The 288,358-nt window shown below is 39.5% G+C and overlaps 6 protein-coding genes and 1 non-coding gene across 12 annotated transcripts; 2 read left to right on the forward strand and 5 right to left on the reverse strand.

Moving 5' to 3' along the window:
• The first annotated feature begins 110,054 nt into the window (after positions 1-110,054).
• Positions 110,055-135,021, forward strand: itih3a.2 (inter-alpha-trypsin inhibitor heavy chain 3a, tandem duplicate 2). The gene is made up of 43 exons (XM_017450295.3): positions 110,055-110,195; positions 112,442-112,465; positions 112,763-112,917; positions 113,135-113,239; positions 113,667-113,829; positions 113,918-114,028; positions 114,532-114,660; positions 114,746-114,862; positions 114,962-115,130; positions 116,707-116,832; positions 118,000-118,181; positions 118,317-118,502; positions 118,633-118,772; positions 118,989-119,149; positions 119,459-119,500; positions 119,602-119,688; positions 119,777-119,920; positions 120,010-120,211; positions 120,314-120,486; positions 121,245-121,356; positions 121,528-121,663; positions 122,288-122,491; positions 123,387-123,413; positions 123,689-123,712; positions 124,304-124,458; positions 124,643-124,747; positions 126,109-126,271; positions 126,375-126,485; positions 126,897-127,025; positions 127,129-127,245; positions 127,318-127,486; positions 128,541-128,666; positions 128,986-129,167; positions 129,970-130,155; positions 130,309-130,448; positions 130,667-130,827; positions 132,507-132,530; positions 132,655-132,726; positions 132,822-132,935; positions 133,010-133,211; positions 133,706-133,878; positions 134,447-134,558; positions 134,700-135,021. The coding sequence occupies exons 1-43, from the start codon at positions 110,070-110,072 to the stop codon at positions 134,836-134,838; spliced, it is 5,625 nt and encodes a 1,874-aa protein (XP_017305784.2). The 5' UTR covers positions 110,055-110,069; the 3' UTR covers positions 134,839-135,021.
• A 1,705-nt stretch (positions 135,022-136,726) lies between these two features.
• mustn1b (musculoskeletal, embryonic nuclear protein 1b) lies at positions 136,727-138,563 on the reverse strand (the record flags this gene model as incomplete). The annotated part of the gene is given in 2 exon segments (NM_001200571.1): positions 136,727-137,089; positions 138,443-138,563. Coding segments are annotated over 2 exon segments (228 nt in total), but the record flags the coding sequence as incomplete, so codon positions are not given.
• Positions 138,564-141,909: 3,346 nt separating this feature from the next.
• trnae-cuc (transfer RNA glutamic acid (anticodon CUC)) lies at positions 141,910-141,981 on the forward strand. Its single transcript has one exon. It is a non-coding gene; the product is annotated as a tRNA-Glu (tRNA).
• A 76-nt stretch (positions 141,982-142,057) lies between these two features.
• On the reverse strand, positions 142,058-153,924 carry stimate (STIM activating enhance). Its single transcript, XM_017450300.3, has 8 exons — positions 152,977-153,924; positions 148,601-148,649; positions 147,118-147,213; positions 146,918-147,039; positions 145,413-145,525; positions 145,128-145,205; positions 144,867-145,016; positions 142,058-143,559 (listed from the first exon to the last, which is right to left on the reverse strand). Exons 1-8 carry the CDS (start codon positions 153,194-153,196, stop codon positions 143,440-143,442), a joined length of 948 nt encoding a protein of 315 aa, XP_017305789.1. The 5' UTR covers positions 153,197-153,924; the 3' UTR covers positions 142,058-143,439.
• Positions 153,925-155,748: 1,824 nt separating this feature from the next.
• Positions 155,749-196,647, reverse strand: sfmbt1 (Scm like with four mbt domains 1). 4 transcript variants are annotated; one of them, XM_017450527.3, is made up of 22 exons: positions 196,464-196,647; positions 191,112-191,298; positions 173,955-174,002; positions 172,743-172,837; positions 171,301-171,544; positions 170,594-170,682; positions 170,229-170,481; positions 168,908-169,005; positions 168,678-168,779; positions 167,360-167,519; positions 166,198-166,280; positions 165,908-166,034; positions 165,062-165,175; positions 163,791-163,833; positions 163,632-163,699; positions 162,592-162,731; positions 160,789-160,898; positions 160,468-160,643; positions 160,120-160,298; positions 158,582-158,803; positions 158,281-158,409; positions 155,749-157,092 (listed from the first exon to the last, which is right to left on the reverse strand). In XM_017450527.3, exons 3-22 carry the CDS (start codon positions 173,977-173,979, stop codon positions 156,952-156,954), a joined length of 2,598 nt encoding a protein of 865 aa, XP_017306016.1. In that variant the 5' UTR covers positions 173,980-174,002; positions 191,112-191,298; positions 196,464-196,647; the 3' UTR covers positions 155,749-156,951. The 4 variants fall into 4 exon arrangements, with proteins under 4 accessions (XP_017306016.1, XP_017306015.1, XP_053530101.1 ...); XM_017450526.3 differs by lacking the exons at positions 191,112-191,298; positions 196,464-196,647 and adding an exon at positions 186,935-187,055; XM_053674126.1 differs by lacking the exons at positions 191,112-191,298; positions 196,464-196,647 and adding an exon at positions 178,798-179,003 and having other exon boundaries at positions 163,632-163,696.
• A 556-nt stretch (positions 196,648-197,203) lies between these two features.
• Positions 197,204-224,264, reverse strand: prkcdb (protein kinase C, delta b). Its single transcript, XM_017450528.3, has 17 exons — positions 224,125-224,264; positions 210,183-210,304; positions 209,230-209,496; positions 206,433-206,598; positions 206,026-206,057; positions 205,437-205,522; positions 204,291-204,420; positions 203,657-203,757; positions 203,380-203,467; positions 202,625-202,764; positions 202,207-202,380; positions 201,843-201,934; positions 200,811-200,873; positions 200,457-200,595; positions 199,860-200,048; positions 199,393-199,521; positions 197,204-198,400 (listed from the first exon to the last, which is right to left on the reverse strand). Exons 2-17 carry the CDS (start codon positions 210,289-210,291, stop codon positions 198,242-198,244), a joined length of 2,064 nt encoding a protein of 687 aa, XP_017306017.1. The 5' UTR covers positions 210,292-210,304; positions 224,125-224,264; the 3' UTR covers positions 197,204-198,241.
• A 7,796-nt stretch (positions 224,265-232,060) lies between these two features.
• fgd5a (FYVE, RhoGEF and PH domain containing 5a) lies at positions 232,061-284,367 on the reverse strand. 3 transcript variants are annotated; one of them, XM_053674023.1, is made up of 21 exons: positions 283,937-284,367; positions 278,969-281,783; positions 268,828-268,945; positions 266,139-266,197; positions 262,993-263,023; positions 256,974-257,125; positions 255,612-255,768; positions 248,565-248,652; positions 248,355-248,405; positions 247,358-247,416; positions 246,839-246,910; positions 246,512-246,580; positions 242,352-242,435; positions 241,249-241,328; positions 240,702-240,795; positions 240,432-240,569; positions 239,657-239,759; positions 238,477-238,616; positions 238,177-238,305; positions 236,175-236,329; positions 232,061-235,119 (listed from the first exon to the last, which is right to left on the reverse strand). In XM_053674023.1, exons 1-21 carry the CDS (start codon positions 283,950-283,952, stop codon positions 235,083-235,085), a joined length of 4,647 nt encoding a protein of 1,548 aa, XP_053529998.1. In that variant the 5' UTR covers positions 283,953-284,367; the 3' UTR covers positions 232,061-235,082. The 3 variants fall into 3 exon arrangements, with proteins under 3 accessions (XP_053529998.1, XP_053529999.1, XP_017306271.1); XM_053674024.1 differs by having other exon boundaries at positions 238,204-238,305; positions 248,565-248,655; positions 283,937-284,365; XM_017450782.3 differs by having other exon boundaries at positions 248,565-248,655; positions 283,937-284,365.
• Positions 284,368-288,358: the final 3,991 nt, after the last annotated feature.

Below are 288,358 nucleotides of genomic sequence, written 5' to 3' on the forward strand. Positions count from 1 at the left end.
ATCCAGGACTTGAGTCAATTCTTTGCATTGTCATGAAAACATAACCCATGGAATGCTTTTCTTCTATAAGAGCTGGCAGTGTTTGAAGATTCATAGCAAGCACGACTGATTTACTGGATCGGTGAAAAGAGGATGAATAATTTATTTTTACAAGGTCACTGGAGCAACAAGAATGATTGATTCTGCAGTCACTGGTTTATCAGTTCATTTGTTTTTAAGCCTGTGGCTTCAAATTCAAACCAACCTGAGCCACGTTCCAGATTTTGAATAGACTGAGAGCGTATGATGCTCCTACAAAGCCATGGGATTTGAGACTTTACTGCCATGTTTCAGCTTCACAAGCCTCTTCTCTCGTGGGCCAATAGCACAGTTATTGTTCATGCACGCGATGCAGCCATGTTCCTAGGCCTGTTTAAGCCTAGCAGATTCCAAGTTCTGGATCTAGACTGATCATAGCGCATAGGGAGCTCCTATGAAGAGCTGAGATTTAGATTAAGTTCAAGTTCTAAATTGGACTGGAAGTATGAAGCTGATTTGAAGCCTTGAGGGGGGCAGAGTGGTTTCAGAGTGCTTCAGGGGTTTCCTCCAGGTACTCCATTTTCCTCCTCCAGTCCTAAGACCTGGGCTGTAGGCTGGTTGGCATTTCTGAATTGTCCGTAGTGTGTGAATGTGTGTGTGAATGTGCTCTGCGATGGGCTGGCACCCTGTCCAGGGTGTCCCCTGCCAGCACCCCAAGTTCCGTGGGATAAACTCTAGCCCCCGCAATAAGGTGTCCATCTCATACACATGGTGATGGCGGTATGGAAAATGTATGGATGGATGAAATGCATGAAGCCTTGAGATTTAAGACAATCCTGCCATATTTCCAGCTTGGAAATGTTCTTGCATGTTACAGGTCCATATTCCTAGGTTGCTTTAAGCCTAACTCTAGCAGACACCAAGTTCAAGTTCCAGACTGGACTGGAACTACATTGGAGTTTTTGTGAAGCCTCGAGTTTTAAGACTGCCATCTTACAAATTGGATACTTCCCTCTTGAACCTCTCTTTTCTTAAGCTAGTAGCATGGTTATGGTTCTTGCACGTGATAGGGCTGTGTTCCTATGTCTGTTTGAGTTGAAGCCTGGCAGACGCCAGTCTCTGTAAGATTAGCATGGTAATCAGTGATGCTGAGGGTGCTGGAAGAGCAGTATCTCTTCCAAGATCGCTATGAGAAGCTCTCTGCACTGTCTTGCTCGCTCTGTGGGATGTTGCAACTCCAGCATCTCGTGGGCCTTATCTCCCTGAGGCAGATTGCAGAATTTGATATGCATCTGCAAAATAGTCGGAAATGACAATCTCCAAAAAAATATGAGCTGAACGATGTGTCTCAACATCACTCCTCACTCATTCTCTCTCTCTCTCTCTCTCTCTCTCTCTCTCTCTGCAGTATGCTGATCTCTTTCAACTTTTAATCTGTCATTCCAAGGTGAAATATACTCTGCATGTCTGTGTGCACACATTTACTCAAGAGCAAAAAGTAAACAAATAAATGTGGTTGCAATTGACTTAACCATGTGTGGATGTACTTGTGTATAAGAACCAGTGTGTGATGATGGTACTGGAGCAGTGCAGGATTGCCATCAATAAGATGCGATCTCTGTTTCCAGTATGAACATCGGCACCGATAAAGGCTTGTCCCTGTCAGCATGACACGCCGGCTGAACGCAGACTCGGAGAAGGGCCTTATCGAGGGCCCTGTGGTGTGTGTTTAGGATCGTATCAGTGGAAAATCTCACAAGATAGGAGACTATGGTGGAGCGAGAGGGAAAGAGATGGCACCAACCGTTATGGTTGATGGTTAAATGTACGTAGAAGTGACCACTAACCGAACATAAGACGTTGATAAGGATCTCCCTTGACTCGTAAATGTTTCATGTAGGTTTGGAAACTGAATCACACATTGTAATCTTTCACTCATGTTTTTGACAGATTTTCTCAGTAATGATATATGATTTGATAATCTACCCATGATGCAACGTGGGCAACAGAATCTGTGAGTGTCTAACGGTTTGTTCAAACGATCTGTTATTACTAAGATGACAAGTCAGCCCCTTTTTCCTCCGCACACTTCTTGAGATTCAAAAAATGGCACCCCCCCCAAAAGAAAAAAAAAATCAATGACAGAAATTGCACAAGAATGAATAGCAGAAAAATACAAATGAAGCAGTAAGAAAAGCTATGAGCTTAAACTTAGCCTTCATAAATGATATCTGTTATGGTTCTTCATCAGATATGTAAGCCCCTCAAAGTTCACCTAAAAGAGGTCGCATACGTCACATCACAGCTGGTTAGGGTTACACTGGGCATAGGGTGGGAATACACTCTAGCTGAGACACCAGTTCATCACAAGGCACAATACACTACACACAATTATAATTGACATATTCATTTACACCTAGGAACATTTTAGAGTTGCTCATCCCATGTTTTTGGGGGAGGTTGGAGGAAACCATAGATTAAGCAGGTATCCCACATGGACACAGGGTCCGATGGAACATGCAAAACTCCACACAGAGCTCAGGATCAAACCAGGAACCATAGAATATTTATAGCAGAGAAATTCAAAGTGTGCACATTAGTTTAAAAAAAACATTTTTTTTTAAATGATTGCCTAATCTTCCAGCGTTGGACTACTTAGAAGAAAAGTCATTGTCATTTCGAAGAACTACAGCAACTACACACTCACACACATTGAGAAGGCTATGTTTTTCTGTTGGACCACCCTTGCATAGTCATTGTGACCGTCTGCTTGAGATTTCACAGCAGAGTCAAAGCAAGAAGAGCATTGTAAAAGGAGTCTTAATGAAGCACACAGAATCAGTTGACATCAATGGAAAAGGCAATGCTGGAGGGCAGTGCCAACAGATCAAACTTTAATTTGCCATGAAACATGCTCTATAAAAGGAGAAAAAAACACTTTTATGCAGCCAGGGTGGGAGAACAGCTCGGCAAACAAAAGGAAGCGAGCTCGTCTTACTGGCCCTCTCCCTCCCATAGCATGCGCAAGGACAGCCACGAGTACACTCGCTCTGGGGTCAACTGCCAATGACATCATCAGTCGCTCAGGTCACAGAGGAGTGTGCGCACACCAGAGGGTCCACACTGAACTGCAATGAGAGAGAGAGAGAGAGAGAGAGAGAGAGAGAGAGAGAGAGAGAGAGAGAGAGAGAGAAAAGTAGAGGCTTTTGATTTGTTTCCTTGGCAGGAGAACAAAACTGTAAGGAATGCAGGCATGAAGGGAAGAAGGAGTAATCAAGGGATACAAAAAAAAAGGGGTGAGAGAGAGGGGGCGAAGAGGAAGAGTGACGGACTTGCTGAGTAAGACTGTAAAGCGTGTTCAATTTCCCCTAATTCTAAAATTCCTTCCATTCATATGAGGCTGACGATTCCTGCCTCACATAATAATATGTAATAAGTATAACGCTGTTTTTTTTTTTTTACACAAAAAAGCAAATTATTAGTATTACTTAAATACTTTAAGTTAGACCCGAAGTGTATAGTTTAAAACCCAACCTATATATTTTACTTATTTACAATATTATTTTACAAGTGCTCACAAAACTAGGAAAAAATAAGTCATGTTTACATAAATTGATTGGATACTGCAAGAGGGGGCGTGGTTTTTAAATTTGATTTGCATATTCCTTCACAAAACTCTCACTTTGAGAGTTATGGATGGGTTATTTTCAATATTTTTTGCATTTTCTTGGCTTTAAGGCCTAATGCTTTTGTATTATGAAAGTTTTGAACTATGAAAATTTTTTGGGTCAACCTCTTTGTGTTTCTTATTCAGGTGTGTGTGTGTGTGTGTGTGTGTGTGTGTGTGTGTGTGTGTGTGTGTGTGTGTGTGTGTGTGTGTGTGTAAGTCAGTTAAGTAGTCAGTTCTACCAGGTCAGTCTCTATGAAGTGCATTTACTCACTGTAATGATATTTTGGTTGGAGCCATTAACTGGTGTAAGTGACGCTTAGGTAATAATTATAATGTTTAGATTATATGTACTTATTACAGTCTTGAGATTTGTGTTAAGATTTATAAACTTTACTTATAATTTGCTCCGTTAAATTTACTAAGAGTTTTGTGTGTGTGTGTGTGTGTGTGTGTGTGGGTGTGTGTGTGTGGAAATTGGTACCACACTTTCCTTGAGTACTCCAGTACTTTTTCAGTGTAGTAAAGAGTAAAGAGGAAATGAAAAATCAAATAACCTTTGTTGAAAAGCCATTATTTGGGACTGCTACATGCTTACCTAGCTTGTGCATTATTACTGAACAGTCATAAAGCCTAAATGTAGAATTTTTCTGAGCATAGAAAAGCATTTGGAGCCACCACAACCAACCATATTTCACTATATTCAATTTCAAAGTCAATTTTTCCACTAACCAGACATCCTTATGGAACTCGAGGCGCCCAGCACAGAGACTAGCATTTTCTTTAGCCTGCATGGTTTCCTGTTATGTCTTTCCGGGGGCTCAGTGACACATGGTTGTTCTGGGTGAAAATGCAGAAAGAGGCTCTCAGAAATGTTACACTGTTTTGACTGCAAGACCCCTGGAAGCCTAATGGTGCATTCACAGCTAGGTTTATGTGTAATGCTTGAGTTCGGTTTAGATGGTGTGATCATGGTTCAAATGCAAGATAAACAAGGCGTGTGAAAAAAAAAGCAAAAAAGTGACCTGTGAAAGCATGTTTGTGTCATCTTCCTCTATCTCTAGCTGGCCCTCATACATCAAGTCAAGTCAAGTCAAGTGGCTTTATTGCCATTTCAACCATATACAGCTGGTACAGTACACAGTGAAACGGAACAACGTTCCACCAGGACCACGGTGCTACATAAAACAACACACTAACCACACGAGATGACACAGAACTAAATAAGACCTAAATGTAAACATAACATGCTATGACTTAATCTTCAGCAGATTAGTTTATACCAAATATGTACCTAGCAGTTATTGCTGTAGCAGCCAGGTAAAGTGTATAATAATGACAAGAAATTAATAGTGACAAGTACTGTAGCACCAAAAAAATGCAATACAGTCAGTGCATACATCCATCAGTTTTCTGTACCGATTATCCTTCAGGGTCACCGGGAACCTGGAGCATATCCCAGGGACCATCGGGCACAAGGCGGGGTACACCCTGGACAGGGTACCAATCCATCACAGGGCACAATAACGTACACATTCACACACCCATTCATACACTACGGACACTTGGGACATGTAATGCCAATCAGCCTACCATGCATGTCTTTGGACTGGGGGAGGAAAACGGAGTACCTGGAGGAAACCCCCGCAGCGCAGGGAGAACATGAAAACTCTGCACACACAGGGCCACGGGCGGAAATCGAACCCCCAACCCTGGAGGTGTGAGGCGAACGTGCGACCACAGTCAATGCGGAACTGTACAAATATTGCAATGGGAGTGGGATGGTGTTCAGTTCAGAGCTTGTGTACAGTGCACAACCACATCATTATAATATCACACACACATACACAGTGTCAGGCCCATTTCACAGCATGCCGTCAACCTTCTGTGTGTGTGTGGCCGGCGGGCAGAGATCACTATGGCGTTGGGTAAACATTAGGACACAAGCTTGCACCCTTGCTCTGATTAATGAACTGAGAGCATTGGACATGACAGCCCAGTTAGGCCTGTGAGAACCAGAGCCACGCGATGAGAAAGGCCGCTCTGTTCTCTCACTCTGTCTTCTTCCAGGCTCTCCATCGATCACTCGAAACAAGTGACATTAAAGGGACTCACTCCTTCTCATTCAGTGCACTTTTTTTTTCATTCTCTTCATACATCCTCTTTTTGTCTAAAGATGTGTTGCGACAGTGTGTTGGTTGCTGCCAGACTGCAAAATTCTTTGCAGATAAAGAATTTTCAAATGCTATAATGTGACTGATACATCAACGTAATTCAAATCAGAATACATTCACTTTTGTAGACCTTTGGTAAACTGTCAATGCAGGGATTTCGCCAAGGGTTATATCCCTACTCTTTACGATAAGTGTCCTGGGATTTTAAATGACCACAGAGAGTCAGGACCTCGCTTTAACGTCTCATCCGAAAGACGGACAGTGATCAACAACATTGTAGTGTGACGTGGCCTGACACGAAGCAGACGTACTGCTACCACCCTGAAGTTGATTCCTTTCTAAAAAAAATTTCCAATTTGCCAACACTAACTCATGAAATAAGTTCCAGGTATCACTTACTTATGTTATACCATCTATAAACAGCCTCTCTTTTTTCCTCTTTAGAAGAAAAAAAATGCAGCTTGTCGTGTTACTAAGAAACCACAAAGCTCTCTGTCCTGAAAACTTTCCCAGCACAGATTGTCCTTTGACTGCTACAAAGCACTGACACTGGAGACTCCTTCCATACATGTTAATTAAACCATAACTAGTTAACTAAATTGACTTACACGTCAAAAATAACACACATTTTCTTTTCTTCTACAACAGAGGTTCATTTCAGACCAGGCTCCTATTGTTGAAATCTGAAATATTCCTAGTCACTGTATCTTGCTCAATATGATGGTGCAGTAACTTAACACGTGGTGACTTTTATTTATTTATTTATTTATTTTTTAACTTTTCTTGGAGAGCCTGTTCACCTTAAAACAACTTGTTTCAGTGTAGTTCTTAAAACAGCAAAATCGCTTAACGTATAGAGTTTAAATATCATTAGCCATGTGTCCACTATGTATAGAATATGATCTCAGGCTTTATGTTACAGTACATATGAATATTACTATTGTATTAGTTGTATCAAAAATGGAAAACTAAGAAAATCTCCTTATAGGAACATTAGCTGTATAAGAATTTATCTGAATAGTTTGCCAGTTACTCACTGTTTGTTCTTTCTGTTCTGTATATTTTAAACTCATTAGTCATTATCTGTTGCCTTTGCTGTTGAATTGAATCAATCTCGAAATGGCTTGTACTTGTTCACTGTATACTCAATACTCAACCGGTATATCCGCTATACTACATCCTATTCTTCAGAGTAGTATGCCAGTAGTATAATAATATTAGAGAATGCAAAAATGAGTATTTACTATACTATACTACACGGTCATGTGACAACCGGCCTATCAGATTCAGTTGTGGATGCGGTTCCTTCAAAAATGACCTCAGATGGTTTGACTTTTATGTTTTATTGTTACAGTAAAGTTATTGCGACTTAAATAATGTGTACCTATCTGGAGATGAAGCGAAAAGGAAGGAAAAGAAGCATTTGAGAAAGGCTTTAACGAATTCAAAAAACATCATCTCTAATGATGAAACAGGAGGTAAATGTAAGTACAGTAACAGCCTATATAACACAGCTAGCATAAACCACTAATTTCCTGTTCTGTGTCAAGTAAACCTCCAGAGCCAGTTAAGAAACAGAGCAAAGAATATTAATATTAAGTGTATTGCTTTGTTAATAATTGACTGCTAATAGACAATAATGTGAATACAATACATTCTGCACGTTTTGTAGCTATAGATAAATAGTTGTGTGTTAGCATGAGCGTTTTCTTGTATTTAGGCAATTTAGAGAAGCAGTTACCTGCTATATTCTGATGAAACTTCATTGTGATTTGATGGAATTTAGTGTTAGTATGCTATTTTGAACATAGCCTCAGGGATCCGTGTTACATACTGTACGTTGGGCCTCACTTATCAAACTGGATACAAATTAATTTATTCATAAATCGTTTGGAGGAGCATTTACACAAGAAATATGGTATTCTTAGAAATCCAGTTAGTCCGGGAAAACTTTCCTGAGTTTGTGCAAATTTATGTATATGGAGACTCACTAATGTGAACCTCAATTGATAAATAGTATAGCTGCAGATGAGTTACTGTAATCTTATGTACGGATTGTGTTGAAAAGCTGAAATCAGCTTTATTTATTTCAATAATTCACACACGAATCGAATGAACATTTTGGGAAAATCTGTCATTATATCCAGAAATAAAGACAAATAAGACTAGCCATTCTCTTAGGACAAAAGAAATGGCACCCTATAAAAATAGCTTGTTAGTGTGTGTCTATGGTAGCCGATATCTTGCGTTGGTGAGCTGCCTTACTAGAAGATTTAGCTTGGGGCGCACTTCGAAGGCACTCTTTTACCATTTAGTTGTCATTTTGTTAGTCTCTTTGCCTTTTATGGAGTTTTGTGGGCATGGCTAAATATCAATCATAGATAGGTGCCATGAATGCTCTTGGGGATTTATGGTTGATTCGCATTTATCGACCTGATTTTGAAGAAAATCAGCATTACCGGAAAAAATCTGGCGGGCATTTTTAATTACACACAACTTTACAATAAGAATGATAAAGGAGACCCGTTGTTTGTACATAAGTGTGTATGAGTGTATCTATGTAAAAGAGAACAGAGAAAGACAAGGATGCAAACAGTCATGTTGACACCGACTGCAGATCCATTTCTCAGCATCGAGGCCTCACACACACACACACTCACACACACACACACACACACACACACACACACACACACACACACACACACACACACACACACACACACACACAGTTGCACACGGACACACACAGATACACACACCGCCTCAGCTCAGGTCATGTGTCATCAGCATTAATACTCCATTGTGTAAAGGGAGGGAGTTTGGCTGGAAACTTTCCTTGTCATGTGACTCCAGTCAGCACCCCGAGCCGCCCGGCCCCTCTGTCGTCGGTGCCCCCCGCCTTCTGCTGGCGCCTACACGGTTTGTTAGGGGTTGCCATAGGCCATCATGTGAGCTGGACACCATTTGCCAAAGTCACAAAACACACACACACACACACACACACACACACACACACACACACACACACATAAAGCAGGATCAATCTCTCCTTCATTTTATGTACATATTAACTGGCATGTGGCCGGGTCTCTTTCATCGGGGTTGAATCAGAGAGCTAGTGCTAATCGCAACAATACAAGGCATTATGCGGTTCATATCACAGGTCCCAGTGTGTGTGTGTGTGTGTGTGTGTGTGTGTGTGTGTGTGTGTGTGCGTGCGTGTGAGTGTGTTCATGCATGTGTGTCTTGGCCTGTCACACCTCACCACTGGCTGCCTCTTTGGATCACAGATCTCTCTCTCTCTCCCCCCCCTCTCTCCATCTCTCTCCATCTCTCTGTATCTCTTTCTCTCTGTGTGTGCTAACTGTCTCTCTATTTCCTTTTTTCTTACTGTGTCTCACCTCTCAATGTTTTTCTGTCTGTCTGTTTCTCCTTCTGTCTCTCGCTCTCTTGCACTCTCTCACTGCTGTTACTACTATTAAAAAAAAAGTCCACATAATGAAATAAATTATAAAAAAAAAAATTCCATTGTAATGTTTTAAAATAACCGTTCGAATGTCATCTCTCATCTGTCATCTCTCATCTGTCATCCCTCTCTTTGAATATCAAGGGAGGGTAAGTCATCCTCTCTCTCTCTCTATCTCTCTCTCTCTGTTTAGTTTAGTTAGTTGAATCAATTCACACCAGCTGTCTCAGACAAGAGTCTGATTGTTTTTTTTTTAAAAAAGGAAATCATGAAAAAAATTGTAAAAACTATCACGCAAACTCCTGTGTGTGTGTGTTTTTTTGGTGGTATCAAAAATAGATAAAGAAAGAGAAAAGGCCATGAATTGTGCACTCACTCTGTTTCATTCTCTGTCCCTCTTTCTCTCTCTCCCCCCACCCCCACACTTTACTGGATGTCTGCCAGCCAATGTAACTGAAGACGATGCTGGTTCTGCCCTTCCTAGAAAATTTAGGAAGCCATTAGCAACATCAAATCATTACTTTAGGACAGACGGGGAGAGAGGGAACCGGGGAAAGAGATGGAGAGGAACTGGAGAGAGAGAGAGAGAGAGCGAGAGAGAGAGAGGGACAGGAAGATCGGGTTTCTCAGTGTTTTCATGCGGCCACTCCATTACAGTAATGTGCTGGGGCCCATTTAACTAATGCAGAAAAGCACATCGATACCCACAATAAACAGCATTACACAGTGAATTAGAGCCCAGGATGGCACAAATAGAAATGTGCTCGCTCACTCTCTCTCTCTCTCTCTCTCTCTCACACACACACACACACACACACACACACACACACACACACACACACACACACCAGGAGAGTTGTATAAATATATAAAAATAAAAGCCTAACGTCGACTGACATGTAAACACAAAGGGACAAAAATAACACAAGGGAGCAACAACTATACACATTATTAAATAATTTTAATAAAGAATTTTGCTTATTGTTTAAATTTTGCCAAAAAGAATGAATATTGTTCTTTGTATCAAGCCTAAAAGGTTCATGACATACAGTATATCATAACCATCTGTCATGAGTCATGAGGAACCTCTGGCACAAAAAAAAGTAGCAAAAAGAGTGAAGTGTTTTTCCTAATTAACAGGCCTTAAGGATCCGGTTGTGGTAACTGGTATAAAAAGTAAATCATTGGTAAAAAGAATCGAAAGAGTCAAATGCAGAATAAAAGAGTCTAGTCTACTGATGTTATGATTGTGCCGTCAAACAGAAACTCTTATATTGTAAGAAACCCAGAAGGTTTCTTTGAGGGTTCTTTGGATAATGAAGCATTTGTACCTTTCTTATAGAAAAAACCCCCCCAAAACATTCTGATGTAGGCTCTATGTAGAACCTTTAAGGATTACCCCAAAAGAGACAAACAAGGGAACCTGTAAAGGTTTTAGATTTGAATGGATTCTTTGTAAGTGTGTAGTGCATTGATAATGTCCTTTTTTTTGTTGTTGATGCTTTGTCATATTTCAATAACAGTGTGAAATTTAATCCATTCATTCATTCATTCGTTCATTCATTTATTGGTGAAAGGCAGGAGAATGCATCCAAAATGTGACGCCAGTCCATCGCAGGGCACCATGCACACTTCTTAGGGCAATTTAGCATAGCCAGTCTACCCACCCGCATGTTTTTGGATACTGCGAGGAAACTGGAGAACCCAGAGGAAACCTACAGGGTTTGGTCATGTCATTATTGCTGCCAAAAATGAAAAATCCTGTCATCAACAAGCATTGTAGCCAGTAGAAACCAAATGTCCAGGCTGACCAAGGATCCGTGTTAATCCAGGCCCTTCTTCCAAATTGACTTTAACAATCGACTTACTGTGTGCTAAAATTATGCAACTGTTCCAGTCATCTCTTAAATTACTGGAAGATGAAGTAGAAACTCAAGTCCTGTTTGAGCCCGTCCTTGTGTTTGGATGAATGGCAAGAAAACACACAAACACAATAAAATAAACAGTTACAGTCCAAAAAATCGGTCTGTAATCTTGTTTTGCTTTTAACTTTTGCTCAGTTTAAGCCTGGAAGACAGAATTCCGCTCTGGGCTTAAAAAGTTTACGCCTTAGGTCCTAACCCTTTGTCTTTGTAGCCTTTTGTCTTTTGATACTTTGCTAAAATCTTGACCTGTGCTCTAACCGAAGCACACCCGAAATCACAGCACACGGGGCCCATATGCACCCGGTTCACCAATTCAATTACATACACCAACAAACAAACAGTTCTGCTCAACCTGCCTTACTCACTCACCTCCCTCATACTCCGATGCTCATTCTCTCTCACCTTGCCCCTCTCTTTCACCCTCACCCCTATGCTAATCCAGTTCAAATGTAAACAGGCTTAGGTCTTCATTCCACACTTAAACCGTATCAAATGTATCAAAGCCAGAGCTCAGCGGCGTCCCTGGCTACAGCGAGGTCATGCCGCGGCTACACGGGGCCACACACCCAACTCAATTAGCCCGAGAGCCAGGCAGTCTGTCTGTCCGACACTCCCAATGTGTGTGTGCGCGTGTGAGCACGTGTGTGTGGATAGAGATCGGAGGGCTCATAATTGTGTGTGAACAAACGTGTGTTCCAGTGTGTATGTTTGTGTGTATTGGGTTAATAGGTCAGACCATGGTAAGAGGAGCAGGCAAGTCTCGGATTCTACATGTGTGTGAGTGTGTGTGTGTGTGTGTGTGTGTGTGTGTGTGTGTGTGTGTGTGTGTGTGTGTGTGTGTGTGTGACAAAAGCCCTATGTTAACACTATGCCTTAGAGGAGACTATAGCTGGATAAAGAAACACTCACATATTTGAAGGGTTGTCTGTCGGTCATAGCTATACTGAAAACACTGTATTCAGTCACACACATTGCGCCTGGAGAAAACCCTCATTTCTCTCATAACATTGTGGGATAAATCCTATCTTCATCTGTATAATTTTGTGAGATATTCATTCATCCATTCATTTTCCATACCGCTTATCCTACACAGGGTCATGGAGACCCTGGAGCCTATCCCAAGGAGCTCAGGGCACAAGGCAGGGGACACATAGGATGGAGTGCCAACCCATCACAGGACAGAATCAGACACTACAGACAGTTAGGGAATGCCAACCATCCTACAGCATGTCCTTGGAAACCAGAGTACCCAAAAGAAGGGTTGAAGTAAGATTTAAACCCCAAACCTCGGGGTTGTGAGGCAAACATGCCAATCACTAAACCATGCTATAAGTCACACCAGCTTGTATTTCCATTAGAAAGCACGTTTCAAAGTGTTTTATTCGTCTTATATAAGAGAAATTTGCCAGCCCAAAAAACAATACTTAAAAATTAGGGATGTTTGTCTATTTAGAGTTATATTTAATGTCATGGAATAAGTTCCTATTGTCATTTACATTATAGGAGCTATAAACAGTCATTCTCTAACCAGCTTCTCTTTGTCAGCCATGTCAAGTTACCAAGGAAGTCCTGAAGACTTGCCTGGTACAGCTTTATCTTTGACTGTGACAAAACACTGACTCTGGAGACGCCTTCCAAAAACTGTTCATGAAACATCTTCTTACAGAAAACGTATCATCACCATATCAACGATGACATGTTTTCTTTTTAAAAGTCCTTGGGTAAGACTTGGATTTAAGATTTGGATCTTGGATTTATTCTCTGCTGCTTTTGATTTTAAGTGTACTTTCCGTTTGGCTCTGCTGACCAGTGTTGTCGGGCTGTGGTGGCTCAGTGGTTAAAGGCTCTGGGTTACTGATCTGAAGGTCAGAAGTTCAAGCCTGAGCACTGCCAAGCTGCTACTCTTGGGCCCTTGGGCAAGGCCCATAATGCTAAGTTGTATAAATGTAAGTTGCTCTGGATATGGGTGTCTGCCATAAAATGTTGATTTTTAGTATTAGTTTAAGGTGTCTGATCACTAATTAGTTGTCACAGGTGTGTAATTAAGAGAGTGAACTGTGGACAGGGTTTACTGTGACATACTAAAGGTGCATCCAGTTCACTACTCAGTGTGCTTTGGGTTCTTCTTGGATATCTTGGATTTATTCTCTGATTGTAAGGTAAGCTTCTGGTTCTTTTAGTGTGCTCTCTGCTTGACTCTTTTGATCTTAGGATTGTTGATGTTCATATGCAACAAAAAAAGACAGCAGGTAAAGATGATAATTCCATAAATCTTCGACACCATGTGACATTTAGGCAGATCCTAAACATGTCCAGATGCACTTTGACAGCTTTGTGGATTCCATATAAGAGTTCTCTGCATTATAATAACATCATTTTACAAAGCTACAGCAAATTGCATGAAAATAAAACGTATAGGGGGTCATAGTGGTTTAGTGGTTAGCATGTTTGCCTCTCAACACTGGGGTTAGGGGTTCTGTGTGTGCAGAGTTTGCATGTTCTCCCTGTGCTTTGGGGGTTTCCTCTGGGTACTATAGTTTCCTCCTCCAGTCCAAAGACATGTGTTGTTGGCTGATTGGCATTTCCAAATTGCCCCTAGTGTGTGAATGGGTGTGCGATTGTGCCCTGTAATGGGTTGGTACCCCACCCACGGTGTCCCCCACCTTGTGCCCAGACTTACTTGGGATGCGCTCCAGGCTCCCTGTGACCCTGTGTAGGATAAGCGGTATAAAAATGGATGAATAAATGAATGAATAATGACAAATGAAGATACCAAAAGCTAAAGAGACAGAAAATATGCTCACACTGTATTGCGTTAATCACGCCTTTAATTTACAGTCTGATCCGAGTCCCACACTCTTCAATAGATCACTAGCTCATCAGTGTGGGAACGGACTTATCCGATGTGTCCCATTCCCTCTGTTCGCTCCAAAACTGATAGCCATCGCCTTCGAATTCCCAAGAGATCCTTCGCATCCCAGATCATTCCTAAAGCAACTGGTTGTAAGTCTGTATGTAAAGAATTGCACTGATGAAATTCCCAAGAGTCCTCTTGTCACGCAAAGGTAATTTCTATTGAACCGTCGAGCCGTGATTCTGATTTGAGAGCATCCTCATGACTGGCTTCACACACCCTTGACCCTCAGTGTCCTCCAAGCTCATTACTCTTATTGGAGCCCAAAAAAACAAAACGTGTGAATATGGCACCGATATGGGACGAGGCCTTATCTGATTCCTCACAACCTCCACATTATATTATAACAGACAAACACATACAAGCCAAACAGAATCCCCCCAAGACCACCACCCTCTAGCCAAGCCAAGCCAATGCATATTCCCACCAACAATGTTCCCAAACTAACACACACACACCCATACACAAACAAAAAGGTTAAATATCTTGTATTACTAACCACAAGGTTAAAACTCCTTAATTTGCTATATTACGTATGCAAGAAGCAAAACATATACAGATCTATACGGATATTTCTGTGCCATAAGACTTAACTATTTAATCATTTATCGCAAATACAAAAAATATTAACATATTAACACACATGCACATATAATACAGTTTTCACTTTTTTATGATTATATCCATTCAGGAGAAGTGTGCACACTTGTGTGAAAATAGTCACTGCAGATAATTTTCCCAAGTGTTATTAGATTAGATATGAATATTGAAAATGTTCCAATATGTACAAGCAGGTCATGTAACATGTTTCTTGTCCACTGTTTGGGGACGGGACGTGTGGAGTGTTTGGGGGCGTTCCTAATTTGCATATTCATTGTGTGCTAATTTGCATTTCCCAGTATTGTAGGCATTTCACAACAAATGGTTTTTTTTTTTTTTTTTTTTTTTTTTAAATGCAGATCTTTGGTGATTTTTAATACACAAGTGATATTGATGTAAATGCTTCAGAGCTTTGTTATATTGTGCTTTTCTTGTGATATATGTAATAATATCATGGAACACTGCTTGTGAAACACAATTTGATATTGTTTTATATAGGGGTTAGGCAATATGGCAAAAAAAAAAAAAAAAAAAAAAACTCATTGCAATTCATGATTCACCATATGGATCTGCATAAAGAAAAAATACAACAAACAAACAAAAAAAATTCAGTATAAAATATCAGTAATATTCTATAGCAATAAACATCTGACTGGATGATGTTTGCAGTGGGTCACAATTGGTGCCATGTTGTTATAGAAAAATGATCAAGAACATGGTGTGATTAAAAAGGAGTTACTCTTACCACTCCAAAATTGATTATCTTCCTATAATAGCACATCCAGAAGTTTTATACACCATGCTTTTATCCATTTATAGTTGCGGGGACATCCGTGAAACAAATTAGTTCCTGCCATCAGTTATGTTATAGCAGTTATAAACAGTTGTTCCCCTCATCATCCCTATTGTCGTGTTATTTAGAAAATGGAAAAAGTTTACCTTAACTTTACCTCTTACTGAGGTGAAGCCCTGACACTGGAGACTCCTTCCAAAAATGTTGCCATATCAACAATACCACATAAATAACATTCAAAAAAAAAAAAAAAAAAGTTTCTATGCATGAGGTGTTGCTATAGAAACCATAAAGTATTATAAAGAGAACATTAATATAAAGACTGAGGCCAAAACTATTGTCAGAGCTGCAGTTATGCAAGATGAATCTATACTTTCTGACCAATCAAAATTGAGAATTCGGCTCTGGTGGTGGACTAGACTTGGATATTGTGGTTCAAGAGAGTAAAAAAGATACAGAGAGAAACTTGTGTGTGTGTGTGTGTGTGTGTGTGTGTGTGTGTGTGTGTGCTAAATCACTGTAACAGATTGAATTAGTCAGGTATTTCGGCTCCAATCGCCCTGTGTCCTGTCCATAACAGACAGATTTAATTGTGCTGGTTAATTAATAATTGCGTTTATCGAGGGGACATCAGATGCTGGGACAGGAGAAAGCCTTGTCAATGTAATTGGGGGGTTTGATTAAGCGCCAGAGGAGAAAGAGGAAGCTTTTAGCCGGCAAGGTTATCAAAGTCCCTGCCCTGTCTGTCATTTACCGTTCCTGTTGAGCTTATTTCCACTTTCTCTCTGTCTATTTCACTCTTTTCATCCATCCACCTGTCTGATTTTTCTTTCTCCTTCTCTCTGTGTCCCTGTCCATCTTTATTTCTGTCTTAATCCTTTATCGCTTTGTCTTACATCTCTATCCAGATTGTCTCCTAGTGGAAATACACGGGACATGTATATGCATGTCCACACACACACACACACACACACACACACACGTGTGCACACACTCACTGCTTTAGCTCAGATCAGCTTCGCCTGTTAGCTTCAGTCTAAACAGGTAGCAATTGAGATTGATCTATTGATGCTTATTGGCTGAGCCAGAAATACTAACACAATTACCCTTAGCCCAACTCATTCCTGCTGTGCGTCCATCTTCATCAACACAAAGCCTGAGGGGACGGTGTGACTGCCACACAAACACACACTCGCCCACGTCGCCATTCTTTCTGTCGCTTTCCTTCTTTTCTCTCAATCCTACAATCTCTTCATCTCCCCTTTTCTCTCTTGACCTTTTTGGCCTCTTCCTTGCCCCCCGCCCCCCCGTGCTGTCTCTCTTGAGGGAATTGCAGTAACGGTAAAATGTCCCTCTGCGCCATTTCTTCGCAGTTCGTTGAAAAGCTCTATGCAAGACTGTGTTCAAATGCACCAATAGTGGCGGTTATATGCCAATAACTCGTGAGGATTTGTGGGTGCAATGAACCCATTAATGCTGATCACCTCAAATTGACCATGTGACCAATAACCAATAGGAATCCTCTATTTGCATAACAGTTTTGTTATATTTCCATCGCACAATGATGTACAGTACTGTGCGAAAGTCTTAGGCAGATACATAGAAATGCTGTAGAGCAAAGACGCCTTCAAAAATAATGAAATTAAATGTTTCTACATTTAAAAAAATACCATAAAGGGCAGTAAACAGTAATGAAACCAAGTCAATATTTGGTGTGACGATCCTTTGCTTTAAAAAACATTTAGCCTAGTAATCTCAGGTAGAGAGTGCAGTTTAATAAGGAAATAAGCTGTAAGTGTTATCGAGCATCTTTGCAGAACCAGCCTCGGCTCTTCCGGAGATTTTACCCGTCGCACTCGCTTGTTATTTTTGCAGCAAAATCCAACAGCTTTCATTGTGTTTTTGGTGTGAAAAGTCTCTCTTACCACTTAATCTGCTGCTTTCTTTACTGACATACAAACTTTTTTTTGTGAAAATAAAAATCTATAACAAAGTTTGTACTGAAATAAATAAATAAATAAATAAATAAATAAACAAATAAATAAATATAGGGTGCCTAAAGACTTGCACAGTACTGTATTTGTTCATCACTAATTTTTTACCAGATATTCTCTGACTGAAGACCCATGGCTGTGTGTGATCTGGAAGGCCTCAAATAGGACGGTCACACCTTCGGGCCCCAGACAGAATTCCAGAGGCAAGAGAGAAAGACGACTGTGTGTGTGTGTGTGTGTGTAAAGATGGCACCTCAGCAGAAAAGAAACAAAGTCTGTACAGAAGGAAGAAAAAGCAGCTTGTTTAAAAAGCCAGAAGCAGAAGAGCGCAGGATTATTGTGTGCATTTCACGTCACTTGGATGTATTTACACGCCGTAGGCCAACCTGTTGATCACTGATCTCTTTATCAGCATAGAAGAAGCCTTAATAATGCAGTGTTTCTCTGGAGCGGAACAGAAGCTCCTTTATTAGCCGGTGAAAATCTCTGGAATAGAGGCCAATTTATCTGATATTTGTCATTATGAGATTATGCTCATAAAGATTATTGAGATTTTAGATTTATTTAGACTAACTTCGAGCTTGATATTGTCTTGTCTTGGCAAATTGATGTTGCTTATTTGCAGAAATAAATGCTTCAAATAATAGCAAAATTTATCTGACAAAGAACTTGAGTGTTGTAAGTTTGAGATGAATCAAATTTGAGCAGATTTCAGTTTTGGAGTGCGACATGCAGAATTTCAGTACTTTGCTGTGTATAATATTTTTTGTAATGCTTTGTAGGTTCAGAATTATAAGGAATGTTTTCTCCTATTAAGGAAATAATAATAAGATTTAGTCCCTTCTGAAGCAAGTCTCAGCTTTATTGGTCACTTATTTATTTAAAAATGTTATTTATTGATAACATATGATAACTTTTAACCCCCTTAGTGTCTCAGTCTATTAGTCACATATATTTTAAAGTATTATTTTATTTGCTAATTACTTGTGTGTGTGTGTGTGTGTGTGTGTGTGTGTGTGTGTGTGTGTGTGTGTGTGTGTGTACATGATGGCTTAGTGGTTGTTCACCTCCAGGATTGGGGGTTCGATTCCCGCCGCTGCCCCGTGTGTGCGGAGTTAGCATGTTTCCTCCGCGTACTCCGGTTTCCTCCACCCAGTCCAAAGACATTCACGGTAGTCTGATTGGCATGTCCAAAGTGTCCGTAGTGTACGAATGGGTGTGTGTATGTGACTGTGCCCTGTGATAGATTTGCACCCAATTCAGGATGTAACCCCGCCTTGTGCCCCATGCTTCCTGGGATAGGCTCCAGGTTCCCATGACCCAATAGGATAAGCGGTATAAAAAATGGATGGGGATATTTATACATATAATATTGGTCATTTCATGATTTAATAAATGATTTATTACATAGACATGCCTAGTTCACATAAGTGAATTCAGACTTGAAATTTCTCAGTGACTGGTTTTCATGTCCAGCTGAGCTGATATACCTCCTCCATTTATTTTTTATTTCGTCTTTGACGGTCTCAACCTGGCCTCCAAAACATGACAGGCACCAGGCCAGGAGACTGAAGGCTAACGTGTCCTTCCTTCAAGCCGTGTCAAGTGAGCCATGTCACTTTCATTTTGTTGTCACGCTGCTCAAGGCACTATTGCTGCGTTAGAAATTAACCAAATCAAATCAAAATGGTTCCCCGCAGCTTCAACGGTAAACAAAGCAGCACTTCTTTACTTTGAAATGAGTCATGCTGCATGTGTGACTATTATGCTTTAGCTCAATCAACATACAGACAAATTTGCTTGTTCAATCAGTAACATTGAATGCACAGTTTTGAGGAGGTAAATATATATCACTAAATATACATCACTCATCACACTGGCTAGATTGCTAACAAAGGAACATTGAAGGCGTCCATGTTTTTTGTAATTCAGACTTCCCATTTCTGAGGTAAGTCGAGTGGGATTTAGCCTTTGCTTCATCTCTACCTAAAGAGAGCGATGCAGCGGCGCTTTAGTCCTTTAGTCTGTCCAGCTTCTCATCAAACAGATCAGCTGTCACCATAATCACGCTCGTCATCATTACAAACTAAACCGAATCTCTGCCACGAGTCTCTTGGCGTAGAGCTGCATTGCGTTCTCAGTCCAAAGCTTGCATCAACGTCTCCACTACTTCTAGACTGGATTTCTTATTAATATTATGCCGGGAAGTGGTGAGAGGAAGAAAAAAAAAATAAGAAGAAGAGCAAGAAATAGAGGAAGAAATAGAGATCTGTGCATTTTGCTACATGAAGGATGGAGAGATGAATTTAAAGATAAATCGAGAAGAGTAGATGGAACTGCTTCATTTTATTGTCATGAGTCACTGCTCTTGCAAATATGAAACACAGATATAGTTAGCACTGAACTTTGATCGGTTTCCTTCCTCTCTCGCTCTCTCTCTCTGACTCCATCACTCGGTCTCTGGCCTTTAATCCGTTTCCTACGCTCATCTTTTATTCCCCTCACTCCTCTCTGTATTTCTGTCTGTCGACGCTCGTGAGCTTTGCTGTGTCTCGCCGTGTCCTCTGTCTCTCAGGCTCCTTATCGCTGCGTATAGTGATAAACTCCTTCAACCGTGAAAGCCTTCAATGCGGCACAATTTAGCCTCTGCGCTGTTCGAGCAATCATACTATTAAAGTCTCCTGTGATCAGGGCTGTGTGCCTGGGACACAGATTAACAAGGTGTGTGTGTGCGTGTGTGTGTATGAGCTTTTTCTTTTAATTTGTACTGATGTTATTCCCTGTGTTCTTTCAAAACGAGGGACAAACGATGAACCTGTAGCCTGTGAAACATGCATAAGACTTTTCCCAGAACTGTGATATAAAAAAAATTGTCGATCTGGGAGAGGTTATTAGAATAGGTTCTAAAGCTATTGAACTGGTTGTTTGGGGATATTGGGGGGCATGATCAAAGTGATTCTCAGCTGTCACTTTAAGAAAATAACATCACACACATGGATTTTAGAAGCACATGTTTTGAAGCACTTTTTTTTTTTTACACGATTAATTTATTTTCACATGAGTCATTTCTATATAATTCATTTACCATGTGATTTTTATGTATTTATTTATTTACATATGATCTACTTTAACATGTAATTTTGATTTAAACATGATTCTTTTAAAAAAAATTGATTAAAAAAAATTTCGGTTTGTACACGATTCATTTTGCACTTGATTTTAATTTACATATGATTCATCTTTTACACTTGATTCTTTTTTTCCCCCACACTCAACTCATTCACTTTCACATGGTTTTATTTACAAACGGAACCTTTTTTTTTTTTTTTACACATGACTCGTTTATTTTCACGTGGCTGTTTACACAATCCACTTATTTTTACGTGATTATTTACACGATTCTTTTTTTTTTTACGCGATTCATTGTTTACGCAAGAGTTGTTTATTTTCACTTCTGATCATTTTTGCACAATGATTCTTCATGTGATTTATTTATTATTTTACACATGATTAAACTATTTTAACATGCAAATTTTATTTATTCATTTTTTTCACGATTCATTTATTTTCACACGTGATTAAAAAAAGGTTCATTGTTTACACGATTAATTTCCCACGTGATTTTAGTTACATATATTTCATATTTTACGATTGATTCATTTTGCGTACAGTTGCAATCAAAATGATTCGACCCCATTGCAAATCAGGTTTATTGTCAAAATATACAGACATTCAGCTGTTTGCAATGAATAAATCAAACAAAAGCAATGGAAATAGTTCAATACGACGAATGCTTCAAGTGGTTTCCACAAATTCAACTGAAAATGCAACTTATAATGACATCTCCAGTCTCAAAATTATTCAACCCCTTCATGGTAAGCATCTTTATTACTTAGTAGAGCTCCCTTTTGCTGTTATGACCTGCTGCAAATGAGATGCAGCGCTTCTGGCAGCGTTCCTGAGTAATCTTATCCCATTCCTCATGAGCAATGGCCTCCAGTTCAGTAATATTCTTGGGTTTACGTGCTGCCACTGCCTTCTTCAAATCCCACCAGAGATTTTCATTGGGGTTCAAGTCAGGTGACTGTGATAGCCCTGTAGAATCTTTCAGGACTTCTTCTGCAACCAAGCCTTGGTGGAATTTGAGGTATGCTTGGGATCTTTGTCCTGTTGGAAGGTCCAATGACGCAAAAGCTTCAGCTTCCGTACAGACAGCATTTCTCCTCGGATTTCCTGATACTTCAATGAATCCATCTTGCCTTCCACACACTGCAGCTTTGGAAAGCAGCCTCGGAGCATCACTGAGCTACCACCATGCTTGACTGTGGACAGAGTGTTCTTTCTTCATTCTTATTCCTCCAGACATACCGCTGATCCATCGGGCCGAAAAGTTCCAGTTTTGTTTCATCGCTCCACAGAACAGAATTCCAAAACTTCTGTGGCTTATTTATATGATTTTGAGTGACTTTTCTTGTGCTTTTGGGTCAGTAGTGGAGAACGTCTTGGAGTTCTGGCATGGAAACCTTCTGCGTTTAGTACACGCCTTACTGTGCTCACTGAAACCTCAGTGCCTGTTGCCACCGAGTCTCACTGCAGGTCTTTTGCAGTCACTCGAGGGTTTTTCACAACCTGCCTTCTCAGAAATCTGCTTGCAGCCGTTGATGGCTTCCTTTTTCTGCCCTGTCCAGGTATTTCATACATTTTCTGCCCCTAGACAGTTCAGGTATTTCATGTGTTCCAGCTCAAGCACACCTGCTGCAACGAATGAAGCTCTTGATTAGATTCGTGCTTGAACCAGTACTTATTGTGCATATTTGTGCTGTTGTGAGGGATTCTATTCAGTGGGCTGAATCATTTTGAAACTGGAGAAGTCATTGTAAGTCGCATTTTCAGTTGAATTTGGGGAAAACACTTGAAGCTGTACATGATTCCACATGTGATCTTTTACACATGATTTATTTACTTTTGTTATTTTATTTAGACACAATTCATTGATTTTCACGTGACTCGTTTTTATTTTTTATTTACACGATTCATGTGATCATCGTATACAGTGTGAATCACATAATCACTTTATGTTAAGCTTTATAGTGCTTGTTTTCTTATAATGAAAATCCAAGACAATTTAAGTGGGCAGAGGGTTAGGGGGTTGGTGGGGGTTGGGGGGAGAAAAGGGCTAAATTTTAATAGATTTTCCAAAAAAAATCTTTATTTTACAACCTGCATTTTCCTATAAAGAATCAAAGTGTTTGTAAGAACATGTCTAAAAACAATCAGCTTGTGTGTTATCTGTTTGTGTGTGTGTGTGTGTGTGAGAGAGAGAGAGAGAGAGAGAGAGAGATGGTGTCCGAGCGGATGCTATGATTTAGCCCCAGTTTATTGTGTGTGTGTAAGAGAGTGTGCTGTACTGTCAGGACAGACCTTGCTATATGATTGATAGCAGGCCTCAGAAAGCGAGGCCTCCAGCTTTATGTGCTTATTGATATAAATAAGAGCTCAAATCAGACTCTGTGGCTCCAAAAGAGAGATGAAGATCTGATAGCTTGAACTCTACAGCTCCGGAACATCATTTACACACTACCTGCCTGTACTTAGTCCTGTCCAACCATCCACATGTGTACACACACACACACACACATATACACATACATACACACACAGTAGGGGAAATCACAGAAACTGGCTCACGTCCACAGCTTTGAAAAACATTTTGATTTAAAAGTTGGAAGTCCCCCTTTACGCCCAATCCCTGTTTTATTCTCTCTCTCTCTCTCTCTCTCTCTCTCCCTTTCTCTGATCCGCGATCCCTGTGTCTCTGTGTTCTGGACCAGAGCGGTTGGGTCTAGAGTGCCGGGACCCCTGTGTCCTGTCCTAGGGCTCATCCGCTAGCCTGCTTTAATCCAGTTACGGGAGAGGGGGAGAGCTTCCTGTCTTGGCTCAACAGACCTGCCTAAATGAGGTTTTTGCTTGCCTCGGGGAGCAAAGTGTAATGGACCTTGTTAACCGAATGTGTGCTGGTGTGTGTGTACATTTTGTGGGTGTATTAAAGTGCACATACTGTATGTATATAACTTACACTAGCACAACCATAGTTGATATATAATGAATTGTGCTTTGTTATAATGAGAATTAAGTACTCCTTAAGCATTAAGGACATTAGTATTGCTAGTTGTTGCTGTGGCAACAATGAAGTCTGAACTTTAGAAGGAACTTGTTCTCTGAAAACTCCACTTCGGGTTTACACACATAATGTATTTTTTGACGTTGTGCTTAAATATAAATATGACTAAAAAAGTGTCTATGTAAAAGTTCTATAAAAACAGATGATGTTCTTGCTGTGAAACATGTTCTCATGAAAGACTTTTCAAAGGTTGAGACGATTTCACGCAGCAACGCAGCAATCGTGGTGAAGTTGAGGGAGCTTCCAAAACTGCTCAGGGACATTAATAAACAATACTCGAATGGAAATTGATTCAGGTGAAAAGTTCATGGAAGTACGACTAATAGTCCCTGGACACGTGGGCCAGATTCCACGATGCACTTTCAGACTAATGGATAAAGAAGGTAAGAGAGAAGCCAGCAGTCGGCTGAATAGAGTTGCAGGATGACCTGAAAGCAGCAGGAACAGTTACACGGAGGACAATCAGCAACGAACTGGATCGCAATCATCTCTGTTTCTTCACTTCATCTCATAAAACTCCTCTACTAAAAAAAAGTACAGAGATAAAGATCTAAAAGCTTAGAGATAAATCAGAACTCTTTTGGAACAATATACTCTGGCTAGATGAAACCAACAGAGAACTTTTTGGAGATCATTCAGCTGGTTATGTTTGAAGAAAGAAGGTTGGCATGTCTTATCACCAGAACACCAGTCAAGATACGTATGTACATTACATGTGTAAATGTGAAGTGGACATATGCAATGAATGTAGATTAAATAACAAAAACAAAAGCGGCCAAATAAATATTTCCCCTTATTGTATAAAAATATAATATTGTAAGCTTTTATTGCTTTTATACCCAAATGGTCTTATGAGAAATTTGTACAAATTGAAACAAGTGAATGCATTGTGATTGCAATGCTCTCCCTGGCTTACTTCACCCATTCTTGCTTGCATCGGTGTGTGTGTGTGTGTGTGTGTGTGTGTGTGTGTGTGTGTGTGTGGAGCGGTGGGTGGGGATGTGGGGGGGACCTGGACTCAAGGGATATGAGAATACAGGTCGGCCTCGGTGTGGCTTGTAGTGCTCTGAGAATGTTTGTGCTTCAGAATGTGTGTGTATTTTTGTGTGCTTTTCACACACACACACACACACACACACACACACACACACACACACACACACACACACACTCATTCAGGCCACCTTTGTCAAATTTCTCCCTTCCTCTCTCTCTCAGGGGAGATGGTTGTCGATCTCTCCTACCCTGACTTCATCTGGTCAGACTGTTTCCATGGTTACGGGCCAGATGTTAGCCTCTGATTAGCCGAGACTGCCAAATAAAATCAGAGCAGCGATAAAGATCAGGAGGCATCAGGGAGAGAGGCGAGATGTGGCAAAGACACATACTCGCTCACGCACACACAGACACACACACAAACACACACACACTGTTATAGAAAAACACAAACAGACCTCCAACATATTGGCACTTAATGACACACTAGTACTCTTTGGACACAAAGGCAGCCACAGTGCACAGTAAACTGGTCAACATGGTGAGGTATAAATACACACTCCGATCTAAATAGAGAGTTTTAGCTGGAGCACGTTTCCTGCAGAAACGACAGATTCGTCTATTTTCATGCCGCACACAATGCTGACGTGCCTTCCGCCTGTATACGACTATAAGAATTCATTTAAAAATATTCACTTTCTCTATTTGTACGTAAGTGACGTACCCAAGGTGCTCATTGTTTTAATCTCCCACACACACACACACACACACACACAACTTGCTTGTCATACTGTTCCAAACAAAACCATCCATCAATTCTCAGGAGAGGAGCGCATGTTAGACTGAGCTAAACTTTAGAAAAGATGTGTTCTCATAGTGATCCACTGCTTACAGTGAAATAGTCAAGTTTGAAATTGTGACACTGTGGGAAATGTCAAGTACCTGATTTTAGGATGGTAGATGGAACATATGGGTTGAAGGAGCTATGGAGTTACACCAGATGACGACAAAAACCCTAATGGTTACTAAAACCGCCATCCACACATTCTCTTTTAATGTGTTTCGGTACATCTCTCCAGTCATGTTTCCTTCTATGATGTTTAAATCTGAAGTATTGTTTATAAACAATTCCTACATGATTTTGCAGACCTTTTGTAGGGTTTTGACTGGAATTAATGAAATCACAGTTGCACAAACCTGTTTTGCATATCTTTCGCAGTGATGTTTGTTGATAAATGAGCCCTTTTAGCTGTACTCATGTTCGACGCACGGGAATCGAATAGGGGTTTGGTTGAATGTGTGTTGTGATGACCAAATCTGCAGTAATTTTCGAAATATTGCAAGCTCCTCCCAGTATTGCGGCGTTTGCTTTATTTTGCGTTAATCTCTGCGTTCGTGAAATCACGATATCCTGGAAGCACTGTACAAAGAAGCAGCCCCATATAACGATGTTCCCACGCCCATACATCACTGTAAGTATGGCGTTTTTTGAGCTCTTCTTTTTCTAAACATGACGAACTGAATTATTTGCAAAAAAAAAGAAAAAGTTTTGATTTGTCTAAATGCTGCTTTCAGGTTGTCCTGCAACTCAATTCGATTAACATGATGGCTTTTCTCTTACCAATTCCTTATCACTAGTCTGAGAGAACATTGTGAAATCTTCTCTGGGGACAATTAGTTGTTTTTAAGGTCCACAATAGTTCTGTAGCTTTCTCCATTTGAGTGTTACTTGATGACAATGTTGTCCCTGAGAACTTTAGGAAACTCCTTCACTTTCACCATGATGGTATTTTCTTACATTTTGACCCTGCGTTACAATGGTGTACACTTAAATGTTAAATATATAGGCGTAATGTTTGAACCTGGCTTAGTGGTTAGCACGTTCACCTCACATCTCCAGGGTCGTGGGTTCGATTCCCACCATGGCCCTGTGTGTACGGAGTTTGTATGTTCTCCCTGTGCTGCGGGGGTTTCCTTCGAGTACTCCGGTTTCCTCCCCCAGTCCAAAGAAATGCATGGTAGGCTGATTGGCATGTCCAAAGTGTCTGTAGTGTATGAATGGGTGTGTGAATGTGTGTGTGATTGTGCCCTGCGATGGATTGGCACCCTGTCCAGGGTGTACTCCGCCTTGTGCCCGATGCTCCCTGGGATATGCTCCAGGTTCCCCGTGACCCTGAAAAGGATAAAGTGGTATAGAGGATGGATGGATGGATGGATATACGAACAGAAAATCAAATCTGCAAAAACAGTCAAACTGCAAACCTGATTTTCCGAGCGTTAGTAAGTGTTAGAGATGTGATGGATACGCTAGTGGTGGTACCTGCCTTATGTTCCAAAGTGTTCATTGATGGCAGGGTGTTTCCTGTTCGCTGAAATTGCATTACATCATTAAATCATTTAAAACAAGTCCATGTTAAAGTACCTCCACTGATAACAACTTCCATCTCCACTCAATATGAGAGTGAAAAGCAAATGAGAGAGAGAAAGAAAGAGAGGAAGAGATGGAGACAGATATAGTTGGGGGGGAGAAGGGAGAGAGAGAGAGAGCTGGGGGCTACACCATGAGCTTCTCCATTTTCTAATAAACTCCAGCAATCGGATCATTTGTGCTTTAAATGGGGGACTTGATGGCAACAGCCTGCATTAGCCACTGGTGCTTTCCAAATCCGATTAGCCACAGACAGTGACAGTTTCCAGCCAAAGCAGCAGGTATCACACACACACACACACACACACGCACACAATCTCTCACACACACACACACACACACACACAAGTGTATTCACTGACAAGCCCCAGAGGCAACCTCATTCTCTGTCTCTCGTTCTATGTCCATTACACTCTCATGCACACACTTACACACACACACACACACATATGTACACAGATGCGCCCACACACATCGCGCACACGCTCAGAGGACCTTTTGCTGGTGTTTGCGGCGCTAATTGAATTGTCTGAAGCAGATGTCATTATTGCTGAGCATTTAAGCACTTGATGCTTCCAAGTTGTTTGACAGTAATTTAGGCTTATTAGCAGATTTGCTAAAAGGCAAAAAACACAATTTTGTAAGAGGGGGGACTTGGGTGATGGAGTTAGCTAGTGTGTGTGTGAAGAGAAAAGTCCGCCCTGAAACACATTCAATATGTTCATGTTGAAATATTTGTGAGTTGTTTTAGTGACTTTGTTGCTAATTTATTGGTTGGTTCAGCGTCATGTTAGTGAGAAATCCGGCGTAGCTACTGTGGATACCTTGAAGCAAACAAAGATTCGGCTCGGTTAATTAACGACCTACAGGGCGACGAGTGTGATGGCATTGATGGCGTTGTTGACATGAAATTGGGAGCTTTGGGAACTTATTTCTTTGAGCAGGAATTCGAGCAGGATTATGGGTATTGTAGGACACTTAACCAATCTGAAAATAAACCAATGTGGATAAAAGATGTTTAAATTACAGTTCAGAATTTGATTACAAAGTAAATCAAGATTATGTGATAATCAGGGTCTCTTTACACGGCTTGTCTCGGAGAGATGGCCATGTCTGAGCACACACCTGTTGTCTCGTTGAAAAACCATTAGTGCGAAGCACGCAACGAGGGGTAATGCTAACCTCCGGCCCTTATCGCACACAAACAGGAGGAGGCCGACTGCACTCAGCACATTCAAATAGCCCTGGAAATCGAATCAGGGCACCTGTAAAAGCCTGTAACGCCACAGAGAGAGAGAGAGAGAGCGAGAGAGAGAGAGCGAGAGAGAGAGAGCGAGAGAGAGAGAGAGAGAGAGAGAGACACACACACACAGACTGACTAACTGCAAGAGTGTCTCTGGTTACAAGTTAGCTAACAAAAATTAGTCCCCTCTCGCACGGCTTGAGAGATCGGGTTCACTGATAAGGTGGAGTTGTGGAGCAGCATATCAATAAGTGCGTATACGTGAGTGAGAATGTGGAATAGTCATCAAAAGGGCGTGAAAGGCAATTTCAGAAATGGAATGGCTGACTTTGCATGAGTGTATATGAAAGACAGTGGCGCTTATCTTGATTGTATAGCATTATACCACAACGTTATTGAATTCACAAATTTGATTGGCCAGAAGTTGCTGGTTCATTTTCCATAACGGCAACAAGGTAAATCACCGGTTTAAATGAATGTGTTTGTTTCTAATTAGCCATGTTATTATTTCTAGAGTATGTGTGTAATTGTTGATATGGTATATTGTTGAGATATACATACATACATACATGCATACATACATACACATGCTTTAGTTTAGGCTTTGGTCTTGGCTTCGCTCCTGTTTTGCCATCGGTTTACTATCCACATGTGTACACCTGTTCTTAGTTGTTCCCTTGATTAGATTTGCTGAGTATACCCTCATGTTCCTTTGTCTAGTCACAAAATATTGCCAATTGTGTGCTGTTTCCCAGTTTATAGTTGCGTGTTCCTGTTTGGTGTATATTTGTAGTTGTGTTACTATAGAAATGATAACATCGATAGATAGAACAAGTGCATCGGTGTCATGAAGGTGTCATGTAGCCCTATGAACACGTATTACTGAAAATCGATGTGACTTATGATTGGCCATGGGGTAGTGGGGTTTGCATGTGTGTGAGTTTTAGTGTGGTAATCTAACATTCAATAGACATCTAGTGTGGAATCACATGTACACTCTTACTTTAAAGCGAGTTATCCACTTACATTAATCTCTCTCTCTCTCGCGCGCGCACGCCCGCTCTCGCACTCTCTGGAGTATAAATATCTCCATCTTTTGATCTGGCATGTGAATGTGTACTGTTCATTAGCATATGTCAGATGCAGTGCGGCTCAGTAATCTGTTGAGGGGGAGCGAGGATGTCAGGAGAGAAAAAGCAAGAGGATAGGAAAAGTGAAGAAATGTGGACTAGATTAACACTGACCCTTTGAATGTTCCCTTTTGCTATGCTGTGTATTAAACCATGGTGAAAAAACGATCTCACGTAAACCTCACTTAGATTATCTCCTATAAGTGCTTCTATCTCTCTCACACTCTCTCTCTCTCTTTCTCGCTCTCTCACACGAGTGTGTGCTCATTTTGCTTGTTGTTCACCTTAAACTAGCTGATCTGTCTTGATCTCAATCTCACTGATCATTTTTCATCACTCATGAGATGAGAGGAAGTGTGGGTATTGTTCTTCAGCGTGTGTGTGTGTGTGTGTGTGTGTGTGTGTGGGTGTGTGTGTGTTAGTTAAGCCTTGGGGTGATTATTCTGTCAGTAGTGTGTCTTTGCTGCAGTCCCTCCTGCCAAAAGCCAACTTTAAATCCATGCTGATCGGCCCATGGAGGAGATATTACCATTCTCACACACTCCAGAATCTTAACATGGTGTAGTTGAGGATCTCTCGCTACACACACACACACACACCCAACCCATAAGCCTGTGAGCATGGTGAGAATAAGACTCAACACTCCGTCATGCCTGTTCACTGTGATCACTGCGATTTTAAAATGCTGTCCAACACTGTGTGTGTGTGTGTGTGTGTGTGTGTGTGTGTTACCATTCAGACTTACACTAAGCATTTTACTGTCTTAAATTTTTTTGACATACTGTGGCAATCCAGCTCAAACTGATCTCCCAAACATGCAAGCAATGTTGCACAGGGCAGCAGGATTTACTGATAATCACAGAAATGAGAATTAATCTTCACAACACTAAAATCATCTGAATTGGATACCAGTTTTGATCCCGCCCCAGAATCTAGAACATGTCAAAAATAGCAAGGCCGAGAAGGTGGATATCTGTGTGTCCAAGAGATCAGAAGCATACAGTAATAAATTTAATACTAACTTTTTATGTGCACCACATGGCAGTGTAACACCCTTGGAGGAAAGCGCTATCCACCCTCTTCCACGTACATGAGTTCATGGATGCTCCTGATTGCCTAGTGATTGACAGGACTCCCTGAATTTCTTTTCTCTTGGCCATGGATGGCTGTGTCTTTGAACTTGCAGACTTGCGATCTCCCAACGATTTTGTTTAACACCTGCCAACAGAAGATATTCCTATTATTAATAATATTCTACAGTATTGTTAGTAAGAATAGTTCAAGTTAGCTTCACCTAATTTATTCAAGCTCTGTTGCATGAACCAAATAAGTAAAGGAACAATACAGATTTGATTGACATATTTTTTTTGTGTGTGTGTGCAATATATAATCATTTCAATCACGTACATTTTACTTGAAATTACACAGTTTACTTGAGTAACTTAAGTAACTAATACAATATTTTGTTCATGTTCTTTTGTTAATATTACTGATGGTACATTAATGAAGTATATGGTTTGTAATTGCTGCATTCAATAATGCTATTTAAGGCAGACATAATGTATAGCATTACCAGTTTGTAATGCGATGACGTCATTCTCAATCTGACAAATACTATGTTGAATCTGGTACTCTTAAGGATATCCTAAATGTGTAACTGAGAGAGAAAGAGAGAGCGTGAGAGAGAGAGGTCAAGAGAGACCCAGAAACCCACACCCATAAGCCAAAATACGTCTAGGGACGTAACAAGGGGAATTTTTAAAGCCCTTAAAATTGAGTCACAGAATCACAACCGCTTTTTTAATTTTTTTTTTTCTATAATCTTAATTTCTGATTTGGATTTGAAAAGTTTCCATCACCCAGTGGGAATGCAGATAAAATTAAGTAAAGAGGACAGGATGAAAGTAAAGTGCTGTCATTATATAAGGTCAATTGCAGCATTAAGGCACTGACAAATGCTGATATGTATCATATCAGTCCACCTACTACTCTTCCACTCTGACATCATTTGAAAATTGTGATTATGGTTACAAAATGTACATATTTTTTTTTCCCCCATAGAAAGTCCTCATAAAGCAGGAAATGGATTCATGATGATGTTATATTCATAGAATTAGGTTGGGATTTCCCATAGTGAAAAAAACAAAAAAAACAAGATAGAGGTAAACAGGTATTGGTTTAACTAATAAAGAAAGACATAGCAGTCTAACACATCATTTTAAAACTGTTAAACTGCCTTTGGGGTTCCAGGGTGATGCAACTCTGTAAAGACCTTTTCATGTTAGTTTTACCTTGTCTGTGATTTTCATCCAAACATGAATCAACAATTTTTATAGTTTATATGGTACAAATGTGTCAAATTAATAGCTCTAGAGCAAATTAGCTTCTGTCCTTGAGAGCTGAAATCCTAAATGACATTACAGAACATCATCTGAAAAAAACTAATCCCAACTCCACTAGTAAAAAGTTGACGAGTTCTTGATGATGCCCCAGTCACTCGTTCAGAATCGTTGCTATTTCCATGGAACCAAATGGAACAAACAAGAATAAAATATTTTAAAACGGCGGCCTGACGTGAACGTGAAAACAACCATGTTATCTCATACGTTATAGCAAACTGCTAACCCATCATTACAACCGTAACTACTGTCAAAGCTGCTGTTATAGAAAATTAAGCAATAGCTAATACTCTGACTAATCAGTAGCGACAATATAATGTGGTAAGTCATTAAAAATGGTCCTTACCCAATCTTAATAAGTCCTACAACTCATTCCCTGATTATATAACACTAGCGAATCATGGGCGTCTGATAGGTCCATAATACAGAATAGTGTGATTAGTGCTCTACTCCAAGCATGTTCAGCTCTCCTATGACATTGTGTAAGTGGTGGAATGGGAAAAAAAAATCTGTTTCCTATTCTGCTGTGAAATGGTGGGATCTAGATAACGGAATGGGAATTGGCAACCACTAAATTGTGAGAAAATTAAGTTAAAAAAAAATCATTGTCCTCAAGTCGATATGGTTAAAGGTTTCACTGGTTTTACATACATAATTTAAATCAGGAATGGCCAGGATAAGCCAATTGTAGTTTTCCTTATTGTATTACGAAATCCAAAGGAATCAAGTTATCTTAATATGAATTCATTTTATGCAACATCAGGTTGTAGTGGCCGTTCTATCTAGATCAAGTAACATAGAGAAATCTCTCAGCTGCATATTTCTCTGGTCCCCCAAGCATGAAGTGTGACCCCCGATGCTACATTTACTACTCATAGCACTAGAAAACTTATCGTGGTGTAGCTTTGACTTTCTGTGTACACAGCCCATCACATCTCTCAGTTTATCGGTGTGCGTCAATCAGGAAACGTAGCTCTGTGTCTAAACTCAGCTTTTACTGATGTACATCTCCAACCTTAATTTATCTGGGTTAGCAGAGGAACTCTGATTGCGCAGATGCCTCACAAAGTCAGTGGGAGTTCATAAATTTTTGTAGATAGAAACAGATAACAGCACTACTGCAGTTCCTTATATGGCTTTTTCACATCGTGGGGACACAGATGAGCCATATCAGGCCAGAATGGCTATGGTTGTGTTTTAGAGAAGTTTTGGTGTGGTTTCGTTATCGGGAAATAACCCTGGACGGACCAAAAGCAAACTCTTGTTGAAATAAAACGCATTTCTTGTGACACATTAGTGGAAGGTCTTCGAACACCACACCCTAATAAGAGGGGAGACTTACATTCAGCCGTTTCGAAGCAAATTTGAAATTTGCATATAACAAAACTCAAATGGAAACATTCCAAAATAGCGTTTATGCTTGTCTGAAGTGGAAAAGGTGACTCATTGACTAAGAGATGCTGTGATAAATTGTAATGGAAAATAGATTTATTTATTTATCTTTTTTTTAAGATGTGTGCTCCAATCTTTTCATGGATAGTTGGTTTGGTTGGTGGACTTTTGTTTATGAAGTCATCAAAAATTCAGTTGCACTTTGTTGTACAGTATGTAACTAGTAATTAATAGGTAAGTACATGGTAAGTACCTAGTAATAAAACATATGTGATTGATTTTTATTGACCTTTCAGCATTATTCCAGGTTCATAAAGACAATTGTAATTACAAACACTGAATTATTTTTGCTGTTGCAATGAAACATCTGTATTAAACATACCTACAATGTAAAAGTAAATAAAAAAAATTTAAATGAACCACAATTCAAGATAAGTGACATTTACTTTTTAGGTACCTATTATCTAATAGGCAAGTATGTGGTAATTAACTAGTATTTAATTGGGCTATTTGTGGTAACTTGAGACACAACAAAAGCCACATTATTGGATATTCGATTACATGGTAATTTATAATACTATTATAATAGTACAATAGTAAAACTATAACTATTAGTGTCTAACTACAAACTATTAACTACTTATCAAAACATAACAAAAATATCTTTCATCTAGGAGTTGCCATGGTGCCATAAGGGCAGAAAAGACAAGTATTGTTAATGTTCAATTACCATGCACAAAATACACTTTATTTTACAAACCCATTTCCACTGTATTGCAAAGAAGTTACTTGTATACACTATGTACCTATAACACTGTTTATAGTCTGAACGTAATACACTAAAACCTCCACACTAAAACTGTGTACTGGTCGGTGCTACACTGTCACTTACTGTGCCTATTGTCCTGATTTAGTAGTACTGTACTGTCCTGTATCGTTAGCACATGTTTGCACGTGCACTTTATGTAAAAACGTGTAGGTCTTATTTAGTTCTGTGTCTCGTGTGGTTAGTGTGTTGTTTTATGTAGCACCGTGGTCCTGGTGGAAAGTTGTTCTGTTTCACTGTGTACTGTACCAGCTGTATATGGTTGAAATGACAATAAAGCCACTTGAACTTAAACTTGAATGTAACAAAAATGTTATAGAGAATAGTAAATAATTAAGTACAAAATGCACCTTATTTTACAGTCCTGTTACTATGTTGTCACTAGCCAGAACACTGATATAGAAACTTGGTAGTTTTTGCAGAAGTTTATAATGTATTTGAATATTACAGAGCTTGAAAGCTGACTAAACTAACTGAACATGAATTTTGTACATATTTGAATTATACACGTCACAATAAATACATTTGCTGTTGAGGTTTCTCTTTAAAAACATTTAAAGTTTTAAATACATTTGGAGCTGCAGGGTAGAGTTTTGAGATAATTTTTTTTTTTTTAATCAGAAACCTAAAAAACAATCAAATGACAAAACTACAGATTTTTTATGTAAGTTATGGCAAATGTGAAGTATCTGGGATAATTTTTAGAGTGATCTAGCCAATCACATTCATCTCATGCTCACATCTATGAAGTTGAGTAGGATTAAATGGTGTCAAAACAGAATATATGAACCATAATGAGGTAAGTGCAGCTAAAGGTTTTTGTTTTTTTTTTTTTTGTTTGTTTTTTTTTTTTTAATGTTTGACTGAAATTGCTCAATTACTATTAAACAGCTAACAGTAACTAGCTAATGATTGGCTAAGATAAGAATATGACCTAAGTATTTGGCTTAATAGTAGTTGGCTTAGTAGTTGACCTAAGTAGTTGGCTTAAACATAAAAAAAAAAAAAAAAAAAAAAAACCTTTAGCTGCACTTACCTCATTATGGTTCATATATTCTGTTTAGCATATATTAAGCATTAAGTGTTTAGCATCATTGTAGAAAAGCTATTCGAGTAGAACATTAAAACTTTGGTTTTTATTAGTTTGGCCACTCTGACAGCATTGACTTTTCCATGGGAATACGAGATGCTTCACTTTTGAACTAATTTACATAAAATCTCAGTTTTCGAGATTTAATTTTGGAGATTTGTAATTAGGGTTCTGATTTTTTTTCATTGTTTTTTTACTTTCAAAACCATAACCCATAATTTTTAATTCTGTGTCATTATAGGTGTCTTACACCTAGTAAGTTCAAAACAATGAAAAACCTTGTCATTCATTTATTTAAACTATTTATTTTTTTTAAAGAATTTCATTTAAAGTGATGTATTGAATTCAATTTAATTCAAACATACGATTCTTATTCAAATCCTTTTGTCAGCTTCTATTTACTGAATCTAATTACTAGTTGCTTACTAGACTGTAAAATTAAATGGAACCACAAATTCTTCTTTACAAATCTTCTATAGTTCTTTCTTCATATATGATATCTGCTATGGTTATATCAGAGGAATGTGTGTTCCTTTCTGTTGTAAGGAATAAAGAAATAAAAAAGAAGCATTGCCATTAGAGTCAATAGTTTTTTGTGTGTGTAAAAAAAAAAAAAAAAAAAAAAAAAAAAAAAAAATCATTTACAAATCATTCAAATTTTTAAACTTCCTTTGATTACTTTGGTAATAAATAAAAGAAAAGAAACCTACTAGCAGAAGACTTGAAGACTTGAAATGATTTGTAATGGGACAGCCCATAATAATGATGCACATACGTTAATCTTGGAAATACACTCAGTTGCCAATTATTAGGTACACGTATCTAATTACTAGCCACTCTGAGAATATAAGGAAAAACAATGTTGGCTGCTGAAGTGAAGGGAAATAAATCGAGTACTTTGTTTTCAAGACAGATCGAAGGTTTCTTCACAGGGACTTGTATGGATTTAAAATATGGATTTTAAAAAAAGGAATTGTTGATATGGTGACGTTTTCCATAAGAGAATAGTCTCCAGTGTTGACACTTTGTAACAGTCAAAGGTAAAACTGCAACTTTTAGTTTTCACAGAAAAGTCTTTAGGACGTAGGACTTTCCGGTTTCTTGGTAACATGACACTCTTTTTTTTTTTTTTTTTTTTTTTTTTTTTTTTAAAAGAGAGAGAAAAAACTGTTTAAAGCTGTTAAGTGATAACAGGAACTTCGACAAATGTAAATGTAGCTATAAACAGATCAAATGTATGATGTGCACAGTTTGGCTTGGCAAAACAAAGTGCAAACCATATTAGTTGGGCTGATTTGTGTGTGTGTGTGCGTGTGTGTGTGCGTGCGTGCGTGTGTGTGCGCGTGTGTGTGTGTATGTTTAGTAAACTGATGGTAGGTTCCTATGTGTCGCAATTTAAGTGACAACACACTTTTACTGACCTCAACTACAAACAGAAAAATTTCAAAGTATCGTGGCGGTTTGTCAGATTTGTGTAACACATAAACTGTGGGAGGATGAAGGTGGAGTGTGTCGAATATAAGAACGCTAGATTCTTAAATGACGATCCTTTTTAAAAAACGCTGACAGTCGTTATATAATCTCGAATTGAATTGATCAGGCTTATGTCTGTTTCGTTAGGGCATGAAGCTCTGCAATGACTTGATCAACGTGATGCTGAATGTGTGAGGGGAAAACATATTTATCTTGTTTTACCACTCCATTTGTTAAACTGGCTCATTATACAACATGATCTGTGAAGACAGACGGGAAAACGGAAATATAAGCATTGCCCATAACAATTTATATTTATAGTTTGAGGTGTCAAAGTGTGGCAGGAAAAACAAAATTTTTCCAAGTGACATCCAACAGGTTGACATCCACCACTGTTTTTTTGTTTTTTTTTAAGATGTGTATGTTATTCCCGTGATTTTGTTTCCAAAGATTGATAGGTAAAGTAGAGAGAGAGAGAGAGAGAGAGAGAGAGAGAGAGAGAGAGAGAGAGAGAGGGAGGGGGGAAGACTTACCCTCCCTTGACCCACATCCTCAAACTCCCTGTTTTAGGACACTCCGACATCTTTTCCTGTTTTGGTTTGATACTCATCCTCAACCCCTCTAGTGTATTACCTAGTTCTCCTCCCCACTATAAAAAGCTCAGAGTTTTACAGCTTCGACATGAAGACTTAAAAGCGAGCTGTCGTAAATCCCCCACAGTAATAAAGCGCTAGAATTTAATTTCTATCCACTTTGCTTGTTTTCTTTCCTCGTCAATCGTTTATATCCCTCTCTCAGGTGGGCTTGGGGGAGACCCTTCTTTCCACTTCAGATATGTGTTTGTGTGAGTGTATATCAGATATGTTTTCCTTTTAAAACTAAAAAGGGAGGGTGTGCTTGTTTATCAGGAATTGAAGATCAAGTGAACAGGTCTAGTTCATGTACACACACACACATACACAGTATACTACAGATGCACAGGTTCATGTTGATAATGTACTTAAAAACATATACACATTATTTAAATATCTTTGTTATTCATTGTTCAGCGCTGTTGAATTCTCGATTCTAACTGGACAGAAAGTGTTTGTTTGGGCTTGTTGAAAGGCACTCCACATAAACAGATTGTGTAATTGTTGATATGGTGACGGTTTCCATGAGGAGATGTTTTTGGAAGGAGTCTCCAGTGTCAGCGTGCTGTAACAGTCAATACATTTTCAGTCACAGGGAAGTCTTCAGGATGGAGGACTTGATATGTTTCTCAGTAACATCTCAAGGTGTGTGTGTGTGTGTGTGTGTGTGTGTGTGTGTGTGTGTGTGTGTGTTTTGCCTTATTAACTTGAAGAGAGGGGAAAAAAGAGTGCATGGATAGGGAAATACTGTATACAATCCTCTCCAAAACTATTGGAACGGCAAGGCCGATTCATTTGTTTGTGCTCTACACCAAAGACATTTGGGTTTGAGATCAAAAGATGGATATGAGATGAAAGTTTCAGCATTTATTTCCTGGTATTTCCAACCAGATGTGTTAAACAACGTAAAACATGGAACCTTTTGGATCAGACCGTCTAATTTTTAGGTGAGCAAAAGTATAGGAACAGATAAGTCTTGAAGTAAATTAAAGTAAATGACAGTTAATATTTGGTCGCATATCCCTTGCTTGCAATAACTGCATCAAGCCTGTGACTCACTGACATCACCAAACTGTTGGTTTCTTCTTTTGTGATGCTTTTCCAGGCTTTTACCTCAGCTTCTCTCAGTTGTTTGTTTCGGGAGGTTTCTCTCTTCAGTCTCCTCTTCAGGAGGTGAAATGCTGCTCTACTGGGTTAAGGTCTGGTGATCGACTCGGCCAGTCTAAAACCTTCCACATTTCCCCCCTGATGAAGTCCTTGGTTGAGTTGGCAGTGTGTTTTGGGTCACTGTCTTGCGGCGTGATGAAGTTCCTCTCGATTAATTTGGATGCATTTGGAGCTATTTACTGTTTAATCAATAAATCTAACAGGACACACCTGGGTAACAACAAACACCTGTCAGTCACATGTTCCAATGTTTTTGCTCACCTGATTACAAAATGTTCTGTGTTCTATGTCGTTTATAACACATTTACATATAAATGCCAGGAAATTCGAAACTCTCGTCTCGTATTCATCTTTTGATCTCAAACCCAAATGTCTTCAGGCTACAGTAAAAAGAAATGAATTGGCCTTGCTGTTCCAATAGTTTCAGAGGGGACTGTAGCTGTTATAACAAGCGATCACTGGAACGAACATATTTCGGAGATGCCACGTCATTAAACGTAACTATAAATGGATAAAATGTACCACGTTTTGTTGTTTAATTTTAAAAAATGAATTGTTGACATATTGCTGCAGTAGGAGAGGATTAAAATACTTCAGGATGTGCTGTTCTTAAAAATAGTGAACTTGGACGTGATCAGTAACTCATGCTTCATGGCCGGCCAATTCACTGTATGCAAATGCATGCACACACATCAAACATCACCTATTGTTTCCTTTACTATGTAAACACATGCACACAAACACACACAAGCAAAGAAATCCAGTCAAATTGTGATATACTTTACAGAATTGCGTATATGGAAAATAAACAAAACCATTGATGTACTGTATAGAAATGTGCACACAATCAATCACACTTATGTACTTGCAGTCGTATAAATTCATAAACCTAACTCCACTTATGCATAGAAACACACACACACACACACACACACACACACACACACACGCCCAGTGACAGTGTGGCCAGGCACGTGGCCCCGCTCCGCATTCCTCATCGGACCGATCGTGAATCTCCCAGAGGAATCTGAGAGCGCCTCAAGCTTGAGGCCTACTCCCTCTAGAGCTCGTAAAGACATGCCTGGGTGGTCAGGGATACCCTCGTTCCTCCTTCCCTCTCTCTCTCTCTCGCTCTCTTGTCCATTCTCCTCTCACCTCACTGCCATCCATCACGCATGCATGGCAGTGAGGAGTGCTTTGTTTGCCCTAAATCAGAGGGCCAGCATTGGGCCAGCATGAGGCAGTGTGAAGCCAGTGTGGACCATAGAGGGTCGACACGCCGTCCACCCACACACGGCGAAAACCGAGCATACCAGCATGATTGTAACATACGTACGAATACCATCATAACTCCATAACGCTCTATAACGCTCCTTGTGCAAATTGACTGCATAGGGAATTTGTGATAACTCTCAAGTACCCATGCCTGTTTTGTACTATCTGGTGTAAAGATCTTTTGATTCGTTCTTTAGTTTGGGGGGAAAAAATGTACTTGTTGGCAGATTGCTGTGGTATAAATGGAATAAACTTTGAGACATGCTGTTATAGGAAAGTAATCAACTACGAGGTAGTAACAGTGCATCATGCAATTGCATCGTGTTGTATTTTCCTAAATCACATCCTGTCATGTTATTTCTAGGAATACAAATATCTAAATAAGGATTAAATTCACGTCTAGATAACTCCACAACGCTCCTGCGTTCATCATACTATATTTTAGTGCAATACCTCTTAGCCACGCCTACTGGGTATTATAGCTGTAAATATGTCTTACCTCCAGGCTGTATCTTATTACCCACTTTGTTTCATATCATACTTTCGAGTCTAATAATAATAATAATCCTTGTTGAAGTATAGCTTTAGCCATATCACTAGGTCTTTTATTTCCAGCTCAAATTCCTAAAATACTAATAATCTCAATGCTAGTGGCTCTTTGTATGAGAAAACACGGTTCAAGGTGGCCAGAAGGTGTACTGCCAATTTCTCCGCATCTGTTAGCTCAGTGGTTAAAGACCTGCACCTGTGACCTGGAGGATTGTAAGTTTTAAATAAAGTACTAAAGATGGTGACGGTGAGTGAGCTCACACCTGGAGGGGTACGCACCCGTGATACTATCCAGCATAGTCTCTCACATTTCCTAAAAATCTGTCCAACAGGGATGTGCATGGTGGACTCTTTACATGACCTAAGTTGTTTACACTTACTGTGAGGAAACATCTAGTTTAACACTTATGGAAGGAGTCTCCAGTTTCAGGAGGTTTTCGGTCACAGGAAAGGCTTCAGGACAGAAAACGTTCTGGTTTCTTGAGAACAGGTTTTTTTTTAATTTTGTTTTTTTGTCTTCAGCTTCAACAGAGAGAAAAAAAAAAAGAGGTTGGCGTGAGAAAATGACTGTTTATAGCTGCTGTAATATAAATGATACAGGAACTAACTTGTTTCACAGACGTTCCACAACACTAGATGTAACGATAAACGGAAAAGTACAGCTTGTTGTTTGTTAATAAATAAAAAATGGTTGGTGTTAGGAAATTGTTGTGGTACAAAAAGAAGAAAACACTTTGGAACATGCTGTTATTGGAAAATAATCAGCGTGGGGGTGGTAATAGTAACTCGGCTGTGTATTGGTGTGTTCGTTTGTTTTTTTTAACATTAGCCATGCCTTTTACTTTCTTAATATCTACTGAATAATACATTCTTCTAGCTGAATCTGACACATATCATAATGATCAGAAAAACATTTTCTCGAAAACAAAAGCAACAAAAATCTACAATCGCACATGAGCTGACATCTTTTTTTGTTATGACTGATGCATAGTTTCGGCAGAAATGATCACATGATGAAAGCTTATCTGAACCCGTAAATCCAAAAACAAAAAAACCCAAACAGAACGTTCAGTATCTGTCAGTTTAGATATTGGAGTCAGATACTAAGCACACCATAGACTGCGCCAACATGTCAAACATCTGACCCCATCCCAAACCAAACTCCAAACGCCATGTATCTTTATATATTCCTCAATGCTACGCCCACGTCCCATAGACGGAGCAGTTCATTACTACAGGAAGACAGACAGACAGACATGGGGGCAGACGGCTCATGACCTCCACAAGCATGTGGAGACGTACAAGCGCAAAAAAACACACGGTCTCTGTGTTCCAGACGCAGCAGTGGGCGTGTGCATGGTACCTCACATTTCTCCCAGGGTGGGACTGTGGGAACCGCGCTGTCACTTCCTGTCCCTGCAGGCCTCAGCCAATTGGCATCAGATAAGCAGCAGGCCTCGACCAATCACCGATGCCTGTGATGAAGTAGCGCAAATCGCGATAAGCGCCCTATTTCCCAAGAAAAGAAAAAAACCTACCACCATCTTGATCTCAATTGCGCCTTCCCACCAAAAATAGTTATTTGGGATGGGGTTGGGAGGTGGGGGGGACAAGGTAGTTTTTGTTTTCTGCGTAATTATGGACTCTTTTCATCCGCACGCCTGTTCCCCCACGACCCGTGACCTGTAGGGTCGGAGCGCAGGATATCCCACTCCTCTTGGCTCCATAATGTGGCCTTCAGTGCGTATGAAGAGAGGCATTGAGGCGGCAGACGGCAGGAGCGGGAGAGGAGGAGAGAGCAGGCCTATCGCTCCATCAGAGTGGCTGACAAGCTCGACACCCCCGGCACAGGCTGCAGAACCAGATCAAAGAGCCGCGGACCTCAAAGAAAGCGCCGCCGCATGCCTCATGCATCTCGGTCTACACTGAGCTCAGCTCAGGAGCTCTCACACACACACACACACATACAGTCAGCCTGTATGTGCATTCAATATAGCTCATAGCAGGCCTCTCTGCTGTCTACCTGAACTGCGATTGCCCCACATTTAACATTCTACATTAGACAAAGTAGAAGTGGATTTAGAGGCTGAAAAATAGGGGGGATATCAGGATGTGGAAGGAAAACATTCCATGTGCCATGCTGGAAGAAAAAGAATGCTAAAGCTCAAGTCCTTCGCCTAATTGTATGCATGCACTTTTATTTTTGGTTTGTTTTCTTATTCTTTCTGGCAGCACTCTTTTTTTAAAAAAAAAATGTATTCATAATGAGTAGATTTTAGGGTTTGTGATTTGTGAATTATTAAAATCCGAAACATTCCAGTGCAAATCTCCTGGATATAGATCTCCGCTCTATATCCCCGATCGGAATCCAGGCCGGATTTTACACTCATTTCACCTGAACACTAACACACCTGCTTCCTGTTTATCTCCAATCGCTTTGTGGATTTAAGAAACTCATAGCTACTGCGTCCCAATTCGCCTACTATCCGTCCTAAATAGTATCCAAGATTAGAATTGAACGGGTCCCAAATGTTGAAGTCAGCATCCCAAAGAGATCTGGATGATCTACTACTTCTGGTAGATTTCTGAAGTGTGGATCTGTGGACACTTTTTTTTTTCAGCTAATATTGTCCATAACTACTTGCGCAAGTGTGGAGGAGCTTTGTGACCGTTTCCTTCACCAAATTCAAGGACACAGTTTAGAGAATTGTAAATGAAATGTGGAAAAATAAATCAATGGAATGGTCAAACCTATAGTATAAATTTTATATAAGGATTAACAATGTACTCTTCCGTTACATGATGTACTTGAAGTACATGCATACTCTTTTTCTACACAATCAAATGTATATTTTCTTTACAAATATGCATTTTCTTCACAAAAACAGTAGATACTTTTAGTGCATAGTACAAGTAAGTGATTTGGGACGCAGTGTCATTCGGACTCATGTGAGGTTTTTGCGTCTGAGAATTACTTCCTGATTGTCTTCCTGGCTTTGAGCATTTTCTTCCTCCGTGTTTGTGATCTGGTTCCTCTGTATTTTGTTGTCGGCCTGATCATTTGACCTCTACTTGTTTGTTTGTTTGTTTGTTTGTTTGTTTGTTTGTTTGTCCACAATTCTCTCTGTAGATTTAGATTTTTAAGAAATATTAAGCTCATGCTTACATCCACATATTTCTGACACAAAATCTCACAAAGACCTGTGTGGATGCCATCACTCTGATGTATGATACCTGATATAGTAAGATTAAAATCTTCCCATATTTCTTTTGAATTTCAATGATATGACAAAATCTTGCCAAAGAATCAAATGATACTTTTAGTTATTTCATTATTATTACTCTTTTTTTTTTTTTTTTTTTTTATAACAATTTGGTGGTGGCTTCAAAATTGTTGCTTTATCCTTCAAATAAATCGCATCCTCATGTTGCTCAGGGAGAGAGACAGAAAGTGGGGGTGAGAGAGCAGGGGGAAAAAAGATCAGTACACACATAAACCCACTAAGTGTAAATGGAGTGAAGCCAAAAAAGAAACAAAACAAAATTAAATAAATAAATAAAACCCAATTGAATGGAGCAGAGAAGGCTTTACTTTCCAGGTGATCAATAGCTGGATTAATTGCTAGAGGATAGAGGGTGTAATGGGGGCTGCTGGGTGGTGAGAGGGGGGTATTTAGAGCCGCGGAGGGGTAGGAGGGCGACGACAGGCTGCGGAAAGCTGGGGATTATGGGAGTGAGTGGACAAGTAAGGAAGCCCCCACCTCAGGTCGCCTGGCAATGTGCAGGCCGCCGTCAGATTAGGATCTGAAAGAGGGAGATAACGAGTTTATTGCCCCCTGGACGGGCTCGTGGAGCCAGGGAGGAAAATAGGGGAGGGGGTGTGTGTGTGTGGGGGGGGGGGTGTGTGTGTGTGTGTGTTTGTTTTAACCTGGGGAGGAGATGCACGGCTCCTTTATAAAAGAAGACTAGGACTGTAAAAAGCAGCATGGTTAGAATACCAGGCATTGACATGGAAAATGGAGATCCATCAGAGAAGGCCTGAAGCTGTTACACACACACACACACAGAGAGCCATAAATTTATTGTACCTATTGACTGACACACAGGGCCTTTTAAAAATGAAGGTCCAATCTTTATATACGTACAAGAGTTTAAAGTTATATCTGTTTTATCTCTCTTATCTTCCTCACACAGACATTTCCCACATTTCCTCTTAAAGGTTACGTCTTTTAAGAAACCCATTTTAACAAAACAGCAAATTTAACTTTTTTAGTGGATTTTATTTTTTCTCTCTCTGGCTCATGCCTTTTATGAGAGGAATTTTATTCTTTGTAATCGCACCATATTATATAGTATAGAATAAGAATTTTATTTATTTATTTATTTATTTATGGTATGTGAAACGCTATGAATATCAACCCTCGGTTTTATTCAGATATTCGATATTTCAGGGGGAAGGTTTGTTTAGAAACATAAAACCTTTATCTTTAAATTACGCTAATATTATCTAATAGTTAATAAATCTGTTCAAAGAGTCAAACATTGAATAAACAAACAAAAAATAATAATAAAAAATAAATTAAATAATCTGATTTATGTATGTATGATCTGTATGTAATGTAATTTTTTAAAATGTATGTAATTTTAATATAATACAATTTAAAAGATAAATACATGCATAAATAAAATGCATGCATAATGACGACGATGATGGTCATTATTATTATTATTATTATTATTATTATTATTATTATTATTATTATTATTGTTATTATTATAAATATGTATTATTTTATTATTTTATAATAATGACATTTTTTACATCTTTGTATATTTAAACCAAAAGTAGAGACAATGAATTATTATTAGTAGTAGTGGTAGTAATAGTAGTAGTTGTAGTTGTAGTTATGGTGGTAGTAGTTGTAGTAGTAGCAGTAGTGGTGGTGGTGGTAGTGGTAGTAGTAGTAGTAGTAGTAGTAGTAGTGATAGTCGTAGTAGTAGTAGTAGTAGTAGCAGCAGAAGTAGCAGTAGTAGTGGTGGTGGTGATAGTAGTAGTAGTAGTAGTAGTAGTAGCAGAAGTAGTAGTGATGTAGCAGAAGTAGTAATAGTAGTGGTGGTGGTGGTGGTGGGAGTAGTAGTAGTAGTAGTAGTAGTGATAGTCGTAGTAGTAGTAGCAGTAGTAGTGGTGGTGGTGATAGTAGTAGTAGTAGTAGTAGTAGCAGAAGTAGTAGTGATAGTAGTAGCAGTAGTAGAAGTCACAGAAGTACTAGTGGTGGTAGTAGTAGTAGTAGTAGTAGTAGTAGTAGTAGAAGTAGTAATAGTAGTAATTAGTAGTAGTGGTAGTAGCAGCAGTAGTAGTAATAGTAGTGATAGTAGCAGTAGTCATAGTAGTAGTGATGGGAGTAGTAGTAGTAGTAGTAGCAACCGCAGCAGCAGCAGTAGAAGTAGTAGTAGTGATAGTAGTAGTAGTAGCAGTAGTGATAGTAGAAGTAGTAGTAGCAGCAGAAGTAGTAATAGTAGTGATAGTACTAGTAGTAGTAGTGATTGTTGTTGTAGTAGTAGTAGTAGTAGTAGTAGTGATAGTAGCAGTAGCAGTAGCAGTATTAGTGGTGGTAGTAGAGCAGCAGTAGTAGTAGTAGTGATCGTAGCAGTGGTGGTGGTAGTAGTAGCAGCAGTAGTAATGGTGGTAGTAGTAGCAGCAGCAGTAGTGGTGGTGGTGGTAGTAGAGCAGCATTAGTAGTGGTGGTGGTGGTAGAGCAGCAGTAGTAGTAGTGGTGGTGGTAGTAGCAGCAGTAGTGGTGGTGGTGGTGGTGGTAGTAGAGCAGTAGTAGTACTGATCGTAGCAGTAGTGGTGGTGGTGGTGGTGGTGGTAGTAGAGCAGTAGTAGTACTGATCGTAGCAGTAGTAGCAGCAGTAGTGGTGGTGGTGGTGGTGGTGGTGGTAGTAGAGCAGTAGTAGTACTGATCGTAGTAGTAGTAGCAGTAGTGGTGGTGGTGGTGGTAGTAGTAGCAGCAGTAGTAGTAGTGGTGGTGGTGGTGGTAGTAGAGCAGCAGTAGTAGTAGTATTAGTAGTACTAGTGATCGTAGCAGTAGTAGCAGCAGAAGTAGTACTAGTAGTAGTAGTGCTAGCAGCAGTAGTAACAGTAGTATTAGTAATCATACTTATAATAAAATTATTATAATGAACTGTTAGTTATTATTCTTTTGGATGAAAGCATGAAAACATCTTGTCCTTTTGTCACACCTCTACCATTTTCTTTTTTTGTAGTGTTAAATTATTCCAATTTTATGAAGTCAAAACATGTCATGTCACACCCCTCTTCATCTCCCTCCGCTGGTTTCCTGTAGCCGCCAGTATTAAATTCAAGGCCTTGATGCTCACGTACAAGACCTTGTCTAGAACAGCACCCCATTACCTCAACACTCTCCTTGAGGTTTACGTTCCCTCACGTAATCTGTGATCGGTTAACGACCGACACTTAGTAGTGCCTACTCAGCGTGGCTCAAGGTCCCTTTCCAGAACCTTCAAACGAACCGTCCCTCAGTGGTGGAATGAACTTCCAACCTCAATCCGGACCACACTGTCACTATCTTCAAAAAAAACCAGCTAAAGACCCACCTCTTCCGTGAGCACTTCACTAACCCCTAAAATGCCAACCCCCACATTATTATTATTATTATTATTATTATTATTATTATTATTATTATTATTATTTTAAAAAACAACTTACTCTGGCTCGTACTCCTCGACTCTGCACACTTTTCTTCTCTAGAACTCAATTATAAATCTTGTATAGTAGCACTACTTGTATTATTCTCCTCGCTTTACTTGTATTTCCTCATTTGTAAATCGCTTTGGATAAAAGCTTCTGCTAAATGAATGAATGTAATGTATAGTCTCAAATCAACTTTCCTTTGGTATTATTATTATTATTATTATTATTATTATTATTATTATTATTATTATTATTATTTAACACCTAATATGTCCGTGTCATAATAACTCGCTACCAGTAATCACATTGTGGATCCTCAGAAAATAATTCACTTTTGACTTGGTGAAGAAGGAAAGAATGATATAGTCTGCCTGGTGAATTAAATCCAGTTCATGGAGTACACTCAGGCTTTTGGACCCTATTTTTTGTTCTTTGTTTATTTATTTATTTATTTTAAATCCAGTGACTCTTGATGACTAGCATTAGAGTTAAAGTGACAATGATGGGTCTGTACAATAGAGAAAGAGTTGTCTGTGAGAAATATGTGGGAGATTAATTCCTCACACGGCCATTACAAACTGCAGGTGTGACCGGGATGTTCCTACACACACACACACATACACACACGCGCGTGCGCGCACACACACTGCAGCCAGTAAAAAAAAAAGAAAAGGAAAGGAAAAAAACCTACAGATCAATAACCGCTGTCACAATGCAACTCTTTCCAGTCAAACAATCCGCAAACAAGCGGGTGGCGCTGAGCAAACTCATCAGCATTAAAAAGGCAGCAAAAACACTGAGACAATGGAGTCAAATAGTGACATTACACACACGCAAGGGCACGCGCGCGCACGGAGCAGGCTGCAGGCCGAGGGTTTTACAGAGTGGCACGTGAGCCGCTCTCTCAGCTGTGTTTGCGCAGTGGCAGGCGAGAAGGGGCCTGAAGAAAAGCACGAGGAGCTGTGAAAAGAGCAGCAGCCACTAAGCTGCCCTCCAGAGAGAGAGGGAGAGAGAGAGAGACGGAGAGAGAGACGGAGTGAGAGAAAGACGGAGGAGGGGGTGTTGAACAATGACCTCAGCACTGCAGGTGCAGCAAGCCGGGAGTGTGGCTCATTCAACTCCTCTTTTTATGTGATAATAGAGCAGGGACTGTCGTCTCTCTCTCTCTCACACACACACACACACACACACACACACACACGCTTAATACACCCCAATCCAAACTAGCTCTCATGTAAGATTCAGCATGTGTTTAACCACACTGCGCAACGAGGCCTGCTTAGGAAGCGCTGACATGTTAGCAAACAAAGTGTGTTAACTTCATTAGCACTTGTATACAGACGAGTCGCTGATGTTTTTGTCGTCTGCACATTTGACTGTTGCTATTTACTTAAACGTGGCTTGAATTTTTTTTTTTTTTTTTAAGGAAATGTGCCCTGTCTAGGAATACACTCTGAGCCTGCGAGAGATAACAAAAACAGCTAAACGTTTGTAAGATTTACAGTCATTTCTTTCGGCTTTCATCCAAACAGAGAATTCAGACCTAAGCACAAAGATTATGGTTAAATGGTAGAGCGAGCATCATATTAAGCACTCTTCATTCTCTCTCTCTCTCTCTCTCTCGCTCTCGCTCTCAACTTTACCATGCTTTTGGAAAGAAAAGTGTCGCCAAGTCTTATTTTGTGGAACTAGAAATATTGGCATTGATTGTCAATGTAGATGAAATAATATTTTGCACATAATCAGTTTTGGTGACATAAAGCGATGATTTAGAGATATTTGGCTCTGCTAGGATGCCCCATAGCTGATTACAGTGTCTTGTTTGACTTTTTTTTTTCTTGGCTCTGTCAGGGAAGTAGAGTAGCTATGTTTCCATCCAAGCTGTGAACTTCTGCAAAAAATTGGAATATAACATTTGCAAACAAAGAACTGTTACCATCCCATGTGTTCAAGAGAACAAAATCGGGGAAACGGGTAAAGTCGTCTATCCAAACGTTCTTCTCGATCTCCGCCGTTTTTTTTTTAATTTTTTTTTTTTTTACATTTTTCTTTTCTGAGCCAATTATGCAATCACATGATTTGTTCAGGCAAAGTCACGTGAGTTTATTTTTTATTTAATTTATTTTTTAACGTGCATCGAGGAGTTTATTCAGTAAATGTTTATGCGCATGTTTTTTTTTTTATGCGCATTTTTAAGATTTTATTCGCATTTGGTGTTTCTTTCCAGCGTTTGTTTGTTTTTTTAATGCGATCCCAAAATTCGCATAACAATACGTGGATGGAAACATAGCTAGTGAGTCAAAGTGTTTCCTGACTCAGAGATGTAATTTCTTGAATATTAATTTATGCCTAAAAGTGATCAAAGAAACAATAAAAGATACAGAAATATATTATTATTATTATTATTATTATTATTATTATTAAGAGGAAGAAGTTGTTATCATAGTTAAAACTGTTTTTACTTTTATTCAGTGTCACTGTAATATTTAATTACTCAAAAAATCGACTTTGTGATGCAAAATAGTAATTAACATTTTTTTTATAAAACCCACATCCATACAAAAACCTACTAAATAAACAGAGGATAAAGTACATATTTTAAGTACTGTAAAAAGTAGAGACTTCAAAAAATGTTTAAAGTTTTTGGTGGTGTATAATTGTTCCGTTTTCTGTTTCACTTTAACTTTATTTAAAAAAAATGTTTAGTGACACTATTGCATATTTATACACTATATTATTTACTAACTTTCTATATAATTTTTTGTTGTTTTTATACAAGAATGCTAGCTAAAGGTGTCCCTTATGACTTTATTTTAGAAAATTAACCATCATGCTGTTCATTCATAGGACATATGTTAGTGTATAGGACATGTTACAATGTCTTACATCCAGCCATGAAATCACAGGTCACAGAGGTCATCAATCAGCAGGTAACGACAGAAAAAGTGTTTAGTTGTTACTTTGGAGGTGTTAAAATGTATTTAGGAGGTAATTTATCAATTTTGTCATTTATCAGTTAAAAAATTGTCGTATTACATCAGTGTGTAAAATCTAAATAACGTGTGTGTGTGGGAATCCAGGAGTGTGTGTGCTCATGCGTGAGAGAGATTTAATCCCAGTTCAGTGCACATTTTAGTGAAGGCCCCCAGAGTGTGACCTCATGTTAGACAATGCTACAATTCTCTTTATTGCTCAATTCCTGTCCCTTTCACAGCTTCAGCTTTTCTGTCATAGTGTGTGTGTGAGAGAGAGAAAAAGAGAGAGAGAGAGTGTGTGTCTTTTACCTTCTGTTAAACAATCTTACAAGGCAGAGTTTTTATCATTTATTTTAATTAAATCGTTAGGTGTGTGGTTGTCATATGAAAATTCACCTTATAGTCTTGTGAAGTACAAACATGGAGGTTTAAATGCTTACACTCCTTCTCACACACTGTCTTTCTCCTTTAAGTATTACCCATTTATAAAAAATAAAAACATTAAACAAAACAAAAATCAAAGACGAAAGACAATGATAATGAAGCGATGAATTTGCACCTCAAACTAACCTTAAGACCTTTTGGCAAATGTTTATTGTTTGACGTGACAGTAGGTTTTCTGTGGGACTGGTCCAGACAGGCTAGCCTTCGCTCCCCATGCACATCAGTGAGCCTTGTGTGCCCATGACCCTGTTGCCGGTTCACCCGTTGGCCTTCCTTGGACCACTTTTGGTAGGTATTAACCAATGCATACCAGGAACACCCCACAAGACCTGCTGTTTTAGAGAAGCTCTGCCCCAGTCGTCTAACCATCACAATTTAGCCCTTATCAAAGTCACTCAGATCCTCACAATTGCCCATTTTTCCCGCTTCCAACACATCAACTTTGAGAACTGACTGTTCACCTGCTGCCAGGTGCCACTGTAAGAAGATAATCAATGTTATTCACTTCACCTGTCACACACATGCTGTTTTCTTTTACGTCCTTGTAAAACCATCGACATGCTAAATGACCTGAGGTCATTGTGTGAATACTGATATAAGCGGTCCATACTGTATATTCTCATGCATCATTCTGTTGAGTGTGTTACCATTTTGTTTTTCAGTTTTCATTCCTAGCTATGGGGTCATTTTCTAATTTATGATCAACAGTACGGTTAAGTAAGTGGTGGCATTTTAATATTGCCATGGTAACTGCATCATATTTTTTCTCATAGGCCAAAAAAAAAAAATCAAACATGAAAATATTAATTAAGCTATAACAAAGTAATACAGTCAGTTTTACTACAGTGATTTCGCAACACACGAATGCACCCAAACTAAATAAAAAAGGGTCTTTCAGCTTCATTACATCATTAAACCTGAGCTCAGTGCTGTCACTCCTGTAGTGATGGAGAGGGGACACACACATACACACAGACAGACACCTTAGACTGGGATGTGGTTAAAGCACCACTCGGGTCCACCAGGCAGCCCTGTTTGGACAAGTGTTTCTTATCGCTGACTTCAAACAGGAGGATGACTACTCTCACTCACTCTCACACACACACAATATATATACACGCCTTAAGGCATCGGCACGTGTAGGCCGCACTTTTAAGAGAAAGGGTGTATACATACACACACACACACACACACACATTCACACCAGCTACCTGAGTATGGTTTTTCTTGTGGCTTCTTGCTGGTGTACAGGATCAGGATAGTGATAGAATGACGTAACTAAAATGAAACTTGAAATGAAAATGTCATTTTTATCATCATATTATTATGTGTGAGGTAATTAGTCACATGATCAAAGCCACATATTGCATGGGAAAGGAGAAAACACTGTCCAAAACAGAGCTGTATCAAAACAAGTAGACCGAAGTAAACCATACCAGTACAAACCACAGCGGTTTTGAATTCTCGATTCGGATTGGTCAAAAAGTGTTGATTCATTTTCTATAACAGCAGCTCCGATGGTACTTCCCTGTGTAATTCAAATCACAAGTTTATATTAATGCACTCTAATTATGTTAGCGTTGCTATAGTAGCAACTCCTTCACAGTGACTTGCATGGTCATAAGCTATGCCTAACTACAAAAAACTGCTTTAATTTAAGAAAGGAAAATGTGTAAATGTTGATATGGGGAAGTTTTTTGTGAGGAGATGCCTAACATTTATGAAAGGCCTCTCCAGTGTCGGTGCTTTGTTTCCGCTCGTTGGAAAATGTTGTGGTTTCTCTGTAATATTATGAGCTTTATTATTATCATTATTATTATCATTATCATTATTATTATTATTAACTTCAACAGAGTAATGGGTTTTAAAAAAGCTATTACATGTAAGACCAATTGTATTTGGTATATGAGAAACCAAACATTTTGGGACATTCTGGGAAGGAAAATAATCAACTTCAGGGTAGTAACAGTACCAATGTGTCACATCAGGCTGCAGCACAGCATCTCATCTTTGATTATTTTCCTATAACAGCACTTCTCCAAGTGTTTCATTCCTTACATAGATACTATATAAAGGGTTTAATCTAATGTTGATAATCTAATGAGAACAACACTGTTCATATTGCAGTGCATAGGAAATTACATTAAAAGCAAAATGTATAGTTATATGAGGTAAAAATTGATTTTATTTTAATTGCCACTATGATCATTTACTCTAAACATGTGTTACAACTCCACAACATGTTCTCGTACTCTTTCTTTCCATATTCTGGTTACCGTTTTATAAATTAAAGTGAACAGACAATGGACACACATCGATGTACCTACTCGGCACAAATAAAGGAGTAAAAACGTGAAATAAATAACAGTAAAGCATAAAAAGGGAAAGAGAAGCAGAGATTAAGTTATGGAAGTTAAGTTAAGATTAGGTTTAGGGGCGGGGTTAGCGTTCATAGATTTTTCTTTTTTCTTTTTTCCAACCACGTAATTTGTGTTTTTGTTCGAATTCGTTCGAGTTGTCAGACTAGTCACGATTATAACTATGAATAAATCGTAGATTTTCAATATAATATAATGTAATATAATTTTCATCGACTTTGTGATCGAGTTATCCCACGAGTCGTTAATCATCGAGTACTTTAAATAATAAGACTTCCTTCAGACCTCCTCTATCTCTGTCCGTGCTTTGATATTTTCACGGCTCAAATTACGAAACGGGTCAGGGCCATGAAGTGAAGATAAATGTCATCTCTGTCTCTATCTCTCTCTCTCGAACATCCTCTTCTGACTATAAAAACACATGCGCACATCTCATTCTTTTCTCCGCACTTTTGTCCCCGTCCTCGTCCTGTTTTTCTCATTGTCCTCCACGTAGTCGTGCTTAATTAAACGTACAGCGTGCTAAGCGTTTCTGCAGCAGAGACGCTTATCGAATCATCTGTGTAATAAGATCTTTGGAGGCTTATAGATTTCAAAACGCTCGTTCTCACACTTGCGTTCATTTCCAACTCCAATTCTGAATGCTGCCATCTTTTGTGTGGGGGAAAAAGACACGGATCTAGTGTGTGTGTGTGTGTGTGTGTGTGTGAGAGAGAGAGAGTGTGTTTGAGAGAGAGAGAGAAAGAGAGAGAGACAGCTGGTGATGTATCAATTAATTTCCTGCCTAAACATTCTTTGCTTAATTAGTGCTGACACAAAGAAGGGAAAAAAAATACATAACACAAATGACACAGGGCTGCGTGTAGGCGCACATCAGCAAAATGGATTCTGTAATCATAAAATGGATGATGGGTGGATCGTCGCTCTTTCACTCCTCCTCCAAGGTTGGTTGTTCGGGATCGGGGTCTCTCTCTCTCTCTCTCTCTCTCTCTCTCTCTCTCTCTCTTTCTTTCTTTCTTTCTTTCTTTCTTTCTTTCTCAGTTTTTAGACTTTACTCATCTTTCTCTAGAATGCAAACTACCTATGATTCGTAGCGTACAGACCGCTCTCATGGAGGCCTACTTGGGAACTCTTTCAATTCTATCTTTCTTTTTTCAATCTTTCTTTTGTCCTTATATGAGAAATTTCCTGCTAAAACAATCCGAGTCCCAATAATTACACACACCCGCAGACCCCCCATGTATAATTTGCCATACACCTCAAACAGAATATCACGCGCACACACACACACACACACACACACACACACACACACGCTGCAGGACAACTTGTCCAGAGCTTGGAATCAAATCCACAAAGAATAGTGTACATGGTTTAATCATATTGTCAGTTTAATGTTTGTGAGTGATGGATAAAGCTTTGTCATAGCAACAAAAAAAAAAGAGGGAAAGAAAGAAAGTCCAAATAAACGAGAGGCAACGATGTGTTAATAAAGAAACGAGAGGACACTCCACATATCTCTGCCAAGCTGTTTTCTTCTGCCCTCCATCCAGGAAGAAGAGCAATGAAAGGAGGAATGAAAGAAGGAGTGAGAGATGTCAGTGTTGCCTCCCTACGCACACACAGACGATGAGCAGAATCCCCTCTGAAAAGAGGTTTTTTTTCCTCCTTGCCTCCCTCCAGAGCATGAGAGGAGGATTGAATAATAATAACAGCATTTCCACCCTCAATAAATCCACACTGTAAAGCGTTCAGTGTAGAGACACACAAGCAAACACACTCTCTCTCTCTCACTCTCTCTCTCTCTCTCTCTCTCACTCTCTCTCACACACACACACACACACACACAGGTCTGTCATTGATGTAGGACTCTAGTGCCTCCCAATGGTCATGTGTATATTACATGGAAGAAATAGGAAAAGACTAGAGAAGAGAAGGAAAGAAGAGGAGGAAATAGAAACAACCAAATTCTATACATTCATTTAGCAATTCAAGTAACTATATGAAGATTTCAGAAGACGTCTGTACTGTCACAGTAGCTATGTTTCTATCCAAATTGGAATATCACATAAAACATTCGTGAATAAAGCACCGTTTCTATCCCGTGTGTTCAAGAGAATAAAATCGTCACTTCCGGGGAAACTGGCGCAAAGTCGTCTATCCAAACGTACCTCTTGCTCGCCGCCATTTTCCAATCATCCAACTGGAACCAATTATCCAATCAGATGATTTGTTGAGGCAAAGTCACATGACTTTTTTTTATGAGCATGGAGGAACTTATTGGGTAAACTGTAGTTTTCCATCGTAGTTTATGCACGTTTTCTAATTGGATAAAAAAAAAATTATCTGCCTCAATTGAGCACATACATTTTTTATGAACATTTTTGGAGATTTTATTTGCATCTAGTGTTTCCATCCGGCGTTTTTGGGGTTTTTGGGGCTTTTTTTTATGTATACAATATCCCAGAATTCACATAAAAATATGTGGATGGAAATGTAGCTATGGTGACCTGGGAAGCTTTTGCTAAATAAACATTCTGTGGTTTTATCTATGAGCTGCAGTGAACAATGTTTCGACGGGAAAAAATAAAACACTTGGACTCGTACTGCTGTAGGAAAATAATCAACGACTTGGTAGTGTGAAGTGGTGGCGTGACGTTAAGTTAATATTGCCAGTTTGAACTTCCTATAACAGCACAACACGAAGTGTCTTGTATAGCACAGCAATTTGCCAGTGATTCGTTTGTAATTCATTAACAAACATACCATTCATATTGACCATTTATAGTTACGTATAATGTTACTGAATGTCCATGAGACAAGCTCGTTCCTTTTATTATTTACATTATAGAAGCTATAAACAGTTGTTTCATCTCCAGCCTCAATTTGTTTTTCTCTCTTAAAGTTAAGACAAAAACACAGCTTGTCATGTTACTGAGAAACTGAAGACTTGGTGGAAAATGTACTGTCTGTGACAAAGCTCTGACACTGGAGACTCCTTCCATAAACGTTAAATAAACATCTCCTAGCAGAAAATATAGTAAGTTGTGTGTATATATAGTAAGTTACTGTATAGTAAGTTCTTACTATACAAACAATAGCGTATTAGAGCGAGCGCATTAAAATAAACTTGTGATTTGAATTACAGCCAGATGTACTGTCAGAGCTGCTATTAAAGAATATTTAATGAACACCTTCTGACCAATCAGATTAGAGAATACAACAATACTGTGTGTGGTAGAAATGGATTTACTGTATACTTTCACCAGTGTTCCTGGTGGGGTTGTTTTTTTTGTGCAGTTGGAAGTTCTTGGCAAAATTTTCAGGATTCTTTCGAAAACATGACAACCTGAAGTGACATAATAGACACGAAATGCAGCCATGACACTGGGACATGGCTAAGGAGTAGTAGTCATATATATTCATATATATATATATATATATATATATATATATATATATATATATATATATATATATATATATATATATATATATATATATATATATATATATATATATATATATAAAGCAACATGCAGCTTATTCAAGGTCTGTAGTTATGTCCATGACCACTGTAATACAGTATGTTGAAGAATCTGATCTTAGATCAGATACTGTAATTTGGAGGACAAATACAATTTTCCACTTATTTCAAACATTTGAGAGTTTGGTGTTTTTGTGGGGGTTTTTTTTATTTAGTTTTGCACTGGAACGTGCAATGGAGGTCTATGTCACCTAAATCACAAACGCATGTCTGAATATTCAAATACATGCTTTAAGTACCGTACTTAAGTTATGTAATCTCATTTCTGATCAACTTTTGTGAAATAATAGGGATACGGGATAGTCTGTATTTGCAAATGTAAGTTTTTTTCTAAATTGATCATCATCCACTCTGCATCTAAATTTGTACAACATTTAGGAGGTGGGGCTTACGGTGTAATAACGATACCAAATAGCGGCAATAAAGAAACTGATTTTGTTTGTACAAAATGGCCGCCCCATCACGTTACACCATTCAGATACAATGTGGAATCTGGTAGGTTATGAAGTCTTAAATATGGGTATTACAGGGGGTATTTAGATAATGAAGGTACTTGGATTCCAACATGCGTGCATGCATAGCACACTCTCTGTACGGAGAAACCAAGACTGGATTCCGCATAGAACCTTTACATTTGCATCGTTTTCTGCAAACCAAAATATTTCGTTCGATAAAATTAAACGAGTCAGAGCAGTTTATTGAAGAACGGAAGATTAAAAATTTGCACCTGATCTAGCAAACATTCACAATTGTGCTATATTAACTATGACACATTTCTGCAATGGATAAACTGAAAGAATCTTCTAAAGTACCGTGAACTAAACCACAGTGTCAAGTCTTACTTGAGCAGTCTAACTGGATTAGCTATATTAGCCTGGTAGCAAACGTCAGACACGAAACGTGTCATGGCTGATTGAATACATTTGCCATACATAGAAATTGGTGTGAGTTTAATTGTTCATTTTTTTTTTTTTGTGGAGAAGCTGTTCTTTTAAACTGTGATGAATTAGCAGTACTGACTCATTAATCAGATCAAAGCAGCGCAGTGTGTGACTCTTCAATTTGGGATTCATCCACAACTGCTGAGGTCGTGACCCCCGTCATTAGCACATGGTATGACCCTATGATCGCTGAGTGACTCACACATGCTTGTGGTTGTACCTGATTACTGTTCTCAGATCAGACACGGGTATAATACTGGTTCTGGAGATGGAGCGTAGTTATGAATCGTTGATCTGAGACCTGTTTCATTGATTGTGCGTACAAGATTACAGTGAGAACGTTTAATCTCTTTATCGTGTGTGTGTTTGCTGTACATTGCAGTGATGTCAGGAGAGAAGAAGCAAGAATTAAAAAAAAAAAACATACACAATACTGTATCTTTCATTCTTTTTCTTTCTCACGTCCTTTTCGGTGTTCCTTTTTCTCCTTTCTTTCCCTCTGCCTGTTTTCCATTTCCCTTAACCAACATGGAGGCAGGTTATCTTTAAACGTGGACGACGTAGATAAATGCGGCTTTGTATCGCTCCATCGTGGTGTTTGCAGAACGAGCGCACAAATGCTCATGCACGTAAGCGCAATCACACACATTAAAGCGATAAGCACATCATAAACAATTTGACAACAACGGAAGGAGAATTTGGAAAAGGACGGAGTTGGAACGAGGGAGTAAGGAATGCAAAAACAAGAAAGAAAGAGATGAGGAAGTAAAGCGGGAAAGGAAGGAGGAGGGAAGGGGGGTGATTTAATGTGAGCAATTTGAACATTACACAGCGAGTGGGAGAGAGAAAACGTGAAAAAAAAAAAGCTAAAGAGAGGAAAGGAAACTTCAAAATGTTCTTTGAGGAGAATGAGATCACAGGCTGCAATTATATAATTCTTGTCAAGTGATGGCAGCGATAGCCCGAGAGGAATGTGTGCGACGGGCCTCGGCCTAAGCAGCCGCCTTTCCACCAAAACTCTGAACCCCCACAACAAGTTGTAGAGGTCGTCCAGAGGTCTGACGAAAGGAAAGCGCAAGGGGAGACGCAGGCAAGCTCCAAATCACCACCTCTTCAAGTGGCCTAGCAAGAGGCCATCGCCTCACTTTCCTTCTACTGATCTGCACCCATTTTGGGGGAATGCTGAGAGACAAATGGACTTTTCCAACACCTGCACTGTTTTCTGAGGCTAAAGGCTGTTTTAGTAGACAATTAAACAAGCATCGTACAGGAAACAACACGAAACAGCAATTAAATTAGATTTTATCCGGCTCACCATTTTAAAATAAAGTAATGATTTGGGGCGGTCCTGGTGGCTGTGCAAGGAGTGGTTCATAAAATTAGCTAGGTAGTTTGCTAGGTAAAATTAGCTAGGTAGACTGCTGGCAGAAGAACACATTATATAAATAAAACACGATCTCATGATGAATGCATATGAATTCAAAGCCATGAGGGTGGTGGTATTGGATTTTATATAATTTCATAGCAATAAAGTTGTGAGTAAAGGTGCACATAATAACCCTAACCTTAACCTTTGTAACTATTTATATAAGCTGAGTCGTGACAATTGTTTAAGAGAATAATAACCTTATTTAATAATTGCCATTTTGTTTATTTATTTATTTGGTGGTTTGTTTATTTGCTTTCTTGCATGATTATTTGTTTCACTTGGTTTTTGTTTGCGTGCATGTTTATTTGTTTGTTTGGTTTTGCTTGCTGCTTTCATGATTATATCATTGTTTGTTTCTTTGGTTTTGTTTGCTTGCATGAGTATTTCTTTATACAATCGTTTGGTTTTGTTTGCTTGCATGAGTATTTCTTTATTCGATTGTTTGGTTTTGTTTGCTTAGTAGCATGATTATTTCTTTATTTGTTTGGTTGGTTTTGTTTGCTTGCATAATTTTTTTATTATTATTTAAAAAAAAATTTGCATGGGATTATTTGTTTGAACCAATGGAAGACTTCTTGTCTTCTATTGGTTCATGCTTTCAGAGTTTGAGAATTTACAGGATAAAAGTTCGCCTTGATGAATGTGACATGAAATGAAGTTGTACATTACCCCAAGTGAATTCCTTTTTCTCTAACGTTTGGATCATTTCCCACTGAGGAGCTCAATGCACTGACTGCTCCTTATGACTCTGTGATAAAGCTTCACTATCCCAGCGTAGAATTTTACTAAAACCCTTCTGAAATTATTTGTCAGGATTTTAAAAGGTTAGGGTGTAATGTTAATAGAAAATAGCTTTTACTGCAATATACGGTTTTTGCCATGTTAATAGGATGTCGCTCACACAGCATTCCTGTTACGTCCCCATTAAGGGACTACAATGTGAAAAACATGATCAGGAATGTTTAGTAAAACATGTTCTATGAATGTCCAGAAAATCAGACAGATAGAATGTTCCTAGAGCCGTATCATTTAATAAATTTTCCACTAGCCTGAAATAGTTACCTGGCTATTACTACTGCGTGCCACATACACCAAACTGGTGCTAACAAACTCCATTAGGAGATGTTCTCTGCTCCATCAAACACCCATTTCCACTCCTAAAGAGTTTAGCATTAGCATCATTAGCAGCTGAGCGCAGTCAGGCGAAATCACTAAGCCATGCAGTGCTGTGTGACCGGCGTGAGGCCTGAGAACTGAGCTTTAAAGCCCTTAAAGTGGCAGCAGTTTGTGCAGTTTGGCCTGTGTTGAAGCTCGTGCCCCAGGCGTGGGTGGAGGGCAGGAAGGCAGGCTGGCAGAGGGTAGAATGTTGGGGGGGGAGGGGAAAGGAGCATTATGGGTAGGAAGGAGGAAGGGGGCTTGTGCATGGTTCCCAGGGAGTACAGCGTAGCTCTTGGAGGCGCTTTGTCTGCAGAAACACAGGCAGACTCCAACATAGATGCCTATCAGCACTCGCTCCAGTCCAATGGAGAGAGAGAGAGAGAGAGAGAGAGAGGGAAAGAGGGGGAGAGAGAGAGAGAGAGAGGGGGAGAGAGGGAGGGAGGGAGGGAGGGAAGGAGGGAGAGAGAGAGAGAGAGAGAGACAGAAATGGGAGGGAAGAAAAGGGCTAGGGGTAGAAAAAGACATCCATAAGCACTAACATAAATAAAATATTCATATAAAACCTGTGCACATTGACCTTAAACAAGGAGTGTGACTATGAGAAAAGAGGGAGGGTGGAGGGGAAAAAAACTAGAAATGATGAAAGGAAAATATGGACAAGAAAGGAAAAAGCCTCTGACACAAGATGACGGATTGCTACAAATATACTCGAGTAAAGAGAACATGGTGCCATATATTATTTTTTACAGTCATGGGCCTGATTTTTCAAACCGCTTAGCATTAGCAAAATGACTAAGCTGAAACAGGCTAACACAAGTGAGAGAGTATGAGGCGACTCATCATGATGTTGAAGCTACACACACAAACATGAGCAGACTTGAGCTGCAGTATTGATTTTGTTGATGCATTTGTTTAAATATTCACATGTAAATTTTAATGTTGAATCAAGCTGAATCATTAGACTTCAATTTCACTGTTTATTATTTATACCACAGCACTGTTGAGTGATCAAATGTGATTCACCAGGAAATGCTTCATTTCTAGAACAGCAGCTCTGACTGTAATACTTCACATCACGTTTGTACAGTAGTAATGTTCCTTGTTCTAATGTGCTATTGCTTCTATAGTTACAACTCATTCACATGGACTTGTATGACGCATGGTACATGATCTAAAGCTAATAACGAACAGAAATAAATAAATAAATAAATAAAAAAGTTATTTAACAGAGAAAACATAATGGTTGATATGGTGAAGTTTTCTGTAAGGAGATTTATGGAAGGAGTCTTCAGTGTCAGAACTTAACATAACAGTCAGTAAGTCTTCAGCTAACTTGTTTCATGGATGTAGCACAACATTAAATGTAACTGTAAATGGTTAAAAGTACAACATTAAACGTTGTTCATTAAAAATTACAATTATTGGAAAATTGCTGAGGGGTACGAGGGTAAAAAAAACCACCTCAGGACATGAACTGGTAATAGTAACGCTGCATCACACAACTATGTTGTTGATTATTTTCCCATAACGGATTATGCTTGATTAGATTTGAATGAGACTCAAAAAAATACTACTAATGTGTGTAGCAAAGACAAGGTTATGCAACAATCATGGTGATGCTTTTCATTAAAGTTCATCTTAACTAACATTAATTACTACATTAATTAACATTAACAAACCATCCATTACTGTTAACAATGCGGCAAAGGAATGAACATACGTGATAATTGAGGCTTGTTTAAATGTTATAAATAATGAGTATTTCACAATCTTACAAAATAGAAAGTGCTCTTCAAGGGTTCTTTGCGTGGTTAAGGGCTCTTAGTTTCTCAGGAAGGTTCTACGTGGAAGCTTTGCTGGAAACAGTTTGTTTTTTGGTTCTAAACAAAATTCCGCAAAGAGAAAGACAAATGAAGATCTGTTCAGTGTTTTAGATTGAACTTTTTATCCCTAAGAGTGTGTCCATGACTAAACATAAATTAGCAGGAATTCTGTTACATTATAAAATTTGATTGATAAAATGAACTCCCCAGCTGTAAATATTCCAAATGTGAATTTATTTAAAAAAATTCTGCCAATATATTTTTTTCAAGTGATTATCATTTGGCTTCTTTGGTTCACTGGTAAAACAAAAATAAATGCGTATAAATGATTAATGGTAAATAATGCTGTAAATAATGTTAGTTGGTACAACCATGATGTAAAACATTCCTACTTATATAAATCAGTTCTATATACAGTATACTGTAGCTCATAGCTGAGTTGTTCATTTGAGTTGTTCACATGGAATAAAAAGAATAACCGGCACCATTACAATTGAAATAAATAAATAAACAAACAAAAAATAAAAAGCACTTTAAAAAGCTTTAAAAAAAATTTTTTAACAGGAACATGTTAGAATCTTCTTCTTCTTCTTCTTCTTCTTCTTATTATTATTATTATTATTATTATTATTATAATTGTATTTATTTATTCAGCATTGAGCCATAAACACGCATGAAAATATCAATAATGAACAAATCAAGTTTGTATTAGGATATGATAAATACATTTAAATTTAAATGATTTATATATCCAGGCAATAATATGGTCATTTAATTATTATACTGATGCTTTCGTGACTATTTGTTGATGGAACATGGGATGTAAAATGTGTTACTTACTGTATCAAAATCTCTAAATTAATCTAAACTGGTTTGGTGTTTATAACCAGCAAAAAAGAGGAAATCTCAATCAATAAGAGTATATATAATAATAAAGTAGCACCATGTGGGCGTGTCCATGCACACATATACTAGCACAAACACATACACACACACATACACTATAGCTGTGGGTGTATTAGCATTTCTTGTTTACTGATGCGACGGCTTGAGGGGACTCTTTCTTTCTTTTCCTTTCTTTCTCTCTCTGTGTGCAGATGGAGATGACATGGTTTTAGGGCTAAAAGCTGCAGACAGGCCTAATGTCGTCTGTCTCCGACATAACGGCATCAAAGTAGTTCTCTGGGTGTGTGTGTGTATGTGTGTGTGTGTGTGACCCAGGCCTCTGTCTTGAGCCTCTGTCAGCATTTAATGAGATTACATGAATCTGACTAGGGGGCAACAACAGAGGGGGCGTCAAGAAGTCTAAATTTGTTGGGCCAAGATGGAATGTAATCACTTTATACAAGTCATACCCAAAGAAAGCTTAATCTATTCTCTGTTCTCTCTCTCTCTCTCTCTCTCTCTCTCTCTCTCTCTCTCTCTCTCTCTCTCTCTCTCTCTCTCTCTGTGTGTGTGTGTGTGTGTGTGCGTGTGTGTGTGTGTGTGTGTGCGCCTGTCCCTTGGGAGTAACAAACAGCAACTTCTCATATGCTCCTAACTCCTAACCCGTATTACCCACTCATGTGAACCTGAAGCATACGAGGGAGAGGTGGAGAGTCGGTGTAGTGTAACATACAGTAACATGGCTGCAGGTCTGAGACGAGAAATGGCGCACTTTCTCAAGGTCAAATGAGTCTGAGAGGATCAGAACAGCTCTATCTTGTTGCAGTAGAAGGTCAATCATGAAGTGATATCGGACAGCGGATATGAAACCGATGTTTCTAAAACGTGTTTATTAGGAAGTGATTTACATGTTAGTGTAGTTGCAGGTGTATACAGTACATGTAGGAATGCATATATAATACAATGCACGAAAGGTTAAAATACCTACTGTACAGAAGGTGTTCAGAAGGCTGCATGACACCTACAGTATATAAGCCCTTCATGACAACTGACATTAACCTACATAAACAGTCAGAAATGCTTATAATCCCGACGTTGTCATGAAGGATGCTTTTGAATGTCAAGTTGACATTACACCAAAGTTACACCAATGACATATCAAGTATGACATTATGCTGATATGACAACTTGACAAGAAAAGCCTCTACATCACATTATGTCACAAAGACACCAAGAAATACGTCTGTACATGTCTACAAAGTCTGTTGTCCTAACACTCGGTTGTCATTTCTCTCAGAAATGTGTCAAAGCACATGAACTAATGTCATCCAATTTGACTATAGCAGCTTTTATAAGAGGTGCTGAAGTAAGTGCTTATAAATGTTTATGTTTCCACGAAGGGCTTACGTAGGTACCATTTCGCCATCTGAACAGTGTCAGTCTCTGAAGTGTTACCAAATAACCTAAGTATAAAAATAAATTATTTGCAATGTTTTTCCATTCGCAAGAATCTACTTAATGACCTAGGATCACATTTTAGCCTGATTAAAAATCACTAAATAAATCAAAAAAAGAAAAAGCAATTTGAAAATGTCCCCATGTGTTTCTGACACGACATAGTCATATCTGTTAAAATACAACACGACAAACCATCATTTTGTTCATCACTAACTTTATCTAAGTTCCCTAGCTGGCTAGCTACTAATCGAGCTAGCATTTGTCAGATGTCGACATACGTGCGATTTAAGAATCTGCATCTCACTGCACATTGTTTCTCGGCAGTTTAGCTTTTAACACCAACCGTTTTGGACATCCCGAACATCAGGTAAGTTAACTAGCTGTACAGCTAACTGATAACAACCTACCTAGCACTTGTCAGAAGTTGACATCTGTGTGAATTCAGTATCTCAAGTTGTGTCTTTCTCAATAGTTTAGCTGTTAACAACCAGGACTTTGTTCATCCCTAATTTTAGGTACGCTAGCTAGGTAGCTAGCAAGGCGGCTAGCTAACTGCTAGTAAACTAGTTCAAATTTATCATAGGTAGAAAAGAGTGATATTTAGCATTGCCATATTATCCTTGACTTACTAACACTAGTCCCACCTGTCGAAATATAACACAACAAACCATCATTTTGTTCAACACTAACATAAACTTGTTGACTAGGTTGACTAGCCAGGTAACTGCTAACTGCTAATACACTCACGAGCAGCCAGAGGTTGGCTTATGTGTGATTTCAGTATATGAGCCTTGATTTGCATTATTTCTCTGCAGTTTAACTATGATGATATGATATTTATATGATAGCCCATGAACAAAATCTTGGGCATTGGCCCAAGATTTTGTTCATCACCAATTTTAGGAAAGCTAGCTAAATGGCTATCGAACTGATACTAAATTAGCTAGCATTTGTTAGAGGTTGACGTTTGTGGAATTTCAGTATCTAGGTCTCATTTTGTATGGTTTCTCAGTCGGTTAGCTATTAACAACCAAGATCATTTTAGGTAAGTTAGCTAGGTAGCTAACTGCTACTAAACTAGCTAGCATTTGTAAGATGATTCCTGAGTATTACTCTCTGCAATTTATTTAACAGAAGCCACTTTACTTCTTAAAGTATACCACAAGAAAAAATATATATATTTTGTTCACTATTAACAGTGCCATTTTCTATCAAATTGTGTTCCATTTCAGTGGTATGAATTTGGAAAAAAAAACTATTTCGAATATTAAAAAAGAAAAAAAAAATCCCTGATCTCCCCTACCATAGCAGTCAAAACTTTTTATTCATTACTAATATTAGCAAAATTAGCTTGCTAGCTAGCTTAGCGCACCGATTCTACAGCCAAATGCTTACAGATACCACACCATAATCTAATAATTTCCATATTAAATGGTATCCATGATACCTTTTATACACACAACATCCTGAATAAGTTCTTCTTTTTTTATGTAAGTACTGAAGCATTAAAAAAGCTAATCTGTCAGATTACTTTATCATTTAATGTACTTTTAGTTCAAGGAAAACACACCTCCAAACAATCTTTTTAGCTGACAGCTGGGAAGAAAGAGAGAAAGTGAGGGATAAAGAAGGATACAGCTACAGTTACAATAAAAGACACTGCCATCCAAATGGGATTTATTTCTCAATAACATTAATGTAAAAAAAAAAAAGAAGAAAAAGAAGAAAAATACAGAAGTAAAAAAAAGAAAAGCTGGACACTTTTACATCTGCCGAGCGAGGCGTGAGATACAGAAGAGCAAATTGAAGTACATGTAACATGACACAAATGAACAAAAGTGTTTAGCTAATGATTTATTATTGAAGAGGCTCCGTAAGCCCCGGCTCCGGCCCTGGCTCTATTGTGGCCAGATCGGATGAGGAGATAAGGGTCAGTCTAATGGCAGTCAGCTGGCAGGTGGGCCAGCGCGGGTTAATCAGAGTTAAGTGATATTTAAGTGGAGGACGACAGCGAGCAAGACACTGAATACAGCCGAGGCTTTCGCTCGTGAGCACGGGACTCACCTGAGGCAGCAGCTGGAACACATGCTATAAACCTGGTGTGTACCTGACAGATGTTTATACTAGAATACAAACATTAACACACACATAGGTGACACACCTGCTTACACACACCAGAATGACTACCCTAGACTGTGTGTGTGTGTGTGTGTGTGTAAAGTGTACTGAACCAAAAAAGGGGTATACACTGTTCCTGAGCTTGAGAGCTTAACTGTGTCAAACAGATACAATTGCACTAACAAACCTCTAATCCGAACACACTCCTCTTCAAAGTTATCAAACAGCATTGTGTGTATGTACACAAAAACTAATGTGTTAAATGACAACCAATGAGCTATTTAGCACACCCACAAGCTTTTCATGACATATGTCGGCTTGTAAAGTGTCATAACGGAGGCTTGTTTATAAATGTTTATTAGCATGTATGTTGATCTACAAGGGTCATGTGTCTTTATGAACACATACTGTACCTTTATCACATTTTGGGATGTATTTTGTGTCATATTGCCTATTTTTCTTTTCTGGTATAAGTATTAATGTATTATATTATGAGACAATTAAAAGTAAGCTAGCTAACTAAAGAATGATCATGTTTGCTAATAAAAGTGTAACAATCTTTTAGCTAGCTAATGATACCAAGAAAAAGAAGAAAAAAACAACAACTAAGCATCCAAACCTACAGTATGTACACTAATCTGGCAAAAGACCCAGATTGTTTATTTTCCCCCAATCATTTATCATTTAAAATGATTCCATCAACCAATCAAAAATGTTAGCTAATGTTAGTGAATGAATGAAGCTAAAACCATGTAAATCCCAGACACAAACTTGTTTAGTTTGAAATGAATGCTGACGAATGAGAACTTGCTCAAAAATTTTAATCAAATGAATTACATCTGAATACTGAGTTGTTTCCCATGTAGCAAACTAATGTTACTTAAATATGCTATTTCACTAGGGTTATTGCCTCAGCCAGGTTTAAGGAACATCAACATGGCCACTCACAATAGATGCCGGTTCAATTATAAAACAATGATCCTAAACCTTCATCCTTAAACATGCCATGTTGGAACATTAAAATACGTACAGAATAATCCTAGATGTGTCCTTCCACCAAAAGTCAGGCTAAGGGTAATGTTCAGCGTGATGCTACCACCAACGTGCTTTTCTGTAGGGATAAAGTTGTCAGGGTGTTTAGTGCTGGGTTTCTGCCAAATGTAGGATTTGTTCAAAGGCCAAAAAGATAGTAAAAGAAATGGGATTTCATATGTATATTTTTTTCCCAAACATTTCTTCTTGCTACTCTTCCATAATGCCAAGCTTTTTTTTTTTTTTAAGGTAGTTGTCCTGTGAATAGTTTCTTCCATCTGAGCTGTAGATCTCTTGTCTCCTTCAGAGGGGTTTTTATAAGGGGTTGTCTTTAAAAAAAAAAAAAAAAAAAAAACCCACACAAAATATGGTGTATTAAATTGGATGTGACGTGTAAAAACACTGTTTTTCATGTATATAGCAATACATAGGGGTTTTGGCCTCGCTTTACTGGCTTTAAGTTTTTCGCTGCGACTTTTCGAGACGTCAGCCACAGGCCAAACTGAGTTGAGTAAATGAGTATTGCCTGCTCGCCGCACTCTAATTCGATAAAGAAACAGTAGAAGCGCTGCCGTATGCAAGCCGCATGCCATCTTCAGAAACGTCACTGCAGTTCCCCCACCCCCCATCGCTGCCTCCTACTGGACAATATCTGCATCTTGCTTCCACATACATTAAACAAGGCTGTACAGGAAATAAGCCGATATGAAAAAACAACAGCAGGGCTTTCAGGGCGAAGCCATGAAATATGGAGCAGGAGAGAAGAGCGGGGAAGCGGCTGTAACGAAGCCGTCGTAATTGGAACAAGGTTTTGGCCCTCGAACGCTTCTGCCTCCGCTTCCATTCGACTGTGAGTGCTCACTCTCAGCCAAATCAAACCCAAACGGCAGGCGAAGCAAAACAACGCAGGCACACGCAAGCGCAAATGAAGTCTGACAGGATGGGATGAGGTTTGATAGAAGTGATTGGATAAATGTAGAGAAAGAGAGAGAGTGGGGAAATATATCCTGGCAGGTTGTGTTTGTGGCATTTACATTCTGCTCTTCTAAAATTAAACTGTAAGAATTGTGTCCCTGGATTATAAACAGTCACTCTGAACTATAAGTAAACCCTCTAAAGTTATACGGTTTCCCTAAACGCTGGGAAGTAAACTGTTTTCGGTCTCATAGGGATTGATGCTGGATTTATACGCTAACAGGGAGTGTATGGAGTTCATTACAGATGTACTGCTGTCCAAAACCACAGTTTCTCAAGTTATATGCTAAAATCCATATATTGTTAAGATTATTGCAAAATGGTAAGGGGAGAATAATTTGAATGATCTCTGACAAGTAAAGAGATGTTAAGGTCTCAATGAATTGTTAAAACAAGACCAGTTCACAACCACAAGAAGACTGTTATATTGGTAAAGAGCTATTTGTCCATTTGTGATCAATAATTAAAGACATATAAATAAGGTATGGACCAGTGTCATACCTGCGACCAGTGTCGCAGGTATGTACCTTCTCCTTAAGTCCAAATCAAGTCTCAGGTAGCAGCTCGAAAGGACTAAGTCAAAAGCTCTCATCTAGGGTCCCTAAGCTGCAAATCAATTTGAGTAATTAATGGTTTGGGCAGCCTGGTCACCTTAATGTATCACTGTAACATGCAGTTTTGAGTTTGAGTAACACAAGTATTGTTGGAGAAACAGTTATTTACACGTCTGAAATTTAGTTTAATGAAGTCCAAGTCAAAATCCACTTAATACACTTAAGTCCAAGTCGAGTCTTAGATCAAAGATAAGCAAGCAAGTCAAGCTGCAAGTAGTTTCAACCCACAGAGAATGGGTTACTTACTGAAGCTCTGGCCACATGCTTCAGAGTCTTCAAAGTTGCAATCTCATTGATTATGTAAAATTGCAACAACTTCTGACTGGCAATTTTTTGTCACATTTTTCGATAAGCTTTTCAGAATGAGATTGTAGTCACAGGACAACCAGAACTTCAAGAGTTAGGTTTGAAGAAGTTACTGGTGAGTAAACATGATACTTGTGAGTTTTCCGAAACGTGTGCCTGATGCTCCCTGGGATAGACTCCAGGTTCCCCGCCACACTGTAGGATAAGCGGTATGTAAGATGGATGATGTGAAAATGAGTTTTGACTTATGTTGAGTGAACTTGGTCAGAAATTTGGAATTACATTAGACATCCAAATCCTAGAATTGAGTTTTACATCAGTGGGAGCTTCACAACTATGGCCCTAAGTACAAACCTATAGAAGGGGTTTGGAACGGGATGGTACAGGCAGAGCTGGTATGTAGAAACAGGTTCCTGTTCTTAAAGCTTAATTATCATAGAATTCCTGCTGAATAGCTTGTCCACAAGCCCATGGAGCTTGGACAAACCTTTCTAGCATCTAGGATATGTTCACTCTCCCAGGACTATTCCCACACTATTCTGGCCCATAATATTAGATTTACAATTATGATCGTTAACCGACGTTGCCACTTTTTGTAGTACCACTTTTGTCTGCTCAGGCATGAGCATCGCTGTCTTCTGTTTCCCTTGTTTAGTTGTCAGATGTGCTATGACGATGCTACATTCAGTTCTCCTGCGTGACAGTATGTAGTGATAAAGCCAAAATGTTCACCCTTCACAAGGTGTACTGTACATAAGATCATTCTGTTGATTAAACTCGTTTCACTTAATATTGAACATTTCTGATACACTTAATCGTCACAGATGTTCTCCGAGGTGTAAAGTTCCTGCACTAATTGATGTAGAGAACTTTTTTTTTTTTTGCAAATGTACTAGGACTACTAGGACTTTCTTTTTTCATGGCAAGTTCATTATTCTGACAGAAATGATATGTGCTTGTCTATTTGCGACTTTTGTCTATTTCATTTCTCTATTTTATATCAGTCCCGGTATGAGCTGTATGATGCATTCACTCCAGTTCCCGTGATGCCCAGCTCACAACCATACCACATGATCCTTTGTCATACATCTATCCCTGTTCTCGCTCACCTGATTACTGATTTAATTAACCCGTTCACAGTCAAGCACACTCTTATATACAGTGCCCACCTGTGGTGTGAACTGAAGAGGAGAGTCCACCAGTGTAGACCTCGAAATTTGTAGGATCTGGAGAGATTCAGTATGGAGGAACGATCTCAGATCCCTCACCATGTATTCTCCAACCTCATCAGGCATTATAGGAGAAGACTCAGAGCTGTTATCTTGGCAAAGGGAGCTAGCACAAAGTATTGAGTAAAAGGGTGCCAGTAATTGTTGCACTCCTATATTTAACAAAGATATATATCTTTTTTGGATAAACCTGTGTTGTGTTTGCAATTATTTGATATCCATGAGCGCAGAGTATTTTTGTAATTTTTTTTTTTTTTAACAAAAGATCAAAAGGTTAAACAATAAAGACAATTTTTTCACAGCCTTCTTTGCTCATATTTACCAAGGGTGCCAATATTAATGGAGGGCACTGTACATACACTGCAGAGTCCGGTATTGTGCTCGTGATGCTACTAAGCCTTTTCCTTATTTCCTGTTTTGCCTCAATATTTTCTCAGCTTTATTTACTTTTCTCCAGGTTCGTGCCTGTTTGACGATCAGCTTACCTGTGCCTGTTCATTAGATTTTATGGGGTTTTGTTTGTTTACCAAGTATTGCCTGGCCCTTCTGATTGATTGATTGATTGATTGATTGATTGATTTGTTTGGTAATTTTTAATAAAAGTTCAAACCTGTACTTGCATCCACCTATACACCTTGATGGTCTCGTGCTTGTCGGGTAAAAAAACAGTAAGCATTAATAGAGCTTAGAAAAGTGATAAGGAAAAAAGAAAGTGGATATTCAGGATCCTGAGTAAATCATGGTGAGCAGCAAGAATAAATCTATCAGTCACATCTGTTCGTGACAAGAATAATGTGTTCGTATACGGAAGGCATATGAAGATCTTTAGGTATGGATTGAGGACATGATGTGTAAATGAAAAAGAACACCGAAAAACTGTTGGGTTGTATTCTCACCTACAAGAGTCGGTAGTAGGATTTGTGTTTAAGGATGCTCGTTTGCAAGCAATTTTCGAATGATATGTCCGGATAATGTGCACAGAGCATGACGAACAAGGCCACAGTGAATTAGCTGTGTGTGTTTGTGTGGAACTGAACCGCACACACCTTGCTAATTACCGAGACGTGTCAAAAAGTGTGCTGGATCTTTGATGTGCTGTGTATTCCTTAATGACCTTTGTGTTATTGTATGCATGTATTAACTCTGTGTGTGTGTGTGAGTGTTTAAAAAAAAAAAAAAAAGTGGGGGGGGAGAAAAAAGAGTGCGTATGTCAGTAAGCAGCCGGCAGGGCTTGATGTCAATCAACCAGGCTTCTAATTAAAAGTAGAAGCGAGAGGCTGCTGGGGACAGCAATCACTATCAAACTCCCATTTTCATATGAATGGCCTTTTTAATTAAACTCTCCAGCTAATAAACGCCTGGATCAAAACCGATGGAGCCGTTTACCAGACAAAGAGCTTTCTCTCGCACGAAAACCAAAGGCGGACGAGGACTAGAGAGGGTACAAACGTCAGAGAGACGGAGGGATGAACTAAATAGTGAGAAACGGAGTGTGTGAGAGAGAGAGTGAGAGAGAGAAGTACACTGCCTTTGAACCTGTCATGATGTCTGTGTTTTTGTTCTCACGGGCGGCCTGCCAGCAGCTATTATTGTGGATAAAGTTTATTTAGCGTCAATGGAACTAAGCGTGAGGAAGAAGAGGAGGAGCATAGAGTAAAGCGAGGCAACACAGTGAAAGAACATAAAACACAGCACTATCTCTGAGCTCGATGAAAGGCAGAAGATACAAAACAAACAGCTTGTGTTTGTGCTGCCTATTATTGAGCCAGTGATGTGCGTGTGCGCGCGTGTGTATGTGTGTGCATCCTGAGATTTCAGTTTTTTAGTGCATCCTGGTGTATTCTGTCTATACTGCATATACAGTACATCTAGATCTTTGTTGACCTCATATACAGTATATTATAGTGTGTGTGTGCATGTTTTAATGTTTATATTTATGTGCATTATATACAATCTGAGCTCGTTGAAGATGGCAAAAGCATCATCTGTTCCTTTTCCAATCTTCTAGTCTCAGATTCCTGTTCATGACTGACAGGAGTAGAACCTGATGTGGGATTCTGCTGTTGTAGCTCATCCACCCCAAGCATCGATGTGCCCTGAGATGCTTTTCTGCTCACCACGGCTGTAAAGAGTGCTGATTTGACTTTTTTGTAGAATGCTTTCATGAATTATTCAGTTGAAGTTCAGTTTTTTTTTTTTTTTGAATATCTGTATTCATCCCTTCAGAGACGGAACTCCTTATTTTTTCATAAGGAAGTAGTTTTGTGGGTCTGATGTGCATCTCGACTCTTCCTAATGATATTCCCTCGGTTGGTGTTTTGATGACGTCAGAGAACGCTGTCTAAATATCCCTGTCGCTCCCAAATGTCCCATAGATGTTCTAGTGGATTTGTGGGATTGTGTGAAGGCCACAGCACACGATTTACATCATTCGCACTCACAGCCCTTGTGCCCTGTGAATGGGGGTGGGGGTGGGGGGCATCCTGGAAGAGACCACGCCCATCATGATGGAATTGTTTCATCATAATGTAAAAGTGATCAGTCAGAAGAACTTTGTATAGATTTGCAGTACCACTTTCTTTCTAAGAGGACAAGTGGATACAAACAAACAAACAAATAAATAGATAGATAGATAGATAGATAGATAGATAGATAGATAGATAGATAGATGGATAAATGCCCCTGTTACTGCATAAGTTAGTTTTGGTGTCGTTTTTAGTTTTGGTGTCGCATCAAGTGTACACTAGTGTGTAGTTTTATTTATTTATTTATTTATTTATTTTACATTTCTCCCTAAAAATCAGACACAAAAACTTTCCAGAACTGAAATTATATATATACTATATATATATAATATTATATATATAAACAAAAGCTAAGACATACAAATATTAGCTCACATTAACTAATAGAAAGTACTTATTACAAGATCTCTATTATAAGTGGGTTTTGAGTCATTGGGTCCTCCTTTTTTTAAGTAAAGGGAAACATATTGAAATTTGCATCGCTGGTATTCACTCATGTACTACAGATGTGCTGGATGTATTTATGTATTAGTGTGTGGACGTTGTTCCAGAAAATCAATTATTTCAAGTTGCATGAAAATCTGCTTTACTAATGCCATTTGTGTTCCCTGTGTGAAACTGGACATTCTTGCAGTCGTGCAAGAAAATATTTATATGAATAATATTTCTCGGTTAATATCTGGGACCGTGGTCGTACACACCGTGTGTCGTTTGCATCCAGGAAGCTTTGGTATTAACTGTGCAAACGCGCCCGAGGAAAGAACCAGCGTGGTACAAATCCGTTATCAAACATTTCACATGCAACTTCCTGCAACTCTTAATCCTCCTCATGTTGTAACATTTAAAAAAAAACGAATACTGTAGGGCATTGTGAAGAATTTCTATTAAGACTTCCAGTACCACATTAAAACACTCTTTTTTTTTTTTGCCAATTATAAGTGGCTAATGACTGGTGCAGCTATTAGCTCGTATCTGGAAGCCGATCTCCGGCCTGCTCGCTTTACTTCATCATTTTGGGCAGCTCTGATATCTGAGGGCTTAATTGGAAATGAGACACTAAATATCAAATCGGCTTAAATGTGATGTCTATTATTACACGTTGATTTGAGCGGCTGATATCGGACTCGGTCGCGTCATTAGAACTGGCCTGTGCGCCGGAACACAAATGTTTGCTTTGTTCTTAAAATGGACCAAAGTGAAATCTGACCCATGTTCTCTCAATACACACACACACACACACACACACACACACACACACACACACACACACACACAAAGTACATGCATGATTGCATGCACAGACGCATACACATATAACATACAATACATAGCCTGTGTACATTTTGTGTAAAGCCAATCGGAAATGGCCTGGAACAGCAGATACACAGCAGCAGGAATATATCTGAGATCTGAGCTTAAGCTTTTCCATTCCAGAGCAAATTCAGAAACAAAAAAGACGAGATATTTCATACTGTTTGGCCATTTTGGGAATCTTTATACACTTTAAAAGGTGTGCATCTACTTATTTGAGTCTTTTTCGTTTTTTGCACAGAGAGAGTGAGAGAGAGAGAGTGAGAGATGCTCAGGGCAAAAGAAAAAAGAGAATGGGAGAGATAGAGAGCATGCCACAAGCACCTCAAAGCTTTCATTCTCGCTAATTTCCTCCCTCTACCTTCTTCTCAAACTTTTCAACGCCGTAACCTCAGGAAACCCTGACGAAGTATAACAATAAAATTAACTTGTAATGAGCAAAATAATTGCACTTCAAACGCACAGCTCACACGCAGAAGAAAGGCCTAATTTGGAGATTACATGGCTTGTGAATGCTCGAGTTCAAAACACAAAGAGGCTGGTTATGAAGCGAGAAGAAAGAGGTCCATCCCAAACGAGCGCTCGGTGTTCTTCCGACTCGTGCGGCGGGGACGCTGCGGGCATCAGGGGCAAATTCACCATGCGAAAAAACCTCCATTCTGCATGCAGCCACTTCAAAGGAGCAGGAACCGAGTCTCAGGCAGCCAGTGGGCAAGGGGAAAAAGCAGACAGAAACTCAGACACACACACACACACACACACACACACACACACACACACACACACAGTCGTCTCCTGGAGTGACAGAAAATGGCAGGAGGCCTGACGCAGAAGCGGAGATTTAGCTGATCAAGGGAGACTTTTTTTTTCCCTTTTCCCAAATCAACACAGCGGCGCTTTCTCAATCTTTAAACCCAGAGCGAGATCAGAGGAGAGGAAGAGAAGTGCTGAGAAAGTTACCAAGAAAAACGAAAGAAAGCAAGAAGAAAGAAAGAAAGACAGACAGAAAGAAAGGCGTCTGGGTTTTTTTTCTTTCTTTCTTTTTTTTAAGTTTTACATAACATTTGCATTTATTAGCTTATTTTATCCAAAATGGTGGCAGTGCAAAATCCAGAAAGATCTCACATCTAGAACTGCTAAGGGTTCTTCTGTTTGTCCCTTGGTTGAAAACACTAAACTATTTCTATGTAGGACCCTACAAGAGAGTTCCCCTCTCAAAGAGGAATCCAAGAATTTCCCTTTTAGAAAGCACCTTTTAAGAAGATGGAAATGACGACTCCATCGTGAACCATCGCGGTCCCGTTTATGCCTTATAACTCTTAACCCTCTACTGCATTAATTATTTCATTTACATTAAAATGTTCTGTTACTTGAACTAAATCAAGTCATAAAAAAAATATTGAAAAAATTGAGAAAAACTTTTCATGACGGGCGGGTGGTAAATTGTTGCCGTACGGCAACAACGTGCAATGGTGAAAAGTATCTAGTAAAAAAAATATATAGTCAAAAAGAACTCAATCTATCAGAGTTACTGATACAGTTTTGATACATATGTACTGATACAGGGCGCTTGGTGGTTAGCACGTTTGCCTCACACCTCCAGGGTCGTGGGTTCGATTCCCACCGTGGCCCTGTGTGTGCGGAGTTTGCATGTTCTCCCCGTGCTGCGGGGGTTTCCTCCGGGTACTCCGGTTTCCTCCCTCAGTCCAAAGACATGCATGGTAGGCTGATTGGCATGTCCAAAGTGTCCGTAGTGTATGAATGGGTGTGTGAATGTGTATGTGATTGTACTCCGCGATGGACTGGCACCCTGTCCATTGTGTACCCCGCCTTGTGCCCCATGCTCCCGGGGATAGGCTCCAGGTTTCCCTGTGACCCTGAAAAGGATAAGCGGTATAGAAGATGGATGGATGTACTGATACATATTTGTTGATGATGGCTGAATTTTCTTAAATGACTAAAATAGTTGAGTTTTTTTTATTATTTATTAATAATTTACTTATTAAAACATTAACATTGTGTGATTCGTCTAAGTGAACTCCTCAGAAGTGAACTGAAAAGAAAGAAAGAATGAGCGACTTTACATTCCTTCTTCTGTGGATCTTCAGAAAATTTCTGACGTGTTATATTCCAAAGATTTATAGGGGTGAATGTGTTCAGGTGAGTGAAATTCACGGGACTAATACGTAATGTAAACGTTGATCATGACCGATAATGGACGACTCGTAGAAAAGAATGCGTATGATATTAAACAAAGTATTTTTATGATTATATGTCAATTTTTTCAATTATATTTCATGTTTATTATCTGAAACATGCACATGGCTTGTTATGATGGATGCATTACCTGTGTTTAAAATGTCTTTTACTTTACATACATATGTGTAAATGTAATGACACCCCAATCGTGGAATCGTAGTTTTAACTCTTAATACAACCTTGAATTACTATAAAGCAGAACATCTGCGCTAGCCAGGTTCAATCGTACCGAAGTTGATTTGCAGGTCGGCTTGGTCTACCCTCTGTTTTCCTTTCCTTTTAGCACTCATCCTCTACCTTCCTCGCTCGTTTCTCCCCTCCTCCCTCTGTTTCCTCTTTGCTTTTCTCTCTCCCACTCTAGAGACTCTCTCCCTCCTGTCCTGCGCTCTTATCTGATTGGAGGATGGCCACTGTTTTCATAAAATGCAGTCTTAAGGGGTTGCATATGTACATTAAAACCTACGTTTTTGACCTCTGTGATCCATGCAAACGGATGCTGGGAAAAAAAAAAAAAGAGTGCGCACAACATACAGACGGGTTACGACTCTGACATGTGCACATGCACACACATACACAGGTTTATCAAAACAGGGCAGGTTAGTTTAAACATTTATAAAGACTTTTTCCCTGTCAAATATGGTTTATAAACATATCTGTTTTACTCAGACGGCAATGATTATGCTGTACATAACAATATATAGCCATGTACACTCACTGGCCACTTTAATAGGAACACCTGTAACCATGCTCGTTCGGGGAACGAGCGTCCTCTTGAAAGTTTGACATTTTTTTGTACGTTCTGAGATGCATTTCTGCTCACCATGGTTGTAAAGAGTGGTTACTTGAGTTACAGGAACCTTCCTATAAGTCGGAACCAGTCTGCTCATTCTTCTCTGCACTTTCTCATGAAATGGTGCTTCTGACGGAAAACAACTGGATGTTTTTGTTGTTGTTGTTGTTGTTGTTTTTTCGCACTGTTCTGTGCAAACTCTACAGACTGTTGTGATTGAGATTAGCGGTTTCTGAAATATTCAATTCAACAACCATGTCATGGTCAAAGTCAGTGAGAGTAAATTGTTTCCCCATTCTGATGTTTGAACATTAACTGAAGCTCTTGACATGTATTTGTATGATTTTTTCACTGCTGCCATCCAATTGGCTGATTATATAATTGCACATATGCGCCGATGTACAGGTGTTCCTATTAAAGTGGACGTTCCGTGTATGCTGATGTACATACAGTAGTGTATTGGAAATCTGCATCACCTATGTTGCACACTGCATGTAGTTTGTGTTATAAAGCCTAGATTTTATATTGGGGTGTGTGTATGTGTGTGTGTGTGTGTGCATGCAAAATCCTACGATCTGAAATCTTTGGTTACATATTTTTTGCTGTTTCACATTTGTAGGGTCACATGGAGTTTTCTTGTTCTTTTGACATGATTCAGTAGAAATACTAATAAATTCCTTCCTGACACTCGCTGACCTGTTCCTTCATGCTTGGTTTGCTGGACTGTAACAGTATCTTTTTCTAACTCTTACACACACACTCACACACAAACAAAGTCTCTCTAAAACAGCTCGGACAGCGGCAGCCTACACAACCTGGTCTCGGCTCATTTCTCCCTCGCCGCTGCTCCAGTCCAGCGCCATTGTGGCCAATTAAAATTCCAGTCTTTGTTTTCTCTCCAAATTAGGTTACTTGTGCAAATTTACACTAATTTACTTAACTGGAGCCAAGCTCTAGTGCTGGCCATCCAAACCGCCCGGGCTGTTTGTTTAATATGCAACCTGAACTCCACGCAGTCACACACGCACACCACAAAAAAAAAAAAAAAAAAAAAATACCTTCAACCATGGCACCGTGCGAGCCCGTCCTCCGGACCACGGTTCATCCGAGGGACACCTCTCCCAGGTTTAAAATCACAAGCGCGAGATCATGGCGAGATGTGGTTTTGATTTGCTGTGGAGAGATCCTTGTCCAGGTCACTTATTCTGTTCAGATATGAGGACCTAATAAGGAACAACATCCACCACCTCCAGCCAAACTGTGTGTACGGAGTAGGGAATCCTCCTCGAACACACCTGACCTCGTTCATGAAGCACTGAGTTCATGGAGTGTGCTCTGAGAGGCAGAGAGTCTAAGTCTCTTAGTACCGTGACACTAACATAGATTAACACGATGTGGGGTCACTGTGTGTGTGTGTAGTTAGCTCAAAAGGAGCATAGTGTTAACGTCTTGAACTCTCAAGGGCTTGACCTTTGAGCTCTACACTTCCAGGTCCAGGCTTTATTGTCGCACGCTTTCACACACTGGGTGTGTCTGTGTACGTGTCACAGGGCTGTAAGTTCAACAGCCTTAAGTTGATGATGTCATTCTAACATCATGTCAGATCAGACATTCCAAGCCATCATCAGTCCCTCACACACACACACACACACACACACACACATACTCACGCCAACACACGGCTGCTGACTCACAGACTTGATGAGGGTGGTGAGGTATGAGAGCCTGCAGAAAAAATCTGATGACTAGGTGTGCATAATGTACATGATTCATAAAATACACAATGTTTTCTGTCTGCATGAAGGCAGAGTTAGTGTTACTCTGTGTGTGCGTGTGTGTGTATGTGTGTGTGTGTGTGTGCGTGTGTGTGCGTGTGCAATGACGTGTTATAAGTAGTAGCCTTTGGTTCTTATGCTACAACATCTTTAAATATAGTGATTATTATAATTTTATGCTTATGTTTATGTTCATATTCTTAATTTGTTCCGCATCAATAAATTTTACAGCTGTTAATTTTTTTTTAAGGCTTAGAGAGGCATTATAATTTAGCTTTCTACATGTCATGCTTTGATTACATTTTTGTATATAAAGAAATAACCTGGCTGCATTCAGTGCTTAATTTGATTGTTTTTAAAATAACTTTAAATATTAGTTAAGTTGTTTTGTTTTTTTGTAAAAGTTAACCATTTATATATGAAAAAACGGCCATCGTTTGTACAAATTTTTGTTGCATGCTGCTGTTGATTATTTTTTTTCTACCTTCTATAAAAACCTAAAGATCCATCAGTACTTACAGGAAAGTTACACATATTCAGAGTCGGGTTACGCACATACACATAGTAAGTTGATTATCTGTGTCCTCTGAGGTAGACAGAAGTTTTTCACTAGCGTCGAGGATCACCTTTGGCTTTAAAGCAGAAAAAAATGGAAGTTAAAAATGTGCAGATTTCCCAAGCATATGTTTGCTGTGATAAAACATGCCCATAGATGGATTAGTTTAACTTACTAAGTAATTGTATGTGCGTGTGTTTGTTTGTTTGTTTGTTTGTTTGTTTGTTTATTCCTGTCCAGGTCACCACAGTCCTGAACACGATTAAGCGTTTTCCGAAGATTATTTTAAATGATTCAGTTAATTCATTTACATTAAATAAAATGTGCTATTATTATTATTAGTAGTAGTAGTAGTAGTAGTAGTACTGTTAAAATCTTGTATGATGTGTAAACGGAGCTGATGGTAAGTGATGGTCAACCTTGGGCAGAATATTATCACAACATTGCATAGCTGCAATCAATCCATGATTGTAGAGCAAACAGAACAAACAGTTTTATCCTTTAGCTAAGAAATCCATCAAAATAAGTCTGCCATAGGGGAAAATAACTAAACAAAGCTCTAATCACTCAACATCCCACTCACCCAAAACAAAGACGTTGCCGACTTTGAAACGCGTACAGCAACATCAATGGCCCCCCAAAAAAGTCCCTATTTGTACATCTAAAATGCTGTTTGTGCGAACGTGGTGTGTTTTGCCGCAGGACACGGCCGTCCCACGTCTGAACCACAAGCCCTGTGTCTCGGCACAGAGAGTGTTGTGTCTGGCCTGGTTAAGGCCAGAGGGAGGGGCCAAAGGTTAATTTAGGGCCGGACAGAATTCCCACCAACAACACTCTTGCTCCGCTGCCTTCCCAGAGTCCAACAGGAAGTAGGGGGAAGAACAAGAGTTGAAGAAATGCCATTGTGTATGTGTGTGTGTTTGTGCCCCCACCACAGCCCGAACCCCTCCGGTTGCGGGAACGGGTGACGAGTAGAGAAAAAGTGTCATGTTCTATAGTGAAGGCTTTCCTGGCCCATGAACAGATCATTAATCAGTAACGCTTTGATCGTCAGTCTTTTTGTCACTCCATCGCAGCTTCCTTTCCCTCAAGTTTGCTCTGAACTCTGTCTGTCTCGCTAATAATTTAAAGCCTGTCTTCAAGATGGAGGTTTTTGTGGTTTCTCAGTAACACGTCATGTCATTTTTTGCCTTATTAACTGAGAGAGAGAGAGAGAGAGAGAGAGAGACAGACAGAAAGAAAGAAAGAAAGAAAGGCAGGCTGGTAAAGGAACAGTGTTAATCGCTGCTTTAATGTAAGTGAAACAGGAACTAACTTTGTCCAGTTTCCTGTTTTCCACAACATTTAAATGTCACTGTGAATGGATGTGGTGTTGGAATGAATGAACAATTTGTTCGATTAAGCAAATTGCTGTGGTATAAGAGGAATAAAGCACTTCATTATGGACTTTTATTGAAAAATAATCGACTATGGGGACGTAACAGTACCCCGGCTTCACATCAGGCCACATCACAACACCCTGTTGTTGATTATTTTCCTATAACAGCATGCCTGCAGGTATTTTATTCCTAACATAGATCACATTTATCCATACTCCCAAGGTTAGATCATTTGATAATTGGGTAACACTTTCAATAACAGTACATGAATAATCATGCACTAATGCCTGAATTAATACTTACTGAAATATGAACTAACGATGAGTTAAGGCATGTACTAATCACGAACTAATAAAGAGCTAACCTTAACCACGACGTGAGTCGTATGAATTCATGCGTGAATAACAACTGCCTTAAGTACATGTTTGTTAGTTAATATTTGAATAAGTGTTTAATTCAGGTATTAGTGCATGATTATTCATGTATTGTTACTGTAAAGTGTTATTGATAATTGTTTCAGTTCTTAACATAATGTGTTAAATCACTGCATGGTAATTAAAACTGACTATGATGGTGACTGACTTTCTACATTTCACTCCCATGTTTCTGCCTGCCATCTCACCCTCTCTTTCATTCATATATATATGTGTATGTGTGTGCGTGTGTGTGTGTGTGTGTGTGTGTGTGTGTGTGTGTGTGTATGGTAAAGCAGGTCTCCATCACTCAAGGGAAACATGGCCATGACAAATTAGCAGCAAGCTCCTCTCAATAGGCTATCCCGTTACCAAACATGCATAACTAGTCCAATACCCTCCTCAGGCAATTGAGGTGGTGGTGGTGGCAGTGCAGGTATGTCAGGGATGGAGGGAAGCGTAGACTGGAGGAAAGGGAGGAGACGAACAGAAATAACTGTGTAATGTAATCGGTTTAGCCCTCCCCACTGTTTGCATTTCCATTGCTTCTATTACCGCAATAACATCAACCACACCACTGTTGCTATAACCACATCTATTAGTGCTTTATTAGCGTGTCCATCCAAGCTACTGTGGATTAGCCGTGTTATTATTACTGCCATAACATCACACAAAGGAGATCCTGACTAAGAGGCCTTTCCTCTTTTATCCAAAGCTGGTTCAAACAACCGAGCTAGGGAATAAACATTCACAAGTGTTCAACGGAAAGACACGTGTTTGCATCAAATTAAACAATTGTACTATTATAGATGGATTGGTTTACTAAAAAAAAAATCAAGCAGTCATTAGTGTATTTGACTGTCCGTTATTGGCTTGAAACATTGAAATTCTGACAATATGTAGAGCGACAATACATGATATAAGAATAGGTTTCCCAAAGAGACGAGTCTCTAGATAGGGGGTGTTCAAATTTTGTGGCATGACCACAAACGTACCTGACTGCTGTCACCTAGTTCAAAAGCGACCAACCTTTGGGTAGTCTCAGCTGTAAACTTTATAGGCCATGGAGCATCTGATCACTTTTCTTCTTTCTGGCCATAAGCTTCAGAATCTCAAATTTGTTTGGCTCTCTGTACTTCATTATATAAACTTCCATGCACTGGATTCCAGAAGGAAAGCTAACTTTAGATTACAGCAAGAAAATCTTGCTGTAATCTAAAGTTAGCTTTCCTTCTGGAATCCAGTGCATGGAAGTTTATATAATGAAGTACTAGATTGAAACAGGTTGAGAGAATCCTACATTTTCTTAGAGTTATCGAAGAGATGTGTTTAGCATAGCTGGTTAGATAATGTTATACAGTCTCCTCTGAAACTAATGGAACGGCAAGGCCAATTCAATTATTTTTGCTGCACACGGAAGACATTTGGGTTTGAGATCAAAAGATGAATATGAGAAGTACGTTTTGAATTTCAGCTTTTATTGCCTGGTGTTTATATGTACAGTAGATGTGTTAAACAACATAGAACATGGCACATTTTGTATCAGACCACCCAGTTATTAGGCGAGCAAAAATATCAGAACATGTGACTGACAGGTGTTTCTTGTTACCCAGGTGTGTTTTGTTAGACTGATTGTTTAAACAATAAATAGCTCTGAACTCTTGGTTTTAGCCTTCAGTTTCACCTGTGAAGACTGCATTTGTTGTTAAAAAAAGGATAAGCCAACATGAAGATCAGAGAGCTGTCTATGGGAGAAAAGCAAGCCATTTTGAAGCTGAGAAAAGAGGGAAAATCAATCAGATGCATGGCACAAATATTAGGCATAGCCAATACAACAATTTGGAAGCAAAAGCAAGAGTCAGCGAATGTTTTCTGTATGTCTGTCGACAGAATATGAGAAAACTTCTGTGATTAGTCATCGTCTATGTCCGTCGAATGGCCTCTGTCTGTGAAAGTAGGCATAAAAACTAGTTAATGTGAGCTAACTTTAACATCTCTGCTACATAAGCATGATGCGTAGATTAAATAGCATAGCTTACAACTTAGCTGTAGGCTCCAGGCCAAGAAATAATAAGGTAATTATGAAAGATGCTGTTCACATGCAAGTGTAAACAAAAACAGTTTAAGCTAGCAAACATTAGCAAAGAGTAAAGACTCAAGATAGCTTACTAGGTGTTTAGCTCCCTAGGACACTGCCACATTATTCAGTAACTTCTATTAATTATTCTGTAACTATAGTAAACCTAATAAGAAAAGAATATAGTTATGACAGTGAGCAATATTAGTTTAGACCTCTTAATAGATCCTGGGAGTCTAAAGGGTCAAAGTTAACGCTGCTACAATAGCGCTTAAAAATGGCTTCACACAGGGCTCCTTTTCCCAAACAAGGGTCCGAAGTGGTCTATAATAGACGCCCTGCTGATACGGAAGAATTAAAACAACTCATTAAAGGTGCGTTAAAGTCTTTTCACTTGTCTTAAAGTACTCGTGCATGCCAGAAAAGTCCATTAACCTTAATCTGTCAGCACAAAGTCATCATCTTCTTTTGAGAAGAATAAAGCAGGAAAACAGCCATAACTTGTAAGAGCATGTGTGGCACAAAGAGAGAGAGTGAGAGAGAGAAAGAGAAAAGGAGAGAGTGACGGAGCTGAAGAGTTTTTGTCAGACAGCTTGAATAAAGAGGGTGATAGCAAGCTCTCCTTTTCATTCCACATTTCCTAAACGCAGCACTTCCCTCTGATAAAGCAGTGGAGCCATGGCCAGACACGATGACAGTCATTGTTGGCTCTTTTGTCAGCATTTCTTTTAGCGTTCAGAGAGCTGAGGCTGGCCGTGATGGGGTTATACCACCGTAACAACACTGGCTGGGTCATACACACGAGATGGACCATGTGTGTGTATGTAAAAATGTCTGGACGTGTGGAAAAGGGGTGTTCCTATCTACATTGTTTCCCCGAAGTGTCAGCACCTATTTGCATAATTACTCCCCCCTCATACCCTCTTTACGAGCAACAAGGGCGGGCAAGGCGAGAGAGATACGCAAACAAAACCCGGAGTGATGAAGGAACAATGGTGGCCTTGAAGGGTCATTTGCTTTTCTTTGAATACATTTTCCTCTAATTGTAATTTCTGTCAAAGGGAACACAAGGCACTGGCTGGATGCACCTGTGCAAATTAGGCCACGGCCAAAATGGAGGACCTCGGAGAAACTTCCAGACAGCTGCTTGTTTTGGTATTAAATCATGCTAACTTTTTGTACTAGACAACCGATACGAAGGTTTAAAATCAAGTTAGTAAAAATGACGAGTTCTCAAATCTGATTGGTCAGAAAAGAAATGATTTCTCTGGAATAGCAGTTCTAACACTGTACGTAACAGCTTACACGTAGACTTGTATAGCCGACGATCGATGTCAACGGATTGATTGTACTGTAGATGTGGCACATTTTTCTGTGTGGACATGTATGGAAAGAGTCTATAGAATGTGCTGTTATTGGAAAATAATCAGCTTTGGACTATAACAGTAAATCCATGTTATGCTGGGCCACATTACACCACCCTATTGTTGATTATTTTTCTATAACGTCGTACACCGCCCTGTTTTATTCCTTACATAAAAGAATATAGACACAAATGTGAAAACATCTTTAAGTGCTAGAACACTATGAGCTTGCTGGGCATATAAGACAGATCAGTCTTCCATATGTATGACTCTTCAGTCTAGATAATTGGCATACATTTATATCCTGATGGAGATAGGCTCTGATGGAGGTCTGGGCGTTTCGGGGCAGGTGTGCCTGTGTGGGCTGCCATCGGGCTGAGGTGAAGATGAAGGGGTGGATGATGGATGGGGTTGATAGAGGGAGAGGCGCAGTGCAGGGTTGCGTTATCTGTCCTGCAGCCGGCCGGCCTGTCAGCTTGATGTGTGTGCTGTCGCTGCATGCTTTATGGTCCTCTTCCTGTCTGTCTTGCATCTCGGAGTGGCACATGCACCACTAAAACATGGTCTGACACCACTCTCCTCTCCTCAGGTACCTTCTCTTCTCCTGTTCTATGTTCTTCTGGTCTGATCTTTCCTTCGCTTTATTCTCCTGTCTTTTACTGTTTGTCTTACCAGATTCATGCTGCCAGTTTACCAGCCTGCTGTATGCGTTAAGGTCAATAACAGCCACGGGTCTTCGAAAACAGTAAGAGTCTAATTTAAAGACTTAAAAAGTACAAGGAAAGGCAAACCAGATGCCCGTAGCCCCATAAGCTGAACAATGCTAATTAACGAATCGTACATTTATCAGACTCCTTTGATTGCAGTTTTAATCACTTTCTTTTGCCCTTCGAGTTTTTTTTTTTTTTTTTTTTTTACTCCCGACTCGAGCAGTTCTTATCTACTTAGGAACTCTTTTACAGCTATTCAGTCAGTCTGCTACTGCGACTCTCCTTCACATTGTAATCTAAATTGCCGCATTATGAGGACATCAGACACCCGCACCTTTCTGACAACAGGTGGACACGCTGTTGACCTTGTGGTATGCCCAATGTTCGTTATGTGAGCGAGATTTTGCTGAAGTATCATGTATTCTTAAACCAAGTAAAGTAGTAAAATGAAAAAAATAAAATGTACAAATGGCAAAGATTAAACCTGGGTCAGAATTTCTGGGTTAAATATGCAAGGATAAAAATGGATTTCAATACAAAAAATCAAATATATAAAAGGTTTTCTGTAGGTATATATATATATATATATATATATATATATATATATATATATATATATATATATATATATATATATATATATATATATATATATATATATATATAGAGAGAGAGAGAGAGAGAGAGAGAGAGAGAGAGAGAGAGAGAGTGATTGTAATAGGCATTTTACTCTTTGCTTATGTCTTTGTACATTCTAAGTATAAAGATACAGAATTATAAAGTATTTTATAAAGTACATTAATTAATTACATGGCTTTATACTAGATATTGAGTGATTAATTTATTTTTCATTCAGGCATTCATTACAACAGATAATTGTCCAGAAATATATAAGATCATGTAGAGAAATCACTCAGGGAAAAACTGTGTACATTTTCTTTTCTCGTTTTTTTCATGTTATAAGTCTATCAGTTTTGTTCTCTGATTAATTGTATTGTAATTGTATTGTAAGTGCTTGAATTAAATTTCGAATACTTTGAATTGAAGATTTGTTTTCAAATGTATTCATTTTCATTCACTTTATCTCTCCTTTCCAGCTTTTATGTTAATTTTATTCATTCACTTATTTTTATTAAGAGCTAGACAAATTCAGTGTGACTTCAGGCAAATGAAGCTGTAAGAAAGGGTTCACACAATAACCCTGACTATGCTCCATTTTGTGAGACCTTTGCTTATTTTTTATAGACGTAACATACAATTTGATTTACTTATGTCCTCCTGCGAGTTTTATACGCCTCCATCATGGCGGTCTGTTCTCCTCCTGTCCTTTAGAACAACGCTCACCTGTTCAAGCTTTATTAGAATGATTGATTGGGGTTTGTGAAATGTACCTGTCAGTCTGATCGATCTCCTCTCCTATGGGCTGTCCTGTGCTGCCTGGTGTTTTTTTTTTTTTTTTTTTTTTTTTTTTTTTGATTAATGGAGGTGACGGACTGTGACAGACTTTTAGTTATGGCGTCTTTGATTTTACCCACCTCTCTCTCCTGCTGTGCTTTTCTTTTCCATCTCACCTTTACTCCATCTCTCTTTCTACCTACTCCATCACTCTCTCTTTGGCTCGTACAGATACTCAGCTGGAAACTTGGGTACTGAACATAGTGTACTGCAGTTTCCTATATTTGTGCGTCACTGATTTAGATAATCTGTCCTAGTGGAGGTGTGTATCCGCATAACTCTCTCTCTTTGCGTCTGTGTATAACAAATGCTTTGCTCCTTCATATATGATGCTCATGTGTATTATGTGTGTCTGTCCTATTTAATAAGGCTACTCAGCAAACCTCATTCTAGCAATCATCCAAGTCCCTAACACGATACTTAAATCTCATGGCTTCACTTTCTATGGTAAATCAAGATCACTAAGGTTAGTTTATAGTCAACTAAAATACTACCATGTTGTTACTGTAGTGCTTTATGGTACTATTTTACCAAGCGTTCTCCAGGTCACAGTTCATAGCAATTATAGTAGTCATGAAACGATTCCTTTTTATGGTTAATTAAACATGTTTAATTTTCATAATGGCACCTGATCTATCTTGTGAAAGGCTTAGTAATTAGCTGATGATCTGAATCGGGTGAACTGGGAGTTAGAAAACTGTGCAGTGTTTTAGGTCCTGAGGACTCCAGTTAAGACACTCTGATGTAAATCAGCTCTGAGCACGCTCTCTTTAACCTGAAATCAGACTGATCAGGAATGAATGCAGGCCTGGTATGTACTCCGTGCGCATTCTCCTGTGTTCATGTTTCGCAGGTTACTCTATCACATGAAGGGCATCGTTCCGCATGCGTCTCCATCTCTTCCCTGCTGGCCCTCGTGCCCGTCCCCTCGCCTCCTTCCACTGTCATCTCAGCCTATCAATCAAAAATGTATTAAGTCCAAAGTGGGGCCGATCAAAGACAGAATTCCTCCAAGGACGGTAGATAAGGCCTATCTCATTAATAAGTGCTTTAGCATCAGAGCGGGCCCGCGTCTGCCTCCCTGTCCCCGCTCCTTCCTTTGATATCTAATTATCCCCCCCACCAATACCATGCCCCTCCCCTTAATGCTTTTGTCCTATCAGCCATGGAGCACGTTTTACTGATGAACTACTGACACGAGGCCCGGGTTTTATACCACGCATTGAACACGTGCACTGAAAAACCAAGCAAACCTGCTAATTAAAAAAGCAAGCCTGCTAGGTTTCTAACAAAACTAGCTGTTTTCTGTCTTCTGTTGCTAAACCTGATAACATAAAGTTGTTACCAGGTGCACGTCAGTGTTTTTGACTTTAGACTTTGCAAGACAGTATGACAAAAAGAAATCACTGCAGTTAGAAAATGAATAATAATAATACTTCATTTGTACAGTCAGTAGGCCACATATAGACTGTTAAGAGTGAGTCTATCCACTGATTCTACACACCAATAAATCAGCAGATACGTTTCGATCATTCAACTACATGTCCATGAGCTTATTGTTTGATATATAATTAAAACGGTACACATAAAACAGGGTTTGAAATAGTTACAGCACTAGGAATAAGCTGATAATCTTATCGATCGTGTCACAAATCTGTTTTATGTTATAGATCGAAAACGCCAATTTTGTCAAAACCTGATGTTTTGGTTTTCATTTTTGGCTGTCTGCCAGAATGCAGACAGCATCCCATGGGTTTTCGCAGACTGCATTATAGTGTATCAGTAAATACATACAGTAAATACTTACAAACTATACATTAACACTTTTTAACACCTGTAATCATAATGATTCTTTATTTTCACATCTTTTTGTCTTGTCTCTACTGTCACTTGCTGATTTTCTGTCTTCCTCACTGTAAAACAAGTACTTTATATTTGTCACATGTAAATGTTACCCATCTTGTCTTCCAAAAAAAAAAGCCTCAGAACACCCAGAAAACTTGACTTGCGACCAAAAGTTACTATAAGTTACTGTTATAAAAGAACTATGCTTTGCAAAATTCTTAGCTGAGTTTATCATCCCTCATACGGAGTATGTGGTTTGTGTGTGTGTGTGTGTGTGTGTGTGTGTGTGTGTGTGTGTGTGTGTGTGTGTGCACAAATAAGTGATGGAGAATCATGTGAGGCAGAAAGTCACTTTGAACACTTTGCTACACTCAGGTTATTTGGGAAATCGAGTCAAACGGATGAAGATGGTATTAGAAGAGCTTTCTGCAATGGACTGGCATCCCATCCAGGGTGTATTCCCACCACCCACCCAGTGTTACCAGGATAAGCTCTGGATCCATTGCAACCCTGAAAAGGATAAAGCGGTTACTGAAACTGAATGGGTAATATAAATAAATAAATAAATAAATAAAAAGGTAAAGTATAATTTTGACACAAACAGAACATAGGGATTAATCCATTTGCCGGTTCAGTAGTCCAGAGTGTATCAAATGCACTCATTTACAAATGTGTTGTATAGTACATACTGACAGCTTGACTAATAGATCAGTTTGATTCTAATTGGAGAAATGGCCTGCCATGGACACTGGAGGAACCTGAGTCTAGTGTCTTAATGTGTTTATATGCAGACAGGTAGCGAGTTTTTAGAGCAGAACCTCCGAACACTGGGGGAGAAGACGGACAAGAAATGAGACGGAGGGAAAAGGCGATTGGAGGAATTGGACAAAAGAAAATGGAGAGGAATGAAATGGGGCGAAACAGAGAGACAAGAAATCAGAGAAAGGGTAATAGGAGCAAACTGTTCTTTTTTTTTCCTCTCCCTCCTCTCTCTCTCTCTCTCTCTCTCTCTCTCTCTCTCTCTCTCTCACTGTCTCGCTCCTTGGTTTTCAGTAAGAGAACCTGTGAGAGATAAGACTAAAAGGACAGTCAGTCTGTTAGGAACAATTCTCTCACTGTCCCCCTCTCACTCTGTCTCGCACTTGCTCTCATTCTCTGACTGTGAGCCTCTCTCTTTTTCTCTGTTTCTCTCTTTTTTTTTTGGTCTCATCCCTTTCTTTCTTTCTGCTGCTGTTCATTTTGCCTAATGGCAGCACTCAGATTTCTGTTGATGCCTGCCACGATACACAGCCCTTTCAGGACTCGGGGCTTCTGGTGCAGTTGGCCTGCTGGTTCTCCTGCACACACTCGCATATTTTACAATAAAACACTACAGGTTATATGAAACGTACATTTGATGGCCACTTTATTAGGATCATGTCGCAGCAGTGTGATGCATAAGATCATGCAGATGCAGGTCAAGAGCTTCAGGTAATGTTCAGTTTGGCATGGCTGTTAGTGCTAGACCTGTTTGAGCTGACAGGAAGGCTATGGTAGCACAAATAATCACTCTGTGCAACCGTGGTGAACAGAAAAGCAACTCAGAATCGACAACGCATTCAACAACAGTTTACCATTTCTCAGTAAAAGGACAAGCTGTGAGAGAGAAAAAAGAGAGACTGGTGAGGGAACAACTGTTTAAGCTGCTATAATGTAAATGAGAACAGAAACAAACTTATTTCGTGAAATCCAAGTGAAATGGAAGTATAATTAGATAAAACCGTGTGACATGTTATTTAATAAATAGTTGTAAAAATTTGTTCTTGGAGATTTTATTTTGTGTTCACAAATACACTATACACTAGAAATAAACTACTGCCCCCTCCTGGTGTGGAGGGATTTTTTAATTTTTTTTTTTTTTTTACTCAGACACAGATGGTAAGTGCAGGTTCCTTATCTTTGTCTGTTGTCTGCTGTGTGTTTGAAGGAAACATTTCAGGGAAGATCTAAGGCAGTTTTTTGTTGTTGCTGTTGATGATGGCTTGAGGTGTGATGGCTTGAGGTCCTGTGATGTGAGGGCTCAGAAGAGGTTCTAAAAACATACCCAGCAACTAAAACACAAAGTAGGCATGCACTACATTTAAATTAGATATAATACCATACAATAATGCATGGAGTAATTATAAGAGCCTTGAATCTGTTGTTCATACCTTTATATGTTGTGTGTAATATTTTCCATATTTATGAAATATTCTAAGCAAAGTTATAAGGTACACACATAAAATAAACACCTATTCCACAGTATGCATATATGTAGAAATATTGTACTTGAAATGATTATATGTGGAGGGGATTAGAACTCCCCCTAGTTGCTCAAAGCTCTGCTAAGAAAAACAGACAGGACAAAACAATTTAAAACACATCCCTATTAGCGCACAAAGACTCCAAAAAAAAAAAAAGCGAGAGATTTAAGCACAGCCTTCATCTTCCTTCTTCCTGTTCTGGACACGCCAGAGTCCAAAAGAAGAGCTAAAACCAGTCTTAAAGGAGGGAAGAAACACTCATCAGAAGCTCGGGTCATAGGCTTTACAAAGAAAGAAATTCTTAATCCGAATACAGAGAGACTCGTCTCTTGTCCTCCCACGTCTTTCTTTATGAACGGAAATAAAAGAAACAAGGCAAAACTAATTAATTTACTAGAAGAGAAAACTGTCTAATGTTTAGAGGAAAGAGTCAGCGGTGAGAGGATCTGAGGTAGTAAACAGAGAGCGAAAAGACGGCTTAGCGTGACTTAGTTTCTCTGTAAATACGCGGTTTAATTAACATATTCTCAAAAACACCTTGACAAAAAAAAACCCATAAAAGGTTCTACAGAAATCAGTGAATAAAGTGTGCTGTTGCTGAGAGTAGGACACACATGCACACACACATACACACAAACTACGATCATGTAGCAGTGCTTAAACGTACTGCATCACCCATGCCTTTCATTCTGGCACATTGGCAATGAGTTTCCACTGTAAACCTGTTAGTAGTTATCTTTCCATCCAAATGTATACGCAAAAATCTGAACAACGTGCACAAAATGTGTGCTTCCTTGAGAGCCCATGGTGTACCAGTATCAGTGTCTACATCTATAGTGGTGTATTGTCTCGGCATACCACTTTGTGTAGTAGTATGCGGTTTGGGTCCTAGCCAATCTAGTCTCGTTACAACTGGCACGCCATTGCGAATCTGTATGATTCTGGATGAGTGTGAACAGCCAATCAGAGAACTCTTTCTGGACCAGATTCCAATTTTGAAATGTTCGGTTACCTCTGATTAAGCTGCTGTGTGCTGACCAGTGCCAACTCTGTGGTACCAGGACTTGTCACTTAACGTCGATCTGCAGAAAACATTATAAATCTCTATAAAAAACGCAGTTTATTTTATATCCACTTTGACCGGTCACCTTAGGTCGAGTGCACGCGACACGACTTTCAAAAACACAGACATAAGAGTTTTGGTTTTGGGAACATGGGCAGCAACAATTGTCTGTTCTGCGAAGAGAAAAAGTAGCTATTTGTACTTTTTACATTTTTACTTTTACTGTTCCTAACAACCATTTGGTTATGCTAAATAATTTCTTACAGAAGCGTTATTATTGTGCTTACATTTTGCTCTTGCACTTCCATATAAATAGACAGCTGATGAACTGGATTCAGGTATCTGCTGCGCATGACAGCAGCTGAATTTGATTTTCTCTCGGCCTCTCATTGACTATTTCTTTGCATTGTTCTTAGTCACAGAGCGGTTCAAGCATGTTTGTAGCCTTGGTGATTTGCTTTTAGTCAATCGCATAAAATCACATAACTGAACTGTTCACACTACATGAGCGACTGCTTCCGGAGCGAGCAGTGAGGTCACAGACTTCCGTATAGCGTGCACTGGCTTTACGGTAACACTTTCATTTATGGTTTGGTAATAAAATAGTTATAAGCAAGTAATACTAATTAGTTCATTAATTAAAGATGAATAATGAATTAATGATCATGAATGATTATTGCATGAAATTTTGAGACACGCTGTATACAACCTATACAGAGCAATACTTGGGCATGAGGTTCAAACCTTACTATAATAAAGGTTTAACTGAATTAATGCTTAGTACTTAAAATTGATAATAAAGTATTCCACATTCAGTTACCAATTTAGTGTTAATTTATTCATTCCTTGCCGTAGAACGTTCTAATGGAATGAAATATCTACTATATTGTAAATTCAAATGAAATCACAAACTGCAGCACCCTATGTTCAAATCTATGATTCCCAATAGTTTGGAATAAAGTACAATGAAATGAATAAATGACCAGTGGCATTAGTTTAAGCTTCCTTTGCTCAAAACACTCCTAAAACATCTGGATAATGTTCTGATGAAGCCGTTCAGATGCAGAGAGTCGCATCAGATCAGGGGTTTTGAGAGAATAGAAGAAAATCCCAGGGCTGGATTTGAGAATCCCTGGCAACCTTCAACCTTTAATTGATGCATTTAGTAATGTTCACAACTACATTGTATTACCAAAACAACTGAATACAACTGAAACTTGTCAGTCCATGACATAAAAGGTAAAGAGATGCCCAAACTTCCTGTAGCGAACGTTTTTGTTGTTGTTGTTGTTATTGTTGCTGTTTTCATTTTCTCAGGCATGACAATCAGGAATGCCATACTTTTTTCACTAAAAATAAGAGAGAGAAAAAAACACAGCTGCACTTTAAATTCCCCTTTAATTAGATTTTCGGAGGAAAACGCATTAATAGTCTTTGAGTGAATAAAATGTCTGGAAGCCGTTGTGCAATTCAAGAGGGGCTGGAATTGAAAAAGAACACTACCAATGAACACGCATCACTTTACTCTCTGGCAAAATGACCTCTCCTGCTCAGCCTACTACCTTGTGTGTGTGTGTGTGTGTGTGTGTGTGTGTGTGTGTGTGTGTGTGTGTGTGTGCGTGCATATGTGTGTTCACTTTTTGCATTTTGACCTTCTCCTTCTTAATTAGATGCGTTGCCTCACTAAATAAACAAGCTGTATTGAATGACTGAATGTGGGCCCTTCTGAAAACTGAATTACACATATATAACAATTACATCAATTCAACGTCTCTCTCTCGCTCTGTTTCTCCGCCCGCTCACATACACACACTCGCACGGAGTGACCTGCGTTTGCTCCGGGGCCTGAGGGCTTAAATAACTGTCTGGTGCCAGGCTGCTGCACCCAGGGGCTTGTGGGAGATGAGGCAGGGGTCATTGAAAGGCTGGTGTGTGTATGTGTGTGTATATGTGTGTATGTGTGTGTGTTTGTGTTTTGTGTACGTGTGCATGTGTATGTGTGTTCTCTGTCCGTCTGTCTTCCTCCGTTTACCTAACTCTGGTCATGGGATCTCCATTCAGCTGTAGAGTCAGCAGACTATGAGAGCAAATAGATAGAGCTTGACCTTTGCATCTCTTCCTACTTGGGAGAGCAGCAATCCCAGAATTCCTTTCTATCGGTTCAGAGAAAACAAAACAGGCCATTTTTTGAACGAGGCATGGACGAAGTGCGCTTTTGGTAATCACATGAGTGTCACTTTTCATTTTAGAGCAATAATGGGAGAACATGGAGGTGCTGCCATGTGTGTGTGTGTGTGTGTGTGTTGCCCCAGGGCAGTAGTCTCTCTCTCTCTCTCTCTCTCTCTCTCTCTCTCTCTCTCTCTCTCTCTCTCTCTCTCTCTTGGGGCACATGGGGCTTGGCTCCGTGGGTGGCACAGCTTGGATGGAGGGTCTTGGACTTGGTCTGGTTGTCATTTTGCTACATGGTCAGCCTGTCTGCATTTTCCCAGAGATCCCGGGTGAGAAAAGGGTCAATGGGGTCCTGTCCAGTATGTTTTGGGCACTGTGTGTGTATGTGTGTGTGTATGTGTGTGTATATGTGTGTGTGTACTTGTGTGTATGTGTGTGTGTGTGTGTGGCGACACCGTCCACTGAAACATCTAAAAACAAACAATTTTCTCTCATCAGATCGTGTGTGCTTTGAGCTCTGAGAGAGAGCAAGGCACATCAAAGCATGCATGCAGACTCATATACACACACACACACACACACACACACACACACACACACACACACACACACACACAGACACAGCCCGTTTTCTCTTTACCCAGACCACCTGAAACAGGAAGTGACAAACACTGTTCATGCTATAATTCATTAACACACAGGTCAATCAAGTAAAAAGGAAGCTCAACTCTTAGCGATAATTGCAGTCACCTCACGCCTCTCAATAAAAGATCTGCAGCGCGCAGACCGCGGGCCATTTCCGACTCGTTTGGGGACCTGCTGGGTCAAAGATCGGCGCCGCTTTAAGATTTTCACACTCCCCTTCCACTGCACGATCGGCCCTCGTAATCTGCAGCGTTTGCCACAGGCTCCGCTAATCGAGCAAACAGGAAAAGGCCAAACACGTTCGGCGCAATCAGGCAGACAGCGAGCTGATCAGGTGACCCAGGAGAGGAGCGGGCGATGTAGTCCAGTGTAGGGGTCACTGCCAGGTCGTCATAATTCGCCCAAAGGCGAAACAGATGGAGGGAAGAATGGGCAGCCCATCTCTCTTAGCTCTCCTTCAGAGAAAGGATTACATTGTGTTTAGCCTCATCATAAGGCCCTGTTTCAATTTATACAAAGATGAGCTTCTGGGTGCATTACCTTTAGTGGTATATATTAAAACCTTAAGTCTAGTTTGTGAATTCATACATCCAGAATATTTTGCACTTACAGGAACAACTTGGTGATAAAATCGAATTCACCCAGTTTACCATTTGACTGCAGGTAATGATTTAAGGAACTCACTAAGAGATTGTAGGAAAAGTGCATGAGCTGAACAGATTTTTAGAGCGTTATGAATTATTGTCCACAAATATTTGGATAAAATGTGGCTAAAATAAGCATCGGATAGGATCGTTGACTTTGTTACAAGTGATTTTGTGTTCCTTCTCTTAGTCAAAGCCACATGAAATTAACTTTACACTTTTGAAATGTTTTTTCCACCTTAATTATCGGTATTGCTAATGTACGTAGCTAACAAGCAGCACGATTCAACAAAACATATATCTGAAATATGTTTGGATGCAGTTCTCTCTCCATCTTCTATGGACATGAGTTAAATGGAAGTTTGATCATTTTTGGATGTGTCGGAACGTCGCACGTTGAATATAAAACCGACTACATTCTTTTAACCTGGTTTTATATCCAACATTATGAACTTCAATCCAGTTTATTGGATTTCCGTCTTTGTGTCTTTTGAAGTATCAGTTCTGAATGGCCTGAGAGGGAAAACGGGTGAAGTTTTTTGGACCGCTTTTCCATAATTGCTAACTGACAGTTCCTGTCACAAGCAATATGGCCGACATGTGAACACAGTGAGACTTACTGTAATAAACATTGAGGAATGTAATGTTAAGGTGGCAGCCATTTTGAACTTTCTGTAATTATTCCTTCAGCACAATCTGGTATCACAGTTCACCAAAAAGCTGAAAGTTTGGCTTTATCTACTTTTTCTACACAGCTTAACAAAGATCATCCAAAAAAAAAAAAAAACCCAAACAAATGAAGTGAACGAGATTGATTATTTCATGAATTTGGATTAAATGAGCATTGAAAGGAAACATTTACTGTAAGTGAAAACCAGGGGAATTTAGCAAACTTTGGTATCATTACATCGCTTAAAATTAGAAGACAGGGTTTAAAGAAAGCTGGGAGTTGTGCTTTATTCACTTTGCACTTTTAAATACAGAGAACATATCCTTGATATTTTACAAAATCATGCATCTATACAGCTTAATACTGTCATTTGAAGCAAATCTACTAAATTTGGTGTTCGATAGACTTCCATTACTATATTAGCCTTGTTAATCTGGTGCAGAGCTGAAGAAGCAAACATTAGACCCCAAACGTGTCTTACTAGACTGGGGAAAGTCAGAAGTGTTGTAAGTCTACCACAGGATCAGAGTGAAAATGCAGCAATGCAGCAGATGAGTATTGTTCATACACATGGTGTTTAGTCACTGCTTCAAAGAGCTTTTGATTTGAACCTGAGTTCTCAAATAGGCTTGAAATGTCAGACTGGAACCCTCTCTCTGTCTAATTGAATCAGCATCCTGTGCAGTGTTTTCCCAGAATGGAACAACGCTCCCGTCGTCTGTCTGTCTGCTCTTTCTCTTTCTCTTACACTTTCTATATTTGGTGTTTTTTTTTTTTTGTTTTGTTTTGTTTTTTTGTTTGCTTGTTTTTTTCCCCCTCAGCTTATCGTACCATCTGGAATTCAGCTCCATGAGTCTGATAAACATGGGGCACCAGTACGTCTCTCTCTCTCTCTCTCTCTCTCTCTCTCTCTCTCTCTCTCTCTCTAGACATAATTGTGATTTAACACAAGCATGACAGTATGGGACTTCCAGCATGCAAAAAAAACAAAACCCTTTACCAAACAAACAAACAAAGAAGATAAGTCTGAAATATGTAAAGTATCTTATCTGTACATGTAAAATGGTAAGAATGTTGTTTCTTGTTGCAACAAGAACACGGCTCATACCTGAGACACACGTCTCTGTCCTCGGCTAAATGGTGATGCCCTTATGACCTTTTCTCACTGAGGTCAGCACTTGTGTAATAGTAATGGTAATAATTACATAAAGTACATTGTGTTGTTGTTTGTTTTTTTTGTTTTTTTTTATTAACTCGAATAAAATCTTGCTATTGATTAATGATACTGATTTAATGCTTCACTATTGTAAGACAGTGAGTGTTAATGAACAGATAACGACACTGAGGCAATTCGGACAATGTGCAGGACAGTTTTCAAATGGTTTTCGTTGATTCAAATATAAAAAATCTTTATGTTCTACCCTCTACATTTCAATTCTATGCTGCACTGTGATTTCTTTCTTTCTTTCTTTCTTTCTTTCTTTCTTTCTTTTTTAAATGCCTAGTTAACCCCTTATATGTATTTATTGGTACATTTTTACATTTCACGATTTGCATTGCAGTGTCCTATACCAAAATGGAAAGAAAAAACGAACAGAAAAAATAACTGAGCTCATGTTTGAAACAAAAAATCCCAACAACAAACAATAAAACATACATTGAGAATTGAAGAAAAATCACGTATGTATGTTTCTCACGTGTAATTATGTGAGTAATATACTCAGCAAAAAAAAAAAGAAAGAAACGTCCTCTCACATTCAGCTGCTTTTATTTCCAGCAAATTTCTTAACATGTGTAAACATTTGTATTAAAATAAAAAGATTCAACAACTGAGACATAAGTTTCACAAACAAGTTTCACAGACATTTGACGAATAGCTATGGAGTAACGAGTCCCTGAACAAAATGTGGGTCAATATTAAAAGTAACAGTGAGTATCTGGAGTCCTCCAGCTGCTTTAAGTACTACAGTGCATCTCATCCTCATGGACTGCACCAGATTTGTCAGTTCTTGCAGTGAGATGTTCCTCCACTCTTCCACCGAGGCATTTACAAGTACTCCACCACGTCTGGGGGACACACAGTTACGTGTAATTTTCCACTGCGGGGACGATCAGCTGTCCTTCCTGTCTCCCTGTAGCACCGTCTCAGGCGTCTTACATTACAGACATTACAGTTTATTGCTCTGGACATATCTGCAGTCCTCATCTCTCACTGCAGCAGGCCTATGGCATGTTCACGCAGGTCAGGAGGAACGCTAGACATCTTTCTTCTGGTGTTTTTCAGAGTCAGTAGAAAGGTCTCTTTAGTGTCCTAAATTATTGTAACTGTGAGCTTAATCACCTAGCGCCTGTAGACTGTTCGTGTTTTAAGGTCTGTTCCACAGGTGTATGAGCAGTGATGGTCTATGATTCACTGAACAAGCATGAAAAACATTGTTTAAACCTTTCTGATAAACATGTGTAAAGCTTATTTGGATTTTACAAAATTATCTTTAAAACACAGTGTCCTGTAAAAGAGACGTTTCTTTTTTTTATATGAAAACAAATGTGAAGGCACTTTTCAAGTACTCATCTCGTGAATAATATATGATCACATGAAACATTAATGTAGAGTAAACGAATCACGTGTGGTAAGGTATAAAAGCAAGAAGTTGAAAAAGATCTTAAAAATTTTAAGAAAAAATAATTTACTATAAGGTACTTTATGGTAATGATGATTAGAAATGTTTCGGTTTTTTGTGTTTTTTTTTTTTTTTTTCTCTAAATTTAAAAATACACCATGGTGGATGATGGATTTTTAAATGGAAAACAAAACAAACAAAAAGTTGAGTTTTTGTTTTTGCGATTGCTAACATTATTACAGCCTTCTGTACGCTCCCTTAAACCTGAAATGTTCGAAATGTTCATTTTTCTAGGCTTTTGGTTCAGAACAATTAAATCGTTAATTGTGATTGGGTGGTGGTGTTTTTTTTTTTTTAAAAAAAAAAAAACAAAACAAAACACTATATCGTACAAACTTAAGTTGACGTGAGAGATTAGTAATAGCTGGTTTAGTTGATTTGTGTCCCGGGTGCTTGCTTCCTTGGCGAAAGGTGCACTAATTTATCGTCAGTATTTATTGTGCGATCTGAAACACAGACTTCTTTTTCATTTGTGATGCTTTCTCACCCTTTTATTTTCATACGTAAGTAAAGTCAATTTAAAAGATTGTAGTTTCATACTTTCACTCTGAAGATCTGAAAATAAGGGGGAATAGAGTGAGAGCGAGAGATCAGTCTGATTACAGGGGTGTACAAAGGACAAAAATCTGAAAGAGACAAAGAGAGAGAGAGAGAAATAGAGAGGTCTTGGCTATAAGAGCTTACAGATGAAGGAAAAGAAAAAGAGAGGCAGAGATAAAGACCAGGCAGCCATGTGGGTGATTCCAGCCTCGCTCAGGTGTGTCCGACTAGCAGCGCCGAGAGACAGACAGGCGGGTAGACTGGCGTCGGCGGCCACACGCGTGTCCTGCCACGCCGCACGCCAAGAACCCGCATACCAGCGCGCCCACACGCGGGCACAATGAGTGCTCAGTCCTGCATCACGCATCGCCGGCAGCAGCAATGCCAAAAATTCCAACACAAAGGTAGAGCTGATGTGTGAGCCGGAGAGGGTGAAGGGTGACGCACTAATCACTGCACAGTTCACACAACCACCATACATACACACATACCATACACGTGACCTTGAGCTGTTTGACATCAGATAATAGCTACATGTGTATGAAAAGTCATGGCGACACTTTTCAATAAAAAGGATTTGAAGGATTTGTTCCACATGTCGGCCTTCGTGTAACTGAAGCTGAATGAATGATGTGATGCAATTGCTCTTCTTCTGCATATTAACCGTCAACTGAAACTAGTTTGAGCTATTAAAAAAAAACATGATTTGAGAGAGGTTATGACGGATAAAATGATTTAGAGCAGAAATCTTATGATCATGTGTATAAAGTGTGTCCTATAACAAAAAACAGTAGTGTGGGGGGGGGGGGGGGTAAAATCAGACTTCTACAAAAGGAATTATAGTGTTATCATATAATTTAATAATATAAATTTATTCAGAGCGAGTCTAATTCAAACATATAATGGTTATGCACATATAAAAACGCGTTTTGTAATATAAAGCTGAAAAAAATTACTAAATTATTTTAAAAAAACATTAAAGCAATGATCAGGATGTCGGTTTTATAATAGAAGCACATATACACAAACGTTTCTGCAATGTGCTTTTTAAATTTTTGTGTTTTTTTATTGTATTTTTAATATCTCTATGCAACAGTTACTGTGGCAAAGTTCAAAAATTAGTGCTGTTTTTTCCCTCCTTATTTTTGACAATTTATCTATTTGCTGCACTTGGTGGCTTTCTATAGCGACAGCTTTCACCAGGTTGTACTTTAGGTTGTAGATAAGAAATTGTAGAAAAAGGCCAAGCAGAATCAAGTGAATCTTAAGCCTGAAATTCAGACTCAAATTTCCAGCATACTGTGTATGAAAGTGTATGAAAGTGTGTCCATGATGATTGAGAATCATGTAAAATATCCATATTGTAAGGATTTGGTGAGTTTTCTATAGCTCCACATAAACTCAAAGACATTTTAACTCGTACACTTACTGTAGTTTTAAGTAGGTTTCAGGTGTCTTATGACTTTTCAAGGATGTTCTGCACATCATGGTGTTTCTGTAGCTACAACTCTCGTTAAGTTCAAGAGGGGCAGAGAGGCTGGTAAGGGAAATAGCTGCTATACTTGTTTCATAGATGTTCCACAATATTAAACGTAACTATAAACAGACAAACCTAGATAACCCGTCATTCTTCTGGAAATTAAAAAACAAAATGCAGTGACGAATAAATCCTTTCAAGATATGCTGTTATTGGAAAATAATCCATTTTGTCGTTGTTGATTATTTTCCCGTATCATCATACCCCCTCCCTAGTTGTTTTATTCCTTACATATCTCATTTATGCAACTGTTATGATGGCAGTGTATTGGTTCAAGACTAGACTAACCCTAACCCTAAGGCTTTTGTGCACTTTCTTACATTATAGCTTTCAGTTAAAGTCCGAAGGTTGAGAGCAAGCGTTAAAATTCAGGCTTAGAAAATATTTCCAGACAAATGTTGCTCAAATGTAATGATCAGGGTGTTACTCAGCAGGAACTTGATGATAAATCGTGAATTTTTTCTTCTGAGCAATATTTCAGTGTGTATTGATTGTGGACAAAGATTGTATAGTTTCATGTTTTAAATTCAAGTTTTAAATATCTCTTATCTGATCTATCCAAAGATGTGGTTTCATTGCTCATAAGTGACAACGTTTTAAGACTTTTGAAGGATTCGCAACACATTGTGTGCTTTCAATAACCACTCAGTATGTTGCTTGAAGGATTTTAGATTTTAAAAAAGAAGAAGAAGGAAAAAAAAAAGGAGAGCAAGCAGGGGGGAAAATGATGTAGAACAAGCCTTAAATGCAGATTCAGTGTTTACAATTATCACATGCACAACTAATAATAAATAATAATGGTTGAGGGTATATGTACATATGATTTAAAAAGATTTAAAGTATGTATTAATGTTTCTTGTTAGTACTCTACCATGCATTCAAGCCTAAGTATAATAGAATAGAATAGAATAATATAATACACAAAATTGCCACATAGTTCACAAAGTTTCCAGAGAAATGTGGCGTAAAGTTCTTCTGAAGGACTTTTGTCCCTACACTGATACTACTTCACAATGAAATTTATGCACTTGGAATTTATATAATTACAATTATCACCAAAAAAAAGTGATTTCTCTTTATCTTCATCTAGATAAAAAAACAGTTGTACGTTTGTAAGAGAGACTAAGCAGCGATACTAAAGTTCTTTTAGCTTTATGTTACGCGTTTCGCTGCGTTTGTACTGATATCAGTGCCTCATCTTCAGATTGCGTGTTATCGTCTTCTAAATAAACATGTGTTTACAGCAGCAAACGCTCCCATACAGAAGTGAGACGTGAAATAAAACACAACAACAACGATGAAGTGTACGGTCAGGGGACAACGTGTTTGTTGAGTTTACACATGTAGCCTACAAGGAATTTGTTCTGGTTAGATTTGGAGCTCACATACTGTTTATTATGACAGTAATGAGCAGTAAACAATTGTAAACATGGTAAATACTGTATGTCACAAGAATCTTTGGTGCCAACAAATAAGAGCAGCTGATTCGAAACAGAACATTCGTTTTTTTTCCCCCTTAAACCGAGAAACCGCAGCAAACTGCAAAGCGTAAATCAGAATATTGTTAGAATCTGATTCTTCTTGAATTCACCAGAATCAGACTTTCCTCATTTACTTGAGTTATGATTCCAGACCCGAGTAACACAAATACACACATCGAAATATCATCACTGTTGACTGAAATTGCCCTGCTTCTTGAAGGACTGTTTATAATGTTCAGAATTCAGATTCCCTCACTTTTAAATGGACTGGAAATCTGTTAAATGAGCAACATGGACTGTTTGGGGTGCTCCGTATTTCTGTTCCCCAGAAGATTCGACCCAGTTGTTGGATGACGGGTGGGGCAAATTTATTTTCTTTTCCAGCACAGACTTCAGGGACAGTTTAATTAAACATATGCAAAACTCTTTATCAGTGTCTCTTTGATTCAGAGGTACACATTCAATTTGATTCTTTTTATTGTCAGTGCACACGCAACAAAATTTTGTTTCGTGCACAGTTACACCAATTTAATGATACTTATTTTGTAATGTATAATTTATTTTTTTTTAAAAATCAGTCAAGTGATACAGCAGAAAGCTTTTCAGGAGGAACAGAATGTCAACAGCAGTGAATTATGCAGCAGTGAATTACAGTTAGATAAATAATGAAAATAAAATGTAACAAATTAGTGATTAAAGGCATGTAGTGTTTGGTCTACAGCAACACACAGTGCTCCAAATGATAAATATAAAAATAATAATAGGATGAGGTCAAATATTTGGGAAAATTACACCAAAAACAACAACAACAAACACAACCATAGACAGTAATATAATTGTATTGCAGTAATATTTGCAGTTTTATATAATTAAATGCTAGTTATATTTGCTAATTAAAATTTTTATTTTCATTTAAATGGTAATATAAAACTAATTGGGAAGTAAGACATTACTTTTTAATATCTGTACTATTTAAATGTAGGTTGTTGTTTTTTTGTTGTTGTTAAATGCAGCCGATTCATAAACTTTATAAACTCTATACAAGGAACACTAAAATGGTGGGGAAAAAATAAACGGTACATGATCATTTTTGTCATTCTTATTTGAATGTTTTTAAGTGTAAAAAATAAATTATTATAAATAAAAAATTATAATAAAATGTTATGAAATGTTCTGAAAACAAACATCAAACCCAGACCCAAAATTTCATGCCCAATGAAAATTTTATATAAATTAAATGTACTAAACTTTCAAAAAATTTTCAACTCCCCCAAATCTGTTGTTTCCTTTAAATGCACCGGGTTTTTTTCTAAGTGAATTAATGATTGACTTGTTTAGAGTTAAAGAGTTAACAATTTCCTCAGAGTTCTTTTTTCAAGATTTTGGCGCCCCCTAGTGGACAACAGCGCTACACCGTAATTGTAACATTGCCGCCATCTTGTGGTCACATAATGCAACTACACCGATTCTCTGAATATAAATTCTAATTGCTTAAATTTTGTGACAAGTGTAGCCAGTTAACATTATAAGAAGGCATGTTTGGTGTTTGACATGGAGTCACGAGGCTAATGTTGCTAACAAGTATGGAACACTTATAGCTAACAGTTTAGAATGCCTAAATTAAACAAAAAAAAGACCAGAGAAGGTCTTTGTTTAACAAAAATAAATATATATAGCCTACAATGTAAATTAGAACTTTATTATCATGTAAATTAGTTCTTACATATAGGCTAATTATATAAAGAAGCCTTTATTCATGGAAGCACTTTTTCTGTCATACTGTCATACAGAAGAATGCAAACTTCAGACTTGTGACTTTTGGAGATTAGGTAGCATTTAGGTTACAATAACATTTATAGATATTGTCTGTGTAATATTTTTACTTGTAGTTTTACAATTCACTTTGATATTCGCAGCATGTAAAACTGTCATGGCAATAAAACTGAGAAAAGCAGACAAGGAACCACACACATATCCACCTCATCATATCTATATCTGAACACTGAGAAACACATCTGTTATTAGTTATTAGGTCTCAGTCAGAGCAGCCTGAGGGACCCTGCGAAGCCTTCGACTCGAATCCAGCTCAACTCCTGAACTTCCGACACGATCCGGGTCAACACGCTTGCCCTCGGCCCATGGGACACACACACACACACACACACACACACACACACACACACACACACACACACACACACACACACACACACACACGCCCCAGCCGTTTAATCACCAAGCACACCAACAAGGTCTCATTCACACTCTCTCTCTCTCTCTATCTCTCTCTCTCTCACACACACACACGCACACAGACACATACACACACATCACTCTAAATGGAGATGAGAGAATGACTGAGTTACTCTTTAAAAATATTCCACTTTCCCACACTTCCTGAAATAGCACTACAGTACACCAAAATTCACCAGTTAATTCAAGTGACATTACACATACTGTGAACTCTAGAGGCTGGGCCACAAACAGAGCAAATGGAAAATGAGTCATATTATTCTGCATAATTGTCTAGTCTGTTACCATGGCACCCAAACAAAAATACTGTATTAAGTAATAAATAATAAATAAAGTAAGGGGTTAAAAAAAAAATTACCTATGTACATTTGACTAATTCAAAGCACAAGATTTCAGTCTGATGGAGAACCTATGAAACGAACTGAAAATTCTCCATTTAATCTCACAGAACAGTTTTTCCAAGAAGAATGAGCAAAAATATCAGGATCAAGATGCAAAATCCCAGAAGTCTGGCAGCTATAATTGCAGTCAAATTACTGACCCAAGGGGGGTGAATACTTCTGCAAACAACAAACTAATACATTCTTGTTTACTTAACCGTGGTGCCACAGTCAAAAAAAAATTTGCCCCTTCAAATGTTAAACATCTTGTGTAACTCAAATGATAAATCACACTTGTGGTTGGGTGAATACTTATGCAAACCTGTTCCAACCTATAGCAAAATAACATGATGTAGATGTACATTTAATGTCCAGTTATTTAATGTCGACTTATACCCTATCCATCATTCAAAAATCACCACCGGAGCATTTCTGCGTGTTTTAAAGCTCTGCAATCTTACTGTGCTTTATTATACACACATTCACCTTGTTGCTGCACATTGCAGGTGTACAGATAGAGACTAAAGACTACGATGAGCATAGAATAGTCTTTACGATTAATGATAGCTTGATGATAGCAGCAATTTGTAAGCTATTTCAAAAATAGAAGGCTATTCCACAAGCATGGGGATTTATTGGGGAAAAAGCACCGCCCCCTTGATTTAGTCTACATTCTAGGTACTGATAAACAACCTGCACCTCCATCCATCCATCCATTTTCCATACCCCTTATCCTATACAGTGTTGCGGGGGAGCCTGGAGACTATCCCAGGAAACGCGAGGCATGAGGTTGGGGGACACCCTGGAAGGGCAGGGCACAATCGCACACACACTCACACACCCATTCACACATTATGGATAATTTGGAAATGCCAGTCAGCTTACAATGCATGTCTTTGAACTGAATGGAGGAAACCGGAGTACCCGGAGGAAACCCCGGAATCACGGTGAGAACATGCAAACTCCACTCACACAGCGCGGAGGCGGAATTCAAACCCCCAACCTCAGAGGTGCGAGATAAATGTGCTAATCACTAAGCCTGCGTGGCCTCCCACAACCTGCACCTTTTCATCATAATAGACATTGAATTCATTGTTATCTGCCTTTCATCAGAGTCCATTTCTGACCATAGCACTACTCTCGGGTAGAGCTTCTTGCTTGGTGGACTGTTTCTCACCCCAGCGCTGACATTGAGATTGAGTTCAAAATATCAAGCAACACTTTTTGTACCAGCGCCACACACAATAATACCTGCTCATTGGTAGTCATATAGTCATATGATGGGGTAGACGGAGGCTAATACGTTTGACAGAGCAACAGTTGGAATACAGTCAGCTTTAAGCGCTTTAACCAGATTAAAGAATACTCAAAGAAAAGAAAAAAGCTAAACGCTAAAGGGTTCTTTAATTTTTCCCTTTGGAGGAACCTTTTAAAATAAAAATCAGACTCCATAAGGCACTCTTTAGTTTGCAAAAATGCAGTATATTCTTATGATGATTATTTCAGAGAGAGCTACATGTAAAACCTTTTTAGGAACCGAAGTACTCTTAACTATCCAAAGAACACCTTGAAAACTCCTTTTTCTAAAAGTAAACAGGCTCCTTTGGGTATTCTAGCCTTATAGTAATCATTTCTGTTCTACGTATTTTGCATCTAATAAAATTTTTATTGAATACTTTTTCCATTTGACACACGCAACATGTTTACTACAAAATATAAAGAAACCTGTGATGGAGATATTGCTCAAGCTGTTGGACAGTAATATATGGAATATTTGTTTCGTGTAAAGGAGAAATCTGTCGGCAGAATAAGGAGAGACGCTGAGTGGAAGAGAGCAAGAGAAGAAAAATAACTGAGGCTGAAACTGAAGTTTCCTTTATTTGCTTGTTTCTGCCTTTGCCAAAATATCCTATGGGTGTACGGAGAAATAAAGCAGAACGGGCGGCTCACTGTCGGGTTGAAGAATTTGGATATTTGAGAGGTTTTCCTCATTTATGCCATGAAATATTTTTTTTCTTCTGAACATGACTTCATAGGTGACTTCAGTCCTGTTAAAGAGGGAGGAGTGTGCAAAGACAAACACACACACACACACACACACACACACACACACACACACACACACACACACACACACACACACACACACACACACACACACACACACACACACTCCAACAAGCCAGTCTGAGATCAAGCCAGAATGCCATAGTTGCACAACCCTCACAGGCAGACCCATTGATTTCTGCCCTCTCCTTCTTGGAAGCTGTATTAACAGCGAAACTGCCAGGAATTAAATCTTTTTTTGATAAATAAGCAAACTTGTTGAAGTTGCTCTAGCAAACCAAAAAAAAAGAAGCTAATTCTGTTCTGGGTGTGTACACATCCAGTGATTACCTGAACATAACAAAACAGCCTCTGTACTCAAAGCAGGAAACAGGAAATCAATGGCCAAGTCTGAGGTATCTTTGTTGGTCTCTCAACCATGCATTTAAATGATTACGGCGTCGAACTATGAAACATTACGACAGCTGATATCAGAACACCCTCAGGATGTTTGGATTAAACCAGCGTCATTCAGGAACTAAAATCGATTTGTTCCATCTATGATGCAATTCAGTAAAGCAATAGTTCAGCTTTCTCAAATGTATCCGATCAAGTTCATTCTTACCTACATTTGTTTATAGCGTCCGGTTGAACATTGTGTAAACATTGTGGATGCTTCCATCATCGCAAACCGCATCGAGTTCTTCAGTACCTTAAACCAAAAATATTCAATGTGGTTTTATACATTATATGACAATAATGTCTATAAAAATGGACATGAGAACATCACAGTGATTAAAACAGTAGTAATGGCCATATTGAAGTCAGTATCAGACTCATGTAGAAGGCGTGGCCTAATGTTTGAAGGTACATATTGTACATTAGAAGTGATTTAGATGATATTATACAGTATATCGACGACTGGTATAAACAGGCTATATGAAGACGTCAGGGTTCATTATTGGTATCATTATTGCTAATGTCGTAAAATCCAAATGGAGATTTTGTGGATTTTAGTATGAATATGTCAGCCTTAAGGTTATCTATAAGCTAGTGTGCTCCAGAACAATTGACAAAATTTGCATTGAGAAGATATATGCATTCAAAATTTACAGTCTCTCTACCACCAATACAGATCAGTAATTTTGATGACATCATTCTGCACTTCGGCATCTCATCAGATTCTCTGTCCAATCACATGCTCTCTAGAACTTGAAGTGTCCCGCCCCCGAGATTATAAACATCACCTTGCTGAAGTTGCTGTTGTTGTGTGAGAGAAATCATATCAGCAAGCATGGGACGTAAATGTGCCTTCCTTGAATTCATTCACTGTGAAGAAGGAGGTATTTGTGTCAGCTCACGGCTTTGTGTCAGGCATTTTTATACGGTACTAACTGTCGGGTACGGCTTAAACCGTGCTGTGAGGTAAGCGAAATGCTATTGGCTATTTAAAAAGGCGGAGGAGACACTCGATATGTTCTGCCCTGACGTCCTTTTTCAGTGGAAATTACATCGGCACATTGAATAATCCTGCTCGTTTCAAGGCATTTCACAGGGACTTTAAGGCAGACTATTTTGGAGCACAACAGCACCACCTGTGGTCATAAGAAAAGCACACAGGATGGTATGAAGAAGCGAAAAAGCAAGGCTCATTTCTTTCTAACCCAAACTGTAGATTCAAGACACGCCCCCCTAGAGTTGATCTCTATTTGGGCTGATATTTTTCAGCAGTAAGACGTAAAGTGTCATCACCAGTGCACATGAGAAGTGAAATACAGTTGTGGGTGTAATGAATGAACACAAGATGGATAATTTACTCTATCTATCTACTTTATCACCCTTTTTTTGTTGTTCAAAATGCCTTCAGAGGAGAAACTAAAAGTAGATATACACATAAACACATCTTGTCCAAATCAAAGTGACACACAAGGACAGACAACAGAATGGTGAGTTTAATAGTTTCTGATTTGAAGGAAAAGTGACAACGTTTCTGTTTACAGTGTTCGGTATTCAGAGGAAACCCGGCATGAAGCCAGTAGAACATTTACAATTCAAAAATTAGCATTCATGAATGCAGCTGCTTGTCAGCCTCTAAGTGTGTGTGTGTGTATGTGTGTGTGTGTGTGTGTGTGTGTGTGTGTGTTTGCGCAATAGTTTATACCATGTAATATAATGTATCGCCTCCCATTTAATATCACTGATAATATAGTTACATTCTGATTTGGATATCAAATCTCCTGTTCAATACCGATTTATTCTGACATTTTATAAAACTTTATATATACACATGCAACATTTTTTTTTAAAGTTAAAAAATACAACAAGGTGTTTTCCTATCAGAAAGCACTCCCTACTACATCCTTTTTAAGAAGCGAAGAACGCACAACTATACAAAGAACCGTTTTTGTTTTTTGGGGTTTTTTTTTGCATGACTGCAAAATTTACATATGAACAACATTTTGGCTGATCAACAACACTTGGTGTTGTTGCCAAGTGTTGTGTTGCTGTTGCCGCCAAGTGCCAAGTTGTCCACCCCCAACCTCCCCATCCCCGAATAACTATTCCTTTAAGAATATTGACAACATTAGGCCCTAATCCTAAAGCTGTGTCCATTTCAGAAGTGAAGAATCAACAAGGTTTTCAGGAATGACTGCTTTACAAAGCCAAGTGAACGCTTCAGATACAGAGGTATTAGTCCACACGGTCCACTGGCAAAAGTCCTGCGCATGAAACACTGCCTTATTCATTACACTCTCTCACCCTCCCTCTTTCACGCACACACACACACACAAACACACTCATTTAAAAAGCTCCTGCAGTCAGGAGTAAACTCAGTGCTCAGAGCTCAGGATTCATCATGTCTAAAGTGTGGATTGGGCTGCTGGTATGTGTGTGTGTCTGTCTGCGTGTTACAGCACAACCAAGTCTTACGACGTTTTTACTTGATAATGGTGATGATGATGATGATCAGACGGGGAAAGAGGTAAGATTTCGTTTGCAGGTAATGGGTTTACTAAATAGTGGACGGTGTGTGTGTGTGTGTGTGTGTGTGTCTTAAAGATGATATATTGATTTATGACTGAAATTAGCTCCTAAGACAAAAGTAAATAGGGGTTTTAATACCCATGTGTAAAATTATTTCTGAATCAAAATGTACTTTTTACTTATAATTGAATTGTTTCTGAACAAGTCGTTTTCATGTAGACGCAGTGAGGCCCTCAGCCTAACTGCGTACTACCTCATGAAGCTGACTGAGAAGATGATGCCAAGAGTGTGCAAAGTTTAATCAGGAATACACTTAAAAATATATATTTCATTTGAAGAACAACTGGGCAAATACTGTATGTAGCATCACATGAATATGTGCATTACATTAGAGCTCATCCATGTGTACAAAGAATATGCATCATAAATCATAATGCATCATAAAGCACTTCCTGGTTTTAGTATTTTATATATATATATATATATATATATATATATATATATATATATATATATATATATATATATATATATATATATATACACACATATACATACATACATATATATACACACACACACACACACACACACACACACACACACACACACACACACACACACATATATATATATATATATATATATATATATATATATATATATATATATCTCAAAGCAGCTTTACAGAAATATCAACATGGTATACAGATATTAAAGGTGCGAATTTATCCCAACTGAGCAAGCCACTGAGTGGCGACGGTGGCAAGGAAAAACTCCCTAATATGTTTTAAGAGGAAGAAACCTTGAGAGGAACCCGACTCAGAAGGGAACCCATCCTCATCTGGGTAACAACAGATATTGTGAAAAAGTTCATTATGGATTTATATGAAGTCTGTATGGCGTTATGAGCAGCCGTAGTCCCAGCAGTCTGGAATTAGAGAAGATTTGAGCTCCATCCAGAGGCAGAAAGGATCTGGATCTCTAGTATCTCCATAAATTCGTGTGGGGCTCGGCGAAAGGAGAGAGGGAGAAAAAAGATAATTATGACTGCGAAGTAGTAGAACAGAATCTAGTCAGGGTAGGCTTGAGTAAACAAATATGTTTTAAGCTTAGACTTAAACACTGAGACTGTGTCTGAGTCCCGAACACTAATAGGAAGACTGTTCCATAACTGTGGGGCTCTATAAGAGAAAGCTCTTCCCCCTGCTGTAGCCTTCACTATTCGAGGTACCGTCAGATAGCCTGCATCTTTTGATCTAAGTAGGCGTGGCGGATCATATAATTCCAAAAGGTCGCTTAGATATTGTGGCGCGAGACCATTTAGTGCTTTATAGGTTAATAAAAGTATTTTATAATTAATGCGAGATTTTACTGGGAGCCAATGCAGTATTGATAATATCGGTGTGATGTGGTCATATCTTCTAGTTCTAGTTAGGACTCTAGCAGCTTAACATGAGACTTAACATGAGACTTAATAAAATGTGCAATAAAAAAAGAAAGAAAAAAAAAGAAAAGAACCCTATAATCACTGATAATGTATTTGAATATTTGCTATTTTAAAATATGAATTGACTTTTCATTTCGATCGGTCTTCTAATATTATCAAATTATGAAAATCTGATGCACGAGTCCATAATCTGATGCATCGTGTGGCATGTTGTTTGGATACAGCATGAGAAAGAACATGGCATGATTCAGTGTTCAATCCCGTTTGGTCATTTTGTGAAAATGATCTCATATCCTCAAACGCTATTTAAAATTGTAACTAAATCTACGATCATTTTACTTTTGTATAATTCTGTTTGTATGATATTGGCTTTAATATAGTTTTAAACATGCTAGATGTTCCAGTGTATTACATGTTCAGGATTCAATAAATAAATAAATAAATAAATAGATAAATAAATAAGCTAATTATGGGACAGGGAAAAAAAATGCCTGTGTACTAAAAGAGTCATATGTCAGTGAGTCATACTTGTCAAGTTCATCTACATATTTACATTTTTACTCTTTTTACTCTCTTTTGTCTCATAATGTTGTTTAAAGCAAAAATGTACAATTAAAGTTGTAAAAGGCAATATATGTGTATTTTTCTTACAAACAGTGGTATACAAAAACACAATAAAAGTACACTGGCATATTCTTAAGAAGCAATACAATATATAGAAATGTATAAAATATTAAATACATGAATATGGAAAACACTCCTGAAATATTAACATGTCCTTTTTATCCACACAGAAGCCAGATCTACGGAGTCATGAGGTAGGAAATTGTCAGCTGCCTTTGCATTTCCGCCTGCTTATGGAAAGTTGGAAATGTTCAGTAGACCGCTGTATGAAATAAATACAAAATAAAATCCTGTACTTATCCTCATGTAAACAAGTCACAGTAACCATGAGCCTTTCTCTACTGGACATATTAGCCAATTAATTGGATAATACAGTATATATCATTCTGTCATTTATCACCAAAAAATCGTAATTACTATTTCCTGCTTTATATTTACTTAATTAGCTAATATGGTTACACACAATGTGGCTAATATTAGTTTAATCTTAGATCGAGATGCAGAATGTGACGATAGACTGCAAGGTGGTGTCCAGATTTGCCCACACAGTCATGACATCCACAGCTCTGAACAAGGCCAACGTCTCACAGGAAGTCTTCTTCGTGGTGGAGTTACCCAAGACGGCCTTCATCACCAACTTCAGCATGTCAGTTGCGGGCTAGTTTTTACTGCCCATAAAATCTGCTCCTAATAAATGAATCTGAGTCATGATGAAACTGACTCACGAATCAACAGTAGACAGCATTGATTCAAATCCACTTCTCACAGATGGTCCATGATTTGTTTTTTATTAAATGCTAAATACACATATGTTTTTCATGCATAATCAATATTGTGCTTTCTGTCTTGTTCATTGGTTTCAGGGAGATTGATGGAAAGACCTATGTAGGAGAGGTTAAAGAGAAAGAGAAGGCCAAGAAGGAGTATGAGACGGCTGTGTCCTCTGGACATACAGCTGGACTGGTAAAGTAAGTACATCACATGGCATTATAATGAATATGGACACTTGCATTACAACTTGATTATCATTAAAGATTTATGAGACATTATTAGAGTTTACAAAAAAATGCTCTCAAGAAATTATGGCCAACTTACAAAGAATAGACAGAACATTACAAAGATTTACAGTTTCACAGAAATTCTTACCATGCTTATTATTAACAAATCTCCAAAGTTACACAATGGACAATAAGTCACTGGTTTCAGATCAGTAAATGAGTTTGATATAGAGCCGTCATAAGTAAATAATTTATATATCTGTCTCATGGCCAGTATATATAATATACACTATAAGACAAGAGCTGGTTTGTGCTTCCACTTTGCATACTTTTAGGTAAAATAATGAAGAAACATTCCCTTTGGACAATTATAGTGTTATGTTGTTGGGGTTTTCAGAGCTTCAGGCCGAAAAATGGAGAAGTTTTCTGTCTCTGTGAACGTTGCAGCCAACAGCAGTGTCACATTCACGCTTACGTATGAGGAGCTCCTTCAACGCCGGCTTGGCAAATATGAGCTCATGACCCGAGTCAAACCCAAACAGCTGGTCCAGCACTTTGAGGTGGAGTACTAATGTGTATTTCCTTTCTTTCTTTCCTTCACTTTAAATTGGGTTTGGATTCATTCAATTTACACACTCACACCCACAGATTGTTGCTACCGTCTATGAGCCCCAGGGCATTACATTTCTGGACACGAATGTCACATTCATCACTAATGACCTGCTCCCTCTAGTGGAGAAAACAGTCACTGATAAAAAGGTCAGTCCATTATTTTCTTAAGCACCGTTTCAGCGACATTTTGGAAAACCACACAGTTTGTTAATGTACATTGGCAAGCTTATAAAGCACAATGATAAGGCATTAATGATCTGAATTAAACTTGTATATCATGATAAGTACTGTATATCGAAATGCCTCTTAATGCGTAGTATACATTGCTTTAGCAAAACATGTCTCCAACTTATAACTCCAGTAATAGAAATACTCCAGATATAGGTATAAAACTTGGTAATCAAGATGACCACACTGGATAGTCACAATCTATAGTAGATATTTACAAGAGACTATATTGTACTTCTAAATGAACTAGTATCTAATGGTTAGCAGAATATTCTAGTTAACTTTGCTATATTTGGAATATAATATATGTGTCCATGGCACAGGCAACTCCTTCTGTAGTGTACACTGTGTATTTCTGTGTATTAAGGAAATACCGTCATCTGATCAGTGCAAACATCCTATCCCATGGTATTCTTTTCCAGGCCCGTGTGTCCTTCTCTCCAACTTTGGACCAACAGAGGAAATGCCCAGGCTGTGATGGTACACTTATAGATGGGGATTTCATCATCACATATGATGTGAAACGTGAAGAGGATTGGGGTGATATTCAGGTCCAACCTCAGCGGCACTTCTGAGAAAACATATCAAGGTCAATGTATTTTTAACTCATTTTTTTTGTCCTTCTTTCGGTTTCAGATCGTGAATGGTTACTTTGTACATTTCTTTGCCCCAAGTGATTTGCAACAATTGCCAAAGAATGTAGTGTTTGTAATAGACAGGAGTGGCTCCATGGAGGGAAGAAAAATGACACAGGTACGTTAACAGATAGTGTTTGGATGTAGAACTCAACAAAGATACAGACAGTTCTTTTGTTGTTGTTGTCATTGACGTTGTTGTTGTTGTTGTTTGTAGACTCAAGAAGCACTCTTGACCATTCTAGATGACCTATATGAGGAAGATCACTTTGGTCTGGTCATATTTGACAATGAGATTAAAACATGGAGACCATCATTGAGCAAAGCTACAAAAGAAAATATAAAAGAAGCAAAACAATATGTCAGACATATAAGAGCAAGGCACAGTAAGTGTTTATAGGAGTATGATGAAGATACAGTGCTTTGAAAAAGTATTAGCTTTTTCTGATTTCTGATTTCTTATGTTTTTGTGTATATCTTATATGAAAAAATCTAAGATATAAATCAAGACTTAAATAGGACTTTTTCAACAACATGAAGTTAGTTAAAAGGTCTTACCCAATAACACACTAAGCCAAAGTTGAAAGAAATTCCAGAAATGACGCGGAAGATGGTGATTGAACACATCGGTCTGGGAAGGGTTACAAAGCTATAACAAAGTATCTAGAACTCCAAATAGTCACAGTGAGAGCCATTATCTCCATATAGAAAAATCTCAGCACAGTAGTGAACCTTCTTAGAAGTGGCCAACATTCCAATATTCCTCCAAGAGCACAGCAACGACTCATCCAGGAAGTCACAAAAGAGCCAAGGATCACATCAAAGGAGTTACAGGCCTCTCTTACGTCAATAAAAGTCACTGTTCATGACTCCACTATCAGAAAGAAACTGGGCAAAAATGGCCTCCATGGAAGAGTGGTGAGGAGAAAACCACTGCTAATCCAGAAGAACATTAATGCTCCTCTGAATTTTGCCAAAACACACCTAGATGATCCTCGAACCATTTGGGAGATTGTTCTGTGGACTGAAGAGTCGAAAGTGGAACTGTCTATAAGACAGGGGTCCCGTTACATCTGATATAAAAAAAACACAGAATTACACTAAAAAGAGCATCAATATCTACAGTCAAGCATGGTGGAGGAAGTGTGATTATGTGGGGATACTTTGCTTCTTCAGGGCCTGGGTGACTTGCAATAATTGAGGGAATCATGAATTCTGTTCTCTACAAGAAAATCTTAAAGGAGAATGTCTGGTCTTCAGTCTGTAAATTGAAACTCAAGACAATGATCCAAAGCATAGGAGTAAGTCCACCTCTGAATGACTAAATAAAAAAAAAAAAAGCAAAATTAAAGTTCTGCAGTGGCCTAGTTAAAGTCCTGACTTGAATAAATTGAGATGCTGTGGCAGGATCTTAAGCAGGAAGTTCATGCTCGAAACCCCTCCAGTGTGGCTGAACTAAAGCAATTCTGCAAAGAAGAGTGGGCTAGAATTCCACCACAGTGCTGTGAAAGACTGATCTCCAGTAAATGGGAGAGTTTGGTTGTAGTTATTGTTGCTAAAGGTGGCACAACCAGATTTTAAGTTTAAGGGGACAATTAATTTTTCACATGGGTAATAGGTGTTGGATAACTTTTTTGTGCTTCAGTAACAAAAAAATGCTGTATTGTGTGTTTACTCCGGTTGCCTTAGGTTGTTTTATGATGTGTTTTGTAAACTATTTACTATAAACTATTTAGTATGAGATATACACAAAAACACAAGCAATCGGGGCAAATACTTTTTCACAGCACTGTATTTAGCTACCCTTGTTTAATATTAAAAAACTTTAATAATTTTTTTAATGATTTTTAGTTCTTTACGTTTGTCAATGTTTGAAAAGATCTCTAAATAAGTTTATGATGGGGGGGGAAGGCTACCCCAGACTCATCTGTAGAAATATTACGTATGCTTACATTTTTTAAGTGACGGATATCAATGGAGCTGTTTTACATGCGGTTGACATGCTGAGTACAGCCAAGAGAAACAACTTCCTTCCGGACAGCAGCCCCTCCATGATCATCCTACTGACTGACGGAGACCCAACTGCTGGTATGCCTGGTTCAAAGACTCAATGTTTATTAGTGCTACGTTAAAAAAAAAACACACAAACATTTTACATACACACTATATGTGCAAAATATAAGGAATAAAACATGATCGAGCACGCTGTTATAACAAAATAATCAACAAAGGGGCATCATGACATGAAGCAGAGGTTCCTGAATTTGGTTAATTACCAATAACAGGATTTTATTTCTGTCAAACATAGCAATTTGCCAGGAACTCGATTTTTTTTTAATGATTAAAGTTTGACACATTGTACTTTTGAAGCCATATAAAGTTCATTTAAGGTAGTGGAACATTAAAACAGTTTTTAATTATGTTGGAGCAGCTGTAAACTGTCATTCACTGACCAGCCTTTTTTGGTACTCTCTTAAAGTTAATAACACAAAATGTACACAATTTGTCATATTACCAAGAAACAGAAAGTGTAAAGTCCTCTGTCCTGAAGACACTGATACTGGAGACTCTTTCTCTAAATGTTAAGTAAATGTCTCTTTGCAATGGTAAAACTTTACCATACCAAAATTATGTAGTTTTCTTAGATTATGATCTTTAACTTAGATTATATAGCGCGTTCGCCATACAAGTCTCTGTGAATTAGTTGTTACTATAGAACCAAGAACATACTAGAATGAGCGATTAGTGTTGCTTGAGTTGCTGCTAGAGAAAATGAATCAATCCGAAAAATCAGATTTAAGAATTCAAATCTGCAGCTTAGTAAATAATGTTACTGTTGTAGGACATCACAACAGAGGGATTTATATCGATGCTTCACATCGCTGCACATCTGGTTGTTTGAAATGCTGTTGTGCCCTGGAATCAGGCATAGTTTGAAACAAGTCACTTCTCACATAGCAAATGAGTGAAAGCAAATTGTTTCCTATTTCCATCTGGTGCAAATACCACCGTGATGACATGATGGCAATGATGCCATCCAAATCTCATTGCTAGAACACAGCCATCGCTCAACCCTGATAAGACCATATCTCCAGTAAGATTTGGACCAAGACGTTGGTCTAAAATTGAATGCCTTATTTTGGTTACATCATTTTTGGCCCACAATACACTTATTGGCTTCACTATAACCATATTTGGCCTGATCAGTGTTTTGTTCTACAACACCACCTAAATAGTGTATTTTGTTCCATTTAGGAGAGAGGAATCCATCTGTGATTCAACAAAATGTCCGCAATGCTATTGGCGGAAACATGAGCCTCTTCTGCTTGGGATTTGGCTTTGATGTACACTATGGTTTTCTGGATGTGATGGCCAACCAGAACGACGGTTTGGCTCGGAGAATCTACGAAGCCTCAGATGCCGCACTACAGTTGCAGGTACATAGATTGCTATGTGCTCTGTTTAAAATAATATTTGTTGGGTGTGAGTTATTATGAGGATGTCAGTTCATTCGAAAAACAGTCAAAGCCAGAACTATGACCTTGACTATGGTCTGCAATTTCATTCCGAAGGGTTTCTATAAAGAAGTGGCAAGTCCTCTCCTCTTAGACGTGAATCTGCATTACCCAGACAGCATGGAGAATTCCTTGACTACAAACCAGTTCAGGCAGTTCTTTGGTGGCTCAGAGATTGTAGTCGCTGGCCGACTGAACGACTCTCAAGCGGACACGTTTCTCATTGATGTGTCAGCCCAAATGGTGAGAGTATCCAAAAATAATTTCGAAAGGAAATGCACATATGATTATGGAAGAACAATGGTCACCCAACATCTTATACAATTAAATGAAAGTCATAGATGTAATCTCATTTATTTTTGTTTTCATTTAGCTGGGGGAGCCTTTTATGGTCCAGGGCCAGGCCCATGCTGAGGAATGGGTTGCCATGTTCCCTGAGCAAGAGTACATTTTTGGAGATTTCATTGAGCATCTCTGGGCATATTTGACCATCCAACAACTCTTGAGCAAACAGTATGATGTTTTCCAATTCCAAAGCATTACCATTAGAGAATTTGAATATGTTAACTTTTTTTATGACGGTGCTTTTGTAATCTAACACTAATGTATATTGCAAGTTTGCACTAAATTAATATTATTATTATTATTATTATTATTATTATTATTATTATTATTATTATTAATAATAATAATAATAATAATAATAATAATAACTTTATGCTCTGATAGAGACAAGTGTACACCCCAGGAATGTGAGAATGTCACCGCTGAAGCACTGGAACTCTCACTAAAATACAACTTCGTCACTCCACTCACATCCATGGTGGTCACTAAGCCGGAAACTAACACAACATCAGAAGATACATTAATTGCTGACAAACTGACAGAAGGTATGAATAAAATGTCTCATTACAATAGAATACTTCTCTAGACTATTAAATATTATAATCCCAAAATAGTACTTTTTAAAATTAAATAAATAATCCATAATAATAAAACAACAAATAGCACTCCCTCTATTGTATCTGTATTTGTATCCGTTTAAAACACATTACCTGTTCAATCGGAATAATGTTTGCATATTCAATTACATACCCAGTTGGCACACACACTGACTACACAGCATGTCTCAATCCATACGAGTATCACAGTGCTACAGCTAAGTACTGACAGCATGTGTCTCCTCATTTCATTCACAGACCAACGTCTGGACTTTCCTGATTTGCTCCAATCGCAAACACGTAACAGTTGGCTTTCTTAATAGATAACTAAGGTTAATTTGGGCAAATTGTCAAGTTTAACTATCCTCAGAAGCACTACAAAACAATATTTCTACTTCTAGACTCTGGTATAATTGCAATGGGATCTAGAGCATCTCTATCCACTGGCAGTGCATCTGTACATAATCTTTTGCACAACACTCATTTAGGTGAGATAATATGTGATCATAAATATAAAGATTTGAAGATTTTGTTTAATGACCAAAAATATAAATCAAGTTTATTTTGATCAAATAGTTATGATAGGTTCGAAGCTTAAGGCTTTGGTTGATGGAGATCCTCACTTCATCATCGAGTTGCCAGATCGGAATGATGCCCTGTGCTTCAATACTGATGATAAACCAGGCACCATCTTCAACCTAGTGAAAGATCCAGTCTCAGGTAAAAGTCTGCTGTAAGAAGTCTTACCAAGTCTGACAAAAAGAGCATTCGATGTATTCACTGATATTCACTTAATTACAAATCCACAGGATTGGTGGTGAATGGGAAGACCATTGGAGACAAGAAGGTGGAGCCTGGGAGCAAGCAGCACACCTACTTTGGTCAATTTGGGATTGTTCATGAGAAATTGGGCATCAGATTAATGGTGACAACCCAAAAGATCATAGTGTCTGAGCATGGCATAGAACAACAATTTGATTGGTCACAAACATCTAATGTTAAAGGTGTAAAGTGAGTGAGATTGAAGAATGTATTCCATCCACATGATACATTAGCACAAACATTGACTCTGGTGTTTAAAGCCCTCATAACAACACCTTTTCTCCTCTCCAGCATGGACCTTGAGGTAACCAAAGATTACCGTCTCACAGTGACCCTGAAGGACACCTTGAAGTTTATCATCATTTTGCACAAAGTGTGGAAGATGCATCCCTACCACCAAGACTACCTGGGCTTTTACACCCTGAACAGCCACATACTTTCAGAAAGAGTCCATGGTCTTCTTGGTAATTTCACCAAAAACATATTAATCTTGGATTATATATATAAAAAATAAATAAATAAATAAAAAATTGAGTTTTTTTCAAGTGCAGGCCATTCCCTCAACTAAATGACACGAAGAGTGATTGTAGAAATGCAAACGTGGGGAAAAACTGAGCTCTGGCTGGCTGTTGCTTTGAGCTTGATAGCCACCTGGCCCCTGCTAAAAACTCTCCGGTCGGAGTTGTTGAACAGTACGAAGGAGAAGGGCGGTTGATGGGTGTGGAAACATTGTCACTAGTCATGAAAAATGATGCAATCAAGCCCTTCTCTCCTTCTCTGATTAAAATCAATGGAGCTAATTGTTTAAAAAAAATAACTATTCCATGATGATTGTTTTCCACTGACGAGCTCTAGCAAAATAAAAGCAAAGCAATGAAGGTTTTGCTTTTCAGTGTGTAACATTGTCTGTATATTGCTAATGAAAAGCAATGCAGTTTGGGTATTTTTTTATATATATATATATGTTTAGCTTATGGTATTTCACATCTCGCAATATAATGGTCAGAGATTATGCGATGTTCCAGCTGTTAATGTTTTACTAGCTCTGTTGTTTTGACGAATTGACTTTTATATCAAAATGACTCTTTTCCTGCAAGTCGTATTTATGTTGGCGGAAAAAACAACAACATGATAATCACCATAACTAAATGGAATTACTATATTTATCTATTCAGTTATCTTTAATGGGGTTTTATATTTATTCAGTGTTGCCTTCTTACAGGACAGTTTTTCCATGGTGTAACATTTGAAGTTAGTGATGTCTTTCAAGGGAAAGATCCAGACAAACCAGATGCCACCATGTTTGTGAAGGGCCACAATCTCACAGTGACCAGGTAAATAAAAAATAATTTTAAAAAAGCACTCCACCAAAAGAACATATCCTATCAAATACTGTATTTCATCTTTTATGAACAGTGAAAATCCTTGAACTGCACAGGTAAGGACTTGGAAGAAAGACTTATGGCTAAATGAATTAATATTAATTGTGTGCTGTGTTACTCCAGGGGCTGGCAGAGAGACTTCAGAAAGTATATGAAGAAAGGAGAAAATGTGCCCTGTTGGTTTATTCATAACAACGGCACAGGGCTCATCGATGGAGTCCTCGGAGATTATGTTGTCTCTGGTCTCTTTACAACTGTCTGAGAGGGAAAAGGAAAAAGGGACTACAGAATTCCTGACTGGACTGTAGACATATTTCATATTTTCCCCCTTTTTTATTATTGAAAGTATGACATTTGGAATTGAAAAAGTACCTGATCATAAACCAGTATAACAGGAATGTTTCTAACAAACACTGAGAGGACTTTGTTATTGACTTTGTACGCATCTTCTTCTGATTAAACGTTTCTGATAACTGTCCAGATTAAATTGGTTTTGTGTCTGTTTTATTCATATAAATGTAGTCGGTTAATTTATTTATTTTTTTGCTCATAATGAATTGAAATTTTGTCAAATAAGCTAATTAGAAAAATTGAGAAACAAACAATGAAGCAAAATAGAAATGCAGTGATAGCAGAAAGGTGAAATAAGTATTCACTCACTTTTATTTATAAAAAAGAAAAAGAAAAAGAAAGAAAGAATTATTTACAATAAAATGCACACAGCTCACACAGTCAAACTGGGAAAAAAATATAAACCTGGGCGATATGTGCCACTTACTAATACTGCTTAAACTTACTAATGCAGTACACAGCGCAAATCTTTTGTGCCAAATTAAACATAAAACAGACTATTGATATTGGGAAAGACTGGACATTGAGCTAGCAAACAGCACGCACGATCATTGACCTCATCAGCAGAGGTCCTGTTTTATTTTCGGGCTCCTGCCGAACTACACATTCAGGACTGAGCACAGGACGCATCATGCCTACAGCGTGGACTGTGTTGCTGATCTGCATCCCTCTTTACTTATGTATACCACAGGGATCTTTTGGAGAATTAATTGTCTCAAGAGACAATGAGCAAAAGGTATGTGAGGCATTCAGTGTTAAAAGATTGGAAAATTGAAAAGATTGAAATTGGAAAGAAGCTTTTGTGTGTATGCCATTAGTGTATGTTATTAGTATATACAGTGTGGTCCAAAGGTCTGAGACCACATTGAAAATCTGGTTGTTGTTAATTATTATTATTATTATTATTATTATTATTATTATTATTATTATTATTATTATTATTATTGTTGTTGTTGTTGTTGTTGTTGTTGTTGTTGTTATTATTGTTATTGTTGTTGTTGTTGTTGTTGTTGTTAACATATGAAAACATTATGAAAATCCTAAATGTGCAACATCTTGACTATTCAATATTCAAGATGTTGCACAAAAAGCACAATCCTTGAGCTTTCAAGCTATTTCCACCAAACTCAGCACAGTCCTTCAGGCCCATCACACTGGTCAGGTCATATTTGTCCAAACTGATCGGACTCCCAGTATTCCCATTGCGGACGATGAAATTTCCCCAAAACTCCCATTCACTTACATTGAGGGAATGATCAGAGCCTGGTTCCAACTCTCAGAGCTCACTCAGACCTACACACCTGAGTGCACATGGCCTGAAGAATAAAAAGTATTGGCATGCTGCCTAGCTCCAAAAGTTTCGAGATGCTGTCTCGCTCCAAAAGTATTCGACCGCTGTCTCACTCCAAAAGTATCGGGACACCGCATGCCTCCAAAAGTATTGGGACACCGTCTAGCTCCAAAAATATTGGGACACCACCTAGCTCCACAAGTATTTGGACACTGTCTAGCTGATGGCTTGCTTTCTCAAACCAACATCAAAGTTTGTCATGACGAACTTTACCTATCTAGTTCATACTATGAGCTGAAGAGTTTTACATTACATAACTATTACTTGTCTACTTCCGCAGGAAAGTGACGCCATAAAATTTATAAAGGTATATATTTTTTTAATCAAATTACAGAAATGCAGTGAATAAATATGATAAAAAAGAAACAATAAAAGTTTGATTGTATGAGGGCCAATGTTTTTAAATACATTTTTTAACTACATTAACAAATGTGTGATGTATGCAATAATGTTATAAGGCTGCAACATGATTTTTTAAAAGAACAACCTATTATACACTTTGCTAGTAAAACACATTAAATTGTTTATTTAATAGATTATGATTATTATATGAATGCTTTCTGTCCAATTGTCTTCTAACAGAAACGAAGTGTGGACCCTGTTCAGGTAAGAATAAGAATGAGTTAATCAATACGCAGTCAGATAAGGAAGGCTGAAACAGATGCAAGTGCAGTTTGAGGTTTTACTGGAAATCAAATCCAAAACAAAAGCCAAAGGTCAGGGGCAAAATCCAATATCACAAACAAGAAGCAAACAATGTCAGAACCAGATAACAACACACGGGACACATAGCTTAGTAAGTTCAGGCAGGTACACACAGAGCGTTACTTCACAGTGAGTAATTATTTGTGAGGCCTTTATATGGTAATCTCTACAATGTTACCTGTGTAATCTGGTGACATTGAACATGACAAAGTTCATGGTTGTTGGGGAGTGTAGTTTTGGGCCGCCATCTTTGTAGGCCACAGTGTGTTTTTGGAAAGGTATTGTAGTTGGTGGTGGATGCGGGAGTTGATCCGACATACGCTAATTATTTTCTTGATTAGTTGGTTTAGGGAAATTAGTAAACATGCCAAAGTCCACAGCTATCTCTTTCAATGTGTACAGTCTTGTTTACTCTTCATTCAGTCATTTGAAATCAAATGTTTAAAATCTGGAAAAGTGTATTTAGCCCTCCTTTTATTTGCACTCTCTCAGATAGAGGTGCAGAATGTGAAGATAGACTGCAAGGTGGCGTCTCGATTTGCCCACACAATCATGACTTCCACAGCTCTGAACAAGGCCAACGTCTCACAGGAAGTTGTCTTCGAGGTGGAGTTACCCAAGACGGCCTTCATCACCAATTTCAGCATGTCAGATGTGGACTAGTTTTACTCAGTGTGTTTTATATTTAATTTAGTGTGATTTATATTATATTTATTTATATATCAGTTAATTCTATATTAAATGAAATTTGTTATTTATGTCAGTGTGCCTTTTGTCTTTTTTTTATGTGCACTTTCAAATAACTTAATATTACAATATTTTATGTTTCAGGGAGATTGATGGAAAGACATATGTAGGAGAGGTTAAAGAGAAAGAGAAGGCCAAGAAACAGTATGAGGCGGCTGTGTCATCCGGACAGACAGCTGGCCTGGTCAAGTAAGTGACAGAATTGGTCATGGATAACAATACTGTTTTTTGGTTTTTTTTGACTGAACTAAGGCTGGAATATGGACATGCACATAATAATAATAGCGTTGTATATAAAATATACATGAAATAAACACGAGGGAGACCTAGTATGAGTAATATGTAATCTTATTGAGAATTCACTGGGCTGGTGGACTGTATGAACGGATGTTCACCTAAGACACAACACACAGATAAGCAAGGCACAGGGGGATAACAATACATGTATTTGATTAAGTGCAGCAGGTCTCAGAGTGTAGGTGGAGTATGTCTGCACGCAGGCAGAAGGTCAACTAAGACACACACACACACACACACACACACACAGAGGCCTGGTGTGTATGCAGAAAACAGAAATTAAACTGTTTCATGAAAAACTATTATAGGGTAATGTGCATGCAAGCATCATTAAAAAAAAGAAATGTAGAACAAACATAAAATTTACTCATAATGTAGACATGGTGTGTTTGAAAGTGTCCTTTCTCAACGAAAATCCAGTCAGGAAGTGACACAGACAAGGTCATCCATCCATCCATCTTCTACTGCTTACTCCTTCTTCAGGGTCACGGGGAACCTGGAGCCTATCCCAGGGAACATCGGGCACAGGGCAGGGTACACCCTGGACAGGGTGCCAGTCCATCACAGGGCACAATCACATACACACTCACACACCCATTCATACACTACAGACACTTTAGACACGCCAATCAGCCTACCATGCAGGTCTTTGGACTGGGGGAGGAAACCAGACTACCCAGAGGAAACCCCTGCAGCACGGGGAGAACATGCAAACTCCACACACACAGGGCCCCGGCGGGAACCGAACCCCAGAAGTGTGAGGCAAACGTGCTAACCAATTAAGCCATAAGGGTCGCTCAATGTTGAGGTGGATCTGGAGCTTATGGCAGGAACACTGGGTGTAAGGCAGGAGCATGTCCTGTATGGGACGCCAATCACACACTCAATCCCAATTTGTACCTATTTGTACCTTTTTGGGAGGTGGGAAAAACACCCAGAAAAAACTTGCATTTCAAGTAGAGTTGTATAACCTTAACTGTCAACACATTCATAGTATGCCAAGATTCATTGTGCGTCTCATACGATGTGAATGAGAGGACGAGTCGGGTGTCATCCGTATAACAGAACAGGTAGAAGTAGTAGTGTAAATATATAATATCGCCAAGAGGAAAGGTACAAAATAAAAAGCAAATCAGACTGAGTACTGAACCTTGTGGGACACCAATGAAAATCTGTATAGAATAAATGTGGATCCAATAAAAAAAGAACTAGGATGACATTTGACTAATTATGTTACACTTTCTCTTTTCCAGAGCTTCAGGCAGAAAGATGGAGAAGTTTTCTGTCTCTGTTAACATTGCAGCCAACAGCAATGTCACATTCACACTTACGTATGAGGAGCTCCTTCAGCGCCGGCTTGGCAAATATGAGCTCATGATCCGAGTAAAACCCAAACAACTTGTTCAGCACTTTGAGGTGGAGTTCATTACCATCTACATGCTCTCTCTTTTTTTTAATCCTTCCTCTCACTCATTTTTTTTTAACAATTTAATTTTTTTTAAAAAATCCTCACCCACAGATTGTTGCTGATGTCTATGAGCCTCAGGGCATTGCATTTCTGGATGCCTATGGTACATTCATTACCAATGAGCTACTTCCCCTGGTGGAGAAAACAGTCACTGACAAAAAGGTGGGTTAGGAATTGTTTATTTCTAAAAATTTCTTTGTCTAGTCAGCTACACTGACCCGAAAACAAACCAAACAGAAGCAAATGCATGTGAAACGGCAGAGTTTTATTAACTGAAAATACCATCAATTCTGAGGCCACAGTGTCTTTGTGTTGAGGCTCCAGCTAGATTTTCCCTCCCTCCATAAGCACCCCCCCATAAGCCCCCCCCAACCCACCCGTCAGAGAGGGCTGTATAGCTCTGTGTTAAATTAGTCTATGCTTTTCCTATAAGGAGGCACACTTGTCTCTCATAATGATCTGGAGAAGCTTCCAAACACAATCTGCATATTAACTTTAAAAATGACTGAAGTCTAACTCTGAGGACAATGCACAGTCCTGATCCTGATCAAATGATCTGATCCTCGTTTCCAGGCCCACGTGTCCTTCTCTCCAACTCTGGATCAGCAAAGGAAATGCTCAGACTGTGATGGTACACAGATAGATGGAGATTTCTTCATCAACTACGATGTCAAGCGTGCAGAGGATCTTGGTGATATTCAGGTTTGGATTTCTATAAGCAGTAACATCTCTGAGTTCATGAATATCAGCAATTCTCAAACAATAGTAATTTCTCTAGTAATATCACTCTTCCTCTCTGTTTCAGATCGTGAACGGGTATTTTGTACATTTTTTTGCCCCAGCTGATTTGCCACGATTGCCAAAGAATGTAGTGTTTGTGATAGACACGAGTACCTCCATGTCTGGAACAAAAATGCGCCAGGTACAGTAAGAGAAAACATAGCAATGCTGATTTAGCAGATCCAATATTATTTACATTGTTCCCATCTGACAGACTCGAGAGGCACTGCTGACCATTCTCAATGACTTGCCTGTGGAAGATTACTTTGCCCTGGTAGCTTTTTCATCTGATGTTGTAACATGGAGACCATCATTGCAGAAAGCCACAGAGGAAAATGTGAAGGAGGCAAAAGCCTTTGTTCAAACCCTATATGCAAATGGCTGCAAGTATCAGCACAATCTTCTGATCTCTGGGTTTTGTTTTCTTTATGTAGAACTTGTTAAAAAATATATGTGAATTGTAAGTGTTATAATTTTACACCCAGAATACAAAATAGCAATGATAAGTAAGGAATAAAACACTTGGTTACTTGGCTGTAAGAGAAAAATGATCAGGGTGGTAGTGACATGAAGTGTTACCACTTACCACACTATTGGTTATTTTTCTATATTAGCACATAATTGCTTTATTTCTCACACTACACTAAGTAAGCATGTTTTTTTGTTTGTTTGTTTTACCCATTTATAGTAACATTTAATGTTATGGAATATCTACAAAATAGTTCCTTCTTGTTTTCGCTTACATAACAGGGATGAATTATATGTTATTTCAAAACTGAAATAAGATAAGATAAGATAACCTTTATTGATCCCACACTAGCGAAATTCCCTCATTACAGCAGCTCAATTACACACAAAAAAACAGATAGGAAAGAATACACATTAAATAGAAACAGAATTTAAATTATATATATATATATAGAGATAGATAGATAGATAGATAGATAGATAGATAGATAGATAGATAGATAGATAGATAGATACACACACAATAGGAATAGAAAAATAAGAATTAAAGCAGTAAAAAAAATTATTATAATAATAATGGTAATATGTACACTCTGGACACATCAATGTATGTAAAGATGAATACAAATTTGAATATATACAGATGAGTAACACCTTGTTTATATACAGTATCTCACAAAAGTGAATACACCCATCATATTTTTGTAAATATTTGATTATATCTTTTTATGTAACACTGAAGAAATGACACTTTGCTACAATGTAAAGTAGTGAGTGTGCCACTTGGATAACAGTGTAAATTTGTTGTCCCTTAAAAATACATTATCAATCAGTTATCAATTATCATAAATTGATAAGTTATCAGTTATCAATGGATAAGTTATGTTATCAATTATCAATTAATTATCAATACATTATTAATCAGTTCAATTTGACAGATAAATATATTTTAACTTTTTATTTGTTTAGGGACGAATATGAACGCGGCTGTTTTGCGTGCTGTGGACCTGTTGAATGAAGCCAAGGAACAAAACACTCTCCCAGAAAACAGCACATCAATAATCCTCCTCCTGACTGACGGAGACCCAACCAAGGGTATGTCTGTGCTAGTAATGATATTTTTTGTGATATTGTGTCTCTTGCTGGCATACAAAATCAATTAAAATGAAAAAAAAATGGTCAAATTAAAATGAGCGAGAGAGAGAGAGAGATCTAAGGAAACTAAGCACACTGAATACAGAGCCTTAGTATTTATTTTTTGAGCTGTATTTTTGGTTTTTGTTTTTATATTCTCCTAATTGATGAGATTTAATACACTGTAGAGACAAAATCTCTCATGATTCCACAACAAAGAGAAGTTTCTTTTAAAAGTATATTAAAATATCAAAATGTACCTAACCATTCATTTGTTTAGGTGAAGTGAATCCAGAAAAAATACACAAAAATGTCCAGAATGCTAATCATGGAAATATAACCATCTTTTGCTTGGGCTTTGGCTATGATGTAAAATTTGGTTTCCTGGAAGTTATGGCCAAGCAGAACAACGGTGTGGCTCGTAGAATCTATGAAGCATCAGATGCTGTGGTTCAGCTGCAGGTGAGATCTTCTGTAGATGACTCCATATTGCATTCTTGCAATCACTCCTGGCACTCATTTTTTATGATTGGGGTTTTAATCATTTTTGAAAACAATACCAGCATCATGCTTAATTACCCTTTATACTGCACTGCTGTTGAGTTCTCAGTTCTGCTTGGTCAGAAGGTGCTGATTAATTTCTATAACAACAACTCTGACAATAATTGCAGTCATACAAATTAAAAATATATATATATATATATCACCTCACACAGCTTCTTCTAAGATAAATGTCACATCACACCATGTTAAAAAATGTGTATAATTATTGATAGTGTGAAATTGTCTGGAAGATGATGGTTTTGTAGCGTATATGGAAGGAGTCTCCAGTATCAGCACTGTCAACAATCAAATGACGTCTCGAGGATGGGAGGCTCTCGGGTTGCTCAGTGTCACGACAAGCTGCATTTCTTGTTTTATTATGTTCAAGAGAAAGAGGCTGGTGAGAGAACGGCTGCTCATAGCTGCTGTAACAGAAGTGATAACAGGAACTAATTTTGTGGATATTCTGCAGTATTACCTACAAGTTGCTAAAAAACAATGACATATCATTTAAAAAACTGTCAGCATTGGCAGATTGCTCTAGTATAACAGCAACAACTTTCAGTTAATTATTTTCCTGTAACAACATGTCCTTAAATTTGAGCTTCATTTAGATCTTTATATTAGTAATAAGTACATAGTGGATCAAGTAAAATTATATATATATATATGTGTGTGTGTGTGTGTGTGTGTGTTTAATTTAATGTCTTTTATTTGACAGGGATTCTACAATGAGATTTCAAACGTCCTCCTAGCAGATGTGAATTTCCATTATCCGGACAATACAGTAAACTCTGTCACTGGCAGCCACTTTAATCAGCTGTTTAACGGCGCTGAGATTGTCGTAGCAGGTCGACTGAACGACATCGAAATGAACGACTTTCCGATCGAAGTATCCGCTCAGTCGGTGAGAGACATCAAATGGCTTCAACAGCTAATATTTTAGAAAATAGAAAGTCAGTCATTACAAATTCAACTGGTTGCACAGTAGAATTACACCAAATGAAACACAAATTTGGGAAACATTGCCCTCATGTGATCTTTCTTTATTTCTGTTTAGGTAAATAACGAGTATGTGGTAAAAGGCCAGGCTAGTGCTCAGGACTGGAATATCATCTTCCCTGACGAAGAGTACATCTTTGGGGATTTCACAGAGCGCCTCTGGGCATACCTGACCATCCAGAATCTTTTGGACAAGAAGTTAGTGTGACAATGGGCTTATTTTCTGGATTTGAACAACAGGGATTGTCTAGGTTTTTTCTTAATGAATCTGGGCTTTTATCACTATCAACATCTCTCTCAGACCTTCATTGAAAGTTTTATATTATTATTATTATTATTATTATTATTATTATGATGCTGATTTGTAGTCTAATATACAAGAGCCCCAAAACTAAATGGACAACATTTTCTGACAGAGACAAGGGTTCCCCTGAGGAGAAGAAAAATGCCACAGCAGAAGCTCTGGAGCTCGCTCTGAAATATAACTTCGTCACTCCACTCACCTCCATGGTGGTCACTAAGCCTAAAAATGAAGAAAACCAAGAGGATAAATTAATTGCTGACAAGCTGACCGAGGGTATGATACAAATACATGTTAATCTACATTTTTATTGTCTTGGTTCTTGTCTAATGACAAAATTAGTGCTCTCCAAAGTTGAACAAAAACACCGTCTTTATATTGTAACATATTTTAGAATTAACACACACACAAAAAAAAAGTATAAGATGACAGGACCATAGCAACAGATGATGTAAGACTACACAGTGCAACAATTACATACACTCACAACCACTTTAGGAACACCAGTACACCTGCTCATTCATACAATTACTCATTCAGAAATAGAACATCTCAGAACATACCAAACCTTGAGGATGATGAGCTACAACAGCAGAAGAACCACTTGACACCTGTCACAGGGATTTGAGGCCACAGTGGGCACAGGCTCATTGAAACCGGATTGGTGAAGATTGTAAAAAGACCAGGCAAGGTCATTGTTTCCCCATTATGATAGAGCTCATTGATCAGGAGCAGGCCAAGAACTGGCATGGGCTCCAAAAACTGCTGCAACCAGCCATGCTTCCACGTGTGGACCCTCCAGCTGACCATGATGCTCCATGATGTCCTCCATGGATGATCCAGAGTCTTTTGTGGAGTTTTTCGGCAGCTGCATGGGAATGACCAGAAGAGTGGGTCCTACACCTCCTCTTCTTGTCAGAGGAAGCAGGGCTTGCCATACAGTAACTGTCTCTGCATGTGCAACTGGAGTTCCAGACTGTGAGGAGAGTGATGCTGCAATGGGTCAACCAGATTCGAGACTCTCGAACTGACAACCTTTCTGGGTCCTGACACGTGGAGGTCGGCAGCTCGTTCGTCTTCATGCAGCGGCTCAAAGGCTCCCATCGGTGGTGGATACTGGCTCAATGGAAACAACTTCACACACACAATATTTCAGGGCTTTCTCCTAATTACTTTTCAAGCTCATGCTCTGGTGTGCACTATGACCACTGTTAGATCTTTCCTCACTCTCTAGTTTACAGCATTCAAGTTTTTTTCCTGAAAGAAACAAGGCACACATAAGTAAACTCTCCATGATCACACAGATGAGAAATCACACGTTACCTCCCAGTTGAACCCACCTCCACTCTGTCTGCAGCTGACATTTGACCACACCTCCCCTACCACACACTGATCAGTGCATCAGTAGTACATGTTTAATTCAATGAATAATTGCACATCGACCACAAAATGGAGGCAAAGACAGAAGCAAGTGCAGGTTACATAGTTTAATACCAAAAAGAACAAAGTTCAAACGGTAATGCAAAATCCACAAACTTAAATAGACAAAGGGCAGGCAATCAGGAAAACAGTCAAAACAAGGTTAAGCAGAAAAACAAGGTTAAGCAGAAAGACAAGGTCAACAAGCACGAGCAACCCCACCACCCAAAAAAAAAAAAAAGCCCCCCCCCCCCAACTTGATTTCAAGGCTCAGACTAGCCAGAGAGCTAGTCAAGTGAGTGTATACTTTGCAATTGCTGTGTGTGTGAGAGTCTCTTAAGTAGTGTGGTGTGATTGAGAGTGTAATTGGGAGCAGGTGTGTCTGATTAGTTCTCAAGCGAAGGTGACAGTGTGTAGCTTTGGGAGTTGTAGTCATCGGCCATATTTGTAGTTCATGGTGCATTCTGGGAAATGGAGTCGCTGTTTTGCCATGACATGACAAGCATGTTTTACATGTCACATGTGTTGCTTTACAGATGAGCGTCGGGCTGATGCACAAGGTAAGTACTGATCAACAACTACTTCAGAATATTAAGTATATCTTACTCCCAACATGAGTAAGTGTCATTTGACATGGAAAATAGAAAGCCCCTTGTTTTCATTAATATCTTTATGTTATTCTAGTTCGGATTCCTGCAACTATATCTCATCCCACTACTTCACACAGGACTTACACTTCATCATCTGTAAACTGGGGTAAATGTTACATTTATTAAGCCTTAAATCTAGTAACCTAACAACCAAGTATAAGGTAACCAAATCTCTTTTTTTTTGTATTGTTTATATAACAGTTGATTCAGACCCACACTTCATCATTGAGTTCCCAGACCAAAATGATGCATTCTGCTTCAACATCAACGACACACCAGGCACCATCTTTAACCTGATCAAAGATCCACTGACCGGTAAGTTGAAATGCAGTTTTCCAAGATTCTCTAAAATCTTTTCAAGATTCTCTAAAGTGACCATTTTCTTACAGGTATCATGGTAAATGGTCAAACCATTGGGGACAAGAAGATAGACCCTGAGAAAACAGTAAACACCTACTTTGGGCGCTTTGGAATCATTCATGCAAAGTTTGGCATCAGATTGGTGGTGACTACACAGGACATCTTGGTGTCTGAACAGGGCAAACAGGCTAAACTCTTCTGGTCTGAAAATACCACCATCAAAGGGCCCAAGTGAGTAAGACAAACACTTCAATGTGGGGATACTGGAAGGGCAGTGGTGGCGCAACAGTTAAGGCTCTGTGTTACTGATCAGACGGGTATGATTGCAAGCTCCAGCACCACCACGCTGGGCAAAGCCCTTAACCCTCCAGGGTGTTGTGTCATGACTGACCCTGTGCTCTGACCCCACCTTCCTAACAAGCTGGGATATGTGAAGAAAAGAATTTCACTGTGCTGTAATGTATATGTGACAATTGAATTTGTTTTGAAAAGATCCTAATCCTAATCCAATGATATCATTCAGGCATTAAGAGCTTCTTTGAAATGTGTAACCCAAATGAATGTGTAATATAAAGCATAATTGTAGACCCAAAACACATCCATTATTGTTTAATCAATATAGTTAGACAGTCAGCTCATTGTCAACATAAACAGTGCAATCTCCTGTATAAACCACTTATAACTAGATGGTAAAAATATCTGAGATTCATTTCTCCTTTTCTCAGTATGGACCTGCATGTAACCAAAGACCGCAGTCTTACAGTGACCTTGAGGAACTCGATGAAATTTGTTATAATTCTACACAAAGTGTGGAAGAAACACCCTTACCACCAGGACTACTTGGGCTTTTACACCCTGGACAGCCACCTGTTTTCACGAAGAGTTCACGGTCTACTTGGTAATTTCCCACCAAAGTCATTAATTTAAACATTACAGGGCATACAGTATAGCAGGAGCATCCCAGCAAACAGAGGACAACCCCGGACGTTGTGAACGTCCACTTAGGTCTGCATTTGGTCCGGTTTATAATGTTCGCTGGCGGATGTTCCAAGGAAGTCAGATTCATAACGTAAATCATAACACTACTGAATGTGTTCCTTTCAGCAAAAGTCCCCTAAGCTTCCTGAATGGCTTCGCTGGATTTATTGTGAACGTCCCCTTCAATGTCCGTAGGACATGATGGGGACCCTACACACGGACGTTCGGGGGACGTTCGTAGAGGCCATTTTGGGGACGTCCTGGGGACCTTTTTTTGTCAGCTGGGATTTAGCTAAAATTTCTTGCAGCGTAAAATTCCTTGTTTAAGAAGGCCCGTTAAGATACGCAACAAACATGACTGTTTATTTTTACTGATTAATCATTAAATTTTGTTGATGTTATTATATTATATTACACATTTAGTTTTCGCCGTTGAGGTTTTATATGATTTTTTTTTTTATTATTTATTCAGTGTTGCCTTCTTACAGGACAGTTTTTCCATGGTGTAACATTTGAAGTTAGTGATGTCTTTCAAGGGGAAGACCCAGACAAACCAGATGCCAATATGTTTGTGAAGGGCCACAATCTCACAGTGACCAGGTAATATATATATATATATATACAAAATACAAAAATCACATATCCTATGATTTCACACAAACATGTAAACATTATAGAAATGTTAAGGTAAGGCTTTAGAACTGAATGAATTAATATTAATTGTGTGGTGTGTGACTCCAGGGGCTGGCAGAAAGACTTCAGGAAGGATGTGAAGAAAGGAGAAAACGTGCCCTGTTGGTTCATTCATAATAATGGCACAGGGCTTATCGATGGAGTCATTGGAGACTACATTGTCTCTGGACTCTTCAAGACAACCTGAGAGAGGACACGAGGCTAAAATGTACCTGCCTAGATTGCAACGGACAAACACATTTTTTCCTAATTAATTACTGATCACATAGAGCTAAGGGGAAACCATCCTATTTCATTAAGATGACCTTGTTTCCTTTGAATATGTACAAGCTTGCTTCATATTAAACATCTCTGACAACTGCAAAAAAAATATGATATAAACTGCATGTCTGTGTCTTCCACTTTCGTACCAAAGTGTGACCTACAACACCACAATCGCATGATTACTTTCCCACTGAGCCACTGGTGCTAATGAAAAGCAACAAAAGCAGCCATAAGGTTCAGTAAACGATCACCCAAAGAAGAAAAAGAAAAATTAAACATAACACTGTTTAAGCATACAACCACGGGAGGCAAGTACTTTCCCACAAAGCCACGACATCTCACATGGGCAAGCCTGCTTTGAAACAATTTATCCTGGCACCCAACTACTTTGTTTGGGGTTTGACCTAAGGTATGATTTATAGGCCAATTCTTACGTCTTAACTGGTGATTCAGATGCACTGGTGCACTGGTAGGTGTGTGCCTGACAGTCATGGCTTGAGGCTTGGTTCAGGTTAGATGAATGTGTCTTTGTAGGTGATGTAAAGTAAAAGATAAACCCCTAAAAAAAAGTTTGGTTGCTCGAAGGAGTTGGTGGTTCAGTGGGCAAGTGAACAGACAGGTATGCATTAAAGAGTCATGGTTTGAGGTGTTATGTTTTCCTTATGAATATACAGCTTTGTGGACAGGTCTTGTAGAAAAATAAATAAATAAATAAATAAATAAAAATTTACTAAAGGAGTTTTACCGGAAGGCACTGGTGGCTCAGTGGGCTGGGGGTGAGGTCTGGGCTGTCCCTGCAAGCACACAGGAGTGGGACCAACTCTGGCGAGCTGAAGGTGCTGGGACCCAGTGGGGCACTATATCTGTATGTCCCAACTGGGGCTCCTGGAGAGGTGGGAGGCGGGGTTATGCTGCTCTGTGCTATTTCTTCTCTTTATATATATATGCTTTTTTTTATTACTATATCTATACATATATATGTACCTCTTATCTGCTTGCTATGCTATATCAACTATAGTGTTTTTGTTGTACTACTTACTTGTTACATAATTCTACAACTTTCTAAATATAAAAGATACTTAGCAAGTAACTTTCTCTTGCTAACATAGTAAGCAGCTTTTATTCTAAATTAGCATAACCACTACTTTTCCCCCCTCATACAGGCTCCCAGGCCTTGCACTCCTCAATTGGACTTGAACCCAGAACTGCAGCACCCCCCCATACACACTCTCTAGCCCATTAAGCTATTGGTGCTGACAACTACACCACGTTTTCTTTTTTGCTCATTTATAATTTTTCTGCATTCATTTCTAGAAAGAATTAAGTCATATTTGAACGAGTTTTTCAGAGTTGAACGGCGACTGCTCTCCTATTACACCACAGAGACTCACAGAAACTAGGCTGTTTTTAAAGAGTTTATCCTGAATATAGATCAAGTGCTCTTCTTTCAGATCAAAAGTCCAGTCCTCTGTCTAATTTAGTGATTCAGTGGGCAAGCAAGGTGAGACCAGTCATGAATGCATGAGATTCATAGTTCCAAATCTTGGCTACTGTGTCAAGTCAAGAATCGTCTTAATAAGCACACAGTTCTGGACCTATGGTCAGATATAACTTTTTTTCATATTCTGATATAAAAATGTGAGTAGTAGATATTTAATACTTAAATTAGACCTTTATCTTCAGTATGCTGCTGAACATATCATGTACAAGAGGGCATATTTAGGCAGAAACTCTCTTCACAAGCATCAGAAGTAGTAATATTATTGTCAGGTTATTTGTAATAAGAAATCAACTACAAAAATGGAGGAAAGTTGTTATTAGAACGTTTTAATGTATAAAACATAAGACTTGAAATGGGAACAAAAGAATCAACCAAATATTGTACAAATTATACAAAAATTAATTCAACATTTGGAAATAAGATCAAATGTGTAATTCCAAATTCCAGTTCAATCATCATATAACTATACACCAGCCTTTCTTAAAAATGGTTCTTAAAGTATTGGCCCACAGTGGGCTGTCAGCCATCTTTCCCTTTAATGCAGATGGTTTCCTGATCTGATCTCCTCACTTGCTGAAGACACTGCCTGATGGAGCTTTGGGTTTGTCCAGTGCAGTCTCTGTTCCGGTGCGCAATCCACTAAACACTGATGGAGCTGTCTTGCCCATACGTTCTGAAATCAGAGGCAACGGATACATCACTGCACTGGTTGATACACAAAGTACTGTAATGTATATACACGTCAAGACCTTTAAACCTATGATGTAAGGAGTAAAACACTTGCACTGTGGTTTACAGGAAACATAGTCATCAGCATGGTTTTATGATACAGCCTGAGGCGAACCAGAGGTACTGTTACCACCTCAAAGCTGATTTCCATTAACACCGATAAAGGTTAAGATATTATAGAAGTCTTATTCCTTTTACACCACGGCAATTTACCCAAACTAACCATCTTCATTCATTAAAGAACAAAATGGCGCAAGTTTTAACCGTTTATAGTTGCATTTAATGTGGAACACTTGTGAAACGAGTTAGTTCCAGTTACCATTTACATTATAGCAGCAGCCATTCCCTCACCGGGATCCTTTTTTCCGCTCTCATGAAGATAATTAGACAAATATGTTACTGAGAAACCAGAACTGACCTTCTTTAGTCACAGCTTTACCTCTGATTGTTACAACGCGCTGACGCTGGAGACTCCTTCCATAAATGTTAAATAAAAAATAACCGACAACTCATAAATCACCAACAACTGCACCACATCAACAATGATACACGGAAAAGTTCACCATAGAAGTGCCTGTGTAAGTTGTTACTATGGAAACTTCACGTTAGAGCATGTTCATTAATATAACCCTGCAACTTTTCTTACAGCCAGATCTACTACTGTACAGACCTGCTGACCAATCAGATCTGAGCACTGAACAACTCTGTGGTATACATAAGCAATACTGCACGTGAGAGTGTTGTTATACTGAATATACAACACGAGGCAGCAGGTAATCTCGCATGATTGTGTGATAGGGCAGTTCTATTTGTAAGAAAATAATATCAAGTAACTGAAATTTAAGACACAATATGGTGAAATATTTTGTTTTATTTTTGCTACGTCCAAGGAAATAGTAGCCCAAGAAGCCGCAGCCGGATAGAGCGTTGTGTGTTGACGGACTGACCGCCCATAGTAAGTTTCATCGTGAGGAACTGTTACTAATATTGGAACATACAGAGAAATATTCCAGTGCTGGTATAATAATATAAGCACTCTTGGAACAGAGCTTGACCAATCAAATCAGTGCACCAGATCTGTTGTGTATGCTACAAGATAGTGGTAAACTATGAAGGTGAAACGGATGAAGCTGTCAATAATAGAACTAACGACACATAAGTGAGTAAGTCTAATGAAGTCTTTCAAAACAGAACTCCTAACTTAACCGGAAAGCAATTGGGATAATAACTCATGTGTAAATACTGTATATAATACAACAACAAAACAGTGGACCGAGATGGACATTGCCAGACTCACCACACTCCACCATGACTTCGTATGTTTTACTCTTCACTTCTCCCTTCAGGCCCAGCTTACTGCGGGCCCCTTTCAAGTCCTCCACCTTCACAGGCGGACGCTTCTTCTTCATCTCTCCTGGCTGATGGAGTGAATCAGACGATAAAAGAAGTTTAATTTGATTCCCATGCGACAACAAACACGTTATATATTCGCATATTTATCGAGATAAGCACACACCTGAGACATGTCGTGTGTCCGGACGATCCTGACTAGCAGCAAGCTGACTGTTTACTTGTCCCGCTCCTAACTCGGTGCCCTTTATATATATCTTTCTCTCAGTGTTATCCTCTCCTTGGTGCTATCTCTGTCTTTCTGTTATCACAGTGTATTATTAGATATGACGTCAGTGACAGTGCGGCTGAAGTGGACGGTCCTTCTCATTGAGGGTGACGACCATGAACAGCTGGACAAATAAAACACAAAACATTCCCATACCTCCCCCACAACACTATACTTCCTCTACTCTACTGAAATCTGACCCATTATAATGCTTTATAAGTTTTGTTATGACAAATCTCCATATATTGCCCATACACGTGACGCACAATATTACTTTTAACAACAAAGTGTCACATCAGGTAGGTTTAATATATAAAACTGAATCTCTTCATATTATGTCCTTGAATATATAAAGTGAGTTTTAACAACAGGATATAAATTGAATGTCAGTAGTATTAGATAAATTTTTTTTTTTTAAATCGAAGCAGCGTGATTCATTTTTCAATTATAGGCAAAATAATTTCATTTCTTTGTATCTGCTTAAGTTAGATAAAGCCTACTGTATAATGTCGAATCTACCCGGCTCTTTTAACCCCATAAAAGTATGATCCATTTATTTTAATTCTCCGATTACGACTTATGAGAATATAGACAGTTATAATAAAGACCCAAGAAAAGCTAGTCTTAAAAAATATAAATATATTGTTTTCTGTGAATAGCTTTTAAATAGAATTGATCATCTCTTTAAAAATAAACAATGACATTACTTTAATTAATAAGCCCTAAAACATTCCTGACACACTCACCATTAATGATTTTGTCAACTGAGCAGATCCTAAAACAGGTCTTAGGACAGACATAGTGACGGGGACAGCTATAAACACTGGGACATTCAGAAGGCTGAACAGAGCAAAACAAAATAACAAAGCACTTTTTTCGGGAACGGTGAGTCAGCCTTCGTGAATGAGTGCAGAAGTCAGAGAGAGAGAGAGAGAGAGAGAGAGAGAGAGAGAGAGAGAGAGAAAGATAGAGCAAGAGAGATTGTGTGAGTGAGAGTGAGTGAGAGAGAGTGAGAGAGAGCGAGAGAGTGAGTGAGTGAGAGAGAGGGAGAGAGTGTGAGTGTGTGTGTATTTCTGAGGAAATCAGGCTATGTATAGTCACTGAGGCGATGTGTCTGGTACTCTGTGTGATCTGGTTAAACTTAAGAAACACTGACAAATGCTGGCATTATAAAGTCACACTCTGACTATTTAATTTACCGCAAATATTTGAAGTTAGAAAGGTCATGAAAACACCTTTTTCTATACGATATAGATTATTCTTAAGCATCAAGCTCTACTTTATTGTTAAGGAAACGTAGCAGGTTCTGGAAGTAAAGAAATACATGATCAACATGGCTTTTACAAAATGGCAGCTTTTATTATTCAAATAAACTCCAAATAAATAACTTTTTTTTTTTTTTTTTTTACCATTGATTCAAAATCACAAACAAAATATGGCCAGTATAATACTCATAAAAATAAATCAATATAAATACAAAGCTATTCACTGTTATTACTGTATAACCTACCTCAGGTCGCTTTACATTCATTATGAGCTAAGAGCAATTCTGTGATATTTCAGCCTAGATTCAGATAGAATTAGTTTTTCAGAATCAGACTTTCTTCTGATATGTGATGCAGAATTTTCTGCCAATATTAGTTTTATTGTTGGTTTTGTTTTCTTGTTGAATAGATATCTAGTCATTTCATCTTACTGGCTTCCAGGCCATTCAATTTCCTAACATTTTGCCACTAACTCCACAGATTTCTGATGTTTTTAATGTTATTATTTTTCCTAGATCTAGTTCTGGCAAACTATCTGTTCCCTTTATCATGGAAAATAACCTGAATAATGTCAGTAAGGCAAATATATGTGGGGGTTTTTTTTGTGTATATTTTAAATTTTTTCCTTTTTATATATATATATATATATATATATATCTGTTTAGTAATAGAAACACACTATCCTGGAAAACTATCTTGAGCAACAGTGACAAAGGGTCAGTAATGCAAAAATGCGTACCATTTTATATATGTATTATTTTTAAGAGGAAAAACCCCATCTTTGCAAATAACCTGAAAACAATAATAATAAAAATAACCTGAACATTGTCAGTAAATTAAACATCTTGTTCAAAAAATTATACTCTAAAGCTCAGCTTCACTCAGATCATCAAGCCATGCCCTAACGCCACATGTTGGCGCGTATGTGTACGATGACATACTGTGTGTGTATGGTCCAGGCTATGCTCAGACTGCCCATAAAACACTTACAGTGAATGCATCGTGTAATGTCTGCATTCCCACTCTCAATTTACACTTACCATGCACTCACTCACATGGTCTGGGTTTGATTCCCAGTCAGGGAAGCAGCTTTACTGTAAAGGTGTTACACCTGTAATGTGCTAAGTAGAGAATATCACGTGATTCTTGTGAGATTGCTGAGCTGTCAGAGTTCCACCATGCTTCCTGATTCAACTCAGTAGGTGTTCGACCAGGAATATCAGATCACTAATCTGTATTATCATTTATAATGGCAGGAAGGTAGACACCACTAGTTGGTTCAGTGGTAGAAGTGTTCTTACTGAACCTTGAGGGGCGCAGCTCTCAGACTCCAAACATCGGGTTCCCGAGCCCTGCACTTGTTAGTGTTTTTCCCGCTCCCTACACACCTGATTCAACTAATCACTTGATAACAGCTTGTGAGTGTGTTAGAGCAGATGAAAGACTAAAGTGTGCAGGACAGGGGGTGTTGAACACCAGTGGTGTGTGCATTAACTATCTATAGGCATTGAGTGAAAAATAGGACCTTGGTATTGAATTTGCACATAAAATAAATGAATGAATGAAGAGTCAAATCATTGGTACCATTTCACTGCTATGGTGAGATGGGATTTGATCACCAAGATGGGATCGCCAACACTAAATCACATATAGTGCTCCATATTCAAATCAGAACTGAAACAGTCTGGGCAGCAGCGAATGAGATCTTCTTTTTGCAACCATCTGCTGACGTACTCTGTGGATTATCCGGGGTATGCAGTGCATTTATTCATCTCCATAGATCATTCTTTACATTCCATTCTGGACTCACCCAAGTCAGCGTTCCTCAGGCGCTGCAGTCTGTGCATGCTTCTCAGTACAGCTGAAAAACAGGCCTCCAGCTCCCTGGTGGTCTAGTGGTTAGGATTCGGCGCTCTCACCGCCGCGGCCCGGGTTCGATTCCCGGTCAGGGAAGTAATATTTTGGTAAAACAAATCGGAGACATTTGAATTATTACTGTTATTATTTTAAGAATAAGCAAGCGGTAAAAGAAATTTGACCTTGTTTATTGAAAAAGCATATAATGATAATGCAGCTTGTGAGTAATCCCAATCACTTAGTAGTTAGTATTTAAGATTTCGGTGTCCGAGCACCGACTTCACCCAAGCGTCCGTGGTCAGTGTTTATCAAAACAAACATAATTCACCCTCAGCATTAGTGCCGAACATCACAGTAGTCCAAAAATCAGCAGGCCAAGCATGGGCACATTAGAACACACTCACGCACACACCAGGAACAACTGGCGGCACAAAAATGCACAAAATATGAGTGTATACACTGATTCTCCCAGAATCCTCAGAGGAAAACAAATGCTACAAGTTTATACAGGATGCCAAAATCTGAACTTTGCTACAGAGAAGGCATAATGTAGGAGAATTTCCATGCCTTTCCCCACACCCAAAACAAACAAAAACAAAACACAATGAAACCACAGTGATCAAACAAATTGTGCAAAAGGTGACCGAGGAATGAATCTAAATCTCCCACTAGGACCGAGGAACTGTAAAACACCGTAGAACAATAAAGTCACACAGACACAAACACACACACGGACGAGCATTGCCCAAACACACACTTTGCAAAAAAAACATTTTTCACAGTTATTCAAGGATGTTCCATTTTATATTAAACCAAATGAATACATACTGTAAGTAACTTTATAAAAAAAAATAATAAAAAAAAAAAAATAAAAAAAAAACAAATAAAAAAAAAAAAAAAACCCTTTGTATCGCTTTATACTGTTTGCCAAACCATTTGTTCCTGAGATCCTCGTACCACACAAGTTCAACACGATTAAACCGGCACGCTCGTTATTTTTATTTGTTCTACATACAGTTGAAGAGACGATGCACCAACAAGACAGAAGATAAACGCTCAAGGTAGAGGTGTGCTTGAAGGCTGGGTGAATTCTCCCGAGTTAGATTTTGCTGCCTACGTCCTCCGTGTAACACACATCCAGGCTGAGCGGCTGTTCCAACCGTTACAACCGGACAGTACATCCAGTCTATAGTTATAAAGAAGCAGCACCGATCGCCAGCACACACTTCCCTTAGCAATAAAAAAACCGAAACATGAGAGATCAGCAGGAGTGGTTTGTAAAGAGAGATGGCTACAGACGCCAGTAGGAAGGAGTCACATTCCTCTCCTGTTGTTTTGGAGGGGGTCCATGTTCAAGACGCTCCCCACGGCTTCACAGCTCCATAATCAGTACCTAGGGCTTTGTTCGGGAGCGTGTTATTACTCCTACCTGCAGATCCATGCACGGATGGAAGGCTGGACGCATGCTGATCTCTCTATCGGACTAGCAGAAGGCAGCAGAGTGAGTCTGTGACAGGAATGAGGAGTCTAAAAAGCCTGATCTCACATCAGACATCAGACAGGAATGCCCAGTCGATGTTTTTTTTTCTTAACCGTTTTGAGACCGGTGGTGAGCCTGCGCAGGTCCTCGTCGCCATCCGAATCCTCCATTTCGTCATCAGCCGAGAACAGGATCTGATCAGGGAAGAAAACCCTACAGTTATTATCTTAAAACACACGTTTTTAAGAATTCAGTAACAAACACACCCACACACAAAATGATTGTTGATTATTTTCCCTACAACAGCATGCCATAAAGTGTTTATGTGATAGATTACTTCCGTGTTACATAACCGGTGCGAACTCGTAACTTTTGGACCATACCCAACGCCTATGGTTTAGCCGTAGCAATTTCGATGCCTTGCCATGGCAATACGGGATTATGTGTGATTCACTTCCTGGTGAATTCCTTGCCAACACTAACATTTTTCTATTTATTTAAAAAAAAAAAAAATAAAAAATAATAATAATAAAAAAAAAAAAAAAAAACACCACCACCAACCTGCAATCTGAATTACAGCCAGAACTACTGCTGTTATAGAAACACCATTTGACCAATCAAATTCAAGACTTCAACAACTGATCATTTTAGTAAATACAGTAAAACCCCATCTTATTTAGAAACCCTATCTTCTTCTAGATTAATAACATCGATGTAAGAATTAAGGTTCAGTGCAATGTGTCCTTGCACACAACATTTAGAGAAATGTAAAAAAAAGGAAAGGACGTTATATGAACCTGGAAAGCTCTTTCACTTCACGAGAAGATTCAAATTCATGACCACTGCAGCACGGGAAAGAACGGTGTAAAAGCGAGATGCTTAGAAACCCGGTACACAAAACACTTCGAGTTTACACACACACACCCTGTGTAACAACTTTTTACCAAATGGCTCAGCTGTGTTATTAATAATAATAAAAACAAGAAAAGTGGAGTTAATGGTTCTTCTCATGAGCACATCCCTCGTCCGTCACACAGCTAACGACAGAATCAGAAAGAGTAGGTTCTGTGGAAAGGATACGAGGCGAGTCATGCTCAGCCACACCTGCTTCATAAGCCTATAAAAGTAATGTCTCGCATTCAGAGCAAACAGAAGTAAAAAAACAACACTGAGGCAGCCAGTACATCGGGGTTTATGTGTGACACCGTGTTACGTAATTAACTCGTAAAGCTTTAGATGTCACTCTCCAAACCTCATTAGGTGGTTTATTACTTCATGTCAACATTTTTGACCAGTCAATCTCAATCTTTGACCCGTTTAATTATTTCTCAGTTAATTAGGAATGATCTTGGGTAGAAATAAAGCATTTTCAGTACAGGAACATAATCCAATTCAGCTGTCCAGCTTTAAGAACCAGGTGTATGTGTGTGTTTGTGTATGTGTGTGTGTGTGTGTGTGTGTGTGTGTGTGTGTGTGTGTGTGTGTATATGTGAGACCTCACCTCTGATTCGGAGTCGTCGTGAGAGAGAGCTCGTCTGTAGCGCACCTTGCTGCTACCTCGTGAACCGTCCCCGACGTCTCTCTCCTCCAGCTTGGCTTTTGTCCTGCCTTTCTTCATCAGGAAGTTATCGACGACCCAGAACATCAGTGCCTGGCAACACCCACACACACACACACACTTTATAACTGCTACTAACTCAAACGATCTCGACGTCTGAGTAAGGAGTGCTGTTTCACCAGAGGAAACCGACGTTCCACTTACGTTGACGAAGAACGGCACGATTAGCATAACGAGAGCCAGCTCCAGCTGTGGGTTTGTGATGGGGTTCAGCATAGCCAGCTGTGCACCGCGTACATCCAGGCACAAAACATAAGAGAATATTCAGGATAGACATCGAACTTGCACGGCACACTCCTTTCATCATACTGTATATCGAGCATTTTCACACAGATTTGACGTGCTCGTGTCTGATTGGAAGACGTGTGTAAAAATCCGGTAATTATAAGCAGTTCACGTCAAATTTTTAGGGTGAAATGTGTCACTGACCTTCTTCCATTGAGGGATTAGAAGCACCAGGATGATGAAAACCTTCTCAAACATCATAATTAGGATGTATAGCGCACACTGGCCTGCCCAGGCAGTGCACTGTACTGGCTCCCCTACACACACACACACACAAATATAACTAAACAACATATTGCAAATGGAGCATGCAGAATACATTTCGGCTTCCTTCATTAAACACAAACAATATGCGACCATGTTTAAACTTGCCTAGTCAACATTGTACAATATGATGTATAAGAGAAGAATATTAATCCCAGCCCTTTTCATTTAAAAAAAATGCCCATAATCCTTGATATTCATATCATACTACACGGTTGAAAAGAAGAGCTGAATGGATGACATTTTGCACGCTAGACGCATATTAGTGCAGGTCTGTGACGCGAATAACAATTTCCTCAGCAAGCCTGACGAGCCTTTAAATAAGCACCGACGCAATTTCGGTGTGTTCTTCTGAACCATTCCGCTGATAAGCCTAATCAGTATAAATGAATGCGGGTTAATCAAACAGCAGAATAATTAGCACACGCTAGCCGGCTGTTGGTGCAGAAATAAAGAGGCGAGTTCACTGTACACTGATATCAGACTGACATTTTTACACACATTTTTTTTTTTTTTTTTTTTTTAAATAAAAAGGCACTAATCTTTTTTTAAGGGTGCCGTCTATAATGTTAAATATGCTTCTAGACCTGTAATTACCACATCGTTTAAAAGATACGTTATATAACCTTTGCAATATTACTAAGCGATAAATCTGAATAGTTTCTCTCTTAATTTCAGGCATTCTTTTTATATTTTTCAGGGCCAGAAATGAGCTCCGCCCCCTCCTAGGACAAACAGGACAGAGCTGCTCAGTTGGGCTGCTTTTCCTTAGTTTCTTAGTCACAACTGAAGGGGTAGGGTCGATTATTCATTTTTAATATTTACATTTTTAAAAGAATTCTTTTAGAGAGTATCGCTATGAGCAGAAAATACTGGATTGGATATCAGATGGATGAAAAGAAACGATTCTGCTCCAATTCTGTAACAAATCTCGCCTCAAATGTGGCTCACCATAACGTAACGTAAAGAGACATAAAGTAGGTCATGTGCTGATAAAATTAGCCACCTCAGATAGTAATGAGAAGCTGTTTAGCAATTTTTATATTGGAATTCCAGTTAAATTGACGAGTTGGCCAATTTGACACATTTCCACAGGTTTTTTTTTTCCTCTCTCTCTCATTTAAAAGAAATAAAAAAGCTGCAGTTTGGTCTAAGTTGTGTTGATGGCTGTGTATTCCTTGCTTTAGGTTAGTTCGAACAAGTTTTACATCTTAAGTGAAGTATTATTTACAAAATCACTCAGTTGCTTAAAAAGTTCTTTAAAAATAACATTATAATGGATTAAGTAATAATAACTTCCATGGTTTGAAAATGTAATTAATTAATGAACAATAATAATAAACCGGGAAAAAAAAAACAAAAACAAAAAAACAACCATTCTTTACCATACTCTCCAAAGCGCAGCGAGTCCCACTGCCTCCACTCGACCACAGCACTGACGGCCTTCACGCCACCGTAAATCACCAACATACCCAGTGTAGCATCCAAAAGAAAGTTTATGAGGTATCTGGCGACGAAACACGCAGCGTGAGAAAGAACACAATAACGCACGACGACAATAACGGCGCCGAGGACGCAGACTCACAGCGAACACGGGTCCTCCTCTGTAAGGTCCGACAGGTACACATTGGCAAAGTGAATGAAGAGCATCCCAATGGCCTGTTTGGAAGTGTCAAGAAACCTGAAAGAGGAGAGAGAGGGAGGAGACATGAGCAGGGGGGTGGGGCTAAGGGCACCACACCAACACAAAAAGGCCTGTTTGTTTAATTTTTTTTTAAAAAACTGTCCTTCATGGCATGTGTAAATATGTTTATGCGGGCTACGCAATATTTACCGCAACAGTCGTCAATTTTCTTTAAAACAGAGGTACATTTAAAGGAAAAATCCCCTCACATATTAATCTTTTAAATGCTGTACAAGATTTTTTATTAAATAATGAAACTCTTTTACACTTTTTTCATCTCTGCTCATAGTGGGGCCTGGGAGGATTTAGCTCTCGCTTCATGTCTTCCCAAAGAGAAGTGATGCGGCAGCGCTTGACTCTGCTATCTCACCTCTTCATCTGTACACTCATGAAAGCGTCATCTTTCATGTGAATACCGCAGTCAACGTCATTGCTAACTAGCTAACCCGGCGCAACCTGTCGTGTACTGTAGCTACACTGAATTCCGACATACCAGAATACCTCCATGTAAGATTTCTCATTTATATATTTACATCCAACACTGAAATCGATGTGTGAGATCAGAAGCTCTTGCATTTTTGTTTTTCGGACCCAACAGTGCAACCTGACCATCATTCTTTATATTAGGGATCGCTCAGATGCGTTCCCCTCTTTATACTGTGCTCGCAGGGTCATGCTGTGACATCAACAGTGGACACAAACGCTAACTTCGGGTGGGAAGAACAAAAATACAGCGCTGACCAAAAAACCCCCCCAAATTATCACTAAAATCACTGAACACACTATGGATATTTCAATCTAAACATATTGAACGTGTTTCAAGGTGGGCTTATAATTTATATATATATATATATATATATATATATATATATATATATATATATATATATGTATATATATATATATATATATATATATATATACATATATATATATATATATATATATATATATATATATATATATATATATATATATATATACATATACATATACATATATATATATATATATACATATACATATATATATATATATATATATATATACATATATATATATATATATATATATATATATATATATGTATATGTATATATATATATATATATATATATATATATACATATATATATACATATATATATATATACATATACACATATATATATATACATATACATATACATATATATACATATACATATATATATACATATATATATATATATATATATATATATATATATATATATATATATATATATACATACATATATATATATATATATATACACACACACCAATGCGATAGACTTCAGATTATTATAAATTATACAGCTACGGCATCGCTGTGTCAAGGTTCAAATCGTGAATGCCTTACCAGATCCTCCAGGGTCTTCTTTCGTGCTTGGGTTCTCTGAAGCGTTTCACTGCAGTGAAAGGACAGAAGAAAAAAAAACACACACACAAGCACTGAAATGAGGTCTGAGCCACAGAACAGATCAATAACAGCCACCAGGAATATTCTCTTCTAGATATAGCTGTTCAGGTCTAGTCCGGGAGGTGCTGGGGGAAATCAATGATGCAGTGCAACGCTACCATCCTCACAGAGCAGTGCACTCAAGGAGTTATTTAAAGTAGCAGTGAATGATCACAAGCTTCCCAATAACAGCTTACTACACTGAGGGGAAAAAAGTGAGTGAATATAACCAAACCTCTCTAAAAAGGAACGCATTATCCACTCCAAGAACAAATATCAGATGTGCGCAGAACACTTTTGTTTTTTAAATTATTGTAATTTTTTAAAAAAAAATTGTCATCCTTAAGCTGACTCTTAATCTTGATTTCAGTTCTTTCATGAAATATTAAAAATCACCCAAAGTACGTTTACTTCAATAGCATTCCTTCAAATATTATTCAGCAGTTTCCCTGAAAGGTCACATGACCACGCGCGCAGCGTCTGAGTGCAGGCAGCGGGACGAGACGCTCCGGGTCTACGGGATCAGATTTCACATCCAGAACGATAAATCTGCATTACTGAATAATTCATTGGAATAGTATGCAAATCTGCCTGCTATGCTGCCGCACACCAAAACGATCAGACAGTCCCATGCACGGCGTCTGATCTTGAGCCTACGATGGATTGTCCTGTGCAGAAAGAGATAGGGATATTCATCACTTTTATTATTATTATTATTATTATTCGTGTCTATATTACAGCAGCTGGAACTAATCTGACAGAACTGCTATTCAGACAGCGAGTGACGGCAACTATCAGAAATAAAGCTCTCGCTGTTTCCGACAATGGTCGTTGTGTTTGTAGAACTGCAGCAGTGTATGCAACACTTTCCCCTGCTTCCTTTTACAAACCACATTGGATGATGATATATATATGATATAGATTGGGATGGACAGTCAGGGAGGGGTAAATACTGGTCACAAAAAATCCAAGCAAGCGAAAAAACAAAAAGGAAAAAAACCCCAAAAACTTCCTTGTGTATGACGGCGGACGAGACGGCTTCTCGCCGTCAGCGTAAATGACGAACTGTACATTCTGTTCTGTGGGTTTTTTTTACTACTGGCTCACAAAAACAAGGTTTGCAAATTGGCAAATCAATTTCATGTAACTAAAGAGTCACACACTAGAGGTCGACCGATTGATCGGTTTTGAAAATTAAGCGGCACTGATAACTGATAACCAATCAGTTATCATCAAAAATCCACACCGATACTTTTTCCCGATTATGAGCGCGGCTGAGAAGGGTCCGCTTTTGTTATACGGTATGAGAGCGGCCTCTACAGGTGAAATAAAAGTTATCGCTGACAAATTTTGCTGTTTTATTTGTAGTGTTTTTTGGACGTCTCTATTTTTATGTTATTTGGAGTGTAACGTTTTGGTTCGTTCGGATGTATATCTTATTTACTTTAATATTTATTAATAGTTAAATATATATTGACATTTATTTCACTTTGAAAAGTACAGTACATTTTCATGGTACAGTCAGTACTGTTCATTTTTGTAATAAGGTTCAGCGATATTTTACATTGAGTGTTATGTTTTCGTTCAGAATTCATTTTAAAAACTATTGGCTCATGAATTGGTTATTGGCAGCTACCGCACAACCTAATTATCGGTATAAAATCCACTATCGGTCGACCTCTAGTAAACGCCACTAGTAAGCAAATGCATCTTGTGTCCTGTGTCCTTTCCCCTTCAGTGAACTGCTTTTTCCACCAGATGAAAGTTCCGACTGTTGCGTCTGTAAGAACGTTATTCGTGTTTGTTCCGACTGTTGCGTCTGTAAGAAGCACTTTATTTGTGTTTAGTCTGACTGTCGCTTTAGCTGAGAAAGCATAAAAGCATTTTCAGTTGTCCTATATTATACCAAAATATGTAAATACTATGGTAAAACCATAGATGTTAGTCACTGACCAAAAGTTAGAACCAGTTACATGATGAGTAACTATGTAAGGAATAAAACGCTAGGGAGTTTGCTGTTATAAGAAAATAATCAAAGAATCAAAGGTGGTGTGATATGGCCTGACACGAAGCAGAATGAGTGTTTTATTCCTTTTACACCACAGCAATTTGCCAACAATTGCAAATGTTTATTTATTAAAGAATTAAAAATTGTACATTTTATCAATTTGCAGATACGTTTAATGTTGTGGAGCGTCTGTGAAACAAGTTTTTTCATGTGATCACTTGCGTTATAACACCTATTACAAGTTATAGCTTTATCACTGACTGTTACAAAGCGCTAACACTGGAGACTCCTTCCAATGACCAACGAGTATTGCTTTTTTTTAAAATTGTATTTCTGGACTTTTGGACTGGAATGTTTACTCAGATTATCAGTACAGTCCTTGAGGACCTCGGCCAGACCACGTCTCATTTTGGTCCAGTTTCTAACACACCTCTGTAAATGAATAAACATTCATCACTTCTTGGTAACCTCACTGAAATGTGTTGAGAACTGAATATACAGTAAATATGGCCTGGCTGGGAATATTTAAATATTCATACAAACTAGCCAGGCCATGTTAAATCCCATACACAAACTTCTCCATTATATTCAAGAGGGGCAGGAAAAAAAAAATCTGCTCCAAAGGTATTTGAGTTTCCATGATGTAGAAGTGTCCCAAGATAGTACTTGATGTTTGATCAAGATATGAACCAGATGCAAGTTACACAAACACACACTTTTACAAATAAAAAACCGGTATTAGCTGTACAGCTAGTGATTAATGTCACATACAAGTCTTAGGTTTATAAACACAGCCACAGAATAATATTTATTCATGTGGACATACTGCATTCTAAGTACACTGACCACAATTAAATAAAGGATTACATTTATGTTAAAGTAGACTTCATGTCAAAGTATTCCTCTAAATGATCTCTAAAACAATATGTTTATGAGGCATGAGGACATTTGGCTCTTCTCTCAGTATCAGTTGTCGAAATAGACGTCCTGAACAGAACAGAAGTCCTGTCAGAGAGATCGCAATTGCAACCTGAGCGCACCTGAACACCACCATGCCACCATTTGTCAAGCAACAGATAACAAAAAGTCATGGTGGCTGCAAAGATCTTGTGATGTGATGTTAACAGTTAAGTTCTTCATGTTCTTTCAGTAAGACAAATTTCAATCAGATTCAATTATATTTATATAGCACTTTTAAAAATGAACATTGTCGCAAAAAACAAACAAACAAAAAAAACCCTGAACAGCTATCGGGATATCGACATAGATTTAGATTTATCTCCAACGAGCAAGCCAGAGGTAACGGTGGCTAGGGATCAGTGAAATAGATACTTCTATAACATTCAACACTATCTTTTTGGCTAGAAGTTACATTACCACACAGTGGTCGATGTTTTTGCTTGAGGTGATGGAACTAATTTGATGCGTTTCCACCCTTTTATGACGCTTCCAGGAACCTCAAGGATTTTCCGATGGCAGAAATTACAGTAAAATCAAAGAAATGCCACAATACTAGGAGCAGCTCGGAAGTCTTCAAAATGACCGCTGAATTTCCACAGATTTGGGCCAAGACGCATCATGTGATATCACAACGCACACAAAAAAAACTCCTGTACGGACTAATCTTGTGGGGATTAATTCTTCTTCCTCTTCTAGAGTTGAAACACCACCTTCACCCACACTTGTTCTCATTCTACATGCGAACTGCCCACGACGTGGCATGTAAACACGTCATCGAATACACCGTCAACATCGCGGGATGACAAATTCTCATCACGTGGAGGAACCGAACCGGTGTGTCATGGGCGATACAATATACACAGCCCATTTCCCTAAAGGTGGCAAGGAAAAAACACCCGAGATGACATGAGGAACAAACCTTGAGGGGAACCAGACCCTAAAGGGAAACCGGCCTCTTCAAGGTGACACCTTCTTGTTGTTAAAAGTTTAAAAACAAAACAAAACAAACAAACAAACAAAAAAACACACAATTTGTTCGTTCACATTGTCCACTTTTTCTCCCCTTGACACACTATTGAACGCGTTCACGCGAGCTTCCCAAGGAGAACTTGAATGCAGCATATGTGCACTAAATGCCGCCCAGTGATGTCATCGCGGGACATAAGGCTAACTTCATGTCGGACAAAACGAAAACTCAAACACTAACCGACGAAGTAAGAGCTGAATCGATAAACACATGACTGATATTTTCATATAAACCTATTGAAGTTTCAATGTGGAGTTTTGCTTTAAAGTCTGCTGAACTTACACATGAGGGTGCTGAAGGCCACCACCCCCAGCAGGCCCTGCAGGAAGATCCCGAAGCTGTCCATCAGGTCTCCGTTAGCGCATCCCTTCATGTCCGTGTCCGCGGGAGAGGAGTTGGAGGGCAGCTGCGGCCCTGGCGCGGCTCCGGACATCAGGTGTCCGGCAACATTTCCTTCCTCGGGTCGGGACAAAAACATCGCGCTGACGCCGGTGTTCGGCATGTTTATGAGCTTTAACTCCTCAAAGAAATGTCAAGGCTTAGGTTAAGTGTGTGTAAAATAATAGTTAATGTTTTTTTCCAGCCTTCATTTCCGCCTAAGAAGCTCAGTAAAGCTGATACATTATTATATAACCCATATTAATTGTATTTTATTTATTTATTTGAGTCTACCTAACATCACGAAGGATGCCATGGATCAACCTCCTAATGAGGCAACCAGGTAGCCTTTAGCAAGGATGCTATCATGTGCTACTACTCATAATAAGCCTCACCAAGAACTAGTTTTGTTCCTTTCTTTTAACTTAAACCCGTATATGTTCGACTTGTTTTATTGTCTGTCATGCTAGCTAGTTGTGTAGCCACTATGCTACACTGACTCCTGATGTTCACAACACCGAAACAATAGGCTGTGTCTGTTAAAACACGCCGATATCGTTTGTTTGTATATTTCTAGCAAGTTTAGTTGATATAAAATGACATTTCCTTGCCTAGAGCAGCAGCGAAAACGCCTTTAAAATGATGGAGCTCCTGTGTCGGTTCAGGCTCTGAGTCGTTCGCTTGAGTTTTATCCGGATATTTACATACACACGTCAGTCAGTTCTTATCCAGCTCACATTCAGGGGGAATTATTGTTCGTTCAAACCCTCTCCCACTGCAAATAAACACGTTTAACTTCACAGAACGTGTCCACCCCGACATCCTCCTCAACTTCCCCTTTTCCACCCCGCCCCGCAACGTGATGACGTTTTCAAGACGCGCGGAACGTGAGAATTCTGGGAAATGTAGTACAGTTAGGTGCCACCGTTAAAAAGAAAAAAAACTACAACCATCTAAGTAGAAACATAGTACAGTGTGTCTCCAATAAATTAATAAAAAGTCTCCATACATAGGGGGGGAATTAACACTTTTTTTTTTTTAAACAAAATGTTTTCAAACTTAGTTTATATTATATTTTCTTTTTCAGATAGGGTTTAAGAGTGTCTTTGAGAATAGAAATCACTGTTATGGCTGGATCGCAACGCTGTCGCAAGGTTGCAATGGTCTTGAACAGGAAACATGGCGTATCACACACACGACACTGTCGCCAAACTGGAAGCCAAAGTTGGGAGAGATGACTCATGCGTGTCTACAAAGAAACGGCAATCATGTAGAAAAAAAAGTTAATTTCCCATATGTTTAGAGAGTTTTGGGACACCCTGGAGTATAATGATTCAGAATTTCACAAGTAAATGGCATGATTTAATTGATAAATAGTCAATAACGCTATGGAGTGATGCAGAGTATTTTCCAGTTCCTTTTTATTTTGTTCATTGTTTGATATTTAACGTTGTTGGACATTCTTTAGTAAAAGAAATGTGGCTGCCCTGCTGGAAAAAAAAAAAACAATAGAATTCCTCATAGAATTTGTAATGGTTTTAATGGAGATTGTAATGGTTCCTGTGGGTCTCTACTGGAAATTTGTTGCCTTCTATTGTGGATACCATGAAGGACCAATAATGGTAATGGTTTTACTGGTTAGCTGATGGTTTGTAATGGTGTTTGTAGTGGAAACAATTAGAATTTCTCTAATGGTTTCTATTGTGTGTTTTTTTCCAAGCAGGGTGGTGAAGGAACGACTCATTTATAGCTGCTATAATGTAAGCGACCCTCACTTATCTCACAGTTTCACAAGTTCTATCTGCTTATTGTTGCATTTAAGGTTGAAGGGCGTCCACAAGACAAGTAAGTTCACGTTATCGCTGATGGTACAGCAGCTATAAACAGTCGTTCCTTCACTTGCCTCACTTTTTCCTCTCGAACTCCCTACGTAAAAGTTAAACAAACATGTTCTTACTGCAAATTTCAACATTATCAACAATTATAAGTCTTTCTTGGCGTGAGCTGTTGCTATAGAAATGATAACCAATCAGATTCAAGAATTCAACAACGCTGTGGTAGACGTGTGGTCACCATAAAGTACCAGTTAAACCATTCTATAGTGTGCTGGAGTAAAACCATGGTAGTGTTACGTTTATTATAGCAAGGGCATGGTTAAACAGAGTAAACCGTAGTAAAACCACTGTTCTAATTAACCCCTATAAGAACCAGAGGTGGTTTTATGGCACCTAAATAACTCGTGTCTGTACGTGTACACATATATTGCGACATGCCAACAAGGTAACAGTGACCTATGATGCAATATTTGCAATAAATACCTTTGCTCTGGAGAGAGTTGGTTCTCTTACAGGCTCAGGGTAGTGGAGAACCCTCCAGAGTAAGGTACATCAACTGGCTGAGTGGAGGACCATCCATCTGGCCCTGTAGTCATTAAGGTTCTTGCTGGTTCTGAGATGTGGCAATGTTCTGGTCTGCTCCGACAACGCCGAGACGGTCAGTTACATCGGCTATCAGTTCTGCCTTGTGCTGAAATGTTCTACATCGGTACAAGAGCTCCGACCGATTAAAAACAGAAACAGAAAAGAAAAAAGAAAAAAAACAGGAAACTTGTGTATTCCCATGAAACATTCCCTCACATCACCGAGTATTCCCGCACCAATGAAGTACACAAGGCGATTCGAGCAATTATGGAATTTATTTACAGCACCCCTTTTGAAAGAGACGAAACAATAGCTCCAGTTTAGTTCAGTTTCTTTTAAATAACATTTCACAAACATATACAATTTAAATGTAAATTTAACATTAATTCAAATGTTTTTTTTTTGACCAAACTGGAAAGAAAATGGGAATCAAATCAAACAGGGTAAGGAGACGCACACACACGCACGCACGCACGCACACACACACGCACACACACAATATGCCTGCAAAATTCACCATTTTTAGCACAAACGCTTGGAGAGGGAATGAGATAAAACGGGAAAACTGAATCAAAATGAGGTTTGTTGAATTCCTCTTGAGAGCACTCTAAATACAAACGCAATGCTTGAAGCCAAAGCCTTACGAGTCGAAGCCAATTCTAGTCTTGCATACGTTATTGTTTTAGAATCGGATAGATCATCCCGAATTTTTTATACAATAACCTGAATCCTTTGTGTGCTTGAATACTAACCACGACATTAATCACATTAACGTTGTTATATTGCATTAATTGTTTTAATGCAGCGACACTTCTCCGCTTGAATACGAGAGTCAGACTGAGATTGGCTTGGGGGGTAGGGTGGGACGGGGTGGGATGAGGTGGGGTGGGAGGTGTTACCACAAAACCAAATAGCAGGCCTGAAAATTAATGTTTGTGTTTACTTACAGTGTAATTTTCAAGCTTTGTTATTTAAAAAAAAAAAAAAAAAAAGGAACTGGGACATTTAATCCCACTAAAGGGAATATCTGATATTTACACTTATATACAGACAAACTACTATGTACACGTTTGCATACCACTTACTGTACACGGGCAACTGGTCTTTGTGCTTTAAGATTCTTGCATTGTCGTCCGCTCTACGATTATTAAAGGTTTCAGAAACGAACAGCTCGCCTGAGCCTTAAGGAGAACGCCACCTAATGACTGATTATTAACTCGAATAAACCTGGTAAAAATCACCTATAACGCGGGCGGGTTCTGTCTGAGCAGAGCTTTGTGACAAACACCACTGATGTCTCCCACACCAATTTCCCCTTCAGTAGCTTATTTTTGTCTAGAACAAAACTCAAAAGGGGGAAAGAAAAAACTAAACAAAAGCACACACACACACATACACATAATGAGAAATAAAAAAAAAAAAATAAAAAATCCTCCCCCGCCGTCTCATCCTGCAACTCTCAGCTGGCAAACTGCTGGTAAAATGCCAGTTTGACCCTCTCGATGTGATGGCACAGCTTAATGGCGGGTCCGAGTTTCAGGTCCATACACTCCTGCACAGTGGGCAGATTTAGCAGCAGCAGGGCCTGACCATCAATCTCCTAAAACAAACAAACCAACAAACAAACAAACAAACAAGTAATGAGAAAGTGGCTATGCGTAGAGAGCGTGATTACTGCTGTAGGTTTAAAAGAGTTTAAAAAATACCAATTGCTAGAGGTCACTAGCGCACATCATTATAATACACATCAGAGAGGTGCTAAGACTATTTACTGAAAAGTGACTTTTCACTTAAACTGATTCAAACCTTGGTTTTGTACAGGTGTGAATCTCCCTCTATCAGATGATACAATACGCATCGTGATACGCACTATACGATACAAAACAATTACAGTTAAGTAATTGTTCAGTTCAGTTCAGCACTGACAGGATTTGATTCAGCACAAATGCAATTCAGTTCAGCACTGACAGAACATGATTCAGCACTGACAGGACTTGATTCAGCACAAAAACAATTCAGTTCAGCACTGAGAGGACTTGATTCAGAACTGACAGGACTTGATTCAGCACAAAAACAATTCAGTTCAGCACTGAAAGGACTTGCTTCAGCAGTGAAAGGATTCGATTCAGCACAAATACAATTCAATTCAGCACTCACAGGATTTGATTCGGCACTGACAGGATGAGGTTCAGCACTGAAAGGATTCAATTCAGCACAAATGCAATTCAGTCCAGCACTGAGAGATAGGATTTGATTCAGCACTGGTAGGATTCAGTTCAGCACTAACATGATTCGATTCAGCATGTTGCGATTAGATTCAAGTCTGATCCAATAAGGTTCAGTTTAATTTGATGTGTCCTAGTTTTGACTCTCAACAGTCTGAACAACAATTTAAAAATATATTTCTTCCCCGTCTTATTTTTCTCAGAGAATTGGTAGAACCCGTGTGCGCACACACAGTTATACTATATAAATGTCCTCATCATTAATAAGCTAACTTACTATTTATTGCCAACCCTCGATTACTCAGCGTACACATGCCTGTGACTTTGCTATAATAACCAAAGCGGATTTGAGAGCGGACGTGACTACGACTGAATTGGATCTGCTAATCTGCAGTGCAGATTCTTAGTAAAAATTAGTCCATTATTTATTTATTTATTTTTGCAAATAGATCCGATTCCTTTCTGCGGTGTGGACAGTTTTATTTACTCAAATAATATACAGTACAATAACCCTCAATTAGATACTTTGTGATACAAACAAGTTAAGAAAATAAGATAATCACCTGATCCATGAAGATCCGTGCGAGTGGAGCACAGTCGGTGGTCCTGATGAAACGCACCACATCTGTAACGCTCCACTCCAGGGGACTGCTGTCCAAGCAGAGCTTCTGAGGAGCCTCGGGAAAGGGACTCTGAGTGACAGGTAAATGAACCTTAGACTCGGGGAACAACTATTGCAGTAAATGCTTTAAGTACATTGATATTACTGTAATGAAAAATAATGAAATATTTGTTAGAATGTGTACTACTTGTAACAAGTATAACAAAATCTATCATACAATCCACGTATAATTTTGTGATTACTTTGGGTGACGGAGGTCTGTTCTCATCGTCCGAGCATGAAGGAGAGCGAGCTTTGCGGCGCCGGCGGGTGGGTCGGGGAGTTTCAGGAGGAGAGGGTGAGGGTGTCGGGGGCTGTGATTTCTTTTCGGAGTATTCTGAATCTTCCATCAACTCGTCCTGCTCTGAGCCGCTGTCGTCGCTCAGAGAGTCGTCTTCGTCCAGGTCTTCCTCGTCGGCGCTTCCCTGAAGAGCCACAAACATACCAGAGAGGCGCTTTAACACTACAGGAGAATAGGGCAATTTTTAAAAACATAAACAAGCTAAAAATCAGTCACAATTCGAATATTCTTACTACTAGTTTTCAAAGTATTGAATGCGTCAACATGTTTTTGAGTAAATATATTTCCAGAGGTTATTCACATGAACGTTTCACCAGACATCAGTATTAACTCAAGATATCCACAAATATAAAGAATTCACAACATGAAAGTCCATAAATAAAGTTATGTGTAATAAAGTGGAGTGACACGGGAAAAAAGTATCGAACACGCTAGGAAGCGGCAGTTCTCCAAGGCAAGGTAAGACAAGGAACCAGCTGAAATCCGTAAGTAATTAGACAGTAATTATACCTCCTGTCTGTGCAAATTAATATCAGCTGGGTTAGTAAACTGATGGTCTATAAAAAGGCTTTTCGTTACCAATGTGTCACAAGAAAAACATCTCATGATGGGTAAAAGCAACGAGCTCTCCCAAGACATTCGCAACCTTACTGTTTATAAGGAAAATTTACAAAGAAAACCGACATGATGTGATTGTGCCAAGTGGGTGGAGTTAGTGTGGGCAGAGTTTAATGCAGTGGTCACGAGTAGACAAAAACCGTGAAAAGCTATTAACAGTGAAAATTGTTATTAAAAAATTTTTATTCCTTTTTTTTCTGTTGTGTTTTGATATTTTCATTATTACACTATTAGAAAAGATGTGTTCCTACCTCTAGTGCCTTCTCTAATAGAAAAGAAATTCAATCATCTGTGAGGATCTGTCTAAATCCATTAGGAGACGGCAATTACAAACTGGAACCGTAAGGATTAAAAATAATGGATGAAGATGTGAAGTGAAGTGACGTTTCCTGTGCCAAGTCCTGTATTTCCTAATACCAGGATATTTTTTTTTTTTTTGTTACACCATCACTTAAAACATCTATGCTCTTCTTCTCATTAATGAATGCTGTGAACACACACATCATTAGGCCTCCATTTACTACCGTTGCTATGGTTACTCTATCTCCGAGGGTATTAGGCCAATCTGTTCTTGTTGCATTTAAGTGACAATTCCTTTTTTGCAAATCTGTTCATTTTTTCTAACTTTTTAATGTAAGATTCATAAATATAATCTTAGCCTAAATGGCTATAGTTTTAGACCCGTTCAATTAATATAAGAAAATAACAGACAGCCAATCAGAAACTGTTCAAATCGCCATGGTACAAATAAATGCAGTTATATTCAATATGTAGCTTTATTGATGAAGCTTTGATTTGAACTTTTTATTGGTGTAAGGTTACCTGAGGAGACCCTGCAGGCGTGTTGTCCACGGAGGCGGAGGAGCGTCTCTTCTTGTGGACGAACAGCTGCTTCCTTCTCTTCTTCCTCCTGCCTCGTCTCTTCACAACCGCATCCATGTTGGTGTGGCCTCCCGGTGGACGACCTACACGTCGACTCTTCTTCTTCCCATAGTAATATGCTTAAAATAAAATAAGTGAATTCGCATACAAATGAAACGGAGCGGTTGACTTTGTGAATGATAAACAGCTATTTAAATTCATTACGCTGTAGAAAAAGCTAGCGAGAAGGTCAGATCGTGTCAGAAGGTCAGAAAGTCAATCGTGTACGATGTATAAAACGTCGCTCACTGTATTTGGTTTTGGTGAGTACGGAGCAGTTCTCCGAGCATCGCTCCAGCACCATGCGCGGCCCGAACAGATTAGGACAGCACTCCAGCTTCACGCAGGTTCTTCTGCAGAACTCGGCCACACGGTCCGCGGTACGAACAATCTCCACTGTCGCCCTGTAGCTCTTCCCTTTGTACCTACATTATATCCACATGCACACTCATTAGGAAGGCTAAAATCAATCCCAGGAGACAGGGATGTAGCTCAGGGAAAATGCAAACCATCAAAGTGTTCTTTTTCTACATTTTTTTTTTTTTTACACAAACATGTAGGTGTTCTCACTTGGCTTTGAGAATCTCTCCATGACCCTGCCAGCGTCCCTCCTGGTCCAGCTGGAGCTCACGGAGCACACGACTGGGCTTGTAGGCCGAGTTTATCAGCAGCGACAGCACCTGAATGGACATACACACAGGACGGGTAAAACCATGCAGTTTATTATTAAGTGTTGAACACTGGCAAAATTCTCAAGTTTTCTTCAGATAAATTCATAGTACAGATTAGGTACAGACAGCACTATCTGGGTTAAAGAATTCTGAAATAAATGAGTAAGGCATTGACCTCAGTAGAAAAAAATACTGAAGTTATTCTAAACTTTTCCCACAATGTGTTTTCGTGATTGCATTTCAATCATGTGGACGTGCGGAGCAGTGAAATATGGGAAAATTGTGGCTGCAGCCATTTTGCCACCGTTTTTTTTTAATGAAACGGAGAGCTGAAAATCTCACTGGAGTTAGCAATGAACATGTGACAGTATTTAATACTTTATATTGCCGCAACACTGGCCTATCATCTAAATGATGATGCAACAGGGAAGCAGGTGGACAGTGCAGTGTATATGGGAAATACGTCCCTTTTGCATATTCATAGCATCTGGATTTTTATACGGGGTAAAAGTATAATCTAATGGTCTTTTATTTGGAACACTTTCGTCGAGTAATTTCTTATTCATTAAAAATGTAGGATATCCTACAGTAAGCTGTGAACTGGACTTGAGTGAACAGAATGCTATAGAACAGAACACAGCCTATTAGAATAAAACCCAACAGAAGAGGAATACAACTGAATAGCAGAGAAATACAATAGAAAACAATAATAATAATTTTAAAAAAAGAACAGAAAAGAATAAAGAAATAGGGACGAAAAATAAAGCGCCCCCTTTTTGGGATTTCCCGAGCCTGCCTCCCATCTCCTCAGATAACTCGGATAAATAACAGAACAGAACAGAAGACAATATGATAGAATCAACTCGAACACAACAGAACACGACGGAACAAAATAGAATATACATGCAACACAACAGAGCACGTTAGAATAAATAACGACGGAACTGAACAGAAGAGAATAAAACGCCATTGGACAGAACTGAAAAGAATAAAATAGAGCAGAATTAGAAAGAAAGGGGGGAAGAACAGAACTGAATCTAATAAGGGTAAAACAGAACTTTTAAAATCGAATAGAACTTCAGAGAACACAGTTGAAGGAAAAACAATACGATAGTATAGAACAGAATAAGAGAATTAGATGACAATATGACACAGTAGTATAGAACAGTATAGAAGTTACTATATACTGGAATAAAATAGAACAGAACATAATTAAACAAAATACCAAACAGAATGTGATAAAAAACAGGAATGAATAAAATAGAATAGAAGGCAATAGAAGACAAAAGAATACTACAGAATAAAGAAAGAGTGACTGAGACATTCATGACACAAAATGCAGGGAGAGAGAGAGAGAGAGAGAGAGATTATAAGATTACGCAACTCTTCTTGTAATGACAGCTTGATGGAAGGTATTATGGTCATGACTCATTGCAAATCCTGCTGATGAACACTGCACATGCAGCCAAAACAGCTTCATTTTCATTTTGGGTTCCCATTCAAAAGGCAACGCTGTGGGTTCCTTATTAAGACTTACGGTAAGACTTGCTAGTACATACTGAAAGTGATCGGAGATCACAATCGAATAGAACGTAGTAGAATAAAAAACAACGGAAGACAAGAGAACAGAAAAGAACCAAGAATAAGGTAGAGTAGCAGGGTTTCTGAGTGTAACTGAGACATTTATGACAAAAACACATACCTCCTTGAGCACCAGGACGCAGCTGCCTGGACCTACGCACTGTGGCAGCTCGGCGATGCGGCCCTTATTGAGGTACGGACCGGAGAAACACCTGTGGTTGAAGTAGATCTTGGGGCAGGTGTACTTCCCGTTGGCCTGACCTGTTACACAACAAATATTCTTACAGACTATTCAAAAACGATTCAAAAATATGACTGCATATTCACACACAAAGAGCACGCAGATCATCGTTTACTCTCAGACGGGATGGATGGATACGTTCTAAAGCAAACAGGGACAGCAGTTTGAAAGACGTCAATTTTTCACGTAAATATTAAAACGAGCGTTGTGTTATTGAACAAAGAAAAACGTGTGTAAAAAATGATCCGGTGAACCTTTCTGCAAGGAGGAGAGGTTAGTCAGTGCTTTGTGAAGTAAAACGGTTCCTTTAAGACATCCTGGTTTCTTGTTAACACCACAACCCTAAATTCTGTGTTTTATTAACTTCAAGTGAGGCTCAAAAAGTTGTTGGTGGGGAACATCTGTCCACAGCTGTTATAATAAGTGAGAACAGGAACTAACTTGTTTTGCTGTGGTTCCAAAACGTGAAATGTAAGTATACATGGATAAAAAGGTGTGACGTGTCATTCTTTAATACGGTTTTTTGTTTTTTTTGTTTTTTTTAATGGCTAGTGTAGAGAATTTAGTGTGTTATGCGAGAAATAAAACACTCTGGGGCAGATTTTTAAAGGAAAATAATCACCTTCAGGGTGGTAACATTAACTCTGCTTTATAACACCTCCATGTCGTTAATTATTTTCCTATAACAGCCCACCCAAAGTGTTTTATTCCTTACTTATCACCGCAGTATTGAAAGTTAGATAACTCCTACTGCGATTTCACTGTGTTTGTGTCAAAACAAAATAACAAGGAAAAGCACGCGCCATTTAGTGTATAGGGGAAAAAAAGGACTTGTGTGTGTGTGTGTGTGTGTGTGTGTGTGTGTGTTTGTGTCAGCATGTGTGTAGGTGGTTTTGGACGCTGAAGTAGCAAACACTTACTCATCTCGGTCTGACTGTTCAGAGGTTGTTTGAGGGCATCAGGGGAGGAGTCTTTAGCTGGCACTCTGCTGAAAGTGTAAGACAAAGAAGGGATTAGTTTGAAAATACTGAAATTATACACAGTTACAGTATTCGGCACGTTCAAATCGTGTTCCTTACTGTCTCTCCGGTTGGACCACGGCGATTTTCTTCTGCTTTTCCACTGCAGTGAGAACCAACACATACACAGATATCAATAAACCTGCACTGGCAGACGCTGACAAAACTGAAGAGGCGACGTTACACAATTTATAAACGATTTAATAGAAATGTGAAGACCCTCGTGCGGCCGGTGCGACGATGAGGTCGATCATACAGGCAGGAAATAACGAGAATCTAATAGTGAGGGTGTGTTAATACAGAGCGATAATAGAGGGTATGCGTTGACGTCACTTTCCCGCCGGAACACGCCCCCCTCGGACAGACCGAGCGGCAAAACATCCGACAAGAACGGCTGGTTTTAATAGGGGAAGCTGCGAAAGCGCTAGTATAACCAACGATTATCAGCTTAAATTAAAGGCAGTCGGACTCGACAGTGACCCTTACAACTTGCCCAAGAACCTGTGGTCCATGGACGCTGGCATGTGGCCAGAAATCGGTTTTCCTGACATTTATATGTACCTGATTTTAAGCAAAGCCCGAAAGCATACAAAAGCCTTGACGCTTGGTCCTACTTCAAGGCGGGATTTGTTGGAGAAATTAAAGTGACAAGAACACCAATAATCATTCTGGTTGTATGTACGAATATTTTTCTTTTATTGTATCAGTTTTTTCTGCTAACTCGTAAGCTAGCTAGTCCTAGTTTGTTTGTCGCGAACACAGTCAGAGAATGAATGAGCCCCTGTTATTCATCAATGGAAACAGGCAGCGTTTAAAAAGAAATATATAGCAAATTATTCATCATTGTACAACATGAATACCACATGCCCAAAGAACTTCCACTTACACGACTCCACTTAATATAAAAAAGGACTGAATGGTGTTTTGGCACTCTGTAAAAAGATAGCGGTGAATTCTTGTCGAATCGGTTAACACCGTCGATCTCACAGCAGCTTTTTCCCATTATAGATGCGGTTTTTTTCACGCTGTACACGAATGCTGCCGCTCGGTCTTTTTGCCACTCGGTGGGCGTGACCGCGGCGAGTTCTGGCCACCGTGAAGTCACGTGCGTACCCTCTACACTGATGCGTGTGCTAGAAAATATTCATCTAGTACTGCAATTTATCTCAATCCATATATCGTAATTTGTGTATAGAATAATTACAAGGACCTGTTATGTACTAACTTTTAAGTCTGTAGGGGTGTATGTGATCACGGACATTCAATCTCTTTCTCACACACACACACACACACACACACACACACACACACACACACACACATAAAACAACCTTTGGGTTTGCAGGGGTACTGAAGAGGGTAGCCATTAGTTTCACACCAGCTAACAGGGAAGATGTCCATGGAGTCCATATGCGTTATGATCTCTGGAACAGGCTGCTTCACTCCTGTAGACCCAAGAAAGCGAATTCAAACTTAAAGAAGCGTTATGTCATTTTCAAGTCCTCGGCATGCCTGCACCAACACCAACGCTAACAAGCCTTTCTTCTCTCATCCAACCCCACCCCCTCTATTCAGACTGGGTACATCCCTTGCGTTGCCTTTTGTATGAAACAGTGCTGGTTAATGTAGTAAATGACCTACTTAGCTCAGGAGTTAAGCTCATGCTTACACATGAATCACATGCATAAAATGTTTCAGTCAGGATTCAGGCCTCGTCACAGTACTGACAAGCGCCGGATAAAGTAGTAAATGTTCAACTACTGGCTTCGGATCAGGGTCGTGTCTCTTGGTTTTTTACTACTTCATCTCGGTGTAGTTTGCACACTACATGACTTTGTGACCTTTGCACAGTATGTTTAGCGGAGCTACACCACTGATTTATATAGATTCCTATATGCTATAAGAATTATAGGAACTATACTTACTACATAATAACTCCTCATCCAACTGACCAGTACCTAATTATCATTGCCTAAAAATGTGTCGTCTTCATGATAAACATACACACAGTGCTTCCATTTTATTTCCAGAAGAACGCTATAAATGTGTGTGTGTGTATATATATATATATATATATATATATATATATATATATATATAAAGAGCTTGCTATATTAAGGGAAAACAAATGCTCTAGAAACTTTCAAAACAAAATGTTGCATAAATGGCTGAATCACCTTCTAGTCTAATCCAGATATGTTGACCTTTGACCTTGGTGACTGTGGCCACATGAATGTTTTGAGGGCAAACAGGATCAACGGCCTCCAGCATCATGGACTCTCTGTAGCACTGATCCGAGGGGTCCTGATACAAGGAAAGCATACATGCAAAAAATGTTGTTAGTTTTTTTTTTTGCACAGAGCTACAGGATAAGTTCAAGATGAAATTATACATTCATTTTACATGTCTGGTGTTCTAACACACTTATAATCACAGCTGAATTACTGGGGAAAGAAACAAGACTCACGGAGGGGAAGCAGTGTTGCGGGGCTGGCTCGGCCTCGCACTGCTTCAGATAGTCAGCCCAGTCAAAGTCCTGCCCTTGGAACCCTACACACGCGCACACCCACAATAGACAAAAGACATCATTTAACAAGCAGTGATGATGAGAGAACCGTACTATTATCTGCTTCAATGTCATTTGCTCATTCTTCTCTGAATAATATAAAAGTGCCACAGCCCAAAAGAATTATTCAAAGATTGGAAACACAAATGATCTGCATATTAGTCATCCTCAACACTGCCAGTGACGCCTTAAACGACGCCTTACCTTTCAATCCATCTCCGTCCCAGTGTCAGAGATGACTAATATGATACGAAGGGTTCACCTTTTGTTGGATGCTACAGAATGACTTGCATGGTTGTTTTATGTTTAGTTATTAATCTGAAATTATTCAGGGCTTACCCTGCTGTTTTATTTACCTAAAAAAAAAGTTTAACCCATTATGTGCTGGTAGAAAAAAAAAAAAAAATACACACCGAGTGACACAATACATTCGATATATTTAATTAAATTCTGCCTGACTCCAAACAACACAAATTTAGGCAGACCAGAAAAACAAAGACATTTTGGATGTGGAAACACACTCGGTAAAATTCTTTCATTCGTTAGTGAGAATTAAGGCAACGGAAAATAAAAAAATTAAAATCAATTTTGCAAGCATGCATTGTCTGTGAAATCTGTCACCTGAATCATACACAAAATCTTATTCAGGTCCTAGGCCTTATCACAGTACTGAAACAGCGGTGGTTAAAGTAGTAAATGTCCAGGTCCTGGTTTACACTCAGTGTTGCACCTCTTGCATCTGCTTGTACTACTTTCATATCAGTGCACTTTACATACCATAGATCACAAAATTCCACTAGATAGACGAGAACATTTTGGGATTAAAGATCGGCTCTTTCTTGGTTCAGATTTCATGTGACTGAAGATTATTACTCTTTAAATGTTAGCTGCATCCTTGCGCATACAAAAGTAAGCTTTGGTGTTCCACAAGGCTCTCTTCTAGGGCCACTATTCTTTCCCTCATATATGCTCATGGGCACAATTATCCGTAAAAAGACACCGCTGGCTTCAACTACTAAGACATCTAAAAAGCAATTATATGTGAATATTTTAACGGTTATACCTGCTGGTGGACTGATCTTCACTCCATTCTTGAAACTCCACTGAGCAGGAAAGATTCCAGGACTGTCCCTGTGACACACGAACAATCTACTTCCTCCTTTTCTCTCGACTTCCTCTCTCATATCATCCATCTGCACCAGGAAGAACTGATCACTGAACACCTATATATAAATAAACAATGTCCAAGTAAGTGTGGATCTGAGATCGGATTCCCCATGTGGACCGCTGCTTATGAATAAATCTAAGTTGGTTTTTATATGTGCCAGCACAAGCGGTGATTTGTGGTCGTTTCGTATTTTTCTTTCTTTGTGATACACACGCTCGTGCGAACCACCTGCGTTTAGCGTAAAGAAAGAAAAGGAAAAAAAAAACAACTTCCACAAACACAAAGAAAATAAGGAAGTGAATCTCTAGCTCTAACCAGAGATCCATTTCTTGTAAATGGTTTAGGGTATGAGAGTATGAGGACATCAGGGTGCTCTTACATCACCCAAGAGTAAAACAAACGCTTGAGGCGGCATGATCATTCATTTTTGGACCTGATGACACAGCATTGTAGAAGCACCTTTTATAAATCAGTGTTTGTAAAAAGTAGGAGTTATAAGCTTCACCCTGCTGCGTAACAGCACGAGGGAGTTTAGGAGGGCTGCAGAGGACGTTAAAATCATCATTATTCATATCTATTATTGAGTCCGTTTAGGAACAATGACACGTATAGAACTTTGACATGTTATCATTATACCACATCTTTACCAATTACTATATGTGGGATATGTGCATACATATATAATAATAATAATAATAATAATAATAATAATAATAATAATAATAATAAGACAAGGCCTGCTGTCACAGTAGAGAGACTTTGACTTAGACTTAGATGATGATTACCTGAGCAGTTCTACTGAAAACATAACACAATATAAAGCTATTTGCTTAATTACCGTCCAATTTGATGAATGAATTCTTTTGGAAGAAATCCGTCTGTGCGCGCACACTAATCACACTATAATAATCAATCAAACTGTAGTCGCTATTTCTGTCGTGGCATGGAGTTGAAAAAATCACTGGACGTCTTTGTTATTGCGTCATAAAATCTGACAGCCAATCGGGTTCTAGCATGCAAATAAAGGCCATGCAACACCAACAGTGGGCAGGTCCATGTAGGGTTGTGTGTTTAACATATGCACGTTCATATCATATAATCTGGATAGCTTGATGAGGGTTAAAGTGTACACCTTCCTGTTAGCTTAGGCAGAAAGAGAAGAACGTGTTATAATTTAGCGCTAGTGGCACGACAGGGCAGGTGAACGTGTTACCTTGGCAACAGAAGCAGGGCTGATGGTGAAAGGGGCAACAGGATCCACTGCCTCCAGCTTCATCCCCTCAGTGAAGCAGTGCGGAGTGATGGCTGGACGATCCTGAACACGCACACACACACACACATACACACTAACATCAGCCTATATCCTGTTATGCTTTCCAGATTTAAATCTTCATAAATTTGCACATTGAAGTAAAAGATCGTATGTACAAGTCCTTTGCTCACCTTATAGAACTCTTCACTAATACTCGAATCCTGTGGCTGATTAGTGATGGTTTGTCTCACTTCCTCCCATTCCTCCTTAGTGCGTAACGGAAGCAAAACTACAGGCAAACACAAGCCACACAAAATGATTACGTCAGAATAATCATGACTTAAACAAATATATATAATAACAATGTTTATCTCCTACACGCTAGTGGTCGCTGGTCTACCAGACGGCACATCCCCTGCTCTACTGATCTGCTGAACTGAAACCCAGCTCACTGTTCAAGCCAAAGTGAAAGGATAACGACTGAAAAATAGTCAAACATCAACTCTAGCTGAACATTGCATGAGCTTGCTCAATAGCCATTAAATTCCCATTAAACATAAATAAAATGATTCATTAGATACAAATCAATTGTAAATATTTATAACCGAACACGAAGGACCATAAAACCTTACAGCAGGCTTGTGGACAAAGAAATATTTTGTTCCTACTATTACAGAGGCAAGAAATGTCTTTCCAAGGGTATGGATTGCTAAATAATGGGTTTTTGCAGAAATGCTTTCATGAATAAATATGACTGCATTCCTAAAAAAAAAAAAAAAAGAAAAGAAAAGAAAAAAAAAAGATTTCTGGTGTTGAAGGCGTTACGGAAAAAAAAATCCATTCAGAGTTTCTCTAAAGAAATTGGGAAAAAAGTGGATGTGGGAAAAAAACGTTTTGTCCTTGGCACAAAGTGATATGTTCGGTGGAAACCCAAGACATCTCATCGTCCTGAGAACACCATCCCCACAGTGAAGCATGGTAGTGGTAGCATCGCGCTTTCCGCCAGCAAGGTCTGGGAAACTGGTCAAGGATGAGCACAAGATGGATAGAACCAAATACAGGGGAATCGTAGAAGACAACCGGTTCCACTCTGCAAGAGACTTGGGTGGAGGTTCACCTTCCGACAGGACAACAACACTAAGCATACACTTGAGCTACCACCAAAGCTACACTTGAGTAGTTCAAAACTAAGAACCTGAATGTGTTAAAATGATCCAATCAATGGCCAGACCTCAATCCAATTGAGAATCTGACTTGAAAACTGCTGTTCGCCACTGCTCTCCATCCAATCTGACAGAGCTCAAGCAAGATGAATGGGCAAAAATATCCAGAATACAGATGTGCAAAATTGACCGAGTCGTATACTGGAAGACCCGCAGCTGTAATTGCATCCAGAGGTGGTTCTGACGCAGGAAGGTTGATACTTAAGCAACCAACAAATGTTCTTTTTGCTTAGGTAGTTTCCAGAAAAAGAGTGGTGCGCATTCAGTGACCCGAGCCCTCGTGGCTCACCTGATGGAGGTCTGAGGATGCAGCCGTGCTCTTTGGCCCAGCCGGGGAGATGGAGCAGGGGGTTCAAGTAGAAGATCCAGGTGACGGAGTGTGTGTCAGGGAGTCCTTCTGTGCCAGCATAGCGGAGACGGAGTCGTCCCCCGACGTTCTCCTCGATCGTTGCGCCCCAGACCACTCCGGCATCCTCTTTATCCACCAGCTCCACGCCGAGACCCGGACTCAGCAGGTCTACAGGGTTGCAGCCACGCTGGGCCTAAAAGTTCATGGAAAAATAAAAACACGCACTTCCTCTATACACACCTAATGTATAACGCTCATGTAGAAGCACAGCAACAGCAGATCTGTGTTGTGTTCTTATTACTCACCCCTTCTAGCAGGTTGACCGGTGCGCTGCAGGATTCTGACAGAGATTTCTCCAGCAGGGACTCCCAGTCCTCATGCTTCTCTCGCACGCCTAAACACAAACACCACCCCGTGAAATAAAACGGAACTGTCGTCGTGTGCAAAGGCATTCATGCAGATCGGACCGGACGCTCAGACAAATCTAATCGGCCTGCACACTTCAAACTCCTAAACACAGTGCATCTTGCTAGCGTGTGAGCAACGTGACCTGGCACATTCTGGATGGTGTATAACATTGAGCTGTAATCTAAAATAGAGCACAGTCTAGCCACAACACAGGCCGGCCCATCCCCCCACTTCCTCAACAATGAGCACAAATCGAGTGCGAACGTGTGTAATGTTGCACGATGCTGCAAAGAATAAAACCAGTTAAATTATAATCACATCACGGGTTAACGATGTGCAGTTCCTTCTGGAATATACATTGCTTAAACGGAGGGTACGATTAGGATTCTTTTTTTGGACCGACTTACTACTCAGCACATTTTCATGAATATTAATGGCTGGAATGGAGGTGCAGTTAAAAATTAAAACACTAGTTTTACTCCAAGAAAATGGAGCATTCCTGAGGATTACAAGAAGTCATATTAGGTGTTGGAAAGGAAAAAACAAACAAAAACAAACAAGCAAAAACAAAACAAACCGAACACCCATAACCCCCTGCTCTCACCCTCAGGCGGTCTCATGGGTCGACCCTGCTGCCTGCTCCAGCCGATGGGGTGCAGGTCGGCGGTCATGACGTCACACCAAAAGTCGGCGCGCCGGTCGTCGTGGTAGCCTTCGTAGCGTAACAGGAGCAGTTGGCCGCAGGTAGTGATGATGGTGGCCACCCAGTAAGCGCCGTCGGGTTCTCCACGCACCGGAACCTCCAGCTTCATACCAGGAGTCAGACCCGTCTGCAGGCCTTGATCCATCTGAGAAGAAACACGGCAGGTTATTTAATTCTCATCGCTGAAAGTATTACCTCTTGAATCCAAAGTAGCACTAAGACCCGCCCCCACAAAAAAGTTATTTTTAAATGGTAAAATATCGGCTCACAAATATGTTTCCAACCCCCAGCTATCGTTTATCATGGAAGCTGGCTGGATCTAACCAATCACAACAGCCCTTATGGAAATGAAATATGGTCATGGAACTACAGTAAACTGTTTAGAACGATTTGCACAATAATATACGACTGTACTAAAAACCTTGTCGATGAAACGAGTATTTGACTGAAGTGTAACATGGAATAAAACACAGAAAAACAAAACCATGCAGGTTGGTTAATCATTTATGATCAGTTGTAGGTTTTATTATACTTTTGCCTGCTTTATTTAATCATAAAGGACTATTTTATATTACACTGATTTCGATTTTTAGGGCCGCTGAAGGCTTCATTTCCTTTTATTTGCCAGTGCTCGTGCTTCATTTCTCTTAAATCTATTATCCATCATCATTTAAAGTACTTCGAACAGATTTTTATCCCCGGGGTAAATTGTCGTTGTGATCCTCGATTGTGTTGTTTTGTGTTTTGATGTTGTAAATTTGCATATTTATGTTGCGTATTTGTTGCTGCCCTCTTGGACAGGTCACTCTTTTTAATCTCGATGAGTTGTTGTTTTGTTTTTTTTTTGTTTTTTGTTTTTTAAACCTGGTGTTAAATAAAGAAAATGAAATGGAATGAATTTCCCAGTCTCAAGTTTGCCAGTTGTATTTTATTTTTTAATTTGAATAGTTTTTATGAATTTGTCATAAATATACAGGTCCCCTCTGAAAAGGAGACACTAGTCTCAGTAGGGCGTCGCAGATTAATACTATAAGTATACGGTACAAAATTTCATTACACTCACACAGAGGGGGTTTTTTGTGTGTGCGTTTCCATAAATATGGTTGAAATTTATTTGTAGTGACCGGAGAGAATAGAAAGACGAGTATAAGTGTGAAAATTGCATTTCTATAAAATGCTAAATCGACAGAGCATTTGCACGACTGTGTGTTATTTCATGACTGATATGCAAGTCTGAGACGGACTGCACATCCCGACTCAAGCTGTGTGTGTGTGGCATCAGCAGGAAGTGAAACAGGAGCATGAAGCGGGAGAGGAGTCACAACTCCGAGCTGTTTGCTTACATGTTTGAAGGCATGGTGAGGTACGGACAGAGCGCCCGTCTCCTCCAGGTAATCGTCCCAGTTAAATTCTGACACGTCCTGACCAGAGTCCGCGTCTGAAAAGGAACAGAACGTGATATATCTCGTGCTACATGTATATCATTAACCACACACACACACACACACACACACACAAATGAGGTACATGTAGGCGTGGGTGATATGTCAAAAACATAGTGAACTCTGTGAAGACATTTTCATGACACACAATATGTACGAAGGTTTTTTCCGGTCCTTCCAAGACTTCGCGTTCGCAGAAATGGACGCAAAATCAAGCAAACGTCGAAATATATCCGGAGGAGCTTGCGACGTTTCGAAACCGCTGCAGATTTTCCACAGGTTTGGGCCGAGACGCGTCAGGTGACGTCATCACAACGCCCGTTCATCCATAGCGCTCCTTCGTCCAGCTAAAAAGTCTCACTGACCAACCACCGTCGGTGCGAAAGACTTCGCAAAACAGTTTGGCGTAAGTGCAATTTCACCGATTCGAGCAGTTTTCCGCAAAAAAACTGAAGTTGCATCGCAAATTTAAAAAAAAAAAAAAAAAAGATAGAAAGAAAAAAAAAAGCCACAGCAAAATAATTTTTGAAGCGCTTTTGCCCGTAACAAACGCCAAAAAATAAATAAATAAATAAATAAAACACCACGAAATCCTGTATGGAATTGATTGAGCACTAACGCACCACCGAAACCAATTTACTAAATGTTGTTTGCTTTATTTATGTACCTGTATTAGTGTTACTAGTGCACTTAGGCTGGAAATGATCCGTTCTCATTCGTTCTCATTGTCTCATAGCTTTCCAGGACGTATTATTAGCTTCTGATTGTTCATAAGTTCAGGGCAGGGCTGGACGATATAACAATATGAGATCGATAAACGTGATAAGCTGTCACAATACAATAGTCTGAGATATCACCGGTATCGCAATATCTTTTTACGTCTTGCCTTTTTTTTTTTTAACGAATCAGATCATCTTCACGTAACAGCGTGCGTCCCAAGTGTTTTCCTCCTTACTAACGGCGAGGTGTTTCTGAATCGGGCAATTTAATAAAGTCGTTAAGATCTCGTATTTTAACCGCCAACGAGAGCATTTAAACGCGCGTCTTAATGGCGCACGCTCCGATAATTAAACAGATAAATACATTTAAAACAGAAAGAAAAAAAGCCCTTACCGGACTCCAGCGCATCTTGGCTCATTTTGTAACTGGATCTCACAGTGTCTGTAGGAGGGAAGAAAGAAAAGAAAAAAAAGAAATGATTAAAAAGATGTAAGCTTAAAGGAACCTGTGAGAAATGAAAAGAGAGAGAGAGATCATGAGATGGAGATCAATGCGGAGATAAGCAGCCGTTGTAAAAAGCCACATTTGACATTCAGTGTGTGTGGGAGGGAGAATGTAGAGAGTGGTTTTTAAAATACATACCGATGCTTTGAAAGCGCGCCATGCCCAACAGCTAAACAACAACTTCAGGCAAAATTAAAAAGCCAGACTCGTCTGCGTTTGCTTTTCGACTGCCAAAAGCACTGCCCTCAGACTAATACCCATAAACTAAAGATTTAATCCGGCGTGGGCGAGACGAAAAACAATGTGCATGATTAGGATTATTTCCAAGTCTAAGGAACAAAATCAAACACGGCTTTAGCTTTGCAACAGCAGTAAACATCTGTCCACTTAATCCAGCATCAAGAATTACGAGATTGAAATGAGGAAAAAAAAAAAAATGGCCCTCACCCAAACGATCAGCAAGAACATAAAACGGCTCGGGCGGAAATTCCCCAAATCAATGCAAAACAAATACAAGCTAATGGTCGAGCGAGCATTACATGGCATTCTCTCTCTCTCTCTCTCCACCATTTGTTTCATTTGTGAATTCGGATTTTCTTTTTCAACAAAGCTCTTTGCGATGTCTGCAACGTTTAGGGATCACACACACGCTTCAAACCAGAAAAGGACACACACACACACACACAAAACTCTATAGCAGTAGAACAGCTATTTTCCCACAACTGCCACAAGGGCCGTGACGGGCGTGAACGCTGCACACATTTGACACTCAGCCCTATTGATGTGCTAATACTGCCGAAGGACAATCCTTCTTTATAATATGTCTGCAAATCACGCATAACAAGGGAAGCCGCAACCAGTACTGAAAGGAAGGAAATTTATTTTAGTAAACTACCTTTTGTGATAATTACACATAAATGCTGTTTTTATTTATTTAGGGTTGTGTGTGTGTGTGAGAGAGAGAGAGAAATTTTAACCTATATATTAAAGTGAAAAAAAATTTATAATAATATTCATCATTTTAGGGGGGAAAAAACTGATAAATACCAAATGTACAAGAACCTGACTGTGTTACAGCTCTAAACTAATACTACTTAGTTGAAGCACCTGTAGATTTTATCACAGCATGCAGTATTTTGGGGTAAAAGTCAATCCGTTTGGCAAAAGCGTTCTAACTCTTCAGGTCAGCCCACAGGTTTTTGATTGGATTTTAGATCTGGACTCTCGGGCCATTCTAAAACCTTGAACTTGTTTTGGTGAAGCCGTTCCTTCGTCGATCTGGAGGTTTGGTCCGGGTCGTTGTCATGCTGAAAGCTGAAATTTTAATTTTTTTGTAAAAAATGTCAACGTTTTTGCGCCAAAATTGACTAGTAGGTGGAGCTATTCATTATTCCCTCCACCCTGATTAACACCCCAGTTCCAGCTGAAGAAAAACACAGTACGATGCTGCCACCACCATGTTTCCCCATGAGGATGATATTCTTCTGGAGATGTGTTGCTGGGGGTTTTTTTTTTTTTTTTATGACAAACATATCTTTTGGTATTATGGCCAAAAAGTTCAACTTTGGTCTCGTCAGACCATAACGCATTATTCCACATAGTCTTGGCAGATTGGAAGGCTTTTTTCCTTTGGTTAGAGAAGGTTTCCGTCTTTCGGGAGATCGTTGTCACATGTAGGGAGCAACCAGTACTTATGCACTTCAATCAGTACTTGCCATAAATTGCTGCAAATGTTGCTGTAGGTCTCTTGGCAGCCTCCCTGACCGGTTTCCTCCTGATCTTCTCATAGGAACAGCTGTACTTTATTTGGGGTTAATCGATCAGTCACTTTAATTGATGGAAAGTGTACCGTATACTACTTAGTATTTAACATGAGCTCGAATGTGATTGGTTGATTCTGAACATTCGGGAAAAAAAGGTTCTGACATGGTTTAACTTAGTTGAATTTTTCAACCTGCCATTTTAGCAGAGGTGTGCAGACTTTTTATCGCCACGGTATAAATAATATACATTTTCCCCTATATAACATATTGAGTACAGTACTGAGTATAAAGGGCATTGTTCGCGTGCTCCGGGATGTTCCAATCGCAGGAATGAACGCAAAATCAAGCAATCGCCGCGATATTCGGAGGAGCTTGCACTTTTTCAAAATCGGGTGCATTCATCCAACTCCCTCTTCGATTTGCGTGCAGCGAACACGAGCACAATTAAGAGGTCTCATTTGCCAACAAACATCACTGCGAAAATCGGAACTGCAATTCCGTCAATTCGTGTAGCTTTCCACATGGGGGGAAAAAAAAAAAAAAAAAAAAAAAAAAAAAAAACACAAAAAATTTTGCAGCACTATCAAGCATTTTTGGTTGCAGCAATCACAAAAGATAAATTAATAAATAATTTTAAAAAATATAAAAAACCTCCGCGAAATCCTGTACGGACGGATACAATTTCAGATCTCCTCGGACTTTCACACACACACGACGTCGCGAAAAAACAAACCAAAATGTTGCGGACTTCGCTGCCCTTATTGTATAAAACTTTCACAGCTTGTTCTCAAACCTTCTCAAATATAAACCATTTAACACTTTAAAGAAAAAAGAAAGGCTTAAATGTAGCGAGAAAACAGTTTAAAAACAAAGTGGCATTAACTCCACAGCGCCATTCAGCCCGAGCTGTCAAGTTGTCTTTGTGACGCTTGACATCTCTATTAAAAGGAGAGATGAGGGAGCGACAGGCTCGCTCTGACAGGCGCTAGCTGACCCGACCCACCCGCCGCGACCCCCCGCCGCCGCCGCTACCTCCTCCATCACATTGTGCTCAGAGTGGAGCGACAGAAACGTGGGGGGGGGGGGATTGTGTCCCAGAGCGCTCCAATGCAGGAGCGAAAGAAAAGGCCAACCTCAAAGCCCCGCACGTTGCTCTTTCCACTCAGATGCAGACGATCAGGGGATAAAAAGGGCTGAAACGAAGGAAGGAAGGAGTTGAGATGGAGGAGGAATCTGGTGTTTCTGGTAGTTCTTTAGCGAATCGTTGGGACGGCGATCGCCAAACTCACCAAAGACACAACGCAGAAACATAAAATGCCACTCACACAAACACAATAGATAATAATGTCTTCCGTCTGGATGTGACATCAATCGAAATGTCTCGCAATATGTATTTTTTAAAAGTACTTGAGCATGGTTTCAATAAACTACTGAAGCCCGAACAATTTTAAACAAGGAAACATTCTAACAAGCATTTATCTGACGCACAGCTCTGTAGATACGCCCAAAGTGCTGTCAGGACTTCAGAGGTGTTCATGTCAAACCGTCTCACTTATCAGGGGTGGAGAGCTCGATCATACGTTAGCTAGTTCACTGGGTAAAAGTGAAGTAAAAGCGCCTCTGCACTCCCCATTCTCATGGTTTAACTAACTAACGAGGCTAAAAAGCAGTAGTAGAGAGTTTTTTGTTTTTTTTTACGTGATCGTTTTGCGGCCAAAAAAGCTGGATTCTGCTGCGGTTTTGTTCAAAATTTGCGATGCAACTACACTACAAAGTTTGTTCACACTCGACCGAGACGATTCTCATGGTCTTAAAAACCTTGTTGATCTGAAGGTGTGTGATTAAATGTTTGAAATCGGTGTCGTAGACAAAAAATAGAATCGTGCCGACGTATCCGTGTCTTTCGTTAGAAAACGAACGTTTTATTTACAAAAGAATATTTATTTCGACGGACGACTCGGAGCGAAATGTTCCGAACAGCGGCCGATAAGAGTCCGGCGTAGGTGCGGACTCCTTTAATACCGTTTAAAAAGCATCTCGGGGAAATTCCTCAAGAAATCGGGTGAGAAAACGCCTGGAATACATTTCTGGAAATTCTAGGCGAAAAGTGCTTTGAAGATGCTAAATTATGAAATTATTTCGATTTATTTTGATTTATTTTTGAATCACGACATAATTCCCATAGCTCCACTTGTGTTACTCCAGAGTTTTGATGACTTTATTATTATTATTATTCTAAAATGTGGAGAAAAAATTCAAATGAAGAATGAGTGTGTCTAATCTTTTGAACGGTAGCGTACTGGCAAAAATGCAAAAATTGTCTTTCGCAGTGATGTTTGTTGGTAAATGAGACCTTTCAGCTGTGCTCACGTCCGACGCACGTGAATCGGAGAGGGCTTTTTCTGAATGCGCGTCGTGATGTCACATGACGCGTCTTGGCGCGAATCTGCGTTAAGTTTGAAAAATTGCAAGCTCCTCGGAATACTGCGGCGTCTGCTCGATTCCGCGGCTAATGTAATAACCTACAGGGAACTAGTTTGTTTGTTTTCGCGTATGTCTGTTTGTACTTTAACACCGTGCCAGCTACCATGGCTATTTTCACGGTGGGGGAATCAGTTAAAATGTAGCAAAATATGAAGATTTTACAAAAGTTTTTTTTTCTTTTTAAGTTTATCTTTGCTAAAAACTCAAACTAAAATCTGGCCTCACTTCATTAAAACTTGGCAAGCTAGTTAGCAAGTTAAGTACATCAATACAGAGGAAAGGACGGCGAAGTTTCCGAAATATTTTTGCGACCTAGACGAAAAGTCAGAAAGTTCACAGCCGACGTTTCGAGATCGCAATTAAAAATATTATAAAATATTTTTCGAAAAGTCTGGCTAGCGTCCCCCTCCCCCACCTTGACATGTTTAACCATGAAGAGAATGTCTGTTGGCAAGAGAGTTATTTTTCAGTCTAAACAAACGTACCAAATGACTTCATTTTTCTGCGAAAGTCAATAGGGAGTTGAGTTTGTTTTTCCTTCTGGTTATTGAACCGACTTCTCCTCCAGGCAACTACAAATTAAAAACTAATAACCTGAACCTTGAGCTATTTCAAGGCTACTGATTTGTTCCCCCACGCTGCTTCCACATACACACCCTCTCTTTGTATTCGCAATGCAAATCCACAACCACGCTTCGGCGGAGAAGTACAAACCAGGCTGCGGCGTTCTAACATTCTCGTCTGTGCTACTTCACTCGCATCTAGTTATACACTGAAAAATCATGATCATGTGTACAGTGGAACAGCGCATGCTTATCGTGCTAAACTCCACCCCCAACCACACAAACACCCATCCGGTGACCTCTAACCTCACTGTTATCACTAGTCACGCGGCCAGGAATAGAAAGCGCATAGACTGAACCGGAGCTTTATGAAGGACGGGGAGCATTCTGAGGCTGGTGCTTTAAAGCTGCTCGTCACGTGACAGAAAAGAGTAACAGCTGACATCTTTCGCGAAGCCCCTGACATCGGAATCGAACCCTGACGTAAAACGCTGCAGTACTTTTCAGATCTGATCCGGGGTTTGGTTATTTGTTTAAAAAAAAAAAAAAAAAAAAAAAAAAAAACCCGATGGATCGGTTGATCTCTAGGTCGGCAGGCATGCTACGGATAATCTTTAGTTAATCTGTTTAAGATGTTCTCTTCGACCTGGAATAAAGTCCAAAAACATCATTGTCTCTGTCCACTAAATATCTGAGTTAAACAGTGCGGTAAGCAAACGCACACTGAAGCACAGTCTCTTCAACAAGCGCTTAAATGAGCACTAATCACGCTCCGATCACATTCCTGGTTCTGGCAGCGCCTGTCTGCGCTCGTATGGACGAGATGCTTTCCAAGGAGACGACAAAGCACTTCTGTAAGTCGCTCTGGATAGGAACGCTCGCCAAATACCGTAAACGTAAATGTAATTTATTCATTTGGCGGGCGCCTTTATGCTTAATCCGAGTGCAGCGCTGTTAAAGGAGCTGCCAGTCGTACGAGTGCTGCAAAATCCTACTGACTAGAAGCACTACTGACATATCAGTCAATCTAACTAGAAGTGGCACGACCGTCTCCTCAAATACAAGACTAATTTCATTATTCATCAGTTAGTGAACAGATTTACTGAATGAATATCTGTGTGTAAGAGGAAAGAAATTCTCCTAAATCAACATGTTAAAGGGAAAATCACGTTAAATCGATGGGGGGAAAAAACAATTCAATTTCCCTCCAGTCAATGCAGGTGTTCGAAAATAACAACAACAACAACAACGACAACAAAAATATCAAATAACAACTAAGAAATAAAACACGACGAGGCATGCTGTTACAGGGAAAATAATCAGTGGCCGAGTGACGTGACGAAGCGGAGTTACGACACCGATTACGGCACGCGTTTTACTCCTCTTATACCGCCGCAATTTCTATTAAACGCCAAGCAACACGTCGTACTATTTATCCGTTTATAGCTACGTTTAAAGATGTGGAATGTCTGCGAGACAAGCTGTTCCTGTTATCACTTTCATTACAGCAGCTATAAGCTACGACTGGTGTATAAGGTATGCTGCTTAACTATTAACATAAACATAGCGGTAGATTTCCGATGAACGGATGTTCTGCTGCATAACAAATGAACAAATCTGATTGAAAAGCTAGGATGTCATTTTAACCCGCACCTTTGACTAAACTGAGGCAAGACTATCTGATCATCCTGCTGACGGATCGGGCGACTGTGCCGGATGTTTCCTTCTGGTTCAGTAGTGCGAGCGTTAGGTTTGATTCTGCGACCGCAGAAATTAGGACAAAATCAAGGAAACGCTGAGATATTCGGAGGATCTTGTAATTTTTCAAAATGACCGCAGATTTTCCACAGGTCTGGGCCGAGACACGTCATGTGACACCATCACAAGGCGCACTCGTCCGAAGTGCTCTTCGATTCACGTGTGTCAAACACGAGTGCGTCTAAAAGGTCTCGTTTACCAACAAACGTCACTGTGAAAGACCGCGCAAAAGTATGTCGTGCGATCGCAATTTTACTGCAAAAAAACACACACACACACACACAAAACTCTGCAAGTTGCATCGCGAATTTTAAAAAAAAGTCGCAGAAAAATTAAATATTTTTGGTCGCAACAATCACACAAAAAAAAAATGATTTTTCCTGAAATATAGCAAGCATCATGACATCTTTTTAACGTTTCATTTTTTTTTTTACATACAGATATCATACTAAATCTTTTTGTTTGGCAAATGTTCATATTTACAGCTTTGTTTTTTATTTCTTTTAACAGTGGTGAATATGGTACTTAACGTAACATCACCCTCTGTTTTCTATTTCATTGGGACGGTTTGTTTTTTCGCAGAGATGTCTTCGAGTATCGTAATATTATTTTTACACTATTGCCCATCCCTGCTATAACAAATAGCATAACAAATCTCCAAATCCTGTATTCGAACAGTCGCACCTGGAACAGTTAACTCACTGTTTTCCCAAACTGCTCCTCTGAGACATCAAACGAGCCCCCTTTTGGCTTTCCTGGCATGTAATCGCTTGGTTTGGCGGACAGAGAGAGAGCGAAAACGTGACTATATGGACCATAAGGGCTCCCTGAGAAGTGAATTGGGACACACTGGGTTAACTGGGTATTCGATTAAGATGGTTTACACCCCTCCTACGTGGAAATAAAGCAGTGGGAGGGCGCCGAGTAGAAGAGCTGAGTCTGCAGGCGTTTCGTGGTTGTGAAAGAATCCGCAGAGCGAGTGAGGCGGCGCTGGTTCGAGAGGTGAGAAGTTCACGTGTGCGTTAATTCTGCCTGTGATGATGTTGGTGTTTACTCGTGCTGTGTGCTGCTACTTTGAACTCTATTGGCTCCCCTGTAAAAGTCTCAGTAGAAGCCTCCTATTTAAATACGGCACAAAAATAACAAATAACACGCAGACGTGTGCGACTGACCGTGTTCATATCAGCGAGCTCATGGCCGTCCCTTGTGGGTGCGGAACTGTTTACTTTTGATTTAAAAAAACAAAATAGTTGAAGCCAAACATTATATCGTCTGTTTTTCGACATCGCGTTCTTTTCGTTCAAGCAAGAAATAACACACCTGGGGGACACCGTGTTTTAGGAAAATAAGCAACAGGGTACGATGTGAGCCAACATGAAGCCGAGTTACTTACCACCTAGAAGTTATTATTATTATTATTATTTGCTAATAATATTCCATCCAGAAGTATTTTGTTCCTCTTATATTACCACAGCTATTTAGCAACAATTATAATGACAATTTTCATTAATTAAAGAACACCATACCTTTTATCCATTTATAGTCAAGTGTAATGTTATAGCAGCTATAAACAGTCGTTCCCTCTCCAGCCTCTTTTTTTTTATGTCTCTTGAACTTAACAAGACCAAAATTAACACTCTATTGCATGAATTATTACATTCATATTGTAATTTTTTTTTTGCAAAAAATGTGAAAAAAATATTTACTTGGTAAATTGTTGCCGTATGGCAACGATGTTCAATGGTGGAAAGTACCATATAGTCAAAAATAACACAAAATGCATCAGAATACAATCCCAATTACTGCATCTTCCAGACTAGAAGTTGCAGAGTTTTTCTATTAGCGCTGACACTGGAGACTCCTTCCATAAATGTTCAATGTCTCCTTACTGAAAATGTTTTTCTGCGTTAAATAACGACACACTTTAATCCGTTTATCATCAGCCTTCGTTTACGCGGCGCGTCCGGCGTGCAAGCCCTGTGGCTTAGCCGTTACTATAGAAACGGCAACCGACGAGAACGAGCGCGTTGATACGAACCTGCGATTTGAATTACAGTCAGAGCTGATGTTATAGATAAATGATACCTTCAAAAACACGTTCTGTCCAATCGGAATTGAGAATTCAACAGCGCTGTGGTAAAAAAAAAAAAAAAAAAAAAGAGTTTTTAATATTTGGTTAAAGCTGAGGAAAATATGAAATCAGTGTGAAAGTTGTAAACTCGCTGTTGCGTTGGAGCTGTGGCGGTAATGAACCGCACGTTTGGTCCGACTACTTTACCAGTTTATCGCTTTACTCTCTCAACTAATTTGCATAAAATCTCAATTCAAATGTCTCTTTTGTGCTTGCGTGCTCTGGCCTGCATTGTGAAAGGCGCTGTATAAATATAACAGGGTCAGGCCACGATCTATCTATAGGTATGACTCAGTGAGGCGAGCAAAGATGCTTCCATGCCACTTTTTATGCACATGTTGCATTGTGGGACAATATTGCCAGCCGAGACTCGAGAAGAAATCCCTGACGCCCGATGAGACGAGCGCGGTGACGGAGTGCTTAGCTAGCACCCAGAGACCAACATGCAACTTCTGTAAGCGACTGCGCCATGGAAAATATGGGCAAGACCCGGAGTTAGCGTCAAACATCGTTATTAACAATCGTTATTATCTATTACATATCAAAGTTGTTCTGTACTTGTATCTAAATGGACGAATAAAATGTAGATACTTATACGGACGCATTAACCATACTTGTGCCGATATAAATCAAATAAAAATATAAATAAAAACGCATCTGAGCAGTCTTATATTAACCGAACCAGCACTCTACTATCTTGTTATCAAATCTTTAATAAATAAAATCACAGGCACGACTTGACGGTTGGATTTATTCCCTGCTTCATCTCTACCTAAAGACAGCGATGCAGCCGCGCTTTATTCCTTTCACTCTGTCCAGCTCTGCCACCTCCTCACTGCTCGAACATATCAGTTTCCAAAGCTTCGGCTTTAACGCTAATGACAGGTAACCAACTAGCCGAGCCGAGTCTCCGCTGTAAGTGACTGCGTCGTATAACCGAGTTGCATTCTGGAATATTCCGGAGTCCAACATTGGCGTCGTCATTACTGTCATGTTGAACGTCGCTGTGAAAAATCAAACGCTTTTGCTCTTTTTGTTTTCAGGACTCAACAATGAAACCTGACCGTTATCACGTATGCGTTCCCCTACGTTCGCTGTCGAATTCTCGATTCTGATTGGTCAGAAGGATTCGATTCATTCTCTAGAGCAGCAGCTCTGGCGGTAGCGCCGGCTGTAAGCCGGTCGACGGGTTTATATTAATAGCAGTTCGTTCACAGGGACGTGTACGGCAGAATAATTATTTAATAATAAACAGGTAAATAACATGTTGTTATTTGAAAAAGCATTCTGTGAGGAGAGGGTTGTGTGACTTTTACAGAAGGAGTCTCCAGTGTCAGGATGTTTTCCAACACAGGAAAGTCTTTGAAACAAAGGATGTTCGATTTTCTTGGTAGCATGATGAGCTGCGTTTTTTCTTTTGTTATGGATTTTTTTTTTTGGTCTTTATTTTTGTTAAAACCTTCACATCCAGAGAGCAATACCGTGACCACAGGAGCGGCGAGTTTCTAGCGGGTTGTATTTTCTACGAACCCGGATGTTTCGTCGCCCTCTATTCACGACATGGCGTCCAAGTGGTCGAAGGGGCACTGGAGTAGAGAAGAGCTCTAATTTCCGTTTCAACCAACGTTCCAGCCACAATTTGGAAATACAATAAAACATAAAGAAGCATACATTTTTGGTTTCGCGATTCGGGAAGTGTTTAACATCTGGAGATCGTCCGTCAATTAGTTTTCCATCAACGCCATGTCCTGTCAAGTTCTATTCCTTACTTAATTGCTAGTGTAGCTACAATTCAGCAATTATGATAAAGGCTGGTGTGAAAACCCCACCTCATATTCGGATATGTCACAACATTACGACTGCTGTTGCATGTGATCATATCACCCCTCTGAAGCAACAGAACCAGGATTGGTATAAGAAACCTGTTTCCTATTGTTCACTTTATATAACCATTCCCTCCAGGATCTCCCGCTTTTGCGATCGCAGAAATGAACGCAAAATCGAGCGGACTCGGCGATATTCTGAGGAGCGTGCAATTTTTCAAAATTGATTTTCCGCAGCTTTGGTCCGACATGAGTACAGCTAAAAGCAGGGATGCACCGAATGTTCGGCAACCGAAATGATCCATTAATAGGTGAAAAGGCCGAATAGATTTGACCGAACAATGACGTGTTTGATGACGCGACCAAATAGCCTAGCAACCAGAGTCAGACGCGCGAATGTCACGACCTCGATGAGGGGGCGCGCTTGCGCAAGCTACGTGCACGAGCTACGTGCTCTGCGGACGTTTACTGTGGACACGTGCGTTTGTTTTGTTTCTGTTCCGGAGTATTCTGTCACGTCGTGAGACGTGAGGGAGTAGAGTACGGAAGCAGGTAAAGACATATTTATTTAAGGGCAGGCAGACAAATCCTATATCTACTATAATACTCCGCGAGGTGTACAGGGACGCGAGCGGTATACATCCCCGATATCATCAGCCGTATAGAACCCGACAGAACCATTTCCTGCACTCGTCAATGCACTTTTTAATGCACTTTTTAGTCGTAGGCTACAGTGTTCCATTCTTTCAGCAGTCAGCTATAGGCCCAACATCGGCTATTCAAGGGGGCTCAAAGATGACCACATCAAAATATTTATATTTTACTCTTTTATTTATTTAAAGTGATATTGTGCCTTGTTGGTAGCCGATGCCTGCTGGAATGGAAAAAAAAATGTTCAGTGTTAAATAAATATTTTGAAATTGTAGTTTTTGTAATTGTTTTTTTTCTTTTCTTTGAAAAGCAAGACAAAATAGCAAAAAGCACATTCGGTATTCGGCCAAGTTTTTCATTCTACTCGGTTTCGGCTAAGAATTTTCATTTCGGTGCATCCCTAGCTAAAAGGTCTCATTTTCCGACAGACGTCACCGCGTAAGACCGTGCACAACAATTCTGTACAATCGCAATTTCACCAATCCGAGTAGTTTTACGCAAAAATAAATAAACAAACATAAACGGAACAAAAAACCTCACAAGTCGCATCGCAAATTTTGAAGAAAAAAAAAAAAAAAAACGCCGCATCAAAATCGAAGCATTTTCGGCTGCAGCGATCACCAAAAAAAAAATATCACAGACAAACAAATAACAATCCATGCACTCCTCTGTACTGACTACATAACCACTTGTTACAACCGTGCTGAGCAGAAAAGCATCTCAGAATGCGAATGCACCACCACCACCTTCTCACCCCTACCACAGCACTCTCACCCTGTGACGTCAGCACCGCACACAACCCCCCCAACTTCTCACCAGATGACCACCTGAACCGAGTAGAAACAACTCAACAGGAAGATGTTTTAATGTGTGTCAGGGTGGACTTTATGTCAGAGAAACCCATGCAAAACTTCTGAAGGGTGGAATTACACCGCGTGCACAGCAGCAACGTTAGTCTTGACTATTAAATATAATAATGAGGATGATTAATTGTGTGGAGCAGCACCAGGGAACTTCTCTATGAAGGTGAAAGCAAATGCTATACAACAACAACAACAACAACAACAATATAGGAACTGCAGATATGGTGCTCTTATGCAACCCCAAACCTCTGAAACGGCTTTCAGTGTGAGCAAACACACAGGGTTCACACACTCACTCACACACACACACACACACACACACACACTAGTATTAGCGTTTAGAAAATAGATAAACGTCTTGATGATTTATTTATTTATTCATGTATGTATTTATGATGATGATGATGATGATGATTGGAGTCTAGACGCAGTGTCCTGCTCCAGAGAAATCGCCGGTAATCGCGTGTCCACACATACGCGCCGATTTAAGCAACTTTCGCACATAAAGACCCCGCACTACAGCACGTTCTTTTCCGCGTTATAACACCAACTGCGCGTGCTATGATGTGTATGATGTTCTCGTGCGTTTTTCCGCTCCATGCGAGCGCAGGCTCGTGCTCGAAAAACCGCCCGGAACCAAGTCAACTTCAACCCGAACGTCATTCGAGCACAAGTCATCTTTTATTATTTTTTATTTTTTGATTTCCAAAAAAAAAAAAAAAAAAAAAAGCAGCCGAGAAAGAAAACAGCACCCTCGACCCGCTCAGAAACACACTCATCCGACGCATTAAACTCTCAACCACTCTCAAATCAACACTCGGATTGTTTCTTACCTCCGAAGAGTTTTTTTCCCCCCTTCCTTTAATAGATGCCGTCTCTCTCTCTCTCTCTTTTTTCCGCCTTCGTTAGTCGTTCACGACCTCATTCCAATATGGCCCAAAGTGCTACTGCGCATGCGCGGGCGCCTAACCTCCCTGTCCGCGTGCAGCTAAGCATTCGATTCATCTAATACTGTCGGATTACAACCAATAAAATAATGGAATAATCATAATAATGATAATAAAAACACAGCACTTGGGTTTATTTACTTCTTAAAGGTGGGATTGTTTTTAACTCGTAGGTAGAAATGACGTCCAGAAGTAATGTTAGGTTGAGGTTTATTTACTGTTTGGGTTTGGAAAGAGATAGAGTATAGTGGCACGCGACGCACGCTGCAGTTAACCTGAGCAGGTTATCTGTCAGGATGTAGGATCACTTAAACCTCATGAAGTTGCCGTAAAATTATTATTATTATTATTATTATTATTATTATTATTATTATTATTATCATCATTAAAACCCACGAATAATGAATAAATGTTCCACTCATGCTGCTTTTCTGGGCTTTGTGTGCTTGAGAGAGATTGTCTCGAGTTCAGCTCTATGAAGCTCTGTGTAATGTTAATATGGCGGAAGATTTCTGCATGGTTGCGTCGTTACACTTAGTACTAATGACAAAACTACTTTTTTTTTTTTAAAGCAAAAGTAAAATGTTTTAGCAAGGTAGCAATTTATTCAACGAGTACTAAACCTAAGAGTATTAGCGACATAAACAATAATGTATAAATATTTCTAAAATGTTCGTTTTATGTAAAATAAATAAATAAATACATACATAAAAAAGCAGTTTGCTTAAAGTTCCTGAACATTGTGATATTGTGATATTTATGTTGTTATATAATAGCCACATCAATTGCTGTTGCAGCAGTCAGTTATTGCAATGCAATTTTTTTTAGGAAGGTCAGAAATAGCTGATTGAAATAGTTTACTGCTATTATTATTATTGTTGTTGTTTATTTGCTTGTTTGTTTGTTTGTTTATAATTGGCGTGTGTTCTTCAGTTTAGAAGAAATGATGTCTTTATTTTTGAACACTTCCAGGTTTTTGCAGGTAAATCAGACAAAGGCGGAAAAGCAGAGACATGCAGTTACACACGGCGACCACAAGATGGAGGCAAAATCAATATTTTCTATTAGTCTCAGGCGAAACGTTCAACCGTTAATCAAAAATAAAGACAACACAGATGAGCCGTGTTTCATTTAGACTTCGTACAGGGCTAAATTGTTCCCTTAGTTACTATGAAAATATATTTCGTATAACTTGTGACATTTTTTTTACAAGTATAAGCTTTGTGTACAATGCGATTCTGTATCTAGTTACGTTATTACTTTCGTTTTAAAATAATTAAATCAGTAACTGTTCTTAAAGGCACTTCAGCTAGGTTGTATTTGTGCATTTGGGAGAGAGAGAGAGAGCGAGGGAGTTGCTGTAGCGCCGCCTAGCGGCGCGGAGTCACACAGTACAGGTCAAAGCACGTGGTGTTAGAAATGCGGGTTTAGTGTGTTTAATTGTGCGGGCCATTCCCAAATATTTCCTCAATCAGTAGTTTTAAGATCTGTAATAATTTTCTAATGAAGGATATAATCGAATAACACAGTAACTATTTCTCTTTCCGCCCTTTCAGTTTCTCCGAGTAAACACACACACACACACACACACACACAGAGGGGGGGAGGGAGGGAGAGAGAGAGAGAGACTTTAAAAATTGGTAGTAAATAAATAAATTAAGTAGTTCGACGTTATTTCACTGCACTATAGCTTTCACAACTTCGTCTTTCTTTAAGTTATATTAAATTGTTGTTGTTGTTTTTTTTCAAAGCTACAATTCCCTGTTCATTTAGTTTATGGTTACTTACTTATTTTCAGAATTATTATCATTATTATCATCGTATTTTAAATATGTCAGTTAGCATGGTATTATATACAAAGTTTACAAAAAAAAAAAAATTAAGAGGGATCATAAAAATTGTTTTTAGCTTTTATTGAGTTCTGCCCTGAATTCACTATTTCACATAACACATGTTTACATATAGTCTACAAGACACAATAATAAGTGAATTTACACAAATGAACCAGTTCAAAAGTTTACACACGCTTGATTATTAATACTGTGTGTCGTTACTTGGATGATTAACGAATGTTTTCATGTTTTGTGTTAGTTGTTCACGAGTCCTTTGTTTATCCTGAGCAGTTAAACTGCCCACTGTTCTTCAGAAAAATCCTCCAGGTCCTGCGCATTCTTTACATTTCCAGCATCTTCTGCATATTTGAGCCCTTTCCAACAGCGTTTATATGAGGTTCAGATCCATCTTTTCACACTGAGGACGACTGAGGGACTCGTACATGACTATTACAAAAGGTGCAAACATTCACTGATGCTCAAGAAGGCAACACATTAAGAACCAAGGGGGTGTAAACTTTTGAACAGGATACTAAGTGTAAATTGTAATTATTTTGTCTTCTTGGAAACATGTTCAGTGCTGTGAAAAAGTATTTCCTCATCCTGATCTCTTCTGTTTTTGTGTATATGTTTCATATTAAATTGTTTCAGAAATTAAAACAAAATCTGAGATAAAACGAAGGCGACCTGAGTAAACACAAAATACAGTTTTTAAATGATAATATTATTTATTGAAGCAAAAAAGTTATCCAATACCAACTGGACCTGTGTGAAAAACGCATTTGAACCCCACTGTAACTAATTCCCCAAATCTATGAAACTGTATTCATAATGGGGTTCAGCTGGATTAGACACAACCTGATTACTGCAAACCCTGTTCAATCAAATCAACACTTAAATAGAACTTTTTCAACAGCATGAAGTCAGTTAAAAGATCTTACAAAGTAACACACTATGCCAAAATTGAAAGAAATTCGCGAAATGATGAGGAGGAAGGTGATTAAAATACATCAGTCTGGGAAGGGTTACAGAACTATTTCAAAGTCTCTGGGACTCGAAAAAACAACAGTGTGAGCCGTTATCTCCAAATGGACAAAATTCTGCACAGTAGTGAACTTTCCAAAATTCCTCCAAGAGCACAGCGACAACTCATCCAGGAAGTCACAAAAGAACCACCGACAACATCGAAGGACCTACAGGCCTCTCTTGCATCAATAAAAGTCACTGTTCATGACTCCACTATCAGAAAGACACTGGGCAAAAATAGCCTCCATGGAAGAGTGGTGAGGTGAAAACCACTGCTAACCCACAAAAACATTAACGCTCCTCTGAATGTTGCCAAAACACACCTTGATGATCCTCAAACCTTTTGGGAAATTGTTCTGTGGACAGATGAGTCAAAAGTGGAAATGTTTAGAAGACAGGGATCCCGTTACATCTTGCATAAACCAAACACTGAATTCCACACAAAAAAACATCAGACCTACAGCCAAGCATGGTGGTGGTGGTGTGATGGTGTGGGGATGCTTTGCTGCTTCAGGGCCTGGGTGACTTCCAATAATTGAAAATAATGAAAAAAAAGTTCTTTAAACAAAATAATGAACTGGTTCATTTGTGTAAATTCAGTTATTATTGTGACACATGTAAACATGTGTTATGTGAAATAGTTTATTCAGGGCAGGACTAAATAAAAAACCAAATGAATTTTTATTATCCCTCGTATTTTTTATTACATTATTAACATGTTGCAGGTTCGGCAAGGCGTGTGTAAACGTATGTAAACCTCAGCTGTATCAGTCGTATGTTATATTATGTCACTAAATGTTATTAGACAAGCTCATTATTTCCTCAGGTAATGCCTTAGAACTTGTGAGGGAAATGACTCATTTTTACTTTGTAATAAGTTTGTTTTTGTTCTGTTTCATTCTCATGTGAGGATAACGCCTAAGAAGGCCATGTCATGTCACTGAGAGCAGTATAGAATGTTTATCTGCTTAGAGACACAAACATGTTCTTCTGTTCAAGGTTCGTCTAAACATCTTCCAAGATCCTAAAACAAAGCCTGTTTGAACTGCCTCAAACTGCTTCTTATGGGTACACAGAATTATGTCATGCTCTGAGTTTCATATATATAGTAGTGGTTTATTACAAGGACTTTAGAGCGTTCTCATTATTCTATCCTGCTTTATCCTATCCTGCATTAACCATCTTTCTGTAATAAACCTTTTTACCTTCGGAGGACGAGTCTGCGAGTGTTGTCTAATTTCCACGACAATTTGGCGTCTCCTGGCTCCTCTGCGTGAGTCTTTTCAGCTTTTCTGGACAACAAGCAAACCGGAGGACGCCCGTGGAAAAGTTTCACCCTGAAGTCTGTGTTGACGCGAAGGCGGTTTTTCCTTTGTTGTGCAGACACACAGTCTGGTAGGAATCATCAAGAATTTAGAATTAGAATTAGAATTTTATGCAGTCATTGTGTATTGCTGTCTCTATGGAGGGGAGTCAATGATTTAGAATTAGAATTTTATGAACTCATTGTGTATTGCTGTCTGTATGGAAGGGAGTCAATGATATAAGAAATGCGTGTATTACATTGAGAGAAGTATTACATGGAGCGATTTTTATAAGAAGTTCCAGGAACTTCGCCTCTGCGACAGGTGTTTCTTAGATCACAGCTTCAAAACTAAGATATATACCGACGGGCATATATAGAGAAAGCGATCCATCCATCTTCTACCGCTTACTCCTTTTCAGGGTCACAGGGAACCTGGAGCCTATTCCAGGGAGCATCGGGCACAAGGCGGGGTACACCCTAGACAGGGTGCTAGTCCATCGCAGGGTACTATCACATACACACCCATTCATACACTACGGACACACCAATCAGCCTACAATGCATGTCTTTGGACTGGGGGAGGAAACTGGAGTACTCGGAGAAACCATGCAAACATGCAAACTCCGCGCACACACAGGGCCCCGGCAGGACTTGAACCCCAGACCCTGGAGGTGTGAGGCGAACGTGCTAACTAAGCCACTGTGCGCCCCAGAGAGAGATAATAACGCTAAAAATATTTGCTTATTAAGAAGCGCAAGAGGCAGTATTTTTACGGCGGATTATTATCAAGTGGCATGCCCCATTGAGGAATTCCATCATATCAGTGGTACATGATATATTTGGCAAATTTAACGCACAAGTAAATTTTACTTAGATAAAAAATAATAATAATAATAATTAAAAAAAAAAAAAAAAGAAGGGAAGAGAAAACTGTAAGTCCTACCAAATTGCTGTATGTGGACTCGCCCTCACAGGTAAACTCTTTCACATTCTTAAGGTTTGCTCTATTGAACCTATAGGTTATATGATAAATTAAATGTCTAGAGACTTGGCACACATTTTGAACCTTTTCTGTCTGTGCACGAGAATGCATATTCACTTGATTTTCATAGCAGGTTAAATTGATTAAAACTTTGAAAGTTATAAAATAAAATAAGTAGAAATTTAAATAAAATAAAATAAAATATGGGAAAAACATATAGCAAAGCACATCCTGTGACAGGGTGCTCATATGTTGATCCTAATATCATATTTAGCCTCAGACAGTTAGAACAACTGAAACTTAATTTGGAGACAAAGCAGAGAGAGAGAGACCTCTAAAACAAAGAGCAAAGTGCAGTTTTTGGCGGACTGGAAGACATTTGCTGAATGGCAGAATGAGGCACATAAAAGAGAGAAAAAAAGTCAGGTAGGTCCCTCATCTGTTTCTCAGTGTGCTAAACTGAAGAAAGCCGATCCCGACCTGGACACCGCCCCACTGCGACACCCACAGCCAGTAAGGAGGGAGGGAACTGCAGTTTCAGAGGCACCTCCTCACGATGAAGCAGCCCAGCCTACGCCACTCTATCAGAACCTGTTAGAACTGAGCCACCAACTACCAGGGAACTATGCGCCAGCCATCCTAGCTTCACCGGTGGCGTTACACACGAGATCCCAAGTGAAGGGACCAACAACATTGCTGCCTGAGGGCTTCAGACCAACAAAATCGGACAGAGAAGGGACACTGCACACCATGGTGAATGCCCCAATGCTAGAAGTGGCCAGAGAAGGAGGCCCTACGCTAGTTCACAGACCATGGACATTGGAAGACATCAGGAGCAGCATGACGCATCTGCCGGCTCTCCGTAAAGTAGGAGGATGAAAGTTTGGGGATGAACTTCAGATATTCTGCAGAGAATTCAGACCCACCACTCATGAACTACGATGACTGCTCATGGCGAAACTTGGCACGGACTGGGTCAAGGTTTCATGTGAATTCCCAGAGAACGATGTCCGCCTGATCAACCTACAGTGGGGTGATGGAGTCAACGCAAGGTACAGAGCACAAATCACAGTGTTCCAGCAGAAGCTGACGAACAACTTTCCTGTGCGAATGGACATGACACAAATAGCGATGTGTAAACAACAAGACTCAGAGACTGTATCACAGTACCTGTCCAGGCTCACTGAGATCCATGACGCAAACTCAGGCTTGGAGAAACCCGACGCTCTGGCAGATGGGTAGGCGGCCGTCACAGCATGGGAGGCACATCTCAGAAACAGCTTTATGAACAGCTTTATTTGTATGTCATGACAAGGGAATGTTTCTGAACCTTGGGACAAGCCCCACACCTCTAGAGATGCACCTACAATTGAAGAAGGTGCCTCTCAGGCTGTGGGCCCAAGGGAAACATGACGTAGGCCTGATTAAAAGTGCACCACCAGTCGTGATCACGCCCAAATCTGACTTTAGGCCCAGACAATCTCAATACCCTCTTAAATCAGAAGCTATTGAGGGCATTGGACCAGATTTCAATTCATTATTGAAGGCAGGGGTCATTGTTCCCTGCCCTGATTCGTCAGTGCGCACTCCAATATTTCTGGTAAAGAAAGAAAGAAAACCCCCACAACCTGAAGAATGGAGATTTGTACAAGATTTGCAATCGGTTAATGCAGCAGTCAAACAGAGAGCTCCAGACATGCAAAATTCTTACACTATATTAAGCCAGGTTCCAGCAAATAGCGAATGGTTTTCAGTCGTAGATTTAGCTAATGCGTTTTGTCAGTATATCTCTTGATAAAGACAGTTTCGGTTTGCATTCATATTTGACTGACATCCTTACACTCTCACTCGCTTGTGATAAGGGTATTGTGAGTCACTAACCATATACAACCAAATGCTAAAGGACAGTTTAGCACCTCTACCACTTTCTCCAGGGCACAGTGTGAAACTGACACCATTAAATTGTTGCAGCATCTTGCCAAAGAGGGACACAAAGCCAGTCTCTCCAAATTACAGTATGTACAACTAGAAGTGAGATTTCTTGGGTCATGACATTTCTGCAAAGGGAAAGAAACTCTCTGCTGAAAGAGTATCTGCAATCCAGAAGATTCCCAAGCCTCTGACGAAGAAGCAAGTTCTCTCTACCCTAGGTATGTGTTCGTATCAGAGATCTTTCATTCTAAACTATTCCAGTCTAGAAGCACCGCTCAGAGAGATGGCATATGCAACAGGTTGGACAGCTCATTCTCAGGTAAGTTGGATCCAGTCGCTAGAGAGTTTCCCGTGTGTACGTGTAGTAGCAGCAGCTGAGAAAGCTGTGGTGGCATCCAGAGACCTGGTAGGTTACTCAGAATTGATCCTCTTGGTTCCACATGAGGTGTTGTTATTCCTACTTGAACAGACAACCTCACACCTGTCCACCCAATGGTGGCTGCACCATAACACTATACTACTAGACATGCCGAATGTCACTATAAAACGCTGGTCCTTAACCCTGCTACTCTTCTTCCAACAGAGGGAGACGGGGAACCACATGATCGTGTCGTACTGACTAACAAACTCTGCTCTCCTAGAGTCGATCTGAAAGATGTTCCATTAGAAAACCCAGATTTGATCCTTTTTGTGGACGGGTCAGTGTCGTGTGACCCAGGGACAGGTAAAAATCGAGTGGGCTATGCAGTAGTGACCGCACACGAGACGGGTCTGTCAGGAAGTCTCCCCTCAAACCTTTCAGCGCAAGCAGCTGAACTGTACACCCTCATAGAGGCATGAAGACATGCTGAGGGACAGTCAGTAAATATCTACACAGACAGTAGATATGCCTTTGAGGTAATACATGATTTGGGGACAATTTGGAAACACAGGAACTTCCTGACGAGTTCAGGAACACATATAGCCCACCACAAACTAGTCTCTGAGCTGCTGGACGCAGTCCTACTCCTCAAAACTATTAGAGTATGCAAATGTGATGCACACACTAACAAATTAGACCATGTTTTCCTAGGAAACGCTCGAGCAGACAGTGCAGCAAAGCAAGCAGCTGCAGCTATGGTCCCAAAACTCAAAAGAAAATAATCACTCCTTCTTTACAGCTTTCAGACCTCCAAGCACGAGCTACGGACGAGGAAAAGGCTGTGTGGCACAAAACAGGCTGCACGGTTGTTGACGGAGTTTGGCGATGCCCCCCAGGGCTGTCCTTGTCTTCAAAGTTGACGCATGGCAGGGACCATGTGTCAAAAGTGGGAATGATAGCTGCGTTAAAGCATTGGTTTCTCTGTTTATGCAACTCATAAAGTGGGTTGAGGATTGAAGGTAGAGAAGGCCACGTCCCTTCGTCCAAATAGGACTCAGACGCGGTAGTGATAATGATAATCTCCAGTGATAATGGCACACCTTTTGTGAGCCATGCCCTTAAGTAGGTGGGTGAATATTTGGGTATTGAATTAAAGCAGCACTGTGCATATCATCCAGCTAGTGGTGGGGTGGTAGAGAGAGAAACTGGGACACTAAAAAACAGATTTAGGAAATGCTGTTCTGAAACAGGCTTGGGATGGGCTTAGCCCCTTTGGGATACTGTTTGGGAGACCTCCACACACAGGAATTGGACCTGTGTCAGCTCCTCTTCCCGACGCTGCAGCATGTGATGATGCGTTGTTAAATTATTGTGCAACCCAGTCCTCTGCTCTGCACTCTATCCACAAGCAGGTAAAGGCAGCACTTCTAGCTCCAGACACGGTTCCGCTGCATGATCTGAAGCCCGGAACAAGCCATGTTGGTCGGGGCCATTCTAGATCCTTTTCGTCACTCGCTCCGTGGTAAAGGTCAACCAGAGAGCCACATGGATGCGTGCCAGCCACTGTAGGAGGGTGTCAGAGCCAAGCATTGAGCTGGAGAAGACGAGACTTCGACAGGACTAGAAAGTGACTCTCTATCAAGAGTGACTCATTTTTACTTTGTAATAAGTTTGTTCTTGTTCTGTTTCATTCTCATGTGAGGATAACGCCTAAGAAGGCCATGTCATGTCACTGAGATCAGTACAGAATGCTTATCTGCTTAGAGACACAAACATGTTCTTCCTTTCAAGGTTCGTCTAAACATCTTCCAATATTCTAAAAAAAAAAGCCTGTTTGAACTGCCTCAAACTGCTTCTTATGGGTGCACAGAATTATGTCATGCTCTGAGTTTCATATATATAGTAATGGTTTATTACAAAAGCACTCTCATTATCCTATCCTGCATTAACCATCTTTCTGTAATAAACCTTTTTACCTTCGGAGGACGAGTCTGCGAGTGTTGTCTAATTTCCACGACAATTTGGCGTCTCCTGGCTCCTCTGCGTGAGTCTTTTCAGCTTTTCTGGACAACAAGCAAACCGGAGGACACCCGCGGAAAAGTTTCACCCTGAAGTCTGTGTTGACGCGAAGGCGGTTCGTCCTTTGTTGTGCAGAGCGAAAAACTGATTCAGCCTTACCACTGATTGGTAGGAATCATCAGGAATCTAGAATTAGAATTAGAATTTTATGAAGTCACTGTGTATTGCTGTCTCTATGGAAGGGAGTCAAGGAGGGGACAAGTCTGAGAGTGTTGTCTAACTTCCGCGACAAAAACTTTTTTTGGAAATCGTGTGAAATAACAAGGATTCAACTATTCAACAACAGAAACACGTATAGAAACATGCAAACGTTTACCAGTGTCCAAAAATTCAGAATCTAGTAATAATATGCTAATAACAAACAACATAAACAATTCCACTGACTTAATAAGTTACCGTTGCACAGCCTATATTCAAACGTCGGATTCACCTGATTGATCGGTTCGAATGTTTTATGACACAATAGCACTTACCTGTTCAATACTAATATTCACAATGATTTTTTAAAAGACATTTTATAAAATTCATGGTGACTTTAAAATACATTCACAATCATTTAAAAGGAGGATTAATAATCCTTACTGAATCATTAAGAAGGTATAAAATTATAAACACCACACACATGATGACTGCAGGGTTCTGGGATAAAGATGCTTTTTATTATATGGAATTCTGAAGTGTAATAAAAAAAAACAAACAAAACCAAAAAAAAAAAAAAAAAAAAGCCACATTATCTTCCCAACAATGACAACAGCTCAGAACAATATACATACATTTATTTCTATATATATATATATACATACACAATCTTAATTCTTTTTTAATCACCTACAAGTTTACACACACACATTATATATATATATATATATATATATATATATATATATATATATAAAAATTTACGAGGGTATTAAACCTCCACCCACTATTTATTCCGTAGCAAAATATAGTACCATAGACTATAAGGACAATAGCACGATTTCTGTCTGGCTGTAGTTTCTAGAACGAAAGGAATGGGTTCACAGATTAGCAGGCTAAATTTTGGCTCCACTTACACAGATAGTGGGAAAGTGAGCTGAAAAATCTCAACTTACTAAACGAATCCAGTTTATATAGAGCACCCCTGATTCTTTTTTAAAATGGAAAACCTGGTGTAAAAGCAAGGCATTAATAAAAAGAGCCCAAAGGAGAAATGTAAGATTCCCAGTCCAGACAAGTCTAGCGTTAGGATTACACAAGGTCTGAGCTGTGAGTGGGAGCAGTTTTCCTATCCGTGTCAACCAATTAATCTGAAATTGAAGCATATGCACAGCGTCCTATATTACAACACCAAAAGATACAGTACGTAAGATACAGTTCATTCGGTTACAAAGTTTGATCATGAGAAAGGAAAAAAAAAAGAAAAAAAAAAGAAAAAAAAAAAAAGAGAGAAACATAACCATATTCAGTACTTGGTCCCTAGGGGGCGCAGTGGCATTTGTTTGTGAGCAGGTTCTGTTCACACCAATCTGTTTCTGTTAGTTTCCTGATCTAATAACACTTCATTCACACTATGAGCAGAAGAGCAAGCTTGGGTGGCTGTGTTTAACACTGGTTGGACCCCAAGAGCTCTAGCACCCTCTGAGTACTGTACGTGTGTGTGTGTTTGAGTCAGATAGAGGTTTACAGCACTGTTTCATTTCTCCAGAAAGGCCTCCATCTTGGGGTTGATGAACGAGAAGCCGGCGAACGCAGACTGGTCCATGGAGTCGATCAGGTTCTTGTCGCCTTTCGAGAGGCGGGGCTTCTCGCTCAGGAACTCCCGGTCGAAGTTGCTGCAGTCGTTGGGGGATTTCTGCGATTGGAGGAGAGCACACATCAATCAGAGCGCAGACTGATAACCGCCTGACCCGTGCACGGTAACCAAACGCGAGCGCGGTCGTACTGACCGACTGCGTTACGGCTCATTAAAAAGCGATTCCTTTCGGATTAGAGTGCGATCGCACAGGACGCTTATTTGACTTTCCCGGCGTATGCGTCAAACCGGCGTGTGCAAACAGTCTTACTTTATTTCTCTACCCCACGATTCAGTCATGTGATCGATTATATAAGTCGTGCAAATCCTGAAAACCTGCCAAAATGCATTACCTGCGTGTTAATCTAGCTAAAGAAGACCAAGAATTGTTGTTTTTTTTTTGTCTTTGAACACATTAGTTTTATTTATAATCATTTAAAACAATATGTTCAGATATAATTTGATCAATTGATTATTAATGTAAATAATCAGTTGACTTTCTACAATCTCTAGATCGCTAAAGCTTCACATGTATTTTACTGTACACACTTGGGTATAAGTCTTCTCCACCACTATTTTCTCCACCAAAACATCGAAGTATAGTTTTGCATGCAATTCAACCATTTGCTAGCTTTGATGAGAGAGATGAAACCAGCAAAACTAAATCTTTCATCTAAGCCTAATTTTTGCCATTCATTTCCCAAAATAACGTGCAAATTGGGATAAAACACTAAATGCAATCGGGGCATTCGAGTGAGTTATAGAACGGTGCTCTAACTGCTGGGAGTAAAGGTTATTAGCTTATTTGAGGCCCAGGGATAAACATGTTTCTAGACATCATTCCAGCTCTTAATGAATCGTTCATCAGCTTTTGTTTGGTTTAACGATAAGATCAAAAACCACAGAATCTCAGACTCTTAAAAGACTTAGAGTTATTTGATTAGATTATTCGTCTGGACCGTGAACGTAATCGCCAGAGTTTTCACCAGACTAATTATTGTCGAAAGAAGTTTAGACCGGACAATGTAACCTAATCAATCTAAAGACCGTACCACTTTAGGCTTGAAGGGGGGCGTGACCTCTCGCTTCTCAAGTGCGGGCCAGTTGATCGTCTTGAAGAAGGCATGTCCACGAATGTTCCCCACGATACCGAGACGGCGGGTGGGGTCCCGCTCGAATAACTGTAAAACGACAATGAGACAAAGTAGTCAAAACACCGACTAAGCAAAAATAAATAAATAAAAAGAAATATTCAGCAACACAGTGTTACATTTTTCTATACAAATCAACCTATTAAAGAAATCAGAAATGTTTAGGCAAGTACATTTTCACAACTTTCTTTACACACTGAGATTTTAAAGCAAAAAAACAAACAAACAGTATAGTAATAAACATATAGTATAGTAGTAAGTAATAAACAGATAGGGTATAAGCGTATTTAGTGATGTTTGCATTTATACAGCACACGCAGCATGACTGGCAAGAGATCGCTTTCATTAGCGCCCCATTTATACGTTACCTTCTCCAGCAGGTCCTTGGCCTCTTTGGTGATCCAACGCGGGTAGTGAGGTGTGTCCATCCTGATCGACTCGAACAGCTCGTCCTCATCATCACCTTGGAACGGTGACTGGCCAATCAGCATCTCGTAAACCAGCACGCCGAACGACCACCAGTCCACTGAGAAGGTGTATTTCTGCCCTAGTAAGATCTGAGCACAGACACACACACACACACACACACACCCTTGCATGAATGATGATGATGTGTTGAGCCAGTCTTCCATCTTTGGTGTCTGTGGTCAGAATTGACCAAGTTTCTTAAAATCGTTTAGAAAGCATTTGAATAAATAATCAGCATCATTACAAATGCAACAAAGTGAATAATCCTCACTTACTTTTGTTAAACGAGCACAATTTGTTTGGGACACTGCAAAACCCAGGAAAAAAACCTGGCAGACTGGTACGCTATACTTCTGTGTCAAAGTTTATTGCCCAGATACTGAATTCAACCCATTAAATCAAGTGACCACTCAAATCAGCTTCTAACGTATACTTTGGGGACCGACTGCTATAGAGAACACACACACACACACACACACACACACACACACACACACCTCTGGTGCGATGTAATCAGGTGTTCCACAGAAAGTGGTGGCACGGTTCTCTCCAAACACGTTCTCTTTACACATGCCGAAGTCTGCGATCTTAATGTGTCCGTCTTTGTCCAACATCACATTGTCCAGCTTCAAGTCCCTGGGAGAAGAAAAAAAAACAAACAAAAACACAAGAACACATTAGAGAGCATGTCACGATCAATATGTGGCATTGTGAAATATTTATTTAAAAAAAACAAAACAAACAAACAAAAAAAAACGTTGAAACATTACATTAGGATATTATATTAGGATATATCATATCCTTCGGGACAGATACGAGAAAATACTGACAATCGTTTCCCAGCATCTCACCTGTAGATAATGCCTTTGGAATGAAGGAACTGCAGGCCACAAATAATTTCAGCACCGTAAAACCTGCAATAAAAGAACGTACGTTGTAGACATTCTCCATCGAGAGCATCCAACCCATCTCACCATCGTTTCTATAATTCATACGCTTCCCTGCACTGGATAAATAACATGACATAAGACTAAAAAAAAGAAAAAAGTCTATACTTCAACATTTCCAATTCACCTTCCAGCAATTTAAACGATCTTAAAAAAAACAAACAAAAAAAACCAAACAGTCTTAGTAAGGAATGCGTATACTCAACTGCTTTATTGGGAACACCCGCACCTTCTCGCTCGTGCAATTATCCAATCATTCTTGCGTCAGCAGCACAATACATAAAATCTTGCTTATACGGCTTTAGAGCTTCACTTACTGTTCATGTCATGGACTACAGTAGCCCACGGTAACTCTTTACAACCGTGGCGAGCAGAAAAGCATCGACTCTCAAAGTGGATGACCTATAACAACAGGTTCCAGTACTGGAAGCCTGTAAAGGCTCACCAAACCTGGACAGCTGAAGACTGGGGGGGGGAATTGGGGTCCACTGGTCTTTCCAATCTTCATCCAAAGCACAAGCTTTTATGCATTGCACTGCTGCCACATGATTGGGTTTGTTGGAAAACTGCACGAACGAGCAGGGGTGGAGGTGTTACCCAGTGAGTCTATAAGTGGAGAGGATTGTTTTTGCTACCATGTACCTTTTCTGTTTAGTCTATGGCACAAAAGGTAATTAAATTGTTATAAACCGTAGGCCTATCCTTGAGATAGCTAGAATAATGAACACCACTGATAGACTTTATGTTTAAGAAAGCATATAATACTACTTATTTAGAGCACCGTTTAGTGAAGGACCGGATCGTCGAGTTCATCAGATAATCCCCCTCTTCTAAACGCTCTTCTAATTTCAGTGTAAGGATTTTTCAGAGTACATACGGTGTTGTTTGGCTGGTTGTGCAGCTCGTTATGGGAAACTATGTCTGTCAGTCACTCACGTGGCTCTGTAAAGATCGAATCTGCCTTTATCCTGAATGTGAAACATCAAATCTCCTCCATTTAGATACTCCATCACAAAGAATAAATGCTCCTGTGGAGAAAAACACACCGAAAGTGGATTACAAAAACGTTATGTTATTAAATAAAGCCGTGATACTCCGACAATGTTTCTCCTAAATGACTAATGAGCAATGATAGTATCTTTATGAGTTGAGTATCGGTCTATTTCTTTGTTGAACGAGGCAGACTGGTATTTCCATCATGCGTAGGTGATGGATTTATTAACCATACTATAGACCTAAATTTGACTTAAAAATGAGCTTTGAGTTTCGAATCGGTTTCACCCGAGAACTGTTACTGCACCTTGGTCTGGATGGTGGAGTAGAGGTGTGTGAGGAAGGGGTTTTCCCAGGCTAACGCTAGCACTCTCTTCTCCACCATTGTGCACTCCACGTCGTCGTCCATCAGTACCACGTCCTTCTTTAGCGCCTTCAAGGCGAAGAACTCGCCGCGGCCCTTCAGCTCTACCAGCATCACCTAGCGCATACGGACACAGTACTAACGTTTCATTACACAGTACAGGCTTGATGTATATGATGTATAAGAAAGGCAAGAGAACGATATTATTAGTGCTTTTAAATAGGTTCTGTCTCGAACCGATCTTTATTAATCGCATGGCGATGCATACTCAGGTTTGTGTGTTTACTCTGTGTGTGTGTGTGTGTGTGTGTGTGTGTGTGTGTGTGTGTGTGTGTGTGTGTGTGTGTGTGTGTTTTCCCACCTTGCCAAAGCTACCTTTACCCAACACTTTGTGGAACTCAAACTGGTCAATGGAGAGGTGTGTGGAGTGAGTTTGGTGTGGGATGGCGGTAGGTGTAGGAGTGTGACCATCCCACAGGTGGTCATACAGAGTGCCATCTCCTAACACATTCACAGAAGAAAAAAAAAAACAACAACAAATCAGCGGTTTTGGATTATTTAGCGGTAATAATTATTAAAGAACGTAGAACCAGAAAAAAGTGCATCACTAATTATCACTAGAGCTGGGCGAGGTGACAAAAATATTATACGTATTATGGTTTATGTTTGCTAATAATTTCCCAGCAATATAGCAATGACACATTAAAAAACTAAAAATTATAGATACAGATAAGTAAATAAATAAACAGTCTGATACTTTATATTAATAAAGTACAAAATGTACAAAATATAAATGTTTATATTGAAAAAAAAACATTTGAATTGATATTGTATTATATTATAATTTATTATTAAAAGTAAATAAATATTTAACACTGAAAAGAAAAGAAAAAAAAAATCAGTAAATATTTGAACATCGAATCAGCTACTTTTGGTCAGTTTTGAATGATAAAAGATTCAAAAAAAGGAATTAAAATAGATATTAGATATCCAAAAAAGTGTACTGTGATGCAATCTATCGTAATATTATATCGTCATATCGCCCTGCCTGAAAACATTTCAAACTTTTCGAACATCTCGATAGTACAGTGTAAAGAAACAATAATAAAGGCTTACTGCTAGGTTCCAGCGGCACACGCGTGGCTATATCCTGATAGATGCCAATGTCTGACACGGTGGGATCAGGACGCTTGGTGGACGATTTCTGAGCAGAATATGATTAATAACATGTCGTTAAAAATGATTTTAGCACCATCCAGCACCATGAAGTTATTTCAAACAGAGAGCCAGCAAAAAACAAACAAACTAGTGGGAACTGAATGTAAGGTTAGGTAAGTGAATCCAGGTGCACTGATAACTTTAAGTATAAATCTTGCTGCTGTGGGTCACCTACAATGCTAACTTGAGTCAGAGCTTCGGCTAGAAGTTTCTGGTTTATACCACAGAGGTTGGCTACTTTTCCCTGGCATTTGTGGTGGACGTTCATCGCGCAGTCTAAATAGAGAGAAGACAAATATTTAGATTAAAAAGAGTGGGGAGAGAGAGAGAGAGAGATAGAGAGAGAGAGAGAGAGAGAGACTCAACCAAATAAAGCATTTAAGAATTCATAGTGCAAAAAAGCATTTTTTTAATTTTTTTTTTGCATTTTGATGGAAGACACCAGAAAAATAAAAAATTTGGTGATTAATACGGATTAATCAAGGGATCAGTTTTCCTGCAAGAAGACTTTATATCTTATCATGTGCTTTGAAATGAATGTTTAAATGTCTCTCACTTCAATCTAATCTCGTAATTGTTTCCAAACACATATGCGCAGATGTTGGCATGGAGTAATTTGCTATTTAGTGGATTATAACAGATTGGCCATCTTTCTCGATTAGATTAGGTTTTTGTTTTGTTTTTTTAATTCTGGAATTAATACTTAGTTATCAGTCTGCATTAAAACGTAGCGTACGTGCGCCAGGAGGAGAGGTGAAAGAAATGGAGTAGCCCAAGTTAAAAGAGACAGACAATAAATCCCGTCTCACCTTCACATTTCAGGCCCTGCTTGACCATTCCCCAAAGCAGACTTCCGCAGTGATCACAGAAGGTAGGACTCATGTAGTTGTGCGTCTTGAAGCGATGTGGCATGTCGATCTTAAAGCGCTCTTTCTGGAACTGCAGACACACAAAGGAGTCGTAATTTACCCGCCGCTGTAGACCCAGAGGTCTGTGAGTTCGAACGAAGCTTCATAGTGCCACTATGAGGTACAGATACCATCCCGCCCTGATCTTCCTGCTCTTTCGCCATCTACCAGGGCTTACTACCGGACTCCTACATCACTGAGAAGCTTAAATATCAGGTATCGGCTTTTGTCTATAAAAACACAAGGTCTGCATTGTCATTTCCCCCCAAAGAGATCTTTGGCTCATCGAATGTAGTCCAGAGGCTCTGTAGCTGCTTCACTGATGTACACGACTGAGCTGCGTGCGCTTTAAGAGCGCACTTGCCTCTGTTGATTGATCAGCAGAAGACTCTGATCTTTGTGATCCTTGTGAGTCTGTAAACTGCCAGTCTGTTCCGCTGGAACTCGACCCTTTCACCAGGCCCGTCCTAAAGCTTTGTGCTTATTAAAGAAAAAAATTAAAATAAAATAAATAAATAAATAAATAAAATAATTTAAAAAGCAAGAGCGCGTGATATGGTGACATTTTCTGGAAGGAGATTTAACATTTATGGAAGGAGTCACCAGTGTAAAATTTTAAGAATGCCCCGTCGTGTTTTGTTCCCTTAATTATAACCCCGTCCGTGTCATCACTCGTCATCTGGCCGCCTACATCAAAGGTCATGTCATTCGCAGGGGAAGGAACATTTAATGTACGTTTACAATACTTAGAAGGAATGCAGTTTTACAGCCTACAGTCTCACTTTCACTTCGATTATATTAACACTTCTGTTCCTTGAAGACTAATTTCCTTCGTGCCTATCAATATAACCAAGTCAACAGGCTGGAGCGAACTCTATTGGCCAACGCAACCACAACTCCACGTAGTTGATACACTTTTCAACTGAAGTCAATTCCAACCAATCACATGGTCACTGCCGTGCACCGTGGGGCTGATACTGCTCGTGTGTGTGTGTGTGTGTGTGTGTGTGTGTTTACTTAACAGATGAATGGCATGTTGGTCCTTACCACAGTGTCTCGGCTGTTGGCTGCCGTTCCTGTGCATCTCCCAATGATCTTATCGATGCACTTCTTGTGAATGGCCGCATTGCACTCTGGGAAAGAGGCAGGAGCGCAGAGGTTACATTATTAGTTGAGGTAGTATTAATTAATTAATTAAGCAAGCTTCTTGTACATGTTTCAAATGTGTCGACAACTGTTGAAAATGAATCCGTATGCTCACCGATTTAACTGCCTGGAGCACAATACGTCTATAAGTAAGATTAACACGTGGACCAGGAAGTCAGCCCGTTTATGACTACTGGAATTGGAATTTAAGACTATTGGAATTGGAATTTTACGTTTTATTTTTGCCCTTCCTTTTGGTTTTCCGATTATGCCAACGTGATTCGTGTCAGACGTGCGAAACTTCTGGCTTCTGAAAAATGTCAAAATAGCCAGAGATACAAAGAGGCCTGACGTCAACTTTCAGTATTATTTCATAACAGGCTGACATGTTACTGAAGCATGGTTAAATCTATTAAATGTAGTTGTACTAACAGTGTGTGTGTGTGTGTGTGTGTGTGCGCGAGTGTAGAACAGACATAAAAACACTCACGTCTGCATTTGTAGCCCTGTTTGTTAAGCCCCCTGTGAGTGGACAGAGAAAAAGTGTTAGTGTAAGAGCTACATTAAGGCTTTATCTGTAGAGATCAGGTGATACTACAACCAGGGCAAAACTATCAAGCATTTTTTTTTGCACGTGCTTGCCCGCGCACACACGGTACAGGAACGAACAGCCCAGGGTATTTGAAGTGACTCCTGAAGAATCAGAGGAATTCCTCCGAACCAGTACAGACACACACTCAAAACCGTCAAACACAGAATATAGTTTAGATTTATCAGCTACGATACAAAGCGCTACCTGCTGCAGTAGATACTAAACAGTACTTTTTTATTGATGTTTGTGTAACAATGCAACATTTCCTTAGCATCGTGTTTCCATCCATCCATCCACTCACTCACCAGACGAACTCTCGGCAGACGGAGCAGAACGTAGGCTGTTTGAAGAAGGTGGCGAGGAACTCGTGGTTTTTGATGAAGTGAACCTTGGCCTGTTTGATGGCTCCTCTTCTTCGATTCAGTGTTAAAATCCCGTCCTCCTCTTTCTCCCCGGTGGACGCCTTGCCCTCTGTAAGACAGTTCGATCGAGACGTCACGGAACTACAAAACACCATGCTGCAAATTAAGGACATTTGCAATCGGATGCTTGTTGCTAAGAATCATGCTAAGTACGTGATTACGAAGGTCTTCAGAAGAACTGCTGTGCATTAACTACTATCAATACATCAATATAGTCCTTATAGTTACTATTTTTACAATTATTATAATTATGAACCTGACTCTTCGCTGAATTAAATGGGCTTAAAATGATGCCAATCCCACAAATGTGATTCTTAATATAATTAGTTGATATCTTTAATAGTTTATGGGTTCAAAAAACAAACAAACAAACAAACAAACAAACAATAGTACGTGTATGCAGAATGTGCTTAAGATTGCTGTTGTGGTGTGATCTGGGGGATTTTCTTTCACTTTTGCAACTCTGCATAATTTTTGAGCACCCAATCCTTCCCTCCCCAACCCCCCGCTGTGGAGAGAAAAAAAACCCCACCATACCACCACTCAAAGGGGAGTTCCATTGTATTGTTGAGCGAAGCTGACATTGCTGTTCACACTCCCTCAAGTCACCCACTGACTCATCTTTCCCCCCACTGGGTTGGCAAGACCCAGCGAACGTTCCGACCACAGCCACCTAGTAAAGTATTTCTTTGCCGTGCGTTTTCCAAAGTCGAGACGAGCTCGTCGGTTGTCTACATTTGCATATTACGCAGTATAAAATCGAGCTATTATTATGTACATGTATATAATTATTGTCTCACGCAGAGAGACTGTTAGTTTGATCTAGTTTATTTTTTGTCCTATTTCAGTGCTTTTTTTTTTTCATGCCACACACAAAAAAAAAAAAGTCTAATCTTAAGGAAGAGCTTATTAGTCTGTAATGCTGTTAGACTGTAATTCACTTTATGTACAGTTTGTTTGCTGTGGATATGAGGTTAAATGCTAATTTCGAAATAGCATTCAAGGATTTTCAGTGCTGCATTCGGGCTAGGATAATGGTGTTCATTTACCATGAATAACCACAACCATAACTGCGCCATAGCAGCATGAGTACAATAAAAACATATGATAAGATACGCTCATGCCCCAATTAGGCTAATGCAAAATGCCTGTATAAACCAAAAACTTTATATATTACATAATACATCTCTTATGTATTCACTGTATATACACACACTACTGGTTAGAAGATTAGACACACTCATTCTTTATTTGTTTCCCCCCGCCACATTTTATAATAATAATAATAATAATAATAATAATAATCATCATCATCATCATCAAAACTCTGGCATAACACACATGGAACTATGGGAATTATGTTGTTATAAATAATTCAAAATAATTTCAATAATTTAGCATCTTCAAAGTAGACACTGTTTTTGCCTAGAATTTCCAGAAATGTATTCTTGGCATTTTCTCAACCGATTTCTTGAGGAATTTCCCCGAGATGCTTTTTAAACAGTATTAAAGGAGTGCACAACTACGCTTTTAAAGATCATGTTAAAAGTTCCAGTCAAGTGTCTCTAAACTTTCGACTGGTAGTGTGTATAAAATTTATAATGCCATCATGCCTGCATTTTAAATGGGCCCGAAAGATATAAGGAGCAGATTGTGGAAGTGAAACTGGGCGTCTGACTCATTTGATAACTAAAGTAAACAAATTAAATGGCATTGTGGGACACAGCTGACGGAGGAGTGTGTGAATGAGGTCAAGACGGAAGAAAGAAGGAAAACTAAAATGAGGAAAGAAATAACAGAAAGAATGAGAAAGAGAAAAGGAGAAAGAGCGGAGGCACAGACTAAGCCAAACATTACGTTTCGGTTCATGGCTTATTGACAGGACACAGTGTTTGGGGGGGGTGTGGGTGTGTGTGTTTTGGATTAGAAGCTGCTGTCGTGAGGCCTGCTCACACTCTGAGGATAGAGCAGAGGCCTGTTCAGACATGAGCTCTATAAATAGGCATGACTCTGCCTCCTTTCAGGAAGTCTATGAAACAGGGGTGGAACCAGCGAGGGTGTCTGCCACCTCAACCGTTACGCTCCACAAACGGTCCAGTAACACACTCCACAGTAACGGTCCAGACACACTCCACACTGTCCTAGCCACTGCAATAAATCCTTCCTTACATTCCCACAAGCCCATAATGTTTGTCCATTTCCCTTTTTTACCTTCCTAAACTTCATGCTGCTCTTTTCTTTTTTTGCTTTTATCACTCAGTGGAGGCTGAACTGGGATGATAAAAGTGGTCTTAACCCTGTATCACCACTAGGGTGCACTACACAGTGGGGTCTGTAGTCCAGCGTATGAAAGACATTCTGTTACATTGGTTTTTACTTATTATTTACCTATTTTAGCTATAATGCTAAATTGAACATGTCTAAACTAAAGCTCAAAACATAAATCTGGACCCTAAAAACAAGTATAAACTTAATTGAAAGTATACTACAGTAGGAATATGACCATATTCAGTGCTGTTGATATGATACAAAGTGCGTCGAATTTTTATTTTATATATATATAAAATACTCGCGTAACTACACTACACTGTGAAAGTGACTGTTAATAAACAAACTTTTCATTACTCGTGTGTGACAAACCGTTGTGAGTATATATACACAGTATAAAGTGTCCACCCACCTGATTCGATATCTTCAACGAAGAACTGCACGGACATCATGACTTTCCCAGACGGCTGCAGGTCTACCCAGAATTCTGCTTGGCCGTTGCCTTTTTTGCAGCGCTCCGCGAGGACCGACACGCCCAGGGTGGCCTCGGAGAGAGGCTCCTCGGCCGTCTTCATCAGGAGAACCTGCATCACACGGCCTTCGTAGATATGAGCGTCGAAGCTGGACTTCCACGCTGGGAACATGGTGGGCTTCCTCTGGACGAGAGTCTTTCCCCGCTCTGGGGGGGGAGAGAGAGAGAGAGACAGAGAGAGAGAGAGTGAGCGAGAGAGAGAGAGAGAGAGAGAGAGAGGGAGAGAGAGAGAGCGAGAGAGAGAGGCAGACAGAGTTGAGCAAGATAATTCTATAGTGTATTACAAATTTGGTGTATTACAAATTGGTTTATTGGGGCTCTTTGTCTGTCCGTACTGCATATGTAACTTATTATATCCTTGAATTCATTTTTAAATCCCTCAATAAGCTACTATTACGAGACTGTTGCTATGGTTACGTCTCAAACAGGACAGGGAGGTCACTCAGTTTTTGTCACCGCCTTTCTCTGTAAATCCTTGTCATTGGCCTTTTTTTTTTTTTTTATTTTTTTTTTTTAAATGTATTTAGAAAAATGCATAACAGTAAAAGGATGTAGAAAAAGTATATACATTTATACATAGGCTAAACCTTTAATTAAGCTTGTAGTCATGGTTACATACAATCTAGTGCATTGATTTCTAAACTGTGATGACATTTTTGACATGACGTACATTAGAGAAGCTCAGCAGCCAATCAGAATCATGATAATGCCGCTAATTAGAATATCATCATATCATAGCTTCACAGTGTTAATATCAACTAGGAGGTTTGTTATGTAGGCAGCATATTGTGTGTGTGTGTGCGCGCGCGCGAGTTTTACTCAGACATACTAACCCGTGCTGAGAGACTCTTTCATCTTGACGGCACAGAATGGTTCATCGGTCGAAGGAGGAAGGCTTCCCAAATTAAAATCGTTAAAGGCGATCCGCAGGAACGGAGCCATGGCGAAAACACACCTGAAAAACGCACAGAGAGAAATGGAGAACACGTTGATCAAACAGATGTTCAAACAGCTGTATGCAGAACTGGATCTTTACGTACAGGAAATATCTGAGGAGTTGCCACACAGACAGAGAGCGCGACAGAGAGCGAGAGAGAAACTTCCACATTAGAACGTCCCACACAGTAACCGCTCCCACGGCAGCGAAAGCCTTTATTTTTTCCATTTCCTTTACGCTACATAACAGCCGTGGATTAGCTGTACAGTATGCATGATGCCTTTTATTTAAGCTGTACAAATCCCCAGCACGTGGGAAAAGCTTGTACGTGGATGTGCGATCGTCCGTGGAGCCTAGAAAGTCGTTACAGAGATGAATAAAAACAAATGTGCCAAATGATACATAAAACTGTTAGCAACTAAACTATTCGCTTTAAAAAAAAAACGTGTGCATTTCGAGTTAACACATCCTTTCATCATTTCTTGTTCCCCTTCCTTCTGTACGCACACATTTCACATATTGCTGTACTCTGCTGAAACTCTTTTTCCAATGTTTGCATCAGCTTCCTGTCCTTTTATGTATTTAATAAAATAACATAATGCGTTCATAAACGCTAAGTTTCTTAGATGTTATTTTCCAAACTCAGCAAGTAAAGTCGGACTGAACTACATTCCTGATGGCATTAAATCTCAAAACGCACCTACACACGTCCCCACACACACACACTCTTAAGTGATTCCACAGCCGAAGTGTGTCACAACTGGCCTTTACACCATTTCATAACATGACATAGCATACAATTCTGATACAGAACAAATAAACTTCTACTCATATGATAAGGGACCTTATGACCTCTGGGAATTTACAGGGTAAACTTGTAGGTCTGTAAAAATGAGGAAGCAGTCTGGAAGCTGTGGCTAATAACTGGAAAGAAACTGTTTGCATATACAGCGTGCGTGGACAGAGTTAGATCTTTTTCTTGCAAACACTTTCCGATAGCGTCCGATAGCAGGGCTGCTCATGAGACACCTCGGCACTCAGACCCCCATGATGCTCCAACTGCTCGTGCGTTTGCTGAATTCAAACCGGCACAGACACTGGAAGGAGTTGATCTTGGAACAGACCACAAGTTTACCGGCACTTGAACAAGTTTGGACACTGAAATAAAGCGGTCTCAGGTCAGCGGTTGAGGTCAAAGGCACGTAAACGAGCATAGATGCTGGAGGACGCTGATCCCAGGTCAGCGCTCGAATTCACTGGAAATTAAGGAAACAGTATAGACACTGGAAAATGCTGATCTCAGATCAGCTCTAAAATACACTGGCAATTAAAGAAACAGCAGGGAAAGAATCTGATCTCAGGTCAGCTCACAAGATCACTGGCATGCATCTCCGGCATGTGTGTACTGGGAATCAAACTGATCCTAGATTAGAACATAGTCACAATGGGGGGGAAAGTGCTGGGTTTTATCACGTTGCTATGGTGAGGATTAGACGGCGACTGAGCTGCAGATTCCAGACGGCATTTCTGGCCGAACAGTCAGTTCCAGAGTAACAGACAATTTTCGCTGGATCACAAAATGGCGGCGAGGTCAACGCCAACCCTCCCCCCGAGAACTTTCAACCGAGTGCATTTTTCGACAGCAGATAAGCTAGACATTTTCCAAAGCAATGACATATGCTAACACTTCAGTACCCATGCTGATAAGGCATGTTTACATCATAACAGGAAACGGAGCAGCACTCGGGCATCGAAAAGTTGGCAAGGGACACGAGAGTAAGGGTGCTGTAAAGAAGGATGGAACAAACCGGGTGGGATGTGCGTTTCTCCGCACCAGTGGGGCACTGATTAAGGGCAGGAATGAAATGTGGAGCAGGTGGAGTGGGACTGAGCGGGACCGTGCGCTTCAAGAAGTGTTACACACTCACGCTCGCACAGAAAGCACACACTGCTTGAACTCTACACACTGACTTTTTAAAAACACACGAACAAACCCTGTCATTAAACAAGAACATTTTCACACAAACAGGGAACCACACACACACACACACACACACACACACACACACACACACACACACACACACACACACACAGCTGCAAATGACGTTAAAAAAGACACACTAGTTTCTCGGGAGAGAGCGGAAAAAATGAGCACACGCTGCAAAGGAGGGGACAGACAGAGAGAGAGTGAGACAGAGAGAGACAGAGAGAGAGCGAGACAGAGAGAGACAGAGAGAGAGCGTGAGACAGAGAGAGACAGAGAGAGAGCGTGAGACAGTGAGAGACAGAGAGAGAGTGTGAGACAGTGAGAGACAGAGAGAGAGCGTGAGACAGCGAGAGACAGAGAGAGAGCGTGAGACAGCGAGAGACAGAGAGAGAGCGAGAGAAAATGTACAGTATATGAGATGTAAACACAAGCACAAACTTCGCACAGACTCATCTTGGGATATTTCATAATGAATGACTAATCCCGTCAAATCTATTTCTAATACAGTTAATGGGATTGAGATCGCTGTGACGATCTCTGGTTACAGTTGTTTATAGGCAGCACATTCATTTAGAACAGTGATTAAACTGACCGGAACTACTTCCAGCCAATCAGAATCGGGTATTCAGACAGGCCACAGTAAAAACACGCACCTTCTAGCCAATCAGAATCGAGTATTCGAACAAGCTTAGAGAACCGTGGATGTTTCTTCCCCTGTTATTTTATACAATCAGAAACTGCGCCTGATCATTTCGACCGATCAACGTAGATTTGCTTTACGCACCTGAGCTCAATTTCTCTTCTGTATCTGAACTCACTACCTGGTAAAAATCATCCTAATACCACAAAGACGGCCGATTCTACATTCGTCTTCGTTAGATGACGTGACACGCAAAGAACAGCAACAAAACAAATGCTTTCCCCATTACTACATGCTGTTCATTACCCCGCCCCACTTGTTGATGGACAGCCAAGATATAACAACTAATAACATTCAAGGTGGGTTTTTATTTTTACAAACTCCTTTCCGAAGCATGAGGGTTGTACCTGTGTGTTATCTTTCTGAGGACGGGTTAACAAAATTTCCTTAAGTGTACCTAATACGCGATGAGTAACTGGTCAGCTTCTCGCCTGTCACGCAATGTGTGCGTGTGTGTGAGAGATTTGAGAGTGCCAAATCCTGCACAACAAATCTCTAAAGCAAACAGTATAAATGGCAAAGCGCTGGTGCTGAATTCTTTACCAGCTATTCAAAAAAAAGCAAATAAACCTTAGATAATACACAGTGTAATTAGATTTTTCTGTCTAGTTACACAGGTGTAATGAGCATCCGCATCTCTCTGAAGCTTTCTTTACCCATATGCACACGCATACACATATATTATGTACTAACACACACACAGCTTGTCTGGTTTGTTACTAGTTTACACACTGTGTGGCTGCTCAACTGGTGTGTTTGTTCAGCAGTAACAGCGGTTACTGAGAGACGACCTGGCGAGGCAGTCCTCTGTGTGTGTGTGTGTGTGTGTGTGTGTGTGTGTGTGTGTATCCAAGATACCTCCTACTCTCCTCTTAACCTCATCTCTGGTTACACCAACACCCACACACAGTTGAAGAGGCATAAGAAGACAGAGCACAGTCAATGAGTAACGACTTCGTTCTCGTCCTTGATGTATCATATGTCTCTTCGGAAGAAAGGCCAGATTGGGAGCGGAGATTTTGCCCAGACCGCAGTCAGCACTTTTTGCGTTCTCGACAGAAAGATAATCTCGCTCGTTCACTACTCGCTCACTCTCCCGTTCGTTTCTTGCAGCCCCTTTTCTCTCACAGAGGGAGTTTAGGATGTCTAAACCAATAAACTTTAATAAGACGCTCAGTCAAATGGAGCGTGAAGCTATATAAGGTCCTGGGAGTCAAGTGTGAGTGTGTGTGTGTGTGCAGAGCTTACAAGGATTTCTAAGGAAATGTTGCTGTGAAATGTGTTGCCAAGTCTTTGTACAGGAATCATTCAAACTTGTGTGCCAACCGCACACTCACACACACACACACACACACGCACTACGGACAATTTGGAAATGCTAAATCATCCTACAGTGCGTGTGGTTGGACTGGGAGAGGAAACCCGAGTACCCAGAGGAAACCCCGGAAACATGTGGAGAACATGAACCCCCCCCCCAATCAATAAACAGATACGGCACCATGACTTGACTAAAGATGGCCGACGACAGTTCCGTCAGCGTCAAATATTTACAAATGAAAATGTCAAGTGTGCGAGCGCTGCTTCGACACTCGTCTAAAAGCAGCGATCGGAGCTCGACGCAGCATTACACAAATCTCACAGGACGGCTACAAATTCTGTAGCGGTGACGGTGAAACGCAACCAAAACATGCTGACGGACAGAGTAAAATAACGCTTACGTTTACGCGACCTGTTTTCTGCACGAGCCTGGATCGCGCTCACTGGTGACGTATGCAGAACGCAGCAATGCTCTGTAGATCTGACAAGGACAACGGACATCATCGCACAGACTCTGTTGCGGTCCTCTCATACAGCGTGAGGAGTATGGATCTTAAAAAGCCGTGGTAAGAGCACACTGTAAAACCGGTTTTACGAACATACGGTAGGACTTGTGATCACGTGACTTCGCCACTAAAAAAAAAAAAAAAAAGCTGCTCGCTGTAGTCACGTCTTCTGATTCTTGAGCTTGTTTACATCGCCACAGTTTATCAGACAGCCTTTACGAGCGTTTCGACTCTTCTCCGGAGCAGAATGTACGAGGCAGGCCGACCTGTTTATCCTGCCTGAGTCGCGTGTGATGTTTAGTTTCCGCATTCTTTTCTTTTCTATGTACACCTCTCGAAACCTGAAGCCTACCGGTTTGTCCCGTGTCTAATTGCTTGTCGTCAGATTCGAGTTCCTGACATAACATCTATATTCGAATAATTGGCGTAAACGCTGACGCGCGACAGTACAATTTCTCAAAGCTTTCTCAGAAACAGCGAAGGGAACGAAAATGAAAAAGCCCTCTCGTTTCCTCAGCTTGTTCCCGAACTTGACAATAGGCTGATGTTTCTACTTCCAAAGAGGTCTTCTTGATTCGTTTAAACGAATCAATATGATACCGATTCAATACGCAAGATCGGCCTTGATTCAACGATGGCCAAAAATAAATAAATAAATAAATAAATAAATAAATAAATAAATAACAATGGTGGCTCAGATATCTTGAATCAAACAGAAAAGATTGGAATTGGAAAAGGTTTTTGTTAGGATTACGGTTCCTTTATTTGTGAAAGCTGTGGGTTAGTGTGCATTGCATTTTTAGCTATGTTTTTATTTTCCTGCATTTTCGACATGCTTTAGTTTAAAAAAAAAAAAAAAAAAAATCCATTTTAAAGTGTAGTTTCTAAAAGACAGCGCCTTCTGAAAGTAATGGAACATCAAAGCCAATTATTTTGTTTTCACTATACACTGAAGACACTTGGGTTAGAGGTCAAACGATGAAAAAGAGATAATAGATCGGAACGTCAGGATTCCCTTCCTCATATTTACATCTGGATGTGTTAAACAGCTCAGTACATGGCAGCTTTTTTGTTTGAACCCACCCATTTTCAAACTGATCATAAATACTGGAACGTGCGACTGACTGGTATTTCTTGTTACCCAGGTGTGCCCTGTCAGATTGATTTTTAAACAATTAATAGCTCCGGACATCTACTCTTGGTTTGAGCCTTGGGTTTCGCCTGTGAAGCCTGCGCTTGATGTTAAAAACGTTGTCTATGGGAGAAAAGCAAGCCGTTTTGAAGCTGAGAAAAGATGGAAAATCCATCAGAGCCATTGCAAAAGCACTGGGCAAAGCCCATACAGGGCAATTCGGAATGTTCTGGAAAAGAAAGAAAAACATCAACAGCTGATGACAGAAATATTGTGAGAGCTGTGAAGGAAAACCCAAAAACAACAGTTCGTGACATCACCAACACCCTTTACAGGGCAGGGGTGAAGGTATCACAATCCAACACTCAAAGAAGACTTCGAGTGCAGAAATACAGAGGCCGTACTACAAGATGCAAACCATTCATCACCGAGATCACGGGAACATTCTCACTAATCTTTAGTGAAGATGGAACTCACGATGGTAGCAGCAGAATGAATTCAGAAGGTTACAGGAACAATCTGTCACCAATTTGCATCTAAATTAATCGGGACGAACTTCATCATACGGCAAGTCAACGATCCAAAACACACTGCCAACTCAACCAAGGACTTCATCAGGGGGGAAATGTGGAAGGTTTTAGACTGGCCGAGTCGATCACCAGACCTTAACCCAGTAGAGCAGCATTTCACCTCCTGAAGAGGAGACTGAAGAGAGAAACCTCCCGAAACAAACAACTGAGAGAAGCTGAGGTAAAAGCCTGGAAAAGCATCACAAAAGAAGAAACCAACAGTTTGGTGATGTCAGTGAGTCACAGGCTTGATGCAGTTATTGCAAGCAAGGGATATGCGACCAAATATTAACCGTCATTTACTTTAAGCCCATCTGTTCCAAATTCTCACGAACAACCTACACGGCGCGAAAACGTACGGCTGTCAAATGACTGCTCCAGGTAAATTTCCATCGGATTTGGATGGTTCGAGACAGACTTTACATGTTAGTTTCAGTATTGCGAGTGCGGTCAAAGTCACTCTTATGAGCTGTCTTTCTTTCCTTCTCTCTCATACGTGTACACTACGCAGTGATGCACCAACTGCAAAAGAAACAATGAGGAAATAAAGGCAAGTAAGGTGAGAAAGAAAGAAAGAAAGAAAGGGTTCAAGGTCACTGGTGCGGCAGGTGCCATGTGACTCATTTCAGAAAGCAATTGATTTTTCTCTCTTCCCTCAGGCTCAGAAACAGGAGCCTCTCTTGCTCTCTCTCTCTCTCTCTCTCACACACACACACACACACACACACACACAGTATGTACAGGCAGCTTTAAGTCTGTGTGGAAAAGCTGATTCCTCTATTAAACAGGGCAAGTTGTGTATGCGACTCATGTTTGAACACATGTAGTGTGTGTGTGAGAGTGAGAGTGAGAGAGAGAGAGAGAGAGAGAGAGAGAGAGAGAGAGAGAGAGAGAGAGAATGTGTACATACATGTGTGTGTTTGTGTGTGAACAGTACCAGGGTACAGTCAAACCTGCTGAACTACTCTCTCTCTGATCAATTATCACAGACATAGAATGCAACAACAGGTCTGAAAACAGGTCTGTCCTTGTGAGTGAGTGAGTGTGTGTGTGTGTGTGTGTGTATGTGTGTGTGTGTGTAGTAACAACTGAGAGAAAAGAGTGAGAGAAAGAAACACTACATGTCACAAAAGTGTGTGAGACAAACAGATGTGTGTTAAGAGTAATATAACTCAAAAGTAATTCAATACTCTGTGTGTGTGTGTGTGTGTGTGTGTGTGTGTGTGTGTGTGTGTGTGTGTGTGTGTGTGTGTGTGTGTGTGTGTGTTGGCATGTCTCCCTAAAGGTGAAAAGGCCTTTGCTCTTGTTTCTCAGTGCATTAAGCCTGGTATCCATTTCTGCTTTGTACACACTTCACAAAGACTTCATTAACCTCACCAGGCCACCCACTGCACTCAGAGTGCCTCCTGTCTGCCCATTCTGTGTGTGTGTGTGTGTGTGTGTGTGTGTGTGTGTGTGTGTGTGCGCGTTTAAATAACAGTCTGCTTGGTGTTGTGAGAGAGGATAAATATGTCAGCCATACACTGTTGTGTATAAGTGAAAGAACAAATATGGGTAATAAACACATGCTGCTTGAAGGGTGTTAGCACCTCACCCCCCGCCCGCCCCAAAACAAAAAACAATCAAACATGGGCCCCTAGCATACAGTAAGCTGTTAAACACAAACGCCTTGCCTGCACATCTATTAGCTATGCTAACAAGAGCTGTGCAAGATCTGTATTACAGAAATTTTAGAGCTACACGATATCTATGCGAGAGCTACGCGAGATCTGTGCCAGATGTGCAGTACACAAGATCTGTGCTAGAGCTACAAGAGATCTGTGCGAGAGCTACACATTTCTTTGAGAGTTACGTGAGTTCTTTGCGAGAGCTACTTGAGGTCTCTGCGAGGGCCACAGGAGATCTGTGCGAGAGCCATGGTAGATCTGTGTGAGCACTACATGGCATATCTGCGAGAGCTGTTTGGCATGCGTGAGAGTTATACGAGATCTGAGTGAGAGCTATATGAAACCGGTGCTACGGCATGCAGTGCATGAGATCTGTGCGAGAGCTACGTATATGTACATGCAACATCTATGCAAGAAGTAAACGTGAGATATCAATGTGAAAGGTCTTTGTGAGAGTAGAACGGCATGACATATGTGCAAGAGTTGCATGTGATCTGTGCGAGAGCTGCACGAGAAATGTGTGGGAGTTACATGCGATCTGTGTGAGAGCTACACGAGATATGTGCGGGAGCTACACGAGATCTGTGCGAGAATTACATGAGATATGTGCAAGAGTTACATGTGATCTATGCAAGAGCTACACGAGACCTGCGCAAGAGCTACGCAAGTGTGTCCCAGGATGTACATGTAAGACCTAGGCAGGAAGTAAATGCGAGATATCAATGCAAGAGATTCATGCAAAATCAAAACAAGAGTTATATGAGAGCTACAGGAGAGATATGCAAAGTCATGCAACCGTTATGTGATACCTACTTAAGAGCTACGCGAGAGTTCGATGGTGAGTGCTAGGTGCTCTCTCGCGATTTCCTACGTCGCTCTTACAAAACTCTTTCTTCGCTAGTGCTACCAGTTAGCTCGGGTTTTGTCTAGGGTAGCGGCTCCTGTTCCGCGTCCTTAGTGCTGGACTTCCCTGAATACAATAAACAGAACAGCGTCTTGTGGTGCACAGATTAATAATGAACACACGTGAAGAGACTGAATGAATGAATGAATGCTACGGGCTGTTCTCTTCGGCAGAACCGATAACAGGAACGAACGAAACCACATGTTTGCAGCATCGACGTGATCGCGTGTCAAAAGAGGATGAGACATTGCGCGTGTCAGAACGGAGCTCTGCGGTCAGTAGAGTAACACTACGGGGACTTTAAAGCTGCTCTTTACGGCAAAGTAGGGTACGTTCGACCACCTCTTTCTTCATCCGTGCCACATCGACTCAGCACCAAAGAGAAGTGAGAAACGACTACAAAGGGCGCGGGGGGAGGAGATGAGTAGTGAAAAAACGAGCATTGGAAAATGAGTCAGATTTGTACCAGCAGATCGCATGGAAGCATACGCAACAGCGTGCGAATGTTCTTTGGATGAACGTGTCACCGGACACGATTACTTCATAAGAATTGCGACTCCAGTGCGTCCAGATTGAAAAGAAAGAAAGGGTGGCGATAAACAGACAAACTGTAGAGACAGTACGCAAAAGATTTCCAGTTCATTCATATATAACAGGTTAGGGTTTTCGGGCCATCCAGTATTATTAGATAAGGAATAAAAACATCGGAAAGTCCCGAGGAGTACCGCCACACTTCGCAATTTTAGATTATTACAGACGACACGCCACGTTTTCGATCCGTTTATAGCTACATTCGATGACGTACTTAGTTCTTATTATCGCTTACATAACAGCAGCTATAAACGGTAGTTCATGAGATTTGTGCGAGAGCTACATGAGATCTGTGTGAGAGCTACGTGCATGTACATGCTACATCTATGCAAGAAGTAAACGCAAGATATCAATGGGAAAGGTCTTTGCGAGAGTAGGAGAACTGCACAAGATATGTGCAAGAGCTACACGAGATATGTGCAGGAGTTAAGTGTGATCTGTGCGAGAGCTACATGAGATATGTGCGGGAGCTACACGAGATATGTGCAGGAGTTAAGTGTGATCTGTGCGAGAGCTACATGTGATATGTGCGGGAGCTACACGAGATATGTGCGGGAGTTCAGTGTGATCTGTGCGAGAGCTACACGAGATATGTGCGGGAGTTAAGTGTGATCTGTGCGAGAGCTACATGAGATATGTGCGGGAGTTACATGTGATATGTGCGGGAGCTACACGAGATATGTGCGGGAGTTCAGTGTGATCTGTGCGAGAGCTACACGAGATATGTGCGGGAGTTCAGTGTGATCTGTGCGAGAGCTACACGAGATATGTGCGGGAGTTCAGTGTGATCTGTGCGAGAGCTACACGAGATATGTGCGGGAGTTCAGTGTGATCTGTGCGAGAGCTACACGAGATATGTGCGGGAGTTCAGTGTGATCTGTGCGAGAGCTACACGAGATATGTTCGGGAGTTCAGTGTGATCTGTGCGAGAGCTACACGAGATATGTGCAGGAGTGTGATCATTCGCAATTTTAGATTATTCAGGACACGTCATATTTTCGAACGGTTTATAGCTACATTCGACGATGTACTCAGTTCTTGTCATCGCTCATGTAACAGCAGCTATCAACAATAGCTCCGTGTTAATGAGACAAACAATAAATAAATAAAATAAATAAATAAATAAATAAATAACGCGGCTTGTTACCAAAAAGACGCAAAACACAACATCCCGTGGTGGAAAACTTAAAGTCTACGTCTACGTCAATCCGGATAAATCTGACATTTTTTCTCTACGTTTCGAACTTCCGTCCACACCGTCACGCCGTTTTCGTCCGGCGAAAAACTGAGCTTTTTTTTAAAACAGATATTTACAAAAACAGTGACATATTTTGAGTCACGTGACCCATTCAACTGAAAACAAACAAGACGGTGGACGATGCTGTACTGCAGTCGTTGTGCCTGCTATCCAGTTTAATAGCGTCGTTAACAATTAATGTCACTTTGTATGTACAACCTTCAGTTTGCCCCCCCCAAAAAAAAAGGGGACAGAACGTTTACTCAAAACTGCAAACTTATACGTTTGAGTTATATGTTTTTACGCACGAGCAGTATAGCGACGTGAGCGTTTTAAGACGTTTCGAGCAAGTTTTCGGAAAACGTTTCGAAAACGCCAGCGTAGACGGAGAGCGTTTTAAAAAAAAACGAAAACGCGGTTAAAAATCGCACAGGTGTCGACAATTTGAGGTCTTTCCTTGTTAAATGACACATTTTTCATTTGTTATTAGACTATAATGGGGAGTATGTAGAGCGTAAATCAGACTGGAGAACTGAACAGCACTGTGGTATAATAATAATAAAGAAATATCATAATAATCATAAACAGGAAACAATATCAGCAGACGTGAGAAAACAGCTCAGTGTTACCGTGTGTGAAATGGATGATAAATTGCCCGATTTAAAAGGGATCGTTTACCAATTTTTTATCTTACATGAAAACCGAACATTAAGCCCTGCTCCGGTTCTCCGTGTCATCCAGCGCGTTCGTTTTAAATTCATCCTAAAATATATGATCGAATACATGATTAAATATGTCCATATTAAAAACGTAACAAAACATAATCCACGCTATGACGTCATAAAATTTCCGCTGTGGTAATTCCCCAAAAACATGACGGACAATAAGTAGGATATCAGGTGTTGGGTAAACGCTTGGGTTGTTATCTGGAGGGAAGTCATACGATCTGAGATGTGGCTACTATAAATGTGAAAATGTTGAACAAGACGTCTGGATGGATTTCTCACAGAACCCAATGCTATTTATGTAGCCTTGGAAATACACGTCCATTCTCTGTTGTTTAGGACAGCTGAGTGATTATGTCGACGCTTTAACGGAATTGAAATGATTTGGAAATACCTGATTTGCTAGGCGTGAAAGTGAGATTTTCATTACGCTTATATCAAACTGGAATCAGACACCACCTCAGAACCAACCGACTGAACGAGATGCGATAAAGTGGTAGTGGACACGGGCTGGAAAAGAGGAGGCGAGAAGGGTGGCACAACTTTTAATAGGTTTGTTTACTGTACTGTACACTTTCTGAATGGTTCCGCTGAAAAACAGATTGAAATGTGCATATCTTTTAGACTAACTCTTTAAACAGACCCTGTATACACCTTTCTAGCTGTACTACCTGGAAAGCTACAGCTTACTACCCCTTTTCTCTCTCTCTCTCTCTCTCTCTCTCCCTCCGAGTCTCTCTCTGACTCTCTCTCTCTCTCTCCGAGTCTCTCTGACTCTCTCTCTCTCCGAGTCTCTCTCTGACTCTCTCTCTCTCCGAGTCCCCCCTCCCCCAGTCTCTCCGAGTCTCTCTCTCTCTCTCCCCCCCGGAGTCTCTCTGTCTCTCTCCCTGAGTCTTGCTCCTTGAGTCTCTCTCTCTCTCTCTCTGTCTCTCTCCTCCCGAGTCTCTCTCTCTCAGTCTCTCTCCCCAGAGTCTCTCTCTCTCTGAGTCTCTGTCTCTCCGAGTCTCTCTCTCTCTCTGAGTCTCTCTCCCCAGAGTCTCTCTCTCTCTCTGAGTCTCTGTCTCTCCGAGTCTCTCTCTCTCTCTCTGAGTCTCTCTCCCCAGAGTCTCTCTCTCTCTGAGTCTCTGTCTCTCCGAGTCTCTCTCTCTCTCTCTGAGTCTCTCTCCCCAGAGTCTCTCTCTCTCTGAGTCTCTGTCTCTCCAAGTCTCTCTCTCTCTCTGAGTCTCTCTCTCTGTTGCTCTCTCTCCGTCTCTCTCTCTCCGTCTCCCTCTCCCTGAGTCTCTCTCTCTGTCTCTCTCTCTCTCTCTCTCTCTCTGAGTCTCTCTCTCTGTCTCTCTCTCTCCCAGAGTCTCTCTCTGTTTCTCTCTCTCCGAGTCTCTCTCTCTCCGAGTCTCTCTCTGTCTCTCTTTTTTCGAGTCTCTCTCTCTCTCTATGTCTCTCTCCCCCCGAGTCTCTCTCTCTCCCTCTGAATTTCTCTCTCTCTCCCTCTCTGAGTCTCCCTCTCTCGCTCTCTCTCTCCCTGTCTCTCTCTCTCTCCGAGTCGCTCTCCCTCCATCTGAGTCTCTCTCTCTGTCTCTCTCCCCCCGAGTCTCTCTCTCCCTCTGAGTCTCTCTCTCCCTCTGAGTCTTTCTCTCCGAGTCTCTCGCTCACCCTCTCTCTCTCTGAGGCTAGTTGTTCACACTCATACACAGTTCCTAACACAGCTCGGAACACGAACATGAACAGACAGACACACACACACACACACACACACACACACTGTGGTAATTTGACCTAGATGTGATTATGACCTGAGGTGGCACGGTTCATTTCAAGGGTAGCAGCAGCTGCCTCTTCCTCCACAGCTGTACTATACAGTAAGTGATTAAAGTGTCTCTTCAGCGACAAATATAGAGTTTAGTTGATGAATGATGTCTTTGGTCTCCCTTTCACTTGACTACGACGTGTATAGGCATATTCGTGTACAACATATAACACGAAATAAAACCAAAAAAACCCAGGTTATAAAAAGTGTTGCTCAGAGATTGTACACTCAGAGTCGCGCGAGCTCTGCTTACGTAACCTCGCGAGCGCTATGCGTTCCACTAAACACCCGAATCTAGAACCGTTCTAGCTCACGGTTCCTTCATCCTTCACTGTATGAAATACATATTTGAACCGCGTTTAAGTGCCTTTCCAGCGGCTTGAACGCTACTGCAGATGAAACAACACGCATGTTATTCTTACTTCCTGTCCAAAAGTAGTGCATTTTGTTAAGCGGCGGTTTAACCGAAATTCACTACTTTGTTGAATGGGAGACTGACAACGCGGAGTTACTCCGTGTTACTAAACAACATGAAGTACAACATTAAGATGATTTGATAACCAGAAGAAACATTAAAACACCTCTAATCATGCCCCGTGTTCGTATTTCTATCAACACTAACGTCAAAAGTTACGACTCGGAAACTTTTTGCAGCTATGAGCTAATTTTTTTAAAACCCCCAGTCTCCAAACTTACCTCAGAGAACCGACCAAGAAATCTTCGTAAACTAGTCCTTTCTTGTGCTAACAAAGTGTGCTTCTGACCACAGAACTGAACACACGGTGTGGTTGAGGAAGTGTGTAAAAGAGAGAGAGAGAGAGAGTGTGTGTGTGTGTGAACCCGCCCCGCTGTCATACTCATTGGCCAAGTCCAGAAACCGCATACTAGCATACTAAACAGTACGCGAATTAGAACGCTAGCAACGGTTCACTCCTCGCGCGTCTCCATGACTACAAGGAAACGCTGCATACTACCATACTAACTAGTATGCATTTTTGATCCACTAGCTGCTGAGTACGATTGCGATTTTTGGGAGTTGTTATGGTGATGCGCGTGACGTTTCCACAGGTGAAAAAGGGGGAGTGGCGATTTACGCACGAGGAGTTTTAGTCCACAGTTGAAAAAAAAAAAAGTAAAATATTTTAAAATATGTATATATTTATTTTTAAAGTAACATGATATATTATATCTTGATCTTTGTGTTTTAAGGCTTTAAGATTATTATTATTTTTTATTTTTTTTACAAGTAAAATGACGTGAACAAATGGAAAACAATCGAGTAGTCTCTTCCTCTGGCAAATTTCTTTAAGAACGTAAATAATGATTCATTTAAATATGTTTTTTTAAATAACGTTATGTTTTATAACTTGACTTTTTCGTTCAAAATGAACATCAAAATGATTATTGTTTTCAAAGCTACCCTGCTGGGGGGGGGGGGGGGCCCCAATAGAAATCATCACAGAAATTCTAATGGTTTCCACTAAAACTACCATTACAAATCATCAGCAAAAACCATTACAATTAATTGTGCTTTATGGTGTCCACTAGACATAACATGCCATCAACAGAAAGCAACAAATTACTAGTAGAAAACCACAGGGACCATTACAGTTTCCATTAAAACCATTACAAACTCTATTCTAGGTGTCTCTTGTATTTTTCAGCAGAATATATATATATATATATATATATATATATATATATATATATATATATATATATATATATATACACACACACACACACACACACACACACACATACATATATATATATATATATATATATATATATATATATATATATATATATATATATACACACACACACACACACACACACACACACACACACACACATATATATATATATATATATATATATATATATATATATATATATATATATATATATACACACACACACACACACACACACACACACACATATATATATATATATATATATATATATATACACACACAAACATATATGTTCATGAAACTAGCTGACAAAGCAATGAACGTAATTCATTTTCATTAGAAATAAAGAAACGGAAAACAAAATCATATAATTTATTCCTGTTGTAGATTACTTTACGAATCAGGAAATAAGGAAGTCACTCTGCAGTCATTTTCCATGAAACGAGCGAGGCTTGTGTTGGGCGTGTGCTTCTACAGGCACCTTCAGAAAGCCTAGCTTTGTTTTGCATGTACTCAGGTGATGTAGCTGTCATGAGTCAGATGGACTCGGGAGATCCCACACTGAAACCTGAGCCCAGGGAACTCCTCCTTACTCTTACCTCACAGTACTGGAAAACACACAAGCCTTAACATAGTGCCCACCTCTCTCTCTCTCTCTCTCTCTCTCTCTCTCTCTCTCTCTCTCTCTCTCTCTCTCTCTCTCTCTCTCTCTCACACACACACACACACACACACACACACACACACCCATTGTAAGGTCACATGATGCTTACTCTGCTACACCCTTTGCTCTAAGTCCAAGCTGTGGCATATAAAGTACTGCGAGATCCTGTGTTGCTATTTATAACCACGTCTTCAGCTGCTGCTAATAAGACCTGGAGTGTGTAACTCATGAATCTGTATGCCTAAATTTCCTATAAAGTTATTGGCTCCAGAAAATTCCACCCTAGAGAAAGCCTATGTGTGTGTGTGTGTGTGTGTGTGTGTGTGTGTGTGTGTGTGTGAGAAAGATCTTCGACTGCTTCTGAACCATTTCACTGTTTCACTTCTCTTCTATCTCCTAGAACCACTTCTTTCTTAGCTGTTCTTCTCTTCTCCTTTTTGGCCCATTCTACCTTTGTTTCTCATTCTTTCTCTTCTGCTTTGCTCTTACCTCCCTCTCCCTTTTTCCCCCAGCCTTGCCTGCCTTCCTTCCTCTAGTTTAGGTTTTACACAACCATGTCATCTCTTCCTCTTCTTGCGAATTTCTTTAAGAATCGTTAAGAACCTTCATTCCAGAATAAACACTCTGAGATGATCAGATACATTCTTTATGTGAAGGGGGATAAAATAACGATCGTGCTTTCTGATTAATGTCTTACTTGAGTATAGAGTTTAGCAGATCCAGTATGTAGTAAATTTCGATATTTCTTCATACTGTGTTGTGACTCATCTTGTGAGTATCATCAATACGTTGTGTTTACATATTAAGCAACTCAGTGACCCATCCTTTCTTACTGTAACCGTGTAGATTTGGCTGGTATCAGTTTAAACCCATTCAATCCCATCAATATAAAGTAAATAATTATATAACAGTGATACTAGTAAAACTAGTGGGTGGTAGAGGCTATACATCTCAGTCCTGCAGATCTTTGGACCCCATTTTGAAAACAATAGGTTTAGGGTTTTAGAAAGAATACTGATTATGTCAAAATCAATGGCATCTTGTGTTGTCAAGTTTTAAGCTAATCTTTAAACTTTAGGTGTCTCTGTTGGTTTCATCTGGGGTGTTGTGCAATGCCTTCACGGACAGATTTTCAGGATAGGCTCCAGATCCACTAACTAGAATAGGTCAGTGGTAGCTCAGTGGTTAAGATTTGGGACTACTGAACGGACAGTCGTGAGTTCAAAATCCAAACACTGCCAGGGCTGCCACTGCTGGGCCCTTGAGCAAGGCCCTTGAGCAAGGGGGTGTTGAAATTACTGGACTCTCTAGAGAAATCGAGAAGTTTGGCTTGCGAAACTGTAAACGTACTGACAATATCCAATATTATCCAAGCATTGTGTATCGTGACATTTCACAATCTATCCATCCATCCATTTTCTGTACCGTTTATCCTGCACAGGGTCGCTGGGATGCTGGAGCCTATCCAGGGCACAAGGTGAGGGGCACCCTGGACGGGATGCCAACCCATCACAGGGCACACTACGGGCTATTTGGAAACGCATATCAGCCTACCATGCATGTCTTTGGACTGGGGGAGGAAACCGGAGTACCCGGAGGAAACCCCCGCAGCACGGGGAGAACATGCAAACTCCGCGCACACAGGGCGGAAGCGGGATTCGAAACCACAACCCTGGAGGTGCGAGGCAAATGTACTAAACACGATTTAGCCCCTGACATTTCATTTCACAATGATTACTATTATATTGGTTTATACTTCACATAGACTTCCATAGACACAACTCTTTTGCTTCTCTGTCATAGGAGATTGCCTGCTAAAAAGTGTTACTTAACTGAAAAGTCTTATTTGGGTAAATTTAGAGAGAGGGAGGGAGGGAGAGAGAGCGAGAGAGAGAGAGTGTGTGTGTTTCCACTGACCAGAACAGAAGCAGTACAGAAGACTGGCCCTGACTAATGACCTTTCACTATGATCAATTGATTATGCAGGCACCAGTCGGTGTGTGTGTGTGTGTGTGTGTGTGTGTGTGTGTGTGTGTGTGTGTGTGTGTAAAATGTAATGGAGCAGCAGACGGCACTGTCAGGCTAAACGACAGGAAAGGAAGGCGCCAGGGCAGAAAAACAATGTCCAAAGAAAATGAGAAAAACGACCTACACTCATTCACACACACTTTTTCCTCTCGTTCTCGCTCCCTTTCTCAGCAAGGAGAGAATTAAAATTTTTTTTTTTTTTTTACACAATTGAAATATCTTCATGTGGCTGAAATATCTGTGATGTATGACTGTGTGATTTACAGTATATATTAATCACACACAATTAGTCTTTTTCTTCTTCTTCTCAAACTCAGAATAATTTATTATTCTGAAGGCTGGCAATAAACAAATAAATAAAGTTTACACATGAAGTCTGATTCTAAATATTGTAAAATTGTTTTTCAGCGGGGATTTCCCAGCCATGACATAATTCCAGGCATGACTGTGCTTAGAAAAGATGTGACGTGAACTTAATTAAAAAATAAATAAATAATTTTTTTGCACAAGAAAACGACAGCTGTACGTCGTGTCCACTAAACATTAGTCAAGATTACAATGGTGACTTTATGGATAGAGTGATAGGAGTGGAGTCCTGCCCTTTCACCCACCCACCCACACACACACACACACACACACACACACACACACACACACACACACACACACACACACACACACACACACACACGCGCACGCACACGCACAGACAGGCAGAGAGAGAGAGAGAGAGAGCACAAATACACACAGACCTGTTTTTTCAGCCATGTATGGAACTGGTGAGAGATGACACACGGAGTGACACATCTTTTCTTTTGTCACCTAACGAATGCAACTAACACGCAAAATCTCATAACCTAAGAATTAACTAAAGAATTCAGCACTTCTGTAGTACAGATATATCCTGTCTTGTGTTTCGTAGAGATGGCTATCTCTCTCTCAATCGAGAAGCTGCCTAATCACATTGTAACCTCTCGCTTTCTAGTTGTGGTTAAACACCAATCTGGCTGAGGTTTTGGGTTTTGTGGTCTCTGAGAGACATACTTTATATTTTTTAAAACAGTGTCTCTTGAAGTGTTAAACTTTGACCTCATGTGGAATAATATGGATGGAATATTTACATTAAATCAGATGTGAGTAGCTGAGAGCGTCCTGGGATTTGACCTTGGAACCTTCTGGAACCTTAACCATCGGGCTAATACTGCTACAAGGAAAGAGACGATGATAGAGGCCTTAGGGGAACTCTTTATTTTCTTTTAGAAATGTTATCTCTACACACACAAGATTTCTCTCTAATTGACTAGCCCAGTGTTTCTCTCTGTACGTTTCAGGCAGGAAGACAGAGAAAATAAATCTGTCCCCCGCAACCTGTCCCTCTGTCCCTACTTTATCAATCTCCTTATTGGGTCAGGAGAGACTTGAGGGAGTTTAGCAACTGGAGCAGCCCAGTTTCTGCAGTTCAGTTTCTGTCAGTCTCTAGGTTTCGCCGCCTATTTGCCGAACGCCATTCGTTCCCTGCAGATTCGTTTTTCTCTTCTTTTTATTATGATTTTTTTTTTACCACACTCTCTCTCCCTCTCTCTTATCACACATCTCATTTAACCAAAAAAGGAACAGACTGAGCTGAACAGTCTCACAATGTTCTTGTCTTCTTGTACTTCAGTCATAACTCTTCAGCCACCATTCATTCGCTGAATCTGATTTCTTTTCCCGGGCACACAGGCTTTACACTTAAAATAAGTCCTGGCACCCCGACTGCCACCTTGACACTGACCTCATGTTACATCATGTTCATCTGATGCAATCACACAGGCTTATAGTGTCATCATCCAGCACATTTTGCTATAAATCCTTGAACTAAAGTGTTTTGCATAAGTGTTCATGCCCTTGAACTTAACCATGAACCATTCACAGCAGCCCAATTTCTCAATTTATCTCTGATGCAGCCGGTCACCATCAGGAGTCTCACAAGTAGTTGAACAGGGTCGATCTGCGTGCAATTACAGTGTCAAATGATCTCAGTATAAATACACCTGTTCCGGGAAGGCCCCAGAGTTTGTTTAAGGACACACCTAAACAAACAGCATCATGAAGACCGAAGGAGCAAGCACAACAAGTCCAGGATAGTTCTGGCAAAGTATAACAAGGCTTTGGTTAAAATCTGTTTTTTCTTTTTTTTTTTCTTTTTTTTTTTTTAAATGGAAACATATTATACAACCACAGCTCCGCCTATAGGAGGCTGTCCACCAAAAATCAGAGGGTCAGAGAAGCAACCAAGAAGCCAAGGGGGGTAAATACTTATGCAAGCCACTGTTGGGAGACAGTACCGTTCTAATAATCATTTCATTCACGCACCAAGGAACAACTCAGGTATTCTGCAAATATAGTTTTGTCCTATACATCCATGTAGCTCAAAGACTCCCGGAGGTCTGTGATGTCTATCCGGAATTTATTTATTTTAAATCACAGCACGGTGATGATTACTATAAACCAGTATCACTGGCATTGTGTTAAAAGTAATCTAACTGCAATTTCAATTCAAATCAAGAAGTGTTGTTAATATAATACGCAGCGTTTCAGATCTACAGCTGGATAAGTGAAAGGATCACTAATAAAAAAGCTGAAATCATCTCATATTCATCTCAAACCCAACTGTCTTCAAAGTATAGCAAGAAAATACAATAAAATTGAATTAGCCTTGCTGTTCCATTCCTATTTCAATAAACAGATAGTTATTTGTAATTTATTTGTTATTCGTCCCAGACTTTCTGTAACCCATCATGCCTAAATGGTCCTTTTCCACTGGCCTGAGAGCTTTTTCAGTAATTCTGTTATCCGGGCTAAGGTTACACACCCTAAATCAGCCTCATACAAAGACCTCACAATGAACCATTAATATTTCAGTGGATGAAAAGAAATAGGCCGAAATGTTTTGTGCAGTTTCTTTCTTTTCATTCACATCAATTATTCACAATTCGTCCCACTTTACCCAACTGTGCCCGGGGCCTGATGATAAAGCTCATTATTCAGACCTACAGTAGTTATATCACCTTACTCAGCCTCGAGGTCTGATCATCACAAGCGGTGAGAGCTCCAATGCAAATCGATGTCAGTGATAAGGGGCTTCTCTTACACAAGGGGTCCAGATAAGCGTCCAGACTTCAGGCCTAACTCACACAAGCAGTGTGTGTGTAATTAAAGAGAGAGAGCAGGCACTTTAGGCCCAGTGACCTTGGAGAGCTATTAATTATTTAGATAGGAAGTTTTTTTTTTTTCCAGGTTGGTCTCAGGGAGATAAAATTCAGATTTGAATAAGAGTCAGGCCACATTAATGTGATTCTATAACGTATTTACATTCAGTTACTAATCAACAGGAACGAGAGTGTTATATAATCACAATTATCATCACAATTCCGCATGATCGCTTCAGCGGGAACTCATGAAAAGGTCATGGTGATTAGAAATGTCTGTGCCGCCCCCTATCGGCTACTCAGTGAATTACGCTGTCTTCATGGAAGCTAGAAAAGAGATATATTAGCTTATATTAGCTATATAATTTTGGAATTATGCTCCAGAAAACTTTTACTGCATTTAGAATAGAATATATTTCAACAAAGCCATTTCTTTAAATAGTTATTTGGGGCTTTTATTTGATTATATTTTCATGATTTGTGGTCATTTGTAAAAAAATTATAGTTTTAATTAATGAAGTAGATGATTTCATTAATGTGGATTATTTAATTAATATCTAGCTGAAGATTTTGATATTTGTATTTAAAGCACTCAGATGGGTTAACTAAATACAATTAAAAATAGTATACATTATACTTTTATGCATTATCACATTACATTTTTATAATAATAATAATATTATTAATCATGAAATTAAAATTTTATATGTAAAACAGCAAGACCATAATAATAATAATAATAATAGTATATAAAAATATATAAACATAAATAATAGTTCTTCTATTATTATTATCTACAATCATGAAATTATAATTTATATGTACAACAATAATAATTCACCATATATATATATATATATATATATATATATATATATATATATATATATATATATATATATATATATATATATATATATATATATATATAATCCAAATAAATTGTGAAAAATATATAAACATAAATAATAATCATTCTTTTTTTTCTTCTTCTTCTATAATAATATTATTATTATATTAAAAAAATATTGCCTGTATGTGACACATCTGTTTACTATATTTATTTGAACAATAATATCCCAAATCCATACAGCTGATTCACCTTAATAAAACTTGATAAAACTGGCATAACTTTCTTTTTCTTACTATCAGTGCAAATAAAAGAAAAGATGTATGTTTTTCTTAATAATTATGTACATGTCATTTACATTGCTCTAGATTCTGTTTGTCGTATATATAGCCATCATAACGTAACACAGTGTGTGACTGTAACATCAAAAGTGAGATACTGTGCATCTCTAGATCTGATAAAAACTTCAGTACTGCCCATTTGTTTTGTTTTGCTTCTTTTTCCAAGGGATAAAAACATTGCCTTTGAAGCAAAGAACCCGGAGAGATTGTGAGACGGCGGGGGAAAAGAAAGCAGAACGGGCTTCGTTATAGTGTGCGGTAAAAAAGCAGCTTACAGTATCATTCGCAACACATTCCTCTGCGTTCTCAGTGTATCATCGATATGTGCGGCAGAATAAACCTGGATAAATTCAATACTGTGTCATCACTCTGTCTCTTACAAATCAGTGCAATACAACAGATATTTAAAGAAACATATTATCAGTGTTCTCCAATCTCAGCCCTATAGAATCCCGTATTTTTAACATTGTACTAATCTGACTGAGCGAAGCAGGGATCTATACAAAGACAGTTTTTAGATCGATTATACACCTTCCACACACACTTCTCTGGTGTGGAGACATTTGTCATAGAGTGCGATCCCCTGTGGACAAATTTCCATCGGTGATTTGAATGTGGTTCACGATGCCGTTCCTGACATCTGGTTACCGTGTATAGAAACAATGCAAAACCTGTGAGCGACAGGTGGAAGAACATTCAAACGCGTACTCGGCCTCAGTGTTCATGTAAATAACAGCAGGAACGAACATCGTAAAGATATTTATATCAGCTTATTTAAAGAGAACGGAGCCGTATTGATGCAAGATGAAATTTTCTCTGGTGCTGGTTCAGACTTTTTCAAAGCAACTGGAGAATTCAGAGAAGTGAATGGAAGTATAGAGAAAACAACAGGCATGGGTGGAGATCGAGATCAGAACGCATCCTCGACAGCACGACATGGTGCTACGCAGGATAAAGAGTTTTGAAATACAATAAAGTCAAATTATAGACTATAATCAGGCCTTAATATGACACAGTAATGATAGTTCATGTGGTAGGAAAGACTCAGCATCATCATTATCAGTCGTCATCACTGAGATGAAAGGAAAACTTTTTTTTTTTTATACAATTTTCCAAATGACGTGTCATGTTCGCTTCTTTAGTTCGGAAATGGAGCTCCGCCTCAGATCGGCCTGAGACGTAAGAGAAGTCTAAATATCTTCCTCAAATCAGTCATGTCACTTATATATAAATCTATCAAATCTAAACAAAAGAAATAGACAAAAATGCATTATACAGGCAGTCATCTTGCATAACTGAAATCATTTTTTCCTTTAGCACAGTTGGTGTCTGTCCGGTCCCTAAGCTACACCTCCCAGAAATTTTAATGAGGACACATTGGTGTCAGTCTGTACTTTAAGCCCCGCCTCAAAAATGTTTGCACAAGGATACATTGGTGTCAGTATGTACTTTAAGCCCTGCCTACCAAAAGTCTACACAAGGACACATTGGTGTCAGTCTGTACTTTAAGCCCCGCCTACCAAAAGTCTACACAAGGACACATTGGTGTCAGTCTGTACTTTAAGCCCCGCCTACCAAAAGTCTACACAAGGACACATTGGTGTCAGTCTGTACTTTAAGCCCCGCCTACCAAAAGTCTACACAAGGACACATTGGTGTCAGTCTGTACTTTAAGCCCCGCCTCAAAAATGTTTGCACAAGGACACATTGGTGTCAGTTTATCCCCTTAAGCCCCGCCTCCCAGAAGTTTGAATGAGGACATATTGGTATCAGTCTGCCCTTTAAGCCCGGCCTCCCAGAAGTTTGAATGAGGACATACCGGTGTCAGTCGTCCTCCTTAAGCTCCGCCTCCCAAACGTTTGAATGAGGACGTATTGATGTCAGTCTGCCCTTTAAGCCCCACCTCAAAAAAGTTTGCACAAGGACACATTGGTGTCAGTTCACCCCATTAAGCCATGCCTGCCAAAAGTTTGAATGAGGACATACTGGTGTCAGTTCACCCCCCTAAGCCCCGCCTCCCAAAAGTTTGAAGGAGCGAAAAAGTTATGCGGACAGTCATATAGTTGTATTTTATAATTAAATCTGTAAATATGGACTATACAAAACATTAAATAATAAGATCACATAGACTAATGATGTTGATTTGTGCATATATTTGTCTAAAATATAAATTGAGACAGACTGACTTCTTGTAGCTCCAGTGCAAAACTAAAGAAGCAACATTTTGAGTATGAAATTGTGTGCATTTTTTTTAAAAACTAAGCCACAAGAGAAATTCAGAACGAATGTGTAAATTAAAACAAAAAATGACGATAAATGAAAAACAATGGCACAACTGACATTGCCCTATAATTATATTACAGCCTAAATTCTCATCTCTAATGATGAAATATACAGCTAATATACAGTCTTGTATCAAACTTTCCTATGCTGAAATTGTTAGGGTAGATTTCACACAATACACATCAATCCAAATCACTGCGTATCAAAATTCAAACAGCTGACATTTAAACTTATATACTTGAAAAAAAATCGAAGCGGATAAATCCGGCGTGTGTAAAATGTTCTGTCCTTATAAAAAGATTCCTCCGTTTTATGTCACTTTATTTACATTTGGCATTCTTCGCTTTTTTTCTTCGGCGAGAAAGTGAACAAAGTCGAGTCAAGTAACACTGTCTTTTCTTCCATCGTGGAATTTCCAGCGATCGTATGCAGAAACCACTCCATTTATACGTCTGCGGTGGAAGAAAAAACAAAACAAACCAAAAGGCGCAAATATTCCTTCGGGGTAGGAGTGAGTTGTGGTTTAACATACGCTTTCCTCTTCGTCTTTGTTTAGAAAAGTCACGGCTTACAGTCACACTGCTGCAGTTAATACTATAATACTGTGGCTTCCTCCATGGCATTCACCCATCTGTAAAATAAAACAAAAGGAACGTGAACATGGGAGAAAGAGGAGAAAATCAAATATAAAGTTGTATATGTGTCAAAAGTTTGTAAACACCCGGCATTTTCGTGTGGTTTCGATTACCGCATTAGAAATACTCTAAAATACTCGAAATCTAACCAAAGATCTAAGTATACTGTATCGAGAATCGAGAAATGTTTATACCTGTTGCATTCACAAATCTGATTGGTCAGAAGGTGTTGATTCATTGTCTATAACAGAGGCGCTGGTAATACTTATTTCTGGCTGCAAGGTTTATATTAATACTATATCTAATCGTTCTAATATGTTATCGTTTGTATAGTAATGTTGCAGTAAGTATTCGAGACGTTTTCTTTTTTTCCCTCAGATTTCTCTAACATGACAATTTAAAAAAAAATTTTTGTCAAAAGTGAGAGAAAAAACGAGGCTGGTCAGGGATCCGCTATTTAGAGTAGTGTTTATAACTTCTTGTCTCCATCCACAGCATTAAAAGTAACTATAAATGAATAAAAAAGTATGATGTGATGTTCTGTAATTAAAAAAAAAAAAAAAAGGCATTTTTTATCATTGGCAAATTGCAGCGGTATTAGCCGACTAAAAGACTTTGGGATGTGCTGTAATCATCTGCGGGGGTGTTTGAAAGTGTTTTATTCCTTACTTAGTGAATTGAGAAATGTTAGAAATGACTTTCTGCAGATCTAATCAAATGGGGTCAAGTCCAAAATCTTTATCAGTCTCATTATGTACTTTAGGCGCCACCATTGTTTTGTTTTATGAGTTATATTTTTTTTCTGTAGGCTTATAGGTTTCACACTCCGAGTGCTGGTACCTATCATAAAGCACTCATTAGAGCTGTATTAGGATGTTATACATTATAATTAAGTTATTATATATTTATTTGCTATTCTGTATGATTTTATTTGGTCTGTTGCAGTGATTAAACTGCAATAAATAATAAAAAAAAACTCTCATTCGTTTGGTGCGTTTGTTTGTGTATATTTGTGTGTGTGTGTGTGTGTGTGTGTGTGAGACAGACAGACCTTCGTGCGGTGTGGTGATCATCCGCTCTGAATGTGTAGTACAGAGTTTTTTTGTGGTAGAGCTGAAAGACACCACCTGTGTCCTCACCCTCGGACTGATCAGACAGCTTCACCGTGAAACCCTGAAGAGGTAAACTCTCACTCGCCACTTTATCCTGAAGAGACGGAGAGAGAGAGAGAGAGAGAGAGAGAGAGAGAGAGAGAGAGAAAGAGAGAGAGAGAGGGAGAGAGAGAGAAAGAGGGAGAGTGAGAGAGAGACATGGAGAGAGACAGAGAGAGAGATAGACAAAGAGAGAGAGAGACAGGGAGAGAGAGAGAGCGAGAGCGAGCTTCAGTAATGACCATGAATGTGACAAATCAGTGGAAAGATAAGGAATGTGATTTGGCTTGATCATGAGTTGGAGTGTGTGCATGTAGATATCATGTGCTGGCTGGGAGAGAGTCGATGACAATTAATTGTGTGTGTCTGTGTCTGTGTGTGTATGTGTGTGTGTGTGTGTGTAGAACGCACTACTGTAGATCCTTTCATTTGTCAAGCTGCATTGTTATCATGTAACCTGAGTGTGTTTACATGTACGATAATAATACAACTGTAAGTAAAGCTCGGACACTAATAATATAACTGTAATTAAAGCTCAGACGCTAATAATACAACTGTAATTAAAGCTCGGACACTAATAATATAACTGTAATTAAAGCTCGGACGCTAATAATATGACTGTAATTAAAGCTCGGACACTAATAATACAACTGTAATTAAAGCTCGGACACTAATAATATAACTGTAATTAAAGCTCGGACGCTAATAATATGACTGTAATTAAAGTTCGGACGATAATAAATATGACTGAAATTAAAGCTCGGATGGTAATAATATAACTGTAATTAAAGCTCGGACACTAATAATATAACTGTAATTAAAGTTCGGACGATAATAAATATGACTGAAATTAAAGCTCAGATGCCAATAATATAACTGTAATTAAAGCTCAGATGCCAATAATATAACTGTAATTAAAGCTCAGACGCTAATAATACAACTGTAATTAAAGCTCGGACGTTAATAATATAACTGTAATTAAAGCTCAGATGCTAATAATATAACTGTAATTAAAGCTCAGATGCTAATAATATAATTGTAATTAAAGCTCGGATGTTAATAATATGACTGTAATTAAAGCTCGGACGTTAATAATATGACTGTAATTAAAGCTCAGACGCTAATAATATGACTGTAATTAAAGCTCAGACGCTAATAATATAACTGTAATTAAAGCTCAGACGCTAATAATATAACTGTAATTAAAGCTCAGACGCTAATAATATAACTGTAATTAAAGCTCAGACGCTAATAATATAACTGTAATTAAAGCTCAGACGGTAATAATATAACTGTTAAAGTTTTCATGCTTATATAACTGCTGTTTAAGCCTTTATAAGCTTTTATCAAGAAAACAGTTAAAGACACCTTGATTATAACTTGACTAGTTATCATACAGCTGATATGTCTCGTTTCTCTACATCTCTGTGTTTGTGCAAACCGAACCCGAGAAACAAAAGTTGCTATGGAAACAGTAAATAGGTTGAAAAAATGGCTGCAGAGCTGCAGGTATGATGTATTACAAAAGAAAAATGGAAGATTTGTTACTGTCTGATTCATGAAAACCCGAGCTTTTTTTTTTTTACGTGATCAGATTACTTAAGTGCACACAAACGTGTTGATTTCATTATTGCCAAAAAAATCTGCGTATATTTATCGTGACCCTATGTGGGTATTTGGCGGGTCCCCATAAATAGATTTTGTTTAAAAACAAATAATGAGCCAAAAAATTTCCTTTGTTTACGTCTGTGTTTGGCTCTACAGCAGGTGTAACATTATTTAGCTCCAGTAATACATGAGACAGTGGACACCCTCACAAAGGTCAAAGATAAAAGTGTGTGTGTTTGTGTGTGTGTGTGTGTGTGTGTGTGTGTTGGTGTAGGAGACTCTGTGTCCCCTCACCTCTCGAGCTGTGAAGGTGTAGAGCACCTTGTCTTTGAGCAGGAACCACAGCCTCTTCCACTTCCGCTTGCTCTTCTTCCGCCTCTGCAAACTCCCACTCATAGTGGAGCCTTCAGCACCCACTGACACCTACACACACACACACACACACAAGCATAACAGAGGAATAACAGAGAAGGAAACAAACACATAAATAAATAAATAAATAAATAAATAAATAAATAAATAAATAAATAAATAAATATAGAGAGAGAGAGAGAGAGAGAGAGAGAGAGAGAGAGAGAGCGAGTACAGTAATACCTGAGCGAGGGGTGATATGCTGCTCTTCCTGTTCTTCCACAGGCTGGGAGGCTGCAGGCTCTGAAACACAGCGGACAGAGGTCTGCTGGCGCGCTGTGTATGTGGACTCGCACTACCACATGGAATAGGAACGTTCCCACCTATATACACACACACCAGACACACACACGAAACATGACAGTTTAGAAGTGTCCGAAGAGGTTTCGACTGATTAAAGTTTGAGGCCACTATTTTGATTAATTTCTCAAAAAAACAATATTTTTCAAGGCTACATTATTTACAACTTTCAAAAATGGGAGAAATCTTCATAAGAAACGAGCACAGTGTTCAATATCCTGGTCACCACGGCTGTTTCTTGGCAGAAGTGTTATAAGTGGTTGCTTAGGGACCACCGAACACCAGGGGGCGCCGTGATTTTTAAAAATAGATACTTTACTATCATTCCGCAAAAGGATTTGACGCTGTGTTCCACTTACGTCTTGAGTTCACCTCCAAGTTCGTCGTTTGTTAGCAATAAGCTAGTCGGCGAACCGTGACGAGTGATGTAAATGTACATCCTCAAAACAATGATCTATATATTAAACGTTATAGATTTGACAGCTAATATGTCTGCAGGTGGACTGATCTAAAGCAAATACTCACATATACAGTGTGACGTGTGTAAAAGTAACGAAGTGCTGCTTTGTTTAAAGTTGATGCTGTGGCAGCCATTTTGATTTGATGTCACTTGCTGAATTCGGGGGTTGAGGAGACCGTGTCGAGTTTACGGACAGGAATTAAGAACTGAGGGGGTGTTTTCTTAGGGTTTTCCTAGTCGGAGTTATGAGCCATAGTCGAATGCAGCATTAATATGATGTGACGTCACGGAGAAGCAGCGGGGACAGGAAAAGGACGTTGGCGATAAAATCGCTTACGATTTTAAAATTACAACTGCTTATGATAGTGTTATAGTGCATTGTCATTAATTAGATTTTTTTTTACTATTGTAATATTATTTTATTAATAATATTACTATGTACATTTTATTTTAAAAATTAAAATTATTTTTTTTTTGCCTGTGGCTCTAAAATTGATTGTATAATACTTCTTGTATGCAAATAACATAAAATAAAATAAAATAAAAGATCAATACTAGCTCACACAGCTTTACTTAGGGGTAAACCCTTTTTGGAAAACATGCCTCGTTTCTTGAGCTCGGCGTAGCAGCGGTCACAAACTTTAGCTATTCGGTCCTTCAGATACTTCAGTGGGTATCTGTTCCTGGAGCAGGAGCGACACACCACCTGCAGGCGGGAAACAAAAGTGCAATCAATAACCTACAGTTATTAATTAAGAGGGATCATAAAATTTGTGTTTAGTTTTTATTGAGTTCTGCCCTGAATTCACAATTTCACATAACAGATGTTTACATATAGTCCATGAGACACAATAATAACTTACACAAATGAACCAGTTCAAAAGTTTACACACGCTTGATTCTTAATACTGCGTGTCGTTACCTGGATGATCAGCGACTGTCTGTGTTTATGTTTTGTGAGAGTTGTTCACGAGTCCCTTGTTTGTCCTGAGCAGTTAAACTGCCCACAGTTCTTCAGAAAAATCCTCCAGGACCTGCACATTCTTTACTTTTCCAGCATCTTCTACATATTTGACTCCTTCCCAACAGACTATATGATGTTGATATCCGTCTTTCCACACTTAGGAACTCAACTGAGGGACTCGCACAGGACTATTACAAAAGGTGCAAACATTCACTGATGCTCAAGAAGGTGACACGATACATTAAGAGCAAAGGGGGGGGGGGGGGGGGGGGGTAAACTTTTGACCAGGATGATTGGTGTAAATCGTTATTATTTCTTCACACCTATAGCAATGTTTTAAATCTGTAACACTGAAGACTTTATGGTACTGCTGTGGGTGAGTAAGTGTCAGGTGTGTGAGACTGCGTGTGTTACCTTGCCACATGCGTTGCACTGGTGCCTGCGCAGCGTGAGACTGAAATCTGACGCGCAGTTCATGCACATCAAGGCGTGAGAGATGGGCACCAGGACCGGCGCGGCTTCTCCCAGAGACATCCACAGCTTCTCTCGCGCCTGGAAAAATAAAGCGCCACATCACACACGGATACACGCTACATCCGCCGTATACCCCGTGATACCACGTGTTCATGCATGACACACACACACACAAATATCTGAGCTTAAGTAGGTAAAGATGGTGATCACCTCGCTGGAGGAGCTGAACGTATTGAGGCCTGCAGCGTGGTCGGCTATAGCTCGGCTCAGAGTGTGGAACCAGTCCTCCCTCTCTCCTACAGAGCTATACAGAGAGAGTGAGAGAGAGAGATTAATATGAAACTAGTGTTATATATCCACATGCTGATATAATGAAAAAATGCAGACATCATGACGAAAGCTAGAGTGTGTATTCAAGTGTCTGCATGATTCTGTGTGTTTGGCCTGCACCATTGTTGATGATGTCATGGATTGCTGATGGAAACAAAACAGCTGTGGCGTCATATCATTTGGCATGCTTCTGTTATTAGGAGATCTACGCTGAACGTGTGTTTGAGCTGGAAACTTCAGTTTACTCGGCATGCCGTCTTGTCTTTAAAACATCCGTGCTGATGAAAGCATGTCGTTTTTGCATTTCCTTCTGACAGATTTTTTTTTTAATGGAAATGCTTTTGAATTTTGCTCAACATTCGACACTGGATGTAAATAGAGCTACGTGTACACCTGAGACAGGGTGCACTTGCGCAAATGTGCATACCTGGCCGAGAGGGTGATGGTGACATCATTGACCTCTATCCTTAGTGTGTTGAGGATGTTATCGATGACCGGTTTACTAACCTGTATACATACATATACACACACACACATACACACACAAGGTCATGTGTTAAAGGAATCATTCCCCCATTCAGCCACAGACATGTTTGTTAGGACACTAATGTTCTTCAGTGATGCCCCTCAATCTTTCTGACACTGTTCAGATCTTAATCATTACTATCCTATAATCGATAACAACTCATTGAATTTAGTATCGCTCCTCCTTCCTTGGTTACGCCTCTCGATCTTTAACGAAAGCTGGAGATCATGTCTACGATAACGACGTTCCACGAGATTATGTAACATATTGACCACAACTAAAGCTACAGTAATACTACAGTACTACAGTAATACTACAGTAATACTACAGTAATACTACAGTAATACTTCTCATTATGAGATTAATTATAGAACAAATATAAGTCCATGTTTCTAGGCATAGAACTTATATAATCATTTCAAGTTTAAAATGCTCTTATTCTATCTAGAAATAGGTTTAATCGTCTCATATTTAATTAAAAAAAACTACTACTACTACTAATAATAAAGAGAAGTATCAGATTTGTTGCAGTGTATATGAAGATGAGTATATTTAGTATATTTACATTTAGGTATAATATTTATTTATTTATCTATTTATTAATTATTTAATTTTTAAGTTTGTTTCTCTCATATATTCATTCCTGTTGTACACGTGCATAACCCCCCCCCCCCCCCCCTTTTTTCTCTCAGATATATTTTCATTTTTGGCTTTAAAAATTGATTCTGATTTCCTTTATCATTTGATTTATTTCCTCTTTTCTCTCTCCTTCAGAAGTGGAGAAAAATCCCCCCCGAAAAATCCTTTTTGCCATCTAAAGAGGGAGATGGTGAGCAAAAAAAAAAAAAAAGGTAAAAAAATGAAAAGGATTTTGAGTTAGATTAGGAATTCGATGAATAATCAAGACGCATCAAGAGTCAAATGCAAATGATCTCAATTCTTTCCTATTAAGCATTCAGAAAGTAAAATTCTGCAAAACCGCAGCGCTGAACTGTGGATTGTACCTTCATCCCACTGAGAAGAAGAGTATTCTTCATCCTGTATTTCCCATCCTGCTGAGGGAAGGTGTACAGGATCATGTCGTTCATCTGCAACACACACACGGCAGGGTTATAAGTCTTATCCTTTATAACTCCAAATGACTTCCTGTACACTGTGACTAATTGTTTATTATTATAAATCTACATATAACCTACTACACAGACTTCCACAGCCTGCCTTTTCTATCTTTCACCACAAGAGTGCAGTATAAGGTGTCATTCCCACCCCAACCCCCACGTTCCTCACACTTTCTGTAACACGTGTCTCTGTTTCGATCCCTGAGAGCGCAGTTCACACGCTGCACACAATAGATATAGTTTATCTTATTTGCTTGACTTGATGATATTGTAATTGTGGGAACCCGTACATACACGTACTCACTCACACACACACACACACACACACACACACACACACACACACACACAGACACTCACACCCATACACACACTTCTTCAAACCAGTCATTGTGTTTTACTCGATAAAATTAGCATCGAACAAAAGCAATGACATCATTTGGGACGCAAAACGTGCAGTGCCCCCAAACATCCGTATCTCAGAGACGGCATCCAGGAATTCTGCACCAGTGATTCAGAGAAAGAAACCTGGGCGGAGGCTCTAAACAGCGACAACAAAACAGCAATGATAATTTTTTTTTTTAAAAACAGCAGTCGCAAAACCCAGGAGGAATACACGGCCACGCGCCTGTTCTCTCTCACGCTTAGACAATCCTTTCGAAGTTCCATGGCCGAGCTACTTTAAGACTTTAAGGGTGGGTTGCACCAGTAAAGATTAAATTAAGCACAGTCCAGAGCTAATCTAGGATTTGTTGACCCGGGCTTTATTTGAAATCGAGTTGTGTTGCACCACTTCATTTTAAACACAGATCGGGGATTAGAATTCTAACCTGCGATTAAAACCTCCATTTACGATTCGTTTTCTCCATCGTGATGGATTCGCCATTCACGACATTGCGGCAGTGCGTGCGGATTTCATAAACGTGGGAACACAATGTAACTCTTTCACTTCCAAAGGGGTCGTGAACTTTAAACTTTGAATGAAAACAAAAAATTCAACTGCCGTTATTAACCGCTCGTTCGCATAACCGATACAGACTGAGAAAATGAAAAAAATTCAAATAATAATAACATTTTTTTTTCAAAATCTGAGTTTAAAGTGATGGAGCAACTAGATTATAGTTAAACCAGGTTTATTGTGAAATTAAATCCAGGATTAACATGATGGTTGAAATGTAAGCCTGCTTATTTTAAACAAGGTTTAACGTTTGGTGCAACGGAATTATTAGATAAACCTTGATTTAATCTAAATTTAAGATTAATCCTTATTGGTGCAACCCACCCTTAAACACATTAACGTGACAGTTCCTCATTACGGACGGCTCCGGAGGTCAGTACAGGTGATCACAGATTTGCGCTTGGATTGTAAAAATGGTCCGACCGTCAGGCTTTAATAAATAAAAATGGTAACTGATGGAATATAGAAGAGGAATAAAACACATCAGGACGTACTGTTATTGGAAAAGAATTATCTCTGGGGTAATAACAGTAACTCTACTCCGTGTTCATAACACAACCCTGTCGCTGATTATTTTCCTACAACGGGACAGCCACGAATACGAGAGTCGTATTCCTTATTACTTAGCCTGCAGTCGCTGATCAATAGACTAGGGGAACATTTTCACATTTAGCACAAACCCCAAATGTTCATCCGGTATAATTTTCTCCACCGATTGCATGTTCCAGATTTCTTTATCATTTATATAATGCAAAAAAAAAAGAAAAAAAAAAAGAGAAAAAGAAACCTCTATTTTTCGGCCCATGTCAGATCCATGTGACTGAAAGCTCGTGTTTTTTTTTTCTCACTGCAGTGACAAAAGAAAAATCTTTTCAGAGCACTGAGAGTTGATGGATTTCACCTGTGTAGAATAAAAATACGTGTGTATGATTTGTTAGCAGGGATGCGCCGGCGGGTCGGTCGCGGCGTGAGCGATGGCTCTGCCTTTGAATTGCTTTTATTTATTACCGTGTAGATTAAAACTGAACGGAGACAGCCGTCTTTACTCGTGGACCCTGTGACATCACGTCGGGCTTCACGCCAGCATTACAGACGCGATCGTCGGTCATATAAACTCAGACTGTGGCATCAATCAGGGACATGGAGTCAATAGAGGGATCATAAAGCAGAAAACAAGAGGGAGGAGACAGCAAGAGCCTTAGAAGAGACAACTGTGAACGAACAAGTGGTGGATTGAGAGCAGCGGTACGTGTGCACAAGTCCGGCATGTATATGATTGTATATCAGGGATCATAAATTTATTAGCTAGCATATTGGGCTCAGATGTGAGCGCTCCAATGAGCTGGCCAGTCTCACGTTTTGGAACGCTATAGGCTAACCGTTTCTGAACATCTGGGGGCCCTATGTGACAATTTACTCACCCACCCACACCAATCACATCATTATATATGCAAGAATGAACAGAATTTATACTGAGTTATGTTAGATGATGGAAAAACACTTCATACTCTATATGATTCATATAGACTCTATATGATTCATATAGACTCTATATGATTCATATAGATTCATAAACACTTCATACTCTTCATACTATATAATTAGATACTAACTTTTAAAGAGGAACCAAGAAAATTAAATAAATCCATTTAATTAGCATTATCTTCAGTGTTTCTCCTCTTCTATTCCCCCCCTCACCATAAACAGATATAAACGCTTCATGGTCGTCGCTTCTTTGTGATTGTTACCTAGTTTAGTTACATAAATTGTCATTTTTTATTCCATTTTGCCAAAATATAGTAAAGTGTGCTTTTTCGCACAACCTGTTTTAAAAATCCTCGTGCCCCCTGGTGGTCCGAAGTCCGTAAGCAGAGACTTACACCACTTAAAGCAAGAAAAGGGTCTTAGGTAACGCCATTTAACTCCAAAATATGACAAAGTAGATTCTGTCTAACAATAACCTCTGTCTAATCTAAACCCGGTTTCTAGGTGAATGAATCCTGAAGCTCATTCTCATGCATTAGCGTGCGCTTGAATGCATTAGTGTGTCACTAGAGGCTTCTGCTGACTGTCTTGTCTAGCATTACAAAGGAAACCGTCAGCCACTGACTCACACCAAACATCCTGGGAGGAAACAAAGCCTTGAAAAAACAAGAGCAGCTGAGAGCGTAGTGTGAGTGAGACAGACAGAGAAAGAGAGTGAGAGAGCGAGAGAGAGAGAGAGAGAGAGATTTAAAAAGATTGACTCAGAGAGAGAGAGAAAGAGAGAGAGAGACTCAGAGAGAGAGAGGGGGAGACTCAGAGAGAGAGAGGGGGAGACTCAGAGAGAGAAAGAGACTCAGAGAGAGTCTCAGAGAGAGAGACTTATAGTGAGAGAGAGAGACTGAGAGAGAGACTCAGAGAGAGAGAGACTGAGAGACAGAGAGATACTGCGTGCACAGTTATTAGGCAAATGGTATTTCTCAGCTTAGTTTCATTGGTGAACAAATACAATGGTGTTAGATGATCTTAAATGTGTATTTCACATCTTTCTCAGAGGAAATTATCAGCATGCACAATTATTAGGCAACTAAATTTCAAAGTATTTTTTTTTCCCTGACTTGTTTATTCTTCAATCATAAAGTTACCAAAAAATATATATATTTTGGCCCAACCCTTCTTTCCAATAACCACCATGAGCCTTCCATCCATCGAATCTGTAAGTTTCTCGATCTGTTCACGATCGATTTTAGCTCAGGAAGCCACCACAGCCTCCCAAATGCTGTTCAAAGAAATGAATTGTCTTCCCTCACTGTAAATCTCACGCTTGATTATTATTCACTAATGATCTAATCTAACTAATAATAAATAATTATTCACACCTTATTTAGGCTGTTAATCACTTTAAGCCACACCCTGCCTCATTAAACTTCACCTTAACAAGAATTATACCCAGTTAGCATTGAGGTTTATACAGATAATTAATAATGTGCACAGAAATAATAATCAGATACTGACTTGCCTAATGATTGTGCGTGCAGCGTATACACTGCATACAATAGCATGGAAATATTGCGGAAAATAAATAAATAAAAGCAACAAGATTTACCAAGAACAGATGTCGAGGCTGTCGGCTCTTACGGGAGACCTTCATAAGCGTGCCCTCTTTCACAAACACCTGGAACACACACACACACACACACACACACACAGAGCAGATGGTCGTCTCATATGAGTGTCATAATGTTTTATCAGTGAGGTGCCACTGTAGTAATGTCATTGCTAGATGTGCTGCTGTGCTTGGAACGTACCGCCATATTAGCCTAGTAAATAACATACACTTTTTCAAACTTTCCTCATCGCATCTCTGCTCATGCGAGTAGGAATCTGAGCGTGACAAAGATAGGAAGCGAACATGTCTGTATGTAGCACTCACTCTTCCTGGCTGCAGCAAACTCCTCTTCCCCTTCACACTGTACTCAATGTGGACCAGACGCAGCAAGTTCTCCTGGGAAACCGAGAGAGAGAGAGAGAGAGAGAGAGAGAGAGAGAGAGAGAGAGAGAGGGGAGGACAGAAAGTGAGTGGGAGAGAGACAGGAGGACAGAGAGATAGGAAAAGTACGACAGAGAGAAACAAAATGAGACGCTCTGAATGCCTTTGTTTGTTCTGCAAATGAGAGGGTGGAAGGCGGAAAGGCTGTTCGGAAATGAATAGCAGTGCAAGAGATAGAGGGATCCTCTGTGTGTGTGTGTGTGTGTGTGTGTGTGTATGTGTGTATTTGGGAAAGCCTCTGTGTCTCAGTCTAGGCCTTATTCCAGCACACACTACGCTCTTTGTTTCTGGAACATCTGGAACGTTTTGATGACATTGTCTCTCCCCGCCCTTGACCGTAGCATCATGCGGTAAACATTTTGCCAGAGCAGAGATCCCACACACTCGTACGCACACACTTACCCCTTCTTTTAGGTTGTCGTTGGCCTGGTCTGCAACCTCTGACACAATCACCAACGCAGCTGCGTGTAAAAGAAAATTAGAAACACCGTAAAAAATCACAAAACTTTCATTGTGTTCGTGTGTGTGTATGCGTGTGTGTGTGTGTGTGTGTGTGTGGGCATCAAAATACTTCCATAAAGGATAGTGGAAGATGATGAATAACCAACCAGCCTTGTTTTGTGGGAAGCCAAAAATCTAGCCACGCAGAAAAAGGCAACGTCTTTTTTCATGCTTGTAAGGTCGTGACTGTTAACTTTTCTTACAACTTCCTTTATATGTAATGGAATGAAATCTTACACGTTTCTCAAAACAACAACAACAACAACAACAACAACAACAACCCAATATGAACCAGCTAGCCAGCATACTAACATAAAAGACTAATTGCAGACAATATCTGACTAGTGTCTGTGATGGAATAAATGAAAAAAAAAAAAAGAAGGCTGAAATTGAGGAAGGTAGAAAAATGCCTTTAAAATATTGTGAATCTCAGTTTTCCTGTGAAATTCTAGAATTATTATAGCTCTTGAAACACTCTGAAACAGATTCTATACGTATGTAAGGTATGACACACAACGGGGCATGTGGTTATAGGAAAAATAATCCATGACAGAGTGATGTGATGCATCACTATCTATCCCAGTGTTGGTTGCTTTCCAGTGACATCATGTCATGAAGTGTTTTATTCCTCTTACAGCGCAGCGATTGTAATTAACTTGAATCGGTCATTAATTAAAAATGCCATGTTGATAGAGCTGCCCTTATTATAGAAAACGATCGAGTCTGACCAATGAGATTGGAGAATTCACTATTGCTGTGGCGTAAATAAGTATAATGAATTTTATATATATATATAAAATATATATATATATTTGTGTGTGTGTGTGTGTGTGTGTGTGTGTGTGTGTGTGCATTTTTAATAATGCCTAAAAATGCAGGGACGAGAGCAGAACAATACCTTGTGTTTCTTCATATTCTTTAGAGTCGGGGGAGAGGTTGTTTAAGTAATCTGGAAAGAATGAAATGCACACAACAAATAAATCTTGAGTGCCAAATACCAGAAAACTCCCAGTCTGAGTCAAATATGAAAAAAATAAAAAATGAAATCCCAAAATTCAAACGACGATCTTTCTACTCGTCTACACGTACACATTTACGGCCGTGTTACCTGTGAGAAGCATGCGGTATTGCAGTACACGCACGATGATCTGCAGCAGCTGGTGTTTCACAGGAATCTGCACTCCCTCGGAATTCTGCTGCTGTAACACACACATGCACACACCACTTAAAAAATGCGACTAATGTACTGTAAATGCATCGCAATACAGTCTGACACAGATGTGTGTAACCCACACGGTCACCCTGTCTTGACCTTCAGCCTACAACACCTAGATCACAGATACCAAACACAACTACCAAAGAAGGGGGAAAAAAAATCATTCCAAGGACAATCGGTGACCTTTCCTTACATCGAGACAGAACCTCAATAAATCTCTTTCTGTTCTTCAATTATTCATTATTCAGGGTGGAAAGAAAAAACTGTGAGTGAGTGAATGGGTCAGGCGAAAGGAGAGCGCAAAAATCAATCAAGCTTTAATTGACTGGGACAAGTCTTTGTTCAGGGTGACTCGGAGGAGCCTGCAGGCTCTGAGGGCATGTTGGGGGTCAGATAACTTGCCGAGATCGGGATCGGGGGAGAACCGCAAAGCGGGATACGATAAAGAAAGGTTTTAAGCAGGTAGGACGTGACCTGTGAAAGTACACTAATGAGTATGAATACACAGGGGAGGGTTGTGTGGTTTGAGATAAACGATATCTGTGAAAGTGCAACATCATTCATGCGACTATCCAATCAGACAAATCATATGGTAGCTTTGCAATGCATACATGCATGCCAAATGCTACAGGACAAGAGCTTCACTTAATGATCTCTTTATATCCGTGGCGAGCAGAAATGCATCTCGGGACGAACAACACGTCGAACCGTGAGGCTTGATGTCCTACACTAGCAGAGGACCACATCTGGAGTTCAGGAATGTGAGGCTACATTGGGTACAGACTCAAACAAACTAGACAGCTGAACATTGGCTGTTCTTGGCTGACAGGTGTGGAGTCTTCCGCGGATGTACGTTCGACCTGTTGTGCATTCTGGCATGCTTTTCTGCTCATCACGGTTGTAAAGTGTGGTTATACAAACCGAACAATAACGAACAGTTTTCCCGATTTTCTTACACCGGACCTGGTTCTGTTGCTTCAGAGGTGATTATGATCGCATTACAGGATCATGAATTTATGTTTAACAGCAATCGTAATACTTCGGTATATCCGAATACGAGGCGTGGCTTTATACTGGCTGTAGCTTTTATCATAATAGCTAAATACATGTATGCCTGTATAATTAGCTCCCAGTGAAGACAGTATCGAGATGAAGCAATTTAGTGATTACATTCATTTCATAAATGCTTTTCTGTATTGATCTATCTTGCTTTTCTACCTAAGGTAACAGAGTTCCAAGGTCTTTCACATTTGGCCCAAACACTTGAGTCTGTACCCCAAATCAATTCAATTCCAATTCCTTTTGAACAACAAATCAATCGCTCAATCGTTTTTATAGGTTCCTTCTTATTGCTATTGGCTTCTTCAGGTTTTCCTACACTGATCCATGGCATGGCTGAAGCATTTGAGCCAAACCTGTTTGGTTACATGCAAAAAAGTAACAAAAGAGTTTAACTGTATTCAAGTTGGAATTGAAATGTCTTCTTGTTGTTCGGTATCTTAAGAAAGCATTTTAATCTGCGCAACAAAACATCGGACATCATTGTGAACCGTGAAACAGGAAGAAACGTGATGCCTGGTCCTGGGATCGAATTGTGTTCATACAGGACGCAGTCTACACCAAACTCCAACATTTTTAAATGGACCAGAGATCTGTTTGCTGGGATAAAATACCATAAAAGTATCAGGGAACAAACGCAATTCATCTAGTCATGGAAAAATTCCCGTCATTTTAGGAAGAGATTTTCTAGGAAAAGGCGGGAGGTTCTAGCACTCTTCACTTCATCCTTTATCTGAAACGAAATACAGTGTGAATAGGCCTTAAAATGTTCTTTGTGTCATTCCATCCTCCTTTAATCTCCTGTCTTTATTTTCTCATCATCATACTGCTGTAATCATCATTCCTACGTTCTTTCTCCCTCCCCGCACTCGGATGAATACCCACTTGAGATTCATTACTTTCTCCTCCCTTTCCATACATCATATTTATTTGCTCCTTTAATTTAACCACTAAAGCAGACAGATTAGAGTAACACGACCTGTGTGTTAAAACCCTCTCGGCATCCTGAGAGCTAGCGCTATGATTGCAATCCAATTGACAGTATTGAAGAAGTGGACTCTTCAGCCAGCCAGTGTGTGTCTTTTCATGCGTGTGTTTCCGTGTGTATGTGTGAGAGCGAGGGCTGATATTTTGCACCCTTGAGCTGCACTGGAAGTGAGCCAGGCATTCAGAGGGACAGTGGCCGATGCCAGCGTGCAGATAAGCTACACAAATCACCGTGGCAGTACGAGCTGAGGCAGCGTCTGCGCCCGGAGCTGATTTAATTCAAAGGAGGCTGCTTCACTAATTAGCTTTTGTGCGCCTCATTGCCTGGATGTGTGTAACAGACTCGTTGGGTCTTTATCTAACCTGCTCCACCTGTACATTTTAAGGGGCTGCAAATGCCCAAATTAACTCACACACACACACACACACACACACACACACGCACACACAGAGTAAATGCACATGATAGCAAGCATGTTATATAAAAACTGATACCACAGCGATGCTAGTAGTACAATGTGTTGTTCTTTAGTAAATAAAAATGTAATCGTTGCAAATTGTTGTCGTATGAGACTGCCAGATGTGCGGTTATTGGAAAATAATCGACGTTTGGGGAAGCACATGATGTATCCATGCTTCCTAAACTTCTGTCTTTCAGTTCCTTTGAGTACTTAAAGTATTGATATGTCTTTAATGAGTGTGGACATTGATCAATTTGTGAGTCACAGGAGTCAGAGTGAAGACTCAAGGTGGTTTCAGTTCGAGTACTGAGAAGAACCTCACGGTTCTCATTTTCCGCACTCGTAGTTTTTCCAAGTCCATATTTCCTCGTTTTTATTGTTTGTTTTTGTTTCTGCGTTTTGTTGTGACCCAAGCGACAGATTAAAATCTGAATTCTTTGAGAAACCTACATAAAGAGACTGTCTGGGATTAAATCCACCTACACACATACCAAAGGTGATTCATCCTTCTGTGTCTACTGCTACAAACTGAAGAACTCAGTACACAAGATGCTTTTCTAAGAGTTTTTGTTGCCTACAATTTTAAGGAAGATAAGTATCCTTATGCATCCAACTGAACTTCTAAGAGTGTATGTCAGAGAGTTTCTAATATACAGTAGAACAAAAAGCAATGGGCTTAAGGCATGTGGACGGATCTTTTCCTGTGGTTTAAACGACAGTTGTGTGAAAATCGACTACACAATTTTCCCCCATTTTCAGTTTGGTATCAACCCAGAATCCTAAAGTTTAAAGAGGACCTATTATGCCCATTTTTACAAGATGTAATATAAGTCTCAGGTTTCCCCAGAATGTGTGTGAAGTTTCAGCTCAAAATACCCTACGGATCATTTATTATACCAGAGTGTAAATGCCCCTTTTTGGGTGGAAGCAAAGACACGCTGTTTTCGTGTGTGTCTCTTTAAATGCAAATGAGCTGTTGCTCCCCGCCCCCTTTCCGGAAGAGGGCTGTGCCTTTACAGCTCAACAAAGGTGGGTCAAAGTACATGCTGTTCGCGAGCAGCGAATGAAGACCAGAGGTGGGGGTTTTGTTACAAACCTACGTAGGTTTGTGCAGGAAGTAAGTCTGGAATCACTTGCGACTCATTTCAGGCTGTTCAGAATCTGTACTTTCTTTTCGGAGACAACAACTACATTTGTTGTGCAATTTGATTTTTGAAACTTTGCAGCCTTTTTACATTCAAAATATATGAAATATATGAAAAAGCATAATATTGACACTTTAAGGTTGAATTGTAGCAGAAAGTCGGTGCGTCGTGAACACAGACTGTCCCTGCTATATCACCAAATTGTTTAAATCTAATTAAGATGAGATTATGTAGCCTAATGGAGTCACAAAGGCTTAACGAATCAGTATCAGCCATTGCCATGCACTGACTCATTTCTTTTACTACAAAATTTCAATGTGGAAGTTTTCAGATTTTAGATAAGTTTACATCATATTTTTATGAACATCAGTGAATTATTTAAGTCTTATTTGCAATTGCATGTGCACTAAACTGGATGAACCACACCCCTTGAGTCAATGAATCTTTAGCAACAGTACTCAGTGTTGTGGGGTGGGCATGAAAAATAATTCTTCTAAACACGGACATACAAGCGCGTTACAAAATACCGCAAAACAGAGGAGCTCTATATCTGGGCAAAACATGCAAATGAATTCATTGGAGAATGAATCAGAATGAATCATGCAATTGAGTCAAATGATTCAATTCACTGAAAGCCCAAAAAAAAAAAAAAAAAAAAAATCCATCTGTAATGTTTTAGCATAGCGATTACATTTTCACTAAGAGGAAGAGTGTCGGAAGAGTGTCTACATTTCAAGTTTTGATAACCTATTCCTTAATAACCAGTTCACATACATGTATATTGCTATAACTTGATACTTTACACATTTTTAAATCTACTTATCAAGGGTCAATCATAATCATACAGTAGATGTTTGAAATCGTAACAGACTCAGACTTGGACTGGTCACAGCAGTTACTGTGTCCTATTCAGGTTAATGAAAGACTCAGAGATTCTGCTTGACAAGAGCTTAAACAGCGATCAGTGCAACTTTGTCTACAGGCAACAAGTAAAGGAGCAAATTGACTCCAATTGGGGAAGTGAAGGAATCCGTTGAGGAGCAGTTAAAGGCAATTGACAGCAGAGAGAGGAAGAAGAGGGCTGTAAGGATGTTCATTTGAACAGCGTTGAGCTTTTCAGGCTTGCACAGCAGATCTATTGATGTCTGGATGCTGAAAAAGCAGTTTGTTTCTATGGTATTGTCATATTGTGTGTGAGTGTGTGAGTGTTTGTGTGTGTGAAGATGTGTGGAGGTGTGTATAGTCCCGGATAGCACAATTTACACCGATCATCCTGTTCCAAAGTTTACACCTCCCTTAATGTACCGTGTTGCCTTCTTGAGCATCAGTGAATGTTTGCACTGTTTGTAATAGTCGTGTACGAGTCCTTCAGTCGTCCTCAGTGTGAAAAGATGGACCTCAACATCATATAGCCGCTGTTGGAAAGGGCTCAAATATGCAGAAGATGCTGGAAAAGTAAAGAATGTGCAGGTCCTGGAGGATTTTTCTGAAGAACAGTGGGCAGTTTAACTGCTCAGGACAAACAAGGGACAAGGGAACAACTCTCACAAAACATAAACACAGACAGTCGCTGATCAGCCAGGTAACGACACGCAGTATTAAGAATCAAGCGTGTGTAAACTTTTGAACTGGTTCATTTGTGTAAATTCAGTTATTATTGTGTCTTGTAGACTATATGTAAACATGTGTTATGTGAAATTCAGGGCAGGACTAAAAAACTACATGCAATTTTTCTTATTACACACAGCACTACTACCAAACACTCCACTTGCTCTAATACACCCCTATAAATATGAAAAATATTATTGATTTACAGCACAGAAGATGAATGTGGATGTTCTGTTTCCAATATCTGATGTATTTTCCTGAAACTTGCTGCTGTAAATAATATTTAAAGTTGGTATAAGTGCTATAATACATCACTTTGCACCTTGCATAACGCTGATGTTGCTGTAATACATCACTGATACACTTATAAGCAGCTATAAAATCTCTGTAATTTGAAAGTGCTCATAGATTAGATCGCGTTAAACAAACTCTGACACCATCGGCTGCTCAGAACAGTGGCTTATTTCACCATTCATCACTGTCTCTCTGTCACAGCTATAGATTGATTAAGCCTCCCAGAAAACCCCTCGCGCTTTCAAGAACTGCTGAATACAGATGCTCATGAATATTAATGAGCCGGGACAGTTGGCCTCTTGTCATTGGTGATTCGAATCTCCGTTTAGACGTGTGGTCAATGAACGCGCTGAATATCCTACGAGGCGTGTTCAGAGACCACACGTGAATAAGGATCGTGCACAGACCAGTGTAAATCTTTTTTTGTGACACTCTCTGTGAATCCTGCATTCACAACACGTTTTAAAATGAGTTTATAACATGTTATATAGAATACATAACACTGTATAATGCAGAGAGCATATATATATAGAGAGAGCACACACATATATATATATATATATATATATATATATATATATATATATATATATATATATATATATATATATATATATATATATGTATATATACATATATACATATATACGGCCTTGTGCCCGATGCTCCCTGGGATGGGCTCCATGGGTTCCCCGTGACCCTGAAAAGGAGTAAGCGGTAGAAGATGGATGGATGGATGGAATAAAGAGTAACACTATATATGAAGCTCATATTTATAATATAACTGTGAACACATTCATATCATGCTAATTTGCATTCGAAAGGCATTATACACATGGTTATAATTATTTACAAAAAAGCATTATGAATTTGACACACATTTTGATATTATATAATACCATTATACCATGGTAGCCATTATACCATGGCTGTGGCTCAGGTGGTAGTGCGGGTTGTCCACTAGTCGTAGGGTTGGCGGTTCGATTGCCAGCTCACATGTCTCCACACGCCAAAGTGTCCTTTGGCAAGACACTGAACCCCAAGTTGCTCCCGATGGCAAGCTAGCGCCTTGCATGGCAGCTCTGCAGCCATTGGTGTGTGAGTATGAGTGCGTATGTGTGTGTGTGAATGGGTGAATGAGAAACAGTGTAAAGTGCCTTGTAGAACTGCTAAGGTTAAAAAAGTGCAGACCATTTATCATATGAATGCATAATAACATGGTAGAAATGTGTCCATAAGGTCATTAAACAGCACACCTGGCCTTCATAGAAAGTGTTTTTTTTTTTGTGTGTGTGTTTACCTAAAATATTAATACCAGAGATTTAGGTACATACAGCAGGTCTACAACTACCATTTCCACAGGTGAAATCACATCCAATTCTCACCTCGAAGCGTTTGACGACACTGGCGAAGGCTTTACTCCGTCTGCAGCTCTCCTCCAGCAGAGCCATGCTGCGGTCATAACCAGCAATGTAGGTCACGAAAATCCCAAACTCCTCACGGTGTGTCAGAAAGACGTCCACCATCTTCGGGCTCTCCTCCCTGAAGATGAATGAGAAGCATTAGAGGTCTCTGCAACAGCCGCAGAGGGTATTCAAGGACACGACCTGCCTTAATGATAGTACCTTTGTGGTGGATATATCTCCTTTTTCATGTGAAGGTGTATGAGAACTAATCTGATGGAGCGTAGCGACACACATTTGGGAAATAGGAGTTGGCAGAGACTCATAATAGGAGGTTTTAATTGGTGGCATTCTGGGTGGAGGTTTTTGATGCCTATCGAATGTGTGCATTCATACATCCATTTTCTATACCGCTTATCCTACAGGGTCATGGGGAACCTGGAGCCTATCCCAGGGAGCATCAGGCACAAGGTGGGGTACACTCTGGATGGGGTGCCCATCCATCGCAGGGCACACTCACACACACATTCACACACCCATACATACACTACGGACACTTTGAACATGCCAATCAGCCTACCATGCATGTCTTTGGACTGGTGGAGGAAACCGGAGTACCCGGAGGCAACCCTCGCAGCACGGGGAGAACATGCAAACTCCGCATACACAGGGCAGCAGCGCGAATCGAGTGTGAGGCGAACATGCTAACCACTGCATTTGGTGTATATATGAATGTTGATCTAATGCATTTGTCGGTGTAGGCATAATTTGATTGGGGGGTTTCCTGCATTTCCTTAATTTGCCTTGTTTAACATGTGTTGGTCTGCAAATGAGTATTGGATATTGCCATGGATAACAACATGTAAATAATTTCTAACCTCGCCTAAGCTGTCTTCCTGCAAAGATAATATCTGGTAAGGAGCCAGTTTAACACACCCAGTGGTAAAAAAAAAAGGAAGTCCGCCTAAATATGTCTAAAACCTTGCCAGCTAAGTGTGATTACCTCACACAACCTTGATCCAGATTTAAAAATGCTACAACAAGAAATGTCCAAAAACTTCACCCCGTAAAGGGTTTTCCACAAAAATGCCAATCATTTTCAAACGGCTTTTTCTGCGGGGAAATAAACGGAAAAATCGTAAGCGTGAAAAACGCCACTATACGGCATCCCTATATCTTTAAGATCTCTTCGTACTTAATCATTTTACATTTCACATTTTTTTGAAGGGTGCCAATAATTTTGAAGTTCACCGTACATGGTTATTTCACAACCATAATGAAATGATTGTGCTTTTCAGAGGTTGCGCAAACTCAGTAGTGTACGTGTGCACTGTCAGTTCTCACCACTGTTGTATGCGGGAGTCCAGCTGCGTAAGGATGTCTGTGTGGAGCTGGTAGGCCTGAGGCAGGGTGCTGAGAATCTCGTCCATCCTCCCCTCCTCCACCACGGGCTCGCCGTCCTCCCCTACTGCCTCCTCCACCGCTGACCTGAAATCCTACACAGAGAATGGGATCCAGAGAAACGTTAAACGGACGTTACAGTCGAATGTTTGCTTTTACGTACTGCTCGACTGCATCTTCAACGCCTTACACGTTACACCATTAACCTGATCACTTCTCCAAGCACCTTTCTGTCTTGTCTCAAAGAGATGACACTAGAGATATGAGGGGTGTTAAAGGATGTGTGTGAGAGTGACAATCTCTTTATCCTTCCATACAGATTCTAAGGACTTACAGAGTTTTCTAATCTTTGTAAATAAATGTAAATCTCAGCAAAGCATAACGCTAATAAAAAATAAAGATATACTATATCATAAGTATATAATAAGTATATTACATCATAATATGTAATAATACAGCTTCACAATGCGTTACCGTACCCCCTAACTATCTCAGATTAACGATAGTATCGCTCAAGGCAGGTGCAGGCTGCTGCAATAGCCATGTTTCCATCCAAGTCGCCAATTTAACTCATGTGAACAATTGGAATATTGCATGAAGCATTTGTGAATAAAGCACCATGTGTTCAAGAGAACAAAATCGTCACTTCCAGGGAAACTACCGACTCTCGCGCTCAGCTGTGTTTACTTTCCTGAGCCGGTTATCCAATCACATGATTTGCTCAGGCAAACTTACATGACATTTTTTGATGCGAATCGAGGAAATTATTCGCTAAATGTGTTCCCATCGTAGTTTACGCACACGTCTTCTTATCAATTAAAAACATATATTACCTGAAGCTGGATAAAAGTCAGCTGTAGTTACTATTTTCTAGCATTTGCATTTAGTTACTTTTTGCTGGCGGAACGGAAGATTTAAAGGAGGGGCTCTTTCACCGTTTAGTTGTCATCTTGTCTTTTTCGGGTCATTGTGAGCTTTGCCTTTTATGGGTTTTGTAAACATCGTTGAATATAAATCAGCTGCACTGTGAACAAGCTTGGTCCTTAAGAGCTGTTTGGCATTTATCAACATGAGTACGAAGAACAAATGGTTGGAAATCTGGTGGGATATTTATTTATTTATTTATTTTTTTAGCTCAGTTTGGCCTAGAAAAACGTTTTTATTTTATTAAATGACTGATAAAAGAGCTCTGTTGTTGGCACCTTTGAAATAAAGAGAGAAAGGAATAATAATTTTAAAAAAATTCAGAGTAGTACATGATAAGTAGCTGGTTATTCCTTCTCAGAAAGGATAAAAAAAGACAATATGAAACAAAAAGATACACCTGCAACACCAATAAATGACTTAAAAGCCGTGTGTGGAACATATTCGCCACAAAGAGCCGGACTAACACGCCATCAGATGCTCTCACGGATGAATGACTGTGTTCTGAGAGAGCTTCCGGAGAATAAAAGGCTTTCGTTTGCTCTGGTTGAAGACATTATCTGCAAAGTTGCTGCTTGGAGTCTTTACAAAACAAGCGCGTGTAACAACGTCATAATAATAAATAATAAAAAAGCACTGAAGTGTCCAGTAAGGCCATTTTCTGCAGCTCATCAATTTCAGTTTTAAGACAGGAGTAGTGACAAACATTTACACACACGCACACACACACACACACACACATGGTGATAATCCCCTGAAATGCCACAGGAGCTTCACGCATTAATCAATGAGTATCGATCGCTCCTGAGGTCTGCGTCTGTCAATGCTCTTGTAATTCACTCTGCGCTACTTTTATGGGACTCATGGCTATGAAAACATTGTCCTTCACTGTCCCTTCAATAATGGAAATCTGAAGAGACAGCACAAAGAATAAAGCACTTTGGGTTTTTTTTTAAAAAATCTTTCATTGCTAAGAAAGTATGACAATTATCTCCAGCCATGTGGCTAAATAAACTTTGATTTACACTGCATTTGCAGTCATTTATTTGGCAGACATCTTTATTCAGAAACTTTTTGTCAATGAAATAAGTGCCAGATAATTGTAGGAAGACTAAAGAGAGATATAACTGGAGAGGACTGGAGAGGTATTCATACGCATTAACACTAAATAAAATAAGCATACGTTGAAATGATACAACTTTTTGTAACAACATGAACAAAAAATGTTGAAATGCTCACTTCAGGCAAGGTTTATAGCAGGATATGCAGAGTGAACCCCAAAAAGAAAGAAAGAGAATGAAAGAGGAAGAGATAGAGATGGATCATATAAAAATAAATAAATAAATAAAAACAGAGAAAGAAAAAAAAAAATCACACACAGAGACTGTATTACCTGAAAACAGAAATCTGCTACAAACTACTTCTATAAAAAATATGATGGTGTTCCTTAAACATGAATTCATTCCTTAATTAATGAACGAGTTCATTCCTCACACGCGAGAGGATAATCGTTCTGATTCTGAGGCATATCCACCATTCATGATCATCACAAATACATGAACCTGTTATGATCTTAAGGCTGATTGTAAACACATGTACTTAAATGATCTCCTCAGATTATCCTGCAACGTAGCGTGTGTAAAAGCCCATCGCAAACCCTCTGACTTTAAAATCGTAAATATTAAACACGATCAATATTCACGACTTGACATCTTGTACTGCGGAGGGAACGTGGCTATCGTCTTCGATGAGAAAGCAATCGAGGTAGACAGATAACCGATGACGGCCGAGCTGAAGTGTCGTACGCTGCGTTTGTGTCGATCTCGTCCGAAATCACAGATTCTGAGACTCGGAATAATGAGTAAAATCATTTGAGCATAATCTGAAAGCGTGGTGTTTTATTTTGGGAATTTTGGGAGGTTATATCAGGCACCAGGGTTATACTGAAAAATATACTTTGTATATCTTGAATAAAGGAAAAGTTAAGTAATATTCCTCATTATGAGAGGATTATATCAAATATATGACCTATTCATAGGTCGTATTCTATTGGCTGATAATTTTGCTTTCATTTTGAGGTAATTAGTCTCCTCACATTTTTTGAGTTAAATGAACTTATCCGGTTTTACAGTTCAGAGATACACTTTTAAAATCTTTTAATACAAAATAATAAAGAGAAAAATTAATTGACTTTGCCTATATTCAAAATATTTCAACTTCATGATATTTATACTCTGCCTATATTCAATATATATATATATATTATATATATATATATATATATATATATATATATATATATATATATATATATATACACATATATATATTGGAATGTAGGCTACTTCTTAACTGCTTAAAAGCATAGAAGTAACAAAAATGGGTTAAAAGACAATAAAACAAACGAAAAAAAACGAGTAGCTGTGATAAAATGACTGAGGAATTTGAGCTGTAATTCATTTGAGCTGTAATTCATTACTCTACTTCATTACAAGGAAGATTTACATGTAGACTGTGAGTTGTATCAGCAGTAGGAGGCACCAGTTAGGTCTTCTTCTCCCAGGAACTCTAGGGCTTGACGTAAACTTTTACACAAATCCATATTCAGTAGGGTCCTCAAAGTCGCCAGTGACGGGAGAGAAAAAAAAAAAAAACACTGATTTAACGCCGGCATCGGAGACCTTAATCAAGGTGACTCCACTCCTCCTCTCGCTGAATCTCATTGCTATTCAATACACTACAGACTCTGTGATTAATGGCGTCTATATCTTATCACATTAACACTAATTGTGCTATCTTACATAAATATTAATAGCGTATCAATATTAAGGCCAACCATTTCCAACATACAACTAGATCTATAATCGTTTCACACATCTCCCTGGATGTTACATAATGCAAATATAGTAGCTTATGCATGTAAATGAGGGTCATATGGGCCAATACAATGCACTACAATCTGCATGTATACAGTACCATTAGCATTCTTTAGTAGCAAACTGATAAGCGATTGTAGAGACTAGCGCCTATTTTATTCAAATGAGGCAATTATACTGCTGAATATAAAGGATGGTAATTTACATCAGGACAGCAAAACTGCTTCAGAGCTCTGTGGCCTCTGATAAATTATGCTACCTTACATTATTTCTTCCACTCTGGCCCCTCTGTGTGTAATAATTGGCGATGCAGGTTTAATTAATGGTAAAAAAAAAGAAGAGAAAAGAAAAACAATGCACAAAAGTTGGGCCAAGGTCACTGTCATAACATTTCAAAGGGTTACAAGTACATCTCCTTTGTTCTCTCTATTTCTAGCTTGCACATACATTCACACAACCATGCATGTAGAGATGCACTTAAGTCATTTATATATTGTATCTACTGTATATGAAGGCACATATGGAGAAAAAAACAAACAAACAACTTTGTCAAGACTATCTTGCTGGTTGAGACAAGCTGGCCTACCCCTGTTGTTTCCTACATAATCAGGACATTTTGTTCCTGAACATTCACAAACACACACACACACACAAAGCATGTGCGTACAGACCACGTCACACAAGTAATGACATTTTCAAGGTGATGCTCTTAAGGAAAGGAAGTTATACTAACTGGACAAACACTGATAAACCTAAGCTATATAGCTCACGTGTGTGTGCGTGTGTGTGTGCGTGCGAGTGAGTGTGCGTGTGTGCTCACGCTTGTGTGTATGCAGTCATTTCTGTTTAGGCGTCAGCAATTAGGAGCCTCTCACTGAGCATGTTTACATGCACACTAATAACACAATTATTATCTGATTACCAGAACAGTCAATGGGTCATAAAATGCAGACAGCGCACTATGCTATTTCATTTTTATCGTCATGAAGCGGTTACCGGAGATATCAGACGCGTGGATTTTAATCCAAATGACCAGCATATTCTAATTGTAATTAATCTAACATCATTAGTTTTTCTACAAAACCATAAAGAAAAGAGCTGCCCAGGAAGTAGTAATACGCTTGGGTGTATAATTTGCTAGGATACATCTCTAGTGTTATCAAAAGTTATTCTTAATGCTTCAGGGAGCAAAAAGTGTCTGTGCGCTCTGGGTACGAGCGACGAAATACTCTCTCCCCTGTCAAGGACAGTGGTACTAGCTGATCGTTTGAGTTTGTGACCTCATGTCTGAGGAAGAGGGTGGATAGCGCTTTCCTCCGAATGTGTTACGCTGCCCTGTGATGCAGTAGGTGTCACACGTCTCACGGGAAGCACGGCTCGGCCTTCACCCTCATATGATAGGGGAGAGCTGGATGGTGGGCGGGAACTGGCATTCAAACAGACTGGGGAGAAAATCTGGAAACCATGGGTTTTGTTCATTTGGGTTCTGTATCATGCATTTCAATAGAAATCAGATTATTGGATATTTCTCTGTCCACACACTATTCACTATAGAGAGCACAGGTTTTTTAATAATGTCTGAAATAATGTACTTCACAGTGTGCACGAAATAAGAAGAAGGGTGCTATTTTCGAGTTTTCCCATTATCAGATTACTCACGACATGATTGACATTCGCGAAACACGCAACGTTTCAGCATTCATTTCTGATTCGATCTAAACTGTCTCTCAAATGAAATTTCATACAAGAAACAATTACCATCCTCCAATGTTGTGCTATCTGCTCCCTGTAAACCAGCAGATAATAAATGCTTTAATTAACATATTCATGTACACACATTAAACTGCGACATTAACACAGACTCCTCTCATTAACGCCACCCATCCTCGTGTACTCTCCACGTAAGCGAGGTGATGTATATCAACAATAAACCCCCTAGAAGTCAGAGCGGCATTGGAAATTAGCACATATTCCCATGAAGACAGAACTGGCGCTCTAATGTAATTAACTGGCTTTTTAAAACGGTGGGTGGTAAAGTTGCACAAACCCCCGGCATGCTAGTTAGCCACATAAGCACAAAATGTTGCACAAAATACTCATTATGTAGCAAAATATGAAAATAAGACAGGGGAAACATGAAGAAACATGGTATGGTGTCTTACCTCTTGAAGTAGTTTCAGTGTCTTCACATGTCTGTGATCACATTGAGAAAGAAATTAAATAAATATATAACTGGGAAAATCAGATTTTTCATTATATATAACTTACTTAAACCATAACCATGTTCATCCTCGAATCAGAGGATGCTGATTCATTTTTGATAACAGCAGCTCGGACGGTTGCGCACTCATTCTGATATGTAATTGTGAGCGTGCTGATATTTTACGAAAGAGGAAAATCATTGATAAAGTGAAGCTTTCTGTTAGGAGATGTTTATTTGATGTTTATGGAAGGAGTCTCCAGTGACAGTGCTTTGTAAGGGTCAATACGTTTTCTGCCAAGAAAGGTCTTCAGATAGAAAATTGAGAGAGAGAGAGAGAGAGAGAGAGAGAGAGAGAGAGAGAGAGAGAGAGAGAGAGAGAGAGAGAGAAGAGATGCTAGTGAGGGAATGACTGTTTTTTTAGTTGCTATAAGTTATCATCATGTGCCACAACATGAAATGTAACTATAAATGGTTAAAAAGCATGATGTATCACTCAATCATAAAGAAAAATATGTACTCATTGGCAAATTGGTGTAGAGGAATAAAACACTTCAGATTATAGGAAAATAATCTAATATGGGGTCATAGGCGTCCTTATCCTAGAGAGGGATCCTTTAATGAGGATGATTTAAATACAGTTATACCATTAGTAAAATGAACTGTATAGGGACTCTCAGTGGGATTATGAGTACATGATGCGTGCACTAAATAAATGGGCAGACCAGTTCCAATGCCGTGGACTAAAGCTGCTGTTTCTTTTAAAGGAGACCTGGACGTGATCGTCAGCATTTACACTCGAGTGTTAACTGAAAGATTGAACAATGTGCATGGTAATGTCTTTGCTTCTCTTGCTTTACCTGCTGGGAAACCTACTCCCCTTTTCCCCAGGTGATACAGTACTAGAAAAGCCTCAACCCCAGGAAGGTTGGAGAAGTCGCCTTTGGACCTCCCACAATGGTGACAGCCATTCTCGCTCAGTACTTTTACATGGACAACAATAATCCGATATTAACCCGATTAAGACGATACTCTGATTAAGAAACTAGCATGTAAACAGCGATTATTCATGACCTCAATCCGACTAAAGTTATACTCGAAGTAAACACAAATGAATTAAGACATGTGGAGTATTCCTGTTTTAGTCGCATTATCGAAGCACATTATAGACATGTACACACCTTAATCACACTATTAACGTCGCGTGGGAGTTTTCACCGCATTTTGCCACAGGACACGATCACACACGGCAGTGCTCAACCGTTTTACGGCAAACAAGAGAGCACGGCTGCGTCCGAAACCGTGTACTTACCTACCATATAGTAGACGAGATGCATGTGTTTCAGCTACTATATAGTAGGTAAGTACGTGGTTTGGGACGCAGCCCACGGCTTCAAGCAGTCATGTATTTGCACGTACAGCATGACAAATAATTAACTGCACTTGAAGCTTTCGTAAAAGTACAAATGAAACACCCAAAACTGTATACGGTACCATAACGAAGATGGATTGTATGTCGATACGTGAAATTCTGGAGGGAACGTCGGTCGGCGTGACGTGGGGACGTAATCATGTGTGCTGTTAATCGAACTGTGTTCTTTATCATGTAAAACAGGAACATGAAAGGAATATTCTAAAAGCGACTCATGTAAACAGCTTAATCAGAATATTGTCTTATTCAGAATAAGGTCAGTAATTAGATTTTTGCTGTCCATGTAAATGTAGTCACTGACTCTCATCCCCAGTGGATTCACGCCAGTAAACAGAAACGGTGCCTGACCAGAACCAGGTGACACGAGAAAGGAGAAAATTCACAATCAAGCAGCCCTTAGGGGGCCTCTTCTCGCCTCACCTTAACACATACACATATATATTTTTTTGTATTAGCCTTGAGAACACAAGCAACGACTCATGCCCTGTCTGGATGGATATGAGCGGTGGGATCTGTCTTAGACATTCCTAGGTGTTCCTCGCCGCTTATGGGAAAAGTTTTGTGAACACCTCTTCCCTCTTTGTACCCGTGTTAACAACTTTATCTCTTTATTCCTCTGTACCTCTTCCAGGTACAGACAGATAAAGCCCCTCACCATTTGCGCATTCCTTTGTCTCCGGGATTACCATTTGCGTGCATTTACATACCTTCCCAAAAAACATTTGCATGTATTCCCTTGACTTCCTGAAAACCATATATGGAGTTGTTCCTGTCTTACACTGATATGCTTCGTGTTTTATACAAATATGATCTTCCGCCTTGCCAATCAATACTTAACCCATTGTCTCTGTCGTGTGTCAAGCGTGATATGTACTCTGCCTTTCTTGGAATAAATCAGAGACATCGCCATTTGAACTTTGTGTGTCTGTGTGTTTTTTGGCAAACTCTCCCAAGCTTCGTGCAGGAAGTGTGCAGCGGGGCGAGGGCACCATCTTTCTTGTGTACTTTCGCTTTCTTTCTTCTTAACAATCGTAACCTGAAGATTCTCTAATCTGAACAAACAGCAACTCTGCTTTGCGATGGGCCGCATCACACCACCCTGTGAGGGATTATATTCCTATAACAGCACATTCTAAAGTGTTTTATTCCTTATATAATGTTATGTAACCCTGTAACTTGAGCTAACAAGTTCTTTTTGTAAGGACGGCATCAGGAGGGGGCAGATGGGCTTCACAAAGGCAATGATACTCTTTACAAGTCAATATGCGCTCACATTTATAAGGCTAGAATTGCCCATTATTTTATTTGAATCAGGCCATTTCAAAGCTCTTATAAGGTGACACAAGTTGGAGGATGAATGTTATGCATCGATGAGCGCATTACTGCAGTAATACCAAGCAATTTCCTTATCATGCTAATTGACGCATTGTTGAAATTGAGCATGTTTACAGAGATAGTGCAGTGCTAATCTGTCAGAGAGAGAGTAAACAGCCTTAGTAAACACGGTGATGAGCAAGATGTTAGGATACTGTATCATTTGAATACACTCTCTATATACACCTACACGTGAAGTTCAACCCTAACTGTGGAAGTAGGAAGACTGACTTAGTCTCTCGAATGTGACCTGTAATATTATTTATTCACACTGGCTCAAAAATCTTCGAACACACACTTACTCTCTCTCCGAATCCAGCAGCTCTTTGGCAACATAGTATGCTCTGGATCTGCCATCAATCTGCAAGACACAAAACACAAAGAGTCACAAGAGAGACGGGTTTTGAGGAGGGTTTTAAAGTGTTCCATCATGCTAAATGCTGAGAAAGTGGGAGAGAATAAAACCCCAGCCGGAAACAAATCGGAAGTGAGAGGGAAAGAGTGCGTGACAGAGACTGAGTGAGAAAACATACTGATCTGATTTTTTTTTTTTAATCCGACCCTGTCAGAAGAAGACGGATCGTTTCATTAAGGCGCAACATAAATGTGAAAGCTTTCTCAAACGCACTGCTTTCGGGCACGGATGCATTATGGATGAGGGGCCGTGCTTGTGGCAAGTACAAAGCACACATTGATTTGCAGGCTAATCACAGGCGGCTGTGTGCGCGTGTCACTGCTGAATGTCTATATTTAGGAGGTCAAGGCAGTTTGTTTTAGTGATTGGGACATCAGAGAGTGATGTAGCGCTTTCACTTTAAATCCAATAGCTCCTGGAAACACTGTGACACACACACACAGGCTACACTTTGCATTTCTATCATCTCATAATTCTGAAATAATCCAGTCAGCCAAAACATAGTGTAGATCTGAGACTCCCTGGATATAGTGGATCTGAGGTTCCCTGTATATAGCGTAGATCTGAGGTTCCCTGTATATAGTGTAGATCTGAGGTTCCCTGTATATACTGTAGATCTGAGACTCCCTGGATATAGTGGATCTGAGGGTCCCTGGATATAGTGCAGATCTGAGACTCTGTTTATATAGTGCAAATCTGAGACTCTCTGCATATAGTGTAGATCTGAGGGTCCCTGGATATAGTGTAGAGATGAGGTTCCCTGTATATAGTGTAGATCTGAGACTCCCTGGATATAGTGTAGATCTGAGGGTCCCTGGATATAGTGGATCTGAGGGTCCCTGGATATAGTGCATATCTGAGACTCTCTGGATATAGTGTAGATCTGAGACTCTCTGGATATAGTAGTTCTAGAGTCCCTGGATATACTGCAGATCTGAGGTTCCCTGGATATAGTGTAGATCTGAGACTATTTTTGATTCAACATGTCATGAATCTCTTTATGATCGCTCACTAACAAGACTCTCTCACAAACAAGTTTTTCACCAGCACTCTGTCCTCCATTTTTGTTTGCTTTTTCACTCGTCTTTCAACTTAAAGTAACAAAATCTCGTGACATGACTTGATGCTTTTCTGAACTTTTTCACCTCCACTTTGTAAAAGAAAATGGTCAGTAGAGTGCTTTTTAAAATATAAAACGCACAAAAAAACGTGCTGCTAGTGCTGCTATATTATGACTGTGTTAGTATGACTGTGTTAGACTTGCTACACTCTCAATCTCTCACACTTTTTTTTATACCATACCAATACATAAAATACATAATACATCAGTATCAGGATTTATTATTATGTTACATACTATTACAAAATTTTAGAAGATTGTCTGTAAATGATTCAGATTTTCTCTCATAATAAACATTTGGAATTAAATTCATCGGTTATAACCATTTTGTAGAATTTTGTATGACCCGTTCTACAGCTCAGTGTAGCTCACAATCTCTTTGGCAGGTTTTTTTTTTTTTTAAATGCTTGCTATCATGTTTATCTATCCTGCTATCTTGGGCTGAGCTGGAGCATTCTCAGCCCTTGATTTGCTTTTCTTTTTAAAGCTGAAGAAAACAAGGAAGCGTGCGTCACAAGGCCAGGGTCTGGGCTGATACCGCATGGGCAGGGGGAACGGGTGGAGTGCCGCTGTCTCCGTGCTTGGAAAATGGCCGACAGGAGAAATATGAATCTGAACCTGACAAAAGTGCACACACAGGGAATTCCACTTATAGAGGGAGGCTCCTTGTTTTTGTCAGAGAGAGCGTATGAGAATTTGATTACGAGTTCAGATTTACAGGTCAGGGGAACACATTCAGCGCAGAGATGGTTTTAACTCTGGTGATTTGGAGTACATTATTATACTCATTACCTAAAACTTATTATAACAGTAAAAAAAAGAGGAATGTATAGACTATTAAACATACAATACAGTGCCGTGAAAAAGTATTTGATTACTTTTGTTTTTGTGTATATCTGCATCTTTTGCAGTCCACAGTATATATATATATATATATATATATATATATATATATATATATATATATATATATATATATACATCTTCTTTTGTCGAGAGAGAGAGAGAGAGAGAGAGAGAGAGAGAGAGAGGCTTATAAGGGAACAAACTTGTTTTGTGTACGTTCTACAACATTAACATGACTATAAATGGATGAAAAGTTCAACATGGTGTTATTGAATAATGAAAAAATTGACTTCATAATGCCTGCTGTGGTATAAGAGAAATAAAACACCCTGAAATGTGCTGTTATTGGAAAATATTGTGCCAGACGCCATCTTATCCTTTATTATATTTCCTATAACAGTACAATCTTGTCATGTTTTATTCCTTAGATATTAAGGAAGTAAAAGTATAGACTTAGGACTCCAAAAAAGACACATCTGGTTGTAAACCCATTGAACAAGTTCCACCATTTTGTTTCTCGCCAGCATTACAAAAGCTTTAAACTAAAAAAAAAAAAAAAAAAACAACAACAAAAAAAACTTGATCCAATTGTTGTTTTGGTGTATCTGACCTGTCTGTCAAAGCTCTGATCAGCGCACCCTTCCTCCTCCTCGGACGTGCGTCCGTGGTCTTCCTCTGTGAAATGTGATGCAGGGGCAGGACACATTGGGAAAGGTTCTGTGTACGCACTGAGAGAGAGAGATAGCAAGAGAGAGAGAGAGAGAGAAAATGAAAAAATAATAGACAGAATCACAAAATGAGATAGAATTTTCCTCATAACATTATCTCCTAGGTGCCTATAAACTATAATATAAAATCTTTTATAGTTTTTATCATAATAAAGCATTACAGGTCTGTATTTGGATTCTGTTGAATCTTGCACTACAATCTTGTTGGATTTTGAAATCCAAGCCCAATCTTGTGGCTAGCTAACCCGCGAACAATGCTTAAGTTGATGAAGTATTCTGCAGGAAATCAAAGATTTCATTCCCTCTCAAATTCACACAGTCTCACTAAAACACTATGCTCAGAGAAAATCTAGGAATCTATGCTTAAGGGTTCTTCGGTTGTCCATCTGTAGGAACCCTTAAAGGTGTTACGTAGAACCTTACAATAGAGTGTTTGTCAAGTAGAAAAGGTTCCTAGTAGAACATTTTTAGGAAGCTCAGAACTTATCTATTGGAATTATCCAACGAATCCTTAAGGAACCCTTTTGGTTTGATGGTTTATTTCGCTTTTTATGCTTTTAAAAAATGTTAATTACTAATTAAGGTAATTAATTAAACACAGTAATTGTGTCAGGATTTTCAGAATATTTGTTCATTCTTGTCCATTTTCACACAAATATTTTCAGTTTTTTTTTTTTTTGCATTTTCTAAAATATATTATTTTGGCTAAACTGCGATTCTGTTAAATCCTCATCTTTTGCTACGAATAACACCCGATTCTAATTTCCGCTCTAAACCCGAAGGCTTAATCCCAATCTGTCAAACTGGTAAATCACACACCACGCTGGTCACACTCTACTGCCACAAGCTGACACGTTAAATGCACTTCAGAGAGCGACAAAACTGTAACATCCCCAACTGCTTGCTGAGCTAATCGACCGTAGCGCTCCACACTCCAACTGCTCAGAGAGCCAAGAGGCCACCACGCAGCCATGATATACCCCTATTACCAATGTGAGTGCCCTTTCTGTGGCTTTCAGATGAAAATAAACCTCACATAAACGTCTCAAAAGAGCATATTTTGTATTAAACAGCGACCAAAATGTCCAACAGAGCAGAAATGATCCTTTTGCCGTGGAGAAACCTATTCCCTCCCCTCATTTGGACTAGTCCTGGTGTGAATCGTTTTCTCTCTTCGTCTCCTCTATGGCTTGGAGTAGTAACACGCATGGCTGGGGCCAGATTGGGAAGGCACTAACAGGCAGGGGGTGAAAGTGAGCTCAGTAGGCAAGCAGTGGGCACTTAGAGCACTGAAGCACAGACATGGCCCGAAGGAACAAATATGCAGGGATGGCATTAATACACAGATGCTTGTGCAGCCATGAACATCTAGCATAAAGCTTCAAAATTTCATGATTTGAGCTCGTTTTGTCTCACTTTGTCCTATACAGCTGAACACAGAGGCTGCAATGGGATTGAGATATTCACTAACAGTATGTCTATGTCCGACTAAGGAAGTACGTCTAATTTATACAAATATTCAGTACATACAAATACCAAAAGTTACAAGACATAAAAACTATTTGCATGAGCCAATTTGTATAAAAAGCTCCAAAGGTCAAGTTATGGTCAGGATTAGTGTTTTAGCATTTGCACATGCTTTCAGTCATTGTCAGTCTAACAAACCTATCTAGGCACGTTGCGTTTTCTCCTTCAAATTTATTTACATTTTTATGTTTCACTGATCAACTGCAAATTACGAGAATATTCCCCCACGAACGGTCCGTTTGTGTCGTATTCATACAGAAGTGTGATGTTGTTGTTCTTAACTAATAACTATTTGACGTTATGTCAGAAAAGTTAAGTCAACTTTGAAATAATGAGTCTTTAAGTCAAAATATCAAGATATTAAGACAAAGTAATTATATAATGTCTCAAACTAATGAGAAATTAAGTGGAATAACAAGATATTAAAACAATATAATGACATAATAGCTTATAAGATAAAATAGACATATCTTCCAACCACGAGTCAATAAGTTGAATAATGAGATATTAAGACAAAATAATGAGATATTAAGACAAAATAATGAGATATTAAGACAAAATAATGAGACATAGCCAAGACACAATAATGAGATATTAAGACACAATAATGAGATATTAGCTAAGACAAAATGAGATATTAAGACAAAATAATGAGACATTAGCTAAGACAAAATAATGAGATATTAAGACACAATAATGAGATATTAGCTAAGACAAAATAATGACATTAAATCTTGAAATAATGAGTCATTAAGTTGAAATAATGAGATATGAAGACAAAATAACGACGTAGTATTTTGAAACAAGATATTATGTAGAAACAATGACATAATATCTTGAAATAACAAGTCATTAAGTCAAGATATGACGACAAAATAACGAAATAATATTTTCAAATAACGACATATTAAATCCAAATAATGATGGAATGTCTTGAAATAATGAGCTATAAAGTCGAAATAACATTTTTTTCCCTCAACGTTTCATTTCAGTCAGCAGAATGAGATATTAAAACAAATTAATGAGACATTAGGTCAAAATATCTTGGTATATCTTAAAATAATAAGATAATAAGTGGAAATTATGACATATTAAGTCAAAATAATGGAATATCTTGAAGTATTGACAGATTATGTTCAAATGACAAGATATTAAGTCAAAAATAAAGACATAGCTTGAAAAAATGAGATAATAAGTTAGAATTATATAAATAATAAGCTCGGAGTTCATTCTGCCATATGGTAAAACACATGGGAATTTGATTTCTTGCTTTCAGTGTCACTGTGTCTTTAGATAACTGTCTTCTACTCTCTGTCTGTCTGTCTCTCTCCCACACACACACACACACACACACACACACACACACACACACACACACACACACCTTCACACATACAGGAAGCACACTGGAACACTTTGTGCACAAACACATACAGGAACGGCTCACACACACCCTCCTACACTCGATCACTGAAACATGAACTACGCATTTACACACAGATCCATCATGTATAAGGTAAATATATTCTCCTCAGAGGGGTGTGTTAATGATTTTAACATACTGCTGAAGGGTGATGTGATTGTCGGCAGGTCAAAGGGTGTCGTTTGTATGTGTGTGTGTGTGTGTGTGTGTGTGTGTGTGTGTGTGTGTGTGTGTGTGTTTGTGTGTGTATGACACATCACCTGTCTCCTGTGTACAAAGGGTCATTAAGGTGCCCAGCTGCACCTCATACTCATCCCTCACAAGGTCGTGAGCTATACACACACACACACACACACACACACACACACACACGCACACCACATGCAGTGTGATGAAGTGTACTTTACCAAGCTCTCATTTTCTGATAAATAACGGATATTAAGTAGTTTGTTTAGAGACTTCATAATTAAATCACAATTATGGAAAATCTTTGATGCAGCATCAATCATAAACAAGAGTCTCTCTCTCTCTCTCTTTCGCCTCTCTCTCTCGTTTAAACTCTAAACCCCCTCAATTCAGCCCATTTTTTCTATACGCACCCATTTCTGAAAATCTTGTTTCAATAAACACTAAACTTCCTGCATAATCTCTTTTAATTTCCTGTCCTCTTAAAATCATCATTAAACCGAGGCAATTATGGCACCGAGAGCTTCTTCCCTAACCGCCGTGCTTTAAAACAGCCAGGATCTAAATTTAGAGCCCTAAATTACTGCCAGATCACACGGCTTTCCGATGCTATAACATCGGCGTGTGCGCTTTTTGTCTGTCTTCTTTCGGTGAAGGCCTGTAATACAGTCTGTAATGCAATTGATTTCAACTTTAAGTGCTAACAGCCAGTGCTTTTATCTTCCACTCCATGCAATAGCACTATTACAGAAGATAAGCATTGCTGGAATGGCTTCATTACCAGTACGTCATTTAACATAACTGAGGGAATTTAAATGCAGACGATGGCAGGGCGAGAATGATGAGTGGGCGTCTATTAAGTGTGTAAAAGTACAATATTGTAACGTGTTTGAGGGAGAAATGCAGAAAGAAGGTGTTGGAGACTGGCATGTGTTTGGTTAACAAAGCGAGCGTGTTAACCGTGGTGTGTCTGATCTGTTTGTGATGAGGAGTAGCAATAGAGTTAATAAAATCTCCGCACAATGTAATGTTTAGCTACGAAAAAATGCATTCCGTAAACCTGAACAGAAACTTGTATGCGTCTTGTCATTAAAACCTTCTCTTCGCTCCAGTACATTTATAAGGAAGCTAATTTTTGGACGTCAAACATATCTTGGTTGAAAGGAAATCCGTGAAATTGCTTAATTAAGTAAGGGGGACAAAAATGTCATCCGTAGGATGTGCCGTTATAGGAAAACAATCATAGAAAGTGGATAAAAAACGTCTACACATCCCTGTTAAAATGGCAGGTTTTTGTGATGTAAAAAAAAAAGAAAAGAAAAGAAACTAAGTTAAATTATGTCAGAACCTATACTACCTTTATTGCGCAATTGCAACAAATAAATATCAAGCGACAAACACCCAGAAACCCATAAAATACCCATCTTGCGTAAGTATGCACACCCTTTTATAATTGGGAATGTGGGAATGTGTTCAGAATCAGCCAATCGCATTCAGACTCATGTTTAATAATAATTAGAATACACCTGCCATAAATTAAAGTACAGCTGTTCTATTGGGATTTTCCAAACTATCCAGTTCTTCTTGGTAACATCCAACTGGAAAAGCCATGGGCCGCAAAGAACTTACAAAGCAGGTACGGGATCTCATTGTTGAAAAATATCAATCAGGAAAGGGTTACAAAAAATCTCCAAAGCACTGGATATACCCTGGAACTCTGTAAAGACAATAATCAAGTGGATAAAATATGGGATGACAGTGACACTACTAAGAACAGGATGTCCCTCTAAAATTGATGAGAAGATCAGGAGGAAACTGGTCAGGAAGGCTGCCAAGAGTTCTACAGCAACATTAAAAGATTTGCAGCAATTTCTGGCAAGTACTGGTTGCTCCCTACGTGTAACACCGATCTCCCGGATTCTTCATCTCACTGGGCTATGGGGCAAGATGGAAGCCTTTTTTAACAAATAAATAAATAAATAAATAAATAAATAAATAAATAAACACATCCAATCCCCCAAAACCATGTGGAACAATGTGTTATGGTCTGATGGGACCAAAGTATTGGCCATAATACCAAAAGATATGTTTGGCACAAAAAAAACACACAACACATGACCAACAGAACACCATCCCCATGGTGAAGCATGGTGGTGGCAGCATCATACTTTGGGGCTGTTTTTCTTCAGCTGGAACTGAGGCTTTAATCAGGGTCTAGAGAATAATGAATAGCTCCAATTCCAATTCAATTCTGGCCTAAAATCTCACCATATCAACAAATACACTCTGTCATATAATAACATTTTTAAAAGATCTGTGTATGTTCATATAAAAAAAACTTTGATTTTTCTTATATAATAGCCAGCCCTCATGTCCGATGTGCTGTTAGATATATGAAAATAAATCAACACCTTCCGACCAATCATAATCGAGAATTCAACAGTGATGTGGTATAATGTGATATATATATATATATATATATATATATATATATATATATATATATATATATATATATATATATATATATATATATATATATGAGTTGAAGATGAAGATGTTAAAGATGATAGTTGCAGGGTATTTTTATATCCTCAACATGTCTTAAAATCTCATTTCAGATGAGTATTCTTTAAAATAGTTTGACTGACAGGATTATTCAGATTGTAGACTGCACGAGCTATAGCACCAAGCCACATAACACACCATAAAAGTCAGTTCACTGCACTACTACAGTAATAAAATCTTTAAACACACAGAGGGCTGGGAACCATGACAACAACAACATCTTTGCAGTGAGCCGGTTTTCCTGGCTGAGCCACACCTTGCGTTGTTGTCCAGGGACGCAGGGGAGTCTGGGAAACGAGTGCTGCCTGTCTCCACCCCATCCCGCTGACCCTGTCGCCTCGCCCCTGTCTAGCATTTCCTGTAAACACAGGTTTCCTCCCTTGGGACCACCTGGTAATGAGCTCAGAAGGTCGGGTACCAAGAATGAGCTGGACCGGACCGGACCGCACCAATATGCAATGATGGATATATAACATAGAGCTGATGCCTGATGTCCTTCTCCTACAGTTTTCAGACATCTAAATCGAAAAGTCTGTAGACTTGCACAAATTTAATAGCATAAACAGCAGTCTCAAACATTTTATTGCTTCTCTCTAAAAACGTTGAGTATGTCTTGAACCTGAACATTCAAACCGATCCGAACTACGAATACAATCTGCAACAGAAGTCCCATTACTCTCATAATACTTAAGCCACCGTTAAATTCACTGTATATTTGAGATGATTTTCTTGATACAGGAAGTCGTGGAATTATTTCATACTAATATTTAAACTCCATTGTGAGTCCAGGACCACAACCAGCTTAACAAAATTCTAATATTCAATATGCAGAATAAAGAAAGAAGAGTGTTCAGTCATTCTGCTCCAAAATTGCAGTAATCATATTGTGCTGTTTCTGTTCATTTTCCTTATTATCAACTATACAAATAATAATCACTGCACTACAACTTGCCAAATTCAGCATACTTTACGGCAGACGCTGAGTGAAATGTCAGAATAAAACAGTTATTTCACAAAAACTTGCATTCATATTCCTATTATACTGTATTTTGGTAAGACCCCATTTACACTTGGGAGATTTATGCACTTGTCTGGATCATCTGCATACAAAGACAAAAGTAAAAGCATCTAAAATGCATTTAATATAAATTCAAATGTGAAACACATATTCGCCAGATGTTATACAAGTAAAAATGGGTCCATCTTTGACAAACTGATATATTACATAAGACACATGGTCCATGAGTGTGCTTAAAGAAAGTAAACCAAACAGGCCAAACCCTCTTTTGCATAAAACAACTTGAAATGAGGAACAGCACAGTGCTCAATTCAAATGATTTGCATATTATGTTTGATATAGGAAATGGATTTTATTCTGACTAACCAGAGACACCAAGTGCCAAGGGATGTGGTTTGCATGAAACGACCAGGTGTAACTTGCAAAATATGAATAAACCAATAGTTTTTTATGGGTTCACAGCCTCTTAATCATAGCATGGTACAATTGATTACAAACCCAACAAGAGGAACCTTCTAATAGACCAGGGTATGAAACTTATCGATGACTCCTGTCACTGAGCCTCTGCCAGCAGCAGGGGCAATGTCGACCTCTTTACCCGAGGGTGTTAAAAACATCTCTCTGACAACAAAACCAGGTCAAAGCAGTTTCATTTACCCCAGATGAAGGGTGGTTAAGAGGGCCTGTCTTTTTTCTAGTGCAGACAGTACAAAACACTGCAAGATTGTGGACGCACAATGAGAGAAATCAATAATGTCAACAGGAGAAAAGACCCCCGGGCTCTCTGGACTGCTCTCTGCAGGATGCTCAGAGTGGCATGTAAACAGTGTGGAGGCTTCCGTCAAGATACGGACACGTATAGAACACAAAAGGAGAATAAGGGTCGAAAATTGCAATCCAAAAAAAGGGGCTTTATCTCTCAGAGTGTTGTGTACAAAGAACGAGGTGCAAAGATTGCCCCTGTGCCATTGTGTTGGTGGGTCGAGTCATTGTACATTTAGTGCTAAACAATATGAATGATACACAGCAAGAATGAAAATGATTTCTGCACGTTTCTCCAATGTTCCTCTGATGAAATCAGATTAAAGTGATGCCCGGTGGCCATTTAAAATGGTTAGTGTCTGTGTCACCATTGGAGAACACTTACCAGAGGTGTGTAATGATGACTCCAGGGTTTTCATACGGAAGAAAAGAGACTAGAGAGGGTAATTTGGCCATAGACGAATTAGAGCTTGACCCTTTCCATGCTTGTGTAAAGGCTCTCTCAGCCTGAAGCCCAAAAAGGTTCAATAATACAAAGAGTCGCACTGCATTACTATAATTATTATTATTATTATTATTATTATTATTATTATTACTAATATTATGTCGAAAACCATCTTAGATCTTCCGTACCAGGCTTAATGGAATAACAGTACAAGCACTGCACAATCACAAAACCAGCCACTGTACGTGTATCAGTCCACCTCCATTGATGGATCCTTAATAATATGAATTAAGTAAAATCTTCTCCAAGAATACAAAAAAACACCCTTTTTTTTACTCTCTCATGTCCTCCTCTTTACCATTCTGAACGCAGACTACAATAAAAGTGAAAAATCACATTAGATTCTAATCCAGTTTCTTCATTTGCCCCACTATTTGTAACGCCAGTTCTATCTGGCGTCTTCCAGTGTGCATACACTGAGGTTACTGCACCAGAAGAACCATGAAATCCAGCAAATGAGAAAATGAGATAAGCCCTCAAGCACAGTTCATCTTCTTGAACCTGAAGAGCCTATAATGTACCCTGCAGGCTGCTCTTCTAATGTACCACACAGATTGGAAACCTGGGAAAGCAGGTGCTAGCAGCATATTCACATCTGGATCCATATTGTCTCACATGGGTTATTAATCAAACCCCATTGTAGCCTCTGAGTGCATTATACGAAGGGTAAACAATTTCATAATTCGCACATCGTCTGCACAGCTGTTTATGACTGCGGGCTCAAGTTTGATTACGCCAAAAACTGTTATTTGATTAAGAAGGAATTAAAATCCAATTGACCTTTGGTGCACTGTAAATGATTAAAAAAAAATTTGAATATAATGAAAAATTTCCTGCCCATTAGTACAGAAATGGACTTATATTGAAAACATTAATATCACAGTCTAAATCTGGCTAGGAAACATGCCTACAATTGAGCATCTAACACAGTGTTGTTTGTTCTGCAAGCAAGTATTAGCAGGAGTATTCTCAGACAGAGAGGTGAAGGCAGAGCTATCAGACCGGCCAAGCACTGATCCCATTTCCTGTTACATTGTTTTGGCCAACGCTTCCTCCAAACTTCTGTGATGGTACTGCCATTGTGTTTGGCGGAAAAGCTTTCAACATTCCCAACATGAGAACTCTCCTATGACTTATAGTGTGCTAACATGCCACTGAGGGACTTATATGCAGTACTAAACTATGTCTTGAGCACCATTTGGACAGGATACGATTTCCAGACTTATTTCTGTTAAGTAATGCTGGAAGATGTCTGTAGTAACGATGATCGATTCACAAAGCACAAACGATCTCTGAATAAGTAATAGAAATTGGAATGTACGCATGGTTGTCATACTTAAAAAAACATCGATCCTCGCTTTAATACAAACTGATTGTTTTGACCTTTATTTTAAGTGCTTGTTGCAGAGCTTGTAGCTGTGCAAGTTGTGCTTGATCATTAGTAGGTCACATTACCATAACATGTACGTAGGCTACACCTGTGCTAGAAACTCAATAAATTACCTAAAACCACCGGAAGCATCATTCTCTAAGGAGTCCATTTAAATTGTTGTCTGTATTTTATTATTTTGCATTTTAAACTCGGCCAGAACTTGGTTTCGTTTTGGTTTCGGTGTGAGAAGAAAGACACGAGACCTTCCTGGAATGTCTTTATATTGAAAAAAATCATGAATCTCTGGATATAATGAAATCTTCACCAACAGAAATCCCAGAGAAACTCTGGTAATAATTACATTACCCCACCTCACCAGGTAAAATGAATCCAGTCTGAATACGGCTTTACACAAAACTACTTAATATACCGATTACGAGTATTTATATACTAATCAATATCAATACCCACTTTGGTGCCATGTGTGCAGTCCAGGATAAGGAAAATGCTTAGATCTTACTCACCTCAATCTTTTACGCATCTGTAAGCTTGTAGGGAAAAGTATATGGTTGATTTCCTCTCACCTATACTACCACATGGTATCACAATTAAGGATATTTATACACATTTCAACAATCAAAATAGATGAAAATGTTTCATACCTCTCTGTCTCTTGCTCTGGTGTGGTAGTTTTGTTCTCTATTCCTGCAAAGCTGTTCATGTCAACATAACCGTCGTTCTCGTTGGCAGCTGCTGTCCGATTTTGGTCGTCAAAGAACTCAGTGATGGTGACGGCCCGAGTGGGCCTCCCTGGAGGAATCTGAATATTCTCATAGTCTGAGCTCATGGCTGGGATGTTTTCATAGTCGGAAGTATCAGCGCTTGGAAAGGAGATGGATCGAGGTTTGGTGAGTGGGAGTGGCATGAAGGGCGGCCGAGAGCGCTCCTCGAAAGACTCCACTCTGGAGATGCCCCTGCTGCCATAGGTCTTGGGTACACCTTTCTTCTTCTGCCTGTCTTTGTAAACTACGAAGGTGGCAGGAAAGTCTGAGTTGCGTTGTGGTTTGATGATGCGAGACTGGGGCTGAGGGGAGCTGCCATTACTCCTCCGATCCATCTCTATTACCCGAACAGGACCATGATGGCTAGACTCGGATGAAGATCTGGAAGAACGCACGCTGCCATCACCGTGTGATTTGCTGTCAGTTTTCTTCCTAAACTTCAGAGCCAGGAAACGCTTGAAAGATGTCTTCTTTTTTGGTTTGTCATTAGACTCATGTTGAATAAGTAGAGATGGGGAACTTTTTGTGATAGGCCTCTTGGTGATGTAAGCCAGCTCAAAGGGTGGAGGGATGTCAACAAGAGATGTAGGTGTAGACACACCACTAGAGGACTGGTGGCTTCTTTGAGAGAAGCTCCCAGAAGAGGTGATGACACAAGGTAAGGAGAGGGTGTCATCTGTCCGTTTCACTCTGTCGTCCACTCTCGGGGAATGACTGCCCTCCAAATGGGCAGACAAAGTCATGTCTCGGCCCTCCGCAGAATACGATCGGGGGTAGAACAGAAAACGTCTAGAGTTCAGTGAAGGAATCATCTGGTTGGACTCTGAATTATCTGAAGCCTTTAACAGATCTCCATTTTGGTCCAAGGCCACAGTGTAGTAGTCATGAGACTGAGACTCACTGCCTGTCTCCTCAGGAACAGTCTCAGGGACATATCCGGGTACTTTTCCTGAGAGTGACCGTGAACGAGTCACAATGGTCTTTCTGTCCAGAGTGATAAAGTTCTCTCCTTCTGAGTCAAAGCCTGCTTCCTCGTAAATGTGCTCATCACTATCTGAGTCAGATTCCTCAAAAAAAGGCACTATGTGGCAGTCGAGGTCTTCTATGTCCTCCTCAAATGCCTCAGTGGTGTGGGCAAACACTAAACGGTTTGTTAGCTCAGGAGTCCTGCCCAAGTCTAGGCCAGGGGGCACAGTTATATCGCAAAGTCTAAGACGAGGTTGGCAGCTGCTTCTCTTGCTCACGCAACTTTGTCTGCGAATGGATGACCGCTCCTTTGTGCTTTTCCCTTTGGTTTTACGTGTCATATCCACAGGCTCATCTTCGTCCCCTATCTCTACATAATCCTCAGACGACACACACTCCAGTAGCTGATCATCTCCATCTTGGCATAGAGAATCTTCTATATTGGCATACTCATCCACTTCATCTCTGTTTGGAGTTTCCCTAAGTTCTTGCTCCAAGGGTTCATCAGATGAAGTCACATTGTCCTCCGCTTGAGCCTGTTCTTCTTCTGCTACATTATCAGATGAGACATAAAAAGGCTCTTGAGTGGATCCCATCTTTGTCTCAGGCTCCTTTGCTTTCTCTTCACTACAATCCTCATCTGTACACTCCAGTTCAGGATCTGAGGTGCTCATAAGATCAGCAGGCACCACCTCTATGACCGAATATGGCTCAAACGCATCGTCTACTCCCTCTGAGAATCTGAAACGTCCTGATTCGTCTTTGGTGGCACGTTCTGGCTGCCATGCACTGGTGTCATCCAGAGGTCCAATTACATCATATGGGTACTCCTCACACAGAGAGGGCTGACTGCCATTCATAGCCTGGGAGGAAAATCCAGCCACTGCATTTGACGTATCCTCAGTGCTGCACTCTGCACTTGGATTTGTGCCCTCTTCACATAGCTTTGTGTCTGTAGTATCTATTGGGGTTCCACAGAGGAACTCTCTCTCATTGAAATAAGGCTCCTCTGTATCATCAGCAGTGTCTGATGTCAGCTCCTCGACATCACCTATCTCTGCATATGGACTGCACTGATTTGAGGTGGATTCCTCAATTTCTTCATAAGGGCTTGGTGTGCCGTTGTTGGCCTCTGATTCACCCCCTGTTTGGTATTCCATGGTGTTCTCCTTCTCAGCAGGGTCATCTGCTGTATCATCAGGATCACCTGTGCCTTGTTGTGGCTGTACATCATCGGTCTCTTTGATGTGGTCTATAGCAGCTGAAACAGTAGTTACAATAACATCTTTGACCTCATTCAAGGAACCTGCATCAACTACTTCAAAGTGGCTCTCCTCTTCTTCTGCATCTATTTCATCTCTTTCTTCTACCCCCATCTGCAGCACGTCCTTTGTTTCTTTATCATCAATGCTATCAAGGTTGTTGTGGTTCTCTACTAACTGTTCAGAAAGATCCTCTTTGTGGGTCTCTCCTGGTGGGTCAGCTTCATCCTGTGTGGATTCTGATTCACTGTCTTGTGCTAATGCCAACTCTGATGTGATATCTCCATTACTAACAATGCATTGGCTGTGTTCACCTTCTTGCTGAGTGGAAAGTTTTGGCTTTGGAGCAACTGGAGGTTTAAGACCTCGGGAAGACAGACAAGGTCTTGACATGAGGGTGGAGCGCACTGTGATGGCTAGGGGACTTTGGATCTCTGGTTGAGGTGCTTGAAGTTGCTTCTGATAATCTGTAAAAACAGATGGAGAAAAGTATTATTACAGGTCAAGTATTTGGAGGTTTGGTGCAATAGGAGGCCAAAGCGTACACAGCCTGAAAATTATATTTAAGGGGCAACACCAATGACCTGTATTCCTATTCCTAGCTATGGACACCATGACCAAAAAATGTCATGGACAACTATAGAAATCGTCTCTCTCACTCTTAGAGCACATACATGCTGATAGTCAAGTAATATGCAATTTGTCACGTTATCGTATGTGACTAAGGTCTAATGTCACCAGTTTCTTTTAAGCAATATTTTGGTAAAGAAACTTTCCTTCCGTCTAGACTCAGCCATAATAAAAAAAATAGATAAAAAATGCTCATATCATGGTTATGTTATCCTTTAAAATAATTGCACAGGTGTTCCTCTCCAAATGTCTGTATTGTATCAGCGTGCTAATTGCTAAAGTGGACCAAGTAAAGCAAGTCTATGCCTACACCATCTGTAAAACTTTTCCAAGCCAAAAACAGCAGAAACTAAAATAAATAATAACCTTGCGACCCCAGTGATGAAAACCAAACAGCATCCTTAAACAGGGTTAATGTGAATTTGAGGCCTCTTTGGTGCAACACACCCTTTCTCTTAACAAAACTCATACACCCTTTACCTCTTCCTGTTATTTAGTACCTGGCTTGACGCACGTCCTAGTAAACTCCCTGTGCACTTGGTGATCTCCCTGCGAAGATGTTGTTTTCCTAGCGGCACAAATTAACTATTCCAGCAGATACCCCTGGAAGCTTAGTGCACAGGAAGTGCCTAGGAATAAAGCATATTATTGTTGTGCCATGCTTAATCTACCTATTTTTCAATTTTTCTTTCGATTTCACTGCACTTCTGGTCGTTCCTCCAATGATTAACAATGGGGGGAAAAATCCTTCAGACTGATTTTTTTTTTTCTTCTGAAAATGTTTTTTTTTTCTCTCTCACTAGAATGTCAAAGAACAATAAAAAAGAGAAACAATACAGCCGTCTGAGTTCAAAACAGGATATGAATTATGCAACAAAGAATTCGATTAAAACAGGACAGAATGGGGGAAGACAGTAGGCTGGGCCTTTGGATTGTGCGAAGCCAACAGGACATGATCTCAGCTGTGGCTGGTGTGAAACATAAGCCATCTGATAATGAGGTAGTAGGTGCATCAGCTGTGATAAGCGAGAGGAGGGGAATGGACAGAGATTATAGGAATCACTGTGTTTGAATAATGGACTGCTGCACCATCTTGGACTTGATACACTCAGTCATTTGTGTGTGTGTGTGTGTGTGTATATATATATATATATATATATATATATATATATATATATATATATATATATATATATATATATTCCAATAATTCTAATGTGTAACCTCTTCCTAAAACCAATGAAAATATTTGAACACATAAGCAATGCTCATGTGTGCACACAGGAAGTCGGATTGACACTTTCATCTGTGCATAACGATCAACATACTATGCGTTTGATTTAATTCAGGACATTATTCTCTGAGCAAGTATGTTGTGTGCTAATTAACACAAAAACCTCGTTAAGAGCAAAGGGGTACGGTGAAGCAAAAACTCAGAATGACGGTATATAACCTAGGTTGATTCAATTCGAATTCAATGCTCATTAGACATTTCCACACAGTGACTTCATGGAAATCTGGATTTCCATTTAATAATTAGATCCTTGATGAGGTGACACTGGAGCTGGGAAAAACTCCCTGAGATGACATGATGAAAGCGGACACAAAACAGAAGCCATGCTCTTCGAGGTGAAACTTATAGTGGGGGTTTTGATGTAAACACAAACAGTGTGAGGATATTGTGAGTAAGAGTCATGGGATGAACACAGGGTAGTATTTATGATTACGGCAGCAGCCTTTAAGTACAAATCTACAGTAATTACAGGACCTAGGTGAGATTATGCACTGAAGAGTTAGGTGTGAACTGTTTGTTGTTGTTGTTGTTGTTGTTTGTAAAGAGTAAATGTCTCCCCAAAACCCCACTCATGAATGTAAACACAATGTTTACAAAGTAGCCATCTCTTCTGTCCTTGAACAGTTTGATTCGTTTTAATTAGTAACACCAAAATAAATACATTTTTTAAAAAGTGAGTATTGAAGTTTTTTTCACCTGTGTTCATTTTCATCCGGATGTCATCCGTCGTGGCGTCTGAATGTCCACATCGTTTCCTTCTCCTCTTGTGTGCCAGAATATCCAACACAAATATCTCCAAACGTATCCTGTTGTCACTCCGAGAACATTTTCACAAAGAAATGAACACTAAACATTACTTATATAGCTTTTCCTATATATTAAAAAAAAAAAAAAAAAACTATTAAAAAAAAAAGGATATTAAAAGCCGGCTCGTGTCATCCCTGCAGTCGAGAGAGAAAGAGAGACAGAGAGAGAAAAAAAGAGAGAGAGAGAGAGGGAGCACTCGCTGCCGCGCGAGCGTCGCGCGTGCCTCACTTTCTGCGCTCGATGCGCGCGGGGAGGTGTGTTTTCGCGCGCGCTTCCCGAGGAGGTCGAGCTAGTCCTCCAAACCAATCAGAGCACTAAACGGCTCGTGAGCACTTAACGAACGTGCATAGTGATGACTTTACACTGGGAGGTCGTGTGATTTAAGTGTAACGCGAGTAAGGTTGGGCTGCCAGTAATGAGCGCCAGACCATGTGGAACTTATTGATATGATGCAAAACCTCAACTCTCCTCAAATACATGGTGCGCCTCAGCAAACTAGGGGTCACGACCAGTCCCCATCAGTTATAACCGGGGTTCCTGAGAGAATATCTCACTAAATCTATCACAACCCTATCTATGAATTACTACTGCTAAGTCCCATTCAAACAAGCCACTATTACATTAGGAGTGTACGTGCTATTTTAGATTGTTGTTGTTGTTGTTTTGCTGTCCTGACACGCTGCACTAGCGAAGGAGATTTCTCAACAACGCTAAGGAATGAATGTGAAAATATGGCGAAACAGTTGCTGAATATGATGATGGTAAACAATGAGGAGAAATCCAAATGCCAAGGCCTGGGGTTGCAGAAAATTCATAATGTCTATTTGGGGTCATTTGGCCAAAACATTTGCTACAGAGGCTGTCTAAAGTATCATTAGCAAAAAAAAAAAAAAGTAGCCGGGAGTGTATGTTAGATGGTTTAAGAAAAAACTAAGAGGACATTATCTGTTCCTTGCACCTTTTTCTTCCAAGTAGTTTCTTCCAAGTCTTGCGACTGCAGACTTGCGATAGACTGGTGTCCCATTCAGCATGTATTCCTACCGCACACACACATGGTGTAGCTGTGATAGACTAAGGATCCACTGACCAGGATAAAGTGCTTCCTGAAAATGAGTGCGTTATCGGAATTATGAAGTTCCTTTATTTGTTCATTTGTTCATCTTCAGTAAGTGGTTTATCCCGGTCCGGTGGATCCAGAGCCTTTCCTGGGAACAGGGCTTGAGGCAGGAATACACTCTAGATGGGATACCAGTCTATCGCCGATGGCACAGACAGAACAGATACATAGGATTGAGCCCCAAACAAGACAAATGACTAAATAACATTAAATATGCTTTGAAACATACACATATGCTGTATATCTGCTGAAATGTTGCTGTTGCTGTTACACTTTCTGACTGCCATAGTATTCTGCAAGTATTGAGCCTGAACAAATTAAATCTAAACATGCAAATAATGTTACACCGTTTAAGTGAACTATTTAGAAAACTGCTCCTGAGAACAGCGTAGACACCAGGCACTATCGAGCAGGTTTCCCAACTGGTCGTCTGTTGCCTGATTGGAGGAAAGTAGCTCTTTAAAAGCCTCTCTCCATAACAGGAAACTGCTCTCCCAGTTTCCTGCACAACAGGCGACACTTCCTTAGCAACTCCTGGACAAAGGTGTTGATGTTAACCCTTCAACTTCTCGCTGAGTTAAAGAGATGGATTGCAAGTGTGACTGCACTCGTGACATTTTAGTCATTCAAATGGAAAATATTTACGTTTAAAATGTTTTTTTGTTTTTTTTTTATAAGAAAGTTGGTAAATCAGGTTAGAGTGAAATAATCTTTGGTATGGATATGGCTCCAAGATCAAGGTTCTGGTTTACTGCTTGGAAGGTTGAGCGTTTAAAACCCAGCACTCCCAAGGTCCTTGAGCAAGACCTACAACCCTTAGCTATGCCATAAGATGTTTCACGCCAGCTTCCTTTGAAAGTCTGTTGTTCTGTTGTACACTAAGAACACCTGTACCCTTGCTTAGTTATGCAATTATCCAATCCGCCAATCACAGTGCAGCAATGCAATGCATAAAATCACGCAGATACAGGTTAAGAGATTCAGTTAATGTTTGCATCATACATCAGAATGGAGGAAATGTAATCTCTGTGACACTGACTGTGGCATGGTTGCTGGTGCCAGATGGGCTGGTTTGAATATTTCAGAAACTGCTGATCTCCTGGAATTTTCACACACAACAGTTTCTAGAGTGTATACAAAATGGTGCAAATAAACCAAAACCCATCCACTGAACAACAGTTCTGCAGGTGGAAATGCTTCGTTGATGAGAGAGGTCAGAGGAGAATAGTTCGATCTGACAGGAAGTAAAACAACTCAAATAACCACTCTTTACATCCATGGTGAGCAGAAAATCATCTCAGAATGCACAGCATGTCCTACCTTGAAGTGAATGGGATACACCAGTCCCACCGTGGCCCTGTGTGTGCGGAGTTTGCATGTTCTCCTCGTGCTGCGGGGGTTCCCTCCGGGTACTCCGGTTTCCTCCCTAGTCCAAAGACATGCATGGTAGGCTGATTGGCGTGTCTAAAGTGTCCGTAGTGTATGAATGGGTGTGTGAGTGTGTATGTGATTGTGCCCTGCGATGGACTGGCACCCTGACCAGGGTGTACCCCGCCTTGTGCCCGATGCTCCCTGGGATAGGCTCCAGGTTCCCCGTGACCCTGAAAAGGATAAGCGGTAGAAGATGGATGGATGGATGGAAATATGCCAAACGCTATTTGTTTTCCTAATGTTTAAGAAAGGAATAAAACACGATGGCGCGCCCTGTTATATACGAATAAAAGTCAACAATGGGGTGGTGGGATGTGAAGTGTCTTGTTCCTCTTATACCACGTCAGCTTTCCAATTCTAACAAAAAATAAAAAATTAAACAATGCCACATCGATTTATAGTAATATTATAAAAACTAACGGAACTTTCCTGTGTCCTGTGCAAGTCCATGTGTACGTTACAGCAAAGATAATGTACTAGAATTAATAATGCGTTAGAGAGTGCATTAACGTACAGTAAACCCTGCAACCAGTATTACTGTCAGAAGTGCTGTTATAGAAAATGAATCAACAACTTCTGACCAATCAGACTGGAGAATTTAACAACGCTGTGGTATTATGATACATATTACACATTTTCATCTCATGTAACTTCTGCTCGGACAGATTTCCACCTTACGAGCCATCTGTATGAATCTGATTTTACAGTGTCTCGGTTTTGTTTTTTTTTTCCTCCAAAGCACCACCAGCTGTGTGTCTGCACACTTGATAAAGGGCAGATTGTAGACCCAAACGCCAAGAGAGTAGAGCTGTCAGTTACACGAATCTTCACTTTGGCAGCTCATATTATGGATTTAGCATTAGAAACATTAGGGGGGTAAACACAATGGGACACGATTTGAATTTTAGAGGGTTTTTTTCCCCTCCTCTCTCTCTCTGTATCTTTTCCTGTTGTCCCAAAGTGCTGTCTGTCTTTCTCTCTCTTTCTCCTTTGCGACTGGCGGAAGGTCAGACGTAACTCCTGAGCAGCGTGATTCCAATAAATCACGGAAGCATGGAGTAAATCTCCTCGTTCTGCTTTCTTAACAGTCTACGATCCTGAAACCATGCATTAAACATGCTACATATTCAGTGAACCAATTACTTCCTACTACACACAATATAAATGTTTGGCCCAGAGTAAGACTTGTTTCTTATATTTTGTCTTCGTTGTTGCAATATCTGAATATATTTACTTCATGTATCACAGGCGGCTATACTGTAATTGCATTTCTCAGCTGGGGAAATGCTATGCAAGGGAACTTTAACAACATTACCAATATTACCACAACCTCACAATCATTGCATCAGTCTTGCAGGATTTACATCAAGCATTGGATTTAAAATAGACAGAATAAAGGATGTACTACTGTACTGCAGACCTGAAGGATGGCATGTCAATATTTCCTGACATGAAAAAAAGAAAAGAAAAGTTTACCATCGAGGCTGGTTAGATTTTCAATTGCGTCAGTAGGACATTTTCAGCTGCTGTTCCACCTCTTTGTTTGCGAGGCTAAAGATAACGTGCGCCTGGCATTTAGCCCTGCCGTTTCAGTGGAAAGAATTCACAGACACTGAATTTGACCCTTTTTGCTTTAAAAAAAAAAAAAAAAAAAAAAAATGTTTTTCTTTCTGAAACAGGCACTGGAAAACAAGAGCTCTGTTTACGAGCATTGTAACCAAAAGGCTAAAGCCTGAGGCTGGAAGAATAGCGGCGAGTTGTAA

This window comes from Ictalurus punctatus, chromosome 21 (genome assembly GCF_001660625.3).
Source record: "Ictalurus punctatus breed USDA103 chromosome 21, Coco_2.0, whole genome shotgun sequence".
Lineage (NCBI taxonomy): Eukaryota > Metazoa > Chordata > Actinopteri > Siluriformes > Ictaluridae > Ictalurus > Ictalurus punctatus.

Coding starts and splice junctions, on each gene's coding strand:
- stimate (XM_017450300.3), bottom strand. CDS start 153,196: ATGCCGAACACCGGCGTCAGCGCGATGTTTTTGTCCCGACCCGAGGAA. Junction 147,214..148,600: donor AGAAGACCCTGGAGGATCTG/GTAAGGCATTCA, acceptor CTCCTCTTTCAG/GTTTCTTGACACTTCCAAAC. Junction 147,040..147,117: donor GAGGAGGACCCGTGTTCGCT/GTGAGTCTGCGT, acceptor TTTCGTCGCCAG/ATACCTCATAAACTTTCTTT.
- sfmbt1 (XM_047149470.2), bottom strand. Junction 168,780..168,907: donor TTAGTGAAGAGTTCTATAAG/GTGAGCAAAGGA, acceptor GTGCGTGTTCAG/GATCGTCCAGCCATCACTCC. Junction 162,732..163,631: donor GAACAGTCAGACCGAGATGA/GTAAGTGTTTGC, acceptor GTTGTGTAACAG/GTCAGGCCAACGGGAAGTAC.
- fgd5a (XM_017450782.3), bottom strand. Junction 268,946..278,968: donor CCAGAGCAAGAGACAGAGAG/GTATGAAACATT, acceptor TCTCTCTCTCAG/TGCGTACACAGAACCTTTCC. Junction 236,330..238,176: donor ACACCTTCACAGCTCGAGAG/GTGAGGGGACAC, acceptor CCGTCTCTTCAG/GATAAAGTGGCGAGTGAGAG.
- prkcdb (XM_017450528.3), bottom strand. CDS start 210,291: ATGGCTCCGTTCCTGCGGATCGCCTTTAACGATTTTAATTTGGGAAGC. Junction 204,421..205,436: donor CCAACAGCCGAGACACTGTG/GTAAGGACCAAC, acceptor GTGTGTCTGCAG/TTCCAGAAAGAGCGCTTTAA. Junction 200,874..201,842: donor TTCGATCTTTACAGAGCCAC/GTGAGTGACTGA, acceptor CTTTTATTGCAG/GTTTTACGGTGCTGAAATTA.
- itih3a.2 (XM_017450295.3), top strand. CDS start 110,070: ATGTCTAAAGTGTGGATTGGGCTGCTGGTATGTGTGTGTGTCTGTCTG. Junction 110,196..112,441: donor ATGATCAGACGGGGAAAGAG/GTAAGATTTCGT, acceptor TTATCCACACAG/AAGCCAGATCTACGGAGTCA. Junction 123,414..123,688: donor ACGCCATAAAATTTATAAAG/GTATATATTTTT, acceptor GTCTTCTAACAG/AAACGAAGTGTGGACCCTGT.